This window comes from Melospiza georgiana, chromosome 4, assembly GCF_028018845.1.
Source record: "Melospiza georgiana isolate bMelGeo1 chromosome 4, bMelGeo1.pri, whole genome shotgun sequence".
Taxonomy (NCBI): domain Eukaryota; kingdom Metazoa; phylum Chordata; class Aves; order Passeriformes; family Passerellidae; genus Melospiza; species Melospiza georgiana.
In genome coordinates, this window is record NC_080433.1 from 14,753,532 (window position 1) to 15,037,808 (window position 284,277).

The 284,277-nt window shown below is 39.3% G+C and overlaps 1 protein-coding gene across 2 annotated transcripts; it reads left to right on the top strand.

Moving 5' to 3' along the window:
• The first annotated feature begins 19,692 nt into the window (after positions 1-19,692).
• CCDC91 (coiled-coil domain containing 91) lies at positions 19,693-132,268 on the top strand. 2 transcript variants are annotated; one of them, XM_058023525.1, is made up of 13 exons: positions 19,693-19,865; positions 42,433-42,475; positions 42,581-42,659; positions 47,545-47,702; positions 50,620-50,787; positions 52,705-52,809; positions 70,094-70,171; positions 79,637-79,744; positions 91,947-92,039; positions 92,197-92,265; positions 93,887-94,063; positions 106,145-106,258; positions 130,809-132,268. In XM_058023525.1, exons 2-13 carry the CDS (start codon positions 42,446-42,448, stop codon positions 130,926-130,928), a joined length of 1,299 nt encoding a protein of 432 aa, XP_057879508.1. In that variant the 5' UTR covers positions 19,693-19,865; positions 42,433-42,445; the 3' UTR covers positions 130,929-132,268. The 2 variants fall into 2 exon arrangements, with proteins under 2 accessions (XP_057879508.1, XP_057879507.1); XM_058023524.1 differs by having other exon boundaries at positions 19,693-19,816; positions 130,809-132,267.
• Positions 132,269-284,277: the final 152,009 nt, after the last annotated feature.

The window sequence follows — 284,277 nt, forward strand, 5'->3', positions numbered from 1 at the left end:
CCTGCAGCTCAAGACCACATTGGGTATGTGTGGGACTTGTGCTTTGAGCACATGAAGCAGTGGATAGTTCTGAAAAGATCCAACCCACAATAAATGAAAACTTCTGACCTTGAGACCTTTGTGCTTCTCTGCCCATAATACTGTGTTCCATGAGACTGTCTTGTGAAAACCATACCAGAAATATTTGTGAAGCATTCATAAAGCGTAGGCATGAATATTAAACAAAATAGGCCAGGGAGAAAGGAACGATTCTGGGTTTACATCAGGGATTCAAAGGCTTGCAATAAACAGGGCACTAAATCACATGCTGAAGAAAACCCTGTATTAAAGATGCCTGTTCATTAACTGAAGCCTCCCCACCCTCTGTCCTCAAGGAGTCAGAGATTCCCTGGAGAAAATAAAAAAAACAATATGGTCTTTAATCTCACAATCTCAATGGACAGTCTAGGTACCTTATGATTTCATCATACTATAAAAACTTTAAGGCTTTTAACTCAATTTCACCCATGTGTGATGATATGCAAAAACTGTTCTTTTGTAACAAAGAAAGATGGACACAATGTTGAGTGACTTGATTAACTATCAACCTATTATTTGCATCCTATTTTACATTAAATCACGTCAAAGAAAATTCTCAAAGACCTCTCCATGTCATAGCCCCATGATCCTTCTCAGTCCCTTTATTTGTGCAGGTATGGGATAGAAATTGCATTGGCTCCATCAGTCTGAGGCTGAATTATGACTTCATGGCTAGGGTAACACTGCAAGGCTTCTCTTCCACATTCACATTTCACTGGCTTTCATATTACACAACAGTGGTGAACATTGCTTTGGAACTGCTTTTTTCTCCCCTGATTTGTTCTTCCCAGAACATCTCATGCAAAATTCATTTCCTTTGCCTGAAGGCTCTCTGAGGAGGGACTGCACTGGAGATCTGCATTGTCATATTTCCTGTCCAATGTGTATTTGAGACTGTTGGGTGAGAGGGAGGTACATAGGATCCAGGTATTGTTTCTAGGGTGTTATCACAATTTTATCACTCCCCCAACCATCAGGGCAGTAGTGCCTTGCCAAAAGTCTGGGCAAAATGCAGAAGGGTGAAATCTGCTGATGCATCCAGTGCAACAGGGATTAAATTGATGGCGTGGTTGAGCATTGCAGCTGAATTTGTAAATCCCCTAAATCTTTCATTGTTTCACTATTTCCTTCACTATTTTTGTAAACCTGTGGTTTTGATGGATAGCAGCTGCTCTCTGATCATAGAGCAGAAGCTACCAAAATGCTGCATTGCCTATGCTTGAAGCATTACCTTTAACTGTGGAATTTCCTGTTAGGATCCTTGCTTTCACACTTCACAACTGAACTACCCCAAAGTAAACTACACTGTGTGCAACCCAAAAATCCTACAATACACAGCACCAGAGGAAGATCTGTAGCTGTTAGCAGATCAATATGTGCTCCTGGTGCTTCCTGCTGTGGAATGATTCCTTGCTGGAATATAAAAACTTGATTTTGGCTGTAAGGTGCTGGTTGTGAGTCCCGAGGACTGCCTTCTCATGGCCTGAGTAGACACACTGTGTGTTTTTGGCCTAAGTCACCAAAGGCTGGAAATATCATCTCAGTGGAAATACCTTTGGAAAATTTCTCTTGATTGAAGGACAGCATGTTATCCATGGAGTATCCTCAGCTTGGGAAGGACCCACTCTCCTCTCCTCTCCTCTCCTCTCCTCTCCTCTCCTCTCCTCTCCTCTCCTCTCCTCTCCTCTCCTCTCCTCTCCTCTCCTCTCCTCTCCTCTCCTCTCCTCTCCTCTCCTCTCCTCTCCTCTCCTCTCCTCTCCTCTCCTCTCCTCTCCTCTCCTCTCCTCTCCTCTCCTCTCCTCTCCTCTCCTCTCCTCTCCTCTCCTCTCCTCTCCTCTCCTCTCCTCTCCTCTCCTCTCCTCTCCTCTCCTCTCCTCTCCTCTCCTCTCCTCTCCTCTCCTCTCCTCTCCTCTCCTCTCCTCTCCTCTCCTCTCCTCTCCTCTCCTCTCCTCTCCTCTCCTCTCCTCTCCTCTCCTCTCCTCTCCTCTCCTCTCCTCTCCTCTCCTCTCCTCTCCTCTCCTCTCCTCTCCTCCTGACCCCCACTGCATGCCAGAAGCACTCAGCTGAGTGCCACAGGAGTGGGATTTTGAGGGAGATTTGGGATGATATTCCTGTGATATATGGCAGGGATAGCCAGAGGATTCACAGCCTTCCTCTTGTGCTTTCCTGCGAGTCTCGTTCAACACAAATGTTGAAGATACCTGGGACACAGAAGGTGCCTGGCATGTGTCACTACATGAGCAATGGGAGATGCAAGACCAGTTTCAGATTGCAACCCCATGAATTAAAAAAAAGAAAAAAAAAAAGGTGAAGGAAATCCTTCTGTAGGGAGAGAACACCATCACAGAGACGTTTTTTATTTCTGTCATTCCTTTCTTTGGACCAATAAAACCCTGCAAACTTATGAGAATCTGCACTTGTTATTTCATCACTCATGAGCAATGTAGCAATTCCAAACTCATGTTTATAAAACTGTTACATCCTTTCAACATCTGTTTCCAATATATGTGAGAGCTGGGCTTATCTTTGTTGTCTGCTTCAGTCTGGCAGTTTTATTTGGGATTTAAATCCCCTTTGAATGCACTGTTCTGTTGATCTGGAGTTTTGGACCAATCCAAAAAAGCTCGAGTGGAAATGATAGATCCTTATGTTACATAAATGTCTTTCTGAACTTTTTAAAGTTCATTACAGTGATGGACCAGAATATTTAATTATTGTCCTTCCTATAATTTTTCTTCTACTGTTTTCCTCTAATATGATTATAGAGTCAGAATAATATGATGGCTGAGTAAGTTGTCTTGGAGACATTTCACACAACCCTATGAACCATCTAGTTTAACCCTAAGTCTGTCACTTCCTATGGAATTATTTCAAAATACATAATAATATGTGGTAAAAATTAATGCAGGGTAGATGATTTGAGGTAAATTGAACAGGTCTGGTCATGTGAAATTTTATACTCCTGGAAGTTAAAAGATAAAAAGAAATTTTTTACTGAGCGTTTTCATCCTACTGATAGTTATTATTTCCAAAAAATGTTCAAAAATTGCATTAATTTTGGAACTAGTTTTCCCTACTCCAAGTAAATTTTTTATATAACATATTCATAAGGGTATACTCTTCCTTTCCTGTCCCATCCTTTCTGTTTTTCCTTACTAGCCACACTGTTACTGTGTTTGCCAGATTGGCTGTGCTTATCACCTTTATGGGACAAATAAGGAGAAAGGAAATAGAGTTTGCTTCAACATGACTTGTGCCTGCCAGCACAAATATAAGCCTGAGAATGGAAATACAATTTATTTCATTTTTTAAATCAAAGACTGCCAACATATGAATTGATGGAAGTTGGAAGTTGCTCCAAAAAAAGGGGATGATCAGAGACAAAAGCAATAAGAGTGAATTTGATTTAAATGACTGTAATACATTGACACAACTACTTTTGTAACAACCTGGGATGAGTTCTGACAGCTTTTCCTAGTTTTTATTTGCTCATTATTCAGGCAAAACTCCCACTAACTTCTCTCCCACGGTCTGACTAATATTTATGTACATTATCTCCATGTCACCTTGTTATGGATCACACAGATCTTACTCATTTAGCTTCAGGAGACAAGTATTTCACACTCTGGGAAAGGCAGAGTTGTTACAGCCTAAACATGAAAAAGGATTAGAAACATCATAACACTCATTACTGCTTCTCTCTGCAGCTTTATGCTCCCTTATGTAAAAACCTTTCTTTTCAGATGCAGAACTGCTTTCATTATACCATTCTGACAAATAAGTATGTAGCCATATGATGGCAGCAATATGCTTAAATACGTGGATCCCAACATTTAATATGTTTTACTTGTCCCAAAAAGGAAGATACAACTCAAACCAGTGTTCTGGAGAGCAAGACATAGCAGTCAAACATCACATTCAGACTGAAGCTGTCTCAGTTTTTGACTACAAAATAAAGATTGACCCCCAGTTTTGCTGCTGAGTACAAGTCTAAGAAATCCAGTCATTTGTTCCAAAGCCATTTTAACCTCTTTAAGTGTAGAAGAAGCATTTGACAAAACAATTTGCCTTAGCACTGTACATGTAATGGATGGCATGGAATTACCTGTGCACTCATTATTCCACAGTAACCAAAGATTAACAGCAAAAATTAAGCAAGAGTATCAAAATGAGGTCCAGAAGGAAGATGCTGGAAATTTAAATTTTCACTGGTTGATCTAAATTTCTCCAAAATATATCTTTTAGCAGGTGATGAAATTGAATGAACACAAAATACAAGACAAAATGGAAGAGAGATTTCATTGAAGTGCCATGCTTGATAAATCATTCAAATTATTTCCCAGAGAATTCTTAAATTCTCCAAAAGACAGTGTAAAAATAGTGGTATGTAAAACCTGCATGGACATACAATCATGCCTACAAGGCTTGGATGAATAATTACAGCATTGTCAAAGAACAACTTTCTTTGTCATTTCCTGGGTTTTCTCATCTTGTATCACTGGCTTCCTCAGGAGATCATCCTATCTCTATCTAGCCCGTACAACAGAGCTCTTTTAAGACTAGAAATCAAAAAAAATAAAGGAGGTAAGATCTGCAAGGATAAGGGGACACTGGAAATATATTCCCTTAACCCTCTGGTAGTAATTTACTCTATTTTTTTTCCCAAGGAGAACTCCACTGAAAATATATTCAACAGATATTTCTATCCAGTGAATTTGAACTCCTCTGATTCCAGGGGGGAAATGCTTCATGGAAAGGAAGTGGCATGCCTACAGCCTGGACAGTAAGAGACTCTTCAGATAAATACAGAGGGATTCAAACAAAACTTGAGGTCCCTCTAGACTTTGGTTCAGAATAAAGGTTAGGGCAAATCAGAAACTGAGGGGTCAGTTCCCCTCTAGTACCTGCTGTGTAATTCCAAACAGACCTAAAGGGGCACAGCAGTGTTTGAACAACTTGAAGGAAATTGGGTAACACAACTTTACACCTCTTCCTTCTTTATTTTAATTGTTCTCTCAGCCTTTTTTCCCCCTAATCCTTTACTAGTTTGTGCTGTTATTAAACAAGGAAGATTATTCAGAAACAAACAAAAAAAAAAAATAAAACATATTTTCACTGAGCTGATTTCTTGTTAGTGGAAAGAAGCATTTTGTAATTCAACAGATTAAACATCTTGCAATAGATTTTATTATTTTAAGAATGTTAAAGCACAAACTCTCATCAAGGAATCCAAATAATTTCTGGAAACAGTTTTGTGGTAGGAGATAATAAATGGAGAAGATTAGGATGTTTTAAAAAACAACAAATATTCATTTGGTTGTGTGTGTCTATGATTAAGAACACAAAAGACTATTCTTTCTTTTTAACAAATGGTTTCTTACAGATCATTTTGAGGGTCCACCTGTATTGTCTACTTACATGGCCATGAAAAGAAATGTAATTCATAATGAAATGGAGAACAGGAAAACTTTGTACCTTAATAGAAGAAATAAAAATCCAAAAAAATCCTGAAAACCACATGGTACCTTGTTCTTGAAAAAAACACTTTTACTTATTTATCAGCAACTGAGCTCTGGTATCTACTGAATGCTAAAGATATCATGGCATTACTGACAGATTCCACCAAATGAAAAATACTAAAGTAATGTGATTTTATTTTTTTAAAAGTAGCAACTTTTAGAGAATATAAATTATTTTCAGTGAGCCTTTCAAAATTTAAGTATTTGTACAGGTTCTAGAAATTAATGTTTACTATCAACAGGAGTTCACACGCAAACAGAAAATCAGTTAAGTCCAGTAAAAAGTTGTTGTTCCATTAACCTCTCCCACATTAATATTCTTTTATATTAGAAAGTGAGGTATGTCATGTTTTTCATCTCTCATTCTTGCATTATTTACTGGTTTGATCCTTTAAGCTGCGGCTCCAAAGCTCAGATCTTTCAGAATGAGCTACACTTGTACAGAAAAAGTGTCTTGAAAGAAATGTGGCCTCATAGATTCATTCCCCAGTTATCCCTAAACCTCACCTATCACCATCCTCACCTGTTTTCAGGTTAAAAACGCAAAAAAACCAAAACTAAACAATAATCTGCATTTAGGGAATCCCTTGTAATTTTCACAATGCTTTTTTATTCATAACTGAGGGCTACTGGCATGAGAAGTGTCTGATCAACCAGTGCTTTATCAGAGAACGCCTTGAACCAAAGCTGCAGAAGGCAGGACTGGAAAACCTGCAGGGAACCCAGGTGTCTGTAGCCTAGCCTGACTGTCAGTCATCCTTGAACCACAAACAATACTCTCAGCTTCTCCAAATATTCATCTTTGGCCATTAGAAATCACAGAAATGACCCATGGACATTGCTGGCCTTTGGATCACATCTCAAATGTAAGGGAAATCTGTTTAAACAGGTGGCAGCAGGACCATGAGAACTGAAAAATACCTGCATAACAAGGTATAGCAATTTCACTGACACATTACCAAATGTATACTTCCACACTTAACTGAGACTTAATGGGTGCTTCCACTATATTCAAATTTCCCCTGTGTGTTTTGACCTTTTCTCCTCAGAATATTGCTTCTAATTTTCGGTCATTTGCCATATGAGACGAAATCCACACACAGATCATAGAAGACTCAAACAGAGTTTCTGCTGCTTCTGTTTTCATTTTATTTAGGTTTATTTTTCTAAACCACATGTTACCTTATACCTTGCCAATGTAACTGGTTTGGAAATAACATATTAATTCAAACAGTGTTTGTTTGGAGGAACTCTCTGATAGCTTTCAGCTGGCTAAATACACTTAGATAGCATCCTGTTGGTTTCTGAGACAGAAGTGAAAGGCGGATCTGCTTACCAAGCGACAGCTTTGATGCAACATCCTCACAATATATGAGCACTTACACTTCTATATTCCTGGTGGTAGCTCTTTCTCAGGAGTCCTTCAAGTGCCAAAGTTCATGCAGTTCATGTTTATATTCAATTAAAACCCCAAGTAAAATATTTGCAGACAAATGCTGCATTCTCAAGCTCTACGGAAGCCATTCAGACACATCTTCTACACAGATAACAGCGTGGGCTAAGTAGATAATTCCATGACAAATCACCTCTACTGCTGTTTATTTTGGTAGAAAGTGGTTGCCAAGTTTGTTTTCATGCATCCAAAATGAAATGTAACTTGATAACGCTTCCACTGAAAATACAAAATGGGTTCAGAAAAGGAAACTGCAATTCAGATTTGTTTTAAAACATTTCACAAACTGACTGATTATTTTGTTTTCCAGGGGAAACAAAAATCTAAATGTGCCATGTGCAAAGCTGAATGAAATTCAGTGTGTTTCTAGAATGAACTTGAAATACTAGTACTTAAATATAATGGTTCATAACCATGTTTTGATAGTGCTTTTCTCTTTTACTGCTCTCTGAAAGCCTTGTAGGAGCAATCAAGGAAAGCAATTATAAACAAATAATGTTAAATGCAGTATGAATAACAGTATACCTCCTTTTAGCATGAGAATATTTCCCTCCCACCTGAAAAAATGAAGATATTTCACTAGTGTTGTGGCAACATATTTTATTATCTACTGTTATTAAGCTCAAAAACCCCTGAAGTTTACTTAGAGAATGGTCCAACAATATAAAATATCTTTATTATGGCACACCCATAGCCACACATTAAATGTTTCCTTTTCTCGCTGTCTATGAGAATGGCATTGACTTAAAAGTAATTTGTAAGGGAAAGATACAGTAAATAAATATCGTGAACTTTAGGTAGATATAATCATTATTATTACAGCACCATGTTGTTTACTGCTAAACCACTAATGGTTGAGGTTGATCAGGGAAGCATAATCAGGTGATCAGTAATTAATCATAATTAATAATTTCCAAGTTCCATGAGTTCCATGATGGTAAGACAAAGTAAGTATAGAAAAACAGTGTCTGCCACTTGCCTGTCTCACAAACGCCCTGCTCTATTTATTGTCTTTACACAGAAGAGCATCTTTTGTGGGATTTTGTGGGCAGGATATTTGATTTTCTGTGAAGGAAAAGGCCTCTTTCAACTACTTAGCTTTAAAAAACAAAAATAAAAATAAAAATGAGAAAAAAAGAAGTAAAATTAAATATAAGTAAAAATACAGAACGTGAATAATTTCAAGATTCTCCAGTTTCAGTAGAGTAAGTTATTACCCATTTCTGGAACCCATAAGCACTTTCCCACTAAAACCCCTGCCTCTGAATGTCATAATGGTATATATATACTACCAATAATCAATGGTATGATTATTGATAGTACCCTTCCTTTCAAATCCCTGATAAGCAGCCATGACTGCCACTGCCAGTCTATCATAACCAGACACTGTCTGCACATCATTCATAGGGGGTTTTCTTCTCTCATTTCATATTTGCTGCACAAAAGAATCATAACTGGCAGTGTTGATGTAAGTCTTAACATTTGTTTCAAAAGAATGTACTTAATGAATGTGCTTTTTTTTAAGGAAAAAAAAAAAGCAAATTTTTACTTCAGTCAAACCTCAGGATATTTGCTGGAGTAAAGCCAAAACCAACCCACCCTAAACAAAATGGAATCCCTGAGAATGAATCCCTTCCCAAAACTAAGAACAGGTTCGGTCCTGTGTTCCTGAAGCTGGATAGATTCTATCAGTACCACATAATTACTCTCACAGCTTCTCACAATGCCTGCTAAAACAGAGCAGTACACCTGAAATGTGTCAGTGGACTTCAGAATGACAGCTGTCTCCTGAATAAAGGATGTTTTCTGTCAGCAAGCCCTGGTACCAGACCTGCACTGCCATGTGTGCACAATCTCAAGCTTTAAATGTATTTTCTGCAACAGCTTTATTGTCTGTGTGTAAATGCATGTTCAGACTCAGCTTCAGCATATACCACCATGCTCACTGGCTGGAAACTCTGTGCTGGAGAGGGAACACGATCAGAGGATTGGGATCTGATTTATGATTCAGCTCTATTGTTACAGAAAGCAATGGGCATGGCTGAATTAATTTGTCCTGGCTCCAGTCCTCCAAAAACCATATCAGCTTGCCATGTCCTTCCACCATGACTCAATAGCAACATAATCTCAGGATTCTATTAAAAATCTGTTAGGCATGAAACACACTTGTGCCTCCTGAGGGAGTCTTGATGGGATTACGTAGCTCCTACATGAAGCAGCTTAGTGAATTACAATATAGAAGAGAATTATGTGAGCCTAGGAGAAAAATAAAATTTTTGAAAATATTTAAAGGAAGAAAAAGTTTTCCTCTAACCACCAAACAAAGAAGGCCACAGAGGGAATATAATTCTGATCTGGATGCAAGAGGAGAATACAATACAAGACTAAAAAATGAACAATTTCATATTTGTTCATACAGATCCCCAATATCAACCAGCCCTGCAGGGACACACATGCCTGTTCCATGGAAAGCAGGGTGGATATAACCTATATGATTTAATTTTTGAGCCTCTGTAATTCAATGGCAGGATCACAAGTGAAACTGGTAAGTTGGGCCATATCCCCCACGATGCACTCAAAGTGTGAGACCACAGGGCATCAGACCCTAACAAGGTGGATTTTGGAAATCCCACTGCCACAGCTGTGGGTCCTACATACACCTCAGCTGCAGACCATCACTGCAGGTCCTGTAGAGCAAACCCTGCTGTTGCACAGGTGTAATGCAGATATTTGCAGTGGTTAGCACAGGTCTGTCACGAAAGGCGCAGCACATATGGAAAAACTGGGAAATCTAAAATTCTATTGTGGAAATTTCCTAAGTGTTTGATCCCAGGATGAATAAACATAAGCTGTGGGGACAGTCTGTGCACAACTCTGTGGGCTGCACCTTTCAGATCCTTCATATTTCTGTGAAACACAAAAATATGGACATACTAGAAGGGCAAAGAGAATAGGTATCATACTATAGGAAACAGGTATTTAAGCAATTATCTGGTGAAAATTCTTATCCTACATACATTTCCTAATTACCTTGGCATGACTGAAAATGAATTCTCTACAAACCTAGTTAGAATAGTGTGATAAACTGAAAACCATCACAAAGTAAACCTGAGTGAACAGAAAATGAACATTACCTGGGATATCACACCTTCCTTCACAAATAGGTGTACAAGCTCTGTAGAAAATCTTTACTAACAGTGAACTTTTAAAAGTACAGGCACTTTTATGAGAGTGAGCTGGGTTTATCCCTGCAGTTTCTATGGAATGTGAAGGGTTAGGTGGAGGTAAGCCCTACAGCCTGTGGGTCAGTCTCACACGAGACACACATGCAAGTGTCATTTATGCGCTGCAGAGCTCGCCAACACTTGCTGACTTCAGAAAGTATGTGCACAAAACCGTGGGCAAGACTGAACAGCCACTTTTCAAACCGAAGTTTGTTCACAGAAATGCAAACACTTTTTGCAATCTGTTTCTAATTAACAATAGAGTCATTCATTCATTCTCTAACAAATGAGCAGAAATCCCCTTCCTTTAGCAATACGCAGACATTTGATAGTAACTGAGTATTTGAGGTGATTATGTGTTACAAGATCTGATTCTCTTGTATTTAACACTCAAGTCTTGTTTCCACCTCAGCTATAGGCCACAAAACCACTGTGCAGGATTATTTGCTTTGGGGCATTGGAAGAAGAAATCTTCTATACACAGCTGCAAAGGAAAGCAGTGTTTTGACACAATGAAGAGAACCTGAGGGTTGTCCTGATACTTAGCTCATAATCCCCAGAACAGAGAAGTACCTGCTGACTGTCAGCAGGAGCAGCCAGCACAGTCCTTTTTTATGGTCTGAGATCTCTCCCACATGAAACTTCCCAGTGATTCCTTTGATCCCAACTAATAAAACCAGATCTGTGAGGAAGCATCCCTCAAGCTACTGGCAATATCCAATTGCTAGTAAGCGCTTGATGCAGCTATCAGGCTATTTTCTCTTTAAAAAACCCCACAAAACAACAAAACAATTCAAACCAAAACCAAAGAAAAAAATCCCGCTGACCACTAAGCAAGTATTTTAATTACAAAAGAAAAAGTAAAATGCTTGCTGCAGTAGAAACTGAGATTCTTGCCACAAGAGCCTATTGTTGGCTTACGTTCAATTTGTTGTCCACCAGAGCTCCCAAGACTTTTCTAGCACAACTGCTTCTCCAAGACACTTGTTTAAATCATGAAATCTTCAAGTTTGGAAATTCATTTTTGCTTTCTTCACTCATGCAAACAATATACTGGTGTGATATTCCATTACAACGTGCTAATAAATAATGTTATTTCTAAAGTATGTAGTGTACTAAAACGCGGATCAACAGATTAAGGTCAAAATTCTCCTGAGTAATTTTGCAAGGATTCATCCTAATTTTTTTAACATGTGGACACATTTCTTAATACATATTTTCAAAAAGAAAGATGTTTCAATTACTTTAAAAGTTTAACAATCTTTTGTCCAACTGAAAAATGCAAATTTTGTTTATATGCACAAGTTGTCTTACAAACATCTTGTAAGTAAACTGAGAGATTGTAACATTTCAGGCCATGCCAGATGTTCAATACTTTCTCAAAACTTTTTGGTTGCCCAAAGTAATTCTATGCAATGAATATGGCCCATGGTAGGGGGTTTAGAAATAAATGGTTTTTAAGACCCCTTCCAACCCAAAACATTCAAAGATCTTAATGGGTACAAAACTACAAAACATTGGGACCCAACTTTCTGGTGCCATGAATTTATCTGTAGCATGCACATTCTTTTGCTCATTGTGAAATGAAAATTTTGGTTCATGAAAACCACCAACAGTAGTGGCCATCACGATTTGCCCACTGAAATATATCACCAGAAAGCTAATAATCAATTTTTTTAAATCGTTTGGTTTTAGTAAAAATAATTGCCAAGCATTTCAAGCACCACTGGCAGATCATGAGTAGAGGTTAATTTCTAATGTTATAATGGCATCTTTTGAGGATTAGATGCAAGAACCTTAGTTTATAGTACACCAAATAGTTTACTTTTTCTTTTGTAATTAAAATATTTGCTAAATGATTAACAGGGTTTTGTGCTGGATGGGTTTTTTTTGAAGTGGCAATATCTTGATAGCTGCATCAATGGAAGATTTTCCCTCTAAAAACAGTAAGAGTTGCTAGCATTTAGAACCTGCTTAGTAATTTCTGGGTTTTCCCAAAAAACCTTTCTTAAAAATTAATCATTAGGGGTGTCTTTTTCACTCATTTTCCCTGTGTGATCATGTAATTTATGAGTACCAAAAGTCTCCAATGCTACTTGAAATTCTTTGCTTGGCAGGAGGTTTCTCTGATACACTTGCACATTAGCAAACATTTACCTATTTTCAATAAAAATATCTCATCCAACTATCTTTTTATGGTCTTAATTAAACTCTTGCATAGCAGCTTAACTACTTGGAAGTGTTTCAAGTGGAAAAACAAACTCTAGTTTATGAATGAATAATCAGGATCAGAATTCTGATCAGCTAGTTATTACTAGGATGTTATCCCCCCAAAAAGGACCACGTTGTTAATCATTCTCCATAAAATTTAGCATGAAGAGATGGCAAAACACGTCTTCATTGAGGAAAGAGAAGTGGGACAGGAACATGTGTTCCTTTTAGCTCTGCAATGTCAAGCTCAGTCTTTGACTATATGTAGACATGGATATGACATTCCTGGCGGTGCAATGGCCCAGCGCTGCTGGATTACTGCTGGAGAAAGGAATGGTCAGTCCCCTCTGACTGCCAGTGGAAGGAATGCCATTCCCTGGCTAAGAGCTGTCCAACAGGGATGGCTGCAGCCACCGCCGCTGACAAAATCCAGGTCTCACAAAAAGGTGCTCACTTTTTACAACGAGAACTAATTGAGGGTTTTTTTTTCTTCCAGAACCTTTCTGGCTGTTTGCCTGAGTCTGTCTCAAACACAACAAATTCATAGGTGGTTATAAATAACTCCAGGATTGCATTCAGACACTCAGATTGAAGATTTTTAGGTCTTACCACAAGCTATTTTTAACAGTGGACATTAAGACACCCATAAGGAATTACATGCTAATATGCTGAACAATTTCAGGCAGTACCGGGCTCCAGCAAGTTTGGTCAGAGAGGATTCCAGGACTGAATAATGTGGCACTGCATCTGGTACAGCTACTGCACTAGAGTAATGATTGCACAGTAGGACAGACAATTCCAAGCAGCTGCTCCAAAACAATAGTATTTGTCCTTCTTTGGGGCTCCAGCTCATCCCCTGAGTAACTGGAATAGTTGCTCATGAAAGTTCTCTGTAATATTTTACACCCACCTTTTTAGCTGTTGGATCATTTACCTGGCATTTCTGAGATTCTAGAATTTCTGAGATTCAGCTCTGGCTTTCCACAGCTTAGAAGTAACTGTGCCAGTTCCTGCTTAAGGGAAGTTCCTAGATTACCTAATGTCTGTTTCAAGTCATTACTACTAACAGCAAACTGATTATTATAAATTTTCTCAGTAATTTTAGCAAAATAATAATAAACAACCAAAATTGCTATGATAAAGCTCTATCTTTCAAATATAGGTACACTGAGTAGAGTTACTAAATGTAAGGAAGTGGCATGATTTAACTCTCTCATTTCTTTAGTTAGTCTCCACAAAACTGCATCGATAGGACAAATCCAGTAGTGCTGCAAAGCCTGTCATTTTCTTTTCAAGTATTTATTAAAAATTAAAATAAATGCAGAAGAACAGCAACACTGCAAAAACTTAAAGAGGAGCAAAATCTTTTGGTCCATTGAATTTCTCTGCTACTGGACATTAACCATACACTTAACTTCATTGTATTTTGGCAACATTGTGGAGAAGATACTGCTGATGTCATAAATAAAGTTGTGTTTCAATCCTATCCACAGAAGCCTTCAATACTGAAGGTCTAAGAAAGCCAAGTGTGAAAAGAGAATTGTTTTCAAGTGGCAATATTTTTGTCCTCCAAAACGATTTCTTCTGGGAGTTCTTACCCTAGGTGTTGAGAGAATTTATGGACCTTGTTTGTCCACTCTTTCAAACACCCACAAAACATGTGCACATTTTCTGCCAGCTGAAGAATCCAGCCCTACTTCTTGTTGGTGAGGTCTGGCTGATTTTAAGTGCCCCAAGTATGTTCATAATGGCTTTAAACAGAACTACTTGGACATTTCCCTCACAGCTAAACCATTCTCCCAGCACTTGTGCAATTTTCTGTGGTTTTTAGGTGACCTCTTTGTGCCATATTGTTTACACTGGAGTTTCTGTGAGCTCAAATATTTATATATTTTGACATTAAATAAGGGAAGCTAAAATACTGTAAGAAATTACTACCTGAAGTAAAAGCACCGTTCATAATCGCTCTTGCAGATGTAAGCAAAAGCTGATTTAAAAAGAATTGTGCTTGTGACCCAAAAATCTGTCTTAAACCTTTTAACATGATTTCAAAAAGATGTCTCCAGTGTAGCATTGCTGCTTATATAAATGCACTTAACATAAAAATCAATTAAACCAGGAAAAAAGGTAGCTGAAAAATAGATCACTGATTACAAATTCAAAAGTACTTCCACAAGATTTAAAAACCAGCAGGATCCAATATTTAAAAAAAACCCACTCAACTCAGAAAAAGACTAAGCCACCTAGTACAGTGCTTATTTAAATGCACAAAAGCTGTGATAATTAGGGAAGGTTAGTTAGGCAGATACTACTAATTAACTGCAAGGACAGGACTGCATGACTTGAGATGGAAGGTACAGTACAACGTGCTGCCAGAATGACTCTTGGTGAAGCTGCAGAAACACTGGCATTTCTGCCAATAAACAGATTCTATAAATGGTGAAAAAAACCCCCAAACCAAAAACCAACACTTTAGAATGTGGCCTCTGGGTTCTGTCATCTAAGAGAAGAAATAGCTTTTAATAGGTAGAGGAGAAACGTTACTCTATAGTGGTTTTTATGTTAAGCAAGAGTTCTAACTGTCTACTTTTAGTAAATTTTCTTGAAAGGAAATGACAATGACTTCTATACTATGCTTTTCCTAGAAAACCCTAAAAGGCAAACGAGTATGGTATGCCTTGACTGTGGGTTTTTTGGTGGGTAGAAAAGGGTGGCAGAATTTTGTTAAGCTGGATTGTGGTCTAGCAACAAATACACTTTTTGCTTTATTGCCAATTGTGAGGTCTGAAGTATGTGAGTAGCTTGGTAGGGTAAAAATCAGAGATTTAAGTTGAAACAGACTGAATTATCCTACACATGATGGCTACTTGGACAGTTAATGAAATTCTTCAGTTAATATAGTTAATATATTTTCTTCTCCTGCCCTTTCAAGCTGACTGGACATTGTTCCTAATAGTGGCCACAAGAATGAGAGAGGATGTTGGTTCTTGCTGTGGAAATGATAGTTTGGCAACAAGATGAACTTGGTCCATTTTTCCCTGCTAATCACCAAACAATGGATCATAAAGACTTTAGATTCCCCAAGGTTTGGCTGTGTTTGAAAAAATAAAAAAATTGTGGTTACCTTTCATATAAAGAATCTCACCGTCCCACACCCCATTGTCTCCATCTGCTTCAGGGTAAGAAAAGTAAATACTTCATTTTGTTGTGTTCTATCACCAACTTCCCTCAGTATGGAAGTCAGCCCTGTAGGTTAATGATGGCATTTAACAGTGGTAAATCAATCCATATCTACTTTAAAAATCATGCTTGTTTAGCAGTTTTGCTTATTTCTCTACTAGGATTTAAAAAAAGCCTCCAGTCCAACAGCATTACAAACATTGTTTCCTTTGGAAGATCCACAAATATGACTGGCTTCATACCACACAAAAATGCTCAAATGAAGGGGGGTATCATCCACCTATTTATAACCACCCAGTGCTACCATGTAAGGCTGAATGAATTAAAAAAAAAATAAAAGTTCCAGAACTGACAGGAATCTCTATAAACTCTGCTCTCTAGGAGACAAAACAATAACATTCAGCCAAAATCAAGATGTTTTTTGGTCTTGGATTGTTTCAAACTATTTTGGGTGCAATTATGCTGGACCTTCTGTTATTCAGTATTATGAAAGGTCTTTTTCATATTTCATAAAGCTTTAGAGAGAAACATAGTTTAAAGCTGAGTACAGCTAAAAAATATAAACAATCAACTTTTTGCTATTTACTACATGCAACTTTAAGCCAAAATACAAGCCTCCCATACAACTTCTTCCTGATTCCTTCTAAGAGCTGTAATCAGAGTATAATTTGCAATGTCTTTCCTCCTCTTGCTTTTTTCTCTACTTGCTGAATTTGCACTTAATAAATTGTCCACTTCAAGGAATGAGTCTGAGGCTGAGACAAATGGATCTTCTTCTTTCCATTTTGCTTCTCTGCTCTTCTGTTTCCCAAAATACAGTGGCTGTCGAGAATCAATACTACTTTGGAAAAAAATGCCAACAATTTATACAGACAGACTGACCAAAATGAGGTATTCAATGAAATGCAGTGCAGGACAGTAATAAAATTTTGGCTCTGTTTCCTCAGGGCACGCTACAAGAAGAAATACTCCTAAAATATAAGGGGCATTATCCAGGGAGATTTTTAAAGTGAGCTCATGGGTGCCTTGAGACAGGTCAGATGAAGAAAAAATTGAAGTAGATTCACCAAGAGCAGCTTATTTCAAGGACTACAGTCTGGCAAATTAGTAGGAAAGATAGAAAGACAATTATCAAAAAAAACTCCAACACATCAGACCCCAAGGAAACCAAAAATACAGATATTTTGAAAATTATAGCCTTAAAAAAACCCAATAAATAAGTAAACAAAAAATCCTAACCAGAGACAGAGGCCTGTGTTACAAAGATCTAAATTGTGTGGAAGAGATGTTGAAATGGATTTTTGGACAAGCTAAATATAATCATTCACAAAAAACCCTTAATATTTGAATTTTTTCTTGGAACAGTTCTAGTATACAAGGCACACGTTCCTCTTGTGCTCCTGGTATATAAATTAAGGATAGAAGATACAAAATTAATGCAGCCGTTTCAGTGGAAAATCAAAACAAAGGTGCTTTCATTTTTCTCATCTACCAAGTTCTGACATGGAAAAAAAAGTAAGAGAAATCTTTTATTGGTCATAAAAAATATTAAATAAAATCAGGAATAATAATAATAATAATAATAATAATAATAATAATAATAATAATAATAATAATAATAATAATAATAATAATAATAATTTACTTCTATTAAATTTCAAAATGGAGAAAGTAATTAGAGAAGTCGACATTTTGAGGGGACATTTTTCTTTTGATAAGAAGAAAAGTGTAAAGTTATGTGTATTAAATATTAATTTTCACAACCCAAAAAGCACAGCTGTGCTTTAAAGACAGAGTGAAATTGTAATTATCTAAATTGGCTTGGTAAGAGCTACTTTTTCTTGGCTTTTTGCCCAGAATACATTTATCCCTTCTTTAAAAAACAGTATAGCAAATTCTAAAACAGAAAAGGAACACGTTAGAGATGCAATACAAGAACACATTGATGATAAATAACATACTTGTGGATTACTGCCTTCAGTAATCCAAATTTACATTGATCTGTACAAAGAGAATAATATGGTAAAATTTGATAGCAAAAACAAGTGAAATCTTCAACTTATTGACAAAACAGGAGCAGGCACTGCACGCCTCAGAGCAGGTTAGAAGACCACCCTGGAAAGAACCTCCTGAAGTCCTGAGAATCTAAACATTCACTTTCAGCATTACAGAAACCCACCAAATAACTACTGATTAAAACTTTCAAAAACCTATTCAATGTACCAACATTAATATAGAATATTGAGAAAGTGTTTTTAGGGAAATATTTTTCCCCTTTATATCGAAGAAGAAATTCTGTTGTCTGTCTGATATAATGGTCTTTAGCTGGGGCAACACAGCAGTAGGAGATTAACTAATGCTGAAAGCAAGCCCTTAATTGCTGTTTTGTCTGCTGAGTATGAATGATTTCAGAAACTTCTATCAAATTCTTAAATTTTATACTGCTCAGCACACAGGCACAAGCTTTTTTTCCCATGGAGTATCTTAGAAGAAGACTGATAAAGTTGTATGCTATTTACCCCTCCAAAAAATCATGTCCTATAGCTACCTTCAGGAACACTGCAATCAGATATAAGGGACACAAAACCTACACTGTAATATCTCTTCATTTTAATAATATTTTGGTGAGGTCCTGGCACAGGGTGCCCAGAGCAGCTGTGGTTGCCCCAAACCTGGAAATACCCAAGGCCAGGCTGGACAGGGCTTGGAGCAACCTGGGGTAATGGAAAGATGTCGCTGCCCATTTGGAAGCCAAACCAGTCTGTAATTCTGTGATCTTATGTTTCTTCATGTAGTATGGAACAGGAAACTGCTGCAAGGTACTGCTCCAGTGGCACAATGCTACATCTTTTTCATTCTCTGATTCTTAATGTACTGTTCATTAAGTAACTTTCTACTTGATACTGACACAGTTCTGTTCACAAAAAAGGTTCAGTAGTGAAATTAACGAGTTGTTTTCCCAGTTCATCACAATGTGTCATTCACAGCTCAGCTGCCTGCCCTTCCTTTGGCCTCTTTATGCCATGTCCTCTCACAGAATGGCACAAACTCTTATCTCCTCCTGTCCAGCCGAGGGCTGGCGTGATCCTCACTGTCCTGCCAGTTCCTGATTCATTTCCATGCTTCTCAGCAAAGGAAAGACAAGGAGAAGGGCCACAAAGGTGATGAGTGATAAGCAAGTCTGGTGAGGAGAGACTGCGGGAGCTGGGTCTGTTTATTCTGGAGAAGAGAGGACTGAGAGGGAAACCTCATTAATGCAGATAAGTATCTCAAAGGAGTGCCAAGAGCAGGGACCAAACTCTTTCCAGTGGCACCCACTGACAGCATGAGGAGCAAAGGCCATAAACTAAAACATGAGAAGTTTCATTTTAACATGAAGAAGAATTCCTTCCCATTGAGGGTGGCAGAGCACTGGGACAGCCGCCCAGGGAGGGTGTGGATACTCCCACCCTGGAGACATTCCAAACCCACCTCTGTGCCACCTGCTCTGCCTGACCCTCTCCTGGCACAGAGGTTGGACTGGATGGTCTCCAGAGGACCCTTCCAACCCTCAGGATCCCTGAGGGGATTCTGGGGTGACACTGAAGAGACATCGCTGGTGTTCTGCCACTCACCGAACCCACAGTCGGGCTGGGTGAGCAAACACGGTCCGGGAACCAAAGGGCAAGGGGCAGAGGTTCCATCGAGGGTCGGGGGTGATGCCGGGGTTGATTCCAGCCGTGATTTCAGCCAGCTGTGATTGATTCCAGCCCTGCCCGGCAGGATCAGCGAGCGGCGGGGGCGGCCCCGCGCCCGGCCGGGATGAGCAGAGCAGCAGCGCCCGGCGCTGCGGGGGCTGTTCCCTAATTCAAGAGCTCCCTAAACACAAACACAGCAGTCTAGAGAGTTTACAGAATGAATTCTGTTTATTCTCCAAAGGGCGCACAGTGGGACTTTCCACAAACCACGCTCAGGTGGTAACAACTCGCAATCTTTTGTAAAGCAAAACACACATGGAGGACCCGCCTATCTAATCCACGCTCTCCGCCTACCTAATGCATATTTATCCGGTGATGCAATCTTACGCAATGCTACAAACACAAGGTTGTTTCCTTCATTAAGCAACCCGTATTGTAGAAGTTATCTGACGCCATCAGTTGCGTTTACACAAGGTGAGACAGCCCAGCCTGGGGACAGACAATTCCGCTCGGAGGCATCAAGGTGACCTCGGCCGCGGGGAGCGGGGGGGCGGCCGGATCCACATCCGGGTGAGGCCGCGCCGGCGGGGAGCGGGGACGGGCCGGGGCAGGAGCGGCGCTGGTCCCGGCTGGATCCGAGCCCTGCCAGCCCCGGCCCGAGCCGGGTCCGAGCCCTGGCAGTCCCGGGTCACAGCCAGGAGCTGCGCTGGCCGAGCGGGCGGCAGAGCCCGGCCGGAGCGTGGCCGCAGGGATGGGCCCTTCGAGGTCCGGCTCCACCTGCCGCCATTCTCCTGCCTCGAGCTGCTGCAGCTTCGTCTGTTCCCTCCTGCCTCCACCTGCTTCCATCTGCCTTCACTTGCCCTCACCTGTCTCCACCTGCCTTCTCCTGCCCTTTCCTGCCTTTTCCTACTTGCACCTGCCTTCTCTTCCCTTCATCTGCCCCCTCACCTGCCTGCCCTGTGGAGCCCTCCCTGTGCCGCAGCACTGACACCGTGCGTGGCGCTGGTGATGCCCTTAATGATGGGGCACGTGAAAAACGCCGATCACTTGTTTTTAAAATTGTAAAAGTTTAATAGTAATAAAATGGTTATAAAAATAGGAATACAATTAGAGTAATAATAATTTTGACAAATTGAATTAGGACAATATGAGACAATAGAGACAAAGAGTTACGGATGTCCGGGTACCTTTTTCTGGGCAGTACAAGCCCGAAAAACGACACCCGTTAACAAAGGATTAACCCTTAAAAACAACAGCCTGTTGCATATTCATACATCTCATACATGATGCATAAATTCCATTCAAACACAGGATTCTGTCTGGTCATCAACAACTTCATCAGAATCCTGACAGCGCCTTCAAGGCGGGAAGAAGTTTGTTTCTTCTGATAAGAGGGCAATGCATTCTTTTTCTCTAAAAGATTTCGGTGTCCTCTGCCTGATATCTTGCTGCGAGTCCTTTCTTTTAAAAAAGTATCCTACATAGCATAGTTTCTATTTTAACATTTTTTATAACCTGAAACTATATTTAACACTATATTTATTTAAACTATATTTATTATTTATTTATATTTAATTAAGAGAATTAATACAGCATTACTTTCTAACTCAACACATATAATATTCATTTTAATATTTTCGAAAAGCCAATTATAAAATACATGCATTTTTCACAGGGCATAAGGATCGCTACCAAAGGGATTTTAGAATTAGTTCAGAGGAGCAGCAGGGGCCTGCCTTCCTTCCCTGCGTTTTCCCTCTCTTGCCCCAGAAAATTGGTGTCCCTGTCCAGGGGCGAACCCTTGGAGTAGTTCTCTAGCCCAGAGGTTTGGAAATCCTGGCTATGAGTTCTTTGTTCATCTGCTTCCAAAGCCAAACTGTACATGGCCAAATTTTCAAGCATTGTCCAGAATCTTTCAGTTGTGAAATATCCTGCATGAATTTTCAGAGGTGCGTGGGCGCCTAGTATCTGTTACTGTAAATGGAGTTAGGTGTTGAAGTACTTCTGAAAATCTCTCAGAATCTTCAGGCATCTAAACCACTTTCTGTAAATCTGGTCTTTAAATATTTTAGGAGTTTTGAGGCTTCTGATCTGTGTCCTATTGATTCCTCAGCGCCCGAGCCCACCCTTCTGCTCTGGGACATTGTCATGCTGAGCCCTGCCTGCAGCTTTGGTTCTTGTCAGTAGACTCTAGTTTATTTCATAAACAGTTTTTCTTTTCTCTCCTGGCAATTCTTTTTGCCAGTCAATTGCACACTGTGAATGCATCTTTTGCCACCTTACTGCAGCATTTTGGTGGAGTTACGAGTAGTGTTTGTCACAGTTCTTGAACACCTGTTTCAGTAGACCTGCTTGATAGTTTTTGTTCTCAGCACTTCCTGGCTGTTTGCCTTTCTGTTCTTTAGATTTTATTCTTCCATGTGTATTTTTTGAATAAATGACCATGATCTGAGTGCCTCCACATCCATGGCTTGACTGTCTAGAGTAAATATTGATGCAAGTGTTGTAATTACTTCCTTGTTTTTCCTTCAGGGGCTATCAGTTTCTCACTCCCTAGTTCTGGAAGCAGACTGCTGACCATCCTCAAACACAGACTGCAGGGCAGACAGTGTCTGTTGAGTGCAGTAGTGACCCTCATGCTGGTAGGATCTGAAAGAAGAAAACCACAGTAGTGTTCAAACAGGTGATGCTTGGAAGCTCAATGAAGGGTAGATAATACCAGAGCCTTTTTTAACAGCTTCTTAAAGAGATTCTTAAGTGTATTTTGAAAACAATTAAATACAGGAGATAAGTTTCTGTGCTCTGTGCCTCAGTGTGTCTGTGAATTGATCCACCAGTAACAGTTTTTGCTGTTAGTCTGGGACACTGAAGCTGAGATGGTGTTTTAGCTCAGCTGAGGGGGTGGGTGGGTCATGTGCACACCAGATTGAGACAATTGGCATTAAAATAGGATCTGTTGCCTTTGGATTTCATCCAGATCTCTCTCTGACCATTGTTATAATTAAGGCTTCCTACCAGTTTGACTCTACCTGGAGTGGTTGAAAACTGAGCATACCAGATGACACATTTGCTTCTGTTGTATTCACACAGAAACCTCCATGAGGATTTGGAGGTACAGTGATCAGACCATGCCTCACTAGAACTCCCAGTGCAGTTTTAGTCCTTTTGCAGTTGATTAGGAGCTCTTTGACTGTTTTCTGCACATCTTTGAAAACAGCCATGGGCTGTTGAGGCAGCTCCTTCACATTTCTTTCCAAGTGACGCAGCTACTGCCAGAGCTTGGTGAGGAGTATCTGCTGTCTGGGTACTGTTAGCTGTTTCTCTGGTGTCAGGCTAATGGCAACCACACAGACTGAGAGATGCCAAGATGCAGTTATGCTATGAAGCATATTTCTGCTCCAGAGGAACAGTTGGATTGCAATCTTAAGGGCAATAACTCCCCAAATCTTTACGAAGCTGCTGAGACAGATACCTAAGCGTGGTGTCTCTCTGAGGGCTTGGCTGGAAACCCAGCTTCCAGGAAAGCTTGCAACACCAAATGGGAAAAGGTCTGTGGTATGATGGAAACACACCTTCTGTGAGTTCTTAAATGTACAGTTCACAGTGCCTTCCTGCCCATGTTCAGGTACTTGAGGTGTGGTTTGTGTGTGCAGGGCCCCATGTCCTCATGTGTGGTAGAGTCTGCTGCTGTCCATGTCTGTCCAGTGCTTCATGCTCCAGTGCCCTTACAGGGAAGTTCTTTCTGCTCAAGGAAAACAAATTTGGTTATAATAATGACACAGAAAAAATCTTGTTAAACCAGTTTTGATACTCAGAACTTTTACAGCTGGGTTTTGTTTATTTGTTTGTTTGTTTCCTTGCTTGCTTGCTTGCTTTTTGTGTAGGGCTTTCCCCTCAGTACACTCCAAGTCTCAGGCTACAGACTCTAAATTTTAAGTCATGTGGACTAAATCTACTTTTAAGCGCAGTGTAAGTGGTAGGTCATCTGAAAAGTGTTTCAAGATGACTTTCAGGCACTGTATTTTAACATCTGTTATGCTTCATTACTTCGTTACTTTGATATTTATCAATGCAAGAATACATCAGAAATTCAAAATGCAGGACTTGTTTTTCTTTTTTCTACCTCATACTTCTAAAGACTTGAGAATTATGTGGAAATAACCCCTGCTAGTGTTAGTAAAAATAAATACCTTAAATTTGAAGGTTGGATTTATCTTTTCTGATAAGGCCTCTTGCAAACCTAATCTTCTCTCATTACTTTGCATCCTTTAAGCAAAGGTATCTGCTCTCTAGACCTGAGTCTTCAGAAGTAGTATTATTTTTACACATAAAAATCAAGTGCTTTGTAATTTTCTTAATGTAGAATTATATTATCTAAACTTTCTTGGTATGCAGTAGGATTTATATTACTTTATCCTGAAGAGTTGGGATTGACCAGTGTGAAGAATTTTGCTTGTCTGACATAGCAGGCTTTTTTTCCTTTTCATTGTTCAGTTGGCAGATTTATTTTAGGTGTGACTGAAATGAATTCTGGGGCTTCTGTCCACTCTTTCAATTAAACCATTAAAATTGTAAATTCCATTCTAGGGAGTGGGTGGAGAAACAAAATTATGTACCCATAAATTTCTTTCTAAGTAATCACAGAAGACTCTGAATTAAGAAAAAGTGAATTAAGTTTTTTTACTTACACATACAAGTGGCAATGGATGTTCCTCAAGTGGTTTTCAGGGATGAAATTTTTATTGAGTTTTTCTGCAGTTTCCCATCAGATTTATGTGACGTCTGTGTCTGCCTTAAGTTTGTTGGCACTCATGAGGCTGAAATTTCCTGTGATCACCTTGTTACAGACACTGCCTAGTAAATGTTCCCATCCTTTGAATCACAACTAGAGGAATGGGCATATATAAAGTTATTTTAGATCCTCAGAAAGAGAAATAGTTCTCATACCTATATAATGCCAATAAGAGAAAAGCAGGTTTTTGTATTTGTCATTGGAATGATAAAAATTCATTCATTTGAATGTCTTTCAGAGAAAAATTTGGATTTAGCTTAAAAATATGTCTTGTGTTGTATTTGCAAAAATTCTTAAGTTCTAGTTTTAAGAAAATCAAGCATGTCTAAATTATAGTGCTAATTTAGTACAAGGAATAAAAAGACGTAAAATCTCAGGCAGTTTGTTGAACTCTGAGGTCTTTAAAAACCTTCCACTCAGTGAAAGTGATATAGGGCTAAATCTTGATTTTTAGGGCTTCCATGAACAACTGTGGTAAGTTTTAGAATGTAGAGTTTTCATGTATTCAGCATTTTCCTTGATGAAAGGACCAAATTTGAACCTCTTTATCTGATAACATATGGCATCATAATACTCAAATATGAAATAGTCAGGCAAGTCTTCACTTGCAGTGAAACATAGGTCAGGTTCAGACCCATTCTTCCAAAGACCCATCTAGACCTATTCTTCCATAGACTCCAGGAATATTCCTCTCATTTTAGTGCAGTCCTGGAAAAGATGGCAAATTTTTGTGCGTGTACATAAATTGGTTTTAGGTGCCTGTGCAGCAGTAATGGTTGGAGCTGTTTGTTTCCTTTGAGGAAAAGTAATTAAAACATTTAATTTTAATTAAATGAAATGTAATTTAAATTTTTACCTCTCTGGTAGCAGAGGTGGTTCCAAATGGAGACTTTTGCTTATCTTCATCTTTCCTCTGGCTGTAGCAGATCAATCAAAGCAATCTCTGCTGGAGAGTAGATTGCTTGCAGGAGTATAGTTGGAATTTGGCATAAGGGCTGACAGCATTTAAAACTTGGTATCTTTGGAAATGAAGTATTAAGGGTGTACAAGCACATTTTGAAGGGCAAAACATCCAAACTCAAATTATTCCAGTGTGCAAACTAATAACCTCAAGCTGTAGCCTAGGGTCAGTTACTAGACCTGTTGCTTTTCCTTCAACAAAGGACTTAAAAAAGGGACTTAATGTGCTGTGTTATTTACAGAAAAGAAGTTCTCGGGGACATTGCTGTCAGTGTTTGAGCATGCTGGCTGATTGGGTTTTGTTTCTGTACATGCTGGAGAATTGCACTCTGGTTATAACCATAGCATTCATGTGAGGTCTCAGCACAACCACATCAAAGCACTGCATCTCTTGATCTGAGTAGAAGATGAAAAATTCACAAATGGCAATCCACTGCATCTTTTGATCTGAGTAGAAGATGAAAAATTCACAAGTAACAATCATCTCTTTCAAGTGACGGCGAGCATGTATGAAAATGGAGTGGAAATTCCATACTTCAGTACGGATATGATAGAAGGCATGTCCTGTGAGGAGCAGCCAGACAAACTTTGGGTCTGTCCAGTTTGGAGAGAGGGAGGCTGAGGGGTGCCTCCATGAGGGTGGCCAGGCAGGGCAGAGGCTCCGAGATCGGTGCCCCAGGCATGTCCATGTCCCAGAGGCACTTGGACAATGCCCTTCCTAATGTGCTCTGACTTTTGGTGAGGGCTAAGGCTGATGGACCAGATGGTTGTTGTAGGTCTGTTGTAGCTGGAGCTATTCTGTTCTGTGAGCACTCTGGGGAGGGGATGCAGCTGTGGGAGAGGATATTGAATAATTACGAGCTGAAAGGGATGACAGATGCTTGCCCTAAGCTGTGGACATTTCAAGAAAATCACTGCTGTAGACATCCTTGCTGGTACACATGTGCTTTTGGGCACATCAACTGGAGCCAGAAGAAATCTGGAAGAAGGTGAACAGGTTTAGAGTTGCTTCATCAGTTAATAACCATGCTCTCAAAAAGAAAATATAATCTCCTGCAGCAAAACAGGAGCTAACCTAGTGCTGGAAGTAGTTTAACATTTAAAAACTCAGCTGAACAAACCCCCTTCGTCTGTGAAGCAGAAACTAACAATCCATTACATCAATTCATAAGCAATTTGATCTCAATATACAATATTATGAAAGGATTCTTTGTAACAACGTTATAAGCCTTAAAGTTAGAAGCTCATAAGTAATTTTGTTGTCTCCTTCCCAGGTGTTTATATTCAAGTGAAATGATTCTACATCAAATTTAAATATTAGCAATACAAAACTTCCAAAGGTTTAGAAATTATTTTGTTATCTAAACTTCCGTTAGATTGTAAATAGAGGTACTAAATGTTATGAATTCATTCTGTGTTTCCCTAGTGTTTATTCTGTGTCTCCTTAAGGTTTCTGAATAAAGTGAATGCAGGTAAGAGCTATCCAATATTCTGTGTATTGTTGCAAAAACTTGGTCTTGTAGTTCTTTATTCCTAAATACTTAGCCAGAACCCACTGCTAGAATTTTTTTATCTTGAGGTGGGTTTACAGAAAGATGGAATTGCTTTACTTTGAATTTGTTTTAGTGTCCATTTCTAATAAATAGCTATGTTTTCATATAAGTATCTTCTGTTTATTGCAGAACACAGTGATGTTTCGGATTTTTAAAAAATTTCTGAGGAAGAGAGACCTACAGTCAAGTTCTTTGTGCTAGGATTACTTTTTTCAAAATTTTAACAACACATTACTGTGTTACAGTTCTTGAGCTTAGTGTGTGTGTATAGAGAGAAATAAAGTGGAAATCCTGTCTCTGAGGATTGGAATTTAGTGTAGATTTAGATGGAAACCAAAATATTTTAGCATGCATTTGCCAGTTAAGCTTCTAAAAGGACTTTCCATGGGGTGCAGCTTCTGAAATAGTGTGAGTTTCTGAAGAGGTTTCCACACGATGCACATACCACAGTCAGCTTGCTTTTAGTTCCCAAACTGCCACAGTGAAAAATCAGTATCTTGGCCTGATCCACTACAGACTGAAGAAAAGTTGTATTTAGTTTCATATCATGGAATTGTTAAGGTTGGAAAAGACCTTCAAGATAGTTGGGTCCAACCATTAACCTCACACTGCCAAGTTCACCCCTAACCCCTGTCCCCAGGTGCCACATCCACATCTTTTAAATGCCTCCAGGGTTGGTGGCTCTGCCACTGCCCTGGGCAGCCTTTTCCAGTGCTTGACCACCCTTTTGTGGAAGATTTTTTTTCCACAATATTCCATCTAAACATGTCCTGGTGAAGCTTGACGCTCTTTCCCCTTTTCCTGTCCCTTGTTCCCTGGGAGCAGAGCCTGACCCCCATCTGGCTGAATTCTCCTGAGTTGTGGAGAGCTAGAACATCCCCCCCAAGCATCCTTTTCTCCAGACCAAACATTCCCAGCTTCCTCAGCCACTCTGTTCACAACTCTCTGGGCCTGTTCACCCAGCCATTTATTTTACTCAGCCATTTATTTTACCCAGCAAAGAGTGCACAAGTTCAAGCCAGGAGCAGCCAGTTTCTCCAGGTGAAGACATTGGAAAAAGATAAGTTCTACTAAAGTCCATGTAAAAAAAATCCAAAGCTTTTCCCTCATCCAAAATGTGGGTCACCTTGTCACAGGAGATCAGGTCAGATCCTCCTTCCCTCTCTGTTGGTAGGTGGGAGGAATACTTTCTAATGTCCAGCCAACAACTGCTAAATAGCCAGGACTGCTGGTGCATGGCTGGAAATGGCTCTGTGGCTCTCTCAGCAGCTTGCCCAGCACCCTCAGGTGGATCCCAGCCGGCCCTGTGGATCTGTGTGTGTGTGAGAGGCACAGCAGCATCATCTTCTGGAATGTGGGGTTCATTCTGCTCCCTCTCAGGGCTGGCTACCCTGGGGACACCTGGTCTTGCTACAAAGACTGAGGCCAAGACAGCACTAAGTACCTCAGCCTTTTCCTCATTCTTCCTCACTATTATTTTCCACTGCATCCAGTGAGGATGGAGATTTAGCCCTCCTTTTCTTGTTGTTGTATTTATAAAATCATTTTTGTATTGTCTTTTATGGTGGTAGCCAGGTTAAGTTTTAGTTAGGCTTGAGCCTAACTAAGTTTTAGTTAGGCTTGGGCCCCCCTGAATTCCTCCCTGTGGAACCTCATGCCTTTCTTGCAGTCCTGTTTCCCCTCTGCTGGGCTGGATTTCTGGCAGACACCAACTAAAAGGGCCAGCAACTGTGAGACTTCAAGTCCTTTAGAGAATATTTCATCTATCTCCGTACTGGTTGGGTGGGCTGTAACACACTCCCACTGAAATATCTGCCTTGGTCACCTTTCCTCTGATTTTCACCCAAAATTTCTGCCCCCTTTCCCCTTTTTTCTTTTTTTTTTTTCTTTTCCTCTGGAAAAGTTCCTGCACATTTGTTTAGTACTGATGGACAGTAGCATTCTAAACTTGCTCTGGAAGGATTCTCAGTTGTTTAGCACTGATGGACAGTAGCATTGTAAACTGACTCTGGAGGGGGTCTCAGAAACTGAGAACTTCAAAACCACTTTTGTTTAATCCACTTAAAAAATATGCTTACAGAAATTTAGGGTTAATCACAGTGTGATGAATGATAAAATGAGATACTGATGCTCCGAGACCAGATGAAATTTATTTTTGAGAGCTAAAAAATAGGTTCTGCTTTAGGACTTTCATAAATACTTTTTCTAATTAAAGAGTGCTCAGAAAGTGTGTGATACAGCTATTTAACTTCCATCAATATTGAATGCACCTGGTATTTGGTTAAATTATCCTTACAAATGCACTTATGAACTGCCTTTAATGTTTATAAAAACTCCTGACTTGCCCTCTTGTTGGGGTTGAAAGAACAATATTGATTTAAGAGTCTTTAAGTGGAGAAGAGACAAGAACTAATATGCTTGAAAATTTCAAAAACTGAGTCAAATTATACTTATATTTGGAAACTTTTTCATTTAAATTGACTGTGTGCCCTGAAGACTTTGCTATACATAGATCCTTTTGTTTAACTATCTGAAAATCAGTGTGTTCATTGTCTTTATATATCTATATCTATATCATCTATATCTATATCTAGGTACACACACCTGTATTGCCTCAGTGGTATTTTCACAGTTGAGCAAAGTTAGTTTCTTTGGGTTTTATTTTGTATTTGTTTATTTTTCATTTTTTATTATAGCAAGTTGAAATAATGTAGTGTAAATCCCTAGTATTTTCAGAGCATACCTTTAGAAGTTACCACCTTTGTAATTTATATTTATAGAGGACCAAGGTAATACTGTTAAAAATGAACTTATCAGTAAAAGATTTCAAAATGTTTTTGCAAGATACTGGCTTGCTAAATTGTCTTAATGTATTACAGGGTGTGTTAAGGAAAGATGGAAGAGGTTAGTTTATTGAGTTATTGTGATGTGAATTGTATTAAAGACATATTTTTGGTAAAGCAGATGGATACTGAGTTGCAAGAGTACTCAAAAATAGTTACAAAAATGTAAATCACTTTTTACAAGTTCTAATCTAGATGTAATATATGTAAAACACACTCAGAAATGAAATAATTATCTTTCTAACATTCTTGAATAATTTTTAATTAAAAAAAGGAAAAAAGTTAACAAAGTTGTTGCAAAAACAGAATACATTTTGATTTTAAATGGTTGTCTTTCCAACTTCCTCATGGTGTAAAATACACCATAATCTGATTAGAGTCTCTAGTTAATAAATGAGGGTTTTAATGGGGGTTTTTTAAAAAAAGATTTTTTTATGTTAAATTTTATGTCAGCATTGAATCCTATGGAAAAATTATTGCATTTAAAAATTATTTGTATTTAACCTGTTTTAACTCCACATGACTGCAGAACATGTGAAGTTGGTAAAGCTAACAAAGGATGGAACACTGACATTGTCTTTGGTACAGCAGGGGCTAATGATTAGTTTTTGCTTATTAATCCAGTCCAGGTTCCTCCAGAAGGTTTGAATTATAAACCCACACACCAAATAAAAAGTGAGGGAAAGCTGAAAGGAGACCAGCAGTCTCAGAGCTGAGTTTAGTGCCAGTCTTAGGCAGACTAGAACAGGCAGGCTCCTGGTCAGAATTCTGGTGCCAGCCAGCCAGGCTCCCTCCTGAGCAGCTGCTCTCAAGAAATGCACTGGGTTTGAATTTCTTAAAATTATTTTGGCATTTAAAAGGGTTTTCTCTTTGTTCCTATTTAGTGAAATGCTTTACAGTAATAATTTTCTGTGTAAATTGTGCAGTGTGCAACTAGTCATTTGATGGCAGGAATAACCTATTAATGATGAGTGAAGGAGGATAGTTGTGAGCTTTTCAGTTGATTTTTTTTTTACAATCATATATTTTAGAAGATGGCTGGATTAGCTTGAGATTGGCCATTCACATACATTTCTTTGTCAAAGCCTCTACAGAAGATTATAGTTATCACCTGAAACTTTAAATTGCTAAATGAGGTTTTTTTTTTTTTTTTTAATTACTATTGAGTGCAAGTGTAGGGCACTAATGGTTATTGTTGTGATATTCAAGTTTTTTCTTGCTGACTTTAGTCAAGCAGAACTTGTTTTCATTGGGAATTTTGCTGACTGAAGACTGTGTAATTGCCCAGTAATTAACATAGTTAAAAGATATCACTCTACGTGTCGTGTGTAGTTTGCACTTTGGAATCCAAAGGTTCTGTTGGTTTTCGCAGCATTGCCAGAAGCCATAGTAATTTGAATAAATTTCAGTAGTCCTCTTTAAACAGTGCTGGTGTCAAAAGCCATGAATACATAAGGCCCTTGTTACCTTAAATAATTCCATAGAGTCTCAAGTATATTATTTCTAATTTCACTGTGTGCTTGTATAAATAACTGTCCACTGCAACTTGTTACTCGTTTGTTCTTGTACCTACCTGTATTCTGCATGCCTGGAAGTTTTATACTTTAGGATGAATATCTGTTAGGCATGCATTTGCTTCCAGTTCAGCAAAAGTCTTAGAGGACTTACAAAATTGTGGTTTAAAATAAATTAGCTGGGAGGAGGAACAATTGGTTTCTTTTAAACTGGGAAGATGTGAAGCATTTTGGTTTTGTCTGTTTGTTTGGGGCTGGGAGGGGAGTTTAACTCTTCTTGAATGAGAAATAATTTTTGCTTAATTGTTAACTGACCTGTGATATTCTTGGTATGTGCCCTCCTCACTTAATTGGTCCTTGAATGTCCTTGCTGAGTATGGAATCTCTCAGGAAACATCTCAGTAACTTGCTGAGTCTGGAACCCTTTAGGAAACATCTCCCTCTTTCTGAGAGGGGCCTGGTAGTTCTGACAAATCTTTGTCAAAAGCTTTGGGCCTTAGAGAAGAGCTGTATTCTAGAAATGCATAGTAGGCATAAAGAATCAATCTGAAGTGATAAATTACTTTAAAGTGTTGTGATCTGATTAAAAGAAAAGCATGTAGGTGTTGAACTCAAATCCTGTTTTTGCTCTGGTTTAATCTGGAATCTCTGTTTGCAGCTCCCTCAGCATATTACAAAGGCATTGATGGCAATCAGCCCTTTCTGTGAGGAATAAATATTTTATATTTTTTGATTGCAACAGAGAACATACAATTATGATAATATCCATTTGGTCAAAGGTCATGTGATGGAAAGTGTTGCGTTACACGCTTAGGAGCAGACCAAAAACGAAGATGAAAAAAGGAAAGATAATGTGCACAGACATTCTGGCAGCAGTGTTTTCTGTTGGAGAAAGTACATTAGCATTTTGATTTTACTTGTTTATGAGTTGGGAGTTGGACAATGTGAAACCTCTCCAGTTTGCTTCATAAGAGTCATATGAAAAGGAATTTTAAGTCACATCGCGAGTTGCTTCTTCATGACCTGGACCATCTCTTTGGAGAGCAGGGAAAATCAAGTTAATCGGCTTAATATGTGAACAGAAAGTCATCAAGTCTTCTTTTTAAGTATTAATAAAGGGAGCAAAAGGTGCAGTAATGATACATTCTTCTTTCTGTGTGGGAGGGAGGGTAATATCTGGCCTTGATCTGCTTCTAACAGTATAGCTAGAGCTTGCAAACAAAGGATTAAAAGGGTTTTTTTTAATGATCAGTTGTGTTGTATTTAATTTTTGCATTAAACTTCCATAAAATCTGAATTTCTAATTGGTGATTGGGGCAAAATGTATATTATCAGTGTTATTTAAGGTTTTCTTTTTCAAGACCAGCAACTGACTCCTATAAAATCAGGAAGACTTGAAAATCCGAGACATAATGTCATAATGTCAGAGAAATAGATTAGTGTCTTGTTTCTTGCCTGAAATGAGTACCTTTCCCTGTGAGAGGTGCTGTGCTTTCAGGGTTTGGAGGAAGCTGAGGAGAGTTGTTTTATTAATTGGAAAAGTGAGTCTTCCAGTTCATTGGGAGACATAGAGGAATGATAAAAGAATGCTGTGTATTTTTATTTAGTACAATCGTATCTTAAATAATGTATTTCTTTAGTATAATCCTATCTTACCATGTGATGCTGATTTTGTGGAGGTTTTTGGTTCTTTGGGTTCTTTTGGTTTTGTTTTTTTACTTTTAATAAGAGAAAAAAGCCTCATTTTTAAGTGCATGACAAGATGATCTACAGAATTTTTAAAGGTTTTTTTCTTTGTTTTTTTTTTTTTCTTTTTTTACTTCAAAGATTCTTCTTCTTGTGAAGGAGTGTTGGTTTTTAGAATAAGTGATTCACTCAGCACCAGATTTTCCTAGGTACTGCATTGTGCCAAAACCTGGTATTACCCTGGGTTTGGTTTTGTTTAGTTGTTTTTTTCTACTTTTTTTTTACTGTGAAGCATATATTCCTTTTTAATGTGAAAAGTCTTGAGCACTCTTTTCATAACATTAATGACATTTATTAGTGCAAGTTGCCACACATCCATATGAACATGCATTCAAAGACCTAGATTTTTGTTTGACATGTTGTTACATTAAATTGTGTTGCGGTGATGCTCTTACTGTTACTAAGATTGTGTCAAACCTTCTATTTTCACATACCTGTTCTGTGACAAAGTTCCCTTGAGGCAGAACTTGGTGCCTTTTACTCTTGAAAGCTTCTCCATTGTGCAGACACCTCTTTTTAAGTTCTCTTAAAGCACATTACTGTGATTTGCAGGTAAAAATATTCATTGCATTTGCTAATGCTGCTTATTAACACGGAGAAGCAGGAGAATTTCAGGTTCAGTCTGAGTTCTTGAAGCTCAATAATATTTTAAGTGGGAATCCATTTGAAACATGTGACCCTTTCTTTTTGCTTTTAAACCCTCCATTTCTTTAGTTTATCAGACATGAACTGTAGAAGAAAGGCCACAGTTTGTTCTGGCATTCCCAAACTCTTAACAGGAGGTGTTTCTGTATCCTCTATTTGCTTCTGAGTAAAAAGGTTGTGTTCCTAACTCACAGAAGAAAAATCAAGCATGTAGTTGGAGTGACTGGTTGTATGAAATTCTGGAACTGGTATCAGCTCTTCTCTTGAGAGGGAAGCCCTGAATTGCAAAGCACTGTGTCTGTTCAGAGGAAGATAAAGGCTGAGACTACTGAACCTGGCTCAAAGAGCCACTGGTTCATTAGGAAGCGCTAGACTTTTCTTTTTGGGAAAAAGAGTTGTTATTTGTAATTGTCTTGCCATGTTCATGATCAAATTGTACCATTTAATGATTCCTAGGAAAGGTTTTGAATAAGTTAATGAATTTACAAAGTAATTTATTGCTTCCAAAGAAGAAGCATCCCCGTGCAGTTTTGCTTTCTTGTGGGGATATTTTTTCCTTAATGCCAAAAGTTCACCTCAGCCTTTTTCATGAAACATTTCTGTAAGATAGGTTTTCTTTGAACTCATGATGAAAATATTTCTTAGAAACATAAGATCATGGGTTGGAAGTGATGTCAAAGCTCATTCATTTCCAACCCCTGCCATGGGCAGGGACACCTTCCACTATCCCAGGTTGCTCCAAGCCCTGTCCAGCCTGGCCTTGGGCACTGCCAGGGATGGGGCAGCCACAGCTGCTCTGGGCACCCTGTGCCAGGGTCTCAACACCCTTACAGGGAAGAATTTCTTCCTGATATCCAACCTAAACCTGCTCTCTGTCAGTGTGAAGCCATTCTCCTTTGTCCTGTCACTCCAGGCCCTTGTCAATAGTCTGTCTCCATCTTCCCTGTGGGCTCCCTATTTCATTAGGCTTTCACTCCTTTTATTCCTCATACAGCACTGAAGATTCTAGGGCTACTCTTTCCCTTTCATGCTCCTTTCTTGAGGTTGGTTCTTCTGTTATCAGCAAACCCAGTCATAAATGGTCTTGGACAGATGTTGGTAGTTACAAGTACGGCTCAGCTGAAGAACAATGTCAAAAGTGAATTCACTTTTTTTTTTAATGGTACTGTTGTGGGTTAAACTGAATACATTGCAACATAGACCATCCATGGAAGGATTGAAAGTTTGGAATTTTTGGAAGTTTTTGGAACATTTGGAAGTTTTCTAATCCAAACCACTGTGTAAAGCAGATCTGGTTAGAACAGGTGGGTCAGGGCCATGTCCAGTCAAATTCTTTGTGATTATCCTCAGGAATGATTCTCTGTGGCAGGGTACTTCTTCAGGGTAATTCCTTGTGATTATTCTCAGGTCCAACATGTTTGTGGGCAGCCCTTTCCAATATCTGGTCACAATTTTCACTATTCCAAGTTCTGTCCCAAGGGTTTTGTTCTAATCCCAGTGCAGCTCTGAGAACAGCCTTGCTCTGTCTTTTAGAGGTCTGTGTTCAATTTATGGGTTCCAGTAAAATTAGAATACTTTAAGTAAGACAGTTTTTAGTCTACCATGGTCACTTTTTCTCAAGCATTTGTGGGACTCATGGTGTCTGATCTTTGTAACCTAATTAGGACATGACAAGTCAGGCTTTTCTCACCTTTCTCTTTTTTTTTTTTTTTTTTTTTTTTTTTTTTTTTTTTTTTGTTGTTGTTGTTGTTGTTGGTGTTTTGTTGTTGTTGTTATAGAATACGAACTAAATTCCAGACCTTCTGATTATCATCAGTCTGAATTAGGTTTCAGAGATTATTGTTCTGGACTTATTGTTGATTAATTATACATATTGCCTGGCTGTACTTAACACAAATATTTAATTCCAGTTTAATTCAAGCTGCTTTCTGAGATTTTTTTTGGAGGTGGGTGGGGAGAAGGCTTGGTGAAAGAAAAGGGATTTCCTCCAAAGCACAGTATGTTTGAATTGTATCCACTTTGCCAGAGTTCTCGCAGAAGTTTATGTGCATTTTGTAAAAATGTGGCTTTTGAAGTAAAAGGATATTTGTGATAGGGTAAGCTTAGAGAAGGCCAATAGAGAAATTTGAAAAATGGTTAACTGTGTGATTTATAAAGCAAAAACTAGCCTTTCCATGTTCTGGTCACAAGAAACCAATTATAGAGAAGACTAATGATTTAAGAAGGAGAAGACTGAAGCACTAATCCTTGAGTTCCTGAAATTGTTAGAATTAAGTCTTGGGAAAGATAGGTTCTGCAGGTATTGAAATATGCTCAATAATACCGTATTTTAATAATTCTGCTGGAGTAGGTAATGTATTACTTGAAACCATCTTTGAATATCTAGAGAGAAGAAGCTGGTATTTTTTAAGTAGATGATTGTCTAAGTTGGGGGAAATTTCATGGAACATGGGTTTCCCAGTTTTCTCTGTTAGTTTCTTCTAGGATATGGTTGAGAAATTGACAGTTCTTGAATACGTTTTCCACACAAGGCTGTGGTGCTGTGGGTTGTTTTGTTTCCCTCCTCCTATGTCATAAGTGAATTTAAAAACCAGTACTTGCCCTCTCTGTAGGAGCTCTCAGAGCTCATTTTTCTCTTATGGGTAAAAGTAGAACTCTTAATTTCTTTTTGTGTGGTTGAGTTTGAACTATAGAAGTGAAATGGACTTCATTGTTTTTTCGTGCTTTGCTCACGGTTTAAAAAAGCCAAAAGCTATATGCTGAAGAATAGTGCCCTCAAATTCTAAACCACAAATTTTTGTGGAATCGATTTTGTAGATTATCTTAATAGCAATTTTTGTGGAGTTTCTGAGGTTTTTTTCTCATACAAATTCAGCTTCTTGAAGATGAGAATATTATTTCTAACGATTATTCAAGTTTCTTTCATAAAGGCTGTATGAAGCTGAGATGTTTATTTATACAATGTGGTTCTTTTTCCTCCTAAAAAGGCTTTTAACATTGGGAAAGGCAGTTATGGAAGTCTTACAAATTGTGTAAAACGGTCTTGCTACATGAAGCTGATACAAATGCTACAGCTTTTTCTGTAACTGTTTTGTTGCAGCATTGGCATGTGAAAGTAGAGTTATTTCAAAATTATTGGTGATGCTAGGTGTGGAACATTCCATCATAGGATATGGAATCTTACAAGCTTTTTGCAGGAACTGGATCTTTCACTTCGGGGGGTCTCCTGACAACAGGACTAAGTGGTTAAAAAAATATTTTTCCTTTTCCTTTTCCTTTTCCTTTTCCTTGTCCTTGTCCTTGTCCTTGTCCTTGTCCTTGTCCTTGTCCTTTTCCTTTCCCCTTTCCCCTTTCCCCTTTCCTCCTTTGCTGTTCTCATCTCTAAGCATTGAAACCTTCTAGAAACTCTTCAGAATAAATGGATCAATGGGTAGACCTGAAATGTGAATAGGAAAAGAAAATTCTCAGGGTGTTTTCTCCAGTGCTTGGCTGCTGCTGCATCTTACACCAAGGTCTCAGTCCTTGCAGATATTCTGAGCTTGACTGTGTGTGGCTTTAGGCAGTGCCAGAGCTGGCCTTGCTTTCAGGTTGGGTTGTATGAGTTGTCCTGAAAGACTTTGCAAACTAAATTGTGATTACTTTAATGTTGAGCTGCATTATTTGGGCTGTGGAAGAAAATTCATTACAATGGGCCAGGCTTTAATATTTTCTTAAAAATACCATAAATTTGAATGGAATAAATTGTAATATAAGCAACTACTACTGCAAAATAGATGGGTGTGCAACTGCTGGCTTTTTTGGGGTTTTTGTTTTTTTTTTCTATTAGAAAAGTTTTAACATTAAGTAATGTACTAAGTGATTATTGAGTCAGTACTGGAAGTGAAATCAGAGAATAATTTAGGTTAGAAAAGACCTTCCAATTAATGGCTTAGTTATACTATTATAAGTTCTTAAGATGCTAAATGCTTATCCTGCAGCTGTAATTGGTATAGAGCAGGAGGAAAGCCTGTATCAGCCGGGTAAAAAGAAGGAAGTTTGTTCCTGAATTTTAAAATTTGTAAGGAATACTTGGAGTTTTGGTGATTGCCATGGGGAAAAGTGCATGTGAGCTAGTTAGATCTTGGTGATACAGAAATTTGTCATCTCCCCTGCTCTTTATCACAAAGGTATTGCTGCTGTAGATGCTTTCTAAATGATGTCTTTTTAGTTTTGTTTTATTGGGATTTTTTTTTGTTTTCTTTTTGTTTTCTTTATTTTATTTTATTTTTTTTTTACATCTCATACTTATCCTGAGTAGACTTTTTGGAACCTGCAGTTTTGGCCAAAGATTTATTCTTCAAATGCCGTTGCCTATATAATGTCCTGTCAAGGAACAACTAATAAGCCTATCCTGGACTGAACACATTAGATGAGGCATTTAGGAAATATAGGAATAAAAATAAAACTGATAGGTTGTCACAGACAGGGAGTTACCCTGGGGTTTGCCAGAAATACAAATGCAGCAGCCCCACCCTCAGGCAGCTTCACACACACCATTCTGACAAAACAAAAAGCAGTATATTCTGTCAGGTGTTCCATTAAAATGTACAAAATTCGGCCTCAAACTCAGACTTACAGGGCAGGTTGTACAGAAGTCACTTGATTGTACCTGGCAGAATCAGATCTCTATTACTTAGACAAATTTAGGTTATCAAAACTTGATTAATTTGAATTCTCACTTATCAGAGGTGGATGTGAATGAGAAATTCTTCCTAATTCACCATTTGGTCTTTCCACCACTTCTGCCTTTTGCATATGAAGAATACCAGGATTTCTGGTGGGATTACAATGTTCTTTCTCCCCCTAACTGCTGGAATGGAAAAGCCTTTTTCCCCCAGCTTACATTTTTCTGCCTTATTTCTTGGTAAGGGCTCTTGATCTTCCTGTGTATAAAAACATGCTTTTGGTGTGTCTGTTAGGTAAGCACATTTCACAAAGTTCTCATGAGCTGTTTTAAGCTGCTGGCCAGGCTTTGGTGACTGGATTTGGCACAGGAAATCGTGAGCTTCTGAATAAATCCATCATGCAGCCTTACCAGCCATGCAGGAGAAAGCCTTGAGCATTGAAATGCAGTGTTGACCCTGCTTTGAGCAGGAGCTTGGGTTGGATGACCTGCTGGTCTGAATTTTGGCAGAATTCACTGTTCCATTTGGTGGATTCAAGCTTGTTGATAAAACCTTCTCAAAATTCAGTGGCTTGCATATTCCTTGTCCGTGGAAAGTTTCCTTCCTTTCATGGCATGTGACTGGAGAGCTTCTCAAGCCTTTTAGGACATGGCTGTCTGAGAACTGCAATGTTTTGGAAATGACCTGGGCTGGATGACCTACTGTGTCTTTTCCAACCATAATTTCTATGACTCTGTAATTTTGAGGTTGACTTCTTGTTGCCCAATTTTACAGTTACTTAATTCCAGTATCGGGCATATTTCAAGAGACCACATTTAGTCATGGTAAGACTGTGTGGGTTGTTTTGTCTTTTTCTGGTATTTTCCAAATCCTGGAGATTGTCAGCACTTAATGTATTCTTTCCTATTCTGGTGCCACAAATAATTTCCTACCCAGTGAGGAAAGAAAAGTCTGATTCCCCATTTTGGAATAAATGGTTGATTAAAAGAACTTGCTCCCAGATTTTTTGCAGTTCTAAGGAGAGGTGTTAGGCTACTTCTGTTATTTATTTGTACCAGAAATACATTTACATAATGAAAATAAGGGATAGAATTGAGGAATTTTGTATTTGGTCAGATTTTCGGCATTGTTATCAGTCAAATTTATAATGCATTATTAATACATTTTTAGAGCTAAATGCACATGTACTTTGAGGACTGTGAATGTCTCATATTTCTTCTTCTAAAATTTCCCATAGCATTGATGTGGCCCTTTTCCTTGCAGAAGGCTCCCTTTTTATGCAAGAAGAGATCATATTTTGGGAAATGCATTGCCTAACAAGAGCTCTTGCACCAACATTCTCTGAAGAGAACCTCAGCCTCTGAGTTTTTGAAGTGCCTTATATCAGCATCCCTCAGGATTTATTCCATGCTTTCTATCCTAATCTGCTGCCTGCATATTTATGACACACGTTGAATTTACCAGTTTCTGGTATTTTTAGGTTTTTTTTTTTTTTTTGTCCACAGCAATCAAAGCATGGAAACAAATCAGGATTTCCTTTAGAAACAGAGGTGCAAGCACATGTATGAATATATATTATACACACCTAAAGAGCACACAGACCTAGAATTCACTCACCTGGGGGGGAATCACTTGGCCTGGAATTCCTGTGGGGTTTCTGAAGAACTGGGAATTGGAGGATTAGCATCTAGGTGTGAAAACACCATTGGTACTACAGAGAGTTCCTGGGGGTTTGTTTATCTTTTGTTCCATTGGAGTGATATGTGGAATAATTCATAAATTAATCACGCTGTTACAGCCACAAAATGTCTGTGTTTAAAACTCGTGGGGTTAAAGGTAATCTTAGGTCAGAATAGTCCTGGGATTCTTACCAGGCTTAAAAAACTGTATATGAAATGCTGTAAAAAAGATGATGGATTCAATAACAGGTTGGTCTCCAGTTTTTCTTCTGCCCTACATTCTTTTTCCCTATCAAAAGTTCTGTTTTATTTATGCATAGTTTCTTATAAATGCTCTTGAAGGAGAAATGGAAATCCTCACATGTTTTCCTTTCAGGGCCTTCTGTCTTTACTGCCTCAGGTCAGTGTTGTACTTGAAGAGAAATCAAAGTAGTTAATCACTTCTTAGAACATGATTTTACATATTTTCTATTTTTGTTTGCCTTTTATTTTTTTAGAGACTCTCCATTTTAGCATGCCTTTCCAAAATTGCTTTAATTCTTGTTGAACTCCTCTGAACTTGTTCCAGTTTGTGTTTTTAAAATACAGTGCTGAATGTAATTTCCCTGGTTGAGACAGAGCCAGTTCTCAGATGATGGGAATAATGTCTCATGCACTTTGTGGAGAAAATCTGCTTTGAAGGAACTTTGTGTAGAGCCTGTAAGACCTGTTGATGTGATACAGAATGTATTGCAGATAAGATAGATCAAATACCTGTTTGCCTTTCTAAAGGCTCACTTTCTCCAGCTGGCTGCTCTGCCTGGTGCCTGAACTCTGGGTTGTGCAGTGATTGTGTCAATCCTCAGTCTGGTTTGGGTGGTTTTCCCCAGAATGTGGCATGAATACAGTGACATTCTCAGTCTGTGCTGTCTCCATCTGCAGTCCTGTGCTGTCCACACAACCTCCATCCATCATTTGTGCACACACTTGCTGCATTCTTGAGCTGTGTGTTAAAGCTGTGAATGTTGATAGACTGCATGAATGTTTGACCAATTAACCTTAACACTGATTGGAAAAATACTCAATTACCTTCTTTGTCTCTTGGGAAATGATCCAGCTAAATCCAAAACCCAACTGACTCAAAACCCAGCTGACACAGAGCCAACAAAACCCCTCCTAGTCCCTAGAAAGATACTTAGTTCTTATACCACATGAGGCTATTGAACAATACTTCAGTTTAGACAAATATTTGTAGTTACACTGTGATAGTGATGATTTGTCATTGAATCACAGGGGTTTGGGTGGAAGGGACCTTAAGGATCACCCAGTCCCATGGCAGGGGCGTCTTCCACCAGCCCAGGTTGCTCCAAGCCCCATCCAGCCTGGCCTTGGGCATTTCCAGGGATGGGGCAGCCACAGATTCTCTGGGCACCCTGTGCCAGGGCCTCAGCACCATCACAGGGAAAAATTTCTTCCTGATATCCAATCTGAACCTCTTGTAAATCTCTTGTAAACAGTCCCTTTCCATCTTTTCTGCAGTAATGAAAGTTTATCCATCCTATAGACTGTTTTAACTGAAGTCAGTTAGCTTTATAAACGTTTTAACATCCTATAAAGTCCTCATAGGTTTTTTGGATCATCCTTCATTTACCTCTCAGAATTACAGATATATATATATATATTATTAATACATAATACCTTTCTTTCAACAGCTTTGTATATCTTGAGTTAGTTTCATTAGCTGAGTAACTTTGCCTGCCTTTTTTTTTTTTTTTAAAAGGAACTGCAATTTAACTATAAATATATCCAAATGCCACAGAATTCAGGGCTACAAGTCAAAAATGCTGATCAGTTTGTAAAATCTTAATCACTCCCTCCGTGAAACCTAGGGACGGACCTCTGTGGTAGCAGAAGAATTTCCAGAAATTCACCACAGTTTTTTTCCAAGCTGCAGTTTGTTCTGATGTTGCCAGACAGCTAAGAAGATATGGGAGAAGCAGGAAATCTTTTTGGATTTAATCACAGTGCTGATTTGGAAAAGCAACTTAACAATGGAAAATATTTTTTGTGCTTTAAATCATAAACACAAAACTATACGAGGTCCATGGTAGATCACGACTGCATTAAGATAGATTGTTTTCCTTATGAGTGAAGATAACCCTTCATTTTGGAATCTGGTGGTCAGAAATCCTATTTCCTAGACATATTTATGTATTTATTTGTTTATTCTAATGTATATATCCAGACTAGATTATTTGATGGTTCTAGTACCATTTATTGAGGTACTGGTGATCTGTTTGCTATACCTGAAATATTTAGATATAACATTTAGGTGACATCTTCATATTTTCCTCTATGAGGAAGCTTTTCCTGCATTTTTGCTTTCAAAAGATGTTGGACTATGTTGATGGGCAGTGCTTATGTTTTCCCCTGAAGATATTTAAGTTCTGTTGTAAAACACCCAATGTTTTGTATTTTGCTCGATCAATAAAAAAGCGCTTCTTAAGCGATATCTTGCAATTCTTGGCCTTGCATCCTCTGTGTGAAAAAGTTCTTATTTAGACCCCTTGATCTGTTTTAGGGCTTACAAATCATGGAGACTTCAGTTGGGCTGTGCAGATGAGACTGGAGGGAAGGACTGAATGCTCATTTCTGAGCGAGCAGGGGATGAGGTTATGAAAATGTTTTAAAATCAAGATTTCTTTTGTGTTCCAGTGCCTGCTGAAAGATGGATGATGATGACTTTGGAGGATTTGAGGTATGCTGTTTGGATAACTTTGCTTTGAAATTTAACAATTTTCAACTATTTTATGGACATTTATAGCATTGTGTAAAATATGTAATGGTTTCTTCTTGTTTCCAGGCAGCAGAGAGTTATGAGTTTGGAAATGGTGAAAAGCAGACCACATCTCCTGCTATTGCTTGGGCAGCATTTCCTACAGGTATTGACAGAATCACTGTAAAAAAAAATCTTAATTTTCTACTCCTTTCTTTATGTCCACACTGTAAATATCAGGGCTTAGAAGGATGTATACAGTAAAATAATGCACAATAAAAGAATAGCCAGCAGTCAAAACTTGATCATAAGGATGTTCCTGAGCAATTATTTTGGGAAGCTGCACTTCTCAAAGTTAAACTTTATTGAGCAATGAAAGAGAAATTCAGTTTATACAGTAGAAAAGGAATGAAAGTTCTTCATTCAAAGGTTATTCTTTTCTACTGAGTGTGGAAGATCTGTTGCAAATTGTGGGAAAACAGAAAAAGTTAAAAATGGGATTGTGATGAAGTCTTTTACTTGCTTTGGGGAAGAGAATGCTTGTTTTTACTTAAGCAATTTATATAGTTGAAAAATATATTACATATTCTTTATCTCAAGCAGAAGCAGAAACATTAGGTAACTGTTGTGTTAATTTATACAAGTGCCTGGTGCCTGTCTGGATTTTAGGAAATTGATAGAAGATTATTGATAAATTAATATTATCAGTGGAACAAAAAACATTATGGAGGTCTTAACTGATTTTCTTGTGGTCTAGATTTCACTCTTTTCACAAAGCACAACAGCACTTTTACTGCACCAGGAAAAAATGACCAACAACCCACATTGTATTGTTGTGAAGAATAAATTTTGCAAAATAAGGCAGGGATTTTTCTTAACATGAGCTCTCTATAAATCATGCTCTTAAAATGTTTTTATTAATTTATTTCTAGCTTTTATCTCTTACAGAATAATTAGTTTTATTTGTCATTGAAACAGAGGAAAACAAATACTAAATAAACACTATTTTTCCAAATAACTTTATTATTCATCTTGTCGTTTTGACTGATATTTAAAAATACTGCTGAAATTCAGTAGCATGTTTTAATGTGTTTAATAAATTAAATCAAATAGAGCTGTGCAGTGTCTGTCAGTGAAGTCCAATTAAAATCCTTTAAAGTGTGTAGAATTGAAATTATTTGTACATAACACAGAAGTTTTTTGTATGATTTTAAGTGACACAGAAGTCTAGGATAAGTTATACCAAGGTATTTTAAGCATTTCAAAATGAAAAGAAAACTCCTGTGTTCTGGATATTTTGTTACTGTAGAATCTTTATGTGACTTTATCATGCAAATATTGCTGTGAATAAATTAGTTTGTTGCAATAGGCAAGGTTTTAATAGTATTGGCCAAGTGCTTCTTGGGCATTGACTTGTAGGTGGATGTTTTTAGTAACAGAAATAACTGAATTGTCTGCCCAATGTTATGTATATATAAACATGTAACTTTCTTACCCTACAAATTTCTTAGTAAGTCTTGCTGGAAAATTCAAATGTATTATGGGGCTATTGGGGTGATTTTGATAAATTCGGGGGGTGATAACATTGCATACCCACAAGATTTGATAAATGTTCCAGAGGAGTTCTTAATCTTGTGAATTTCCTCCATGTCTGCTGTTTGGAAGTTACAAAACAAAACACTGAAGCCTGTGGCTGTATTTTTCAGTGTGCAGGCAGAATTCAGAAATTATTTCTAAGGCCTCAATGGTGACTTCATTGCAGTTTTTGCCCTTGAAATTGGTCTTGGGCTTCTTATTGTTGTTTTGGTAGTATGGACCACGTGGCTGTAGATTTAAAATGTGAGGATAGTAGATGCAATTCCTTTTCTTCTAGAATAGTTTGGCCTTGGAGGAATAAAATATGGGAAAGAGTTACCAGAAATCATCTTGAGAGTGCAACAGAGTGGTTTTTCCCACTGTGGTCAAAAAACCAGTTTTAAACTCAAACTTTCTACCTGAATGTTACTTTTAATGAAAATGTTCAGGGATTTGGTTTTCAGTGTATGCAGTATAACTGAAAGTGTCCTTTAATTATAAAATCAAGAAAGGGGAGTTGTGGAAGGAAATTTGATTTTGTTTCTGAGGTGTCTTTCATTTTTAACAGCTGAAACCTACATGTAGGGGAACTGTACTACAAGTCATTTGCAACCATCTACAAAAATATGTCAAATAATTTTTATATGGTCTTTTTCTCAGAGCCCTGCTGTCATATTTCTTCTTAATTGCTAGATATAACTAACATCCAGTCAGTAAATATTACCCATGTGATACATTTGATATTTCATGTCTTCATTCTGAAACTCAGTATGAAGGATAAGACTCAATTGGAATGTTGACTTAACAGTTCATCTTCATCCATTTGGTTTTGTTTTCAGAATTTCTGATGCCCCAGGAAATTTTAATAATTGTTTAAGCTGCATTACCAGCATAAAGACAGAATTTTCCTTGCATTAGCAAGATTGCAGGCTGCCCCTGATCTCTGCTGCTATTAACAAACTGCACGGTTCTGGCAGTTCTTAGATAGAAAATTCCGACAGAATATTCTTAATATTGGGAAGCCTGGGCTTCAGAAATTTTTAGATACTTTTAAGGTACAATTCTGGCAACTAATTATATCTGCATCCTATTTCAGCCTTTTCAGGTGTATGACTTTTGATATACCTGTAATTGTGTGAATGCGTCTTTTCTCTACAGTGCTGCAGCTCTGATCATTGAACAATAAATTTATTTGAAAATTCATCAGACTTAACCTGTTGAAGTCAGGTCTGGTAGTTCCAACAGAGGCAAGTTTTTGTTTCAGGGGTTGTGAAACTGTTCCATTATGGTAGCTAAGGCATGGTAAGCAGGAATGATTTAGGAGTTCTCTTTATAAGCGAATTTTGAGCTGAATTAAACGCAATTTCACCAGTATATACACAAGAGGAATGAATTAAGAGAGCTTGAATTACAGAAATAGCACATGCAGTTCTAGGAATGTCTAATTTATCAATCTTTAGCATTGCTGAAAAGTGAAAAGAAGGTTTTGTAAAAAAAGATGTTTGATACCTTGGAGAGTTGCCACCTTTTCTTGTCTTCTGCAAGGTCATGTGTTTAGTTGAAAACTTTAAACCAAAATGTTCAGAAATGCTCACCAGTGGTTGATCCTCATTTCCTAGGCTTCATTTTGACAACTTAAGGAGTGGGGATTTTCTTTCTGGTTTATTTTCTCCCCTTCAAGATGCAAAGCATTCATTACTATAATAAAACTACTGAAAGCTCCACCTGATTGTAGAAGATTCCACATAAAACTCTACTACCTGAAAAATGGAGTTTTATCTCTAGGATTGGACGCCCTAAAATATGTGCCCAGTCTCCATGGCTGTTTTTACTTTTGTGATAAATTATTTATATGTGAACTATGCCTGTGCTATGGTAATCCTCACCAAAGGTTGAGCACTCTCATCACAAGGATCATGGTCAGAAATTGCCTGGTATATTATTTTAGCTGTTTTTCAATCAGGTGAAAATTGATTTAAAACTGAGACTCAGGACATTAAGTGATAGCATCAAGCTGAAGATTTAAGGTTTGTTTAGATACAAAGAGATCATCTTCTATGTCACTTTATTGCCACTTGAACAGAGTAGATAATTTTTATTGGGAGCTGCCTTTGAAAGGAGACATTTGGAATGGGGGGGGGGAGTTTTATCTTAAGGTACTTAAAAGAAAGCCACAGAAGTCCTGTTTCCAGCTCTGGAGAAAAGTTAACTGTTAAAATGCAGTTACCTATACTGGTCCCCATTCTGTTTGCTGAAATACTCTCCTCTAAGCTTTTTAGCCAAGTTTCCATCTTCTGCTGGACTGTGATTTTTTTTTTCCAATTTTTTTGGCCACGTCCAGATCTACTATCATTGCAGTTCCCTTACTGATACTTTTCTGCCTCATGGTGTATTTTCTTTCTTCTTCTCATTCAATGTGGTTTGCATGTTCCTCTGTACTATACCTGAATCCTAGAACTGGCACCTGAAGAAGATGGGACAGAGAGTGCCTGGAGCCAGGAATTATTGTGTTTTTTCAAATGCCTTAAGGCCAGTTATACACTCTGCTTTGTGCTGAGTACTTGCGCAGTATTACACAGGGATATCCAGAGGCTGAGCCTTGCTCCAGGCTAGTGGCGTCTTTTACATGTTGCCAGAGTTGTAATAAAAATGGGAGCTGCTTTTTCTGAAACAACTGGATGTGTGTTTTTGCCTATTGCAAAGACACACCTGGAGATGACGGTGTCAAAGTTTGCAGGACTTCGCTGTTAAATTAACAATGTATGCAAAACTTTCTCTTTTTCTTTCTTTGTATTTCATTTGTTTAGTTTATGTCTTTTTTTTAAACCAAGATTTTCTGTTGTGCTGGGTTGGTAATGCTGATTGAAGGTTTTTATAGTATAACTTTAATTTGGTATAGAAGAGCGCTTGGTCCAGAGTTGATTCCACTTCAAGTTTATTAGCTAGAGACTTATTTACTTTGTTGTCTTTTCATCTCTTAAAAAATATAAAACTGTTTTAGTGTGTGTCTTGACAAGCTGCTTGTATGTGGCTTCTAAGACTTTTGTGGATTTTTTTAACTTAAAAATGTATAAAACTTGGGAAATTATGAGTATACTTTTCCTGTAGATTGATACTGTTTACAGATCATGCTGAAGCTGTAAGGCTGTGTGAATCAAAAGAGACAGAGTTAAAACTGATCCTTTTGAGAGCTGCTGTCTTGTAAAACCTCTGTGTAAATTAAAAGTCTGAATTTATTGTGACTGAATTTATTGTGTAAGTCTAAATTTATTATGATTTTGGTTGTCCTTAAGTCGATACTACTGAAAAACACAGGCACTTTAAGTGAATTACTTTTCAGTGAAGTTGAATTATAAGAGGTACATAAGCTTACATTGCTATGACTAGACTTGTGATGGGTTTTTCTAGGCATGGACTCCAGAAACAAAACTAATTTTTGGGTGTTTCTTCATATTGTGTGTGTTTTCTGTTTCTAGTACCTGAAGTCCATAGATCTGCTGATGTTCTCCTGGAGCACTCTGTGCCTTCTTCCTGCCTGCTTCCTTCTGACCCTTTCATTTTATCAAGTGACAATGTGACAACAGTTATTCAAACAGGCAAGGGTGTGATAAATCCAGCTGTTCCTGAAGAGCAGGTAAATTTCTGATCTTCAGTGTGAGCACTCAATGGAATAAATATCAATTTTGCATCTTTTCTGTGCATATTTAGGTGGAAATGCTTTTTAAGGGCAAAAGGTCCTTGGATTTCTGTGATGCAGACTTTGAAGTAAAATGATTTTTAGATTGTTTATGAAACCTATAACTGATGGAAACCATGCTACTTTGATCTGAACTGCAAGAGAGATAACTGTATTGGAGTTATTAAAAGTTAAAGGCATGCTGATGGTGATTTCCATGCTCATTTCTTTCCATGTATGAAGGAAATTTCAGCAGGAAGGTTGCCTTAAAAAAAAAAAAAAACTGTTAAAGCTTGTCATACTTGTATGTTTTCTCAACTAGGTTTTTAGGATTTTCAAGGATGGGGCTCTGAGCAACCTGGTCTAGTGAAAGGAATCCTATTCCTGCCCATGCCAGAGAATTGGGATAAGATGATCTTCAAGGTCCCTTCCCATCCAAACCATTCTATGATTAAATAATTAACATTTAATCCTTACCTAATTATGTTTATATTAATTTTAGGGGGGGTTAAATTGCTTTACTTTGTTTTTTTCCCCATTACTTTTAAAGTAGATTTTTTTTTTGGTGGTCTAGTTGTGGCTTCTTAATCTCTGCTGCTGAGAACTGAGCTTTGTTTCTTTCTGGGGTGTGAAAATGTTTAGTTTTCAACTAAACAACTAGGTGAGCAAGGAGAGAAAAAGCCTTTCTGCCTGGAGATTATCATAGGAATTCTATCAGAATCACAAGAGCTTCTGCAGATGAGACTTAAATAGATTAACCCTACTGAATTTTTTACTGCCATTAATTGCCCCATTTGGACATGTTAATTCATTGTAAACTTCCTTGTTTCAGGATGTGGGGTAGCACATACTTCAATTAGAAAAGGCTCTTTCTCACTCTGTAGCAATCAGTGTTTTGGGCTATTTGTCAACCCAAAACCCTCCTGTTTTCAGCACTTCCTTGGTTTTTTCTTCTTCAGGTAGACTTATCAAGTCTTAAGGCTGCTGAATTTCATGATTAAGTCAGATTTTCAATTTCTGATCATTTAAATTCGTTTCTTTAGAGCTATTTAAACAAAATTCACAAAATACAGGTTTTGGTTTAACTGAGCCTTATAATTTTCTTTTGAGGGGCATCTGTATGTTCACACTTCCAGAAAGTCTGTGGCACAAATTGTGAATGAATTAATTAATAAGTTATCATGTTTTGTTTGTTCCCAGGATAATGTAGTGTGGAAAGCCTGTAAAAGTGAAGAAGAAATCAGACCAAATGCAAATGATATCAAAGAAATGCATAAATCCAAAAGTTATGGGTTTTTTTCTTGAGAGTGAGGAGTGTTTGTTTTCTTTTTTGACTGATGCCAGCCACAGTAATTTTCTGTGTTGAAGGCTCTTCATCTGGCTCTTTGACAAAGTTTTGATAAGTAAATTTCTTTTACTGGAAGTCTGATCAAAAAGTGATTTTCTTCAGCCACCACAGATCCTGCCTTTTTAAATTTTGGCGAACAGTGAATAACCTTCAACCTTTCTCGTTTGAGCTAGGCCAGCAATTTCAGCTTTTGTGTTCTCTGGAAAGAGCACTTGGGTTATTCCAGAACACTAAGGCTTAGGGGTATTTTTTAAAACTATAAAGAAATTTAGTTAGGTAATCCAACAGAAAAATAAAAAATACACTTTGTTACTTCAGACTAAGTGCGTGTGCAAATTCTAGTTGTGGTTCATGTTTCAGTTTTTCTCATCTTGTTCTGTTCAGCTACTGAGAGACCCATTATTCTATAAATTCTCTGTAATGCAGGAAATAGTCCAAATTAAAAAACTTTATCAGCAAGTCCTGCTGAAGGGAGTTGGGAGCAGGTCCTTTAACATTATTTTGAGATGGAGATGGCTTTGCACTAAGGAGTAAGCAAAAGGAAAAAGGTGGGCAGAAAACTAAAATAAAATATTCTTATACCTATTAGAGGGTGGTGTTATTAGAACTGTATTTTATTATTCTATCTCCAAAGCCTCTTGAGGTTTCAGGTAAAAAAATCCTTCCCTGTTACAGGTTCCATACTCACAGTTTTTGGTGGTGCCAGACTCTAATCTTGAGTAGTACTCAGACATGGAATTGGCACATATGGCTCCCCTTTCCTTCTTACAGGAGAATTCAAAGCACAAACTGCAGTTTTCTCTCTGTCTGCTTTCTCTGCTGTGTCTTATATATTCATGTACAGTCAAGATCTCAGCTTTGTTTGTTACTTTATTTGAATAATTTGAGAGATATTTATGGGAAAGACCATGCATTATCTAAATGTATGTTTGGAATAAAGGGTACTAGGGGGTGGATGAGGTCAGATCAGTCAAAGCTCTCTTTAATAAAGACACTGAGATGTTCCTTTCACCACTCAAATCTCAAGCATGCTTGGCTTTCAGGTTGTTGAAAAAATGGCAGCTGAATTAATGTACCAGTTCTTTCCTTGGAGTTCTTTTGTGGTGAAAAAAACAAGTTTTTGCCCCTTCCCTTATTTTTTTTTTAAGGGGAGAAATAAAGCTTTGAATTTTGTTATCTATACTACAAAATGTTTTAAACATCTTAAACAAATTTATTTGTGTTCTTTTCTGAAAGTGTGGGCTTACCATCAGTGCTTCACCTGTTTTCTGTACTTCCACAGTTACTGGAACAGCAGTCACGAAATGTTTAGAGATGCCTGGATTTCTTTTAGTCTGTTAGTCTAGCCTAAGGTTGAGATATTTATTTTAGATATTTATTTTAGCCCAAACCCTTTGTATTCCCTCTCTGTTACCACTGATTGCAGCGTGCACTCGTTGCGAACATGGAATGACTAATCCAAGGAGAGGTTGTTTCCCTGAGGCATTGAGAGAGGTGATTCAGTTCCACTTTTCTCCTCCGAACTAGGCTCAAGCAGATGTTCCAGTTGCCTCTTCAAATGCAACTGAAGACAAGGCTTTAGCTGCTGTTGAGACAAAAAGAACAAATGAACCCAAGAGCTGCTTTCAACAAGCTCTTGCAAACCTTGAAACCAAGCTCTGCAGTGCTGAAGAAGAAAAGCTAAAAATCAAAAAGGTATGAATAGTCATTTTGAAGGAAAACATTTGGCATTTATATAGGAATTAAATATAGGTGGAGCTGGCAGAGGTTTAAAATTTATTTGAAATTAATTTTTTTCTTAGAGATTAGGCAAATTCCAGAGAAACTGGCCAAATTTAGAATCAAAGACTTCCAAGACTATCAAGTTCAACCTGTGCCAGATCCCCACTTTGTCACCAGCACAGAGCACTGAGTGCCACATCCAGGGATGGGGACTCCACCACCTCCCTGGGCCTGCCTCCCTTTTCCATGGAGAAATTCCTCTTGATGTCCAACCTGAACCTCCCCTGGCACAGCTTGAGGCCATTTCCTCTTGTCCTGTCCCTTTGTCCTGGGAGCAGAGCCTCAGCCACACCTGGCTACAAGAGATAAAGTCCCCTTGAGTCTTTGTTTTTCCTCAGCCTCTTCTCATCAGATTTGTGCTCCAAACCCTTCCCCATCTCCATTGTCCTTTTCTGGATGCTCTCTAGAGACTGGCCAGAACTGGGCACACCACTCAATTTAGCTGAAATACTTTTTGTTTTAGGTCTGGTGTCTATTTTAGGCTGAATTTTTGTAAACTGTCAGAAAAAAACCCCAAACAACCCCAAAACTTTTTTAGCCTAACTGATAAATAAAAGGGGACAAAGAAGAAAAAAAAAAAAAGAAGATACCAGCTTTCTCAGCATGATGTTTGTTTTGATTTTTTGGGGGGATGGGAGTTCTAGTAGCTAAATTCTTCATATTCCTTCTGACCTGAATACAATATGAGCACCAAGCAGGGCTGTGCCTGCAGTTACACATCTAGAGTTAGCAAAAGGTCACTGAGGCATGGGAGAGTGAGTTTAACTTTCTGTTATTCTTAATACTGTTTCTTGGGAGGCCTCAAGCTGTGCTGGGGAAGGAGAAATCATCTTTTTGGAAATGAAAATGAGGGTGAATAACTGGAAGAGGAGACAGGTTGAGAGAGAGGCTTTAGATTGGTGATCCACTGTCTGTTTCTATCTCACCAGTGAAGTCTCTGAAACTGTTTTGACTATTCTGTCCAAAAGCAGGGTTGAACTAAGAAGACCTGCTCTTTCTGTCCTCCTCATGACCCTCCCAGTCCTGCCTTTGTTTGAATAGCTGTGCAGTGACCTGGCAGGTCATTTGTTTCTATACTGGCTTCCTGCATGGCTTGGAGGAATAATTGCTCTTGAGCAACTGAAAGGGTGCCAGCAATGTCCAACAGCAATGGCTGCATTAAGGAAAAATAAAAATCTTTAGCTCTTTGTACAGCAAATAATTTCGAAGTTTATTGTCAGTGGTGTTATTCTCCTTCCTCTCCATAGGTTCATATTGGGCAGGTTTCCAGAGTGGCTCTCTGCAAGATCCCAGAATATTTTAAGATTTTATTCATTTTGGAGATGTAGATAGAGATCATTGCATACATGCATAAATGTCATAGGATTCCTGCCTTTTCAGTGAAAACATTTGCTGACAGTACATTTAATATGCTGCTTTTCAAGAGCAGAAAGGCAGAGCAAGATACTAAAAATATAAAAAATAATTGGAACAGAATAGAATAGTTCCAGTTGGAAGGGACCTGGGACAACAGGTCCAGCTGCCTGAACCCTTCAGGGTTCAGAAGGAGTTAGAGGATGTTATAAAGGGCACCTTGGCCACTTCACATGGGTCATTCCTTATACATGAGACATGCCTTGGGTTTTAAATGCCTCACACTTGTAAAATACTGTGCCAATTAAAAGACTGCAGTCAGATTTTTCTTGCACAACCCTTTATCTCTGGAATAATTATTAGAGCAAATATCACAGTTATCAGAAATTAAATTAGTTTGAATGGTTTAATGAATCTGTATTTTCAAAATTTGCAGATGTTTGTAATTTCAAGTGTTTTATTTTACAAACTTTATAGGAATTGGAATATTTGCTGGAAAAACATAGTGCTCTAGAAATGGATTTTTTGAAGGAAAAAAAAGAAAAAGTGCTTCCACATCAAGACCATTACAAGACACTCCAGGTAATTTCTTTCTTGTAGCATCTTTGTTTTTCAGGAGGGTTTTTATAGAGTATATTTATGTCCAACAAATATTCTTTTCGCCATCTGTGGGCCTGCTCCAAAGCATTTTGATTTTAAAGAATAAATAAGGTTTTAGATCACAACCTGATCTTTTACATTAGCAGGAATGTAAGTTTAATATCCCACTTGCCTAATAACATTTTTGTAACTCAGAGCACTCTTCCTTGTTAGGAACCTATTTCATAAAACAGATGAAAAGGACACCGCTTTGCTCAATGGTTGTGTTTAACAGCATGACTTAGCATGTTCTAATGTGGGCAACTCTTTGTGCTGTTTTACCTAACTTCACTGTGGAATAACTCATGTACATAATAAAAATCGTAATAAAAAATTAAGTGTAATTAGATGATGGACAGTGCAATTAGAATTGTTTGCATTGTAAAAGTTAACATCTTCCATTAGATACATGTGTAAAGTTTCACATTCCAGACAAAATTTTCATTGAAGTTTTCAGTCATCTTCCAGTGTTAGAGCAAAGCAAACTATGTTTCAGCATTTCAGACGCTTGTGTCTGTTACTCAGCTTCACTTAATTTTTTTGTGGATGGTCTTTAATAGCTATTGCACTGTTTCCCATTTTTATTTAAAGGGTTGCTGTAGTAATTTGTTTTGAATTCCTTATAGCAGTACATTCTGGAATTTACAGTAATATAATAATCTAATACTGGTGTTTTTTCCTTTTTTATGTGTAACACTTTGCTCAATGAAAGAATTGTTGCTTAACCATTATAGAAAAGGAAGTTTAACTTAAAACCGTCATGATTTATGGAGTACCACAGGGGTTAAAGTTATTGTTATCCTAAACAATAGAATGAGTGGATTTCATGTTGTTAATACTCACTTCTGCATGAAGATCACTGTGAATTTGAATAGTGGAAATGCTACCAAGGTTTGCAGCTATCAGCCTATATCATAACTCTTTGAGTCAGGTGCTGCAGTTTTCAAAAATGGCAATAAAAGGGTCATAACCTTTAACTTGGCAGAAATGCTCATGTGCCTCCTCTTGATGTCTTCTGGCTACAGCAGGAATCAAACCAGAGGAGGAAAGTGAGTCATGTTTCCAAGAGCTGCCTGTTAAAGTTACTTTCATGAGACTTGAATTGTGGATGCCTTCTGTCACTACAGCTTTCAGTTTCTTTTGTCTTTCTCCCCTGGCTCCTGCAGCACCAGGGTCACCACCTGTGGTCACACACGGAGCAGAGCTGGCAGCTCCTGGGGACAGATGTCTGTCCCTGGCTCTGCCTTTTCCACTGGTAATTAGTAATTAATAATTTTTAAAAAATTGTTTAGTACTGGTAATGAGTGCTGGTTATCAGTGCTGCTGACCTGAAGACTGCAGTGGTGCCTCTGGCACAGCTTTGGGAACTCTCTGGATGAGATTTCCAATGGAACCGATGCCAGCACCCAAAGCTGTAGATGTGCTTTGACTTAATTCCTTTTAAACAAAATTGCTGTGTTAATGTTTGAGTAAAAGTATAAAACCAATACCTCGGGAGACTTTTCTTACTGCCTTTTACATGAACATGCACGGTTTCATTCACCTTTATATTTACTAATTTACTGGCTTCTGGCATTTGTGGTAGGGAACTCTTAAAAGCTGCTCTAGATGTAACAACGCCACTCAGTTAATCTGTTAAAACTTCGCTTTAACAAGGTGATATTTAGAGAAGACCTATCTTTTTTTGAAGAAGAAGTTACTGTACCTAATTCTGAGAGAAGATTTCAGTGATCTTTGTCAACTAAGTCACTAATCTAATTTTTTTGCATCTTTTCCTATTGGTTTCTGCATCTGTCAAGGGTGACAGTTATGTCACCACAGTTTTGTTCTTACAAAATCGCATCAATTAAATATGTTTTAAGTTTTTTTGATATAGAAAAAAATAACTTTGAAAGGCAAGGCAGGAACATAAAAATATTTTCTCTAAGCTGGGTTACCATTCTAATGAAGCAAGTTTTGTTCTGGACTAGTCACAAACTTTCTTTTTCATAGGTGTGCAAAAAAGTAGTTCTGAAAAATTGAAAAATTGAAGGCTAGTGATAATCATTATTCCTAAGCATGGGAGGCAGACTTCCAAATCTTTGCAATAGTGTTAATATTTAACCCATGGATGACAATAGAGTTATCATACCACATTTATCATTGTGTAAAACCAAAAAGTAAAAAGTTCTGTGTTTCACCTAAATAAAATTAGCTTTAAAAATATCAAGATTGAACAGACCATGTAGTATTTTCGCGTTCTTAACATTATTTCCATATGTAGCTGCAACAACCAGAGACAGTAAAGGGGCAGCAGTGGGTTCATAAACAGAATAAACAAATTGCTATTAACTGGTATTATAGAGTTGTTTGGATATTTAATGCAATGGTCTCTTTGAGATTTTGAATTCATATAAGCTTATCAAAATAGAGTTATGATTCCCACATTCCTCCTTCAGTGTATGTACTACTTAAGAGGCAGAATAACAGAGTATATTTCTAACTTCTTTACTTGCAAATTTGAACTGAGTTAAAATTGCTGTGGGAAGTGTAATTTTAGGGGCTTTGACTTGTGTGCAGTGTTGCAATGATAAAGTTGCAATCTTTGCCTTTTAATTCCTTGCTTATTTTACACAGCAGAGAAACAGGTACAAATGTATGTCTGATTTTTATATTTTCTTGATTGGTATGTAAGTTTTATATTTTTCCCTTTTTTGATCAGAGTTTACATATTCATCTCAACTTTTAACTTCAGCTCTTCCTTAGGTGTGAATTGCTACATATTTTTAAGTCATTTGGGGCTAGTAAGTCATACAAGGTTTTGGAGATAATGCAGATTTAGTGGTCACTTAATCCTAGAAATCTAAAATTTTGTTGTAGCCGCATTGCAATAAATTATAGAGATGGGCAAAGGCTGCATTTTAAAACTACCAAACTCCAATTTGTAATACAGTGAAAACCATCAATAGCAAAATTATAATTTCTGTTCAGTAGGTGATGTTCTCTTGTTCACAAATCACTGAGGGAACACTTAATTTGAAAAGGAAAAATAGTGCCTGGTTTCCACTCCTCTGATCAGGAATTTAATTCTTGGGACAGATTGTTTAGCTGATAAGGCCCCTGATGTTTGGTCTGTCTACAGACAACTGGTTTTGATGATTCACTGAGAACTGGATCATACTTTTCACTGCTATTTGTTTGATTTACCACACACTCACATTTGAAGTGCTGCATTGCTACTGGAAAATTCTCGCTGCGGTTTTACACATTTTTTCCCATCATCATCCCTTTCTGGAAGTTAAGCAGGCTGTTTTTCTAAAGAACAATATTGTTGCTGTGGTGTGACCTTTCTTTTTGAAATAAACCTCTTTTTTATCTTTTGACAGCAGACTTCTCTTCTTCCAACTTATCAAACCTGTAATTGTTATGAAAATACCAACAGGTTTTGGTTTTTTTTTTGTTTTTGTTTTTCTTTTGGAAACCATTGTTTCTGTTCCATCTTTCTTTAGGGAGCATCTTAGAAATTTTTATTTTAAAAGGGACTTTAATATGCTTATTTTATGCAGCAGTATCACAGTTATTGGAAAGAGTAGTGATTGGAAATGAATTGGTTGCTAGTGTGACTTCACTTTATGTAACATTTTTGTGTGTAAGAAAGCAGGTCAGATAGACTCCTTGTATGAGTGGTTTTTCAGAAGGGCAGGAGAGGAAGATTATCCCTAAGGAAAACATTGACAGAACAGTACAGAATGATCCAAAGGAAGTTCACTGGGTCATGCAGTAAGACCTAGCTGGGATAAAGGTAGCAATAACCTAATTTCAATCATTGCAGGTATTAGGTGTTGTTTCATTTATGTATTTCCATGGCTGTTGATGTTTTGGGAGATTTTTCATTTGAGTACCTGTACAAATGTTATATTGAAATTATACAGCTTCAATTTATGAGAAGAAATCTTTAAACACAGTTATATAAAGATAGAAAATGGTAAACCTGAGATTTTGGGCCAGTTTGTTCCCTCTTAATTCTGAAGGATGACTTTATTTTGATTAATATCTCTTGTTGTTCTGCAGGTTTTTATATATTAGACCCATTTATCACACAAATTCACATGAGCCAGGATGCATATTTGGTGGTGTCTGTCTCCTTGTTTTTGAAGTTAGTGCTTCCACTTCCCTTTTATGTCAGAGTTTAGTGATGTTCATCCATGCAGGCCTCCTGCTGCCTGTGCTTGTCCTTATGGACCAGTCTTGGGTTTGGAGGAGATAATCCCTGAGCAGGAGCCAGCTCCTTTGGAGCTTTCTCTTTAAGGTGATGTCCCATGTCCCAGGCAGATCCCAAAGAGGCCAAACCCTTCTTCCCTCCATTCCAGTGTTGTGATCCTTGGTTTTGTCCTCCTGAACTCACCATCTCATGGTCACTGCAGATCTTCACATCCTCAGAGAGTCCCCCCATGTTTTTAAGGCTTGGGTCCAGCAGAGTACCTCATGGATTGTTCCTCAGTTGCCTTGTGTTCCAGGGCTTGTTATCTGCATGCCCCAGGATTGCTGCCTTGTCCCACTGGCAGATTCTGGGGTTGTAAAAATGCAGATGTTAGAATGGTAGGTGCTGCAGCCTATTTCTTGTTCCCAACCCACCTCTCCTGGTGAAAAGCAAGCTGAGTGAACATTCAGGCAATGCAGTCAAACCTCCACTAAACACTCACCACAGCTGGCTCAGCAATAGAGGCAAGAAAGGCTCTTGTGCAAGGTTTTATTCCAGCAGGGTCTCACGCAGCTGAAGGGGAACCTGGGGAGAAAGAGGAGGAACCACGTGGAGCAGGCAGCTTAAGGAGGGGAAGAAGTATTTGTTTTGGTTTAGGGCAAATTTGGGAGAGAACAGCCAGTGGCTTAGGGTGACTGTCTGATTTAGCTACAGCCTGAGTAGCTGGGGTGTTGGCTGCAGCCTGAGTGAGTGGGGCAGCTGCTGATTTATCTCCCTGCCCCCCTGCCTCTCTCTGCCACCCACAAGCCTTAAAGGTGCAAAACAACACACAGTTGGGGATAAAAGCATCATATAGTTAACTTAGGGCAGGGTGGGAGGCAGAGCTAAGGGCTGGGCAGAAGGGACTGGCCTCTAGGGGAAGGGGGGCAGCCACCAGGGATGCTAAGCCAGTGAGGGGACAGGGAAAGGAGAAACTAGGGGAAGTTTGGGCACAGAAGTCCATGGGGGTGTCTGTTTTTCCCCCCAGGAGGGCTAACTCTATGGTCAGTAGTTACTGCTGTTTCCAGGGCCAAAGGCTTGGGAATTGGCCAAGAAAGATGAATTCATGGGATGCTACGGGGTTGGACACACTCCTTGTGAGGAATCACATGAGGCTCCCTCCTGTTGTCTGGAGAAGGTCTCACCTGCCCTCATCCATCTGGAGACTGTCTGGCACAGCAATTCCCACTTAGCTGGCCCTGCCTGCTAATCCTGACCCCCAAATCCTTCACTGATCCCCCAGCCCAGGACAGAGCTCCACACATTCCAGCTCCTCCCTTGCCCACCCTGTCATCGCCTTCCTGGCCTTTCCTTCCAGGAGAGTGCATTTATGATCCTGGAAAAGGTGTTCTTCTGCAGGAGGCTGGAAACAGGTCTTGGAGGTAGGTGGTTTTTATGGCTGGAGTACTAGAAAATGTATGTTTTCTTACAAAACTAATATATGACTTACATCCTGTTAAACACTATCTTCTAAGAAAATATTTAGGTTGGTTTTAGGTGCAGACATAGAGGAGACAGAATGTTAATAACAAAAAAAAAAAAAAATAGGTGTGAAAAAAAGTTTATGTGCTGTACCTGCAAACAGATTTATAAATGAGATTCCAGGAAATTTCATGGGTCACAGCAGGGTTTAAAATTATGGAATATGGAAAAAAAGGGGGAATTTCAGAAAAGACACTTTAACAGATAGCAGTGCATCTTTTTGCTGAACTGCTAAAGGTATTTATGGATATGGCAACAATCCCTTGCCCACCTCTTTTTCAAGTGAGTGCCAGATACCTCACGTTTATTTATTCACCTTTAATTTTTTTTAATGTTACTCTCTGTACTCTTCTTTGAGACACTCATTTTTATTCAAAGTCTTTATTTATTAATAATTTCAGAGCTGTTTACATTTTGACCTGTTTCCCCCCTGCCTTCCCTGCCCCCCTCTCGTCTCCTAGTTTTGATGTCTTATTTCCTCTAAATTATTTTTCCATTCATGAGGAAAAATAAATTTTTATTTTAATTACAGAAAAATTCTGCTCTTTTGCCTTATGTTTTCCTTTTAAACTTCAATTCTTTTATTAATTGTTTTGTTGTCTTGTTTCAGGATTATTTATTAGAAGAGTGGATGTAAGACTAAGCATTTTAATTTTGTTTTAAAAATCCATCTCTCTCATGCTGTTGTACTGTTATTTAACAGCTTTGAGATGTCCAACTTGCCTTATAATCTGATATTCAGTCATAGAACATGACAAGGATTTTTTTTACACTTTTGTGCCTCCTTTGCCTCCCTGATTTTAAAAGCATTCAAAAAATTGTGCTTAAATAATGTGCATTTTCTTAGTGTGCAAGTAGGTGCTAGCAAAACAGTTGTGTTTTTTAACCACATTTTGTGTCCTGATCTGCTTTTTGCCAATGCACCCTGGATTTGAGTGCATTTATGATTTATGTTCAGTGTGTTAAAGTCTGTGACAGCTGCTGCACGTCTTCATTTGCGCATTTATATCAAGTGCATTCAGAGGGATTCATCTTTTACTTTTTCTCCTACTTGATATGGAAATTCTACTTAAGAAGGTTGTGAAATTCCCAGATATATTTAGCACTGGTTGGTTGGGGTTCTGTACCACCAGTCTTGTCTCATCAAGATTTCTGCATCAAGATTTTTCTTTTGTGGATAGGAGTAGTATCTGGTTGGATTTTTGAGGGAATGATGAAAATCTGCAAAATTTATCTAAAAAGAAACCTGTGTAGAAAGGAGTAGCTGTATTGCTAAGACAATACTTAAGGCCAGTTATTTGTTACATGAATAAAATTTAATAGAGATGGAAAAGGTTTAAAGGTGTAGCAGGTTAATGAGCTATAAAATTTTCAGCAATCTACAGCCTCTCATAGTTTATTAATGAACTGTGAACTAGACAAGATGATTTAGGAGTTAAAGGAAAATACTGTAATGCTTGCAGGACAGTTACAACACCTTAAAACATGTGAGGAATGGTGCCAAATCATCTCCATGTCTCTGGGTCCACTCCAGTCCTGTTTGTGTTCAGTGTGAGGCATCTGAGACGGGGTAATTATTGTACCTGAGCATTATTCACCCCCAAAATAGTAAATCCTAGCCAATATTAGCCAAAATTAGTCAATACTTTTAAAAGAATTTGTATTTCCTTTTTATACAGTTCAAGGTATAAGATGCACTGCAAATTTCAGGATGATGTTTTAGGGAGAAATTTGGGAGATTGTCCCTTCATTGTCCTTTACCAGTTAAATCATCTTACTTGGGTTATAATTCATTAATAAACTATGACTGATGGCAGAATGCAGCTTAATACATTACTGAAACTTCTATTGGTAAATTAACCTGCTACACCTTTAAATTTACTTTTTCAATCTCTAATAAATTTTATTCATCTATAGTATACACTTGGTGTTGAAACACCGTTTACTTGTGTTTCTAAACCCAGCTGAAATGTGTAATTTTCCATGTATTAAGCAAATTTATTTGTGTAAATGTGTTCTAATCCAACTAATTCACACACTGGAAGTTATAGCCAAGAAGCTCATGTGATTTACATATCAAAGTTGAATTTATTCATCCCTTCTAAGTTCCCTTGGAAACTTCCTTATTAATTACGGCTATACATTTTTTTATTTGAGTGAACTGCCAAAATGTTAATATGTAGGCAAAGTGTCAACAAATAACTACTATTTTAGACTACTACTAAAGGTGTGTATCAGGTCACTTCTGTATAACTCCTGATATTGAGAAAGCAGTTCCAGAGATAAAGTATTGGTTACTTTATTGTTGCTGCTCTTAAATAAATAAATAAAATTTTAATGCTGAGACTTGTATAAGGTTTTTTCCTCACTAAAGACTCACAAGGTCCAGAAGGGCATGTGACATTTAAAATAATCATGTACTTAAACTACTGAGAACTTTTTTACTATTCTTGGCAAAACTTTTATCACTGAAAGAAAGCTGATATTAATGAAAACCAGAACATCTGTTCTTAAACCTGGAGGATATTGAGATAGAACAGATTTTCCCAGCTCTATGTAATTCCTTAAAAATAAACCTACCTTACTTGAAGGTATTTTTAAACACAATGCAGTGTTTTGGTTTTGGATATGCATTACAAATTAAACCATTCTCAGGCAAATAATTGGTTAGGATGATCAACATTAATTTCCAGAAATGAATATCATAATGACACAATGAAATTATGAAAATGAAGGTACGAATAATTCTTAAAAAATAATCTAAGGCATTGTGATGAAGGACTGAGAGAAATTCTGAATTTCTTCAATTTTTATATTTTTAAATATATTTTAAGAATAATTTCAGCCAGTAAGTCTGTGCTTAATGTACTTCATGTTTATGTAAGGAGAATGCAAAGTTTCTTTGCTAGGTTTTCAGAGGGCTGAGTTTGTCTGGCTTTTGAGATAAGTAATAAGTGAGTGTGTTGTTGAAAAGCAAATTTCCATTTACTTGCTAGGCAGAGAATTTGCAATAAGTCTTGATAATTCAGGGAAGCTCAGAAGGAAAACACCTATTGAGCTCATAAGCAGTGGAGAATGTAAAATGTCCTGAAGCTCCCTTATATTCAAACTTTATAACTGGAAAGGTACTTTTTATGCTTGAAGAGCCTTCTTGTTAGTGATAAGCAGAAGAGGAGATCCATTTCCATCTTTTTGAGCTAAAACCTAATTCCACACAGTATGTGACGCCTACTTTTTTGAAAATACTTAGTGAAATACTTTTGTGAAGTAATTTGCTTAAAAGAGTAAATAAAGGAAAAAAACCAAACAAAACAAACTGAGACGGGTCAGTAGAGGGAACAATTCTGGGGTTTCTTATGGAGTGTGATTACATCTGGCCCTTGGGAGTTCCATTACCTGCACAGAATCCCCAGTGGGAGAACAGCTGTGTTCAGCTGGGCTTGTTGGGGAGTTCCCTGAGTCCCTGGGGCTTGGACTCACTGCTTATAAAGACCCATTTCAACTCTGTGTCACTCCAACATGTTCAGTGGTGGTTTAAGATCGATTTGTCTTAGATATCCCACGCTGTTATTTTCTATAAATGTGGTGACAGTTGTCAGCTGAGGAAAATTATTCAGGGCTATATGGAATTCAGCCAGAAATGCAGTGGACATCTCCCATGCCAGAAGAAAAGGGATATTGTAGCTAACAAAGACTACAGGAATAGTTTAAAAAATCTCATGTTTCGCATAATATTTTCGTTAGAGAGTTCTCTCATGAATGGGGGTCTGGTGGCACTTGCCATCCTGTTTACATCAAATTTGTCTGTCTTTGCTTTCACATTTTTTTGAGAAATGATTATTTGTTAAATAAAAATAGCAGCTCTTTGAAGTGTGTTGCAACTCTTGTGACAATATTTTATCAACTTTCAGCACAGTCCCATTCTGTCACCACCAATTAAATTACCTTCTCCTGTACCAATCACTGACATGGCTGATGAATCTTCCATTGCACAACAGGAACACAGTAGTATTTTTTAAGGAAGAACAAAATGTTTATTCATTTTTATGATATTTTGTATTTTTAACTGCTGCTGCACTGCTTTACATTTTTAAATGTGGCCTCCATCGCTTTAAATACCTTTATATATGCTTAATAAATCTGCATACATCCAGTTGAGAAGGCTATATTAGAGCAGGATTTGCTTTCCCTTTTTGCAAACACTTTTAGCCAAGAGCCTTACTGTAAGCAATGTTTGTGCCCCTCTGAAGAGGGGAGCTGCTCAGAACAAGAACGTGTCTTAATCATGATTTTTCTCATCTGGGTAGGCCAATTTGTGGGAGGTCTGACGTAGTGTAAAATACCAAGAAGTTTCAAACCAAGCTAAAACACAGCTCAAGATTTCTATCAAATTCAGTCTTAATGCTACAGCCTTTTTGAAATGTATTTACATTTTAATTTCTCATGTACAACAGAGGAAGAGTGAGCTTGTTTTTGCCTCCTTGCCAGTTGGCTTGGAGAAAGGAACTGAGGGACTTTGAAAGGGGCAGCATTTTTATGGTCTGGGTTTGTAGAGTTAGAGGAAACAATATTTGTGTCCAAATTAGAATCCCTCTGCTTCTCCCTCTCATTCTTTCAGCAACAACAAGGCTCTTACTGGGGAGGGAAAGTTTTGGCTGCTGTGGGATGTTTGGTGGGGTTTTTTGGTTTTGGGGTTTTTTTTTTTAGGGGGGAAAGGGGGAGATTGCCTTTTTGTTCTCAACTGCAGCATATTGAATAGATTAAAGAGGGAGCTGTGGAATTACTGTAATTCAGAATAAAAAATTCAAATATGAGAATCGTGGTTTTAACATCGTTGGAGGGAAAGACAGAGTGAGGGGTGGAAGAAAGTGAGGGGTGTTCTAGAAACAGGGAAAAGGCAACAAGGAAAAGATCTGGAGAGTGAGTGACTGTCAGATACAGTGATGGGAAAGTCAGTCCCTGCTTCATATTTATGCGCTTATCAAAGAATATTTCTTTCAATAAACTTTCAATTTATTTCTTTCAACAAAAAATTGAAAGTGATGATATCATGTTAATATCATCAAGATGAAAAAGTAAATGGGGTGTATAAAAATGTCAAGAATCTTGAGTTATATTACTTTTATACTATATTTCAAAAAGCACAGATATATGTGTATTTTTGTTAATTTCACTGTACCTTTAGAATTCTGAATATCTGTATGAAGCCATTTGCTTTTTGTGGTCAGTAGTAATACATATTAAAATAGAATAGTTGACATAACTTAGAGATCTGTAATTTTAAAAATTTAATGTCTGTGTTTCTTAAATCACAGTTTAATTAAAAAAAAAAAAGCCAAAACACCAAAAAACAATTAAAACCCAACATAGCTTTTAGTTACCTCTAGGAAACTTAATGTGGTATCAATCACTGCTGACTCTTTCAGAATGTTCCATCTGATGTTTTCTGGCTTAACTTAGAAAATAAAAATTGATTCTGACTTTGGTTTAGTGATTTTAGTGAGACTGCTTTGCTTTGAGGAAGAGATTAGGTTGAATTTATCTTTTTTTTAAGAGACTGATTATATTTACCACCTACCCCACATCCTCAAACGTAACTTTTCTCCTCTGACGTAAGTAGTTTTGCGGTCAGTTCAGTACCATCAGTGTTTCACAGTAATTAAAATAGAGACAGTAATAAATGTATGTTATAGTTTTCACCTGGGGTTGGTTGCTCTTTAGATGCCCAGGTTTATATCTAGTCTCCAGACTATAAGGGGGTTTTGGGAGATATCAGGGTGATGTTTGTTTGTTCGTTACAAATCCTATAGAATTGGAACTTCATTATGTCAGGCCATTTGATGATGTCAGGATGTTGTCCTCATCTTTGCTAATCAAGCCCAATTCTTTAACACATTCTTGAGAATTAAATACTGTCATCTGGATTTGTCCATGTTATTTGTTGTTTGTAAAAGAGCTAAGCAAGGCTTTCTTTCTCCTCCCACATGTGAATTTGGCATCTATTTGTAAGTGGGGGTTTATTCACCTCAGAGGTGGGAGGTGGTGAAAGAAATAACCCAAAACAGCCTCTCATGCTTCAACCAGCACAACAATTGGCTGGATTCTGGGGACCCATGCCAAATGTACACACACAAATGCATGGTGTCTAGGAAGCCAGCAGAACTTGAGCTTCACCAGCTCAGCAAAAAGGAATGGGAGAGAAGAGGTGTCATTTGTAAAAACGAGCAGCTTCAGCCCACAGAGCTCAGGAGTGATGAGAGAGCTGGCTGTGAGAGAGTTCTGCATCCACTCAGAGGCTGGGGGAAGCTGCTGGTTGTTGGAAGGAGAGAGGAAGGATGATGGATGGATGGATCCAGGCACACCAGCCTCTTTGGGAATATCATGGTGTAGGTGCTCTTGGCAGCCATTTCCAGGCACACAAACAAGGTGATTGGAAATGGCCAACATGGATTTACCAAAAGACAAGTTATGCCTGATTGCCTTCTGTGGTGAAACTCCAAGATTTTGGATGAGATTTACACTGACTCAGTCTGGAGAAGAGAAGGCTTAGAGGAAACCCAATAGCAGATGGTCAATACCAATAAAGTTGTCAGAAAAATGGAGCTAGGCACGTTCTGTAGAGGTGTGTAGCAGGAAATTGTGATAGCTTGAAGCATGGGAAGATGCAGCTTGTTATAAGGAAAAAGGTATTTTATGATGAAGATAATTATTAGGATGTCTTAGCCAGTGATGTTGTGAAATCCCCATCTTCAGAGTTTTTCAAGATCTCACTGGACAGGGATCTGAACAATCTGGTTTGAATTCAGTGTTGATCTTGCTTTCAGCAGGAGGTTAAGCTAGTTGACCTCCAGAGGTTCCTTCCAACCTGAGTGATTGTGTGATTTTGTGATTTAATACTTTGGTCACAAACTGAGAAAAATAAATAGCCTACTCCCAGTCACTAAAGTTATAAGTCCAGTCCAGGGGATATTCCCCAGGCTGAATTATTTGGAATATTTTACTCCAATCTGGCCTACCTCATTGCCAATTAAGGGCAGGGTCAGGAATGCCTGAACCAAAAATCTGATTAATGCAGTATTTGAAACGGTAAACTTGTCAAAATATCAGTTACTGTAAACTTAAATAATTGTTGTATGGAATATAACATTTTTGGTGGTTTTCAGTGTATCTGCCATGTAAGAATAGGAGCTTGTACTATGAAAACTATCCATGTTCAGTGTGAGGTTTTACAGGAAGCAAAATAGAGTTGTTCAGCTGCATTAAAAGTTCCCTAAGATACACTGGAAGTGTAAAGGACTTCTTATAAAATCTGTGTATCTGTGATTTGGATACCTTTTTCTAGCCTGTGGGAGATGCTTTCTTCCAGCTGGAATTTTTCTGAGGTTAGGCAAAAATCCCTTTCTTGCAGAATTCATAGCAGTATCTTAAAATAAGGAAGCAGTAGTTAGTTTTCCTCTTTTCTTTATGTACTTCTTTGTTTTCCCTGGTAAAAGTGTAACTTCTATCTCTTTGGATTTTTTCCCCCTTCATGCCTAGACTATTTTTGACTTTTTCAGGAAGTACAACAAAAAAACCAACAAATTAATCTTGAAGTTGACAGCTTGATAGCAGTTCTCTGATGGAGGAGAATTTTGGGAGTTCAGTTGCAGATGATATTCACGTTCTGGTTTGGACAGTATAGTCTAACTGATGAGCATCTGATTTTATTTCATATCCCTCTTTTCTCTGCAACCACACAGTCAAGAGAAGCTTTTCATGCAGATCGTCAGCTAAGAAAGAATTAAAAGGCTGTATTGTCATCTTCAGTGCCTGTATTTCTTGGTATTTACTTTATCCCAAACTCTTTGATTTGATGCTCAATTTCCCAAGCTGATGGTTATTTTATTTATTTTGATCTAAATTCTTGTCAATTTTCTTATGAAACAAATACAGCAAGTTGATGCAAAAATGGATACTTGTGTCTCTGGTTGTCGCGTGAATTCTCTGAGTTTTGTTCAGCTTGCACATCGTCACTTGTCTTCTGGAAAGCAACAAACAAAAATGTGTTTGTAACCCAGAATGAGCATGGCAACAATTTGTGTTGAGGCTGCTTTGCTTATACTTTGATGGGAAAAGAGCTGTTGTTCAGCTAGTTTTCATATAGTATGTCGGCTTTGGAATGCTCTTAGTGTTCCACAATATATTTACAAATCAGAAAATGAATTAAGATGAAAAGATGAGACAAGTACATCACTATTGTTTGCTCCCAGAGTTTTAACTAAAGAGGCAGACAAAGAAAATGGTTTACATACTGAAAATGGAAAGGATATTCAAATGTAAAGATGTAACTTATCTTTCTGCTGATTTTTTGCTAAGTATGATTGTTGATGTTATAATGAAACTTATTTTCTAAACTTCAAAAATAAGGAAGAAAACAATTAGGTTTTTTATTACATTGGAAAAATTTCAAAGATATGGTGATCTCACAGCTTGACATAAAATTATTAGAGTATTTATACATAATGACGCTATGAGTTCTTTTTTTATATCTTCTAGAAGTAAGTCTTGGAAAGTTTTTACTCATGCTGAAGTGAAATTTATTCCTGCATGCTTTTGAAGCCACTTACTGAGTGTCAAGTTTCTTTGTAGATGTCTTGGGTTTTTAAACATCCATGAAAAGACTGAAGGTATCCTCAAGGAATGTGCTGTGAACATCATTATGTGTTATGAATGGTACAACTCTATGAAAATTCAATATACATTCTTTCAATTGGTTATATTTCTGAAGCATATTTTAGTTACTTCTCAAAGGTTAACAGAGCTGCAGATGGAACTGTTACCAATTTTTGGTGCATAAGGTATCTCTAGTTAAAGTTTTGTTGATAGAAATTGTGGGTTTGATTACTATTAGTTTTGACATTTGACATTTCATATGTTTGAAACTGGTAATAAAAGATTGTATCCAGAATAAATTGTATTGTAGTGAGCTGTATGCAGTGGTTCCTTTGGAAGGGCTCACCTATGGTATGCTGTGATAAATATGCAGCACACCACGGTTGTTTGCTTTGTAAGATCTTTTTTAGTGCTTTCTGTGGAAAAGTTTTCAGAAAAACCAAATGTATTTTTTTCATACATATCTATATGTATCATGAAGTGTACTATAGTAAAGAAATACTGATATATTTTGATCAGTAATTATAATTATTTAATTATAATTAAAATTATGATATTATAATACAGTAAATAAATACAGATTTTTTTAATACCTGCACTGTGTAAAGTTGTGTTGGGTGTTAAAACTGGTGTCAGTATCAGTAGCCATCGATGACAGCTGGCGCACTTTTCCAAATTAATATTTTGTTCTTTGTGGAAAATGGTGGAATTTGATTTGATCTGAACACTGATGCTTTTGAGACAAGAGACATAAAAATATCCTAATGAAGCTGAGTGTTCCTTTTATGCTTACTGTGTTGTTTAATTAAAATGTTCTCTTCTTGTCATCTTCCCTGGCACTGTTCTCCTGCTCACTCCTCCCTCCTTCCTTGCTTCCTCTTGCTATCCTGTCCCACCATTTAGATTATGTGGGGAAGTAGGAAAGCATCCAGGACATAAATTGCCCTGGCACATTTGTAGCTTCATCTCAAAGAACTATCTGTGTAATATTTTAAGAACCTCAAGGCAGCCAGAGAAGGCTTCCTGAGCCAAGTGTAGGTGCTATTTACCATATCACGCAGCTTTGGTAGTAAAATGTGCTTTCATACTAACAACACTTTAGCTTTAGCACTTATTTTTATTGTTTAGTGTCCTCTTCAGTGGAGGATCTCTGTATGCACATCCTGTAGGGAAGAAGAAAGAGCAGATATGTTCTTCACAAAATATTAATGTCTTAAATGTGACAGGGTAGAGATCCTTGTCATACCCCCCAAATACTCAGAGTGTGGTGTGGGAACTGTAATTCTGTTTCAGTGTGGGGCATGTGCAGGCCCTTCCATACTATTTCCTTTGCATAGTTTTTCACATTTAATCAGTCACAATATTCCCAGCAGGCTGCTCTGTTCACACTCACTCAGCTTTGGCTCAACTCATTTCTAACTCAGCAGGAAATGTCCTCACCACCACGATGTTAGGCACTTGCTTGTGAAAGTTTATTTGCTACCTCACTTCATTTTTCACCTCAGAGTCTTCCATTGTTATGCTTGAGGTACAAATTATGTTTACTTGTATGAAATAAATCAGTGTATCCTTGCTTCCTGTGGTGAGCTTAAGGCTGTGTATAATGTGGGGGTTTTGGTTATCTTGGAATATCTGAAATCTTTCTCTCCTCCCTGAATTTTTCCTTATCTTTAGGTTCTTAGCTGTATCTTTCACTAGGATGTTGATGATAGGACCAATGTGGAAATACTTGATTTGCTGGAGACCTGGAGATGCTCCCGTGTCTTACTTCTGTAGATCTCACATTCTCATTTCACATGAACAGAAATAGTGACCAACCTCTATTTTATACACAATAGCACACTCTAGTGTGTGTATTAATTAGCCATTATGGACTGATTCTCATCATGTTTACCTCAGTTTCTCATTGGTTTTCATCATGTTTACCTCAATTTCTCCTTTGCATTCAGTATTACTGCTATTTTTTCTCTGCACTTGAGTGAATTGAAGGAAATATTTATATCTTCAAATAAGAACTTAACAGAACCATTATGATGCTAAATGTTAAAATCCAAGATGATTTAAAACAACTACATCTTGCCATTTGAGCTGATACAAGAACAGACCCTGAAGAACAGGGAGAGAGGGAATGTTTTTTATCTTCTTACTAATTGATGATTGGAAAAAGTGGTGCTTCTCACTGATGAGGGGGAAATGCTGGTGAAAATCCAATGAGGGTTCGCATTGCAGCCTTAGCAAACTATTAGGTAAAGGAAAAAATGCTAGAATGTTTTTCTCCAGTTTCCTTTTACATAACTGTGCAGAAAATAAAAAGTGAACAATGTAGCTTCTTCTGAAAAATCTATTTAAAATTTCTTCTGCAAGAAGACTTTCCCTGAAATCTTAAGAGTAAAACAAATGATAAAAGAGGAGCCACATAATAAATAAGAAAAATGTGCATTTCTAAGGAAACTCAATCTGATACTACTTTATCTCAACATTTTTATTGGTCGGGGCAGTAAATAACATTTACTAAGAAGGTGATTTCGAAGTCCTACCATCCACAGGTATACTAAAAAACATAGAAAGTTGTGAAAAAAAACCCCTAAAAAATTGAAGAACCATGTAGAACCATCTGTGTTCTATGAAGTAAAATTAAGAAATAAAAATAAGTTTAATAGTGGGACCTCCTTATAGATATATACATATATATATGTATATAGATATATACATATATATTCATGTACATTATATATATAATATCTAAAGGATCAATCTGTGTGCATTTCTTTATGAAAGATATAAAAACATGAAAATAATTGGTATTTATTTATTTATTCTCCTGAATTAAAATTGTTATGTCATGTGCCTAATGTTTTCTCTATTTTTGTACAGGAAAAGCATAAGCAGGAATTAGAAGACATGAAAAAAGCTGGACATGAAGCCTTAACTATTATTGTTGAAGAATTCAAGGTAAATGAGCTGCCAAGCTAACACAATTTCCAAATGGTGTTATTGTAGTAATGAACAGGATGAGTGCCTGCAGTGCACAATTATTAGTATTTCTTGTGCTGATTGCTTGACTTCTCCCACTGTCTGTTCTGTTGCTTTCAATTTAGATTGTTTGGTCTGAAATTTTGCATGACCTGTTTTCCCAGCCTGCACTTTGGAAAACTTCAGATAGAGTTGGTTAGCCATTTTCAGTAAGGAAACTTAAAACCAGAACAAACCCCAAATTCTCAGGCAGTTGTGGTAAACTTTGGGTTGGATTGTTTATCACAAATCTGCGTTTTGGACCTCTTCAGTCTCCAGAGCTGCACTTGCAGGCAAGCAGCATCACAGAGCAGTTCAGCAGGTTTTGATCCACACAGCACTGAGGGAGGGAATTGTGGATGAAATAAAGCTGAATCTGTAGTTCTTCTTTCATGCTGTTTTGGTTCCTGTCAGCTTGTAAAATGAAAGAACTGGATGTTGCCATGGAGCATAAATCTGTGTCTTTTGTTCTGTTGTGGAAACTGTTGGGTAAGAAACTCACAAGGGGCAAAAACTGAGTCAAGTTAGGAGGAGAAGGTAAAGCTAAGAATTCTAATTAGACTTTAAACTGATAATAGGAAACAGAAATTAAGGCTGGTTTTGAAAATGAAAAGGGAAACTTAAGACCTGGTAGGCAACTGTGAGCTGAGAACACAAATCTGACAATGTTGTTAGTGAAGGGGAATATCAGATTTTAACTGTTTGTTAGCAGCAATTTGTAACCAAAGAATGATCTGGCCTGGAGGGCAGGAAGATGAAGTTGGGGGCTTGGCAGTGCTGTGTTAGGGATTGACTTGATGATTTTAGCAATGATTTCCAATATTCATGATTTTGTGGTAATAAAGCCTTTTAATAATCTTGCTAGTAACTGTTAGTAGTGTTCTAACTAATTAACTGTTAGTGTTCTAACTAATATTGAAGTTGGCTCTCTGTGGAAATATATTTGTCTCCATCAATATGACTTATAGTAATTTCATTCTGAACCTATCCAGAAAAAATGGTTCAAACGTTTCCATTCCTGAGAAAACTTAAACATGGCCACTGGTGGTGTCCCACTTCTCCAGTGGGAGAATTTTGCTCCTCTTCCCTTAATTCTTTGACGACCCCTTTACCTTAGAAGCTCTCAAAAGGGAATCTTATTTGGAGTGTGCACCTTTGGATGTGCCACTTCAATGGCAGCAATTTTAGTTTCTGTTGTGTTCTAGATACGTGTAAAATGTCTGTCTATTCTGTGTGGACTTATATTTGAAAACTCTTATGAGCTTTTGGTAATTGCTGCCCTTACATTTCCTTCTTTTTAGTTCTGAAAATATAGGTAAATTGTGAAATACAACAATTTTATGGTGTTGAATGAAAGTTTTGAATGTTTTTGAGGTGTAATTTTTTACCATTTTAATGGATTTGTGTCAACTAAAGGAAAGCTCTGCATGGGTTATATTTGCCTTTTAAAGGAATAATTTCTTCCTGTATAGTTGGGTAAAGGGATACATTTATGAGCCATAATAATTTTTGAGAGCTGTTTTACCAGTCAGCAGCAGCTGGGTAGATCAGACATGCCCTCTGGAAAATAAGATTTATGTTTATCAGTTTCAGTGATTTGGCACAAAATAGTAGGGAATTAATTGAACCCTGTGTTTCTAAACTATGTTTATATTTAGTGTATTATTTCTCATAGAATGTTTATATTCAAGTTACATAAAGTCACGCTTTAATACCATGGAACCATGACATGAATATGCCTCATACAAATCTTCCTGCTGCATCATGTGGTTAGTTGAACACTCTGATGAGAAATAATATCAGATATGCCAAGCTCTGAGTAAATTACTGCAATCAGCCCTGTCTGCAAACATGAGGTGACTTATTCATCAGGGTTTTTAAAAAAACCCAAGCATTTTTTGGTTGGTTGTTTAATACCTTTCTTGTAATACTTTGCTATGTACTTTAAATAAAAAAGTAACACTGTATCATCAGTGGAGATAAAATCTGTTCTGTAGTTTTGTTTGAGAAAATTATCTCATGGATTCTTTTAAAATGTTAATTCATTGTTCATATTTCAATATGAAACAGGGCTAAGATCTGTTTTTTCTTAAGTAAGCGAGTCAAATGTGGTTTTGTAATTATAAAAGTAGTATCTTACATTCTTGGGTCTTTTTAATTGCTCAGATCCTTAGGAGTTAATTCTGTTTTTCAGATATGGTGACAATTAGATAACCAAATAATGGTTCCTAATGCAGCATTTTTTAGCAATGTAAATGAAATCTGACTAGTCATTTTAGTGAAAGACAGAATCGTGAGATTCATTAACTCTTTTAATTTACTCATGATTAGCCAGACTTAATTTTGTGCTGAAATATGTCTTCTTTAGAATTTAGACTGTGTTACTGTAATACGTATTGTTTATATGCAGAAGTAATTTCCATTTTCAGTAGGTTTTTGTAAGTGCTATCTAATTAATCCCCATGTTACCTTGAGTGTGGAAATTCACCAAAACAAGTCTATGGGTCATTTAAAAAGATGTGGGAAGGAAGATCTTGTTTGTGATGAAAACAAGCTTATTTTGCATTCCTGGGGATTTAATAAAGGGAACTGATGAGGGTTATTCCAATCAGGGGATTGCTCAGGCCCTAATTAGGTTGTGTTGCAGTCAGGAGTGTTGGAATTCTGACTAATCCTCTCTGAAACCAGTCAATTATAATTCTGTGGTGCTGCTCCAAGCAGAGCCACAGCACAACTTAAAAGGCCCAACATCGTTGGGTTGTTTGAGGATAGCTTGTGAAAAATATGAGCAGTTCATCCCTAGCCCCGGGAAATAATCCCCAGAATGCCTCAAACCCCAAATCCTCAGGTATTGAAACCTTGAGTGGAACAACAGTGGAAGAAAGTTGACTGGCTTGTCTTTTCTGTGTTCCTGGCACAGGTGAGTGTTATTGTTGGTAGATTTGTGAATGTGCCTTCCTCTTGGTTGACAGAGGAAAAGAGAGTTGCCATTTTGGTAACCAGAAAAACAGAGTTTTCTTTCATTCAGAGCTAAGTCTACTCCTTCCAGATGTGCTGCTGCAGACCTCTGTTGTGTTTGATGTATCTTCCTGTACTTCCAAATGGCTTACAATTCCTTCTAGTTCCTTTCCTGTATTTTGAGGATTTATTTGTTGTGGAAGGGACAGTATTTCTCCACATGGATCTTTTACTAGTGTGGTATCCCTGGGCAGAACAGGTACTCAAGTTTGAGGACAAACCCCCTCAATTCCTACTCCTGACTGGTCCTTAACATGGCAGCAGTGCTGAAAACACAGCTTATACAAGAAGCCAAAAATTTAATGACCTGTTTTCAACGACCTGGATATACCAAAACCCTTAGAATTAAATTCAGTTATCTTTGGAATGTTCAGTTGTCGAATGTGTTTGGAAATCCATTAATAGAGACCATTTGTAGCACAAACTCTCAAAAGCTTTGGCCATTGTTTAGCATCTCACATTCTAATCTTCCTTACAACAAATAAGCCATCCACAACACAGTCACAAAATTTGTATTAAAAACCACAGGAAAGCAAATTAAAAATTAACTCAGTGCTCTGTGTAGGCCAAGTTTCCCCTTCTCATGTTTACCTAATTTTGTTTAATTTCTGTCTTTCATGTCATTGTTGTTTTAAACTTTTATCCCTGGTAATTAACCACGGTAAAGAAAAGTAAATGTAGATCTTGGAAGTTTTGCTTGTGGGATCACATCACATCTGAAGATATTTACCCCAAGCAACATAAGAATTTCTCCTGTGCTTGTTTAGTCAAGCTTTTGTTCTGAAATTGTCACAGTTCTGTAAATAGATGAGTTAATAGTTTTGATCTGTTTTATTTCTCATCCTATAAAGTATCCTCTAATGTAAGCTTTAAAGAATATAAGGTTACAGGCAGGTGTATTTATTTTGATGGGTTTTATTTCCTTAGATTATTTAATGCAATTAATAGTGTTCTAAAAGAAAATCTGCATGAATCAGATGTGCGTTCCCTTTATAGAAATGAACTTAAAGGTGCAAAGTTCTTCCCAGCCCTTGCTGCAGTAAGAGTTTTGTCCACCAGTTTTCAGTTTAAGGTGATGAGATTTTTTCAGATTTTCAGAATGTAAGAACAGACAGATTTTCAAAGCATGGAATATGTGGGGGCCATCAGATTTTCTTTCAAAAATATTTGTGCCAATAATACACCTCTGAACTGAAAGGTTACCCTCTAATAAACAAAGGAAATTTTAAAGGATTTCATTACAAAAGAAGTTAATCTAGAATCAGGATATCTTTTTTTAGACATAGTTTATCCCTAGTGAGGGAAAGCTCTGAAATGTGGCCAGTTCTCAGCTCTTTTAAACATCAGCTTAGCTTATTAAGTTTCCAAGTTGACATCCTGGCTCAGAAAAGCCTGACACATGAATAAAAGGAAAAATCCAAAATTGTTGCAAGGGCTTGTATTTCACTTCCAACTTCTATGCTTGTTCATGTGCAAGTCACACTAGAATTCAAGTGAGCCTAGAATATAAAACAACATTGTTTTTTCTCATGGAGAGTATTTTCTCATTTTTCTCTGGTGGCTGGAAAAGGAGAGATTCCTTGGGATTTTACAGTATAAGAGTACTTCTTTACAACAGTGATGCTACTGTGGAAGTCTCTCTAGAGAATTCCAGTTAAAGCAAGGTGCAATCAAGTCTCATACTTTCAGAGATCTGGCTATTAAAATATTTTATCATTGATTAAATGGCCTTTACCTTTTGAAAGCAATTATAAAAATTGCAAGGAGTCTCTCCCTCCCCTTCTAGTAAGGATGAATTTTGTAAGTGCTTCTAACTATAGAATAATAAATAGAGTGTTAAATATTATAAAAATTGGAAGGTTAATAGAAGATTAAGAGTGAGTTTGCAGTTTGTGTCTGGTAGGAGTCTGTGGGAACATTGTTTTGTGGAAAATAAATCCTTTGCCCTCACATACCATTAAAACTGAGCTATCTAGATAAATCCAGCATAGTATTCAAACTATAAGTTGTTGATCCTTACTGGTATGAATTCAACCACAAGCAGTTGAATATGGTTGTGGATACTCAACAAATATCCACAAATATTCAACAAATAAAAAATTAAATTTTTTATATCACTGCAGAAAATACTTCTTCTAAATAGTTTTATTTGTATAATCTCTGTCTTAGCTAATAGCTGAATTAAAACCCAACTAGTCAAATACTGCATTTTATTGAGTTAATGCATCTTTTCCATGGGTTAGGAAAGAATTTGCATTGTGTCCTCTGCTCTGTCGTTCAGCAATTGGTTAATTGCATTTCACTCTTAAATTAAGTAGCAGCAATTTATTAAATGGTGGAGACAGGATGCTGAATTAGATTAATCATTGTCTAATGCTATAAAGCATAAAAAATTCCAAAGCAAAGCACTATTGCTGTATTTAATGCAATTCACCAAGCAGTGTGGTAACTTCTCATTAGTAACTTTTATTTTTAAAGATGACTTGTTTTGGTCATCCTGACTCAGCAATTTTGAAGTAAAGAAGTGGTTTTATGTACTGACTTCCATTTAGCTAGTTAAACAAGCCAATGATGCTTGAGCAGGATATTCTTTTGGGTTATCTGTGGCTTTTAAGGAATATTCTAAAACATAACCCAGCAATTTGTGCACCATTATTTGTATTTCATACTGATGTTACATATGAGTTTAACATTTACACACAATACTATGTATCTGTATGTGGGAAGCCTGTGTTTTGCATGTGTTAGAATTGCTTTTAATTTTTTTTTTTTTCAAAAGAGATAGGAGAGGATAATAACCTCTGCTTTGTTTTTCCTGTTGCCATTATTCTGACTAGCTTTTTCCTGTAGTAAAAAGAGTTGAAAGAAAGGGGTTTGGTAATTTGTTACTCTTGGGGAATTCGGGAAGAATTGGGATAATGGTCCTATTTTGGCTATTTAATTCAAGAGGGTTTCTCATAAATTCTAGCTTCTGGCCTAACAATACATTCTGTCTGGGCAAGTAGCTGTGGTTTCTATTGCCAGTGGAATGAAGACATTATGCACTAGGGCTGTGCAAGTAGGTTCGTATTAAAAATAGGCTGGAGTGTCCACTTTTAGCAAAACTGTAGTTGCTGCACTTTTGCCTTTTTAAGTATGAGGAGAAATTTTAGAGATAATCTGGTGCTCAGTGCATAACACACTGTAGAAATACAGGATGAAGTGTTGTGATCATTTGCGGTTTTAAGCTTTTCTTCTCATATTGGGCACAGCGCAGTTTTTCAGTCCCAGGTGTGTGTGCAGGAATGCTGTTCTCCAGGATTCCCAGTGCACAGGTAGTGTGCTGTCAGTTCCAGGACTAAATACTCTGACCAGTGATCATGGATCTTATGATGATATTTGAGTTTACTTTCAGCTCAAGGTCTTCTAAAATTATTTCAATGTATGAAACTTATGGCTAAGGTTAGTTCTTTATCTGAGCTCAAACAGGGATTCAGACTAATTTACTTAGTTTAAGAATGCTTTATTCAGTCATTTAGATGTGTGAAGATTTTTATAATGGTTTGAGGAAATAATGTTTTTTTCTTTGATTTTTATAATGCATCACATATCAAACTGAAATGAAGGCTCTATAGAGAATTTAAGGGGCTTCACTCTATTTGTTCTGTAAGAAGCCACCATGATGTTTTTGTTATTGAAGGAAAAGCAGTGTCAATTCTCTGACAGTGTTTTTGGGTTAGTAGAGGGATCAGAAAGTGGGGAAGAAGCCAAGGTTGGATGGGGCTCTGGGCCACCTGGTCTGGTGGAAGCTGTCCCTGCCTGTAGCAGGGAGTTCTGATCTTTAAAGTCCCTTCCAACCCTTAAAATCCTATGATCCTTTGATTCTGTGACGATCCTTCCCCATCCATGTCTGGGAAGTTCATTGCACAATACATAGAAGGAAAAATGAATTAACAAGAGCGCTCATATTGAAATCCTACCCTTGAGTTCACACAACAGGTGCCATAGGCTTCATTGTGCTGTAACCTCACTTGAAATTATTCCATTGAAAGGAAAGTGTTTCAAGAATGCCAGCTTGGTATTAGGTCATTGGCTGTAGATCTATGGAATGTCAGCCCAGCAGTATAATTAATAAATCCTCCTTAAATAATTAAGGAAGAAAGTGGTATTTCAGCAGTGATAAGAGTGTTTGCCCAGGATAGCAATTAATCAAAAGACTTTTGATGTCATTGTTGTTGTAACTACAAGATTAGAGATAATGATCATCAAGCAGCCAAATGTGTGTTTCAGTTTAGCAAATGAGCTAATTGGTAAATGATAAAAAAAAAATTGATTAGTAATTGATTATCTTGAAATTTGCCAGAGATTTGGATGGGTATTGCACATCTATGCTGTATTTACCATTGAGAAACCTGTAGTACTGTGCTACATAGAGAGATTTTTCTCTCTTTCTCCTCACTTGGCCAACTAGTGGAACAGTCAGATACAGCATCAACCCTGTGGTACTATTTAAACTGTGTTATAATAATGAGTATGACAGAAAAGGAAGACTTTTGTTTCCAAATGTGGAATTTTATGTATTTTCCAAAGAAAAATAGTAATAATAGGTTAATTAAAAAAAAAATTAACAGCCTCTACATGCCATCCAATGAATAATATTTATTTCATTGAAAACTGAATGTTCTTTATACCATTTAATAGGATTTTAGCAGTTGCCAGTGAAGGCTGCACAGCAAAGTGCATAAGGTGACTCAACCCTTGGCATGAGCAAGATCTGTCTGAGAAATGCCATGGCAGCCTGATGACCATTCTGTGACTGTGTTCCCTAAGAACAGAATTATTTTGTTTTCTTTTGCACTGGTTACATGAAAAATTCCTTGCTACAATAATTTAGGCAAAAGAAAGAACCCAAACCCCAAGGTCCAGGCTTAATTTTTTGCCAGTGATATGTGGCTGTTCTAATTCAGGCAGAGTTCAAAGATTCATGTCCAGAGGTTACACTTCTTTGAGAGTTCAGTTTTTCTGAGTGCTCAAATTTAATGAATGAAAGAATTTAATTTAGTAAGAAATAAATTGTCGTTTTTGAAAGTAAACTTACAGTTTACTAAATACCTTGCAAACACCAGTAAATGTATTCTTATACTTTGATTAAGCACAAATTTTAACCTTTTTAATCACTGAGCTTGTGCTGAGAACTGCTACCCTGGTACAGCATTACTGAAGAACAGCGATTTTGGCATAAGAGCATAGTTAGTGAAAAATTTGGAAAGGTAATTGAAAAATTGTTAGAAGATTTTATCTTTTTTATACATTCTTGGGGTTTTTTTTTAAGTATTCAAAATTTTATTTGATGTGTGTGTTATGTTCCATGAAGTAAATGTATCTCTAAAATAAAGACTGTTTGAAAGATGGGGATTTTTTTTCTTTGTCTGCATTTGGGCCAAAGGTCTGTTTTCTGTAAAAGTCGTGTCTGTTTTAACTTACCCAGTCATTTTACTATTTCAGTATATTGATTACTAGTCAAGAATAGTTTGGTACACTGTGTATAAATAGCCCTATGAATATTTGGAAAGTGGCCAGAAGACTTTATACTACCAGGGATATAGGCTTGAATCACGTGAGCCAGGTAAATGTTTAGCTGCCATCATTGCTTAGGGAAACCTGAGCATAATTCTCCAAATGATAAATTGGTTTCTTCATGTATCTTCAAGTTTTCTTTTTTCCATTTCTGCATTCTGGAGGTTTTGCAGGGCTGAGTTGCGCGCGCGTGAGTTGAGGCGTGTGCACAAACGCGCGCTCGCACACTCACAGCTCCTGCTCCCATCAGCTGCCTGTTACTGCCCTGGTGCTTTGACTTTCCACACTTCGGCTTCCACTGCCTCACATTCAAGTGTGAACATCCTGGGGGGGCATTCTTTCATGTTTTATGTTGCTCAGAATTTCCATCTGCTTTTACTTGACTTGTGGTTGTGAAGATCATGCTTGGCCCATGGGATCTTACACAGTGCCGAGAGGATGTGGAGTTTTGTCAGCCAGGGAAATATGTCTGGCTTTTTCTTTTTTTTCTTTTTTTTTTTTTTTTTTCTTCTCTTCAGCAGCTTTCATATGCTCCTCTTCTTGTGTGGTCCCACTAAACTGAGTATATTTAACAGAAATACTCTGCCTCTCTCTATCTTCTGTGTGCTGCTGTCTTTTAGGCAGACTGTATAAGAAATTTGAGATACAAAAAATGTTAGTAATGACTGAAAACAAGGTAGTGTTACACAGAAAGATATTTTAATCATTGCACATTCCAAATTTGTAACAGCCTTCCACATTCTGGTTGTAGATAAGTCTTTGTGGATCTTCAGTTACCAATAAACATCCCAGTTATATATTTGCTGAGTATTTTGTGCCCTTTTTTTGCAGGCACTGCTACAATCTACAGTTCAGCAGCAAGAAGCAGCTATTGAAAAGCAGTATATATTAGCCATTGAAAAGCATTCTCACAAATGTCAGGAGCTCCTTGATGCTCAGGTATGGATGTGCACATGCAAGAATTTCCATGATTTTCTTTTAGTGTCAATTCTTTCCTGTTTGAAAAGAATATTAACACATATGATCCCCCCCAAAAATGATCCATCTCTCACCTTGTTTCCTCAGCATGCCACTATACACGAGTATTTAAAAATGCTATATAAATAGAGACTCTTCATCTGTTGGGATCAAAAATGTTCTATATTTACATATATAGAGCCTGCTTGGAACAGATTCAAGGAGTGTGTGTAGCACTGAGAAAAAGTCTAAGAGCAACTTAATACTTCTTAACAGCTGCCATTTTATGTGGTCTTGGAAAAACCATTCAATTATTTTTCATTTATGTAGATAAATGAAGGATTTCATTGTGTGGGATTTGTACAAATTTTTGGTCCAAATTTTGAGATGGTTCTTAGATGGCAGATGAAAACACATGTTGTCCAGACCTGCTTTTATTTCAAAGAAATCCTACCTAAAAATAAAAAAGCTATGAGTTATATAATATCCAGAAATATATACATATATGCATTAATGGCCTAAATTGGCTCATTTAGCATGACTGGAGTAAAAGCACACTGCACAGCAAGTATTTGAGATCAGAGCAATTAGAGATGAGTCTCTGAACAGTGTCAACCTGGTTTGTTATCAGTAAGATCTTGGTTTGACTGAAGTGCAGCTCTATAATCAAAATAATAATAGCCATGAGCATGAAAGTCTAAAAACCAAGAAGTTAATTTGTCAGTAGCCCCCTGGAGTCATTTATATTGCAACTAAGTTACCTTTTGAGTACTGTTAGCAACACTTCTGCAAAAAATACCAAAGATTACTTTTTAAAAATTTTCTTGCAGTATCTTAGTCCTAAATACATCAAAAGTCCCTTTGAAGGATTCCACTATTTCCAGAAGTGTTTTATGACCATTTGACTATGCTAACCATATCAATTAACACCTAGTGCAAATGTGTATTAAATACATAAGCATCTGTGTAAACAGTATAAAGGAAAGATGTCATAATGTGGAGAAATTGATTGTATCATGAGTGACTTTATTGCACAGAATTGCAGTTATTTAATGCTTGCTTTAAAGCTCTAAGAACAAGTAAACTTAATTAAAAAAAAATGTTTTGTGTTTTTGAAATGAACACATTGTTTGCTAACTTGATACCACTTTCTGAATGTTAAAAAGGAATGAACCTCATGAAATGCAGAAATTTCACAGGAAGATTTTTTGAGATTGTTCTTACAGACTGACCAATGACTTGCACCTGTGATCAGTGAGATTTGCATCAAAACCCCAAAAATGACACAGAAGTGTGGAAACATGCTGTAGAGGTTCAGATTTACCTGGGGAGAACCCAACAATGTAAAAAACTATTCTTGGTCATAGGATTGGGAGTGGTTATGACAAAACACAGTGCCCAGTTCACATCATGTCTGCATTTAACACCCCTTTGGATCCCAGAAAAAGTGTAAATTTTGTTCACTAATTTCCAAGTCATTTCTCATTCAATACGATCGAGGTTTTGCACTTCTCATTGTAATGTAACACTGGGATTTTGAAGCCTAATCAAATAGACAAGTGTGGGTGCTTGTGGTTGAGCTATCAGGTTTGATTAAATATGATTTATACTGGCAGATTTTATTCACTCATAAAACTTTGTTGAAAGATCTGAGAAATGGGCGGTATGTTTTTTTATTATTTTTGAACACACCTATTCTTAAATGTATGTTTTCATGTTTATTTTCACACTTCCTTTTCTTCAAATGATTTTATGTGCTAACAGTTGAGTTTGATGAAATTACTGCTGATATTTGTACACAGATTTCATTACTGTTTTATGTTATGGGATTGCATAACCACCTTTACATGGTGATCTGTGAGTGTTTGTATCACTGTAAAGAATTTTTTTGGTGCAGCAGTAATCGCACAGTGCAAGCATACACTCAACACAAAAATCGCTTTCTTTTTCTGTTCCCTTCTAATATTTGTGCCCTTACAAGCACCATTTTGACTTTAAAGTTTTAAGCTTGTGTAAAACTGTCAAACCACATAGTTTTTTGTGTTCCTTTGCCATTCCTTTTAAATTTTCTGCTGTTTTATTTATTTCTAGTTCCGCACAAACAGATTATCTCATGATAACTCCTTTGTCATGCCTTCTGCTTACTCTTGTTTCCCCCCTAAATTCCCATGCTCCTTCCTCACAAAAGTCTCTTTGAGATGGAGGAAACACTGTTTTTCTCTGTTTGTCTTTAACCTTTTGTTAAAGTTTATTGAAGTTTCTGATTTTGAGGCTTAATTATATCAGGTGGAGGTGCAGGTTAAAATCCTCTCCAGAGAGGTGCTGTCCTGCTGATAATCTTCAGTGTGCAAGGTTGTGTTTTCCAGGATGGGGAAAGAAGTGAACGACCTCATTGCATTGTCCTATCCCAGTTTCCAGCTGGGAAAATACCTGCAGCTGATATTTGATCATTATGTGTCAGGCTTGTCAGCAAACTGGCTCTCTGTAGGAAGCATCCTGGGTGATGATCTATGCTATGCTTGTCAGTTTTACTTTTCTAGAGTTTGAAAATATCAGAAAATACTATGTCAGTTCTTTACATGTTGGAAAAATCACAAATTCCATCCTCATCTTTTTCTGATACTGAAACCTTTGTTGCTTTCTGAAAATGAACATCAGCTGTGATCTTGTGGTTTTACTCATGTGCTGTGTGAAAATACATGGTGAAAAACATAATCAACAAATTTCTGAATAGCTTTTTTTAATACTCAGCAATTTGTCATACTATTCAGTGAAAGCTGATGGTGTTAAAATGTGTCTATAGCAAGGTATAGTTTTTTATTCTTCTTAAAGGAGTCAATGATATGTGTATCAAAATAAAATCTTGAACACCTAAAGCGGTTATTTTTTATGATGATTTTATGTGTCTGAAACATATTTTTAAATGCAGCAGCATTTAAGACAACTAGGGTTACCCCCATGTCTTTAATGCTTTTTCCACTCTATCATGATGTTGGCTGTGATTTGTACGATAAATAGTAGCTCAAAATCTCTTGCATGAAATCTTTTGACTCTTTGAGACTCACTCAGAGAAGTACTGGTTTACCTTCAATATGAAAACAACTGCTGAAAAGTCAGAATAAAAATTCCCTTGGCTGGAGCTCATCTTTTAAAGTTTATGATGCTTTCAAAAGCAGCATGTGGACAAGCAGGAAACTGGTGTGACAATAGCCACAAACTGCTGGAATGTGATAGGTATCTTATCTTCTCTGTATTTGGATGATTCATTTTGATGTGTTTTGCACAACCTTTTGTGAAAAGTACCACTATGTCTCCCAACAACTCCTAGAATGTAGAATGACAGTTCTTTTACAGCAATTGTTTGTATGCCAGAGAAAATGTTTGCTTCAATTGGAAAATTAATTTCACAGGTGATATAATTTTCTTTGATTCCAAATAATTGCTTTTATAACTACTCAAAATGTGCCTCATGTTTCTCTAATAATGCTTATTTTGTGAACTTTGATTATGTTTTTCTTCTCTTGAAAGAGGTTCTGTGTTTTTCCCATCTGATGGTAGTAATTGTGAATTTTTTTTTTAATGCCTGATCTTGGAGGGGCCATATGCAGACTAGATTCTGAGAGTCTTGTGAATATTTGCATTTTTAGGAGACATTGGCCAAATTTTTGCAGTGAGAGTAGTAATGCTAAAGACTTACAGACTGAAAATACCAACACTGCGGTGGGCATAACCTTTCTAGTTCAATAATTCCAACTATGATAGGTCTGGAAATTATTTAGATTATTTACCATGTCCCCTTCTTTGAGCATTTCCTCTCAATTCCCAGAAATCTTGTCATTTGCTGCTGTAGAAATATTTGTTTATTCATTCCCTTCAAAACCAAGTACTTCCAATCAGTCCTTCCTGTTACATTTTCATGTAATTCACCTTCACATAATTCATCTAGCTGTGTGTTTTCAGGTCTGCTGCTCTTTTGCCAAGAGTGAAGTTACACTTTCTCAGAACTTAAAGGGGCAAAAAACAAGGATTGATTAAAATGCTGTGGCAAATTTGAGAAATGTATTCCTGAATTCCAGACGCCTCCTTGATTTCCTTGTGTATAGAGGGAATCAAAATGAAAAGAGCAAGAATCAGCTTTTCCTGTGCTGGGATGGCATTTTGTTTGTTCCCTTGCTTGTTTTATTCCTAATTCTAGAATTTTTTCAGGATTTATCCTGCTTGAGCAGGGATGTGGGACCAGATGACCCACTGTGCTCCCTTCCAGCTTGACCCATTCTGAGATTCTGTACTTTCATTTAAAAATATGGCAACAGGCAGAACTGTTTGGTAGCTTTTTTTTTAAATATAAACCCTTACCAGAATTTACTAACCCAATTTCAATATACCCACTCTCACATGCCAGTTGGAGGTTGATTTTGCAGTCCCTTTGCACTGTTAATTCATCTATTTAGTGTCCCCACCAAAAATCTGATTTGGAAATTACATTTGCTTCCTTGAATTTATCAAGTGGCACTTGAAAGTAGCTCTTTAGAGTGATTTTTTTCTCTCTCTCTTTTGCTTATATAACTTGTTATCTTCAAACATTCACTACTTGTTAGGAATTTGCACCCTCGACTCTTGTTGATACTCTGAACAGCTAAGCAATACAGAATGGATTTTTCTCCTCACTTATTTTTATGTCAGCTGTAGTTGAAAAAAAAAATTGGGTTTGTTCTTTTTTGCTGTCTTTCATTATTGAATATTTCGCTCTTTACATTGGTCATGTTTTAGGAGTTCATTTCCTTTATTTCTTCCTGATAAATTGAGTGATTTGTGGAGAACTCATATGGGAAATGAATTAGATCAAAAAATAGAAGAAGTCATTGATACTTTTTTATTATTGTCACATTTTTATGAAGTTGCTTATCTCTGTATCCCCAGGAGCTTGAAGTGTGTTGGGTTTTTAATGATCTCTATTACAATGCATGCTTTCCAAGAAAAGTATTTTCATTATTAGATGTCTTTATATATCTTCCTACGTTATTTATAAAAATTATGAAGTACTTATGCAGCAAAATGTTTTAAACATAATTTCATCCTCTCAGTGGCTCAAATGGTGCAGTTTGTGCACTCACTGTATGCTGCTGAGTGGAACCCTGAGTACAAACCTATCTTAGCTATTTTATTACTGCTATTACACTCTATATTTACATTGTTTCAGCTTTTCTCATGTAACGATGTTTTGCTGTTTCCTGAGCTGTCTCTTGGAAAAGCTCTGCTGCTTTAGGAGACACTTGGACCTCAAACTGGCACAAAGATACAGCTCAACCATGCAGGCAGTAATAAGTTATAATTTGAGGAAGTGGAAATATGTACCAGATGTTGGAATTCTGCAGACAGATTTTCCACCTTGCACTGCCAAACACTTGAGATGCCACAGATAGTGAGGACAGGGTAAGAAACCATTTAAAATTACCAGTCCTTGTCATTTGATTTAGGCAGAGCTGAAGAAAAGGTGCAGTATAAAAGAAAATGCTGTTAAATGTAGACAGCCTTGTTTAAAGGAGCAGAAAACCATTGCTAGTATTTTAATAAGGTTGCCTTTTTCTCAGGATAATATTTTGAATAGGGTTTAGAAATGGGAATATTTTGATAACATTACAAAGTCATGATGTGTTTTTGTTACATCACCTTCCTCTCACATAGATAATAATGTTTCCCATGACCTGTGTTATTTCTTCCTACTGTTAGATCCCTTCATGGGAGACAGAAATAAAAGTAGAACTTAGTGAGTTAAGGTTTCTTTTAAAATAGGTGAACAGATTTGAAGTGTTGAATTCTTGAAAAGCCTCATCCAGTGTTTTATTTTCCATGTTGGAGAATGAAGTGCTGAAGCATTTACTAAATATTCCTGAAGATCATTTTCCCCAAGTCTTGAAGGAGCAGGATGGTTCTATGTCCATATATTATGAAGGTACAAAAAAGCCCCTGCAGTGTTGCAGATGACATTATTTTGTTTTTCTCTATTAAACAGTTAACTACAATGCAGTTTCATTAGCTTAAAAAATTCAGTGGATACTTGTTAAAAGGAAAACTGGTCTTTCACTGAGGTTGAATTAGACATATTACTGTCTTATACTGGTTTTGGTGATGATGGCATTAAAGTAAGTTTCCAAGTATCATTTCTTTAGTGTATGACAATTGTCTCCTCAGATGAAAGATCTGTGGAAGAGGGAAACACCAATAACTTCTTGTAGTGATACACCAATTAATGCAAGGACTCCTTTTCCTGTTTATTTTTAGGATATTTGATTGTTCTGTGATGTTCTTTGCTGTTTTATTTGTGGATTATTATCTAACTGACTACTTTTACATAAGCTATGAATAGCAGCTGACAAAATTAATTAATCCCTGCCAAATTTGGTGATCTTTGCATGATGATTTAGTCAATATTGAGAAGGAATCAATCTGCAGAATGGTAATGGTTCTGCAGATTCCATTACTATAGCAAAAAACCCCCATTTTTATTTATGGATTAAATCCTGAACACATTTAATTTTAAAGGAAACAGTACAGGACTCAGAAAGAAGCTATTTTTTAAAAAAGCATTCCAGTTCATGCAAGACACCCAATTATTTTTTTTATTTTATATTTGGAGTTTAGTATTAATAGGAATATACAAGGATTTATAACTGCACTAAGTTAGAATTAGTTATTGATAGCTTTAATGCATCATTTAAGCTGTAAAGGAGCTCATCTCATGCATTATTTCATTCACCCCATAAGTTAGTGTAATATCTTCTGTGTAATCCTTCAAATTATGCTTACCTGAAAGAAAAATTTCACGATTCTTCAGAAATAAATTTAATATATAAAAATAACAAAAAAGACAGACTAGTTGCTATTGTGATTAAATCTGTTTACAATGTCTTCTCTGACTCACATTCCAGGAAAAAAAAAGAAAGATTTTTTTTTTTATTTCTTTTTTACAGGAATCAAGAAAAACCACAGGACCTCTGTATTTATATTTGAATCTACATCAAACGATTTTCATTTGGAACCATTGCCTAGAGAACTTCTTGCAGGGAGGAAAACATTATAACCTATTTTTGAATGCCTTTTGTTTTAAGCTGATTTTCACAAGACTCTTCTTGACCCTCTCATGCTACTTTCCAGAGGGTAGGGAAGAAATACTAGTATTTCTCTCCACTGTGGAATACCACGTCTCAGAAAAGTTTGGGGGTTTTCTTCTATTTGTTTTGGAAATCTCTTTCCTATGTTTTACTGGGCCATCATGTCATGAGACAAGTTGCTCCTCAGAATTTTTACAACTCAGAATTTTGCACTCTTAACCCTAAACTCCCTGTGTAAGGAATAAAAGAAGGTAAATTATAGCTTTGTTGGGAAGAAGTGAGAGTGCTGGGCAATGGAAACCAGGTAAAGTGATGGATTGAAGAGCTGCAGTATTTGTTGTGCCTAAGCTAAAGGTTTTTTAGATCTCTCTGGGTATCTCTATGTGGTGTTCAACTCTCTGCTGTGCCTACAGATAACACACACAGTGTGAATGTGCAGCCTAGGAAAGTTTGAAAACTGGGTGAAAACTTCCCTGGTGCTCCAAAGGGCAGCTTTCAGTGACATTTATTTTTGTCCCTCACTGATTCATACACTACATTTCCAGTTCTGTAGTCATCACTTTTTATAAGTGTCCATCTTTGCTCTCCATTCCAGAAACTTGGTAAGATATATTTCTTTATTAACAATTGGATAATTAGATTCAAAGTTCCAGCATATTTACATTGGTTTTTACCTTTTTTCTGCTTCTTAGGTCATTGATTAATAAAAAAAGTATCACCTAGACTTCTGTTTAAAAACTTCATGGACCTTTGCAGGGGTTAATTGCTTTTTTCCAAATTTAAGGCTTCCTTTGCAAATCACCATCCTAACTTTCACAGGAAACCTGGGAGACACTTGGTTACTTTTCACAGGACTATTGGGTCTGATGAACTCATTATCCTCCTTACAGGAGACAGATCACTCTGCCTTGAAAGCTTTTATTAGGTTTACTGTTTGAAGCATGGGCAGTGTGCTCTTGACAGGTACAATTACCAGGAGAAAGTGGCCTCCCCATTGCTTGGGAATTGGAGTTCAGGGTATAAATAGCTCAGAGTGAAGTCTCAAATTTCTTCCACTATTCCTTTAATACTGTCTGAAGGAGAGGAACGTGTTGATAATTCTTACCTGTGGAAACTGCAAATGCTGAATGAGATTGATTCAACTCCCACCCTTTGTCTGGCTTTAATTCATGGTGTAGAAAGGGAGGGTTTGTGTCATAAAGCTGCTTAGCTGTAGCCATTTAACTCAAGAGATCTTTAATTCTGCAGTGGTCTATTGTTCAGAGGCCTTTACCATAGCAGAACAAGAAACTACAAGCAAATAAATGAACCTAAAACTCCTTGTAATCCCCTGTTAACTAAAAATACAAGGGCACTTGAAAGCTCTCAAACATGGATGTGCTGAAGTGAAACTCTTACCTTCTGTTAGTTTTTAACCTTCAAGCCTCTTTAATAAATTTGTCTGAAAGACCAACTGAGGAAGCACTGATTGTATGTAAAGTTCACTGTGAGTATTTGGTACCAGACTCCAAAGTCATTCTGCATGTCTAGAAATTCAGTGTACCAAATGCTTTTAATAATTTCTACTTAAAAGGGTGTGTGGATGATTTTAAAATCTGAAATACAAACCTAGCTGCCCGAACTAAAGAATAGTTCCAAAAGGCTTAGAATAGCTTGTGATGCTGATCCATTGAAACTAACAGCTTGGAATTCTGTTGAATCAATTGTTAATAACTTTCTTTGAATTACTTTTTTTTCTTTATGTTTTTGCCAAAGTCTGTCTGAACAGTCATTATACAGAAAGAACTAAAACTTTTTTGTTGACAGAAGCCTTTACTATCCATAACTTCCAATATTTCCTGCTCAAGTGATATGCATAACCAAGACCCCTGAATATGCCTTTGAAAGATCTGTGCTTCTGAAATAAGGGATTCAGATGCATTTGGGTACATTCTTATCTAAAAGATGGATTAATAATACCACCAGTAATTCCACATAATTTTAATAAGCACATCTTTCCAGGAAATTCCATTCTTCTGTATGAGGACTAACACTGCTGTGGGGCAAAGTACTGTGGAGAAAACCCAAGACATTCTTTATTAGTTATTAAATTGCATATTAATTACATACAGAATGGAAGCTTTTATGTGGTACCCATAGTAATTATGTCATATGGGTTTTCTGGACTTAAGATCTGTTTGAGGGAGAAGCAGTTCACATAATATTTTATTCTGTTTTTTCCATTTCCATTTACTTTTTTTTCCATATAATTTATGTAATGCAATAGCTTAAGGTATGTTTCTCTCTGAAAAACATGAGTGACCAAATATAGATCCTGAAGCCAAATAAACAGTTCTCCAAGGCATTTCTCTGGGACTAATACAAGACAATTTGCTTTACTGGGTTGTCTGGACAGCTGTTGCAACATTTGTGATGATAAATGATCTTCTGGAAGTTCAGATATGAAGGTAATCATCTATGGGAGGATTATTCCACATGAATAAGCATTTATATTACAACAGGAAAGGACATACCTAGGTATTCACAAGAGACTTACAGTATTTAAATGATAAATTCTGTATTTCCATGAGAAGTAATGATACCATTTTATGTAAAATAAGTTGTATTGAATTATGACAGAAGTTATTGGCTTCTATTTCGAAAGCTAATAGGGTTTGTATTTAGGGTTTTGATTTGTAAGGGCATTTAGAAAGCATTCTAAATGCCCTTTCAAATACTTGCCTCTGGTATCTTGAAAAATATGAACTAACACGTTTTCATAAACAGATGCAATTCTCCATAAAGTTCTCACTGAATTTCTGTGAATTCCATAAAACTCCAAATGCAATACCATATAGATTTTCTAGTCTCCCAAGGAAATAGGAGAGCCTAGCTTAATCAAAGTAATCACACTTTAGTCAGAGCAGCCTTCAGGTTTTTGGAATTCTTGACTTAATTCTTGAGGCAACTTTTTTTTGTAGTTAGAGTTTTGGTTGTGATATCTGTGATATTTGTATTTATCCTGCAGAAAATTGCTGGATTGCAGGTTTCTGACAGGTTAATGAGAAGTTAACTCTGCATGAAGATTTAGATTATGTGAAGCACTTTGGTCATCAAACTGTTTCATCATCGGGGGGACTGACATTGATTTTCTCCATGTGTACATGTTCTATATTGTATTAATGCAAGTATCTGCATTCCTGGATTACCAGGATGGGCTTGAATGCCTTTTCATACATACATGGAAAATAAAATTTTAAAACTCTTCTGGAGTTTAGAATTTGAAAATTTTGGTCCCGTTGAGAATGGTGTGAAATTCATCTGGTAGCTGGCCTGATGTGGAAACTTGAAATGTGGATACAGGTAACCCAGAAATCTGATGGATTCATAGAAAACTAGGAAATAAGATGGTCAGAGTCAAGCTGGAATTCACTGCCTGCCAGGTGTAAACTAGAAAGCCTCTTCTCACTGAAAAAAACAACTTTTATTGCAAATTTTGTTGCAGGTGTTTTCAAGATAGAGTTGGTTTTCTCTAAGGAACTCTCTGTAGAATCTCCTGTGCTGATTCTCAACATGCAAAATAAAGATTCAGTATTTTGCTTGGCATGATTAGTGAGCTTGAATTTGTGGCATATGTCTGCAAAAATATTTGCATGTTTTTGTTTTATATTGTGTCATTGTGAAATAACATATTTGTGACCTGTGCAGTTAGTCAAGTGAGGAGTCACAGAGAGCATTTAATAATAAAATCCATTTATTGTTTCATCTTTGCGTTGCTGGGAAAATGTAATTTCTGTAATTGTCCTGATAGTTAAAGCTGATGTCTGAAAACACAAGAAAAGTGAGTTACACATCATTAAGTATAAACATGATGTGAATTTTGCTACTCCTTCCACAGGTGTTTTCCATTAGAATATGTCTACCACATTCAGAGCTATTTTAAGTAAATTCACAAGGAAATGCCTCTTTACGTGTTTATCCTGGAAGGGCAGATAGGCATTTTACTTAATAAAGCAGTCTTAAAGTTTTCTATTCTTCAAATGAAAAAATATTTTTCAGAACATAGTATTGCAGTTTGGTAATGTATTTCTAGCTGCCATTAGAGACACTTGAAATTAAAACATAATAAAATTTGTGAAACATTTTTTAAGAAATTACTAAGAAACACAAATTACTGTTTCTTAGAAAGAAAGGGGGGATTTTCCTGCTTAACTGTATGTGTAAAAAATTTATGTTTGCTCTATACACTTATACTAATAAAAAACTCTACTGTAACTTTTCTCTTGGTGATCTTGTAAAATGTTATTGCATTGAGGCTGTACTTTCAGGTTATAATAGATCATCTCTTAAATAACTTGTAAAAAAATGTAATGACTTGCTAGCAATTATATCATGACAAATACGTAGCATCAATAACTTCCAGCAGTAATTTTTGGTTTTGGGAAACAGCTTAGCTCTTAGAGACAAAACCCACATCCTGCAAATTCTTTACTTGATACAGAGAAAAAAAATTGACGTGATTATCAACAGTTCTATATCTACATATAGAATACGTGGTCACTTCAGAGTTCATTTTCTCCCTGAAAAAATGTTCCGGATGACAAGAAATTGACAAAAAAATAAAGCAGAATTGTCATTTGTTCACATTTCCTGGCTCTCCAGGGCCATGGTATCACAAATGGTTGAAAGAAATACATCTGCCTTCTACTCTCTGTACATACAACTGAGGTAGTGCAAGACTAATTTAAATTCTGCAACTGTTTAAATGAAATAAAGTGTGGTGCTGCTTAGACCATCTTTATCAGTTGTGTAAGTGTTGCTTTTACATAGTGATTCATTTTTCAACTTCTTTCACAGTACTTTTTAGAGTGAAAAGAAATATTAATTATTCAGGAAACCAAATATTTCTTGCTATTGGAATTTTTCCATTACATGAAATCACTTAAAGGAGTGCTGTGAATGTAATTTAACTGAATCTACATTTGAAGTAATTTTGTGAGTAACTGACATGTCTGAGTGTCTTGGATGAATTATTTTCGTCTGTTTTATTCACTGGCCATGGTTAGTAAAATATGAATGTTTTCTCCCTATAGCATCAGCGACTTCTTGACATTTTGGAAGCAGAAAAAGAGGTGTTATCAGAAAAGATAGAAGAAGCTATGATGCAGCAGTCACAAAAGCACAAGGTACTGTTTTCGTTTATCAAAAAAGAGAGCAGCATCATGGAGTTCATTGGGAATTATCCTGTCACAGATATTGACAGGAAGCACTTTGACTATTTGAAATTATTTTTAGCCACCCTTTTATTGTCTATTGCAGTTTAATTTTTCATAACATTTACAGGAAATGCTGGACAAGTGTTTGGATGAAGAAAGACAGAGAGGCAAGGAGGCTCTGGCAGCTGCTGCAAAGGTATCTCTCATCAATTTGTGGGCATGCTATGTGGATTCCATGTGTGTCATTAGAAACGCCAAGCCCAGACACTCAGTTTTGTTTCATAACTATATTTATCAAGCACTGTGTTCTCATCTGTGCTTAGGAGAAGCTGTTTCTACTGAAGATGAATATGTTTGCTATATCCCATGCCTTGATGCAGAGATGTAACTGCCTTCTCTGGGACAATAGTCTCTGAATTTTTTATAACAAGAAGTCACAGAACTGCAGTTTAGTTGCTCTTGTTGCTTAAATATTTGTTTTTGTGGTCCTTTGACATCAGTGCATCTTGATTTGAAGAGCTAGGTCTCAGGGTCAACTGGTGAACTTAATAAAACAATCATGTCCTATTTAACTTTCATTTAATATGGTCGTCTTCAATGAGGAGAGAACTGTTATTAAAATCATAGACAAACAGAGAGACAGTTTAACAGGTTTTGAATTATTTTATATAAGCTGATGTTTGGCTAAAAGTGACTCTTCAGTTTTTAAATATGATTTCTCCTGTCTATTTCATTATTAAGTGCATAGGTGTTAGGAGAATAATTTTGTAAATTTTAAGCTGGAATTAAATTCTAATACTGGTGTAGAATCCAGTACAAAAGTTCAGTTGCATGTAATGATCTGGGGAAGCTAGTGGTGTGTATTACGTGGAATCAGGCTATATTGTAATTTTCTGTGTCTTTCTTGTGTAATATATGAACAGTGGCTGAGCACCTCACTGAATAGCATTCAGTAGTACCACAAACATTCCTTATGTGGTTGATATCTACAGGAAAATGTGTGTATAATAAAACTTCCTAATTTAATTGTTGTATTTTAAATATCTAAGTACAAAATCAAGTCCCAGTGAATTGAAATAAACAGCTTTAGTTGGAAGTGTAGGTATCTGGTGAATACAGTATTTTTAAGCTGAGGGAATTGTAATTAAGTTTTGTTAGCCCATTTTTGCTTGTTTTGAACTTCAGTTTGCCATTTTTTATTTGTAGATATTATGCAGTGGTTGTGTTGCTGGTAAATATATTAGTGTGGCTACTCATGTGTGGAGCTGTTGGCTTCAAGTTCCCAGTTATTTCAGATAATGGTTAAATACAATGGTTGGGGAGCAAATAAAACAGTACTTCTTGTAGCATGGCTAAGGAGCTTTGGGAGGGAAGACACTTGTTTTATCAAATGTCTATTGGCTTATTTTCTACAAAAAAGACTCAGACAGTTTTTGCACTTCAGATATTTGTAGATAAGAGCAGGAATATCTCTTACATGGGAATATCAAGGGAAGCCCATGATGTGCCTACTCATGCATGGGTTTTGCTGGGTTTTGTTTTTGGTTTTTTGATTTTTTTTATTAAGCAAACTAGGTATGAATGTCTGTGTTTCCAGTAGGTGGAATTTAAGGGCCTTCCTGTAACTTCCTTTTGCTTTCTGTAACTACACAAGTCATTGCCCAGAGGTAATACCTGCTTGGTAGCACTCTAAGATAAATTGAACCTCGTAGTTCAGAAGTGAAAATGTTCACATCCCATATCTTGTGAAGGTGATAAATATGAGTCATTCAGTTTGGGTGTGTTGCCCATCTAATTGTGCCTGGTCTGTTTCAAAGGCTGAAAAAGAAGTAGTGCAGGAAGCTGTCCTGAAAGCAGTGGAGGAGGAGAGGAGAAATATGGAGAAGATTCATGCAGAGGAAAGAAAACTGTGGGAAGCAGAACGTGATAGTCACAGAGAGAAGATTGCCCAGGCTGTTTCAGAAGCCATGCAAGAGCAAAGAAAGCAGAATCAGGTTAGTATGTTTTACCCTTCCATGCACCTGCTTTGTGTTTTGGTTTTACTTTTGTATGTCCTCTGTTGTTGTGGTAGATTTTCCTGTGACATCTGTCACTAGGTTGATATTTGCAATGCACAGCAAGCAGTTTGTCTTCATCTGTGAGTATGGAGAGAGGCTGGCACATTCAAAACAAAGTTCCTGTGACCTTTAAAGGTACATATATTGAAGTGATGTAAATCATACCTGGTTTTGTCATCTGACTTCAAAAGGAGCCCAGGATGAGCAGATCAGAGAGTGGCATTTATGCTGTAAACAGTTTAGATGACTTCCATACCTGTGGGAGACTAAAGATGTTACATTTCTTCCTTATAGAACAGGTACAAAATAAAGAGAAAGTTAGAAAAACTGGAAACATAAACCAGTAATGAACCAGAAATGTTTCTAATTATTGGAGAGGTGCTTCTGTAACAATAAATGTATGTCACTTAACACAAACTGAGAGAGACATTCCCAACAGTGCTTTTAGCATTTCTGCAAATTGCAAATATGTTAAAATCGCAAGTAAATTACTCTTCTAAAACTTGCATTTTGTGGTCTGTGATGCTGGAAGTATTTGGAGGGACAGCCTGAGAATTCACTGATATTTTGGTGGCATATTTGAATGTTATAGTCTTCAGAAATTTAAGGAGTATATATTTCATTGGTGTGTTGTAATTTGATATTGCTGTATTTTTTTATGTGCTGCATAAGAAAAAAAAAAAAAAAGTAAGAATTTGAAGTAAAATAAAAGTACTCTTTGGAAACAGACACCATTTCCCTTTCCAGTGTTAAACAAAATTAATAACCTCATATACCTAATCAGCTACAAAAAAAGGGTTTGATGCTATGCCATTATCATACTCTGTATTGCCTGAATTCCTGATGTAAATAGAATGATTTTATTTTTTTATATCTTCTTTACTTCTTTCAAATGTAAAGTATCAAATGGTGAAATGTCACTTTTCAAGACTTTCAGCAAGCCTTCAGGCAGTCAAACTCTTCTTCAGAACAGAAGGATTTACAGCTGGGTTCAAAGCTGAATTCAAGCTGAGAACAATTGCTTGGGCTTTAGTTAGATACATATCATTCAGAGTATCCAGAAGCAGAACTGGTGCCAGTGGTATAGAGAGTCTGTCCCTGGAAGGGAGAGTGGCAAAGTGTTCATTTACTGACAGCAATGCTTGGTATTAAGAGACATGTAATTAATGGTAGCTTGTGGAACATGAAGAGATTGGGAGGAGGAGGACTATGGTAACCAAGTTTGGGAAGGGTTTTGATGGATGCTGAGGATTTTGGGTGGAAGATTCCTGTGGCTGGGTGCTGGAGTTCAGCCAGGGTTCTGTGTTCATGGATTTGGGGACACTCAGTGTCCTGGGAATGGGAGAGATGTGGGCTGGGCTGGGCCAGTGACTTGAGGCAGGTTTGCCTTCACTCTGCTGGGTGCTGCAGACTCTCTCATGGTTGATCTTGCCTTTGAAGTTGTCACAAGACAGGATGGCATTAGAAGTAGTTTAATATGGATGGATATATTCTTTGATACAGTCCTAAATCCACTGCCATATCTGTGTTTCCCTGAGGAAGCAATTCAGGCCTCTCCAAGGACAGGTTTTTCCACTCAAACTTCTTTTAGATCAAGTAGTTCCTAGTGTGGAAGTACCTAGTGATGTACTTGTTGAGATGGTGACAGCGCTGAGGTGTTGGAGGCCCTTGAAATTAATTATGTTGTAAATATCTTGCACTTTATGTACTCCTTTAGTAGTGTCATTAGTTAATTCCACTTCTTTTAATACCAAACAGCTCTAACAACTTTTATTGTAACAGGAATAATCTCTCTTATCTGGTTATAACATGATTATTTCACCTTCATGTCTGGTTCATTTTTCAAACACCTGATCCATTTTTAATTAAGGAAAAATGCAGATTTTTCTTGAGGTTTCCAAAGCTCTATCACATATATCTATGGCATATATGAAGTTACACTCTTTATTCTCTTATTAATGAGTACAAATTCCCTGGGGAGGATGGACTTTCATGGAGAAATTGGTTTCTTGGAGAAATTTTCCCTTCTTCCTATGCCAAGAACTTGCATATGTCCTTTAGGCCGTTGCAATTATAAGCGTACACAAAGTACAGAAATTTTCTGTCAGCAAAAGAAGTCCTGCAGAGCTGATGTGCCAAATGATAACTTATATGTGGTGTCAGATACAGCTTTGGTTTAACAATGAGAAACACTTGGGCCTAGAAGGCACTAAGTGTTTGGGCAGTAATTTTTTCTATATAGAGCCTTCCACACAGAGTTGTTTTGTATTTATGTTTTGTTTTCTGTAAGATTTGTCTTACAAAAGCTATAACTGCAGTCTTGAACTCTCTTGTAGTCATTGTTTAGGCAATATATTAAGTCAGCTCTGTAAAGGCCAAAATGCAAACACAGAGTCTAACATTTTAGACAATGAAATATAAAAAAATCCTAGAATAAAATTTTATTTTGCTGTAAATAATTTTAAAGAGATTTGCTTTATTGATTTGAACTAAAAAAGAAATTCACCATAGTATTAAAGGGAAGGAATTTTCCTTCACTGATGCAGTAAATCTGTGAAATTGGAAGATCACAAAGGGTCAGTTTGGTCTTCTGCAAATAGGTGAGGCAGAATGGCTTACAGTCAAAGTGCCACAAATAACTCTAGGAATAATTAATGGAAAAATTCAAAAACATTGAAAATGTTGTTATTTTCTTTGAGATGCAAACCCATAGAGAAAAAGGCATTTTTATCTGCATGATGCAAGAGTTTATAAAAGATGTATTTTAAAAACTGTAGCACCACTGTGTATCTGCAAAACATTTAGGTTATGAAAGTGAGGGAAAATAAATTTCCATGTAAAAGTGGAATGAATTTGTTGGCTTCTCCTTTGCTCTCTAGACCAGAGATACATGATTAGGAGTTTTGATTTGTTGATTTAAAAGAGTAATTTGCTATCCATTAATTTTCTTTATTAAAATAAAATATGTTGGTTTTTTCCACCAGTTTTTAAACTCGTGCATTAGAAGTTATATGACTATATATAAAAAAGCAAATGGAAAAAGCATTAAAGTACAGGTTGTTCACACTTCCTTGGTGAGGCAGTTTTAGCAGAAGAACAATAAAGATTTGAAGATCACACTTGTGCGAATTAGTGAAATTTTCCTTCATCACTTAAATAATTTGTTTAAAAGAAGAAAATATGGGTATTTCCTTTGCAGGGATGATCCAGGTATTGTTTTAGACTTTTTGGGGATGTTGTTGCAGAGTGGCCAGGAAGGAGACCCACAGGGCATTCAAATCTGGAAGGTTTATGCAGATGCCTTCTACTTGTGAGAAATTAATGCTTGACAAACCTTTGTCCTAAAAAAAAAAAGTTTTTCCTCAGTCAAATGGTTGTCAAGTCTGCAGATAAGGAAATACCACTTCCATTTAAAATGTATTATACTAATTTAACATTGCCAGAGAAAAAATGGGAGATTTAGAGACAGTTTAATAAATAAATCATATTTAATATCAAATATTTTGTTACCAAATATGAAACCGCCAAATAAAGATAAACTTAGAGTGAAAGTAGGAACTAAAACATACTGAGTTAATATTTCAACTTGATGGAGCAACCTTGACATACCTCCTTCTTTGCTTTTTCTTTAAGAAATTAAAGGATTACAGCAACATGAATATTGTTTTGGGGTTTTTTTTTTTAATGAAAGCTTTTCATGAAATCTTTGCCTGTTCCAGTGACTTGGGGTCTCTACTTAAAGACATGGTATTTGTACTTAAAATAAAGGTATCACTTTTTGAGGCCTTATAACTCTAAAGGGATAAATGAGATATTTTACATCAACAGGGTAATGGAAAAATGTTTTTAGAGCATGCTCTTGAGGTTGGGAAGTAGTAAAAGTCCAGATGACTTCCATTTTGGTTAAGACTGGCAGCATTTTCAGATTTTAGAATTGTGGGTTTTTGGGTGCTCCATGATTTTATAAGAGTTTTTTGATTTTTTTTTTTTTTTTTTTTTTTTTTTTTTTTTTTTTTTTTTTTTTTGTTTGTTAATTTTTTTTTACTTTAGAAGAGCATTCTCAGTTTGGGGGAAGAGCAGGCTTGCATTTTAAATCAGGAAGAACAAGCTCTCCTTGAAAAGATCTAGTAGTCTTTTGATTAAAGATAATGTTCATTTGCACAGGAACCTCGTGATCCTCTTTCAACACATTGAAAACTCATCACAGATTGGGAACTCATCTGTTTAACAGACTAGATGTAGCTTGGCATGTCTCCAGTATTTTCTTTTCTAGTTTTTCTGTAAAAACACTGTAAAAAACACAGTGGCATCTTCCCTGAAAGGAGATTTTAATGTCTGGTAGTTATCAGTGTTGAGTGGTGAAATTCCTCCACTAGAATTTTTTTTCCTAGAACACCTACTTAAATAAGATAAGGAGAAAGCATAAGAGGTAGTTGGCTGAAGCAGAAGCTTTTTACCCCAGAATCTAAAATTGCAGTGAAGCTCCTGGGGTATTCTAAACTGAAAAAAACAATGAACAATTCTCTCTATCCTTCTTTACATTTATTTTTACTCATTTAAAAAACTGAAGTCAAAAATTCTTTGGGGATATAGGATGGTGATATCCATGCAATTCTGAATAAAGGCTGCTGTATTCAATTAATAATTAATGGAGAATGAAGAGTAGCTCCCATAGCTATAATGCACAGAGCCCTCTGCATGGCAGTTGTTATCATCTTACAGAGCCAAATACTCAGCTGCACAAACGAGGTGAAATCCATGATGGTGTGGAAGAGAATTAGCAAAAGAAACTGAAGAGAATTTATATAGCACTATTTTTGCTTTAAAATAAATTCATTAAAAGTAAAAGGAAAGCCAGCAGCTGCAGGGTGAGCCCTGGAAATTTAAATCCATCTCATAGCTTGAAATAAATAATTCTGCTAAGGCATTTGAAGCAAAGAATCACCTTTGTCATTTCCTGAAGGCTTAAATTTAAAATACTGTATATATTCTAGTGTAGTTTACCCTGATTCTCCAGGGAAAAAGAGCCTGAGTTCATCTCTGCCATAATCCACACAGCAGATCCATTAGAGGCTCAAGTGCTCAAGTGTTCTGAAAGCTGAAAATATTTAGGAAAGAAAAGAAAAAAAAAGCCTTTAATTTATTAAAAGAACTAACATAAACTCTGCTTCCTCTTGGACGTGAGGAAAAGCAGTAAGGCAAAATTATCTTACCAATGGGAAAGTATTTCAGGAAAACTGAGGCTGTGGTGTCTCATTCAGCCAAACCACAACTGAGATATACTGAGATATACAAAGAAAAAATATTTTTGTAAGAAAAGCTAACTGAAACACTTATTAAAAAAAAAAGAAAAAAAGAAAAAAAAGGAACTTTTCAGTGGTCTTTGCTGAGTAAGTCTTTAAGAATTAAAGACAATTGAGTGTGTTCACATTTCTGAAGGTTCATGTTGTGGTGTTCTTTGCAGATCAATAAATTTGTAATCTATGGTCTTAGAAAGCATTAATACAATTTTACTGGCAAACATCTAGATAGTTGAAAAAGAATTTATTCTTTAAATGGTTTTTAATTCATTTTCATGGATTTATGAATAGCAGCATATGCCATTGCTTAGAAGGTACAATAAAAATATATTAAACACCTAAATCCTAAAATAAAAATGTGTAGATCACCTAAATCCTAAAATAAAAATGTGTAGATTAACCAAATCCTAAGGACTGAGTGGCTCCTTACCTGCTACATTATCAAAACTTTTTCTGGTTCTCATCTACTTGAGGCAGTGCTTTTGGTGGTAGTTTGGCAAGCCTGAAGGAACTTGGTATTGAAATTCTCAAGGATTTCCATACCCAGTGTTGTGTAGGGGAATAAAAGATATGTAAATAAAAACATGGAGCTGTTGCCTTTGTTCCTAAGGATCTGGCTTTTTTTTCTTTTCTACAAGTGCTAAAACTAGCTGTTTAATTCTTGTTGAAATTTACTGTTTGTCTAAATATTTTTCCCCACTGCCCTGCATTTGAGAAGGTTGTAAGGACTAAGAAGGAGAAAAAGGTTTTCCAAAACGTTATTTCCCACTCTAGCTTTCAGTCAGATTTATTAGCTATTGAATGGCCCTTTCTTAACCCTGTAATCTGTAAAAAACCAATTCACTTTTATTTCATGCATCAATTGAGTAGGTATTGAAGAAATTTTTTGGTGGACATTGTAAGGGGAAAAGAGGAAATCTATGGTATTATACATCTGTCTTGTCTTTTCATTGTCCAATAAATTTGTTGTGTACAAGATTGCCTCTTGGTTCATATCAAATTTTGAAGCCTAACTCACTTTTTCCTCCATGGGCCCTTTGTGAGCTATTTCTGTACACAATGAAAACCCTGATAAATCTCTGTGTTCTCTCTTTATAAATGCACCACTATCACTCTAAGGTTTCTTAGTCTTTCTTTTTTCCTTACTCACTTCCTAAACACTTTCTGCACCCTCAAGACAAACCCTGTTGCTTGTTGCTCTGGAGTGTATCATAGTTTTGTTTCAGATCTAATTGTAAATATAATTTTTTGTTTACAGCACGCATTGGCATCTTATCTGTAAGAGATAAAATATCATATCTGAAAGAAAGGTACAATCTTCACACAAGGTTCAATCTTCAAAGCTCCCACTTTTCCTTTTTTTATATTAATGCATATTCTTTCTCTCCTTTGTAAATACTGCTATAATTACTGTTCAACTTTCTAGCCCTTTACTCCATCACACTTACGCTGTTAAATAGGCTATAAACTGCTTTTTGCCTCTGTTTCAGGGTTTGCTGTTGTCTCTTTTTCCTCATTAATCACTCTGTTTATAATATTTGTTACCAGAAGATCAACTTTTACCTGTGTTGGCATTGCTTGCCCTTCTTCTATGATTTTTTTTTTACTATGGAGGGCTTTAACATGATGCAATAATAGCTTAACTTCCTTGAAATTTAATTTTTCTTTATCCTCAAAGCTCTTTGTGTTTATGATATACAGAGCTTTGAGTGCATTGTCAGTTAAGGGAATACAAACTATGATGTTTATCAATCTCTCTTTGTCCACTTGTTTGTTTTTTTTTTTTTCATCATTTACAAGGGTTGCAGAGTCCTGTTGAGGAGTCTGAATTTGAAATATTCCCTTTGTTCTGTTTCTGAAGCACTTAGCAAAGTGGCATATTTCTTAATGTAATTTCAGAAATAACTTTTTATGACCCCACAGGATTTTGATTGGGTCAGTGCTAATCTTTGGAAGACAAAATGTTTTTTCAGTAACAGGCCTGGGCTGTTGTAACATTGCTCTTTATGTTCAGTATTTTGTGGACTCATACAAGGAGTTGTTGGGGTTTTTTCCTCTATATCCCATTCCTAACTAAATAGTCTGATAACATGGTATCACACAATGTGCTGGAGAAGAACTTGCTCTTCAAAGGAACTCTTCTCCCCTTCCTCTTGCCTTTATTGTTCAGCTTCAAGTAGGAGTGTATGCTTACATTTCTCTCAAGAAGGCAGCAAACCATTATTTTCAGTTTTACTTTCTTCTTATTTTTCCACCATCTTGCAGAAACTTTAGTGTGGCCAGTGTTTGCAGAGACACATTAGAAGAAAATTCTGTGTAATCTTGAATGGGTGAGGAAGGACACAGCTCAGTAGGGCTGAGTGGAAAGAGATCCCTGCCATTAGATGAGTTTATTTTTAATATGCTTGCAAAGTCTGGAAAAGGAACAGTTCACAGCACACAGACCTTAACCATGTCTGAGTTCAGAAGTAGATTGTAGTAGTTTGTAACCACAGACATTATAATTCGAGGGTTACTGAATTTTCTGAAAAACCATTAACATTGCAGTCTGTGGTTGCATTTCCTAGATAAAGTTTAGTGCTGCCACCTGATCCTTGTGTGGAAACAAAAGAATTTTCCTATAAAATTGCAAAGCAACATATGGCTTGTTTTATTTTTTAAATACTGTCTGGAGTTCTCTGGTGTATCAAGTACACTGCTTTTTCTTTCTGTCTTCATACAGATTTATATGTTGTGATTGTGTGGTTGTCATTTCTAATACATGGTTGAATGTGATTTGTCGATTGAGTTTTTGAATATCTGTATTTTATTTTTGATTAGGTATTCTTAATCTTCTGACTGGTGTCATTTCAAGCACATATATAGAGAGTCATGTAACAAAGCCAATTTTGTGACTATAACTTGGTACTCCAGCCACTGATCAAATATGTAAAAAAAAATAAAGAGAGGAGAGAGAGGAATTGCACCTCAAGTGCCATTTTGTAGAGTGTTCTTCCTTACCTTCTTACAGGAAATGGAGTTTTTCCATTTTCTTGAGTCTATTAAAATAGCACTAAGAGGCTCAAATAACGCTCTACTCTTTCTAGTTAAAGAATAAATAAGGGACAATTTTTACCTTTGCAACCAAAATCTAAGTTAGGATAGAATCTAAATGTAGATATAGCATTAGAGGAAAGAGCAAAGACATTAGGGAAAGGTAGACACATGCTGAGAGAGTGTACCTGCAGCTAAGGCTTTGTTCAACAGTAATAGGTAATAACTGAATTTAAATACCTTTATATTAGTTGATAATTTACTCTAATGACAGAAATAGAGCAAAGACAGTGTCTGAGTACCTAGGGGAGAGCACTTAGTGGAAGGTCATATAAAAGAAGTGAGGATTCTTGTCACAGGAGGAAAAACTAATATCAATGATTAAGATCAAAAGGAAATGACTGAGTTGACTAGGGAACTATTGTGCAGTGTTGGCTCTTTGAAGACTTCTGAACTGAGTGAAAGGGATAAAAGTGTTTTCTTTCCATTCACTGATATCACAGCAAAGCTATCTTTTCATAGTCTCAAAAGAGTGTCATTGTTTCACAGGACTCTATGTTTGCCCATTTTGAATTGCAGGTATGGGACAGTGCAGACCACATCACGAGTTCAGAAGTGTTGTCAGAAGTTGTAGGGTTATGTTTTTTAAGATAAAACCTGTGAAGAAAGTTGTGTGTTTTATGGAACTGTCTCATTTCTCCTGAATCCAGTCAGCAGGGTAACATTTCAGCTCAGATGAGAAACAGATATTGGGATCTCAGAGAAACAGATCTGTGTGATTCATCCTGTGATTAATCGCAGAAAAAAACCCAACAAATCGAAAGTGTTGTGGACAGCTGCCAGCAGTCTGGTAAATCCAAAGGCTGGGATGAAGCCCATGAAAGCAGGAGTCCTTTTGTGCAGTCACATGAGATTGGCCTGTCTGGTGGCCACAGGATCTGTCTGGTGACATAAGTGTTGAGATGACTTTCAGGTGGTAACAGGAGGCGATCAGTGTCTGAAACAGAGAATGATTTATAATTTGGGAAGATTCATCAGCACTTAACTTGGTTTACTAGAATGTGGTAGATTGTGATGGTGTTCACAGGGGTTTTTAAATGAGGGAAGAGATGAAGATCTGGCTCCATGTTTCAGAAGTCTTCATTTATTATTTTATGATATATATTATATTAAAACTATACTAAAAGAAAAGAAGAAAGGATTTCGTCAGAAGTTTAGCTAAGAATAGAAAAAGAAGGAATGATAAGAAAGGTTTGTGGCTCAGGCTCTCTGTCCAAGCCAGCTGACTGTGATTGGCCATTAATTACAAACAACCAACATGGGCCAATCACAGATGCACCTGTTGCATTCCACAGCAGCAGATAATCAATGTTTACATTTTGTTCCTGAGGTCTCTCAGCTTCTCAGGAGGAAAAATCCTAAGGAAAGGATTTTTCATAGAAGATGTCTGTGACAGTAGATGAATCCTAGAATCAGTTAGGTTGGAAAAGACCCTTAAGATCACTGAGTCCCTCTGTTAACCTCACACTGCCAAGTCCACCCCTAACTCATGTCCCCAAGTGCCACACCTACATGTTTTTAAAATTCTTCCAGGGATGGTGATCTAACCACAGCCCTGGGGACTTGTGCCAATACCAGCAGAAATTAAAAAGAATTCTTTCCAATTTTACTTTTTTAATATCAGTGTAATGAACTAGTGTTCCATAAGAGTATTGCTAGGGGTTTCTGTTTTCTTGCATTTTATTAATAGACTTGTAGAATTTAATTGTGTTTTTGTTTGGAATTTATAGTCCAAATACTTATTTGGACTATGTAGTGTTTCGAGTATCATATTTAGGATACTTAACATCAATTGATTGCAAGTATTTTATGGGTGTAAAATTTTCTAGATGTTTAGATACAGCAGTTTATCAGTTCTGTAATTTGCTTTGAAGAGTTTAATGGGATAGGTTATGGGATTTTTCTCCATTCTAACAGAAGACAGTATTTTGGGACCTTTTGACAAATTAAACTGTCATGAAAATATAATTATAAGAACAGCATATTTCTGTAATATGTAATTTTCTGCTACTTTTTCTGTTAGTCTTGCCAGAGTTCTGTAGTGAAAGAAACCTTTTTCTCAGGATTTTTCTTTGGTAAACTGAATTAAAATAGAAAAAAAATCATAATCACTTTTCACAACTGATTTTCATGTGTACTGCATTCTGGAACAGTGGGGACTACATAGTTACACATTTTAAATTTGGGATTTTAGACTTTTTCTGCTATAAAAATAGCGAAAGTGTAGTTTTGCAGAAACTATTCCATTTTGGCTGAAATAGAGCAAACAACTAAAGGTAAGAAATAGAGCCTTCTTTTTCAGTTGAATAACTTCCACTGAAGGGACTTCTTTAAAAAAAATAGTTTGATCCAATTTGGAGGGGTTATTCATTTAGTACACTAATAGCTTATTGTAAAATGCCACTTAAATATACAGATGAATTATACAACTTCATAAATATCTTGTATTTCCAAAACCTTAGAACTCCACCTGTCCTCCAGCCAACCTTCCCCACTCCCCCAAATCCAAGCTGTAAATATGTATCATAAAATGTCTGTACTGCTCTGCAGTCCAGCAAGCCTGTAAACAAATTTGTGGGTAGTGCAGTGTTATGTCTAACCAGTGAAGAGTAATAAGGAATCCATTTATATTTACCTTTGATTTTCTAAAAGTTTTGATTCAAAAATTTAAGAAAAAATCATAAATCATGTATGTGAATAAATACACTAGAAGTCATGTTGTGTTCCTGGTTGAACCACTGAGGTTTTTTTCCATTTCCTGCTTAATTCTTCAGGTGCACCACTAGTGCTTCTGTTTCTTCCAATTTGGAATGTCCAGAACAAAGGCATAGGAATTGCCAATTTCTCCCTGATTTCTGAGGCACTCTCCATCTTCCTCTTGATCTCCCTGAAAAAACATTTAAGATCATGAGATTACTTTTACTGGATGCTTTTTTTGCTTTCTGAAAATGTTACATTTTGGGGATTTATAGGGATCTGTGTCTTGTCATTTTGTTCTCCTGAATCTTGGGAACAGAACACTTGGATTAATAATGTCAATGCTTATTCCATGAGTGGCTTTGGGAAGCTTTGGGACTTCAGTTTTGGGACAGTTTTGTGACTTTAGCCCAGCAATTTGTTTCCTTAACCAAATACTGCAGGTGACAGGGATGTTTTAAGGAGTGGTTCCTGGCTTTCTCTACTGAGAAATGGCTTCTGGAGAATCCCTTAATAATTTAATTCTTGGGCAGCCCTGAAGGGCTCAGGCAGCTGGAGCAGATGATCTTGTAGGGCTCTTCCAGCTGACTTGTTGTTGACCTGATAACAACAACTGGTAAATCCCTGCCAACCCTGCTCCTGATGGAAGGTAAAACCTGAATTGCTTTATTATTTTCTGCTCCCAGGGAACATTGTGTTTCTATTAATATAGCTTTAAAGTGATTATTTCTCTCTTTTTTTTCCCCTCTCTCTTATTTACCCTTTAGTACTGAATTTATCGATTTTGATAAATACATGTAGGATAGCTATAACTGGGAAATGAATGCAGAGGCAATAAAAATTTAGCAGGAGGAAAAGAGATGATCTTTTATCACATTTGTGACTTTTATTTTTTTCATGTACACTTACATGCTTTTCTTTTGGAAAGGAACTTGTCAAGGAAGCATTACTGGAGGAGCAGAAACGAAGTGAAAAGGCAATTGAAGAAGCAGTAAAAAGGACAACAGAGGAACTGATGGAATACATGAAAGAGCAGAAGAGGGTGAGTTACCAGTGGATAATAGGTTTCATCATGAACTGATAAATTGATGAAGTTTGCTAAGCCTCAGACCTCTCTTGAAATTCACAGGAAAACAGAATCAGGAGTTAGGTCTTCAGATCTTTCACTCATTTTTTCAAACAATTTGTTATTTTGATACCTTCATATATATTTGCAGACTTTTAAGTCCATCACAAGCTGAAAAGCAGACATTAATGGTTCAGTTAAAATTTATAGCATTTCTTATTACATAAAATACCATTAAGATGGGGCATAAATGCTGTCTATCAGATTTAAATTGTGATCTGAGCTCAGATCATAGAAAACATTTCAGTACAAATAACAGGTGTTATTTTATGCTCACAAATGAACTTTATTGTGCAGTTTTTATGCACACAAAGGCCATTAATTTTTTCCTCTCAACCCATATTATATGAGAACCTGAAAATGTACTAGTATTCTATTAAGTGTGATTTATAGTCAGTGCATTGGTCTTGTTATGAAATGTTGCAATGTTCTGAAAGTTGTTTTCAGATGTTCTATTCATGCTATATCCTGGCAGTTTAATGCTTGTGTATAAACAGTAAAATGTAGCTCAAGGGACTTTGATTTGCTCTCAGTAGGAGGAGAAAAAAATAACACATTTCTCCCCTTTGAAGCTCTTTATAAAAACATAAGCAAAAAATAATTTTTAAAAACCTCTTTCATAGGGCAGTAGCAGCCTGAGATCAGATTTCAGTATTCTCAATAAACAAAATCACTCAGCTTGAATCTAATGGGGAATGTTGTCCTGAGAAGGAAGTAGAAATAATGAGATTGGCCTCTGCTTCTATATTCCCTGCTTTTATAGGTTAAATAATACTATGGATAACAGGATTTTTACCTTCAGAAGTTTCACTCTGCTGGTAGTTAGGATTGCAGTTGGGTGAGTTCCTTCCATTATGCTGTGTGTGGAGACATTTCCTTTTAGCAGGATTTGTTTGATTTGGAAAGACAATTTAAACAGAATCCAGTGCAAAACATGATCCATAAGGATGTTTGAGCATATCTGAAGTCAATTATTTATGAAGGATAAGCTGTGGGGAAGGTGAAAGTAGGTCTACTATTAAAATAACTTACTTATCATAAGTGTCATAAATGAATGGGTCAGTAGGGCCTCCAGTGCAGATATATATGAAAATATCACCTTCAAAGAAACAAAATCTTTGGTTTATCTGGTAGAGCATAAATTCATTTCACAGAGCATATTCAAATTTTTCAGCCAACCTTTTTCTCTTTCTGATCAGTTGACACATATGCATTAATTTTTTTAAAAATCATGCATAAGGAGAACTAGATTTTTCTGGCATAAGATTTATAAAGATTGCCTATATTCAGGTTGGAAGTGAAAGACTTGTTTAACTCCAAATCATGTAACATAATAGCTTTTATATAATTGCATAGGAGGCAGAGGAAATGGTCAAAACTCATACACCTGTAAGAGTATAAATATACTTTATGGACTGTGCTAAGAGGTAGCAGCTTATGTAAGGAATTCCTGGAAAGAACTCAGGGAAAGTGCCTTGTCTAGGATTTGGAGAGATTTTCTGGGTTTTTATGATTGACAGGGGCGTCCCAGGTACAGACTTGCAAAGGTAGTGGGCACTCTGTGTCATGATTGTTTTAAAAATCTGCTTGTAGAACCCTCCAAACCATTGGCACAGCAGTATTTGTACCTGGTTAGCAGGGGATTTTTTGAATTAGGAGAAAGTTGCTTAACAAAAAGCAACAATATCATCATGCTAAAATGCTGACAAGAATAAATGGAACTTCCTCTGTATTGAAGCCAAAAAAGTCACCAAAGCTAGGGGAGAATTTGTTGGCATGTCTTTCCACCTTCAAAAAAAAGAACACTAAAGCTAAAACAAAGAGAGAAAAAAAAAGAAAAAAAAATTTGATTGAAACAGGTATTTTCATACAATAAAGGAAGATATGGCATGCATTGTAATTATGGCATATGAACTCAGGTTTTTACAGATATATTTCACTATGTTGGCAGCAGTTCTAATTATATACTGCAGTCTTAGTTTTATTTCATCTGTTCTATAATAAATGTAAATTTTTATTGTAGAATTATTTTTTTTATTGTTGCCATAGCTAATGCCCTAAGAATGGGGATATGTAAGATGTGAAGAAAATTTCAATCAGGAATTTAACTGTTTGTTATGTCATGATTATCTCATAGCCACCACCATTCCAAATCAGGCATCAAAACTAAATTGGAGTCAGGCTGTCCTGTGTGTTCAAAGACATTTTTCATAGCTACCAAACTTGTAGAGATTTACTTCAACTTCTGTAACACCTTGAAGAATCCACCTGAGTCAAATTCAAATGCATGTTAGGCAGAATTAGGTCCGTGCACACTATGTCCAGAAAGTTATCTTTATTAATTGCCTGAAGGTATATTTGACTGTGTAGTCTTGCTTTGCCTTCATCTGCAATAAATATCAGGAAGGCAAAACAATGAGTGAGGGGGCAGAGGTGAAGGGTAGCACACAGATAAAAAGGCACTTTTCTTGGTTTGGAAAGACAGGTGTCTGCTAAGGAAGGCAGGAGCCCCCCCTGAAATGGAAAATGTAAACTCCCTCTCTCTGAATTGTTATAAATTTTAAATTAAGGAGCTCTCAGGAAAAAAATGGGAGCAGGAATGACAGTTCTTTATTAGGGGAGAAAATAAAAAGATAAAATAAACAATGCAGTAATACAAAACAACACTGACAGAGTCAGAACACAACCTGACACCCTGTGGGTCAGGGTGTTGGTAGCAGTCCCATTGGAAATGTGGCTGCAGAACTCCTGCAGTGTCAGGTGTGGTTCTGTTGGAGCAGGGATCCTGTAGAAGGGTGTAGTCTTTGGAGGTGGAAGAGGCTGCTGTTCCTCTGGGAAATCCAGTGGAGAAGCTGTGCTGGTGTTCCAGAATCTCCAGATCATATCCAGGTAGGAATGCTTGGCTCCTCCCTCTGGGCGGGGCATCTCCCAATGGGATTTTGTAATTCTTATCAGTCAATCAGTGACATTCAATGGCCCCTTATCAGTAGATGTCTCCCCAAAGGGAGGAGTGGTTGTCGAAGAGATAAGGAAAACTGCCCATTAAGTGGGCAGAAGACAGCTGCCATCCAGATGGCAAATAGAATAAAATTTGCTTGGCAATCCAGGACAGCACTGAGTGGGGCTAAGAGGCAAGCCACTGCTTTCACCTCTGTCATACAAATAAATGTTATTTTTTGTTTGGATTCAATGCATATCATGTGCCATAGAGCTCTGTCTGAGACACAGATGTAGAGGGAAGCAAAATCTTTCAGTTTGGTTAGAATTGAGTAAAGAAGCACTTGTCCTTGAGTATCCAAAGTCCATCTGTTTTGATGTAAGCTCAAGATTCACAGACCTATTTATCAGTACTATCTTGTGTTGCCTGATGTTCACCATGCTGTAACCTCTGGCTCTGCATTGTGGTTTCTGATCACCTGAGTGTTCTGGAAGCACCCAGCCCTGTGAGGAGCCCCAGCACATTAATTGCCCCAATTGGCACTAATTGGCACATTCCAGCCCCTCAGGCTCTGCCTTAGTGTTTGCCATTCATGCAGGAAGTGTTTGCCAGCTTTTTGCATTAATTGTTAACTATTAATCCTTTAAAAAACACCAGAGCTGAACTACCTTGTATAAGGAAATATCTCCACAAGCGTTCAGTATAAAAAAAGCACTAGAATTTTTAAAGGATTAATAGTTTTATTTTGCTCAAACATCTTGCTGATGTGGTGGAATAAATGTACATGTCTGTACATATATAGGCTCTCAAGTGTAGGTGTGTACATTCATGTTTGTGTTTGTTACCTGGGCATCAGAGCAAGGAGTAGAGCCTAATGCCTTGTAAATTCTGGTTTAGGATTAGAGCTCCCAAACTTTGATCCCTGGGCTACAAAACAGAAGCATAACAGTGCCCTTCCCTGACCTGTACAACTGCATTGCTTCTGCAGTATTTTTGGTTAAATTCTGATTAATGGGCACATTCTGCTCTGTTAGGAGTAAAAAGACAGGCAGGGTCTATCCCTGCTCCACTTTTTTATAGACTTCACATGGGACTTTGGCCCATTTACTAAAACAGTTTGCTTCATTGGCTGATGCTGAAGTGGATATAAACAAAGCTTTTTCCCAAATTGCAATTTGTAAGAGCTCCAAGGAAATTTCACATTTGTTGTTTGTGGTTCCAAGGTTGACTGAAATTTTGGAGGTGTGCTGCAAGCATTGCAGATATGTGAGCAAAGGAGAAGTGTGATAATTCCCTGTGCAAAGGGGGGTCCAGATCACAGCTTTTCCCTCATCCTCTGGTTGCATTTTGTCTCCTCTCCCTGGTCCAGGATGTGAAGGAGGTGCTGCCTGCCCCTGATGGCCCAGGGAGATGGAAAGATAAGAATTGCTCTAAGGTACTAAGGTGAATTTTCAGAATCCACGGGTCTGAGAGAAGCCAAGCCAGCTGACTTGAGAGAGTAATGCTTCCTCTCTGAACTGAAAATAAATGCAAGATAAATAGTAAAATAGCAGCTAAGCAATATCTGAATAGAATAATATCACTATTGCAGTATATTAATTTCCTTGCTTCTTAATATTATTTTGAGGCTATGTGTTGGCCTTTTCTTTGTGTTTATACTGTGAACCTACAGATATTGTGCAGTTTTCTGTAACTCCTGCTGTTCTATGAAGACAATTCCTGAAATATATTTAAATTTTATATGACTGGCTGAGATTTTTTAAAATTAATTTGCAGATAGGAAGTAAAAGACACAAACTAACTCGATACATTTTCTTTTCTAATAACTGAATTAAAATATTGAAAGCTATGTAAGTAATACTGAATTAAGCAAGCATTTCTGTTTGTCAGGGGACATCTATACAGACCAGAATGTCACCCAGAGAACTCTGGTGGAGCTTTATATTTTCAGGTGTCTCATAAAAATTCTGATGATCAAGGCAATTGATTGATCATTATTGTACTTCAAACTGAGATCTGTATCCAATTATTTGTTGTTAGAAAGGTGAGGAAATTCTCTGCTCTGCTTCTTATTTTTTCATACTTGGACAATGTTCTGGGCTCTTGAACATAATCTGCAAATGTTAAAACTTTCAACAAAACCTTTTGTTAAAAACTAAGCCTTGTTATTTCTAAAATCACACAAATGTTAGGAAGTCTTGTAGAATAGAGGTTTACAGAAGTATTCTGTTATAATATTCAGGTTGGTGCAGGTTGCAAGGTATTTATAAATGTCATGGTTCAGTACTTTACTGCCTATTCACTCCAATTGAATACTTAAAAATATTAATTCAGTATAGTTTATTTATTTATTTATTATGTATTTTTAGCAGTCAAAAAAGTGATCTAGATTATTTTCCTAATTAATTTTTGTGACCATTAGCTGTATAGAGATAAAAATAATTTTTGAAGTTGGTATACAAAGGAGAGAGTAAGTTACAAGAGGAAAAGTTTTCTACCAAACAAATCTTGTGCTGAATAGGTTATTTAAAGAACTTCTCTAAATCACAAAGATTCACTTCATGAGGTGATTAGCTAGCCAACAAGCAAATTTTAATTTTTCCTATTTACACTGACATCCATCTCCCCTCAGGAAAATCTGCTGCTTGTTTTCTGACAGCAAAGCTGAGGACATTAATCAGTCACCTTTTGTCTGCTAATTGTACACAGCTCTTGCTGGCTTTAAAGGACATATTTTGGCCTGTCAGGAAAAAACTGCATGTTGGGGCTTGAGTAATCACTGGAATGACAGATCTGTTTTTAATGCAGCCCCTGTTTCCCTGAAGGTCAGACACTTGCCATAAATGCACTCCCATCCTGATTTAAGGGTCGGATTCTGAGAGCAGAGATGTCACCAGTATAACAAAACTCTCTGTACTACTGTGTGCTCCCATATGATTTGTGCAGCTGTGCCTCATAACCTTTAGAAGAAAACAGAGCTAAACATTCCTCTGACTAATGTTTACCAAAATACTGCAGAATTGAGAATAGCCAAAGAGACACTTTTGGGGGTTTTGTGTTTAATAGATAATTACTTCTGACAATACAGAAAATAAGGGCCTATTTCAACCACAGTATTTATATTTAAGAATCACTGGCAAGATGATATAAGCCATGTCTCCCAGGAAAGCAAAAAAAAAAAAAAAAATACAACAAGTTTCTCTTCTGTTTTTGCATAGAGGAATTACCCCTTTAGTTTGGTAATAATACAGGTGCTTTTTTAGAAAACAGAATTCCAGGCTCATCCCAGGGATGTGTGGGATGTGCCAGGACAGGCAGCTTGGCTCTTTGCCACATAACCAGAAGAACCAGAGTTGTTTTTGCTCTTTTCTGAAAAAGACTTGGAATATTTGGAAAATACTGTTTTACCATGATAAAACACCTTTATAGAAGGTCATTTTATTCCAGGCAAGAGCAAGTCATAGCTTTCCCCACTTTCAGTGGGATTATTCTGCAGTGCAACAAGTATTTACGCCTTGAAAGGGGAATTGTGCATTTCATTCAGTGCAGAGATGCAGTGTAGTCACAATGCTTTTGAAGGGAACAAAAATAGTGATGAAGTTATATCCAAGACAGCAGGACATATCTGACATAATCTGACTGCAATTCAGATTAAAACTGCTGATTTCCTCCATGGTTATCCTTATTTTTCAGGGTTATTTCTAATAGCATACTGTGTTTATGGAGTGTATTTTGTATGCTTGTTTTGTCTGAAGGAAACAAGTAAACCTTTATTTCCTATTTGAGTAGGCTTCTAACTGATACACTGACTTTTGGGGTTGGTTATGGTAAAAAATCCCATTTTAGGGGTTTTTTGAGCGGCACCTGCTATGTGTCATAATTAAATATAATCGTACAGATCTGATTTATTATGAATGCACTTCTAGAACTTCTTGGGGGTTTTATATTTGATTTTTTCATTTAGCAGCAAAGCCTATGTAAATCTATTGTGAAAGCACCTTTACCAATACAGATTGTGGAAGATGATCTATTTTAAAATTGCTATAACCCCTGTTATCTATGTAGATTTTTTTTCCTTAAAATGTGAAGTATTTTCTGTGCAATTTCCTCATTCTTTGATATTTTAAGAGAAGATTTTATGATGAAACTAATATCTTATGTTTAGTTATTTAAGGTAAAGATTGAAAAAGAATACATGAAACTCAAGTTTAATTAGATTTATCTGCCTTGTGGAGGAGAGGCTGCTGCAAATTCATTTGGGTTTTCAAATTGTCTGAAGAATTGTCTGTAATTCACTCCTGAAATCTGACCCTATGAGAAGATGTGTGCACATCAGCATAGTTACTCTGTGATTCATCCATCAGAACTATCACAGAAAATCGCCAATTTTCTAAAGTTTTTCTTAAACAAACCTGACTAAAAGTTCTCCCTTTACATTTCAAGTGCTGCAGTTGAAATAAGGTTTTAGTCCTTTACAATATTGGCATAAATGCCTTAGGTATCATATAGGTCATGTAGTCATTATGAAGACCTTGTAATTTATAACCCTTTTTGTAGTAAGAATTAGATCAAACTAAGGAGGAAGGTCAGTACAGCAGAAGAGAAATAAGATGTCTGTCTGGTGGCTGAAACTGACTGTGATTGTAAAAAGGGATTTGAAAACAATATTACTACCAGAAAACACCTTCAAACATCAGTTTAATTGGAAATAACTGTGGCTTATTGGCCCCTCTTATCAAACAGAAAAAAACCCATGCTTTTTCTTGCTATTGATTTTTAATTTCTTACTCTCAAAGGTGACTTTATTGTTGTAGAAAAATCTGTATATGTAATTGGTGTTTCTGCCACTGAGGAAGTGTCAGGAGGCTGGACCCATTTTCATTTTACCCATACACCAATCCTCATGCTTATTGTCCTAACTGCAATCACAGCAAATTTTTAAAATTAAAAAGTGTTTTAAACAGCAGTTTAGCTTCCTGTCCAACTGAGAATTGACACAGACTTCAACTACTGGTTATCTATATTTTGTATTTCCTGAAATTATTGAATTGGATGCTTTCTAGACTTTAATTTTATGGGTAACATCTCTATTTAGATGAGAAGTCCTTAAACCTTCTGTTGTTGACTGCACCTTTGCTTTCCTCTCGGTGCTTCCATGCATGATGGTAACTCCTTTTGTGATACATCTACTGGCAGTAACCATTGCAACTCCACAAAATCTCCTCTTGAAAAGTGAATCCTAATGTAGCTTTAAACCCAAGAGCTCAGATTCTTTGGGTGCTAATCTCATTTGGATTAGAAATTGCCGCTTTTGCTTTACTTAAATTGCCTAATTTTTTTTCAACTGTGCACATCCAGTATTTATTTTCTATTAAGTAAATTTGCTCAATTATTTTATTTCTAATAAAGTAGATAGTTACACAACTGACATGATGATGAATGGAAATAAAATAAGAAACCCCTATACCTGCCTTTCAGAAAAGTACTCCATGTGATTGTGAAACTATTGCTTTGGAAGGCCTCTAAATTACTTGCAAATGTCTTGAACAGAAAAGAACTGTTCCCATATAGTACTACATTAACTTCAGTAACTAGACTGGTATTGCAGTTACTGCAGGTTATTACATCTAATATTCAGGTTTTTTAAATTTATGGTTGACTTTATGGTTCCAGCAGGAGTGCTGATGTCATTCCTGTTGAGGACTGATGTGCTTGCATGGTTTAAATGTGTCTGCTGCAACCATTTTTGGCTCTAGCTTAGAACTATCATAAGGATTTGCCCTCTTTCTAATTCCTTATTCCAGGGGTAGTACATCAAACACACAAATCTGCTGCTTTCCTGAATCATGGAATCACAATGGTTTGGTTTGGTTTGGTTTGGTTTGGTTTGGTTTGGACCTGGAAGGTCATGTTGGGCTCCAACCCCCCCCACCATGGGCAGGGACACCTCTAACTGACCCAGGGCACCATCCAGCCCTGCCTTGAACACTTCCAGGCATGGAGCATCCACAGATTCTCTGGGCAGCCTGCTCCAGTGTCCCACCACCCTCTGATTAAAGAAATCCATTCAGCCTGCAAATAACAGTGCAGGATTTCTACACAATGCTGTTGGTTAAGCCAAGAATTGACACGTGCTTGGTCTCATTTTGTTATTCACACTGAGGGGCTGATTTTAAAGGTAAAGCTTGGAATTCACTTCATTTATTGGGTAGCAGGCTAGAGTATGTTGTATCTTATATTATTCAAGTTAACATTGTGTGTTAGTGGAGGAACAAGTCCCTGTACCAATTCCTGGTGCACCCTTTCCTCTGTCTCCTTGGTAAATTGGCAGCTTCTTCAAATTCCCTACACATGACAGGTAAATTATTGTTAATCCCTGGTCTGAGTCATGGGTACAATCTGCTTTCTGAGTCAGATCCGTTTTCAACCCAGATTCACATCAGGGATTGAGTGTCTTAGAGCAGTGTTTATATTAGAAGCTCCATATATCCCTTGTAGATCCAGACTGCAATTTTTCCCACATTGGGGATAGCTCCTATGCATCATGAGACATCAGATCCTGGGATTAGGATGGGCAGGGCTGACTATTCCCCTCTCAGGAAAGAGATCCCAATCCCTTGCCTGGAACAGAGGCTGTACTTTATATTGCATCCCTTACTCCAGATCCATCTACATGGAGAGATTGCAGAAGGCTGGAGATTTGGGAGAGAAAGAGAGAATGAAAAACTAATAGCTGGAGCAACACAATCTCACCTCGAACACAGTGTTTAGGAAAATAATTTGGGAATACAAGGGATAACTTAAAGAGATGCTGGTAGGAGGTGTTCCAGTGACAGAGTTCTTATATTAGCATGTCATATCTCTGTGGATAGGAATTTATGCTAGAAATTAGTGGCATCCAATTATTGATCCATTCCTGTTAAGTCACTTGCAAAATCATGCATCAAAACCAGGGAATTTAGTTTTGAGCTGTTGTCGGTAAAGCTTATGCCCTTAGGCAGTTATTATCAGAACTGTGATATGTGTTACTGTTTTGCAAGTGTGTTTGATTTCAGGAGTCAAGCACAGCTTTCTTCTGAAGGTTTATTATTTGAAGACAAGTGCAAGTGAGAGAGGTAACGAAAATCAGTTTCTTTAATGTTATTAATCTCAAATGAGTGATTTTTTTGCCTTTTTTTTTTTTTTTATAATACTTGCTATATTTTAATGTGCCTTAGAACAAAATAGGGTGTCATTACCATTCTTGTTGCTGAATGTTTGGCTTGGCATTTGATGCAAGGCCTCAATTGCAGGCTGACGTGCCAGCAGCTGAAGCTGAAAACAAGACTGCGGTGGGCAAACTCAAGATTTAATTTCAGAAAGAGTGTTTATATTTTCCCTGGGGCCCCATTAATGGGAGTCCAAACCCTAAACGTTACCACCAACACATTTTAACAGACCAGTTTCCCAGTTTTTAAAGTGTGGTGTCACCTTGAGTGTTTTCCTTTAAACTTTTCCCCCTTCTTCTGACTTTTAAAGAAAAGCAATGAAGTTGTATCATTTTGGGCTGAATTCATTTGGGAATTCAGTGTTGTGTTTGGGGAACATAAATTTCTGTGTAAAGCAACAATAATTCAAAAATATTTAGTCCTATCTTGTGTTTGTGCATCAGCTATTTTAATAACTTCGCTGCCACAAGGTGCCAGTGCCAAATTTTGTGTTACTGCAGAGATCACCCCCATCCAGTGTGTCCCCGGGGTCCCCACGGTGATGTCCTGAATCCACCTGGTGTCAGGACATCTGAACTTGTGACCAACAGGTCAGTGCAAATAGAGAGTCCTCTGGAGATGGGGTCACTGAGAGTTCCTCAGCTCAGTTCCCTGCTCCTTCAGCTGGGCCTGTTTTGTGGCTTTAATAGGATTAAAGAAACATTTACATTGATGTTTTAGGAGCGTTTTCACACTGCTCCTTTACCCAGCTCAAAGAGCAGCATAAATCCCAAGGATTAAGGCAGGGATTTATGGGATGTTGTAGTGTAAGATGAGTTTGGTGCACCTGGCTCTCCTTTTCTCCTCTGTGGATGAGGATCCTTGAGCAGTGTGATGTATCTGCAGGGGATACAGAGGTGAGCCTGGCATTTCTTCCTGAACTTTTAGGTCTCTATAAGCTTTGAAATTATTGTTTCCAAATATTAAAAGGAAATTATAGTCTCCTGTGGAGGAATGTAGTATTTCTATCAATTGATATTAAAAGGAAGTTATAGTCATCTTCTGTGGAGGAATGCAGTACTTCTGTTGATTGATCCTATCAGGCATTTTTCTTCAGAGGATATTTTGGCATTTTTCTGCCCTTTTCAATAGCAAAACATAATGCATTCAAGAAAATGTTTGTTTTCCTGGAAATTACAGTGCTCTGGTTTTAACAAATGGAAAGGGGGAAAAAATACAATTCTATGCCACTTAGTTTCATTGAAATACAAAGAAAATTGTTAAATAACCAAAATTATAATTTCCAAACTCTTTGAGTGATCATTTATGCTGATGAAAGTGATTTAGTTGAAACTACATACATAGCCTATTGTAGGGTTTTCTGCAATTACTTCAGTGTAAAAGTGCCAGAGTTTGAAATTCTTTTCTTAGTTAAAACTGTTTCATATATCCTTTTGTGCCACAGTGTATTAATCTACAAAGGCTGAGATTATGCCTGTACTCTTTAGTCAGGCGAGATTCCAGCTGAAACTGAAATCGAGTGGTGTTATTACTGAGAAAATATTGTGCTATCAAAGCCAAAAAGGGAAAAAAATAACAGGATGAATTATGATGTTCAGCAAGGAGATGACTGGACACTTCACTATTTCAAAGCTACTCTTGTGATTGAGATTTATTGTGTTTTTAATCCAATGTGTATCATCTTAATTGCTGTAGGAGTAACTTTGGATTTGCTCTGCAAACACACAATTATTCATCTGGCTCTGTGGATGTGGAGTGTTCACAGGAATAAAGACTTGCAGTGTGCACTGTGCTAATATCACCCAGATCTGTCTGTCAGTGGTATGGTTTTCTCATCATCCGGTGATTGGGCACCACCTGAGGTCCAGAGAAAAGCAAGATCTGACACCCAGGGTCCCTCTGTTCTGCAAATATTTGATAAGAAAGCACAGGAGGCTCCCAAAAGTCTCTGTTGTCCATCAGGAAGGCTGTGTGTGACAGGAGGAAGCAAAGCATCCTTACACACCTCTGCCCCCCTGCAAGTGAGGCTCTCCTGTGTTTCTCCTGATCATCCCTCAGTGTTAGAGTTTCATGGTGTGCTTCTGGAAATGTGAGAATTGTAACTAGATCATCTGTTGAAGATCAGTTCTTTTGTGTTCTCTATGGCTTTCTCAAAGTGTGTTTTGCTATTGAGTAGAGAAAAAAATTCAGAGTTCTTGATTAGGTGTGTGTGGGATTAACCATTTTTAGTGCAACTTGTGACTCTTGTCCAGGGGCATTTTCAAGAGACATTTTGATTAACTAAGAATAGGTAATTTAAAGAAAAAAAAAGAACAAGAACAACAAACCCCAGAAAAATCTGTGCATCCATGTGTGCAAATGAACATGAATATCTTGCCATCCTAGTGAGAAAGTTAGGTCAGCTGAATTTTGAAGCTTAAACATTTAATATTCTATTAGACTGAGTAAGTGAATGTTTTGAGGAGGAGGAGGAGGACTTTGGGGATTTTTTTGTCATTCCTGTTAAAATAAAACCTTATTTGCTGTCTTTGTCTTTCAAATTCAGCCATATGCTTGTAACTGTATTTGTTTTTCACTGTCATTTCTTGATTCAGAATTTGTGAGAATGTACAACTAGTTATTTTTGTAACATAACAGCAGTTATAAATATGATCTTTAAGTTGGTGTAATTTTTTTACATTGCTTTGTACTAGATGGAAAGTTTAATCATTTCAATATGATCACTTGGATTAACTAAAGCTAAGAATATCATCTGCAGTTTTATTTTCTTAGTCATAGGTCAACTTCTTGGCTTTTTCCAAGTCCCTGCTGTACCATTCTTTTAGCACCAAGGGGATCCTAAAGAGTTTCAGAGAGTTAATGATGGCTGTGCTCAGCAAAGGGTTTTTGGCATGCACCTGCAAGGCTGTCACACTGCAAAAGAGAAGAGGCAATTGTTCCACCCTGATTGATTTTATTATGAGTTCCCGGTGCAGAGATCAGAAGTTGAGTCACTGTCTCTTCCATCCCTAGATTTTTGTGGTACCATTTTAATTACACTGGAATTGAGGCCCAGAGAGACAAGGACAGAAGACAGAAGCCCCTTTTCCCCATTGTTTCCATGACATGCAGGGGCAGTTTTGTGGTCTCTGTGTTTGTGTTTTAAAGATGCAGAAATCACAGTAATTTTAACGAGATGCTCTGTGAAATTTCTCTGTCCATGTACCAGGATAGGATAAGCCCAGAGTCCTTGCAGAACCACCACAAATTCACATTATTTGGCAGATTGTCTTGGCTGTCAAGTTTTGAGGGCAAATTGCTTTTTTCTCTTGTTCACTGCACAATTAAAATGAGTAGATATCTTTGTGTTTAAGGATGGTTTATTCTGTTTTAAGCTGTGTTTTCCTACAGCTGAGGAATATTCATAGTTCAGGGTTTTTTTGGGGTTTTTGTGCTGCTTCTCATTAAAGGACACCCAAGTCCTTTTATGTGGAGGGAGATACTTAAACCTCAGTAGTTTTATCTGCTTAGTCTTTTAGCTGGGGAATTATTTGAGACTTTTCATAGTTGGTCATATGCAGGAAAATTCCGAGTATTTTTACCCCAAATTTTGCAGCTTCTTTGCTCTTTTTTTCTAGTTATGTCTTTTGCTGTTTTTATCCTTCTACAGAAGTCAGATTTTTAAAAAGTAAATGGGCAAGTTGGCCTTACCATATGTGTTTTGATGAATCTTTCCTATAATTATTTCCTGCGATTAGATTCCTGCAGCAAAGCCAGTGGTAGCAAACTTTGAGACTTAATTGAGTTGTCTGTGAAGCTAGAGAAATGTGTAAAGAAATAAATTTTCTTACCTACAGCAGTAGCAAGATTGGATAGGCGAAGCAAAGGGATGTGGTTTCCTGTTTGCTTTTTGCATTCAGATATTTACCTGTGTGTTAGAAATTCAGCAAGATTCTTCAATGAATTATAGTTATAAGTATATATATTATTTTTCTGCTTTGGCTGCAGGCTACTGACTCATATAATTTGGACAAGTATATTTTTCTCTCCCTTAATCTTTCCCCCCGCCTCACCCTGCTAAGCAACAGTTTCTTCTGGATTTTTGTTTGGTTTTTTTTTTTTTTTTTTTTTTTTTACTAATGTGAAACATGGTATTGCTGATGTGAAAAACTGCTGTTCTGTTTGTGGTTGTGTGTAGAAGAGGTTTTACAGCAACTTCTGTGAGCTAGAGAGAAGTTTGATAAAAGGATCCACGTTTACCCCTGAAAGAATTTTCTACCAAGGTCATTGACATAGAAACCAGGAAAGAAAGAAGGATAAATAAGAGAAACCTGCAACTGTCTATTCCAATAAGCACTTTGTTGGTCTTTCCTGACCAATGAGTAATCTTAGGAGTTTTGTAGGAATGTATAAAAAGCATGCATGCTATAATAAAACAGGATTTGAAGCCTTCTGAAAATGGAGTGTTGCTTTGTATTGTGACCATCTCACCTACAGCAATTGTATGTTCTGGGTGTAATTTCTCAGCAAAGCCTTGACACAAATGTGCATCTGGAAAAGCAGCAGAACAGCCAGGCAATAATATAAGTTGCCCAAAGGGAACTGCTTTGAGCAATGCACTCTATCCCTGCTGTCGAGGAGTCTGCACTGGCTGGCAGCTGCAGGAAGGATTTGGAGCAGCATGGAGCAGAAAACCTGCAGATTGTTGTTGTGTCCTTCTGGTTATTTCTCCCTCCTTTTTAGAATGTCCTGCCTGTGGAGTTGTAAGTGCTGATGTGCTGAGAGCCTGGGTACTCAGTCTGAGTGTGTTTTGAAACAAGGAGGGCTTGCCTTTGATGACAGTGCTGCAGCTGCAGCTTTATGAGCTGTTTTGCCAGCAGCTGCCCTGAATTTTGCTGCAGTAGCTTGGCTTCAAACTCCAAACTGAGCTTTCCAGTAAAATGTTACTGTCAGTAAAAAACATTGTGTTCGATCTTCTCAATACTGAAGAAGTCCAGTACTAAATGCGGGCTCAAAAATTTCTGTCTGAATAGTAGGACATTGATTTTGTATTCCCTGAACCTTAATGTATAATTGCTTATCCTAATGCATTTATATTGCCGCAGATTTAATGCTATATTTATCACAGATTTGCTTCAGGTTGTTTTTTCTCATTTAATTTCTTCATGTGAATCCATCATCTGTAGCTTACAATGGTAATTTTAGAAAGATACCTGTATTTCATGTGATATCACCTTTGCCCATGACTTTTAGAATGTCCTGTTTCATCTGGTCACATCTTAAAGTTTCATTAAAATGGAAACCTGGCTATTAAATCAAGTGATCCTCAAAACCAAGAGGTGAGATTTTTCTGCTTCTGCTGCTATTTACAAAACTCCAGTGTGTTGTTAGGGGACACTTTGCTTTAGAGGTTGTGGCAGATAGTGTCACAATTTCACAGGAACCTTCAGATAATCATGATGCAACTGCAGTCTCCTTGATATGTAGGCAGATTAATTACAGCCTGACTCGTTTTGTTCTTTGTAGCTTCAGCTTTCCATATAACGCAGTTTTTTCACCTCTCAGCCTAAAGCAGTGATTCTCTGCCATGTGTGTTATCAACCACCTGTTACCCTTCTTAGAGGCAAGGAAGTTTTGCTCCTGCTGAGCCTTCTGTTCATGAAGGGTCACATTAGATAGAGATGTTTAGAAAGCACCCATGGCAATGGAGTAGCAGTCATACAACTGTGGTTTCACAGTCATGCACATTATTAGGGTGTTTTTTTCCAATTTGTGTACACTGCAAAAACTTATGATGCAATGATTATGTCTATTTTACCTATTTATTAATAGATAATGCAAAATACATATTCACAGTAACAAAAAATATTGTTCTGATTAATGCCTGTGTTTGCTGTTTGCTTTTCAGTTAAGCTTAATTAATCCAGTTCTGTAGATATCATCTGGGTACTGTAAGGCAATTCTGTGAGCATGACTCAACATGAGCCCATCAGATAACATTTTTTTATTTGGCTAGATAACAATAGAAATTTTTATGGGTAGGAAGATTGTTGCTGCTTTTAACCAAGCGTGGTTACTGTGGATTAATTTGGAACATGTTTGCATTCTGACAAATGAAACAGATCTTTGATAGCAGATCTATCACCCAGCCCTGCACTCAGGGCTTTTCAGGAAGCACAGGCTGCTAGTCTTCAGGCATTTTTCCTGCAAAGGTGGCAATTTGGGTTTATGAAGCTCCACAAAAGCCCTGTGTAATCTCTGCCAAGTCATTTGTAGCTGTATTAAATCAGGATGTGATAGTGCCCAAGACTGATTTGGTTACTTAAAACAGTTGGAGATTAGGAGAAAACTATTAAGGACTTCTACACTCTGTGAGCGCTCAAGCTCTGGCAAGCCTGGATAGAAATCAGTCTGAGTCACTTATAAATCCTTTATTTAGGTGCTGTTGTAAAGCTCTAATTCTCTTTTTTCATATCAGAGGAAGTGATCTGATGAATTTGGCCACATTGTGGTTAGCCTGCTGCTCGTGCCTGCCCTGTGGAGACTGTAATCCATTGTGTTTCAGAAGCTGTGTAGGCATCTGCCAGGGCCAAATATCAACTATTTGTCAGTCAGAGATTTTGAAGACACTGGCATTTGTTTCTGTATGTTTGTTTTAAGAATCTTGAATATGTGACTTAAAACCACAACAATCAGGTTGCTGGACCAATCAGCAATTATAGTAGCAATTATGGTAACTCCATTTTTTAGTGTACGGCAATACTCAATAAATAATCTTTAGAAAAGAACAAACCCCATGTTTGTAACCTGTTAAGTAGATAGGTCACTGCAGAGATGTCTCATATGCTAATGCACATTAATGTTCATTATTATTTTTGTGGGCTTGGAAAATGCCTATTTTCTAATTCATTTAGAAAATGCCTACCTTCTACAGTAGTCTGAGCAGATGCTACAATGGTTTTTAGTTCTTTTTGCACTTGATCTCATTTCCTTGATTGAAAGAAAATTTCTTTCTTGTATTTATATGAAGAAAAGTTAGTATTTTCTTACATTCCTGGGTCCAGCTGGGAGACGGTGGAGATTCTGAAAGGTTTGACAGGCTGTTTTCCCACCACCTTCAGCAAACTAGGCAAATCTGTTTTAAAGATGTGTCCAACATATGGTATTATTTTAATGATCAAATTCCAAGCATAAAATCCTTAAGGTTTAGAAGGTGCAGCATTATTTATTTAAAGGGGGGAAAAAACCCAAACATTTTCACATGGCAATATAATTTATTAAACATCACTCTTTCCTAGAGGTTCTCTTGAACACTGATGACTTTCTAATGTAGAGGAGATAATGTATAAATTACAGCCATGAAGAACCTTGTTTTTATATACTTAGTAAGTGTTATCAATAGTAGAAATTCACAGGTGGACAGACAAAAATGTCCTGTCCTGGGATTAACTCTAAAATAAGCTCTGCTGCACATATGTACCATATGGATCTGTTTTCCTTCTCATCCATTATAGAATGAGAGGAAGTAGCTCATTGTTTCCTCATCCAACTCTCAGATTTGCAGGTTCCTCAAGGTAATAATTTTTCTATATGGTCTGTTTAGTGTGCTAGGGAATTTTTTCAAAGCCTTCTGTTCAATCTGTGGGGAGAAGTTCATGTTAGTGCACCGAGAAAGAGTTCTGAATCCATAGTTTTACTAGAAAATATTAGCATGTGGCTGAATTTCTGAATTTCCTCAGAACCTTTCAGGATTGTGTCAGGCTCATTCACTGGAGTGGGTTAATTGTGGTGGGGAGAAAATCCCAAACAAAACCTGTCTATATATCATAAAAATTGTACAAAGCTAAGCCTTTGTCTTTGAATTTTCCTCAAAGAGGAGCATTGACCAATCAAGCAGTGAAAAGACACAGATGAGTGTTTAATTACACTGCAAGGGTCTGTTGGACTGTGTTTGTTGGCCAATGTCCAGTACAGTGGAATCTCAGCACTAAGGTGAAATAGTGCTTTTCTCCATCCATTGGGCCAGCAAGAGCCTGCAAAAGTTAAGGTTTTGATCATACACGAAAAGCCATTATTTTTCCAAAAATACTTTGTCTCTAAAAATATTTAGAAAGAATCACATATTTAAAATGCAACCATTTATTCACTTAGAACTGAAGTTCAGACCATTGTTCAGAAAGACCATAACTGTAATTTATAGCTCAGACTGATGCCAAAATCAATTTAAAATAATTACCTATTGTCAGGTAATTATTTTTAGGTACAGATGTACAGGTGATTAGGAGAAGCGGAAATACCTAAAGGCAAATTCAGTTGCAACATCAATGGTTGACTCCAAGCAAGAAGTTGTGTTATATCTGCATTCCCTGCTCCAGATGCAACCCAGAGTGTTTTGAACTTGTTGTCATTGTCAAGCAAGTCCCTGCACAGAGGAGGAAGGGCCACTGACAACATTTTTTAGTAAATTGTTTATATACATGAACAAATCAAGCATCACTATAATTTCTGCTTTATACTAAGTAATGTATATTCCTGATTCCACTGATTTCAAAGGGATTTAAATTTGTTCCTCTAGTATAGAAAAATTTAGAAAAGCAATCTGTCATCATCAGCACTTTTTACTGGTGTTCTGCTCTCCATGGACACATCCATCTAAGTGCTGATCAAACAGTGCTAAGTCAGAACTATAGAATAAAATGAAAAATTATTCCAGAGTCTTTTCAAGTAATAATAGGAATTGTTCGTTTAGTCTTATAATAATTCTCAAAATTATAAAAAACATAATCTGAAGTATGCCTGTCATCATTCTTCAATTTCTTTCTTTCTTTTATAGAAAAATTTTTAAATTAGTAAAGTTATATAATACAAAACCATACAGACTAATAGCAAATGGAAATCAGTTTTTTTGCAAACAGCAAACAGACAAAGCTTTAGTAAATTTATCAGCAATAAAAATACCTAGAGAAATTAAGACTAAATTAGCTAGGACAAACTATTTTACCAATTATTTAAACAAAGCTTCAATTGTTTTACCTCTGGTGTCAAAATGTCCCCTTTCTATTGAACATTCATCAGAGAGGGGACAGGAAATATATAAGAATGCTTATACTGCAAGTTCTTTGGAAAAGATGAAATTATGCCAGACTGATGTCTATGAATAATTACCTGTGGTTAATAAATATTTAACTTCAAAGAAATGCCTTGGTGATTAATCCTATTCAGGAGCCAACCAGCAGCTACTTGTAAACACTAAATAAATGAAAATCCTTATTATCAGTCCCTTAATTCTACCTTCAGAACCCATTCTATTCACACACCCATCTCTATGTTTTCAAGTCTCCAAAACATTCATTTTGCATTTGAAATTTCTCTGTCTTTGCATGATCAGGATTTTCTTTGAGAAACAAGGATACTTTTGAGGATTTTAAGTCTTCCCCCACTGCCTCTTCCTCCTGCATGGATGAACATAAGTGTAAATATCAGTGCTGGAATAATTTCTTTATGAACTTCTTTGCATTTTTCCTGGAAAAATAACAGGACTCAAAAACTTATTTTTGATTTTATGCTCTTAGGGAAATTGCTCTGCTTCATTACAATATAATGGCATTATTTTTTATTTATTTTATGTGTGATCAACTACAAAGACACCAATAATAAAAGTACAATTAAAAGATTTCTTCCTCAACATCTTTGCTCTTCTTTTTTTAATCTTTGGTCATTGTATTTGCTGAATTTCATTATAAAAAGAAGATGCAGTTTTTACTCATGTTAGTATTACAGAGCCAGTTTAGTGAGCTACTGCTACTGAATACATTAATCCTCCAATTATCATTTGAAGTACAGGTAAATTTTTCAATATGTGTTTGAATAAATGTAGCTACTATTTCTACAGCTGAAAATACACTTGTTATTGAGAAGTTGTGTTATCTGAGAGATAATTTTGAAAAATAAACTTTTAAACGGTCATATTTATACAGACAGGAAAACTGAAGAGACAAATTTAACATTAATTTTGTTTTCTTCACTTTTCTGGGTGAACTTCAGGCCATAGTGAAATTAATAATAAAATATACCTTTATTGTGGTGAGATCAGGATTTCATCTCATATGTTTCAGTGCTTAACCTAAAATTATGTTTTCCATGTGCCATTTTGTTAGTTACTAGAATGGGAGAGTATTATTCTGACATACAGCAATTATTTATAGAGTTCTGACTGGGTTTCTCCTCTAGTAATTTGAAGTGTTTAAAAAAGTTGGTGAATATTTCATAGAGGAAGATGAGTATGAGTGCCATGAAAACAAACCTATTTGCAAGTGGGGAAGGGATGAAGGATGTGCATGCTGAGTTGTTTGTGTAAGAAACAAATTTCTACTTCAGGCATCACTCATGTAGACTTTTTACCCGGTTCACAGAGAATTTGAAAGGTAAGATAAATCTAGGAAAATGTAGAGCTAAGAATGATTGTTAACTGTGATTTGGTTTGAGCTATGGGTGGCTGAAGTGATGCAGAGGAACTTCAAGGGATGGGTTGGCTTAAAGTGAAATAGAGCAGGTTGGGGTAGGAGCATTCTCCTGGTGGTAACACAGTGCTTTTTATTTTTCTTTTTTTTTTTTCCATTTCTTATATCCAATTCTTGCATCTGCTCAGGAGTTCTGCTGGGGTTTGTGCCTTCAGGTCATGCCTTGCATGGCCACAGGGCACATCGTCCTGGCTGTGGATGTGACTGGGGTGAGACCCACATCTGAGGGTGTCTCTCCAGGCACCTTTGGCCAGAAGCACTGTGGAAATGCTCTTAGATCTGAGAAGTGGACTGAGGCTTTAAAGAGAGGGGAACAAACAGCACTGAGTGTGTTGGATGGTCCTGCAAGACTCTGGCCATTTTTGGTAAATGAAATGTCTGGAGGATAGTGGGAATTCAAGGAGTGGAATTCAATGAGTGGGTTTTTTTTCCAAATCCCATATATCCACTTTCTCAGCAGGATCCATACTAGTGCCTAGAGAGACAACCTCTGGTTCTTAAGGGAAAAAAAATATCTGTACAGAATTAAAATATACTGTTGTGTAACTTAAAATGATGAAGTTCTGGAACATTAAAGCTTTGAGCAAATTAAAGCTCCATCAACTCGACACAGTCTAAATAGTTTGGAACTTTGAACTATGAACTATGAACAATGACAACAGTGACAGTATGGTGTAGGAAAATGCCCTTTCTTGGCAGATCTGAACCAACTTGATGCATAGAATCAGAACAATTGGTTTGGTTTGGTTGTGTGAATGCTCCAGCCCAAATATGTTGTTTATACCAATTACATTTGCATAAAAGTTGCATTTGAATTTGCCAGATGTCTGTTTATGTTTGTTTAAATCATGAGGTCATTCCATGAAAGGAGCAGGACCTAAAAACACAGAAAGACTGTTAGGAAAAGTGAGATTTAAAATATCTTATAAATTTTCCCATTTTGTGGTACATTATGCAAGCAGGAGCCCAGCAATGTGGAGGCACTCTTCAAGAAGGCTGTGTCCATTGCTAACAGTTCATTAAACAATATATTATATAACAAAGCTTCATTTGTTTCTATTTCCCAGCCAAGCCAATTTTCCCATTAACAAGCATGTTCTCCTTTTGAATACATTCAAATGTACCATTTTCAAAGACAGCATCATTACTTCTCTTTTTGTGTTATGTGAAGATCCCAAGTCTTTCTGATTTGTTTTGTCATTTACTGTAGCCTTGAAGATTTTTAGAATGCCCTGCTCAAGGCAATGCATATTCATAAACTGAGCAAACAAGGGGGAACTGAATTCTCAAGTGTTATGTTATTGCATTTACATAAATGTTTAACAAGCAATAAACTTTTCTTATGCAGAAATGGAAACTACCAACGAACCACTTGAGTTCAACAAAGGCTCCTCAAATGTGTACTTAATTCCTTTGAGACTTTTAAAATCTTGCTCAAGCCTGAAGAAATTCTGGTTTGTTCATGCTGCAGCCAATCACTACACACATTAAACATTTACTTTAGTACTTGGTGAAATAAATTTAATCCTATACAATTTGTGATTGCAGCCTTGGTAAAGAAATTGAACAGCAGCATATCAGAACACACATCTGGTGAGCTACTCTGGTCCCTTTAAAGCAGAATTCGCAAGGAAAGGCTGCATGGAAAGAAAATGGAGAGTTTAGCCAAGGCTCATGGTCAAAGCTCAATAAAGAATTGTCTAGGAGTATAATGATATAACATGCAATAAAAGGAAACCACCAAAATTCAGTTTCATGCTGAGCTTCTCCAACTGATTTACCTGCCAGAAGCAAGAGAATCTGATGACCTCATGTGAGAATTACATTAATTAGAGAAAGAGGTATCTCATGTTCCTCCTTAACATGCAATAAATGATATGTGAACTGTGCTGTCTGTCCATTCATTCCCCAAAGAAATTTGGATCACAAGCACAAAAACATATCTGCAAGCTTCCCCAAGCAAAATATTTTGGTCCAGAAGATACAGAGGAGGCAAGATACTTTTCAAATCAGAGAAAAAGCGCCAGCACAAGAGTGGGGTTTTTTTTGTTCCATTGTTCCACACTCTTCCAGATACAGCTTCTTTAGAGATTAGTTCGCTGTTTCTTCCATTTTCTTGTCAGTAGCAGCTGTTAGTTGAATATATGAAGAACAGACTTTTTTTTACATTTATTTGAAGTAGATCTGCTTTAAAATCTGCTGTAAATCAGCAGGCCAGGTTCTCATCAGGCTGTGTATGGAGCCCTCATGCCTGCTTTTGCAGAGAGATGCAGAATTTTGAGCAGCAGAAGCAGAAACACAGGCGGACCAGGTGGGATGGGGCTCTGAGCAACCTGGTCCAGTGGGAGCTGCCCCTGCCCATGGCAGGGGATTGGAGCTGGATGATCTTTAAAGTCCTTTCCAACCCAAACCATCCTGTGATTCTGTGCTTCTGTTACTGAAGGAGAGTTTTATGATTGTGTGGTGTTTGGAAAATACTTGTATTTTCTGCTGGTGGCTGGATTTGATGCATTCATGTCTGTTGAAACAAATTGCCAGAATATTCTAACTACCCAGTTTTGCATAAATTAGAGGAACTTGTGGAGCAGAAAAGCACAGGGTCATAAAAATGTTTCCCTTTGTGTATTAAATCACAGTGCTGCAGCTTTTTCCTGAGAGCATTTGCAAAGTGAAGTGGGAAGCTGTCACTATCCTTGCCTTGCATTCTGTGTTGATGTTTTTTAAAAAGGCTATCTGTTATTAAAAAAAATGGGCATTCAAGTGACTGCGAGGGCAATGAACTGGACTGCTGATTGATAAACAGATCAGTTTTTGTTGAAAGCTGTAATTAAAGCTGTGAGTCCGAAATATATAAGTCAGGGTACACTTTCTTGAAAAACCTTCAATTTTCCATTGCATGTGAACCTGTGCACAATAATCTGGCAGAAGTGCTGACTTCTTCAAAATTCCATTACTTCCTTTCCCTTGAGGGACATAATTTTTATGCCATATTAACCTTGTACCACTACTTTTCATTCTTACCCTGTGTTGTCATTATATGAGTATTTAGATGAATTTGGGCTGATTAAAGGACAGTCACATTGAAAACATCTCTCAGTTGTGATAATATTTGTTTGACGTCTGAACTTCAGCATTCAAATTGAAGGAATTTTGCAGTGCATTTTATTCATTAACTAATGTTTAAAAAATTCAAATGCTTTTCAGTAAACCATATTTTTATCCTTTATGTGATAAACCCTGCCAAATCTTGCTATGGTGTTCTTATCTTTTTTGGTGGGGAAGATTGTCTATACAGCAAAGATATATTTATATATATATATAGTTCACATTGCTTGGCATTAGGGGATAAAATGTAGGAACAAGCGAAGTAAATAGCAAGTATGTTGAATTTTTCCTCTGGGAACAACTTTAATATGCTGCCATTTAAATTACAAGTAGGCTTTGAAATTTTGAATGTGCCATCATATGTAGTGATCACTTTAAACCCAAAGCAGTGTTTCTATAAAAGCAACAGCTGTAATTTCCATGGGGATTTACCTAGCATGGCAGTTAAGCTGTTTAGCATTCTCAAATAGATTATGTGGAATTTCACAGCTTTAAAGTTACTTTTAGCCTTGTGTACATTTTATTTTGGAGAAAATCAAATAATCCATTGAAAAGTTGTTATTAAATGATACACATTGAAATTACTTAGGTTCTTTAGTTGTTGAATTTTTGTTGTTTAATGTGGTTGGTTTTTTGCTGACAAACCCTGGCATTTATTTTCAGGTTTTCTTAAAGTTAATGAATCTTTTTTTTTTTTTTTTATTTTATTTCAACAGCTTGATGAAGTTGTCCGTCAGAGAAATCTGCATAGTTTGGAACTTTTCCTTTCATGTGCACAGAAGCAGTTAAATGTTTTATTAAAGGAAGAGCCAACCCTAGCAGAAAACAGAGACTGACATTCTCAGTGCTGATGATACAGTGTGATTTGTGAAGCTGCAAATCTCCATCTAGCAAATGATAACTGTATTCCAGTCTTTTTGGATTGTATCATTGAGTCAAGATTGATCTGAAATTCTTGATAGAAATGTTTGTGGATCATGTTCTTCTATTTATTTATTTATTTTACTACTATTATCAGATAGCAAATGTGAGAGGGAAAAAAAATCCTTGGAAAAAATTAGTTTATTTAGGGTTTGTTTTATTTAGGATTTTGCTTTCATTATATTTTCTAGTAGCCCATGTCAAAAGTTTCCGTGTTATGTCTGAAATTTTAACATTTCCCTGTTATGTCTGTTTTAAATTTGGCACCATGTGTTAATGTGATTCACTGTTATTTTTTTTAAAAATTGGAGACAAACATTTAGTTGATTATAGGTACAAATCCATCTCTATTTCTAAAATATCTACCCAAGTCCATTGCCTCAGGTGAACTTGAGTAGCTTATTATTTCTTACTGCTTTTGATGTAGAACAGAAGAATCAATACTGAAACATAAGTGTTGTCAGGCATTTTTAAGTCATTTATAAACAAATCCAGCTCTAGGAACAGAAAAATTTAAAAACTAAACAGTCTGTCTGTTTAGGGTAGTGTTAAACATTACCATGACCAATGTATAGTATGTATTTTATTTCTGTTTTACAGAGTTAGTTCAACTCCAAAAGTCATTTTTCTCATGAAATTGCGATTAATATGACTGACCTCAGTTTCAGGAAGAAGATGTATGTAATTATGTGGAGACTGATACTGCACTGCCTCAGTGGAATTTCTGACACAACAAGGAGTGCAGCCTGCTGACCTCACATGCCCTTTCTGAGCGCATCCAAGGAAGTAGAAAAATTCCCCACTGACATTACTGGACTTTGGAACACTCATAGGACTTTTCTGGTCCTGCAAACAGCAGATGGAATGGAATTTCTGTGCCTACACTCTATTGATTGTAGAACTGGGGCCTTAGCTGTAAAAGAGCTCTGAATGAAGTAAAGGAAAGTAAGTGTTCATGCTTAGGTACTTAAATAAAGAATGATCTCTCTTACAGTGAGCTTATGGACATTTTTTAAGTGTGGTTCTTCTTCTTTGGAGGTGTTTTGGGGTTTTTCATTGAGCTGATTTTTTTTCATCAGCACTTTTCATAAATTGCTTTCTTGTAGTAATAAGGAACACCAAATGATTGCACATGTATGAAATATGTACTTTAGAACGTTAAGGTTTTTATTTAAATTTTTCTGTGCTTCATTTTTGTAATCAAACCCAAAGGTTTTGTCTTTGGTATACACAAAGGTTCATTGAAGAAGTAAACAGTGCTGGTTTTACTAGATGATAACCTTACCCTGCAAATGGATTAAAATCCAGTCTTCTCTTTGATACTTGATTGACTGATCAGTTTGCATTTTTTCTGGCTAACAAGAAAATCCTGTAGTGGTAACAAGTTGCCTACTCATTTCCTGTTCCTAAACCAGTGAAATTTTTGTCTCTGTAACTGCACCAAAGATGACATAGATGTCCCCATGGGATTTTCTGAATGCCAAGGTACTAGTGATTGACTAGTGCTTTCTCCCAGTGTGTGTTTAGTTGTGGAAATGTGGTATGAGCAGATTCCTAGATGAACTTCTTGATTTTGTTCTAGGCCTGTACATGAAACAATATTCCTTTTATAATTCAGACATCCAAGTGTTCTCTTTCAGAGCCAGAGCCTGTTAATCAGACTTTTCCTAATTCAGAGATATTTGTATTCTGACTTGCAACACTGTGTAAAATCACTTTTTGAAGAAGCTTATGATTGGAGTCAATAACATTTCACTGGCAGCTGTGGTGCATCTTTCCCACTAGATCATTTGTTATTTAATTTCAGCTCTTGAATATTGTGGTGGTCACACAGAACTGTATGTATTTTTTCCTTATCTCTGACAGTTTTAATCCTTTTATCTTCCTGTCTATCCTGCAAGCAAAATTACAGACTAGTTCACTAGACCAGATTGGGAGCTGGGGTTACATTCAGAACTCCAGCTCTCAGAGAGCAAATTTACTTATACAGCAAAACCACACCTATTCAGTAGGTGAGCTTTGCAGCATACAATAACTTCCACCTTCTCCATATCTCATCCAAAGCTTTAAAGCTTAGGGATATTTTTCATTATTTCTATCTAACCATTGGAAAGTGCAGTTTGCAGAAATTTGGGAGACGGGAATCAGAATCACAGAATAGCCTGGATTGGAAGAGGCCTTAAAGATCATCGAGTTCCAACCCCCTGCCATGGGCAGGGACACCTTCCACCATCCCAGGTTGCTCCAAGCCCCATCCAGCCTGGCCTTGGGCACTGCCAGGGATGGGGCAGCCAGAGCTTCTCTGAGAAGCCTGTGCCAGGGACTCAGCACCCTCACAGAAAGGAATTATTTCCTAATATCCAATGTGAACCCACTCACTTTCAGTTTAAAGGCAGGAGCAAGTTTGCAAAATCCATCCTTTTTTTTGAATTATTTTTTATTCCTACATGTAGACTGGAGATTGACATAAAAGAGAAAATACCAAGTTGTACGTCTGTGGGGGTAGAACTCCATCTGCCTCTGAGGCCTGGCATGTAGTAGTAAATATTGGCCAGACTGTACTGGGAGGAAAAGAAACCCTGGAACTAATCCTCAGAATCAAAATGCAAGAACTAAAACATCAACAAAGCTCAAATAATAAACATTTTATCTTTATGGTCATATACTTCATATTAGAAATAAACAATAAATCTTTTTATATAAAGACATGTTGGACAGTTTGCATTAGAAGAGACTTAAAAAGCAGGGCAACAGTAGGTCCAGTGTTTAGAATGCTGTCTTTCCTTGGTGTTAGTCAGGGTCACTCTATCTTAACACTTTTACTCCATGGTCTGGAGCTGAGCAGTTCTAGACTTTGTGATTTGTGTGATTTGTAGCCAATAGTTTACACAGAGTTAATACTGAACATTGTGGCATCATACAGTCCAACACATTTGTGTTATATTTCTGTGGATTTTTGTTGGCTCCTTATCTGCTTCCACTGCAGGATTCTAGATTGGCTCTGAGACCATGTTTGTGCAAGTCATGCACAAAAGGGAATAATGGGCAAGGGTTTTTGTGTACTGTCAATATGGGAATATTTTAACTTTTGCCTTGCTGTAAGAATGTCATTGACAAATTACTATTGAATTCCTTTACTTCCATGATTAGGTGGCAGAACAAAGAAGCAGTAGTCATTCCAGAGCCTGAAATCACTTTAGTATTTTGAATTTTTTGTGCATCTTTACATTGGCTTCTGATCAGCAGTGTGTCATGTCCTGCCAGCTCAGTAAATGGTGAGGTTAATTCCTGACTGTCTAGAATCACCCATGCAGACATGACCTTACAGAGCCTAATTCCTTTTCACACCAAAAATCCCTTACAGCACTCGAGACCCTGCTCTTCCTCTATTTCCTGTGCACACATTTGAGCTTACAGATCTTTCTCTACTCGTTTGATGAAGGGAGTATGAATAAGATTTTGTCTTATTTCCTGGAAGGACTTAGCCACCTATATAAATTGTTTATCAGGGGGACTCATATAATTTATGCTCACTTTCAGATCACACACAGTGTCATTGCAGTTATCAAATGGGCTTAGTTTAGGTACTGGAAACTCCACTGCAGGAGTGACATAATATGTGGATGGGATTGTCTTAATTTTTTTTTTTTTTAATGTGGACATCCTGAATACTGTATAGAAAGATTTTATAACATCTGTGGCATTCTTTTTTTCGTCAATGGTCCATAAATGTGCCAAAGAAATACTGGAAAACACTTTTTACATTGGTACAATTCATGCCTTGCATACAATTTAATGTTCTTCTGGGAATTGACAAAAAAAAATGTTTTCTTTTCTGTGCTCTGCCCAAGAATATGGTTCTTTTGAGGCTTCAAGAAGATTCATCGGCTACCATTGTTTTCATTGTTTATTAATTTTAAAGCCCACATAAAGCTAATAGTCCTGCTGCTGAATTAGAGTCGTATTTGAACAGTAGAACAGCATAGGAAAACCACCCAAGTTGCACTATCAAGTTTTGTGTTTTGCTGAGTTGCTCAGGTTTTGTATTTGCTTCACCATTCTTGATAAATCATTCTTGTGATAATAATTATAATTATAGTTATTATCCTATGATAGCAGTAATAATAGCAACAATATTTTTCTATAGTAGATGTGGTATTGATGGTTTTTCCATGCCTTAACTGCCATGTTAATATGCATCAAAGATTCACATTAGCTTATATTGCCTGTAATTCCTCACATTTCAGACTTACACAACCAGCATTTTTAGATGCTTTCCATTATCTGGAATGAATAATACAATGCACAAACTATCACTGAATAAACACTCAAACTATTCTTTTTTTTCCAGTTGACAATTTTAAACAGTGCAGCAGTGAACACTAGTAAAACAATGAGATGTTTGTAAATACACATATCCTAAAAATATGATTCCCAACAAAATGCTGGAAATTTATCTTTTTTTTCAGATTTGATGATGAATCTGTAGTAATAGGTATAGAACACGGTCAGAAGTCAAATCATTGGCATTTAGTCTCTTTCCTCATGTTGAAAAATTTTGTCTTCTCTCAAAAGCCAAAGCAAAGGGCATTCTTTTTTCAGCAATGGTCCATTGATGGTCATCAAATGCCTCACTGCATTTAAAAAGAAACTTGTCTTAACTGACCCCCTTTACACAATGCTGTAGGAGGCTCTTTAACCCAGGGAGAAACAGAACTGTTTTTGCTGAATGAACTTTGAGAGATATTCCAGTTCTTGTGCTACTACCAAATTAGGGCACTGGTTAAGTGTTCACATCAATGTTGCTGCATAAATTTTCCAGAAGATGGCTGGTCATGGTGATATATGGTCAGTCTCTATTTTTGTGGCAATAATTTTAAATATTCCATTACTTTAACATCCCAGTCTTTTATAATGATCATAGATTACATATTTAGAGCATGATTGGGAAGCACTGGCTCCCAGGAAGTCAGCAGGAATTATGCTGGTGGTTATTTACAGCTCAAAATATCTTCCACATTTCTTGCAATTCTGACCGTGATGAATATAATGCATACAGTTCTGTCTTTGTATGGTTCAAGAAATTAGGAGCAGATTTTATGATCAGTTCTTTGAAGAAAATGTCAGCACTTTTTCTGTTGGTGGTGTTGGCTGGAGATGTTGGTGAGGGAAAAACTTCTGTGTCATTATTACTACACTACTGGTCATAAAATAATATGAAATGAGAATTTGCACTTCAAAATTACATCCAAAACCCCAAAATAAAATAAAAATAATTTAAATTAAATTAAATCAATTATAAAAATGGAAGCTTATGCTTTTTAAAACTTGGAAGAATTGCAAGGTTGACACTCAAATACGTTAGTCTGACAAATGTTAATGATTTCCTGAGCATCCTGAGCAGGATGTTTTAGGAGCTTCTCTGGAGCTTGCTGGGGATACCACTGAATCAGGATGATGAATATTCTTGCTTCATTGCCACACTAGTATTAAAAACAAAGTTATATACACAATAGAGAAGTCTTTATGTGTCTGGCAAATAAAATGGAAGAGGATTCAGATGTTGTGTCATAAGATAATGTGTCATCTAATCATCTTCTTGGGAATCAGAAATACATTTGCTTCTCAATTAAATAATTTTTCACTTGCACAGATTGGAACAAAAATTCCTGTAAGCTCCAGACAGCAAGTGCAGAAGGTACTGATGGTTGCACAGGAATGACAAGACTACTCAGAAGAATAGAGATTATCACAAGCAGGGTGAGCATCAAGTTTCACTCAATTTGGCTATATCAATATGTAATATAAATGTCATAGTCACAAAGTGTGAGCACATTTTTAACACAATTCTTCTTCAACAATTTTTTCAAAGAACAGGTGAGTTGAAGGCAGAGGGGACAGTCATTCTCCTCAACACTTAGGAAATATTCAAAAGGATGATTAATTGAGTGATTGATTGATTGTATATTGGGACCAAATGTTGATATTTATTTTGAATTATAAGAATCCAGAATTTTGTGCTGATTTTTACAGAGGAATCGTGTAATTCAGTTGTCTCTAGCAATTATATGTTTTGATCAAATTTTTCCTCTTGGTTAAACTGCTAAGTGGATTAAAGTCTTTTGTATCCCTCGTATACTCTTGGTATTATGCAAAATTTACTCATGACCATCTCCAGGACAAAGCTTAGAAATTTCAGTTAATAACTTTAAAAAAGCTTTTCTATGTTATAGCAAGAGTTAGTCCACACTTTGTAGACTTCCTGTTGTTGGCTCCATGAAATAAACACATTTTTCCTTTAAAGAAGGCAAAACTGGAATGCCAACTGGCTTGGTTTTGTTAATCAAGAAAGCCTGTTGGTCAGTTGTGTTTCTCACAGTGCTCTGAAAAGAATACTTGCTGTTATGAAAGAGTCCAGAAATCGACCAGAACAGATGTGTGTGCTGACTTTACAAGTCAAAGTTTGCTGGTGGATTTTACTCCTGCTGTTAAATACCAAGGCCAGGATTTTGCTCATTGTTTCTAGCTAATGTTTTGCCTTCTTCCCAATGGAGCTTTGAGGGAAAGTCAGCTATACCACCCTCAGAAAGGACTCTCTGATGAAGAAAACCACTGAAAAGTATTGCGGCCTAGAGTCCAGCTGGGAATGTGGTGCTTCCATCTCCAAAGACACAATTCTGTCAACTTCTCTAGCCAAATTTGTCGTTGTACTCCAAGTTTGCAGTGGGAACTCCCCCACTTTACATAGGTTATGGCGTTCTGAGCCTCAGAGGAAGTGTTTTAGCACAATTGCTCAATGAGGATACATCTGGTACACAGCAGTGCTTCCTGAGATGCTGTGCTACTGTCTTGGCCTTTTAATGTTGAATTTTCTGTAGCTGCCTCTTGGGCATTGTGTTAAACTCACTTCAGATACTATACTGAAAGAAAACTTCGAAAACTCTTGAATTTTCTGTTCTTTTTTATTAGTGAAAATCTCTGATATGTCTTTGCACAGAGAAGGAGGAGGTTGTCAGTACCGCAAGACTTTTGTCATTCTTCTAGTGACAGGTATGGTGTGGAGATTACAGTGCATCTTCAAACACAAGTCCTTTGTCCTTAATGCTTAAAATGGCTGATGGGACAGAATGAGTCCTCCTCAATTTAGGAAATTGGGATTTTTTTGCAGAAATGGTATCACATATGATTCAACTATAGGTTCAGATTTGGTAGCAATGTGGTATGTTAGCAGAGTTCTTTTGACAGAATTGAGGAATTGCTCACTTTCTACCCTTGTGTTTTCCTCTCATTAAATGGCCTGTAAACTAGTGCCCCAATATATATCTGCTTGACAATGCTAGAAAATCCCAGTCAAACATTATCATGAAATATGCCAACAAGATCTTAATGTATTTTTTAAAAGTCACAGAGTGGCTTTAGACATTTTAATAATAAATAATCTTGCTTTTTGTATTGTGCTTTGTGGTTTTAAACTCCTTAAGATTCAAGCTTTCCACTGGAAATGCAAGTGCTATAAAGTCTTTTTTCCCCCTTAATGGAATCTGAGATGTCCAGGATTGCAAGAGGTATAGTGTTAAAGAAAACATCAAATATTATGAATTCTGTGATAAAATCACCAGGTGAGTAGCCATAGCTGGAATGTGGCCCTCCTGAAGGTAGCTGACACACTTCTTGTTGTATTCATATCATTGTTATCATATTTCTAGAGTCCCAGCTCTCAAGCTGCCACAGCTCTGAGCTCTCCTATCTTCTATCACGTCGGGGTCACCACTTGTTGTATTCATATTGTTGTTATCATATCTCTAGAGTCCCATACCTTCAGGGTGGTTTTCTCACGAGCAGCTCTTCACAGCAGTATTGTTCCTGCTTCTTCATCAGGGCTCCTCTAAGGCTCTCCCTGACTGGCCAGCCCACCCCCTTTTATCCGTTATCTTCATTAGCCACAGCTGCCACCCAATTAGGAACATCACAGTTGCAGCCCATTTAGAACAACTAGGAGTGGGGCAAGGCCACTTATACAATGCGTTTATTTTACTAGGACTCCAACTATACTTTTGCCCTGCTTCTCCTGGCCTTCAGTTATGTGGCCATAACTTCACCTGCCCGTCTGGTACTAATGAGACAACACAAGCAATGTGCCACTCTGTCAAGCTGTCCTACATCCTACAACCTCAAAACTCTGGGCAAACATATTTTTACTAAGATTATGCAGAAGAAAATGTCACAAATATCACTGCTGTAGGATACACTAGAAAACAGAGGGACTTTGTGTAAAAAATTGTCCAACTGCGTCTGCTGCAGCTCCCAGAGCAGCAGCCTTTGTGCTTGGAGTGTGGAGTCCTCACTTGCACCAGTTGATGGTCGGCCACAAATGTGAATAAAATCATGCAGACCCTAAATTAATCACTCCCATATTGTCTAGCTCATTCCATACAAAACTGACAGGCTGCTAGGCAGCTTGGATGCAGATAAAGAAAAACGTGGGAACTGACAAGTGCTCCATGTGTCAGATTTCTGTCTATGGTCCTGTTTAAGGGAAAGTTTCTACGTATTAGAAATTCCAAGTCTTATCTCATTCCAATACACAATAAAACAAGATAAAATGTGCAGAGATAGAGTGGTCAAAACATATATTTGCAGGATCTATTACTTAAATCTCAGCAATTGTGTTTCAAATATGATTGGCAATGAATAGAAGGAAAGCTTGGTACTGCTAAGGAAAAGTAGTAATCCTTTTCCTTGTTGGTTACCCTAAAGATATCTAAACTAAAATTAAAAACAAAGAACATAAATAAAAGTGGCAAATCACAGGTTCTCAGCAGACATAGAAATTTTCAAAGCTTATTGTGTCCTCCTAAAGTTCATTAAGGCAAAGACAATGCAATGGACTTTGACTCATTAGAGCACCCAGAGCATGCAACTCACACCAGAATTGACTGGAAAAGTAGCAGAAAATTACTGGTTCTCATTGTACAAATCAATACCAAAAGGCAGCTTGGGTCTTTCAATGGAAAAAAAGGAAAAACTGTGGATGAATAATGATCCATCAGCAGTGTAAGAAGATTTAATTTAGTACTGTAAGTAAATAATGATTTAATACTGGACTAAGACTGAGTTAATAATGTGAAATATGAATATTCTTTTTTCCAATGCTGCAATATTTGACATGTAAGATAATGGAAAACATGAATAAATGGCAATGCTGGAAAGTCATTCTTCTTGTCCTTTGAAGTAGGTCTGCTCCTATGCATTTCCCAAGGACAGCAGAACTGCAGGGAGCAGAAGGAAGGTGGAGCAAATGGCTCATCATCATTAGCTTAGAGGAAAATTAAAAAACAACTAGGTAAACTTGCTCAGGGTAGTCAAGTTTTAGTGTTCCCTGGGAAAGGTGTTTTCACCTTTCCAGATCAGATCAGACCATGGATTGCTGTGATAATTCTTAGCCATGTGGATTCTATTCATGTATGAGGTTCGCTCTTTTCAAAGTGAATTCAGTATCTGAGAGTTACCTGTCAGGCACAGAGAAGAGACCCAATTATTGCAAAAAGTGATTTTTAGTTATCAACATACAGGGGCTATCAACTTTCAGGGCTAGTTTAAACTGCTTATTTCCCTAAAGAAAGTAGTATCAAACACTAAAGAGAAATGAAGAGCATCTGAGAAAAATTTGCCTAAACACAAAGACAATCCAAGGCCAAGAAATGGCACAGGCGAAAACTGCACTAAGCATGAAATTAAAATAACAAAGCTACACATTGATAACCAAAATAAGAAACATGCTGCTAGTCTTTGAAAAGAAACAAATTTACTAATTTGCAGTTATACAAATTCTCCTCTATCTTTTCAGCAACACGCAGAGGCATAGATCAGTGAATCCACCTGCAGAAGTTAGAGCTGATTCAGAACAAAAGGTGAACTTCTAGATGCTGGAACCTGGAGCTTTATAATAAAAAAATAAAAGAATAGTAAAATACATACTGTACAGGGTGTTGTTGTCAAAGTTTTGGTGAAGGGGAATTGCAGAGGCTGCCTTGTGTCAGACACAGCCTGCGTGTCTCCAGAGGGGAATTTGAACCCAGGGTTAAAAAACAGGCCAGGGAGAGAAGTGTTTCTAATGATCCAATTCAATTTTAATTGCCATCAAATTAAATTCATTTTCCCTAAGATGAACCTGATTTGTTGACAGCAAGATGAGTTTCCTGTACCTTGACCCATGAGCTTTTTCTTCTTGTTTTTCTCCCTCTGTTCTGTTGAGGAAGGACAGTGACCAGCTGGGTGGGCATCCAGGGCCAGCCAAGGACAACCCACCAGACACTCATTGACACTGGAACCTCAGTCACAGCTCCTTTAAGCGGATCCTCACTCCAGTGGGGCCAACAGGGCTGGAAAACCAATGGGAGTCTCCCACAGCTCTTTCGGTATCTCACTCTGTTGTTCTATCGCCATCAGAAGCTGGGAGAGTAAGAATAGGGGAAGCAGGGAGGAAGGGCATAGTCTAGAGGAAGAGGTTGGCATGCAGTGCCAGTGCCAGAGGAAAAGCTGCTGCTCCTTTCCTTGGCACACATTTCCTGATGACAGTCCCAGCAGCACGGGAGAACAGCAAACAGAAAGTTGGGTGAACTCAGCCAGCATTGAGGTATTCCATAGAAAAGACAAAATAAGGAACAGCAAAGCAGCTCATGAGAAAGGAGCGCCCAGCACTGGGAGCTGACACCAGGGAAATCAGCAAAGCTGAGAGTGGAACCAAGACAAGAGAGCAAGGGTGAGATACTGGAGATCACAGAAACCTGGGAGTGAGCAATACCAAAAAGAATGAAGATGATGGTGGGTGCTGAGAGAAAGGCTTGACAAGGCTGATCAGAAGGAAGAAACAAATAGTGACCACTGAGATGCAGAACTGGGGTTGGTGTGGGGACAGGGAGGAGGAGACCGCGATGAACTTCTGTGTAATGTTTGCTTCCACTCACACACTATTACAGTTGGAGAGTGGTGCTGAAAGGGATTTAAATAGAGTTGATTTCCTGAGCTTGTAATAAGTACATGCACTTTGGGTTTGGCTGAATTATTTTCCATTTTTGTTCCTTTTTTTTTTTTTTTTTTTCCACAGGAAGAAGTAATAATATTTTCAAACCAACTATAGTTCTGGTCCAAATCAGTTTTAAGATTCTAGTTTGGGAATGACAGGATCAAATTCTCACAAGCCTTCTCAGGAGATTATGGCCCAGCATAGATTAAGATATTTCTGCTGTCTTGATCTGGATCCAGAAATTCTTTCCACTTCTGAGTCTGCTTTCCACTGAGTGCTGCTAAGGTGTATTTGAATCAGAAAAGTCAACTCTGAGCAGTTGTTTTTCTCTCTCCTTTGTCCTCTTCTCTCCTCCCATGTCCTAACCCCCAACACTCATGAAGGTTTCACTCCCTTCTGTTTCTACCTGGCTGCCAAAAAAAAAAAGGAAAACAGAAACTTGCAGCTCGCTCTTCTGTTTTTTTAACAAGATCAGATCTCGAGGCTTTGGTTTTGTCTCATGTCTATATGAGGTAAAAACCACTTAGCTTTTTTGTTTTTTCTCCAGCCTTAAAACCTGATGTTGCTTTGGTTTGTGGTGAAAAGGAGATTAATGTCCTCGTGTATTCTCAACAAATATTCTCTTCTTTTGCATTCATTTTTTTTGCATTCACTCTGTAGAATCACATGACCTACTGGGCTGGATAGATAGCCAATATATTTTTAAGCCAATATATTTTTTTCTTATGCTGTTAAGCATCGCTGCTGACTTCTGTTTTCTGATGTGTTTTTAGCCTGCCGTGGTATGATGCTGTCAAGACAAATAAACTTGTTTCTTCAAAATTTTTTAAATACTGTCAAAATACTGCACAAGGTGGTCCTCAACTTTCCATGTAGGAAGCACCAATATCCACACACACAGAGATCCACACTTACCCATCACAGATGTTGTCACAGTGAGCTAATCATGCAGACTTGTTTAAGAAGCTGTAGTTGAAGGCAGAGAGGAGTTCTGCAAATCAAAGCTTGACTGCAGAGCTGCTTGAGCAGTGACTCACTGTAAATAAGTTAATTTGTACCTCAGTTTACTGCACTGTAAAAACTAAGTGTCATTAAAGTGTCTAGAGGCTGAAATGCTATTCTGAAAACATGCTGAGGTGCTTTCTAATTCAGGTGACCATTGGTAAGTGATGTCCTCACTGTATCTCCCCTGAGAAATAAACAATTTTGTACTTGGAAAGCTGCCATTCCCAGCAGCCATGCACTCAGAACATTCCTCCTTCTCCACCTTCTCACTTTGTTTGTAAGGGACTCTTCAGTTGTTTTCTTTACACTGGAAAATGTGAAAGGCAAAATAAGCATGGAACAAAAAAAAATTACTAATGAGTGCTAAGGAAGGTAAAACTTTTGGGATTTTTTTTTTTAGGAACTATTTCCTCCGTTAAAAAAATCTGTGCTTTCTTTATATGGGAGGAGGTAAAAAGCAAGAAGCTGGGAGTGAGGGTGGGGGGAAGGTTGCGTGTGGCTCTAATGATTAAATGTCAGCTTTGCTCCTATTTTTTTGCCTGCTAGGAGCTGTGTACCATGGTGATACATAAACAAGAAGTGACCAATTATTCATGTGAAAAGAGGCTTCATGAATCACAGGGAAGCAGTAAATTATGTGGGAAAGCACATTTGACATTCTTTTCAGGATCTAATCATGACAACATGGTATCGGTATAGTAACCATGCATGTTCCTTTTAGTAAGACATGGGGGTGGGTAGGAAAAGGGGTTCTGATAATACTGGAATGATTTGCAACAAACCCTTTCTTCTCTTTTTGAGGAAGAAAAAGCCTATTTTAGCTGTCTGCTCCAGTGTGGCTCCCTGAAGTTTGTGCCAGGCGCATAAACGAAGCCCTGGCCAGCCTGGAGAAGGTCAAGCCCTGAGGAGTGTGTTGTTTGTTAGCAGAACACCAAGGGGAAGTGTGCAGTGCCGCCAGCGAGCTGGAGGTGAAATAACTATTTTAGCAACCCAGCATCTCTGTCCGCTGGCCTGCAGTGTCGCTTCTTTGGTGGCACGCTGAAAGGGAGGAGTTCTTCCAAACACTCTCCTCCTGCAGTCAGCTTGCACTGCGTGGCTTGTTCCTTGCTCAAGGGACTGGAGTTCCAGCCTCCCACACCGAGATTCCAGTGGCACAAAAACCCTGCCACACTGGCAGCCTAACCTTGCAGTCCGCTCTACCTGAGTGGTGCAGAATCTTTTGGCTTCATTCAGTCTCTGGGATGGCACTTTTATCCTCTGACCCCAGACAGGGCCATGTAGCAGGGGACCTAACACTGGAAAATAACTTTTAGGTAGCCAATAACTGTTTTTCCTTCTGGCTCCAATGAAATCTCATCAATCAAAGTCCATCCCTGTGACTGTGTTCACTGGGGTCCGAGGATGAGGGAAAAGATGAGGATCTGACTCCATGTTTCAGAAGGTTTGATTTATTATTTTATGATATATATTATATTAAAACTGTACTAAAAGAATAGAAGAAAGGATTTCATCAGAAGGCTAGCTAAGAATAGAAAAGGAAGGAATGAATAACAAAGGATTGTGTCTCGGACAGAGAGTCCAGCTGACTGTGACTGGCCATTAATTAGAAACAATCACATGAGACCAATCACAGATCCACCTGTTGCATTCCACAGCAGCAGATAATCATTGCTTACATTTTTTTCCTGAGGCCTCCAGCTTCTCAGGAGGAAAAATCCTAAAAAAAAGGATTTTTCATAAAAGATGTCTGTAACACATCCCTGCCTTCACTGCCTGGGGCTGCTTGGCTTCATGACCAGCTCCAGAAATCCATCACCTGTTCCATTCTGTGTCTGCATCTGGCAGCCTCACCCAACAGCACCACATCTCCAGCAGGGTCAGAGATGTTTGCTTCTCAGGTGCTTTGCTGGTGTAGAGCTGTGCTAGCAAACCCAGAGATTGCTATGCCTGCACAAACCCATTTGTCATGGAAAGTGATAGGAGCCTTCTCGAGCCAGGTCTCATAAGCTCTTCGAGGTCTATTTCTCACCCAAGGTAGCTCAGCTACCTTTGGAGGTATAAAATCAGCAAGATGGCTTCTGTTGCAGTGTTGGAAACAAAAAGGTTTTAATAAAAAGGCAAAATAACAAACTCCTTACAGAGAAAACCTGAGCCAGGTGCAAGAGGCTCTTGCTCTTGGTAACGCACCTCACAAAAGCGATTCGTTTCTTTGTTCTCTTCTTTTTCTAGTAAATTGCAAAAACGAGACCTTTTGGCTTCCGTCCAATTAGCTATCCTTAAGTCTGAGGTGAGGTCCCCCAAGCCTATGAAATGCCTTTTTCACCAAATAGAGGAAAGAAACTTCTGGGCTTCTCTCCTTTTTAAGGGGGCAAGGGATAGTTTTGCCACTCGTCAATAAGGGGCAAATTCCTATGATGGAATTCACTGGCTGAGGAGCATCTGCCACTTGGAAAAGCAGGCAGCAAATCTAACACGACAGAGTTTGTGGTTCTGAAAGGTAACTCCACTGACTTGCTGAGAAAAAACAGACACCCCTTAGCAAGGGCCTTAATAGCACCTTTCCATTAGCACCTAGAATCCAAAGAATGAGGTCAGGATACACAAGGAGTATGTCTGGAACCCCATAACGTGCCTTAAAGTGGTAAAGGAAAAAATTTTAAGGTTTAAATTATTTTAAGCATGCCAAGAGTTAGTAACACACAGTTCCTGGACATGGGAGCCTCTCACATTGAAAAATTAATGTGCAGAGGGGCAGGCATAGAGAACTACATGTAGGCAGGATAATCACAAAGGGGCCAAAGTACACAGGTCCTACTTTCAGCCTGTGTCCAGAGACTTCTCCCTCATTCTCTGTGCATTGGATGGCCAGCCATGGTTTGGAACAGCCGGGGTAAAGCTCCTGCTACCAAAGGACATTAACTGAGAGATCACACTGATAATTTTTTTAGTGGCTTTGCCAGGGATGAAATGATTGCACAGGGTGGCAGTGACAGCACCAGACAATCAATCCTGTGGCATCCTTTGAGCTCAGAGTGGCTGATGAGAAGGAATGAGAGGAGAAGCTGATTTATGCTTCAGGGGAAGAGTTCTGCTGCTGAAGCACTCCTCACATCAGAGTGTGGGCCAGTGTGCCATGCCACAAATAGGGGGAAAAAAAAGCCAAGGCCCCCACAGTCCCTACTTTACTTTTTGTTCTTTATCACCATTCATCAGGTGCTATGTCACATTTAATATTTTCCATTTGCTTTTGGCCAGTATGGTCTGGTACTGCTAAACAGCAGAAACCTGTTGATTCTGGACTGCTAGCTACTACTGGCTGGCACACTGAACTGTAGGGTGACTGAACTGTGGTGGAAGACAGACAGAATTGTTTCCAATGTACACCTAAGGAGGCCCTCAGTAAAGCAAACATTGATTTTGGAGGAGGAAATTTTGATTTTTTTTTTTAACCTATCTGCTGCCAGCAGGCTGTAAATAGGATCCCTATATTTTTCCCTGTTGATACTAACCCACAGAGGAGCTCATCAGCAGCCTGCAGGGCAGTGGGAGCTGCTGGGCCCTGCTGGAAGGCACACACACCTTGGAGCAGATGAGCTCTGTCCCGGCTGTCATGGACTGGGTACAAGGAGTAAAGGCACCACAGGCAGCCTTGCAGCCCATGGGTGGCCTGTGACTGCTGGTTCACTGGGTTCATCCTGCCTGCACGGCCCAGCTCCTGCTGCCATAAATCATATAGGTACCAGTTTGTTCCTGGAGCAACTTGTTTGCTCTATTTATTTGGAAAATTTCAGTAACTGCGCTCGCCGCAGCCTCTCTTTCTGCTGCTGGATTTGCCATAACTGGGGCTCACTCAAGAATGCTCTGTCTTAACAGTGTGTGATTTCCCCTCAAGACTTCTGAACCACATTCTGAGTAGATGTGCTGGTAAAGTGTGGTAAATACATTTCCAGATAAAGTGATAGTATCTCAGAAATAGCCCACTCCTCTAGAGACAGAATGCCATGGATTTGAGGCACCCTCTGACTAAAAAAGAGTTGGACATCCTGTCCCCTTCCCCTCCTCCCCCACTTCTAAGATCAGTGAAACATTTAGAACAGAAACCAATTTATTTTTAGTACAATCACATAGTCACTTCTGGTTTTATTTATATTTAAATTAAAACCAGGTTTTAGCTCTTCGGCTAACCCAGAATGCTAATGTTATTTAAGAAAGAGGGGGGGAAAAAAAGAAACAAAATAAGAAAAAGTTTAAAATAGCTAAATAATTTGTTTGGACCTGGCATCCCACGCTGAGAGGAAACAACAGCACCCTGTGATGGGTACAGGCTTTAGATGTGCTGTGCCTGTGTAGAAGGGCATGGGTTACAGGAGACATGTGCATGCTGTGTGGCACAGAAATAGTTAAAACACTCCTTGGGCTGAGTCAAATGCCCAGTGGTGCCTGTTTGGAAGATTTTCCTTTGAGTCATTTTGTTTGAAATGTAATAAATGGCTGGTCAATCTGTTGTTAGAGCCTCTGTAGTTGTTGCCTGGAATATTATTCCAAAATGTTTACTCCACAGAGGTGTCTCATGAGCGGTACCTCTTACTCACATCTGTCACTTTTTTTTGGGAGGGGTAACTTGAACTTTTTTTCCTTTTTTCTCCCATCTCACAGATGTTCAGACCAGCACTGCTGTTCTCTCCAGTCACTCTGTCACTGCATATGCACTTCCAAGGGGAATTCAGAGACAGATTTAAAAGTGATTGAAATAATAAGAAAGACAACTTTAAGTCAAGTATATTCATAATTTAAAAATATTTCCAGTACAACCGAAGTGCTTGGGAAAAAGTAAAAAGATTAATTTCTGATTATGGGGAGGTTTCAGTGAGAGATCCAGATACTGAGGTGTTGTGGGAGGCAGTGAGTGAAGAGCATTAACATAATAATCCCCAATACTCCTAAAATCCTGAATTCATGATGTGTGAGTGTGTTTTAGTGGATTTTTTGAAAAGCCTGGTATGTGTGTGAGACAAAGGAAGCTCTATGTGGTTTATCTTTATGCAGCTATCCACTGTGGTCCATAAACAGCTGATGTACTCGTGCCACAAACTCCACACAGCCTGGAACCGAAGGGGAGCTGCAAGGAATGTGGGAATGGTGTGTTTGACCTAAAACTTCAGGGTGTGCACTCTGCCAAATCCTTTTGGTGGGGAACTGTGAGCTGGGGCTTGTGCTGGTGCACAGTGCTGGTTTGAACTGGGAAGAGCTTCAGCAGCACGGCAGGCACCAAACCATGGGATGTGCTTTGGCTCACACAGAGTGGGGATTGTAATGAGCTCACAGAATCAGAACTGTAGATTGTCCTGTGTTGGAAGGCACAGACAGACATCATCCAGTCCAGTCTCTGTCCCTGCGCAGACACCCCAACAATCCCTGCACAGACACCCCAACAATCCCTGCACAGACACCCCAACAATCCCTCACAGACACCTCAACAATCCCTGCACAAACACCCCGACAATCCCTGCACAGACACCCCAACAATTCCTCACAGACACCCCGATAATCCCTGCACAGACACCTCAACAATCCCTGCACAGACACCCCGACAGTCCCTGCACAGACACCCCAACAATCTCCCCCTGTGCATCCCTGGGAGCGGTGTCCAAACGCTCCCGCAGCTCTGGCAGCCTTGGGGCCGTGGCCATTCCCTGGGGAGCCTGGGCAGTGCCCGGCACCCTCTGGGGGAAGAACCTTTCCCTGATCTCCAGTCTGACCCTGCTCTGACCCAGCTCCAGCCGTTCCCAGCTCCTGTCCCTGGTCCCAGACAGCAGAGCTCAGGGCCTGCCCCTCCTGTTCCCCTCAGGAGGAAGTTGCAGAACTGATGTGAGCTCTGATCTCAGTCTCTTCCATCTGAACAAGTCAGGTGACCTCAGATACTCCTCATATTGCCTCTCCTCTAGCCCTTCACCATGTTCCTAAGCCTCCTTTGGATGCTGGAATTAGCTGGCAGCTTCTGAGAGTCTGACTCTGCCTGTGAGGACTAACACACATTCCTCAGAGCTGCTGCAGTCCATCCAGATCTCCTTCCTCTCTGCCATCAGTGAGGTTGGATTCATCATCTCCTCTTCAATTCATGGACTTGGGTATGATAGCTGTTTTGGGAAAAAGGTGAATTGTCTGCACAGGTGTGCATGGGACTGTGAAGGAAAGTACTGCATTGCTATCCCTCACACATAAATAGCACTTTATTCTTTTGATTTCTTGAAAGCTTCTCAGCTTCAATCTTGCAGAGACCACTGTTGTGGCAGGAGTGAAGAAGAATGCCATCTAAGTTCTCCTGCTCAGAGACATGTTCTGAGCAATGAGAGTTTTTTTTAAGATCACATACTCTCCAAAAAGACTGAATAGAACACCCTCTGTCTTCACTACAGCATCCCACAAAATCTCATCTGGATGAGTTGATTGTAATCAGCTGGTCACCCAACTAGTTTGTACTGTGTCCATTCACTTGCTGTCTTAAGCCATTTCCATTGAGAATTTGTTTTGTATATGGAATCAATCTGGTAAATGTTGCTTCAGAGAAGCTTTGATTTGCACTTTATACCAGGAGCTGTGTTTGATTAACTGTCTTTTGGTAAAGTACTGTGGGAAAACTTTCCCTTTCCCAGTGAATAGAATGCAATTCTGTGAGGAATTAATTTTTCTTGCGTTTTTTAAAAAAGCTATTTTTTTCATGCTGTCAACTAGGGTCTTATCTTGATATCTCAGACATTTTAAAGCACTGTGTCAGCCTGTGCAGATGTAGTGGATACCAATATCATACTTCACCTGGTCTGTCAGAGTCCTAGAGTGGGTGTGACAAGGGATATCCTCTGGTTCAGCTGGCAGATGTTCCCACAGCCTTCACTCCAGGCCTGGGAGAGTTATGGGCTGCCTGCACCACGGGCGATCAAGAGTTAGTGTTAGTTTACACAGGGGCTCTGGGGAGTAAACAGAAGGTCCTCACATGGACAGACCATGGAAGATATGAGTGGGAAAGTGCTGGGATGAATCCTGACACCCACCTTGAGAGTGATGGGGTGATGCAGTCTTGCTGGGATGGGGAGAAGTGAGTTCCTTGGAAGTATCCCAGGGTCACGTCATCAGGCCATACTTGGAACACAGGACTGTGAACTTTCTCTGGTGCTTTGCCTCTGGGCAAAAATTGGGCATTACAGAGAAATCTGATTCTGGGTGAGGAGCTTGTGTGAGGTGTGAAGGCTGTGCTGTGGCAAGCAGTGATAAAGCAGCCTGACATCCTGAAAGATGCACACCTGGAGTGGGACAGCTGTCTGCTTGGAACCTGGAGTGGCTGAAATCTTCCTGGATCGGGAAAAAGGGGAGAGAAAGTGATGCATTTGACTCTATTTTATCAGAAGGTCAATGAATTACTTTATTATACTATATTATTCTGTACTATATTGCACTACATTTAAACTGAATTTGTATAAGCATTCAACTCAACTTAACTGCTCAGAATTTCGTGACTGTCACCCCACAGTCCTGACACACACACATGGATTCTATTGGTCAGTGGATCAAAACTCTCACACTAGAATCTAATTACTAATTCCCTTCAGGTAAACAGTTTTCTTCAATGCATTCTACTTGGGAACAACACAGGAGCAGTAAATGAGATAAGAACTGTTTTTCCTTTCTCTGAGGTTCAGAGAATGTGAATCCCAGAAAAATTCTTGGGAAGTTGTGTCTTGCTTTTCTCTGTGAAATGTGGCTGCATTCCTGGGCTGCAGGGTCTGCTGAGAAAATGAACATTTCCCAACCTCTTAACCAGTGTCCCATGGCTTCTCATCTACCCAAACTCTTCCTTTTACCTAAAGCAATCAAGCAAACAACAGAGAGCGCGTCTGCTGTCAGTTCTGAGTTTTAGGAAAATGTCTAGCAAACTGACAGGAAGCAGTTTGTGACCTCATCTGGCAACAAATAAAAGCCAGTTCTAAAAACAGCATTTAAAACAGTGACGTTTAATTGATATCTGCCAGAGAAGGACACACACAAACTTTGTTTAAGTATAACTTGATTGTCAGCGTGAAGGAATTTGGAGATATTTTGACATATTTGACATTAGGTAATGAAAGTGTTGAATGTGAAGTGAGAAGACACATTTTTTTGGGAAAAATTCCCTATTTTTGTTTAAATAACCAGACAAAATTTAACACTACAGCAATGTCCTCCTCCTCTTTTCCTTTCCATAGTTTTGTTCCATGCCTCTGTTTACATTTCCGTCAGTTTGAGCGAGCTTATGGCTGAAGTCATTACCTGAGTGTCCTTTTTTTGTGTAAGAAGGAGCAATGTAATTGTCAATTATGGATTTGTTAATGAAACATCTGAAACTTCCACGAGTCATTAGAAGGCAGGATGGACAGATGTGCATCCTCAGGGGAAAAAGTCAGAAAATGTGGCCAACATCATTTAAAGCATAAATGTGACATTCTGGAAGAATATTCATTGGGGACAACTGCTTGGGGGTTGGCTGAGCTTTCCTCAGTGCTGGGCTTGGGTTGATAGAGTGGGAAGAAGGTTTTCCATCATCATTATGTCCCTCTGGCTTTAACTGGTGCTTACTTGGAAGTAGGAATAAGTTTGGGTGACATTTGTGCAGCTTAAATAAGCGCCTTGTTAAATCATTCTGGCCAAATTTCCTTTTTCACTGTAGTTTTTTCTGAGGATAACCAGAGGGCAAAGCATTTTAAACACTCTTGTCTTTCTAGTCTCATCTACTGCTGTCCCGAGATGGCTCCAGTTAGGTGGCAGGTTCTGTATTTGTTCCTTAGAACAGCCACTGTCCCTCTTGTCCCACAATGAAGAATAGTGCAAAGGGACTGTGTCTTGGTTTGGAAAGACAGGCGTCTGCTAAGGAAGGCAGGAGCTTCCCTTGAAATTGAGAATATAAACCCTCCCCACCCTCTGAATTGCTATAAATTTTAAATTAAGGGGCTCTCAGGCAAAAATATGGGAACAGGAAATAACAGTTCTTTAATAGGGAAGAAAAAGTAAAAGGATAAAATAAACAATGCAGTATACTAGAACAACAGTGACGGAGTCAGAACCCAACCTGACACGCTGTGGGTCAGGGTGTTGGTAGCAGTCCAATTGGAATTGTGGCTGCAGCCCTCCTGGAGTGTCAGGTGTGGTTCTGCTGGAGCAAGGGGGTCCTGTAGAAAAGGATGTATTCTTCCTCTGAAGATCCAGTGGAAGAAGAGGCAGCTGTTCCTCTGGGAAATCCAGAGGAGAAAGCTGTGCTGGTGTCTCATAAAACCTCAGGATTATATCTGGGTAGCAATGCTTGGCCCCTGCCACTGGGCTCACATCTCACAGTGGAATGTTATAGTTCTTATCAACCATGCAGTGACATGCCTGTTATCAGCAATGTCCCCTCCACAGGGAGGTGTGAATGTGGTCACTCAGAGAGAGAGATAAGGCAAACTGCCCACTTGCAAAAGATAATCTGCCATACAGATGGTAATGGAATTCATCTTGCCTTGCAATCTGGAACAGACAGTTTATGTCATTTAGAGAATGCTTCAGGGTCTGATATACTGAGTTCTAAGGGTAAAGAGTAATAGTAAAAGCTTACTCAGTTTTCCCATTCAGCTGTATCTCACAATATCTCATAACTCATTATGACTCCGCAAGAGTCTGTTTTAGGGCCTCATGAAAATCAGGGCATTCAGCATTCCTCTCCTTCCCGTTGCCCACAAGGTTAGGCCCTATTGTAGAAGGCAATGAAGCTGGGCAGGCAACACATTCCCTTGGTAAATCCATTCCAGCTCCCTCTCTTTATTTTCTCATCCTTCATGTGTTTAAAAAGTAGCTTCTCAGAGCATTTGCTACCAGTTTTCGCAAGGACAGAAGTTACGATGGCAGCCCTGAATAATTCTTACTCTTTTTTGGGGTTGGTGCAACACCTGCCTTTTGCCAGGCATTAGGAATTTTCCCTCATTGCCAGAACCTGTCAAAGGGGATAGAAATGAGCTCCTCAGTGACATCAGCCAGCTTCTTTAGCAGCCTGGGATGCCCCTGATGTGTTGTGATGGATCTGCCTCTGTTGGGTGAGAGGATCCCCAGTTCTTTTTCCTGTGGGTACTGGCAGACTGTAATAGGAGGCTCAGAAATTCAGGAGGCCTGAGGACAGGTCACACACGTTAAATGCGAGCTGTGAATTACATCTTTTTCCCTGTAGCTTGTCACTAGGACCCTGAACCCACTGAGCAATGGATTCACTCTGTCTTTGCCCTTTCTTCTACCAATATACACACAAAACTTTCTCATTCTTACCTTCCTTGATGGCTTGAACTCCATCTGAGCTTTGGCTTTGCCCTGGCTGCATTCCTATTCATGCAATTCACACATGAGTAATCTTGCCATTTTTGCCATTCACCTTTTACAGTTTTTGCTGTTTATATTGCCAGTCCTATCAAGCTGCACCAAGTTTACAGAAATAGAACCTAAAAAAATCCTATATGACTCAGTTAATTCAGAGATGATTAAATGGCAGCCCATTTAAAACTGCAAATGAGTTTTATTTGGTTTAGCCTTGTCTCCTCCACCTCCAAGAAATGAATCTATTCAAGTTCAAACCACACAGAGGGATTTTCTCTGTGTGACTGATGGTGAGGAATGATGTACAGATCCCAGCTAGTGCTGCAGGAGTGCTTTAATTTACATGAGATACTGTGAAAATCCACTGCTGTGGCTTTACTGTGCTGGCCCCTGAGCCACCCAGGTAAACTTGAAGTGCAGCTGAGCATACAGAAGCTGATTATCTTTATCAAAATCCATCTCACACCCTGCATAATCTGGTGTCCTTTGGAGTCTGGTTCAGAGGCAGTCAAACAAAGAGTTTTTTCCCTGTTGTGATGGAAATCCTGCTTTGAAACAGCTCAGGAAGGTCTAAGAAAGAGAGAGGGACTGACGTGGTCTCCCTTGGAGAGAGTGAGCTGCCTGACAGAACCAGGGACTGGCTTGGAATAGCAGATGAAAGGATATTATGATGTGTCAAGTAAGGCAAAGGAGACCCCAGGCAGATCTGATTTAGGCTCAGCTGCTAATCAAAAATTCTGGGGGAAATCCAAGCCTCTGGAGCTTGAACAGAAATGGAAAGGGCTGTTTCCTATTATACAAGCACATAAAGCTGTGCTGAGGGGGAAATCCAACCGGAAAAGGGCTTTTCTCCCTATCCAGCTCATAGATGGTGCTGGAGCACTGAGACACAGAGTGCTGGGCCCTTTTCTGGATCACAGTAACCCATGCCATGAGTATAGAGGCATAAATACTCCATGGGTGTTCTGCTTGGAAATCCCTTTCCATGGCACTTTCTAAAGAGTTTTTATCAGTCCTGATCAGGCCAGCTGTGGCTTTAGAGCCCTTCACATGCATAGGCCTTGTCAAAAACCTGTCAAGATAAAGATGCTTGTTGACTTTAATGGGCTTTGAGTCAAGCCTATAAAACAACCTGACATCTGCAGTAAATGCTCAGGCCTTAATGACTATTTTTCCCTGGGGTTTTGGAACATCATTCCAACATCTGGGAACCTTGCCTTTCCTGGTGCTTCCCATTTGGTAGAGAATTTTTAGCAGACTAATAAGCATAAGCTGTAGGCCAATTGGTTCCTCACTTTCTAGGTTAGTTCAGGTTCTGCTGCAAATCAGAATGCCATGTAATGTTTCCAGAGGTATTGGATATTCCAGAGAGTACAGAAAGCAAGGAAGGTGACATTGCCATCTGTCAAATTGTAATTGCAGCTCCTCTCTTTGAGCAAATAATAAAAAGTCTGTGGCTGAGTCAATGGACCTGACACCAACCAAAGGGTTGAGATGCTTTGGATGGCATAAACACTGCATGTCTTTTTTGGCTTTCATCCTTTTTATTCTGCATTCTAGCAAGTCTGGGAATAGGAAACCACCACTTTTGTCCACAAAAGCCTGACCACACATACTCACAGCAGGAATTTTACCAGGTTTGTCTTTCACTGCCTCCTCACGTAATAGCAGTGGTGAAAGGGCAAAGAAAGGAGTCTAAACCACTTGGGCAAGCCTGGACAGAATCTCACAGACTGAAAGTGGCCACTAAAACATAAAATGTCCACTGGGAGAAGAAGCTGGGAGGCTGAGAGCATTGCCAATAGCAGCAGGGTAGGGAGATGCAAAGAGAAAGAGACTTTCCCAGCCCAAACCCTGGGGTAGTTAAGGCTGAGCTGAGGAGAATTGAAAGATAATTACAAGAAAAATTTAAAACTTGGGAAGGGAAGAATACCTATGCAGACTTTTTCTTTATTAATACTGTGGTCTGTGTGCTACAAACATTTTGGTGAAGTGAGACTGGCTTGTTTTTTTTTTGATTCAGTGGTGCTCACAAGATTTTAAAAGGGAAATGGCTTACAGGTTGGAAAATGGGAGCGCTATCTTGAAATCATGACCAGCCCCAAAATATTTGGTCCTTAAGTTTCCATTCATGGTCTCTAAGACAGCACTCAGGCCACAGTAAAAAAAAAAAGATCTGAGCTGTGGCTTACCACAAACACTCCTTGAAATCCCAGCTAGCAGTCTGGCACTTTCTCTAGCCCACTTCTCACGTCTCCAAGCCACTCATCTATCTGCTGATCATGTTAGACATGAACAGCAGCCAGCACTCTCTCCATCTGGAATCTTGCATATGATTTTTAGAAAGGCTCCAACACAGGCTCTGTTTCTTTTCTTTGTTTTTGTTTCTGCTTTGTTATTTTTTCCATGTCCAGATTCAGAGCGTGAGTGTTACTGTGGTTGCCTTTCTCACAATGACACTCTCCTAATTAATTGCTACGCTTCAGAAGCATCAATGCCTGGTTTAGGGTAAATGAAGACTTCAGATTTAGAACATTTTAATGCAAAACTGTGCCTGAAGTTTAAAGAGGCGGCGGAGTAGAAATCCCTGGCCTAAACTTCTCTTTATGCAGGGATTTGCACAGAGTGCCAAACCAGAATCAAATTAGTTTCTTTAAGACTTAGATTTTCCCATGTTTTCTGTTACTCAAAGGTCATGATGTTTTTTAAATGTCTCTGCTGTTCCTGGGTTAGTTTCCTCTTCTGCAGCAACCTGTAGGGAAGTCATAATGTAGTGTTTATGATGACATCCCTTTCGTGCTGTGGAAAGAATTTTAATGTCATGAATTCCACCTTATGACTGGAGAGATGGGCTTGAACTGGAATCTCACAATCACACAATCTGAAACTCAGTGGAATTTGAATCCCCAGCTGACCTTACATTTTAGGAGCCAAAACTCTGTTTTCATCCCTCATCTTCCAGCCTTTGAAACAGTTTAGATCTGTGATTCTCTGGCTCAAATGCCTGATGGTGGCTTCAGTGCCAGAAAAAAAAAAATCGGAAAGAGAAAACGGGAAACATCGAGACAAATAGAATGCTTAAGTGGAGAAAAACTGATTAAAAACTTTATAAAATAACAATCTACAATGAGAACCTAGTTTTCTATCTGTCCAGCTTGTCCAAGAACCTCCCTCTATGAAGTTCACTAGGAAAGATTTTGGCTTTTTTATGGAGACTGTCATTTTACCTATACACTTGTGTCTTTTGCAGTGGTACAGCTTTCAGCACCTCACTCTACACCATCTTTTAGCCTCAAACAAAATGACTGTGAGTTACATCTGACCTTTACAAATGGGAGAATCACAATGTGAAGGATTTAAACAGCAGACCTAAGCTCGCACTTGAAGACCGCGGAAGAGGAAGGACTCACTTTACCACTCTCTGTTCAAATGTCTATATGATGACACCAACATTTATTGCTAAATGCTTTCCATATGATGTGCCAAGTGACCTAGAATCACTGGGTTGCTTGGTTTTTTGGTTGTTTTTTTTTTTTTTTTAAAGAAAAATATACTTAGAGAGACCCAGAAAAATCATTGAATAATGTACTTACAGTCACACTCACTCTTCTCGGTACTTGTCTATGTCTCTTCTGCTGAAGTTCATGTTCAAGTTATTTATTCAATCATTAATCCAGAAAACTAAATTCTGCAATTATTTGAATTAAATTTTAACACTGTTGGAAGAAAGATGATGGAAGAAAATCTGCTTTCTTCACAGGGTAAGCAGATTTTGCTTCTCATCATAAGAAGCACCGAGCAGTGCCTCTGACCTGGGCCAGTGTTCTCTTCTCAGACCTCCAAACACAGGTAAGCCCTCAGGAGCAATATGTGTATTGGGAAGGCAGGACAGACTGGGATGGCCAAGCAGAGGGCACAGATGGAAAAGAATATGGGCAAGAAACCATCTACATCAGCCCCTTTTGTTCGTTTCCTCCCTAATTTCCACACTTCCTCCTTCCCAAACCACCTCGACTTCTCCCTTTCCCAGCTTTTGTTTCCTTCACAAAGCAGCCCATAAGTTTGGTACAGACCCAAGATGCCCTTCCCCTGCATCCTCTAAAGTGTCCCAATCCCCCAGGCTGTGACCCCTCCGTTTGTGAGGTGGCCTGGAGAGATGCTCTGGGTGATTTTATCCCACTTGGTGAGATAAAATCTTGCCAAGTTTATCGCACTGGTGTGTGCTGGGGCTGGCAGTCCCCTGTGCCTGCCCTTGGAAGGGTCAGCCCGAGGCTTCATTTCTCTGAGGAGGTTTGTTTTTTTCATTTCTCGGAGGAGGTTTGTGGGGTTCTCCCACTCTGTTCCTCCCTGTGTGTGCAGATGAGGAGATGAACTTCGATCACATTTTAACATATTTTCAGTGCCAACCACTCATTTTAATGGAGCTAATTGTCAAAGTGACCCACCCAGATTCCTGTTCTAACAGTACTGAGCAGCTCTCTCATGTTTTAATGCACGTTTTTCTTTTATTCCAGTTAATTCTTTTGCATTGCCAGAATGGGGCACTGGACACCCATTCTTCACTTCAAATTTTGCTCTTCCAGTGAGCCTGTTGCTGTAATGTAGTTTTCTAATTCCTGGATACTAAAGATTGTTTAAAGAGGGGTTAATTTTCCACCATGTTCACATTGCCATGACTTTCATGTTGCTTTAACTTTAAAATATTCCCTTCCCTGTTATGTTTTTCTAAAAGATGTAATTCATATAGAACTCAAGTGACCCTTTTTTAAATTCGCCTTTTTTTTTTTCTTCTGTAAAATATCACACACATTTCTGGTTTACTCAACTGTTTTTAGAAAAGTGATATATTCTGGTGTCCCTGGCATGTTACATAAGTTTCAGATCCCAGCACAAAGACTCCATTTTGCAAAAATAAATGCATTCTCTCTCAGCTCACGTCCGTAGGGTATCCCAAATGTACAAGCACCTTGTTTACCGTGCCCTGACACAACATGTGGCTGTGCAACCCATGAACATGCTAGTTAAATGATTAACACACGTCCTTGATGCATCAATTAACCTCATTAGGCTTGGCCCCTCGAATGATTGTGAGTGCTTGCTTGTACAGAATGTTCCTTGCCTGCCTTCTCAGAGAGGGAGGCCAGCCAGAGGAACTGCCTGTTTATTTTTGAACCCATGTAAAAGTAGACCAGGAGCAGACACTTCCTGCTGCAGGCTAGACCTGACAAAGAGGTCATCTTTGTTGCACATGGCCCAGGAATCACACCCCCTGCTGAAGATCAGGCCTATATTTAGAAATAGGATAGAGCTCCTCATTCTTGAAATTGTTTTAATTTCCATCTGAAGAGTCAGGCTGCGTGGCTAGGGAAAAGAGAAAAAAAAAATAAAATTCTAGTAGGTTGCAGGGCCAGTGCGAGCTGCAAGCCTGTGTAAAAGGAAACCTGATGAAATTGCTCCTTGTGGTGCTGACAGAATTTTGTCCTGGCAGCACCAATGTGCTAATCACTGTAGGCTGACAAAGAGCCATTGCCCAAGAGCAGCCCATAATGGTCATGTAAATTTTACTTAAGTACATACAATTGCAAGAAATTGCCCAGAATTTTAACACACATTGTGCTGCCCTGTTTATAGAACAGTATAGATTTACTGGCTCAATTTTTCTACTGTAAATCAAAAGCCTTAGGGCTTAGGAGGAGGGAAAGGGGGAGGGAAAGGAAATGTTTTGGCTTCACAGTATATAACTGCCTACGGAATCATTTTAATGTACATTAAAACCTCATTCAGGTCTGCCACAGATGCAGTGAGTTTAAACAATCCAGTGGGGCACATTCCTCATAAAATTCTTCCCCTTCTCTGATTCTGCAGAGTGCACTTCAGTGGATGGCCACTTATCTCCTGAAGATACAAGAATTCTGGTCCTGTTTTCCACAACAAGTAAACAGCGTTTCTCAGAGTTCTCAAATGCTGCACAGGAAATTTATAGATTATACTGACTATTACACAGTACAGGCTACAGCATCCCTCCCAGAAATTTCTGCTTCAAGCCCAGAGTTCAGGCAGACAAAAGCCAAGTGTCTAGGCCTGGACTGTATTTCAAGCTCTCAGCTGAGAGACATGCACCATTATCCCAATGGCTGAGTTGTCACCCTGTTAAAAAGGCAAATTTCTAGTCTGGATTATGTCTAACTGCAGCTTCCAGTCACTGAATCTTGTTTATGTCCTGTCCTGGATTAGAAAGCTATCTATTACATGAAATTGCTTCCAGGCTGTGGTATTTCTGAAGCAGTGTTTGTAATCTCAGGTCATTGTCACAGCTCTTTCTAAACACTTCCAGTTTTTCTACGTTCTTTTGCCAGGGTGGACATCCAACTGGATAGATGACTCCCAAAAATTCTCTCTGGTGCCAGATGGAAGAGAAATATTCCATTTATTTTTGTAGTCAGTTTTCTGCTCCTTTTGTAACCAAAATTTATATCAACAAAGACAGTCTCAACACATCACCAGAACTCACAAATAACCATTTTTTAGAATCTTCATGCTTTTCAGAGCTATTGATTTGGGTATTTTAAAGGCATGATCACCTCTCTTTGTTCACAGGGTGTAGAATGCACCTGTTTTAGTAAACTCACTCTACTCTGTGATCTCTGTTAATTTGTACCCAGGTTAATATGGCATCACTCACAGTTCCAACACCTGTTAATGCACATATTTTTTATTTTGCCTGTAGCCTTTGAGAACTCCGATAAAAACACTGAACAGTCAGCCAAGAAAAGGAGCCCCTGGGATACCAGCATTAGCAGCAGTGGATGATGGTACTATTTTTCACAAAAACTGCTGTAATCTGTTAATGTTTGCATGAGCTACGTTGATGTTCTCTTTTGCTGGCATTGTTTATTGATTTTTCAGATATAAAAACAGGTCACACAGGATTACATTCTTTGGGGAGTACTAAAAGAATTATGTCTACACAATTACCTCTAACCATCCACCCTGTAGTCTTGAAAAGAAAAGAAATAATCAGAAAACAATCACAAGCATTTTATGGCAGCATAATTTTCATCTTAATGTTACAATTTCTTCATTCCTTTTGGATAGTGTCACATAGCAGCCTCTCTGTGATTTTGGTAAGATCAGTGTCAGGCTCATCTTGTCCTGTCCCAACTGAATTTTAAACTGTTCACATTTTCTCATCAAACATCTAGAGTTTCTTATCAAACATCTAGAGTTATCCCACTTTCTCTTAGAAACAATGTTATTTAGGCTTCTGAGATATCCTTGGACAATCATTTAAATACTCTTTATTGCAAATTTTCTATTCCTGCAAGTAAAAACTATGGTTTCCTTCAATCAGCACAGTTTAATATCTGTTGTCTGAAGAAAGGATACCTCCTTTATTTTCATTGAAAAAGAGGATAAGCCTTTGCTTTCCTAGTTAAAAAAGAGGATAAGCCTAGTTGCTTTCCTAATGAAGAGAACCCAGGTGCACTCTCAGTGCTGAACACATCTGCTTTTTCTTCTCCAGGCTTGATAATTTCCCGTTGAGGATTAGGATGTTTCAGTTTCATCTTCCACAGTGCTGCAGACAAAATCACTGGGAATTATTTATCCCAAAGTGGGATAGGAAGGAGGCACACTGCAAATAGCAGATATGGTCAGAGATACAGAGGGATATTAAGAGAAAGAATGGAAGGTCAGGCTTGGAATTAACTCTGGGCTGGTTACCGTGGCACAGCCTGGAGGGAGATGGTCCTCCCCAGCAAGCCCAGATCGCTTTATGACTTTAAATGGACATCTCAGCCATCACTTCCACTGGCACAGGGTTGGCCCAGTTAAAAATAAAGTCCAGACAATCTGTATGGCATCATCTACTATTTTAAGCTGGGTTCTTGTTTAGTCTTTGCCCAACGATGTGAGCTCAGGCCTTGTGCTGCCAGAAGGGAATCCTGAGGCCTGAGGATGTTTTGGAGTCAAAGTTTGGCTGGTGAGCTCATCAGAGGCAGCATGGGTGGCTCCCAGTGCTGCTCAGGTGCAGGAACCTGCACCAGCAGAACAGCTAGGAAAGGAAGCACAAAAATGCAAACAATGCAAAAGAAAAAGGCAGAAAGAGCTCCCTAGGAAAACAGGGTGGTTAAACATCTAGTAGCAAAGAACTATGTTATTTGTTCTGCAGTTGCACAATATTACAGAAAAAGTATGATCTTTTTTTTTCCATTTTGTTTCTAGAATTTATAGTGAACGAATCACATTTGTCCTAAGTACATTTCTGCAGAAATTTTCTCAAATATTCATTTGATATTAAATCCCTACATAAACCTACAGACTTTCAAAGCAGGAATGAGACTCCTAACATCATGGGACTGAAACTGGGTTTTGGTGTTGCAAGGGGCTTTTTCATTGTGGGTAGTGTTATCGCTTAGGTTGGATTTTTAATTTCCTTCATGTATGTATTTTATTAAAATACTAATTATTAGAATATTTATTAATAATAACATTTTTATTTGTTAAATCCATTCCAGTATATTATTTTATATTAGTAATAATTAATAATAAATATGTAGCACTCAGAAATATCAAAGTGCTGTTGTGCTAGACATTAGGCAGTATGAATTGTAAAATATTTCTTCTCAAATCAAATGGTTTTAGAAAGGTTCTAAAGTGAAAAATACCCTAAATGGATACCGTAAAAAAGATAATGTTGGGTGAAAGCCAGCCTGGAAAGTGGAAGGAAATTAGAGGAAGGTACTTCTTTTCATTTCCTTAAAAGAACTTATTTACCTTAAGCAGCAGAAGCAGCTGATCACTGATGTCCTTGTAAAAGGATGCAGCAGCTCATCTGTTCATGAGTTTTGATGTTCTTTCTCTGTATTGACATGGGACAAACAGGATTTCCTGGAGAACGAAAAGATTCTACAACACAGCGGCTTTTCAGGGTAGATTCTGATTTTACTTCATGTTTATCACTTTCCTTCATTAACTGACTGAAGAAGAAATACAGCTAAGTGATTAAACAGATTTTTGCTTTCACAAGGCATTTTAAGTGTACATGAGTCCGGATATTTATGTATAAGAAAATGTCTTCTGCATAATTTAAAGATTTTGGACATTTTTCATTCACTGTGCTTTGTTTTGTTTTGTTTTTCTTCTTAGGCAATGCCTACAGATGAACTTGTGACGGGAGCAAATCAGGGAGAAAAATGCAAAGATGCCTTAATTGCTTTACCCACAACTTAGGACAAGCTTTGCAACTGGCACCTAGATGACAGAAATAATCTCTGGCTCTCCTCTTGTGTCCAAGTCATGGACACAGGCACTGTAAAGTGCTCTGCAGTCAGTGAGGGGAGACAGGAGCTGCTAGAAAATGATTCATTTCACTTATTTTAGAAACCTGTCTCAGGAGGACTGAATCAGCATCAGGAAGGGTCCAGTCCTCCCCTTTGATTAGAGCGATCACAAGAGACAAAATGACTCATCCATGTACACCCAACAGATGATGCCTTGCCAAAAGTGAGTTATTTGTGGTGATTGAACCCACTTGTTTTGGTTTTTCTCTTTCCTTTTCATTAATTTTCTATGTCTTTCCTTGCATTGGCCAAGACCATTACAGGCACACAAGACACTGACTGTTGCAGTTGGCTCCTTGTGTGTTGTTTTGGAAGGTGCAACAATTATATTCCTAAAATAAAAGAGACAGGATTTATAAGCCAGAACACACAAGGGAAATCCACTTTCCTTGAAAGGCTTGGCTGCTGTCTAAGTTGCCTCTGACACAGTTACATAAAAGACCTACTTTATTTTTCCACTTTCTGAGTCAGAAGAGCTTTGGATAAAATTTACAGTGACCCTACTAAATGTATGGAGCTGGACTCCCAATGAGACTTGAGGTACACCCAGAAATTTAAATTCTAACATAGAATTTGTTTTGCAGGGAAAAAAAGAAGTGGCTAAGATAGTAGCCAAGGATTCAGGAGATGTGTATTCATTTCCTTGCTCTGCCACAGACTTCTTATATGACTTTGGGAGAGTCATTTAATCTCTGCATATCACTTTTCTGTGGTGAAACTTTCTGGATGTCTCTGAAGATAAACACATTAAGACGGATGCTCTGTAACCAGAGCCCTTGTGTCTGCTGAGGAAAAGCAGGCAGTTTCTAAACAAATGCTATTTCCATATCGGAATATTTGATTTATAGCAAATCTATTGAAAAGGACGTCTCTCTCAAACTCAAAAATTCCATGTCAAAGATTAAAGATTAAAATCTTGATTAAAACCTATTGTTTCTGCACACCAATAATTCCAGCTGTCATGGGACTCGAGACCAAAACAGAGCATTTAGAAACCGTCCCTCTCCCACACCTTTTCCCCAACATAGACCCACTTATCTCACCTGCATTCTGTGAGCAATATGCCATCACCCTGAAGTCTTCCTTAAAGGACTTTGCAATAAATTGCAATAAATCCAGGAGAAAGACGAATGCTGAGTTGTTTAATCAAAAGGAAGGACCAAAATCTTCCCAAGGAAAACTGTCATTGCGTAAGTGCACCACCACTTCCCTTTCTTCTGGGCCAATGGATCTCGCAGCCAGGAGCTTATGCTGATTTTAACAGTTGATTTTAACAGCTTGGGGATGTAAGAGGAAGATGCTATGGGGAAGGACAGGGCTGAACAGCATCCCTTTAGCTCATTTTGCTGAGCAGAAACCCTTGGATACAGCCCAAACTCTGGTCTACTGAAATGCTCCTTTAGTTGCCACTCTCTTTCAACTCATATATGAGGTGGACTTCCTGTATTTTAACAGCTTTTAGGATGTTTGAATATTTCACATGAGTTTAGCTCTCCCTAACATAATATGCAATATTCTTTTTTTTTTAGAAGAGTAAAATACTGTCTCTATAATTTACTTTTCCAAATACTACTAAAATATAACCCTTTATGGAATGAAATTGGTGATAATGCTTGAAGGTGAAACCAGTTGTTCTTTGCTGGACTTCAAGATTACATACTTGTGGAAATAAATGCATCTAAATCAGATCTATGCTTTTGCCCACCCAAAATTCACCTCTTTAAAATTACCTCCCTCCACACAGAAACAGATATCTCCCTTCTTTGGGTGATTGACATTTTATTGAAAGAAGGTAGAACCATACCATGGGGTCAAGGATGCTGATGAAGAGACAACTTAATCTAGAAATCCCTTCTGAAAAGTTCTTCTAATTCAGACAGAAAACTCAAGCTTTCCAAATGACCTGGATTATGCAGCTGAAGTTTTCACACTTCTTATTTCAATTTTCCATTAAACTTGAAGGTTAAGCTACCTTTATTTCTCTATTTCTACTGTGAGGATTTTTCCATACTCAGTAAAAGGCAGAGGTGGGAATCATAAAGGGAAGACACAGAATGATCTGTGCCCTGATGGAAAAGCTTCTCTGTAGCAATCTTACAAAAAATAATTTTTAAAAAGAAAAAAAAAAAAGGCAACCCAAAAAAACCCCCCAAAAACACTAAAAAACCACCACTAAGGATAAAGCAAATCTTCTCTCAGGAGAAAATTGAAAGGTACACTCCCAAGGCAAGAGCATCTGATTAGATAATGATGACAGTGGGGCAGGGTTGATGATTTCTAAATCAGATGTGGTTTTGAACAACTGTTTGGACCAAACTGGATCTTCCAACAGCACATGGATAAACTTGGAGTTAAATGTTGTTCAAAAATTGAGCAACTGACTTCTGTTGCCTGATTTGTCTCAGCTTCTGTGTGTAGTCTATTGCACATCATAGTTTATGCATTTTGTAAGAATGAAAATATGTTCTCCTACTATTCAGAGAAGTAACAAGCTAAATCCATAAAACCCAAAGGAGTTCAGAGGAGTAACTGGATTAAAACACAATATAATTAACCAATATTGCCAAGTACCAGAGGGGAAAAAAGCATTGAGGCACACAAACTTAATTATGATATGGACTCCCAAGAGAGAAAAATAAGGATTCTCTTAATTGGGGTGTTAAGCATTTTTCTCAGATCGTGTAGAGGCCACAGGGTGGCTGAAAAGTCCTCAGCTTGCCAACTGAGAGACATAAGACATTTTAGCATTTCTTTACATATTGAACTGGGGTGTCCTAGTCCTGTAATTTATTAGGCATGGGAGAATGGATCTGGATACAAAAAGGACTGACCTTCCCACAATTTCGAGTGAATCTAAAAGGCTTTTCACAGAATTTTGGTTAACTGTTTCCCTTCTTGCTTTAATTTCCCACGCCTCTTGACTTGCAGGCTGCGCCTGTGACCGGAAGCCAAAATGCCATGAGAAAAAGCTCTTCCTGTGGTATTCCTGACACTGCCAAGCAAAAGGCCTACAAACCACATGGGAAAACTCATTCACATGCAATCCACTCCCCATGAATATCCAAAAGGTTTGGGATAAGAATTCAACCTTTAAACATTCATACAAACCAAACTTCTCAAATATTTCAGAGTCAGCCCTTTTAGTAGTTTTCATCCAAAAGTAGAAAGCACTTCCATTAAGCATTTTAAAGATTTCTTTCAGATGCCAAAACCAAGAATTAAATAATTTATTAACTGTATCCATCTGCTTAGTGTAGTTCATAACATGAAGTGTTTAATCAGCATATTTTTTACCTGTTCTGCACAGGGCTGTAGTAAACTAGTGAAGTTCCTTGATGCCAGTCAGATTCTGCATCTGAGGACTATTCCTGCATGAATTCTGCTCAGTCTCAAGCCAAACCCCATGTGCACAAGTATTGTCCACACATGGTACATGTAAATCATGCTACATCTATCTCTCTTTCCAGGGAATCCAATTTGCATCTGGCTGCTCAGGAATGGCTGCACTAAGGATCATCTGAAACCATCTAGCAAAGGAGTAGCCTCCAACAGTGGCTGTAAACAGATGCTTAACTAGCAAAGACAAGATCAAATTGTATTATATTTTCTCCAAATGCTCTCCCAGTCTTAAGGTAACTTCTGAGTCTGATGCACTTTGTCCAGTTAATTACAGAGCTCTTCCTCTCAGTACGTTTGTCCAGTCTTCTTTTGAAGCAAGGAACTTAAAGTTTGTTAGAGCTCTTTGCATCAGGGACTCCCATGTGTCACACCCAGTATGAGGACAGCAGTGCTGACTTGGCAGCCACTGGAGACATATTCATATATTTATATATTTATCTATTTACAGTGTATCTCAATGTAAATGACATATTTCCAGTCATATTCAAAGATGTGAGCACCTAAGGGACCAGTTAACAACATTCACTTCAAAGCATGGGTATAGCTGCTCTTTCATTCCCTGTAGTGAGCACATGTGCTGCTACCAGGGCACCTGCAGTACCCAGGACTGGAGCACAGGGTGTGAAAAAGTTTGAAAGGCAAACAAAACCATTTTGGAATCTGCTGATAGCTCGTCAGGGCTCTGGCATGCCAGCACAGCATCATGAGCTGTTCTCAAGCTGAGTAGTCACAACTGCCTTACAACCCTACCAGAAGCAGTTCTGGTAGCACCTGCTCAGCAGATCTGCTCAGAAAGAGCTGCTTTGAGCAAATGGCTGAGTTTTATTGAGACCTTGACTGAGTTTTCTTGGGACCTGTCCCAAGCCAGTGAATTAATCATCCCATGCACCAAAAATGATGATTAATTTCATTGTGTCCTAAGTTCCCTGCTTTCCTCTTTCTTCTCTATCAGCATTTGTGTATTGAAAATTAAAGGATAGAGAGTCTGTAAGTTATTTCAGCTTTGTCTGTTCCTTGATGGAGGAGCACTGAGCAATGCTTGCACAGGATAGTAGTGGTGACCAAGGTGGTGGTGAAGTTCACCATCCCTGGAATTGTTCAAGAAACAACTGGACATGGCGCTCAGTGCTCTGGACTAATTGGCAAGGTGGTGTTCAGTCCAAGGTTGGACATGATGATCTTGGAGGTCTTTGCCAACCTTAATTATCCTATGATTCTGTAATATGAATTGATCTTCTTTTTAAGAAGCCTACAAAATGTACCATCAGTCTCAAGTATCCCTACTCTCAAATTCCTTCTTTGGTTCCAAATAAATAAATAAATAAATAAATATCAAAGTTTCTGTTCCAAACAATTCCCCCAGATATCGATGCAGATGATGTGCTTTGATGTGTCACAGTTTTAGACAGCATGGAGCTGTTCCAAGGTGCTGACTAGTTTGGGAAAGCTACTAAAATCTTTGAGGAGATACTCCCCTTCTTCTGCTGGGTGTCGCATGTCCTTCCAACCCTCTCCCTCTTCTTCCCTCCATGCTCTTTTTCCAAAGGGATTCCAACTTTAGGATTACGAAGTTCTTATTCCAGTTGCAACTCTAAAGATTTAAATTTCATTTTCTAGTTCTCTGCAATCATGCTTCTCATCCTGTGCCAAAGTCACTCCTTGGGAATGTCCAGAACATTGACTCCCACACTATTTCTTCATCAATGCTATTTTTTTTTTGTTCAAACATTTCATGCTTTTCACATAAATTTAAAAGTTGTATATCACATTCATATTGCTGGACTCTTAATTTCCAGTCTGCTGGGAGCTTTCTACATGGAAAACACATAAAATATTTGATCCCTACAATACTTCTAAATGCTTTCACCCTCCTCTTTCCCTTCTCTCCACTACCACCTTGTGTCAGGTTTTGGTGTGTGTGTGTGGCAGTGTGAGAAATCATCCCTATATAAAGAAGAATGTGTGTAGAAAAAAAATTATACCCTGTATTATGAAATCACTGGCCATACACTAGGAGAGGTGTCTGTAGATAGGAAGAGTGAGCTGCATTTATTGCCCAAAGGCAACAAAACCAAAAATGTTTGTATTTCTAAAGAGTGTACCTTCAAGGTTTCGTATTTGCAGTTTGCAAAGGAAAGAAAAAAAAGGAAAGAAACAAAAAACCAAGAAATATTTGGCACAATGAAATGAAAGAATAAAAGGTCTGGATTGGCTTTTGTCAGTTCAATACTTAATGGAACTGCAGGCAATGTTCCTGGGGGCCTGTGGTGGTGAGCAGCTTCTTCAGTCTGGCCCTTGGGTTCTTGAATGAGAGGAGCAATCTGATCAGGTATTGCAAATTTGTCTTGTGAGTGAGAAAAGGAGGCAGATCCCAACTTGGTGATAACCATGATCTCTGTGTGCCTTTAAGACATCTGACCCCACCATGCCTACGAGTGCTTGGGGCTGAACGAGGAGGGGACGGCATCACCTCATGACCCCAGCCCTGGCCTCACCTGCTCCCTGAAGGGCAAGTGCCAGCCTGCTGCAGCTGCTGAAGAGCTCTTTACACATCCCTGTGCCACACCAAGTGCTTGAAACACGATTTCTGATGGCTCCACTCTTAAGGAGCAGGGAGGGGGAACAGGCCGCGACCAGCGATCTGACCCGTCCATTCAAACAGAGCAACCAAATTTTCCTCTTTCTGCTCTTTCTGCAGCTGTCCCTGCTGGTGGCCTGGGAGTGCTGCTTGGTTTGGGTGCTTTTCTGGTTGTAACACCCTTTGCAATAATGAAAGCTTGCGTCCCTGTTAGGGAACGGGATCTGAGGCTCTCAAGGGCTGGCCTGAAGTGCAAGCTGCTGTTGTGCTCTCCTGACACCTCCATGTCAAATCCCAGCTTCCTTCTGGAAAAAAACCAGCTCAATAAGCAATGTCTTCACCAAAAATTAAACCTAAGCCTGCCTGGCCCTGCTCCTCATTGCAACATACATACATACATATATATATATATATATGCATAAAAAATTTAGTTTTCCTACTTCTTAGACTTATTAGGGGCTTAGGATTGAGGGATAAGGTAGAAGAGTTAATTGCTGCAGCACTGACAGGTCTTTCCTGGGTTTGGTTTTGTTTAATTTTACCTTTTTTATTTTCCTTTAAACACTGCTTGGGGCTTTCTCTTTTAATCTACTTTCTGAAATGTCTAGTGCTGAGAGATGTATTTATCCATAATGATGAACACATGGTTTATGCTGCCTAGGTATTACATATCCATGTATTTCACAGGGGCGTATTGTTTTAGGTAAGTGATGCAGCTTTTTTTTTTTTTTTCCAGTTTGGGGTTGTTTCCTGAACCAAATACTTGTGCCCCCAAGGGTTTCTGCTCATGGCCACATGCACCAAAAGAAGACCACATACCTAAAAGCATTCCTGGCTACTTGCCCTCTAACGGGATCGTTGTGAGGGCTCCATTTGAAGTTACATGCTTTATTAATATTTATTGATAGTGAGCCACCCTCTGTGATGGCCTTCATTCTGAACACAGGCCAAGTTTTTCCTTCTCTACCCATAGACCACTTCTCAGGGTTGAAAAAGCAATCAACTAGCATCCTACCTTATTTTTTTAAAAATATTTTAATTACTCTTTTTAAAATTACTCCAGATTGACACAATAAAATGAGGGGTAACCCAGATAGGAAGGTGAATTAAACTAACCAGGTGATTTTGTAGTTCCTGCACTGTAAGTATAAAAGTGGCGCAATCAGGCTCTTGAAAGCAAGACTTTTTAGTTTGATCAGTTCAGCACCTTGCATGTTTTTTGCAGAACCCATGAAGCATTTCAAGGGGACATTCTCCGAAAGAAAATATATCCTTTAAAACCCTCCCCATTGTGTTCAGTTCTCAGCAGCCAAACTGTGGATTTTCATGGTGACAAGTGGAGGAAAACTGTAATAATTTGTAAATAGTATAAATAAAAAGGTACATTTTAGCTCAGAGAAATATTAAGTCCCTTTTCCCAACTAAGAAGAAAAAAAAGAGTGCTTCAATGGAATTGACAGCCTTGATAAATTCAGTATGTACTGAATGGTTAAAAGTGGGGGATTTTTACTCTTCAGGGTTGTCAGGCCTGTTTTGAGAAGGTGTTAAGAAGGTATCATTCTAAATTACTTGGCAGCTGTCAAAAGCATTCTTGAATAATTTGGACTGGTGTCTAAAAAGGAGTGTTTCATTCTGTGTAGGTAAGCGTGGAAAAATAAATTAAAAGCTTAACAGTGATACCGCAGAGTATATCTCCAAGCCCACATCAGAGGAGAGAAAGAACTGCTAAGGTGGGAAAAAAATCCACTATGGATGTTGCTGACTGTGATTTTTGTCACATGTTCCAATGGCTTGGAGCTGTAGAACAAGGCTGCAGTTGTCAGAATATGAGGTCTTGCTGCTTCAAAGGTGTCAAATTCTTACTCCTCAGCTGGAAGGAGCAGGGCCACAGTGCCAGAAGTCTGTGGATTTTGGCCTGTGTCTTATCCACTGCTGGCACGTGTGCTTTGTTGTTCTTAAAATCAAATAAAAACAAAAATAAAGGTTTTAATTCTAGTTTAAAGAGGAGAGGTTGTTGTTAATGCTGTTGATATCAAAGGGGTGAAAGCTGAATGGGATCACACAAGTTGTGAGGCTGGCCATGAGGTAAGGAACCGCTCACCTCTAATCTGGTTCAGGCAGTTCAAGCGAGGAAGCTGCTCCCACCTCTTGGATGGGGTTGACGTTGCAGCTTTAAAATGTCTTCATTCTGGTCATCAGCAAAATGGACTGAAAGAAGAGATTAATTCCACAAGTTTTACCCTGCTCTGTAGGTAAAAGGGGGCCTTGGCTTTCCAGTTCAACAAGATGTGCATTCAAAAGAAGGAACTCAGCATTGAGAGTGTCACTGTTTCAAGCTTGTGATGAGAGCAAGAATTCTGAACTGAATATTACCATTTGTCATCAAGGTGCATAGCAATAACATCATTAATGGCATCCACTGAAATCATTCCTAAACATCCTCAAAAATCCAGAGACATGTAAATTTCTGATGAAATTACTCCAAGTATTTTTAAAGCACTTCTCATCTTACAGTCTGTGAAATTTTGCTCATCACCTAATCCTACCATAAATCAACAAAAAGCCCAGATAAACAAAGTTTTACACAGCCAATTCATTCAATGCCATTAAAAACAAGGTTTTAGGAACTTTGTGTTTTGGGGCATATTGACTTCAGCTGGCAGTTTAAGCCCCCACTCTGCCTCTCTCACTCCTCCAAAGCAGGATGGAGGAGAGAATCAGAAAGGGAACAGGGACAAACTTGTGGATCAAAGGGAAAAGAGTTTTTCTTAATAAAGGTAGGGGGAAAAGGTGAACAAAGAAACATAAAGCAGTCATCACCAACAGACTCACACCCAAAAAGCCTTGGAGCAACAGGTACTCTGGAAAAATACCTCCTGGTTTTATTGCTGAGCATTATGTCTTTTAGTATGGATAATTCCTTCAGCCATTTTGTGTCACCTGTGTGTCCTCAGCCTCCTTACTGGACATGGAGAGCCAGGACAGACTGTGCTTTGAGGCTGGGAAAGGGCTGGTCAGCAAGAACTAAAGCACTGATGTGTTATCATCACTGTGTGAGTGTCCCAGCCAAGCTGTAGCACCACAGAGGCTGCTAGGAAGAAAATTAACCCCATCCCAACCCAACCCTCTGCACAATTAATGCCCAGGTATCACTGAAGAGCACCCCAACTGAGTGTCAGACTTAGGGTATTGCTCCCTCTCTCCAGACTTTCAGCAGGAACAGATTTCCAAAGAAGGGCATTGCCTGAGAGTTTCACACCTTGGCTTCTCACTTCAGCTTGGAAACTCAGAGATGGGACAAGGGACCTGAAGTCTGACCCTCAGGCCAAGGCTCAGGCCTGAACTCTCATAACTTTCTGATGCAGTCCTCCTCAGCTACATAGAACAAAATATTTCTTTCTGTTTCCTTCATTCCAAGGCTTTTGGGGCTGCTGACTCCATGCAGCCTCTGCCATCCGGGCCGTTATGGCGCATTCCCCAATTTTAAAATTTGCTTTGTCACACCAGCTGCAGGAAGTACAGGGACTTATCCACTGCAACACATTGGTTTTGCTGTAGGGAAGGCAAATTAATTTAATATTCCTCTGAGGTCGGTCTGGTATAGTCATTAAGTTAATATCCTTTTATAATAATGGTATTTTTGTGGCTTTTGCCTAAGCTTTACTCAGCATGCCCTGTTCCAGCTCTTACAGTCCTAGAATTGTCCAAAGGGGCAATATTCCAGGAGTAAAGGTAAGGGGAATTTTTAAGGTTGACCTCCTCTAAGCCAAAGTTTTACTTCAATAGTTTTCCCATCCTGGACTTGTCTTTGAAAATGTTTCCATGAAGAGGAATTTCTTCCCATTTATTTCATTGCTTCCCTCCAGCTTCCATTCTTAATGAGATTTGGGCTTGGAAAACAGGTGTTTAGGTCATACTTCCAATTTCCAAATTTAGACTCCCTGTTTCTGACAGCTATGAATTCATTCCTCCTCACGAAGGAAATTCCTTGCTGCTTCCATTCATCTGTGCCTGCCTGAAAACTGGCCAGAGGCACCCCAATTGTTCTCATTGTTAGCATTCCACAGCCAGAAGACAGACAAGTCCATTTGTAATGAAATGAGATTTTTCACATCCTGTCCTTCTCACATGTGCTGCCTGTGCCAGCTCCATTTCATGCTCAGGATAAGCCATAAATCCAAAGAGGAAGGCTTTTTTAGATGATAACCAACTGTGTTTTGTATTTTCTCAAAAAATACTTTCTAATTTAAAAAAAATTGCTTAAGAAATATTGATAGTGGAGGCAGTGTTTCACTTGAATTTAGAGCACAATTTCTACAGCTCCAAGTGATAGACTTATGGCTACTAAAGCAACCTTAATAAATAAAAAAAAAACACAGACAGGGTGAGGCTTATTAAAAATTACATCTTCCACTGTCTAAACATGAGTTTAATATGAGTCAATGGTGTTTTCACAGCTTGGTTCATAGCTTTACCGTGGTGGTGGTCCATTAAGGAAAAGTATAAATAATTAGCATGTCCCTCTAGCTTGCAAAAAAGAAGGTCTGCTTTGTGTCATTGCATAGCTCTGTGGCCAAGGAAAGAGACCTGTTACAGTGTGTTCTGTGAGCAGGAACATCCAGCTATACAGCCCTGAATGCCTGCAAGGATGACTCTTTTGTCTCTACAAATATGATTACATTAGAAACAAACCTATAAAGAAATTATTCAGTGGGTTCATAGCCAAGATTTATATATATATATATATATAAACAACTAAAAAAATAACTTCTGAAAAAAAAACTTTTGAGCTCATTTTTCACACTCTAACAATTCCAACTTGAAGTATGCATCTTGCTGCCAGATTGCATTGGCTGGTAGTTGAGCAAAGGATTGGGTAATTTGAAAAATTTTTCTGTTTCTCAAGAGCAATTATACCAAAAGTGGGAGTGCTGAGGATGAAAAGGACAGTTCCAGGAATAACCTGCATGTTTCCAAAGGTAAAAGAAAAATTTGGAGGCTCCATACTGAAGGTTGTAGAACGAGAGTTGGTTTCCTAGGAGATCACGTAAAATATCCCAAACAGAACACTCAAAGGGTTGACTTCAGTTCTCTCAGTATCCACTTAAAAAAAAAAATGTTGCTTGGAAGAAATAGGTGCCAATCCTCCCAGAGCTGTCCCAAACTTCAATCTTTTACAGAGTGAAAGTGCAAGAGACAAAGTAATCCGTTCAGTTGGCCATATAATCTGAGTAATTTTTTTTTTTTTTTGCTGAAGTACAGAGAGCAAGTATCCAATAGAAATCTACACAAGAATTAAGGGGCTTGGTACACCCACAATTTGGCCACGGTATCTGTGTCAGAAAACTTAACCAAACAGAGGTAATCTCTCATATCTTTGGTTACTCATTTGTTGCTCTCCTCCTCCAGAAACTGTTCCATTTTAGTTGACAATAATTATTTCATTATTGCTAGTTGGAATAAGGGAATTTTTTGCCTGGGAACTTCATAGGTTCTGTACCAAGGGTATCATTCCTATGCATGGCTACCCAAGCTACTCCATCCACATGTGATGTGACCTACAGTACCTGGAGTGCTCCATAGCAGTGCAAACTCAATGTTTGGAGCTACTTGAGTCATGACAGAGGTGACTTCAGAGAAAGTGTGTGCTGTGTAGCATCACTGGCCAGAGAGGATGCTGGCTTGCATGAACAGACAGAGGTAGGGGGTTATTAACTGCCAAATATAGAGGCTAATTTTGTTAAAGTGCTGTTCCTGTTGACTGATTAATTACTACAGCTGCCAACCTGTACTTCCAAGAAAGAGCTAAAAAAGTGTGCTTGAATTGCTGTTCATGGTCTTTTGGGGAGGCAGAGTACTGTTTGCCCGACCCCAAATTATCAGGACAAAGAAATAGTGGTTCTGCTGAATTACCGATATCTCCCACTTTCAGAAAACAATTATTTTCTCCTCCTCAGAGACATGAAATGTGAAAAACCCTGTCCCAATCTAGCCCATGTGTATTTGGGAGTGCAATCAGGCACCTGGCCTCATGTCAGGTGAAGTTTAAACAAGATGCTTTTAAAAAGAAATCAATGCAAATACTCTTCCTTCTTTTTTTTTTTTTTTTTATTTTTCTGTTACAAAAGCTGAAATTTTATCTTATACAAAATGCAAATGAGTAAGAGGCATTATAAATATAAGTCATCAGAGCTTGGTTTGAGCAGAGCAGAACATGGCTGGAGTGAGGTCCATGTGCTGCTGTGGCTCAACCCATATCTTCTTTCATGTTCAAAGCCACTCAGGAGAACAAAGAAGGACTTCTGTTTATCACAAAATTAGCCAACATGACCATCTAAAAGCTGGCTTACTTTTTTAATTAATTGAGATTTTTCTTCTTTTTTGCATCTGCATACATTTGAGTGGAAAAAAAATCAACACAGTTTTGGACTAGCTTGAAGTGATTTCACTTTGATTTCTCAAAGGTCTGAATTTCAGATATTGGGAAGCAATTTAATTTTTAAGCAGTTTTTTGAACAATGCAAATTAAAATCATGTAATACTCTGTTCGTTTTTTTGAAAAAAGGAAATCTTATTTTAAAAACTTCTGGTTTTGGTCATCTTTTGAGGCTGACAGTTTCCAGTTGTTCCAGCTGGTCCCATTGCCATCTTTTGTCAGTCTACAATGAAACTTGAATGAATGGACATTGAATTGGTTCAAACAAAATTGATCATTTATTTAATAGCTGTATTGATAGTCCTTGATATGATATCACTCTGTGGCCTGCAAAAATGGCTTTAAGAAAGTATTGGCTCTTAAATATTCTTATGAATACATAGAGCTGTGCCAGAAATACACAGGGGATGAACTGCCTTCTTTGGAAGGAGCTTCTTTATGACTTGCCAGACCATCAGACCAACCAAGAGAGTCCACAGTTCACATATCAGGAGCCCAGACCCAGCACAGCTCCAATTCTGGAATATTTATAATTCCATTCTCCTGCATATCAGGGCACTGGCAGCTTGGATCCCCTTACAAGAACCTCCACATGTGCAAGAAGCAGAACTCAACCTGCTTATCAGATGTTTTTGACCAGCCTTTTGTCCTCTACAACTCAGTGGGAAGCAGCACCAAACTCCACAGTCAGATGGGATAGGAGAGAGCACCTGGAGGAACCACACAGGAGGACACCAAGTCCAGTCTTCTACAGCTGCAAGCCACTGGACAACAGGCAGAAAGCTCCTTCTCTCTCCAGATTATAAGGTCTTTTCATGTTCGTTTAGTCAGTTGCCTCTACTGTTCCTCCAGGCATATTTTAGAGAGAAATTTGTGCCCAATGGATTTGACTTTCTTACTCTAAGCACCTGCTTGCCTCAGCATGCACCATTATAATTATACAGACATATATGCTTGCTCACTTTCCCATAATTAGCTAGTTCTAGGCATTTACCAAGGGGTGCAGATTCCCTCCTGCCATCTGTGGCATTTTAGCACCATAAGCTCCAGCCTGCAGAAAGATGCAGTGTCCCATCCCAGCATGTTGTTTCTACGTACACTCTTTCTTATTCTTGGAATTGGCCAAATCAAAATGCCTGAAAGTTCAGAAGTCCATGCTCCCAGAATCACAGGATAGACTTATGAATCATGAGATTGGAAAAATGTTTTTGCATTCTTTTACTTGTCTTTCAGCTCTTTGACCTTAAGTATTGATACCTTCAAACAGCAGGGGAGGAGAACAGGGGTAGGAATGTAATCATCACCCAAAAAAAGGAAATCTCTCGTGGCTGCAGGACCTAAAGTGCATCATAAAATCTGACACCATGGTGCACTCATCACCTTCAGCCACCAGTCAAAAATATGAGCTCTAAGGATGCAGCCTCACATCTATGACGCAATATTACTGTGCAAAACCTAGCAAGACAATCACTTCATCTCTATACTTAAAATCTATTTTAACACTCTGTCAACACACAACACTGAGAAAACATGCAGAATCTGGCCTCATAATTTGGTGGGCTCAGAATTACACTGCTTTGGAAATCCATGCCTCTTTCTACAGAGCCAGCACCTTGCACTCAGCAGGGTGTTTTCAGAAGAAGATGAGCATGAAAATAATTTTTCTTGAGCAATGTAAGTAGCAGGAGGCCATGTGTTGTTGTGTCGTCCCCTGTTTGTACAGTATTTTGCATAATGGCATTCCCATCCTGGTTACTTACTTTTAATATCCCATAATCAAAATATTAGCACTGCCTGTGCTACTATTACCACTAATGAACACAATGAAGTGTTATATCGTCAACTGCATCACCTAGGTGTTCAATTCCAGCCTTTTCTACATTAACTTTAGTACTTTAGGTTTCTTTTATGTTGTAATTTTTTTGATTGTTTGTTTATTTAAAGAAACTGAAAGTTTGGCCAGCAATTTGTTGGACTCCAGCATTAAACTGTAAATTTTTTGTTAACTTGGTCTTTCAATCCTTTCTGTTTTATTTCTCTGCCCTGTCAAATGGAGGGATTGGAGAAGTGGTGGAAACCACAAATCCAATGCATGAGATTCCAAGCAAATAACAGCAGTGCTCCAGTCTCATAGACATTGGTAGCAGAGCTGTTAGAGGCTTCTTATATCTGAGGAATAAAGATGAGAATTTTACAATGAAGTGTATGGAACATGCTTTTTGCTCTGGACTATGCTTATCTGTCAGTCACCCTTCTGTAAAATGTCTAAAGAGCAAAGTAAACTCAAACACTTGCAATATTTGCATCTAATGTTACCTTTACTATTGCCTCCTATTTTAAAGAATATGTTGGGTGTTTCCTTATTTTTCTCATCTTTTTGTCCTTATTTAAATTATATCATTCTTTTTGTCCTCATTTAACTTATCATTCTTTTTGTTCTTATTTAAATGATATCATTCCAAGGTAACTAAATGATAGTCACCCAATTAAGAGGGCAGAAAAATAAAAATAGCTTTACACAATCCTGTTCACAATCAGAATGTTTATGTGCCTAAATCGGGACTATGAGTAGATAATGACACAAAGTTGAAATTATTTAACCCTCAGAAAGAGACTGCATCTGTTTCCTTGAGCCTTCTTTGCATAAAATTAGACTTACTGTTAAATTATAAATAAGCAGGCAACAGTTATTGCACAGAACATATTCAGTGTACTCAACCAACAGGGTCATGATTTATAGCAATGACTAAGAATATTAAGTTTCTCTGAAAGTTGTGGGATTTAAGAATAAAAAGACTATAATAGAAGCTAGAATTATACCTACATAAATTACTTGGGTTTATATTTAGGAAATGAGAGCAAAAGAGGATAAAATAGTCAGTATATGATAATTTTCTGGAGTATATACTGTATAAATAAAACTCACAAATTCCAAAAACAAGCTTTGAAGCTTGTTAAATGTTGAAGCTTTTAGAATCTAAACCTTATAGAAAACTGAAAAAATTCAGGCAGAATATCAAGAAAATGTGAATTAATGTAGGAAATAAAAGTCTGCTTAATGCTCACTTTCCTGTCCTCACTGACTGCAAATTCTTGCTTGCTTAACTTTTGTTAAGGTCTGTCCAAGCTGCACTAAACCCTTGGGTGTGGAGTTTTTAACACAGCCAATGGGACTGTAACACAATGAAAATACTTCTTTGACCTCTCTCAGTTTTCACCTTTGAAGTCACACTATGGATACAAAACATCTTTCAGTGCAGTACAGAATTTTTTCTGGGATTTTTCCTATAAAATGATCTGCTGTGCTGAAAAAGATGAGAGAAATTGGAATGACTTGAGATGTGAGAGAGCACTGAAGTAGAGAAGGGAATTATCTCATAATTAGAGATGTGTACTGCACAGATACACTGATTATTCTTCTGTCTAGCAAATGGTGCCTGTCTAGGCACAATTGTCTTCAGTGTTCTCAAAAAAAGAGGTTTTCAGTGCAATCTGTATTCTATACTAAATAATAAAAAATTTAGCAAGCTTTTACTACTTTGAAATAACCTGAATTGGAAGGAAGGTTTTCTATATGGTCTAAACTCCAACCTTCCTTGTCTGTGATTTAGCATCTTAGATTTTCCAGCCTTGTTAATATCTCTTCACAAGGCTCTTGTTTCTGAAAGTGCAGCAAGGTGCACATTAACCTGCCTGTCTCATTAACTGTAGCTGTTAAACCATCTGCAATCAATGACACTGGTAATCAGATATTTTCTTTTGGTGCCAGGTATTAAAATGCAGGGTTACCATCAACTTCCAGTCACTCACCACGGACTTCTCCACAGCAACAATCTCTTTATTTATTTCATATGGATACTGGAGCTCTTCACATGGATAGTGGAAAGTATGTAAAGAACCTGGAATTCCTGAGTGCCTTCAAATGACAACTGTACTTTATAAGTTCAGATATTTGAGATATCCATAATTGCTTCAAAGCAGGGATTCAAATCCCATACAAATGTCTTGCAATACTCACTACCAAAGCTAAGCAAAGTATTTTGCTTATAGGCAGAATATTTGAGGACAGGAAAGGGTTAATAGGCTCCGACAGGACATAATTTTAAAACAGGACATAATCTCACCCACAATTTTTTTGTGGTTTTATTGGTTCTGGTAAGCCCTGTCATACTCAGATTTCTTGAGTTTAAAGTAGAGGTGAAAATAATCCTGATTCTACAGTGTTACACCCACTGATATCAGTGGGGCTCTCATAATAATCATAAATAAATTAATTTCTCTCTCCCTTCCACTTTTGACCAGTGTTCCCTTGGCATTGCAGCTTTCCAGCTCTTGCTGGAAAACGACTGGAAAAAGACTTAAATACAAAGAGGGTAAAAGAGGAGGCTATGGTTTCAACTTTACTGCTGCAGACTGGGAAAGGCTGGGAGGGGACCCAGAGGTGTCTCTGTGAACTGGGAGAGTCATCTTGAAAATGCATAAAAGTAGGTAAATGGTCTGCAATTCACAGTGCTCTATTAACATTCCTCTGAAGGGAGGAGACCTTACTTCAGTACCCCAGAACCAGCTAAAACCTGGTTTGCTTCATTGGGAACTTTACTGTGTACTGTACTAAAGCCTTTCTATTCCTGAGAGCAGCACATGAAGTCCAAGAACTGTTCCCATGTGGATTCCCATGTGGATTTTTGAATATACTTAATTTTCTGACTGATTAAAAAAAAAAAGACCCTCCTATTTTTTTCTGTATTTGCAATGACAGTGGTACAAAAATATTTCCTATAGGCTGCAGGGAGCTGGGGATTGGGGTTGATCAGGGAATGTGATTCCATAGTACAGACAAGACAGCATAAAAGCAAAAGCGCCCTCACATCCATGTGAGTTGAAATTCTCCTTTCCCAAGTGGCCGCTTGTCCTATGATACATAAATGTCAGCATCCCTTGCTCTGTTTTCAATCCAGTTCCCATATTTATTTTTTTTTCCTTAAACAAGATACAGTCCACTGCACTCTTTAAATAGGAATGCAAATTCAAAGTTTAAATAAATACAATTTCTCGTTAAGAAGAAGAATCTCATTGTCTAGGTTCGGAAATTTACCCGAAGCTGAGTTTTTGATCCTTAATTGAAAAACTGAGCATCCAGAGGCCCAAACTTACACTGAAATGTGAAAGGCATTGGGGCATTAGCATCTTCAGGGACCTGGCAGTAGTTACTCTAGCCATGGGGATTTTCTTTTGCTGAAAGCCTGCTTTTGATTTATTTCCATAATAAAGAGTGAGTAGCTGTCGCATCCTAATGATCTGAGATTTGTTTCTAGCTAACAGGCCTCTGGTGGCCTTGTAAATTTGTTATGGAAGGACGTATTAAGGGAAATGGAATCTGTCCAGCAGGATGCCCGGAGTGACTCTTGTAGGTGGTAGAAAACATGCTTCTAATCACCTCCATGAGCAGCACTGCTCCAGAGCTGTAATCCTGACACCATTCCATCATGTCTGCCCTTCTCCACACCTACAGGAAAGCCTGTGGAGGAATTCTGTGAGTTTCCATGTGGTAACACCCAGGCAGGGCATCCTGGCTGTTTGGAGACAGCTCTATGGGAGGCTGAGAGGAAGAGAGGTAAAGGAAGGGATTAACTGCCCTCCCAAGAAGCAACCAGCCTAATGAATAACTGTGAAAATCTCTCCAGCCTGGAACATTTGTGCTTAGAAATACCCAACAGAAATCGCACAGTCTCTCCAAAGAGCAGTAATATCTCATTCCCAGGCTCGTGGTGATGCCACCTCAGAGTTCAGATCCATAAATTTATCATCTGAAATAAGCATATTTTTATACATTTTTTTTTCAGCTCTTTCTTAGAATGAATTATCCTTCCCAAAATAAAACTTTACCAACATGAGGAGGGTTCATGGATGATTGTGTGTCAGCAGAAACAAGAGCCTTGTCAAGGAAACCACAGAATATCCTGAGTTGTAAGGGACCCATCAGGATCATCAAGTCCAGCTCCTGGCCCTGTGCAGGACACCCCAAGAATCCCATGTGTCTGAGAGCAGCTGGAGTCTGCCTGAGCCCACAGCATCCCTGGGAGAAATGACTCCAGAATTTAAACCAGGTTTTTGCTATGCTGTGCACAGTTCAAGGTGCATCCAAGACCAGCCCCACAGAAGTGAGTACATATGTTTATCCAGCAGATTCCCAGATGAACCATCCCTGGAAGGGTTCAAGGCCAGGTTGGATGTGGCTCTGAAGTCACCTGGCCTAGTGGAAGGTGGGTTTAAATGAGATGATCTTTAAGGTTCCTTCAAACCCAGCCCATTCTGTGATTCTGTGATTACTGGTGCTCTTTTAATCCAGGTAAGAAACCATGAGCTGAGCACAGACATGCAGCCACCATAGGAATTTTGCACCAAGCTTTCTGACAATGGTTAGGAAGAGCCTTTCTGAGGGGAAGGGTGGGTTATGAGCCCTTCCCTCTTTAAACACCAAGGAATTCAACTATGAGACGCAAGGCTGCTGGAAGCCAGGCTTTCTTTGCCTCACTCTGCATAATTCTACCTTTTTCTCAGCCTCCAATTCCCCTATTTGTCTGAATCAACGCCTTGCTGTCAAGTACTATATTATTCCTTTGTGAACAACCACTATTCACCCAATTTACTCTCTCACATTTTGTGGCACATCCATGAGGAATTTTCAATGATTATCCATTCATCTTCTGCTTCGTTGTGCTGTAAAGTCACATCTATAAATGTCTTAGATAGACACTCCCTGTTAAAAATTGAAATATAATCTTTGTTCTCCAGTTTCAGTTGGATGCATGAATCACATGGCATTGTTTGGTCTCAAGTAGGTCTGTGCTGAATGAGTATTCTGAATTCATTCTGAATTCATTCAATCTGTCAGAATGAGGAGTTTGCTTTTTATGAATGCTCTCTTAGTGTTCCTCAAAATTTATTGAGAGCATTCATGGCAGCAAATTGTGTTCATATGATTCACTCATGGAAAAGAAATAAAAATGGGCAGTGCCATACCCAACACAAATCATTTTATGTGCATACTACTTAATTCAGGTTTCAATTATCACACTGTTTTATGATAATCCAAAAGCTGCTATTCCCTTCTACTGTACAATATTAGTACAAAAGTTTTTCTCCCAAAGATGCACACTCTGACATGTATCAAAAGCCATTTCTGAGCCATTCTGGCCTAGAATAAATAATGATCTTAAATAATTGTTCCATTTTAAAAGTGTATCAGTTATTCTGGAATGCACATGTCTTTCATTTCAAAGTGACACCTAATTTAAGATATCCTGGTATTATATAACAATTTATGTCACAAGATGAGACATCTTTGCTGATGTCAGAACTCAGCCTTGAAGGTTTAAACTATTCGCTTTTTCCTCTTTCTGTAAATAAGATGCAGTTGTAGATCACCACTGAAATACACCTGAAAAGCCATGCTGGGGGTTAGATTATTGGGAGCCAGGAGAAAGACCTGAATAAGGGTCAAATTCAACAGCCAGTTCTTCCTACTCTAATTCCATTTGTTTCTCTGAAAGAAATATGCAAGCAATGGATAAAATACAGGAGTGGTTGGCTGTGCATGACCTTCCCATGGAAGTATCAAAAGTCAAACCAAAAAGAACATGAGGACTGCTGCAGTAGTGTCATTTCTTGCACTCATTTCACAGAATCACAAAATCCTGAGGCTGGAAGGGACCTCTGGAGCTCATCCAGTTCCAGCCCCCTGCCCAGGCAGGGTCACCCAGAGTAGGTGACACAGGAACACATCCAGGTGGGATTGGGATGTCTCCAGAGGGGGGGAACTCCACAACCTCCTGTGCACCTGTTCCAGTGCTCTGCTACCCTCCATAGAAAGAAGTTCTTCCTCATGTTGAGCTGGAACTTTCTGTGTTTGTATTTATGGCCACTATTCCTTATCCAGTCACTGGTTTGTTTTTTTGGGATTTGTTGTTTTGTTTTGTTGTTTTGATTGTTTGGTGGCGGTGTTTAGTTTTTTCGTTAGGGTGGAATTTTTTCACCATTATTTAGCATTTATCCTTCCAAATTTTGTCTCTGTTAAAATATAACATCACAACCAACACTGAAGATAATTTCTCTTCAGGCCAAGGGAAAGGCAAGCTATTTGCAATATTTATCCCAGAATATGGTTGCAAATATGTTCTATTCTCAGCACTTTGATCTAAACGCAGCCTGTTATCTGCGTTCATTTTGATGCCAACAGTGAGTGGCAAGCAACTTATCCTCTCTAGACAAGGCTTTTACTAGAATCTTTCTAATATTCTTCTCTGATTTGGTTTCAGAACTTGAAACCTTTAACTAGGGTTTGCCATAATGTCATAAAAGAAATAGCATATTAATAATGCAGGTTTTAAAAGTTCTGAGTTAATCCATTTCTGAGACTTACAGAATTCTTACTGAATTCTTCTTTCTGAGACTACAGAATTCTGAGACTTACATGTTCCTTACAAATTCATTACAATTATCTGAGGAAGGTGCTGAAATGCATGAAAAGATTGATAGGAACTCTAAAACAAGGCTGACCCTCTTCTTGGGATGATCATAGTTGTATATTAGTTTTGGTGTTTTGGGGGCCTGAGTTCTCATGTTTTGCCCATGAGAAGGAATGAATTATATTTGCACCGACCAGGAGGGACTCAGAATTGCTTATTTGGAAAGAAAAGACAAAAAAATTTAATAAAGGTGCTCAGGTGGAGAGGCAAGCATGGCCTGGGGTGTAATATCCTCAGCTCAAATTACAGAAGGTAGCACAACCTCAGCTGCTGCTGGGAACATTTTTGAAAGCAGAGGAAAACATAAACAGAGACCAGGCACCTAAAATACCCCACAAGCAACAGAAGGTGCTCTATTTTTTGTCCTAAGTCAGTCTCAGGAATGTGACCTGAACCCTAAACTCTTTCTTTCTATTACAGGATTCCACTCATCACAAGAAGAAAGAAATTAAGTACTAAAATTGTATTTCTAACCTTATTCTGCCAAACCACTTTATTTTGCATAAAATTTGTATCTCAATTCTGCACTAGCCATAAAAATTTGGGGTTTAGACTGGCATGCCAGCCTTTGAAATGGAGTCTCATAAAAGGAGGAAAAGGGAGGAAAAAAAATTAGATCTTCAAAATGGCAGTAGAAAAGCTCTTGGTCTTAGCTGGGAGCAGTGTGACTTTTGTTGTTCCTGTGTCACTATCCCAGTATTCTTTAAAGGCAAAATTGGATTTTTTTCATACTGAAGTAAAATACAGGGTTGACTTCCAGGCTTTTCATGTTGGTATTTGGAACTTGAAAAACTTGTTTTCCTCCTCATTCTGCCAGGCTAGTAAAGAAGAAGAATTAGGTGATGCATAGCGTATATTTGTTGGCAAAAAACCCTCAAGAGTAATAAATGAAGCTGCCACTTCTTTTTTTTTCCTGAATAATTTGCCTCAACATGTAGAACTCAATGTGTTCAGACACAGAGATGTTGGAAGCTGGACTGTTGGCCTGAGTATGGCTGCTAAAATGCTATCATGATGCACAATCAAATTTCTGTGTCAGGTCTGCTGGTGAAATATGTCTAGCTATCAAACCACACAGCCCCAAGTGAGCACAATTGTCAAACCTATGCACTGCAAGCATCATAGGCAGCCAAATATTTTTGGTAACACTACATCAGAGTAATTAAGGTTAATTATCTGCAACTACAGAGGTCTGCTATTGGAATAACAATCTTTTTCCATGACAACCTGAAATTCATTTGATCTTTCTGTGTTTTGAAAGCATGGGTAATTTAGGTTTTCTCATGCCCAGGGCCAGTGGAGTAACAGGTTTTACAGTTTTTAATTAAATTAAAGCTGTGAATACCTGGTGGACTTAGATCAGAAATCCTGCCTTTGGAGGGCTGTGGCTCAAAAAACTTGCGCAGATGGTAAAATTATTATGATTTCTTATTGTAAGAAATTCTGTGGGTTTCCTGTTATTCTGCAGGACTAGTAATTAACTCTATTCCACTCAGGGGAGGAATAACAGCCAGCCTTTGGACTCTAGGCCAGGCATTCAGTAGAGGTACAAAATTCAACCAGCTGCAGCAACTGGCAACTAAAGAGGGCAAACAAAACTCAGTCATTGTGTCTGGCAAGGCCACATCAGTACTTGAAACAAAGCATGACAGTTCCAAAGTAACACGGGGGAAAAAAAACTCGTTGGGGGTAAATGTGAAGGTGGGTAGAAATGGCTTTCCTTATACTGGCAAAATGCTTGACATTTCCAAAGCATTGCTATGAGACAAAATCAATTTGTTCTCATCAGATTTTGTGGCAGCACAAAAGTGCAGTGATCAAGGGAAGTAAAGAAATCCACCATCAGGAAGGAGAATTCAGATCAAATATTAATTCCACTCTTAACACTTGAGTGTGGCACGTAACTTGACTACCATAGTCTCATATGTAATGGGTGGAGAGCAACACAATGTGTTTATAATATTTCAAATGTATTCTGGTCCTGTCAAAGGAGTCATTGTATCATATATATATATATATATATATATATATAAAATATCAATTGTTCATTGATATTTTATATATATATATTATATCAATGAACAAGCAGGAGTCACACACATAACTGGCTGAAGCACTAACCTGATCTAACCCATGAATCATTAATTCTGCCATGGTTTTTTTGCTGTGATTTTTGTTGTGAAGAAAGTATAAAATCCAATCCTGTTATGGGTTTTATTCTTTTCCCATAAATTGCATGGGAATTGTTGGTATCTTGGCTTTTGTACTGAACGAAGATGGAATTTGTTTGGGCAGAACTATTCCAAAGGGGGAAGAAACTTCCAGATGTATGTTGGAAGGAAATGTATCCATCTCACCTGAGACGAAAGAATGTTAAAGCCACAGCTTGATGATGGCTTACAAATAGCACAAAAATTCTGTCAGAAGTTCTTTTGAAAACAGCCACAAATGGACTTGTGAGTACTCCTAGAGACACCCCAGGGCTGGATGCCTACAGGGCAGGAGATGTCATCATAATGTCTTCTACAGAGCAGTTTCTACACCTGATTTACTCTGTCTCCAAAATAAAAATCATGCTGAGTATCAGACTTTGTTTGAAATTACACCAGCTCATCAGAAAAATTTTGAATCTGTTAATAAATTAATTTATTCCTTAATATAAAGAAAAGCAGCAATGCCCTTTGCCCCCCCCCACTATATTAATAGTAGAAGAGGTATTACAAAATACTTCAAAGGTTTACTTCAGACAGTATATATAATTTAATTTAGCTTTTCTGAGGGATGCTTTCAATTATTTTATATCAATATTGTACAGAAATGCTAGCTAAGAAAATCTTCTTCTTCCTCTCTTTGTTCCTTTGATTTTGATGCCTTTGTTTGAAAGTACTGCAGCAGTAACATAGATGAGAGTTCCCATTTGCTTGGAATACATGTTGTGAAAACTTTTTCTTTCCAGGATGATATGAAGGAGAACCTTTCTCATTCAAAACCAAATGACTCTTAGAGAGTCAGAATGTGTACCACGAGAAATAACTGGAGTTTTATTTAATAATAAATTAACTCCTCTTCCATCTATAGGTAATGATATTGAAGCTGTAGGCCATCGTTCTGTCATATGAAGAAACTGTAATGCCTGTTCAAAAGCACGAGGCATGTACTTTTAGATCTAATTAGTAGAAATGATAGTAAAGTTTCATGAAGTGACTATTTCATTAGGCTGTACTTGTGAAAGTATGAAACACTGGAAGGTCAGACTAATGTGTACAGTCCTTGTCCACTGTTCCATGTCATTTTTGTGCTGATGACTTGGCAGTGTGGTACATACCCTGAAACTGATGTGGTTTTAGCTCTGTGTACCATTTCCAAATTAACCATTTCCCTTAAAGTTATTTTAAACTATGAATCTGTCATCAAACTTAGGAGCAGAACATCTTGCCCTTTTTAGAGAGACAAATTTTTAGCGGCACATTTTTGCCAGCTTGCTTAAGATTTCTATCACAATTTCACATAAAGATTTGTCTTCTGTTGTAACCCAAGTATCCACGCCCCGAAAGCTCCAAAAGCTTCTGCCTATCTTCCTCCTGGCTATTTCCCCAGCAGCTGCAGTTAAAATTCTAGTCCCGTCTTGTGTCCAGGCCTGGCTGTTCCTGCTTGCTCACAGGACTTGGCTGCAGGACTCTGCATGAATGCTGCAGGAGGCTTCTTCTCCCCTCCTGTTGGCCTTGTCTTGCTGATTCTGCCTGGGGTTGGATCACAGAATCGTGGAATCTCAAAATGGTCTGGGTTGGAAGAGATCTTAAAGCTCAACCAGTTTCCAACTCCCTGCCATGGGCAGGGACACCTTCCACTATCCCAGGTTGCTCCAAGCCCTGTCCAGCCTGGCCTTGGGCACTGCCAGGGATGGGGCAGTAACAGCTTCTCTGGGCACCCTGTGCCAGGGCCTCAGCACCCTCACAGGGAAGAATTTCTTCCTGATATCCAACCTAAACCTGCTCTCTGTCAGTGTGAAGCCATTCCCCCTTGTCCTGTCACTCCAGTCCTTTGCCAAGAGTCTCTCTCCAGAGAGCCAGACTTACTGAAGCTGTGCCAACCTCTGTAATTCTGGAAAAAGACCCAATGTGAGGACAACTTCCTTTCATGGCAGCTCCATCTGTGAAGGATTCTTGCCAAGAGAACATCACCAGGTCCTGAAGACCAAACTGGAAGGTTACCAGGTTGGGAGGTTACCAGGTTGCCACAAGACACCCTCAGACTCTGAGTTTCTCTGTCCTATGGTTCTTGTAATAATTTCTACTCAACGCAGGACAAAGGTAAAACAAATAACACATGAGAATGTTTGTGTTCAAAGTTCCCTTTCCAACATAACAAGAGAATGTGTCAGAGGGAGAGCAACTGAAGCTCATTAAATCAGTGCTAGCATGATGCAAAAGGTTAGAGTAGACAGCAAACAAGCATGCTCTGCTTTTGCAAATGACTCATCTGTTTGTTAGGATATAGGTCAGGAAAGTGTTTGTAAGCAGCTGAAGCTCCCACCCTTTTCTGAACAGAACACATGCTGCAGGTTGAGGCAATCCCCCTCACTTCTGTCATTTCAGCAGAAACAGCAAGGACAGAGTCCAGCCATTCTTTTCAAGTTCAACTGCTCTTGGATCTCTCTCTGGAGGATTCCTCTGCTGCAGCCAGCACACTCCAAACCCTCTGGTATCATGCTTGGAATGAATAAGGCTTGTGTGCCAGCGTGAGTTGGCAGTAAACACCATCCCTGGACAATTGTACCAGCAACTGAGCAGAGCATGGCATGCCACAAGCCCTCTATCTGTGCACAGGGTCCCAGAAGATGCCCTGTTCTCGGCAGATTGTTATTGTATCTGCAGTATCTGCAGTTTGTTATTGCTGGTTTTCATTTGCTCTGCGCTTCTGGGTTGAGGAACTGCCAAAAAACTCTAAGCAGCAATTCTTGTAGCCCTTTTCTCATGAGATTTCCTCTTTTCTTCCCTGATCTCATGCAATTCCCCACCCAGCTTTTCTGTGCCCAAACGATCCAGACAAATGGATAAGAAGTGACAGTTCTGAGTGCTTATCTGGAACAACAACACAATGTTTTTCCTATTCATCTATTATTATAATATCATGTATGTTTATAGACTTGAATGAATAAAACAAAACCTTATCTGTCATGTAGCTATCTGTTTAACTTCAAAAGTGCATTTCGTGTCCCTCATTGTACACTTTTACTGAATGGTTGAGCTTTCCCAGAAGAATTCTCATGGAAAACACATTCTTTTTACTGCAGTTTGAATTCTGAGCTGTCCACAGTAACATTTCACTGCATAGTCAAAAGCAGTATGACTTTTCAATTTTCCATTCAACCATGCAGCCAGTAGTGCCTAATGTTGTAAGTGTACACGGAGATTATCTATACTGCATGCAATATTCAACAACAGTACCAGTCTGCTGAGGATATTCACAAATGTTTTGAATTAAAGCAAAGATTAGAATTTTGTAAGCTGTCCTCAGGCATCTTTTGATGATCCTTGTGGGTCCTCTCCAATTCAGGATGTTCTATGACTCTATGATATTCTACCATGAAAAAATGGAAAGAGGGGAAATGACTGTTTAAATGGTTTATTTCAATTTGCATACTATGCTCAAATCTATACTTTTACTTCTGTGGCAAATGAGTAACACTTCTGACCCCCTGGATGTGTGGCTTCATCTTGAAAATGGTGCCCAAAGTTGCAGGCTTTGAAGCCAGTGATGCTTACACTGTGTCACATCACAGTTCCAGAGACATTTTTCTCATTGAGAAAATCAGTTGAAGCTGTTCCTTTCCCTTCCTTCCAACACCAGCTGCTCATCTCCGTTCCCTGACTGCCCTGTCTATTGTTCTGGCAACAATTCCTTGTGAACTTCCTTGATTTATCCTTTTCAGTCAACTCCTATATTCCCTGATGGGTAATTTTCAATCCACAGCTTTTCCTAATTTTGTTCCTTGGTTTCTTTATGACCCTGCAGTAGTGGGACAGTGAGTTTGAGGTGGCAACATATGGGCAGAAGACAAAAGCCTGTCTGTGCTGCCAAGATGTGACCATGGTTTAGGGCACTAAAACTGATCTTTGGTTATCTGTAGACCTTTTGTGTATCTGCAATGTCAAGATTCATCTATCTAAGATCACTGCAAAATTTATATTTAAAGTTTGGACACCACTTCTTAAGATAGAGAGGGCAGTGAAAAGCAGTAATGCCTCGAGTGGACTTTTTTATAGAAGAACCCAACATCCAGCATGAATGCTTTTGATCTAACTCCAGCAGAGCCTGCTCCTGACATGCAGGAAGTCTAATTCATGCCTTCTGCAAGTGGCTCCTGATACTCAAACCATATCCAATCCTGCAGCTAGTGGCAAAATGTTAAATGACTGCTCTGGAATACAGGCAAGGATAAATTAAGAACTGCTGATGAGAACATGTTTCTACATTCAGGAGTCCTTAGTCAAGTCTATGGCAAAATTCCGTCTGGCTTTGATATTAAAGGAAATAGAATTAGTGCTTTTTGTTGCTCTCTGCTGTGTTTTGGTGGGGTTTCTTTACAGCCTTTTTCTTCATTGGCTGCAATCTTTCAGCTTTCCCTCATCTGACCCATTCTTCTGTTCTGAACTATCTGCACAGAACAGAAGAATCTTCTTCAGAGCTCCAGAGGACAAGTGAAATATTTCAATTTTGCCTCATGGAAGAATGCTGTGGGTAGGAATATTTCCTTTGAGATGACAATATCTATCTATTGTATCTGCCCAGTGGTTTGCTGGGTGGTGTATCTTTCCTGATGACAGGTGAGGATTCCTATTGCATCAGTAGCATTCATTTATTAAAGGTTACAAAATCCCATACATTCTCATAGCTCAGACTGGCCAAAAAGTACAAAGGGACAAGATGGGAGTGAGACCAAGCTAAAAATCTATGGGATTAGGGTCAAAATTTAGAAGGTGTTAAACTGGGCAGTGATGTACCAGCAACATAACTCAGGTGAGAGTCACAGGGCTGAGCACAAAAGTGATTCCCAAGAAAAGGAAGCCTCACACAGTCAGACAGTTTTGCTCCAGAGCTGCTCTTTCACAACTATCTCAACCAGAGGATATTTTGGATGTGCCATATCCCAGATGGCCATGGGCCCAGGCAGCAAAACTTTTCAGGATGGAGAGGTTGTGCCCACAGATCTGAGGCATGGTCTGCTGGGAGCTGTGGCCTTCTCTTATGGAACCAAGGGATGATACAGAGAGGGAAAGGCCCCTGGGTTCCTCACCTCCTCTGTCCAGGCAATGCACCTCATGTCTCCTCATCTCACCTCTTCTTAACCATGGGATTGAGGATGACCAAGCAAAATGTTTCCCACTGTCACAGAAGTGAGAGCTGGCAGATTTAGAACTGAAAAACCCACCATGGATGTTATGCCAGTTATTGAATAGCACTTCAGCTCCTGAAGGATGGATGAGACTATTCCAGCAGAAGGGTTTCATGATACTATCAACAGAAGATATTATGAAATCTTACAGAATTTTGCATTGGAGCCTGCATTTTGATCAAGAACTAAGAGATTGCTAATCCTCTAGAAGCTTTTACATGCAAAAAGAATACAGAAAATCATTCACCTCTGCCTTTCTCAATTAAAGGGTGTAATCAATGGGGTGCATGCCAGCTGTCTAGTTGAAAGATATAACATTTGTGTTTATGATGGCAGGAGAGACATAAAAATCTTCACAGTCCTTGGCATAGCTTTCTTGTGGGTCTTGGCACACAGGGCAATGCCATTCCACCCAGAATACTGCTGTCTCTTTCAGTGTGGTAACCATGCACACTAGCCAGGGATAATTTTGGAATAAATCCTTACCTCTTTCTCTTAAAAAAAACCAAAAAAAAATTAAAAAGAGAAATTTTTGTTGTGGTCAGATTTAAAAAATGAAGGAAATGTAGTTAGTCAGTGTGAATTCTTTGAGGAGCACAGAGTTCTAATTGTTGAAGTGGAAAAATCAACTATTTAAGAAATGTAAAAACCCACTTTTTATTTCAGGTTTGAAACATAGTGGTTCTCTGAGCCAGGACACACAAATTTTAGCTTTACCTTCTAGGGTTTGGCTTCTCGTGTGTCCTGGCAATTAGTTTGGCCTCTGCAGTAAAACTCTGGGCCTGAGCTTGATTAAGAGAACATTTATGAATAACATCCTCAGAAAAATTAGGGCCATGGCCAGGCCCAGGCCACAGTGGCAGAGAAGTAGGTCCTGTGCTATGGCTAAGCTATTCCAGAAAACAGAAGGACCAGGCAGCTCGTAACTCTTTCCATTGATAGCAGTCATCACTCTTCTTTCACAGCTTTCAAGCCCAATTGGAAATTCCTGAAATTTTCATTTCATTTCTTTCTAAGAACGCTTGCCAAATTCAGGGAAAAACACCAGCCATGGTGGTATATTTATTATTAAGATGCTCTTGACATGATGGATGAATCATGGGTTTACATAGGGACAGAAAGACCAACCTCTTCAATCCCCCTAAAAAATACTGGGAATTAAAAAGGCTACTACCCACATATAGGGACAGATTCTGCAGCCCTACTACCACTGACATGACTGAGAATTAAAAAACCTACCAGTCCTATAAGCATTTGGATATTTTCGAACTTTTATTTGAATTGGAGTTTATTGCAAATGGGGTTTTTTTTCCATCTCTTTTTAAATCTTCACCAGTCTGCCTACAGGGCTATTTTACAAACTTACGTCTACCTAAAGCTTATCTGCCAGAACCTTTTCCCATATTCAAACATGCCCTTTTAGGCTTCAAAGGATGGTTCTCCCAATGCCAGGGTTGAATTCTAGCTGCTTCTCTTGCTGTCCTTCTACCACTTGCTGGAAGAGTGAGAAGTCACCCCAATCCAAGGGGCACTTTCACCTCCCTGCTCTTGTCAAGGAGGCAAAACTTACTGGAAGCAGATGGAGTTTGGAGCTTTTTTTAGTAAGGCCTTCCCAAATGAAGCTCAGTCTCTGGTTTTGTAACTCTTATATCTCTAGTGACTACAGCAAAGTGAGAGACTTTTTTTTTCAGATGGAGGAGCCAACAAAGCCACGGCAGGCAGGACAGGTGGAGTGTGTCAGAAATAAAGGACATTCCCAAGCAATCTAGGAAGACAGACTTGCTAAGGGGCCCTATCCACAGCTCATCACTGGGATGCCCAATAGCACTCCAAGGAGAATAGCACAGCCCTTGCACCCCACAAAACTGGTGAGGCAGGGTTAGGGAAAGCTCATTCCAGAGTGTCATGAGGCCATAATGCACATCAAGGAAAAAATGGGCAAGTCTTGCTGTAAATCTTCTACACAATACAATGGAGTGCCAATATCCCTTCCCACAGTGTGGCATGGCTCTGAGCTTCTCATTAGGAGTGTCACTAACACAGAGAAAATTTTTGTGGTGGCTAAACCCTTTCTGCATGCCAGGTATCCACCAAAGATGGTCCATCATTTCCCCCTCCTCAGCTGGGCAGAGGAGAGAAAACAATGAAGGGCTCATGGGCAGGGAAAGAGCACTCACAATTAACATGACAAGCCAAACAGACTGGACCTGGAGAAAGAAAATGTTTTAATTTACTACCAATTGAATCGGAGTTGCGCAATGAGCAATAAACTTGAACCTTAAAACCATCTTTCTTTCATCCATCCCTTCTTCCCAGGCCCAACTCCACTCCCAATTTTCTCTACTTCCTCCTGTACAGAGGTGCAAGAGGAGAGGGAGACAGGGTTGTGGTGAGTCCATCACACATTATCTCTGCCATTCCTCTCTCCTCAGGGGAAGGACTGTTCACACTCTTCCCCTCCTCCAGTGCAGGGTCCCTCCCAAGGGAGACAGTCCTCCAGGACCTTCCCCAGTGTTGTCCTTCCCAGTGGCTGCAGACCGACACAAACTGTTCCACAGGGCCAGTCCTTCAGGAACAGGCTGCTCCAGAGTGGGTCCCTCACAGGGTCACAATCTCGAACAACTCTGCCTCAGTTTGAGCTTCCCACAGGTCACAGCATGCTTTGGGCATGGCCCTGCTCCAGCCTGGGCTCCTCCTTGGGCTGCAGGTGGATCTCTGCACCCCCCTGTGTGCTCCAGGGGCTGCACATGGATTGTGACTGTGTTCACTGGGGTCATAGGATGAGGGAAGAGACAAGGATATGACTCCATGTTTCAGAAGGCTTGATTTATTATTTTATGATATATATTATATTAAAACTATACCAGAAGAATTGAAGAAAGGATTTCATCAGAAGGCTAGCTAACAATAGAAAAAGAAGAATGATAACAAAGGCTTGTATCTCAGACAGAGAGCCCGAGCCAGCTGACTGTGATTGGCCATTAATTAGAAACCACCACATGAGACCAATCTCAGATCCACCTGTTGCATTCCACAGCAGCAGATAACCATTGTTTACATTTTTTTCCTGAGGCCTCTCAGCTTCTCAGGAGAAAAAATCCTAAGGAAAGGGTTTTTCAGAAAATATCATGGCTACAGTGGATCTCTGCACCCCTGTGCCCTCCATGTGCTGCAGGTGGATCTGTACAACCCCATGCCCTCATGGGCTGCAGGGAGCACCTCCTGCCCCTCCTTCTGCCCTGACCTGGGTGTCTGCAGGCCTGTTCCTCTCCCATGTTCTCTCTCCAGGTGCAAAATGGGCTGTTTAAATACCTGTCCTCCTGCAATATGTTATCTCAGAGGCAGAGGCATAGCTACCATTCCTGCTGGGTTCAGCCTTGGCCAGCTGTGGGTCCATCCTGGAGCCAGCTGGAATTTGCTCTGTCAGACAGGGGGGAAGCTTCCAACAGCATCCCAGAAAACCCACCCCTATACTCCCCTCACTACCAAAGCCTTTCCCTGTGAGGCCAATACAGTGTTCAAATGTGAAAACCACTTCTCCATGGATGAAGCCAGTTTTTCATTCTTATCTGCTGATAAATTTTGGCTTTCACCTAAATCATCACATTGTCAGCTGGGAAGATGTGCTGGGAGGCAGCTGGCCTGGGCAGTGCAGTTAAAAGCAAGCTGTGCTCCTCAGAAGGGACATATTCTGCCCAGTCCATTGAGTCATCCTGCAAATCCTATGGTTTCATTATTTTCACTTTCCTTCTCCTAAAACCTGTCTACAAGTCCTTCAACAAATACCCACAAGTGTTTTCTTCCACTTCAGATGAGATTTTCTAATGGATCAGATATTATCATAATTATATAGCACTTTTCAATAAGTATTCTTATAATCTCTTTCTCCTTACAACCCCAAGGCCATAGCACTCCACACTGGTATGACTTTCAATATTCCATACCAAACAATGGGAAAAAGACCTGGAGTTCAAAGTCTGAATGCATTTTTCAAATAAATTTGGTGCATTTTCTTGACAGATTTCTTCTAATTAATTAATCTAATACAATAAAATTATTTCTAGTTCTATGCAGCCTGCAAACCCCATACTGTGTTTACATGCACACGTATGGGCAGAGAAATTTAATTTGAGAGGATTTTGACAGAAAGTTCTTTTCTCATAAAGAATTTCTAGCTTCTTCAGAGCAGAAGTTTGAGATCAAAGGTATTACATAAATCTATTGTTCCCTCCTATAAAAACTAAAGTTCTAGTACAACTCTGGTGTTATAAAAGAAGAGGAGAATTTCACCTCCTAACTGGTAAGACCAATTGCTGAAGTTGTCTCACATACAAGCTGTGTTTTCCAAAATTTCTTTTAAGCAAGTGCTGTTTATTACTATTCATCAAACAACAAGTTGCTGATAAACTGAGCATTGAAAACACAACAAAAGTGGGATATAGTTAATAAAAAAAGGAGAATTTTCTAGAATGTATAAGGGACATCAAGGTCCTAGTGGAAACTGTCCCTGCCCATGGCAGGGGGTTTGGAAGGACATGATCTTCAAAGTCCCAAACTATTCCATGGTTTTACGACTGATTGAAAACTTGTTTAAATATTGAATAACAAGTATTTTCAATAAGTAGTGTTTTAAGTAGTACAAAATTATTTCCAAGAGGTTGTACTGTGACAAAAAATGTATTTCCCTTGCTTTTCTGATGTACTCCTTGATGGATGGAAAGGGCTTTGGTGTCTGAAGTGCAGTGTCAGTCACTCAGAAAGCAGTTCCTGTTTTAGAGGAATTAGGCAAGAATATTGCTTCCAACATCATCTGTTCTGTTGTTGTTTTTTGTTGTTGTTACATGTTGCTATATACATGAGTAGGTATTCAATGTCCTTCATCCAAAAATCAAGAGAAAAGCTTGAAAAAATTACTTGAAAATGCTCAAACAGTAAAAGTAGTAATGCTGATACACAAAAACAGCATTAAAGGAGCTTTTAGGAGAAAACTGTATTTCAGCCAGGCTTGGGATTTAGAAATCTGGTTTAATAAACTTTGGTTTCAACAACAGTGGCATGGCACATTTATTTATACATTCATCTGCATCACAGCAAGCGCACTGGAATGCTTCCTCCTCTCTACAAAAATGCCCTGGATTAGTGGTGATTTCTTTCCTCTTTTCCCACTTCACTTCATGGCAGAGTTAAAAATATCAGCTGAAGCTACAGAACATACAGAAAAAGTGGGGAAAAACCAGAATCTTAGGCAAGCTTTACGTGAAGCATTGTTTCTCATCTTCCAGAAGATCTGGGTATGGTGCACAAAAAACCAGCATCAAATCCCTGCAGGACGTGCTTTTCTTGAGAACTCTCCTTAGATCCTAGTAAGCACTGAGGTTTTGGCAAATAATGTATTTCTGGTACATGTCTTCCCCCAGTCCCCTTTCACACGAACGTTTTTAAGGGCAAGCGCTCAAAAAGATCGAACCCTATTACTCTAAATTTGCGGTTTGGCGCTTCAGCCGCATCTTTATGAGAGTTCCACTCCTCCCCTCCTTGTCTTTGCAAGGCCCTTCCTCAGGCACTGGCAGCAATTCAGTCTCTCCTGCTTTCCCCCCACCATGCTCAGAACCTTCTCCTGGGAGCAGAAATTCTGCAGCTCAAGTGTCTGTGTGCAATGTGAGGGCATGGGGGTGACAATAAGTGACAGTACGCAGGAGCGTCTCTTGTGCCTTTTAAATTTTTCAAACATGTGAAAAACTAATCATGTTTATCCAGCTCTCCAATCCCAACAATTATGCTGTTAAGCCTTTTATCCATAAATGACAGTGAGAGGGCTGTTATTCATGCATATATATATATGCATAACTTGTTTTCATCTTGCTAAATTCTTTGTTGCAAGCCCATAGCATATGTTCTGCTAAAATGTGGTTATTTTCACCATATTTAAGTGATTTGCCCTTTGACTTTCCTGAATGTGATTGTTCTCACTTTTTTTTGAAATGGTTGTGACATTCTATAGTCTCTAGTCTCTTGCTATTTACTTCTTCTCTAAAAATGAAGAAACCCTTTCTTTTTCACTTTCTTTTTCACTAATTTTTCCAACCTGGAAACTGCCTCTTTTTCTGAGGCAGGGCTGATTACAGATAAGACCACATGTGATATAAGGGGCTTTATACCAATTTCTCTATTATTTATTCCATGTGTCCTTAGGTTTCCCAGCTCTGTTGTCTAACAGCTAAACAATACTGTCCCTTGCTCTGAGGGGAAAAAAAAAGAAACCACAAAAACCCTCAAGTATTTTTCATGTACTCATTTAAAAACAGATGAAATATTTGTGCAGCACCAACCATTATGCTTCAGTGTCAGAACTTTTGGGTTGTCTTTCATGGGGTGCACCCATGGTTTTAATAACTCAAACTGTGGGCCTGCAGGCTCATGCCAACCCATAAAGCAAGTGAAATATTGCTTTTTAAATTTAATTTATGATTTGTTGTTTGCAGGGAGACTTTTGTTCCTGCAGCTTCAAGCAGAGTTTGAAGCTGCCTCCATCTGTACAGCATGTTGCCTCTCCTTCAGAAGACAGCATCATAGAAAAAAAATCATATTCTAATGATGTTAATTTGGGGGGTTCATGGAGGTTTATAATCTGATTTTCATTAGACCAAAGTAACTTTTTAATAGCGGGAGGGGTTGAGAAGGCAGAAAGAGGTTTTGTCTTCTCCAAGGCCTCCTCATCTTATTCAAGACCTCTCCAATTTACTACGGTGATTTAAAGTGTCCTCAAAATACAGCTGAGTCTAGACCAAATGTAACAAAGAACTGGAAAACTGTACAAGTAAAATTGGAACCTTTCTTTATCTCATTTTCCTATGTATTTTGGTTGGGGTTTTTCTTTTCACTCTCAGCTAATTGCTTTGTAATTCATTAAAGGATTGATGGAAGAGGATGGCACCAGGATATTCATCTGGAGCTGGATGAATATGGAGCTACATACAATTCCTTTCTTTTCTATGAGTTCTTCTTTTTCTCTAATTTTATGTATATTAACAATTTAATGTTCCTGAAAGCTAAAGAAACTGGTGACTTTATTAGGATCCTGATCTTCGAAGGTTTTCAGCTCTTCAGCTGACAAACAGAAATAAAAGTACTTTAACACCTTAGAGAGTAGAAAATATAGTTTAAAAAAAAAAAAAAAAAAGCTATGGAACATGTTGAAGAGATTGGAACCTGCAATTACAAAGAAATAAGGAGGTCCCTACATGGCCATGTACATGATTCATTCATGTGTAAAAATATAAATTAATGTATTTGTAGATGGAAAACACAAAGGAATCTAATTCCTCCTTCACTGCCATCTCAGAAGACTCAGAGACATTTTGGGGAGGCTTACACAGGTGAATAGCTTTAGTTACGTGAATCTTAGATGAAAACAAAATACCCTGTTGTCAGCAGTGGCATCTGTGCATAACTCCACAGTTTTGGTTCATTTAATTAATTAAAGGCTTCTGTGATGGGGCTCTTTTTAGGTTGGTTTCCTATAGAAATGGGTTTCTCTATGAGCATACAGTGCGTTCATTCACCCCTCATGACAACTTCTGAAGTCACTGCTCAGTTTGGCAGAGGCATGAAAGTGAAGATGGGTGCATGTGAATTGTCATGAGAAGGGGTAGTGGGATGGAGAAAGAAGATTCAGAATAGTTCTTTTACTGAGGAAATTGTAATTTTAACTCAGTTCCTTGTGCGTCTAAAAAAGCAGCAACCAGCTGAGCAGGCAGCACATGCACTGCCCTAAAATAGCTGGGACCATTGCCCCAGCCTATTGCTAAGATATAAAGTGCCATCATGGAGAGGGAAAGCAGGAGTGATGCTGTGGATGGGATAAAGATGGTGGGAATGGGCAATTTGGGAACTGGGGAAGAATCCACAGGTAACCAGGAATCCAAAGATGTTCTCCTTGCACTTTTTTGGTGTTGTTTTCTTTGGATTTGGTGCTATCAAAACCCTTTTTGGCAAGGGCAGGGAACCAGAAGAGCATAGCAAAACAGGGAAGCAGAGGCAGGACTGATGCCTGTGACAGAGAGAAAGCAGCTGCCCTGCATGCTTGTGAGTTAGAGTCTTGTTGTGTGGGAATGGGAGGGAGGATATGGTGGCAAGCCTCCTGTTTATTTTGTGGGAATTTGCTATATGTTTAGGGCCCACCAGAAAGCAGCCAGCATTATCTCTGCTCTCTACCCTTTTCCTCAGGGGTGAAGTGAGGACAAGCTTTCAGTCAGACCTCACCATGTTTCCCCAGCTTTTGCGGGTTTCAGTCAGTCCCTTGTAGTTTAGTGGAAGAGATTTTTTTTTTTCCCTGTGGTTTGAATACTCAAGGAATATACTCTAACATACCATTGTAATTTCAATTGGTTTGTATGTTAGCCTGATTATATAAACCTCTTGGTTTTGCCTTCCAAATACAAGGAAGTCGGTTGGACAGCCTGTAAGATTCACCCCCTCCGTCTCCTCCGTAGCCGTAGGGAGGGTGGGGTAAAAAAAGCTATTGTGTAAAGAAATAAGTGATTTTCAGTGATCCATGTCACATTGTTGGAGGGAAGCAATGAGACCCCTGCTCTGAAGCACATGGAAATCCTTGGATACACTCACAGGCACCCTTTGTTTACGCAGGAGCCTGCAGTGACTGCCTCTGCTCCAGAGGCTCCCGGCTTCGCAGGGTGGCTCAGATGGGATATTTTTGAATTCCAAGGGCCTCTTCAGGCCAGCTGTTCCTCTAACTGAGTGGATAGCATCAGTCAGCTCCCCCAGCCAGGGCTCACTCCTCTCTGGTGTTAGCACTCTGCTGCAGCTGCACGATGCAATTGTGTGCATGCAGTCAGGATGAGTGGGACCATTACTATGCAGGTTGCCCACTCGCCTGATAGGGCAAGTATTTTTGGGGCAGGATTTGTACTGGTTTTGGCTGGGACAGACTCAATTTTCTTTGTAGTAGCTGGTGTGGGGCTGTTTTTTGGATGTGCGCTGGAAAGAGCGCTGGTACCTCAGGGATGTTTTCATTATCAGTGAGCAGGGCTTGTACAGTGTCAGGGCTTTTCCTGCATCTCATTCCGTGCCACCAGGGAGGAGGATGAGGCTGCACAGTGGAACAGCTGATCCCAGTGGCCCAGAAGGACATTCCAGACCACTGGAATGACATTGCGTTCAGCATATAGAGCTGGGAGAAGAAGCAGGTATGCGGATGATGGAGTTTGTCTTCCCAAGTCACCATTGGGAGTGCTGGAGCCCAGTTTTCCAGAGGATGGCTGAACATCTGCCTGCCCATTACAAGTGGGAAATTAATTCCTTGGTTTTCTTTGCTGGTGTGTGTGCAGCTTTTGCTTCACCTATTAAACTGTCTTTATTTCAGTGCAGGAGTTCTCTAATTTTTGCTCTTCTGAGTGTGTCCCCTACCCCAGGGGAGCAGGAGGGAGCAGGCAGCTGTGTGGGGCTGAGCTGCCAGCCGGGATTAAGCCACATCACCTGGCAGCACCAGGACTGCTGAGAAGGGTGTGCAGCCCCTGCTGCCTCCATGGCTTTATGCAGATATACACCAGTGAGGCACCCAGCCCAGAAACAGCACCTTTCCTACACCTTTCCCAAGCTATGGTAGCATAAAATACTTTTTCCCCCTCAAATTTTAGGAAGAAACACTTCTCAGAATCCTCTTTCATTGCAAAATAAAGCAGTCATTTTTCCATTAATCTGATGAGATCTGCAAGGGAAAGATCTAAGCCAAATATATTCTGCTTTTTCTTCTTTTTTAAACACATGTTGTCTTGAATCAGTGAGAGGTCTCCTATGCCCAAATATGATTAAACCCCATATAAGTTAAGTAGTTTTGAGCTGAGTGCATGTTATAAAAGCTGCTGTGAGTCAACAGTGATTTTACAGTCTTGGTTTTGTGTGGTCCTTGTTTGGAGACTATTAGGCATAAAGTTGTCATACTGGAGCTCTAATGGGTGCACTCAGTAGGTGTGATTTATGGGACTGGTTGCCCTGTGAGAATGAAGTCATGTAGTGTATCAGGGTTGCCCTGCAAATGAAGCAATTAAATTTTGTCATCTTTCTTACGAAGGTGTCCTGACTGGGGGTAAGGACAAGCATGGGGGAATGGAAAATGGGGAGGGGGGACAGAGGTAGGGGAAGCTGGGGTAGATGGGTGATTGGTCTCCATGCATGGATGAACACTTACAGCACTTTTTCTAAAAGTCTTAAGTTGAATTTCATTTGCTGAAGTCTAATGCCATGTCTGGAGGCAAACAGCACATCTTTTACTTGCCAGTTCTATTTATATGCCTGTGAAGTAGATCATTGTAATGAATACAGATGGGCAATAACTACAAAGTTATTGCATAATTTTTCAAAATTTTATGATTGCCTTTCCTACTTCCTCTTAAAATAATGGCTCTACTGTACAGCCTGCAGACCATTTAGTATATCTTTCGTATATTTTACCATTTCAGCAGGATTTAATTTATTGGAGACACACTAGAAGTGGTAGGTAAACAATCTACAGAAAGAATCCGATTTATAAGACAAGGAAGACTTGAACCAGTATTAAGTTGCTTTGGAGATCACTTGGTGAATGCAAGTATAAATGATTTTTCTTCTTTCTGACTTGGCAGCAAAGCATGTGGGGAGGAAGTCAACAGAAAGCCACCCACAGCCATCTTTACAGAATATAGAACAGGTCTGTAATAGGATGTCTTGTTGGATGGAAAGTGTTTCTGCACAATTTGCAGGTTTTAACCTGCCTCAGGGAAAGTTTCAGGCCTGCTGTGAGAAATCCAACTCTCTTTTGTGGGGATGGAGCAGGTTTGGGTTTGCCACCCTGGGGATAACTGGAGTAGTCTGGACCTGTGAGTATCATTCTGCTTTCTCCCCCATTTCCAGTCTAATCCACTCTGCTTCCACTTCTGAATTAATGAAGTGGCACACTTTTTCCTGAGCTGCCATTTACTGACTTCTGAGACTGAGATCCATCTCCCATTTAAGTCAATGCGAGTCTTTGAGTTGATAAAATGAGTATTGGATGTGTCCCTAAAATAACTGGGTTTGAATCCTGGCCACACTGAAGCTGATGGCAAAGAGAAATTGGAATTTCAGCTTGATGTCTACGCATCATCTGCTGCATTGGCAAAGACTATAGCAAAGTCTGCTTCCCCTTGAAGGCAGAGCTAAGTGCTTTGGAACCACAAGCAGCTTTTCTTAGTCTCACTTCTGAAACCACTCCCAACTCAAGCCTGCAACCCTCAGGACCACCAGCAATTAACTATATAAATGCCAGCTGATCCAGTCCGGAACCCTGTTTTGGGACTGGCTTATGATTACATAGGTGGTTCTCAAAACCAAAGTCCTTTCCTTTGACCTGAATATTCAGAAATACTTTGCCTTTTAGGTGCCCAGCTGGAAATCTATAAGAAACATTTGATTTTTAGAAGGGTCCCTACTTCTAAAAAAAATCTCCTAAAAATCTTGACTTCTCAAATTGTTTCAAGGCACTTAATACAAGTTTGGTTACCTCAGACACTTTTGGTAATTGAAATATCCTTTCTTTTAGCAAATTTTGATGGCACACAACACCAATGAATGTTTATATGGTCTAGGTATGATTTGGGTTTGAATTTTCAATCATGTTTCATTTGTTGGTCTTTCTAAATAAAACTAGCAGAACTGGTAACCTACTATGATGGCAAAAGGGATTCTGAATCTTGCCTTGCCAGGACAGAGAATATTAAATTCCTGCCCAAGAATAATATACTGTTTTCTGCTTTTTATTCAAAGATCAGATTTAAAAAAACAAACAAACAAACAAGATCCATTTCTCCTTAGTTTGGGCTTTTTTCATAGTTTTTTGCTATTTCATTTCCTATCCACTACTATAATAAATTTTACCCATGCTGCTCTCTCAATAGAGGGCATCCTTTGTGGTTTCTTTGCCTTTCCCTGAAGCATAAGGACTCCTTTGCTAGCAGAATTTTCTCAAGAAACTACAAACATTCACTAAATAACATGCCAGCAACTTTAAAATACTATTGTGAACAGAGCTAGTTTTTTTTAAGATGTTTTTTGGTAGTTTTTGTTGGTTGTTTTTTATTGAGTTTTGGTTTTGGGGGGGTTTGTTTGTTTGTTTGGGTTTTTGTTGTTGTTTTGTCGTGGAGTTTGGGGTTTCATTTTTATGGTTTTTTTTTTTTTTCTTTTTATTTTATTTTAGGTTGTTGGGTTTTTTTTGTTTTGTTTTGGTTTGGTTTGGTTTGGTTTGGTATTTTTTGGGGTTTTTTCTGATCAATAGATTAAAATTGGAAAATTGGAAGAACTGAAGCTGGTAGTTTCCCTGTGTCTCAGTGGCCTCTGACTGGAATCTTTCAGCCTTCAGCCTGAACCATGCCTACAGCAGAGAAAGGTAAATCTGTTTAACATTCACCCTTCTCCAAACACTGAAATTTATACTATCAGCATTTCAAATCATAAATTTCCCTTTCGGGCGCAGACAACTGTTTTCTTCCTAGGAGGCCACAAGCATCTTAGATTCCTGATCCCCTAAAAAGATTTTACTCTTGCTTTTCCCTCTTTCTATATATTTTTTAATACTTTGGCATAGTCTCTTCTTTCCCCATATGGAACCACTTCTGCCTCCTTATCCCCTGAACACACTTTCCCACTCAACATGATGACATGTGACCATTCAACTCATAAACAGAAGTTAGGGAAACAGAGGTTAAACCACGGGCACCAAAAGTGGTTTTGAGAATGCAAATGTGGAAAAAGTGGGATAATCCACAAGCATGTGGTTTGTTACCATCTGCCTCGTTCTCTGAATGTATAAGCACATTCACCCAGAGTTCACAATTGAAGGGATACAATGTTCTGGGGTTTTTTTGCCTGGTAAAATGCTGTGCATTTTGGCTTGGAAGGCACTCTTCCTTCCCTTCCCGTGGTGAGAGCACAGGTGCTGTGTGCTGCTATTGTGGTTGATCTTTACCAATAAAGATCCCATACAGACCAGGATACTAAACACACAGCTCAGCTTGATCCTGATGGACTGCCTGGGATCCCACAGCTGTCTTCTTCTTCCTCCTGGAGCCCCATCTAGTGGCTCTCCACATCAGTCCATCTGCCACATTGCCCATCTCTGTTAATCCAAATATCCATGTGGCCCAGAAATGTACAAGCCAACTGGAGAAAAGAGGGATGGCTGAATGCACACAGAGTCTGCAGCATTTGCACCTGGACTTGTCTTTGCTGTAAATGTCCCTCTGACAAACAAATACTCAAAGCTGAACATCCTTAACTTTTCCTGCTCTTTTTTCCCTTTCACTCATTTAGAATTTCCACTGAGAGCATGCTTCAGGTGATTAAACTAAGGAAGAAGGCTGACTAAGGTGGTGGGAGAATGTAGAAACTAATGTAGCATCTGATGGGAAGAGTGTCAAAGGAAGGACTCAAAACCATCATTACCTGCAAGATAACCACATCTTTTCACAGTTACAGAGGTCTAATGGAGCAGGGAGCCTATGGAACAAAATTAGTAGGTTTGGGGCTCAGGTCTTCTGCTAACAGACTTCAACCAGGTCATTTCATCCCCTGTGTCATAGCATCCCACCTGCAGAAAACAGTGTTGATAATATTTAACTACCACATGGTACTAAATTGCAGCTTAATGAATGGTTTGCAAAGCACTTTGAAATGCTCAGTTGAAATGGGCAAAGGATAATTAACATCATGTATTTATTTAGTGAGTTTTCCTTGCCAGGCACAATCTTCCTGAAATTCCCCTTGCAATAACTGTTTGCACTGCTCTAGGAAAAACAAAGTGGTTCAGCCAGCATGTTTTCTATGGGGAGACTTTTTGCTGCATGAATCAGATGGTTGAAACCTGAAGAGAGTGGCTGCCAAGATGAGGGACAGGCAGGTTTCTGAATGAGGAGGAGCGGGGGAGATGAACAGATGCACAAGTGTTTGTGCTCCCTCAGAGCTGCATACATTGTACTGGGCAGCTTCAGAGACACAGCCACAAGGTTGTTCTTCACTCCTGTGCCTGGACAAAACAATCCTCCCATTCCTTTGTAGGACTCAAGTCTTATTTCTGCAGCACTTCTGCCATGTGGGTCAATGCAGGCCTCAGTCAGACAGCAACATCTTCAGAGCTCCCTCAGAGCTGCATGCATTGCACCAGGCAGCTTCAGAGACACAGCCACAAGGTTGCTCTTCACTCCTGCGCCTGGACAAAACAGACCCCCCATTCCTTTATAGGACTCAAGTCTTATTTCTGCAGCACTTCTGCCATGTGGGTCAATGCAGGCCTCAGCTAGACAGCAACGTCTTCAGAGTTGACCTGTTATTTCTGAGGGAAGTTTCATATCTCTCCTTCCCTGTGCTTCACAAATTTTGCTAAATATGGAATGATGGCCTCAAGATCAGGACAGGAAAAATCTTAAGTCTGGAGAAAAATCTCATGACAGGAAAAATCTGGATGTCCATTGCCATAGTGAAGCTTGGACCCCTGCCCAGGAAATGTCACACATTGAGAAAGCTGCTCCCCCAGCCCAAGCTGCACTCACTGTTTGATGGGTGGATGCAGCACGAGTGGTGCCAGGTGGGATGAAGCCCCACACAGCAAATGAGCCAGCACACATGGAAATACAATACATCCTGCTGGGAATCACACAATACATCCTGCTGGGAATCTCTGTGGGCTCCAGGTCTGAGTGACTTGGCACATACAGTGATAGGATAACTGAGAACACGCCTAAGCTAGAAGAGGAGAGATTCAGATTGGATACCAGGAAGAAATTGTTCCCTGTGAGGGTGGTGAAGCCCTGGCACAGGGTGCCCAGAGAAGCTGTGGCTGCCCCATCCCTGGAAATGTCCAAGGCCAGACTGGGCAGGATTTGGAGCAATCTCTTCTGGTGGAAGGTGCCCCTGCCCACAGCAGGGGATGCAGATAGATGATCTCTAAGGTTCCTTCCAATCCAGGCCATTCTGTGATTCCATTATTTCTGTGTGTATCTGCAGTGTTAAGAGAGAAGGCTGAGTGCTAAGAATGGCTTGAGTAATAAGCAAATGCTGGTAAGAAATTGCTTATTCTTGGAATTCCAGGTCTAAATTTGGAGCTCACCATGAAGAAGCCAGAGTCACTCACTCCAGAAAAGAATGACTGCTGTTTTCACAGTCCCATCAATGTTCCATCTTTGTTTGCTTCCTCACTTCCGCAGGGAGATTGGCAGGAAATATTCAAACAGTTCCTACAACATTTCCCTGGCATTCTGAGTGAGAAAGGGGAGGTTCAGAGCAAACAGGATTTTGATGCCTGAACCAAGCAGACTTTGCCCAGTACAATAATAAACACTGAAGGTTGCTCTTCAGGCATATTGTGAAATCCAGCCTTGCAATGGGGAGAGACTTTGAGTAAATCACAACTGTATTTCCCCAGCAGTTTGAGTTCAGGAGCTCAGTTCTGTAGATCAGGCTTTGAAGAATGGTAAATAAACTCAAGAACTGGAAAATTAACTCAATGAGCCCTTTGTACAACTCTTTCAAAGAGATCACATCATTGAAGAAAAGCATGTATTGAAAAGGCTGCTTACAGGGTTTCAGATAAATTGGAGCTATTTAATTATATTGATAATCTTTTTTTGTTCTGCCAGCATTGCTAACCTCAAACTTTTGTAAAATGTGAGCACCCTCAAAATAAGAAAATTTAAAAATAAACACACATAAATAAATAAATTTAATAAATTAGAACAAAAATTAAAATTTAAAAAATTAAAAATAAGAAAATAAGAAAAATTGGCTTAAAAGTAGTGGAATTTTAAAAAAATTTAAAAACATAAGTTTGTCACCATCATATTTTCTGAAAAATCTCTTTGCCCAGGATTTTTCTCCTGGGAATCTGAGAAGCCTCAGAATAAAATGAAAACAATAATTATCTGATTTGCTTCTCCTGTGTTTTGCTGCTTTGGAATGTGTTTGGACATTGTTTACCAACAGGTGGTTGTTTGATTGGTTTCATGTGAATTGTTTTTGACTTAATGACCAATCATGGTCAGGCTGTGTCAGGACTGAAAGGAGTCACGAGTTTTTCTTTAGTATCTTTCTAGCCTTCTGTAAGTATCCTTTCTGTATTATTTAGCATAGTTTAGTATAATATTCTTTTATATAACACAGTATCTTAAAATGATAAATTAGCCTTCTAAGAACATGGAGTCAAATGCATCATTCCTTCCTGCCATGGGGCACCCCACAAATACAACATAAGCTGTGTTCCAATGACCTTCTGACTTCTGGGTTTTTAGATCTCCTCTCCAGGTTTTCCTCTATAATCTCCCAGATTGAAAATATGGTTTTGATGGGATTTTGGTGGGTTTTTTATCAGTTCAGGCAGACATTATAACTCAATGCCTTTGTCAAAGGTAAGAGCACCAGATGCTGAAAGATGCCAAAGCAGGAGGCAGGATGGGATCCCATGTCTCAGCCTCACCTCTGGACCACTCACCTGCTTCTCAAACCCCAGGTCCCACTTCCCTCGCAGCAGGTCGTGCCCTGCTTCAGGATCAGCTTTAAAAGGATCAAAGAGGCTGCCTGCAGAGCAAGTTATTAACCCAGCAAGGCTGGAACACATCTCAGGTTGCCTCTGAATTCAGATGTTTCAGCCAGGAAGGTCTGGCTTGTCCCTTTCTTTGGCTGAAACCTCCCACAATGCAGAAGCGCCCTCAAATGTTGTTCATGAAACAGAAGGTCTGCGTGTTCAAGCAAAGCTCCTGATAGCTGCAGGTGTATTTTTCTTGGGAAGCTAAATTGCTAGAGAAACAAAAGTTTTGGTTAGTTTAATTTGGCAGGACAAAAATGCCATCCTAGGGGAAGACTTTATTTAGAAACTTTATTTTTCCTCTGTTAATTTAGATATTTTTATTGAAATAAAAAGTTTAAAGGTTCAAAAGTTCACAAGAGATTCCTTTTCTGTTGTATTTTAAATATATTTATTTATATATAATTTCCCAGTGGGGCAGGACTGTTGTTACAGAGCTGTTGAACCCCAAAGTGACATTAGATTTTGTGCTATAGTTTGAATTTTTTTCTGTTAAACTTGCTTGCCTCATGCAATATTTTTTAGTCCCAGAGCAAAAGCAAAAGGAAACTGCTTTCTTCTAACAAAAACCCTGGCTTCCATTCTCAGTAGAGTTAGGTCTAATGATTTTAATTGCTGAAATTTCTTTATTTCACCTTAGAAATACTCTTCACCATTGGAAGCCTGATCATGACATGAATTATTCTTTTCCATATAAAGCCAAGAATGTTCAGCCAATCCCAAGGTCAGATACCAGGTGACAACTGGCACTTGAAATCAGAAAAAAAAATAAATGGTATACAGACTCCATGTGTGCCCAATGGGCAATGTGCCTGCAGGCTGGTTTAGGTGTGGGAAATATTTCACTATGGAGTGAAATATGAATCTGTTTATTTTTCTGCTTAGGCTAAGTTCACAGAAGCAAAACAATGGCTGCATGCAGAGCCCTTTAATATTATACTAAAAACTAAGATTTCTCTACCAAAGACAGTATATATGACTCTGGCATTAGGAATAGTACAACACAGGCTCTGGTAACAGGGAGATGGCCCAGAAATTACAAAAATAAGGTTCAATAATAGCCTTGGAAAAAGAAAGAAGTCATAGAGGAGCCATCATGATCTAACTACATATAACAGACAGACCTGAAAACAAACAAGGAATGGGAGGGAGCCTGGAGGGAAGATGTAAGAGCATAAGAGAGGATAATTAACAGAAAACTCTAAACAAAACACAGCACTTAGGACTCCATAAATACTGCTCTGTATGCCTGCAAGAATGAATGAAAAAAACCGTATTTGAGCTTGCTTCTTCTGGCCTCCAGATGATCAACATGGAGAAGGGTAAGAGGATCCATCAGAGCATGAAAAGAGATATATGTGTATAAAAAAAAATTTTTAAAAAGTGTACTTTGAATTTTTGGGCAGTCCAGGATAAGGCTCCTGGCTCATTACATGAATTGCAGGACAAATCTGTGCCACCTTCTCCGATCCAAGCAGGCAAACGCCAGCAGAAGTGTGGCTGTCATTGGGGACATGGGATGCAGCTCTCCTGTGACTTGGAGGAGCCTGGAGCAGCCCCAAGGGAGCCCTGACGTTCAGACGGCAGCTGGGGAGTATTACTGCGGGTGGTTTCTTAGTTTATATTTCCTCAGAGAACCCTCAGACATTTCAAGCAGCTACAGCCAGATTGGATGACCAGAGAGCCTTTTCAATTCCCACTGTATAGCAGGTGAAACAATACAAAATTTTATTGAGTAAGGAACATTAATCTGTGTTCAGAGTCTTTTAATAGATGATAAATAAATATATCTGCTCAGTTCCTTTGAATCCTACCCGCTTGTGTTTAGCTGTGTGTTTTTAGTGGCAACGCAGCTTCTGTCAGCCGTAGGCCCAACAAAATCATGAGCTGTTTGAAAAAAAATAAAAATAATCTGAGCAGGGATTTAAAATAGGGTGTGGTGGAAGGGCGAGGGTGAAAAGTTTGACAGTGCATCAATAGGCTGCTGGGACCTCCTGGCAAGCCCCTCATTTCCCATCAGTGAACACATGGTTTTCGCAGAGACGCGTTTCTGCTGCCACGCTTTTGCAGCTTCCCATTTCAACCCCAGCCTGTGCATTTCCCAGCAAGAAATCAAAAGCTATCCCAGTGCTACCTCTCATCCTCTGAACAAACTTTTTCACTCAGGAAAAGAAGGCCACAGAATTTTAGATTTAAAAAAATTTAAATTTCTCTTTAGTGTTGTGTTTAACTCCATGAGAGAGAGGGATAGATGGATATTTACAAAGAAGTTTCTGGCCTGTGGGAAACACAAGCTGGAAGAGACACCAGGAAGAGGAGAATGGTAGAGGAGATGGAAAATCATAGAAATTAAATAAAGTGAAAGAAAGCTTGAGGCAGGCATGATGGGATAGTTCAGGAAATAGAAGATAGAGAGTCGCTATAGGACATGAAAAAACACAAGTGCACACTGCTGCTCTCAAGATGAAGAAAAAAGGGAAGTTTATTATCTGACTCCAACATTTATAGTTTTCCAAAAAGTGACAGTGGATTGGAGGGTGACAGTGCCACCTCTCCAATGACACTGGACAAACCAACAGTTCATCAAATTTCTCCTCCTCCATAAAAGAATGCAAAACAATTAGTTATTTACAGAAAGCATGTGAGAAAGTTCATTACAAGAATGTAAACACCAGAAGGCTTAGAACATCTTAAAAAATCAGGGCGACAATGAATATCTAGCTGTCCATCTGATGGAGAAGAGGGAATAAGAATCACCAACCAAACCCTGAAGAAAAGCAGTCTCAAAGCATGCGTTCCTCCCAGCTCAGCACAATCTGTGACTCTACAATAAATAGTGCCTTTAATACCTCATTTTCACGGAACTCCTTTGGATAAAGAGGGGATGGAAACTGTTGGAGCTGTAGAGGATAACACGGGCTCAAACCAGAGCCACCATTCAGCGCTTTGCCCGTGGTGATTTGCAAACAGTTTCACCACCAACACTCTGGCACTGTCTTATTAAGCACTGCGTTGATGTCAAAAACTCTGCAAATAAGCACATTCAGTAAAAATGCAGGGTTTCGTACTTTGTTTTCTTGCAGCCTGTCTTCCCTCTCCTTGTGCTTACCCGTTTTTTAGTACCAGATTTTCTTGGAGCTTTTTTAAGGATGTGGCCTCATATCTAGTACACAACAGAGGCAGGAAGAGTGATTCATAGAAAGATGACATTTTATGAGTGAGAAAGAATTAAATGTTCATTTATATTTTGTTGTTGCTGTGGGGACATACTTTTACTTCTGAAGGATTTTCAAATAAATGCAGTATTTTGGTGTTGGAATCAGTGAAATCCCCCGCTGTTGATTAAAATACTTCCATTATCATGTTTGGGTTTTTTGTGAATTGGGCATCATTATAGTTTTAGGAAAAAAGCTACAGTGGTTCCAGGCAGCTATTTTTCCTGAATTCCCTGTAGTGGATTCTTTTTCTCTAGGCAGGAAACTCTAACAACTCTAGGTGAATGGGCCAAAGGAAAGCAGTGGTTTTGTACACTTCCCTAACATTCATGTGGCTTGGGCTGTTCCAGAGGCTTGGAAGTCTTGCTTGGGGACTCTGAAACTTGCATTTTCAGAGTACTCAACAGACATTTTGGATAGATGACAACTGCCTCTTTTCCCTGAAGTCCTTCATTATAACTTTTCCATTAATATTTATTTTTTTCCAGTTACCACATCTCACTGAAGGGTTGGGAATTTTCATTCACTGCTAAAGCTGTCATTCAAAATTGCTGGTTTTCTGAGCTGCTTTTTTTTTTTTTTTTTTTGGATTTTTTTAAAATATTTTCTCGATACACAGAATTAAATAATTAAAGTTTGTGACAAAGTTCACATCATTCAAACACTTTTTAAAATCTATTGTCTTTATTCTGTGCAGTGTTTTCAGTACTGATGGTTCCCCTTGAGGCAGTTAGATCTTTTTTACCTCACCTTCACATTTTTTTCATTGTTTTTTGCCTTCCACATCAAATTAGAGATCATTGTCTTCATTTTCATAACCTCTATGGCAGGTAAGTGCTAACAAACTTAAACCTGGGATGAAGCACCAAACACCAGCAGCATGTTGGAAAGGAGGATCCTGGAGTAGTGGGGCAGAGCAAAATGAACAAGAAGTCTTGGAAACTCTTATTCAATACATCTGAATGCTATTCCAGCACTCCCTCTCCTCATGTAAAATGTAATGCATTTTTTCCCAGGTTTTGTCTTCATTCCTGCTGTTCTGCAAGCAACATTTCTTCCTTAAGAAATTGGTGATTTAAAGAAAATATGTTCTGTGAACTAATCTTTTATAAGGTTGCAAGCCAATTAAGGATGCCTTCAGGCTTTCTCTATTTTTTATTTATTGAGCTGTGGTGGTCTGAAGAGTATTGCTCTCAGTTCAATTTAAGATCCTAATGAGAAAAAGAACACTGAGGACTGGGCCTTCAAATAAACCAGAATTTTTTTTTTCTCTGTAAAAAGTAAGAGCAATTTAGAAGTCTCAGTTCATGAAGCCCTTCAAAAAATGTGACTAACACACCAAAATGATTAGCCTTAGCTTTGTCACGTTGCTTCACTCAACTGCACTTGTGTATGTCAGCTGGCTCAGTGTAACCTGTCTGGATCATGACCAGAAGCAATTTGGGCACAACAGTCAAGTCTGTCTGGGAGGTGACCCCACCTTTGTTGAATGTGCTAATCCCTGAAAGGCCAGGGGATTGTGTAAAAGGCTGGAAAATCAAGGATCATCACAAGACTGGTTCAAAAAAGTTACATTTTCATTGTCCAAGAAAGGACTTATCTTCTCTCTGAACATTATTCCAGTGCAGATGTGTGGGAATACTTAAGCCACATGTAGCATCTGGTGAAAATAAAGATTTATTTTGGCTGAACTGGCTGTAGTAGCAGATAGAGGTCCGGCTTTGAACTAGATCTTAGTTCATAGCCTGCTGCTGCCTTGGGATTAATTTCAGAATTTCTGTTTGTTTTTATTATGGAGAAATTACTTGCAGCTGATTTTTTAATATCTTTGCATTCTTCAAACGGGCAAGCTACTGAAAAGAGATGGGAAAGTCAGAAAAGACTGGAAGTGACAGTAACTCCAGATATTAACTCACGTCATGGAGACCAGTGCTGAGTGGTGTCCTGCAGGGGCTGGTGCTGGGGCTGATTCTGCTCCACAGCTCTGTCAGTGATGTGGACAATGGGATCAGTGCACTCTCAGCAGGTTCTCTGATGACACCAAACTGTGCAGTGCAGAAGGGATGGATCCAGAGGGACCTGGACAGACAGATGTGGGTCTGTGTGAACCTCCTGTAGTTCAAAAAAGTTAAGTTCAAGGTCCTAGACCCAGTCAGGGCAATCCCCAAGACACCGACAGGATGGGCAGAGGGACTCTGTCACAGACATTTTTATAAAAAATCCTTTCCTTAGGATTTTTCCTCCTGAGAAGCTGAGAGGCCTCAGGAACAAAATGTAAACAATGATTATTTGCTGCTGTGGAATGCAACAAGTAGATCTTTGGTTGACCCATGTTGGTTGTTTTTAATTAATGGCCAATCAAAGTCAGCTGGCTCGGACTCTCTGTCTGAGCCACAAACCTTTGTTATACTTCTTTTCTATTCTTAGCTTAGCCTTCTGATGAAATCCTTTCTTCTATTCTTTTAGTATATTTTTAATATAATATACATCATAAAATAATAAATCAAGCCTTCTGAAACATGGAGTCACATCCTCATCTCTTCCCTCATCCTCAGACCCTGTGAACACCGTCACAGGACTCTTCATCGGGAACTGCAGAGGTAGAACGAGGAGTAATCAGTGCAAACTGACAGGGGGGGAATTTAGGCTGGGAATTAGATGTAAGTTCTTTACAGCGAGGGTGGTGAGGCACTGGAACAGGCTGCCCAGGGAGGCTGTGCATGTCCCATCCCTGGCAGTGTTCAAAGGCAGGTTGGCTAAAGCCTTGAGCAACCCGGTTTAGTTGTCCTTGCCTGTGGCAGAGAGGGCTGGGACTAGATGGTCTTTAAGTCCCCTTCCATTTGTTAAAATTCTGTGGCATCATCTACAGCATTTTTTTGTCAGTTTTAAGAAAGGGAATGTAATCCTAATCTTGCAGAAGATCTTGTGTTGTCTTAACAGGAGCTGGAGGTCTGTGCATTTATTCTCACCATGCCATGACTTCACCAGAGAACGTGCTCTTGATTTGAGGACATGTTTGGACTGCACCACTGCCCTCTGCTCAGCAGTGCCACTGACAGTGCACAAACACATTTCCAGTCTGCTTCTCACTGTCTTTTGCTGTGACTCTCCTTTCCCAGGACAATCTTTGGTCTTCTGGATCTTTTTTGCCTGACTTTGGGATGCCAAGTGAACGCTTACAGAGGCAGAGAGATGGGCAGTGAGATATCCAGTGTTGCCACTGACTGCTGCTGGTTTATTTCTGTTTTGAGGGTGTTTTGCTTTCAGTTATGACATGGAAAATACAGTGGGTGGTGGAGGAGGTCAGCAGGGGGAATTTGCACTTAGAGGAGGGAAGCAAAGCAGAGCTCCTTTGTTGGCACTATTCAGACATGTACAAGTTTCAGTGATGGAGAGTGAGCTTGTGGGTGGACACATGAGGCAGGAAATGAAAGTTATTTCTATGTCTTCACTCCATGTATAATATCCACACTGCAGTTGTTTTTGTTCTGTGACTCAGGTCAAAGATTTCAAAGCAGTTTATTATGCATCCACTTCACAGCAGAATATCTTCAGACCTAACAAACCAAATGTTTGTCACCATTTGACCTTTTAAGCAAACTACAGCATACTGTAGAGAGGTGGTACTCACCACTAACATTAATGCCCAGAGATGTTATTAAGACAACAAAGCTTCCTGTTGGTTCTTTCTCTTGATTAAAATGTAAAATTTCAAGTACTGACCACAATTTACAGCATCTTCTAATCAAAGAGTCTGGGGTGTTGCCATTATAATTGTAATTTGTCTACCTAGAGCTGACCCAAAGTTTTAATTGAACTAGGTTTGGTTTGAATTTTCAAATATAGTTTTCTGTAGTGCATGTATTCCCACTGAGCCCAATTCTCCACTGAAAAATTAAAAATAATATTGAAGGAATACTTTAAGATTTATCTGCATTCATGCCATAAAATATAGTAAAACAGTAAAATTTGACCTATACATGAACAGTTTGCTTCTCTAATCCATCTCAGAGCCTACACTCAGTGATTTCACATGGAGGAATGTATCATGGAGTGCTAGAGCACCCTTCTGAAGGAAAGGCAACATGGGAAAGGCAATGCCACCCACAACTGCTTTTTTAAAACCATTTTACATGTTCCTTTTAGTTCCACAGCCAAAGGTAGGTGAATCTGCAGAGGCATCAGTCAATTCAATACTTCAAGAACTAAGTGAATTCTTATCCTTCTGAAAAAAATATAACTATCATCTTTTAGACCTGAAGCCACCCCAACACAGACTCATGTCTCTTCTTACACTCTTCTTTCTAAGGACTTATGAACATGGTTTCTACTCTGTATTAGCTTCTAATAATTGAGAAAAGTCAATTTCTTGCCCCAGCTGAACTCCTAGCCCTGTGATTTTACCAGTCCATGCAGCCTCAGCCACCCTGCAGCATATTTCACTTTTGAGATGCAGCAGGGTTGTGACCTGGGGGCTGTGCACAGCTGTGACAAAGTTGTCTGATCCTTTTCAGGGCATATGTTCTGAGGGGACAGAAAGGGTAAATGGATTTATGTGGAAAAGTGTGAGATAAGTGGGATGTATTCAGGCCATCATTTTAGACAATCATCTTGAAATGCAAAAACTAGACTTGGTCTTGTTAGAAAACTGACTTGCCTGTCCATCACACCTGGCATCTTTCATCAATAATATATTAACAACACACTAAAATTATAAAAAAAACAAAAACAAAAACAAAAACAAAAACAAAACTTTAAAGAAAGAGACTGGAAACTAAAGGGAAACAAGGCTTTCTGCTATTTACATGGCACTGTAGAGACAGACAAGGTGAAGAACTTCAGGGGAGGTCAGGTTTTAGAAGGTGTGGGGAGAATGGATTCTGTTTTGCCCCTTTAGATTGTTTAGGCTGCTTTGCTGCCTACAAATTACATCTAGATGAAGAGTAGCTTAAGTTCAGAAAGGCAGCAGGGTGCCTTATGTTATTTAAATCTAAGTATGCAAAATAAGACATCTGCCATGTTCTTTTTCCCACTGAAAGAACTCTCACTAACAATTATTCAAAGCAATCAAACATACAAAATAGTCTCTTCTCAGATTTAAAATCACAGTAGTTCATCATTTTTAAAACCAAGTTAAAAAAACAGCTGAGGGATGTGACAATTTACTTTTTTATTCTCACTCCTGAAATGCTGAATCCATTTCAATCCCAGCTGGGGACAAGGACAGCCAACAACAACACATCACTCCTAGCAGGATACCTTTTTAGATCCTCTTCTGGGATGCATCAAATGTTGATGACCAAATTATGACCCTTTCCACCTCCCTTACTGAAAGCACAGCATTTTTGCCAACAGTCATCAGCCAAGGTTTTGAAAAATATGAGGCACAGGACTATGCCTGAGTTACTAAAGCAGTTTCTCCACTATCAGGTAGGTAGGTTCTTAAACAGTTTCATGTGACCTCAAAGTTATCAGGAACCTGTCAGCTTAAAAATAAGATATGACTTAGGTATTGGTACAGTTTGAGCACCTTGGTGCCACCATCCTTCTCTCTGAAAACTTCATGCTCTGACACCCTTGACTTCCCTTACAGAGAGGTAGTGGCTTTTTTAAATAAGTGCCCTCTGTTTTCAGCAGCATTTTATCTGTACAGGAGGTGCAGTGTAAAATTTTAATCTCATTATAGTACAGAGAGAATCTGGAGCAATCCTACTTTCCAAAATCCATGGCGTGTGCTCGCAGCTTATCCAGTGATACACCCGATATTCCCTGAAGGAAAAGGAGACTGTGTGTGTCACTAAGGCTCACATAATTTCTACTGAGCCACTGGGATCTATTTCATTCTCTTCTCTTAAGTGGGCAAACAGTGATAATGAATGATCTGACCAAGATTCATAGGTAGAGCTTAAGAACCATTGAAATATTTGTTTCAACAACTTTACAGTTTATTCAAGGCTGTCAGCCTTTCTTGTTCGGCAGAATTGAGTGGGATGGTTTATGGGAGTAAACTTCCTCATGAGGTTAGGATCAAATTCTGCAGCAGCTGCTCCAGAAAAATCATCAAACTTTCCCTGTCCCTCCACTTTCAAAAATAGGCTGGACTAAGGAGCAGGACAGAGGTGGAAGGATGAGACACAAACTTTCCTGAAAAGAAAGGCACATTGGGGTTTTGTTTCAACAATCTTTGTTCTCTCATTTGTTCTGCTCCAGTCAGTTGTGTTGTGAGAACATCTGTAAACCTAGTTTTGGCTTCTCAAAAAGTAGATTAAGAAATTGTATTGGGAACCTGATATGTGATCACTGAAAGAGGTCTTTGAAGCAGCTCAGAGGACTGAAATTTATATCATGGGGCAAAACCTGAGTCCAGTAAAGTCAGCAGCCTCTTGACAATTATCATTAATACAATTTCACACTGTGACACCTTGATACACTTTCCCTTTACTTCAGACTTTCCCAGAATAAAACACAGAAGAAAAGCACTCCCCACCCCACGGACCTTTTACAACAGCTGCATTAGGAAGAAAATGAAATGAATGTTTAGTGTCTGGGTGTGCAAACACTATTTTTAAACAAGATGTTAGTGTAGGCTGCCTTTTTCACTTTTGACCATTTCTGCATCTGAGCAAAACCAGTGATGATGGCAGCAAAATTTGATCAGCCACCATCAGGAGGTGAATTTCCATGAATGACACGGATGTTTTGGCTACCAAAAAGTTACTGATCAAAATGATTCATTAATGAGGCACAGAATTATCCAAAAGATTTTGGAGTTTTTCTTGATTAAATGGTAATGATATTTTTTCACCCTCAGCTGCTCTGTAACAACTCCTGGGAATTCCGAAACTGAAAAATCTGTGTCTTATTTATAAATATATTTTTGTTTCAGTGGGGCATACACACTGCTCCAGGAATAGTGAGTTGTTCCCAGCTGCTGTGCTGTTCCAGGGCTGTTGCAACACTGCTCATGTGTGCTGCAGCACAAGATCAGTTTGCTTTAGGGACTGGTTACATGTGCTGAGACACGACACATTGGCTGGCACTGGTTTTGATTTTAAAATCATAACAGAGAAACCACTAACAACCTTTAGCAATGTCTCAACTATTAAAGCTGCATAATAAGGAATTACAGAAAATTTGCAAACTAAACAAAACCCCAGTAAAATGTCAAAATTTATTACAGCTGTGGGACAAGGAGCCAACTAGTTGAACTGAAGTGACTTAAATTAACATGTTTTAATTAAGTTCAGATAAACTAATGACTTAAAAGCAGAAATCTATGGTAATGATCCAATAAATTATCTGAAATAAAGGTTGGCACAACCACCTTAAAGATCTTTTTTTTGCCTTAGCATTCATATCAGCATAAACTATTGTGTTAAGAAATGTGAAGAGAAAGTGCAAGAATGAATGGATAACATCTTAGCTGCAGTCTTTCCATTGGAGGAAGACTCACAATTCACAGGGGAAACAAATTACCCAACAGCATCCCTCATGATGCAGTTGAAAAGTTAATGCCTGATTGATTGCCCTGTCAATCAGATGTCCATCACTGGGTCATCAAACCAGCTTCTTTACCAGGCACTAAACTGCTTTCTTCAAATAGATTTATTTAGAATAATTTGACCCCTCCTATCCCTGTGGTGTGCCCTCCTTTTGAGCGTGTTGTGTGGTTCTTTGCTTTGCATGGTCAGACAAAGTTGCTTCTTTAGCTCATCCAGAGATGGCAGATTGAGATTGATCTTGTTTTACTTCAGTGCACTGAAGAGGATTAAAAAGAGTGGAAAAAACTGGACTGAGCTACCATCATCTTCAGTCCTGCTGCAGAGAAATATAGTATCAAATCCTTTTATGAGAATGTATGTCAGATTCAAGAAACCCAACAAACAGGCTATGGCCTAAAACTGGTGTAGTCTACTGTAACCAGGGTATAGACACAGCACAGAGCAGTGGATCAATCCTGTTTTTGGAGGATTTTATGGAAAACTGTGGCACATTCCATTCCTTTCTGTAGGAGCTCACACAGACATAAGCAGCGATTATCTTCTGGGAAATTTTTGGACAGCTGAGTAATTTGACTCATGAAGTAAAAATTTCTGTGGCCCCCATCCCACCCTCGTCTCATCCTCTCTGCTACTCCACTTCCCCATTTTCAAAATAGCATGTTGAGCCACCTTCTGAAATGAAAGGTACCTCTTAGTGAAGGACAGCAAAAGCAGGAAAGGGCCCCACAGAATCAGGCATACGGTAAAGTATTCCAGGCTCCTGCTGCCCAATTCATTTTGTTTGCTTAGAAGGTGGTGCAAACACTTGTAAGCTTTTCCTCAGGTGCAATCAGAAGGAAAATAACTATTCACTAAAAAACTGATTAAGGATATAAAGTCATCCAGTCATCCCACACTAGGCTGACTCAGCCTGGTCTGTAAAATACATGTATGAGCTTAAGGAAGCCACAGACTTACTAACACCCTAGTCTAACAGCTTTATCTAAAGAGAATGTTGTTTGGGTTTTTCAAAGCTGTTTCATCTTTTTTTCCTACTCCCTGTGAAGTATGAGTTTCAGAGGAGAAGGCATTTCAGCGTAAGTGCTTGATCTAAAGGTCAGATCTAAAAGGCATTTAGCCCCCTAAGATGATTTTGGGTAGTTTGCTTCCACTGGGAAATTGCTGTTCTACATGCTCTGAGTGGCATGCCAGTAAGAATACCAGTAGGAGGATTTCAAGTGACTTTTGTATACACAGTTAGAACCTTATATTGTTGTTTGTGGTTTTTTGTTTTTCTGTTTTTTGCTAAGCCAGCCTTCAGTAGTCAGCTTCCTTTTCTCCTAATCTGCAGCTGCTTCACTGACTATCCATCATCTTTATTACAGTGTCATTTCTATACGTCATTCTCTTACACTAATCAGAAGCAGACCAAGTGGGAAAGAAATTGCTCCACAGGGATGAGGTCTGGTGCTGTAAACGATATGTTGAACAAGAATGGAATTCAATGCAAGAGACACTAGGCTTGTTTACACATGTTGGACTGATAGCTTTTATCTGTGGGACGCAGCTCCACTCTTTGTTGCGGTCAGCTGTGGCCGTCCTCCAGCACCGCTCTGCAGCAAGCCTGTGAGCAGTGAACAGCCCCACTGCTGCCACTATTGTCATTAAGTAGCATGAAACAAATCACCCACCACGGCATGGTGATGAGCTGGAGCCCAGCAGCCTGGAAACAGAAGCTGCTCTATGAGCAGTTGTGTTGCAGACATCTTTTATGAAAAATCCTTTCCTTAGGATTTTTCCTCCTGAGAAGCTGAGAGGCCTCAGGAACAAAATGTAAACAACATTTATCTGCTGCTGTGGAATGCAACAGGTGGATCTGTGATTGGCCCATGTTGGATGTTTGTAATTAATGGCCAATCACAGTCCAGCTGGCTCGGACAGAGAGCCGAGCCACAAACCTTTGTTATCATTCTTTGCTATTCTCTTCTTAGTTAGCCTTCTGATGAAACCTTTTCTTCTATTCTTTTAGTATAGTTTTAACGTAATATATATCATAATATAATAAATTGAGCCTTCTGAAACATGGAGTCAGATCCTCGTCTCTTTCCCAGTCCAAGAGCCCCTGTGCACACCGTCACACAGTAGGACTAATGAAGCCTAAACATTCTTAATAACGCCTACCCAGTATGCCCTGTATCCTCACACTGTAGGGACCTTCCCCACTGCCCGGAAGAACTTTCCCAAAAGTGAGAGTAACTCATTCCACCTTTCCCAAACTATCTTCACCCTTTTTCACTCCTACGTGCTTTTGGGAGCCTTGCTCCCTCAGCAGGAGACAGGCAGTACAGTGAGAGTGCCACACTATGGCTTCCCTTTTCATTTGACTGACTGCTCTTTCTTATTTGTGACATTCAGTAGAGGCAGTGAGTGAAGGTTGAGTCACTTTAGGGTTCTATCAGGGTGTCTTCCTTCCTCCTGTCCCCAAAATATCAACTTCTTTCCCAAGTAATAACAGCTTACTGTTGCATTGTCTGTACAATGAGACCATTATCACTCTGTCAGGTTTACTTGATGGATCCAGACCTGGGTTCAAAGGTTGTCAGAAAGATGCAGATGGTCCAACAGGTATGATGGGTAAAGAAGTCCGTTTCCTTAGAAAACCAGGCTAGTTTATATTCTTGAGGTAAGACAGCCTTCGCTGTAGTTGCTCCACCACTTTTGCCTGCAGAGCAAACTCTGTCATCTTATCAAATGCCTATTTTGCAAGACAGGTGTTATTAAGTGCTTGAAATATGTCACCACTCTGAACAGCAATACTTGGAATCAGGAGAATTTTAAGAACACCATTTCTTCACTTTTAAGCCATGGCATCAGTAAAAGCAAGATCAGCATGACCAGATAGGAAATTACTAAGGAACAAAAAGATAAATCAATAAGGTTAAGGAAGTCAACTAAAAAGAAGTTATAACAAATATAAACAGAAGAACAACCTTGAAAAAAAGAAAATAATTATTTAGATTGTGGTTTCTTCTTGAGCGATTATCAGTCATCTGTCAGGTTTTAAGAATTAATTAGAATATTAAAAATAATTAGGAGCTTAATATATATAAACACCAAATATACTCTTTGTGGTTTGAATGCAACTGCACACCAAATAAAATGGCAATGTTTTCAGTAGGTCCCTCCAGTATCTAAATGGAAGAAATTCTGTATAAACTTCCAGACAGTATTGGAATTTTTATATCCTTATCAGCGAGTGGGTGACTTCAAAAGTGCAGCAGTGGTTATTCGAAACTCCCAGTCAAAAATGTAAACAAAGGTATGTAATTATATGTAATTATGCAAGTCTGATTTATAGAGCTATAAATGCACATATAAACACAGATAAAATACATAATCAAACATAATGTGCAATGCTGCTGAAAGGCATGCTGTGATCTATGAATTAATTATGTGTGTTTTGCCACCCACTACAGACGCCAAACCTTCGAAGTCTTTCCACATAGTAAGGCTTTAATTTTTCAGTAACTACCCAGCTGTTAAATGCTGATATTGCATCCATAAAGTCCAGGAAATTTGGACTGTTGATGCAGTTCAGTAGTTTAGTCCTGAAAAGCTGGATGCATTGGCAGTGATATCACCAAGATGTTCTCAATGAGTCACCCGGCTCTGATTTTGTCAGTCAGTTGCCTAGGATAACTCCTCATAAATAGGAAGACATTGGGAGGAGAAAAGAACTCAGAAACAAAAAGTACACTGCTTTTCCTGTTGCCTGAAGCCACAGCTTTTCCTTGGGTACGAGTCCCATTCAAGATCGTGTTGGGCGCTTTGTCCAAAGCTATAAGGAAAGATGTGGTTCACCATTCTTTCCCAGGAGCAAAAGTAGAGAAGGAGGTATGATTAAAGAGAAACCCATAACACATGTGCTGAGGGAAGGAGGCTAAGCAGCACCATGCCCTGGAGCCTGGGTGGCAGACATCAGGCTTCTCATGGTGAAGAGAAAGGGAAATTACAGGTGTGAAGCTCAATAAAGAAAACCAAGAGGAAAATAAGGGAGGATTTGCTTTCCTCCCATTGAGGTGCATCTGTCTTATTTGCATCAGGGTAGATTTCTAGACATCTCCAAACCCATTTTATTCCTAAACTTTGCCATCCTAGAACATCCTAGTTTTTTAGTATTGATCCCAATACATATTTTACTGAACTATCTAAAAAATATTGAAAAAGCTTATCTTTCATAACAAAGCTGAACAAAATCCCCATGATTCCAGAAGCCAGTGCAGTGTTGCTTGACACTTTTTTCTCTAACACAATAGTGCTCCCTCCATATTTCATGAGTCCACAACACACTCTCTGAAGGCCAGGCCACCTCCATGGGTTCCCCTTTTCCTAGCAAAACCAGGCTGTTTTCTATGGATCCCACGTGTTTTCTTAAGGGTGACCGACCAGCAGCACAGCAAACTCACCCTCTTCTCCTCCCCACTTCCATTCCTGAATTCCTACCGGGTGACTCGGCTGAGAGTGCGCGTCAGTGCTCGCGCTGCAGCTGCCAAGGAGCCTGTGAATGGCGCTTGTGGTTTCTGCAACGTGGACGCCTGGCCCATAAAGTCTGGCCTGAGACCACCAGCTAATCCTGAGCTGGCCACCTGACAGAAACATGCAACCATTCACGCTCTTTCCAGAGCATGTGCATGTGTGTGTCTGTGTGTGTGCACGTGAAAGGCCGTATTTCTTCTCTTTTATGGGTCTTTTTTGCACCTGCTGCCAGATCAACAGCATGGGTTAATAGCCTGCTTCATGCCTGACATAATTTTGGGTTTATTAACTTGCCATTCTTTTTACTCTTGATAGAACCTGACAGGCAAGCAGACAAATACCTAAATTAACTTAGCTCCCAACAGGCCAAGAATAATACAGAGATAAAATGGAGGGGTTGAGGATGGCTAGGGAGTCAAAAAGGAGAGAGGAGGGGGACAGCATGAGAGAAGGGGGAAAAAAATGAACTTTGGACCAGAGAAGTTTTAAAAAAAACAATTATTCAAAGCATAACAACATGACAGAAGGCTGCCAGAAAAACCTCATCTCTGTGAAGAGGGCAGTGCACACGTAGTGGGAAAAATTCAGACACACATTTGCCTCTGGGACAACATAGATTTAATCGCAAGACAACTTCGTAAATGGAAATGAATGCAATGACCTCAGCTGAGGTCGCAAGAGAGTAGAAGCCCACCAGGTTATGAAACTCCTGCAGAAATTAGCCATGCTTGGCAGCATGAGCTTTTGGGAGAGGACCAAGGATGAGCAAGTTCTGAGGATTTCTTTTCATTTCAAAGGAGGGTGGTCTTTCCATTTCAGGGTCAGCAGCAGGACAGTGCAGTGGGTGTAGAGGTGGAAAGGGAAGCACACAATTTGGCTGACTGTCACGACCTCTGGATAATTGGAGATTTAACTTTCCATGTCTCAACACTCCCTGAATCTTCCCACACAGGCCAAATCACCAAAATAATAGATGGAGGAAAATCTTCCTAGGTGGAGGAAGGTATATAATAGGCGTGTTATGACATTATTCCTTGTCACATGCCCTGTCACATGCCCATGTCACAACAGACACCAGCTATTAAAGTCTGTAATTCAAGGTGGAGGGCTGTTGTTCACAGCTGAAGCTGTACAGAGATAACATGTCAGACTGGAAGTACTTGGAGTGTGTGGGAAGAGGGTGCAGTGAGATTTGGTTAGGCTTGTAAAGAACAGTGAGCTATGTCTGGAGAGCAAAGGGGTGTGTGCACATGCACACGTACTTGGAGCCACAAGTTGTGTTTCAAGTGCATCACAACTCCTTTGCAGCAATCACTACGACTCCATCCCATGACCTTTCATGATAAGGCAAGGCAAAAGCAGGGAGGGAAAGCAAGATCAACTGCACAGCCATCATTACAGGGAATGTGTGCCTACATATAAAGTAAAGGGGATGAGAAGCTTGTCATGCTGATCAGAAGCAAAACTCCCTCAAAAGCTCACAGAGGTTTGTCAAACAGGTTCAAGACTGGGATGAAAAGAAGGCTTCATAACTCTTCTCTTTTGCTTCACAAATATTGTAATTTGGTAAGGGGGCTATAAACTTTAAGAGAAGCAATAAACTTTAAAAATGCAGATATATATTAAATATATACCTGGTGGAATTCTACTTCTATGAAGAATAAGAGAAAAATGTCCTGGCCAAGCGTGTGAGTTTGCATTTGCAGGAATTGTATAAAGTACTGCCACTTTAAATGTTTTCTCAGGAGAAGTAAATATTGAATGTTATACTTAAATATCCCAAGTAATTACCCCTGTTCCTCTCAAAAAGTGCCCCACAGGGTGTCTCAAGGCTGTTTCTTTCTGATAGACAGTGGCTCTGCAGAGAGGCAGCTCATGCTGACATCCTGTTTCAGGATCTGCCAGTGAGCTGAAGGGTGGAGCACGATTGCTACAGCAACAGCACGTCCAGCTGCAAACGTACGTGCTGCCATGAGTTTAAGCAGAGGACACATAGGTAGGCAAAAATACCTGTGGTGATAAATTACGCATGAAAAAATAAGTGGCCTCCTTCCTGCGGATGCTATCAAACCTGCTTGGCCTGTGCCAGGGGCATATCGGGTATTTGAACATGCACAGAAGCACAAAATTACCAGTTGGATGCATGGTGCTTGGCCCGGGTTACTTGCTGAAGTGTGGAACCAGTCTTAAAAGGCTTCATTGTGCTGTGTCAATGTTTCATGTCCCTCGAACTGAAGAAGTGGTATCACTGTTCAGGTAGAGTTTATAAGCAAGGCATTTCCCAAAAGTACCAATCTGTTTTGCACTGGCTGCATTTTTGGGGTGGTTTTTTGCCCCATCTTTTCCCTATTTCTTTCCCTACCAAAGAAATAAAAAGAAAAATAAACTTCTAGCTCTACTCTTTGCAAACTGGTTCAGAGTACTGAAATACAAGAACTGTACTTCTTGTACTGAAATACAAGAAAACCACCAATGCTAGAGGTCAGCATGGCTGGACCAATAGAATGGAATCCATATTTTAGAGTATTTGCTTGCTTGCCTTCTGTCTCCCCCTTCCCAGCACATGACTGTGCCTCAGAAATAGGCTGCCCATGTGGTTATTTCCTATTCCAACCACAGTGCTCACAATAAATCCCCTTCTAATTCCTCAGTGACTTCCAAAGAGACAAACAAATTATTGCCCCTCAAGAGAATTCCTCTCAAGTTTTCTACCAATTAAGCTCAAAGCTTGCAAGGGCAGGTCTTTGAGAGTTTAATTGTTGCAGAGTAAGAAATGATGCAGTGCAAACAGAATAATGCTTATGATGAAGCACCCATTACTCTATATCTTTGTTTTGATTTAAAGAGCTCTAAACAATCTAGGATATGTACAATGCAGGGGGTTGAGGAATTTCTCTTCATTCTTTAATAACAAAATTTCTTCCTTATCCCCCTGGATATGAAGGAGGCATCAATAAATTATCTGCTTTTCATTAGGTTCACCATCATATATAAAGATTAGGGGGAAAAAAAGCTGATAATATTTTTCCTATTATATCAAAGGCTTTAAAACTGTTGCCTTTTTATTGTTTATATCTGGATAAATAATTCTTTGGAAAGAAAACACAATTCATAGCAGGGATACATCCAGCTCCTAAAACAAGAGGACTGCAGAGATAATAAATGCAGCTTTAGGTTTTAACTTCTGTTCTACACAAGAGATAAGGAAATCACACTGTTTCATCATGATGTTCCATAATTCCTTCACTTTTCTTTCAGAGAAGGTATCAAAGAAAACACTGTGGGCCTGATATGGCTCTTATTGTATCATGACATTTGTTCCTGATTTTAAACACCATGAAAATTCACTTAGAGTGATCTGGTAATGAGCTTGGCTTGGCTAAGAAATAGAGTCCATCTGGTCAGCCAGATGAGGTTTGGCCATTGTCACCCTAAGGTGTTGGACCAAGGTGAGCCATGCAGAAAGGTTTGTGTGTACCCAGGTTTTTAGAACAGCTTGTTGGGACACCAAAGGTCCTGTTAGGTATTGTTTTGCTTTTTGGGCAGTAGAAGCCAAAGTGTTCTTGGCATTGTAGGAATAAGGAGACATTCATCCCCCTTGCCCTCCCCAAATCCACCATCTGTGTCTGGTGTGAAGTTCCTAGGAAATTACCCCAGTATGAGTGGAGACTGAATGTGCCCTCCCTAAAAAAAGCCAGTGGACACAGAAATGAGCAATGAGGTTTGGCTTTTTCTTTTTTCTGCAACTGATATATTGAAATGTTCTGACTAAAGCTGTGAAGAGAGGTAAAGCCTATCTATATTAAATCTGACTCTGCATCCTATGCTGGAGTGTCATCTTTTCTGCTGCTCACCTCACTAAAACTTTTGCCCTACACTTAACAGCCACCTCAGCCATGCCCTGGAAACTACTTACCCCTAAATCAAGACAAATCTGAGTCTTGACTTGAGTTCAAGGATTCTCAGTTTCAAACTGGGGCAGTTGTTTTGCCATCAAGCATATCTGTAGGAGCATATCTAGTTTTCTTCCTCAACAACATTTACCTCCACACTTGATTAAAACTACTATGTTTTAATCACTGAAACATTTAGTACAGCCTCTTCTGCATTTTATAGGCATGGTTAGCTGAGCTTGCAAATTCAGGACACAGTCAACTAATTTAACAGTAGAAACCTGTATTAGAAGGATACCAGCATCATTTCTCAGTTATTTCCATTAATTTAAGAGTTTTACTCCAGATGTTGACTTGCTCTGTTTCAATATAGACACATAACAAGTGAAACCTGGGACATGAAACACCTTTCTCCCCATATCTGCAGAGTTAGAGCTTAGTCCTGGACCATTCAGGCAGCCAGGGAATCACCCAGATGATTTTTTTTTTTTAATTTTCCATGACTGTTCCATCTGAAGACAAGATGGAAACTTCTGTATCTGAAGGAGACAAACCTATGCAATGTTCCCCTTTGTAATTCTACTGTCTGATCCTTCCTTAACTTGCCTTTGGTCTAGTTTTCACTGTTTTATTTGCAAAAGACAATCAAAATTTCTTTCTGCTCTGTGACATTGTAAAATAGAGAAAACCATGACACAGATAAGGCACAGTTTAGGCAGGAAGAATGAAGTATAACTTCTACATGTTTAAAATATGCATGTGAGCTCTTATGTGTGAAGGTGCAGAAAAGACAGCATAACACCCAGAATGGCTAGAGAAAGCATCAATTATTGTATGTATGAATATGCAAAAATTTTAAACACCTCATGGTAGAACAAAGAGATGCAAATAGGCTCAATTATTTCTCACTTTTTTTCCCCCATCATTTACCTCCCCAAATTTTATGTATATGTTTATGTATTTAAATGAAATTCCCATTTTGCATGCTGTAGGAAAGGACATCCTTTTTTCTCTTCCTTCCTTCCCTCAGTGCTCACTTCCATCAGGGTGCCTGGGAGCTGTGGTGCATCACTGTTGCTTCTGCTGGCAGTCTCTGCAGGACAAGCTGAGAGCTCCTGCATTCCCCACTGGCTCAGGAAACCTCTGAGCCAAAAACTGCTGGAGATGTGGGAGGGTATTCTGAAGAAGTGCCACTGCTTTGAGCTACTTTACTTTTTCTTTCCAGCATCCAGTGTGACTGCTGGCTGAGACAAAGATAGGGAGCCAGCTGGCCGAGCTGCTGTGCCTGCCCTATTGTTCATCAAACTTCACAGACACTCTTGGTTTATTTGATATTGCATAGGGTAATGAACAAAGGGGCAGACCACCCTGGCCATCAACATATCCAGGGGTATGTTTTCATGAAAAAGGACAGACAGGCTTTCTGCTTGTCCCCTGAAACCATCACTGTAGAGGGACTAATAAAGGGACAGCAGCAGCCATAAGAGCACAGCTGCCCAGCTGCCCAGCTGAAAAGGGGCTGTGGCATGAATAGATGGATTGCAAAACCCTGGGGCAAGCAGAAGAGCAATCATGCAAGGCACTTACTCCATGTCTTATGCATGTTTGAAAACATTTAGATAACAGAGCCTTTTTTTGTGTGAGGTAAGAGATGTATGCTGGCCAGTGTTTTTCCATAGGTGGGTTGACAGGCAAATATGCCATGTGTAAAGGCTGGATGATGAAGCAAAGCTGGATGATGTAGCAATTGCACAACTGCAGGACAGTAGTCTGACTGTGAGAAAGAAAGAGGCCTTGAAGCTCTTCATTTCAATGTGTGTCTCCATAATTATAGAAAAGGCTGTATAAGAAAATCAGACAATCTGATTAAACTGCCTTCATTCTGTACATTTAGTAATACTTTTGTCCAGAGCAGTTTTGAAATGTCATTTTAGTGGCAACAATATTTTTCTTATTTCTCATCAGTCCTTCCCAGCTGAATTTAATATTTTTACTCCACGGTGTAAGTAATTTCTTTAAGTAATTTCTTTAAGTAAGTAATTTCTTTAAGTAATTTCTTTCTCTTCTAGTGTTTATATTTTTCAAGTTTCTCTAGGGTCTTACCTTTTCCCCCCCCTGAACCTCCTCCTTCCTCTGACTTACTTATTACCAAGCCAGGTTGCAAACAAATGGTTGGTTCAATCCCTAAAGCAAGTTATGACAGACATGCATAAAACAAACACAAGTACACACACCCTGAACTGCCCAGAGCATAGATAGGATGCAGCCAAGGCTCAGCAATTAGTGCTTCTCGCTGCTCCAAACTTTGACACATAATAAGATTCTGTGACCTAGCTGGGAGTGTCTTGCTAATCCCAGAAACTTTTTAGTCTTTAAATTGCACAAGTGCAAGAAGCTGCCACATCTCCAGGCTGTATTAAAATCTGGAGGAAACTAACTAACTAACTAACTAACTAACTAACTAACTAACTAACTAACTAACTAACTAACTAACTTAACTAACTTAACAAAAAACAAACAAACAAACAAACAAAAAAAAAAAAAAAAAAGGAAAAAACCCCCACCAAAACAAAAATCAACCCAAAAAACTTCCTAAAGCTATTTAAAAATACATGTTTTGAATCTCACTGGGTCTGATTATTTCCTTGGGCAACCAGTCAGATCTAGAAAGTATGGCAGAGATGTTTTTGACTTACTGTTTTCTAAAGAGATTTTTATAAATCAGTAGTGCTGACACGGACAAATGCAGGCACAGACATAAACATACACAAAAGCTTTTAAATGTTCTGCTTCTTTGACAAATACAATGTCAGGAAAGAAGTGGTTGTGGAATGTGTAGACTGTTTTTTTTGCCTTGTTCTGCTTAATATTTTCTTCATAATGGTAACCAATTCATTTCAAGACAAATTGGGGGGTTTATCATACAGAGTCACATAAATGTGCACAGATGGCCCAGAAACATTTTCAAAGATGCCCATCTATCTAAATTTCAAAGCTGAGCATTTCTTAAAGATCCTGTGCAATATCTGGTCTGAAAGTCCTTTGGGGGAATTCTCCTCTCTCCCAACTAGAAAATAAGAATCATAAATTCTTTCTTCAGAGTGTGGGGAGGGTGATGCAGAAATTAAATGTGAAAGGTCACAGAGACTGGAATCAAAAAAGAATAGCTTCTAATAATGAACTGTTATGGAGAGATTTTTATCAAAAATATTCTCTGCCATATTGGGATATCACAGAGTGCTCTGAATATTTTCTCTTTTAATCTCCAAGTATGACAATGAGTTAATCTTTTTAACTAAAAAGTATCTCATTTCTTCAGCTGCAAGAATAAATCATGCGACAGTAAAGGCCACCACTGAAATCTGTGTACAATGATGTGATGATTTGCTGAGTCAGAAAGCCATGGGGAAGTGGTTCTGCGGCCATGCTTATGGAATTTCAAAGCATTTCTACCCACAGCCATCCTTTCTCTATGAACTGGAATTTATAGAATTCTCAAAGAACCACAGAATTGCCTGGGTTGGAAGTGACCTTAAAGATCATCCAGTCCCACCCCCTGCCATGGGGAGGGACACCTTCCATTATCACAGATTGCTCCAAGCCCCATCCTACCTGTCTCTGGGCACTTCCAGGGATGGGGCAGCCAGAGCTTCTCTGGGCACCCTGTGCCAGGGACTCAACAGCCATTTCCCTTTGTCCTATCTCTGTATTGAACACCCCTGCTTGATATTTTTTCTATTCATGAAACAATTTCCCTTCCTCTTTTCTGAATCCAGCAAGGCAGCTCTCCCTGTTCAAATACAAAATCAGGTTCACCTCAAACCTTTCATCCACCATGGAAAATGGTCCCTGTAAGAATTAAACTAACTTAAAATTGCTAGATTATTAAATTTCCCTGTTAAGGCCTGGCTGGCTGAGTACTGTCCTCAGGACTACCACTGGCAGTAACAGAGAACACAACTTTGCACTTTCTTAGTAGCAATACCTTTTAATTAATAGTATATAGCTTCTACGTTAAAAGGAGGTTCTAGATTTCAAATTCTCACATCAAACAGACAAAGCATGGCAGCAACAGGAATAAAACTGCTGAGTTTAGGAGGTGTCTGTAGAAAGACTCAGTACCATGGTCTGCCTGATGTGGTGGTGTTGATTCCATGCTTCTGTGTCCTACAGAAAGTTTTGAAGGCAAACATGGCCCTGGTAAGGTTTATTAGCAAAAGTGCCATCAAATGCTGTGGTGTTTGTGAGGGTCCCCAGGACAAGGTGAGAGATGAGACTTTTGACTCCATGTTCTCAGAAGGCTGATTTATTATTCTATTCTATTCTATTCTATTCTATTCTATTCTATTCTATTCTATTCTATTCTAGAATGCTATCCTAACACTATACTAAAGAAAGAGAAGGGATACATCACAAGGCTAGAAAAGAATGAATAATAAAACCCCGTGACTCCCCAGAGCCTCGACACAGCTGGACCATGATTGGTCATAAAATAAAACAATTCACATGGCACTAATCAAACTTTCACCTGTTGGTAAACAATGTCCAAGACACATTCCAAAGCAGCAAACACAGATAATTATTGTTGTCATTCCTCTCTGAGGCTTCTCAGCTTCCCAGAAGAAAATTATGGGCAAAGAGGATTTTTCAGAAAAATATCACGATGACAAAACTTTAAAAATTACCACTTGGGTAATTCTTGCTCAGAACTTGCTCTTGAGCCGTGATGCTTGCTCTGCAGCATGAGCCAATGCCTTGTGCATCCTCAGGGCCCTCAGATGAGAATGTGCGTCTTGCCCAAGGCTAAATCTGCCCGTGCCTGCCCAGATGTACATGTTGGAGATGTACACAATCGTGGTTGCACGTATGCTCAAGGAGCCTCTTGCTACAGATAACCCCTCTCTTGTGAAAAGTGGGTATAAAGGAGAATATATTTTTTGGTTTTTTGTCAGAAAAATTTAAGATGTTTTCAGCAAACAACCCAGAAGTCTTTGTTGAGTGACATTTTTAAAGAAATGTATTAAAAATATTTTTGTGACTCTATGATGAATACTTTTATTTACCTGACATAAAGTTTTCCTTAAAATGGCTTGAGTGGAAAATATGTGATTTGTTCCACTCACTGGAGGTAAAGTCCTGTGGAAATATTGACTGATCATCTGCTCTCTCCATCACCAGACAAAAAAAAAAAAAAACCCTGCGATCAGAATTCTCTTTTTTTTCTCCCTCTATGCATAGAGGCTGAAGTCATAACAGACTTTCTAAGTCCCATTACCATCAGAGGTAATGGGAATTCGGCCACTAGCTTCCCAAAGTCTGAATTTTAGCTTTCTGCCCAACAGCACTACTTCTTTTTACAGACTCCATCGGCCCTTTTTGACTGGCACCCACAAATCTGCTGCTCTGTACTTCCCCTTTTCTCCTACATCTGCAATGTCACAGAATAATCTCTAAAGAGAAGCAGGAGGTAAACACGATATTTTAAAATGAATCTTGTTTTGTTAAATATAACAGGTGAAGAGAACATCTGCTCTGGTCAAGTTCCAATTCATTCTTTAATTATTTTTCAGATGCTCGTACATTTATTTTCTGAAACTGAAATTTTCAAAACTTTTACTCATGCCATAAAGAAATGTGTTTCCATTCCTCATTCTTGAGTTCTCACACACACACACAAAAAGGATAAAAGAGAGATTATCCTTTCTCTGTGAAGAAGTTTGAGAATGGTTGGAGCAAAAATCTTCAAGGTATGTTACTTTCTAAAGTCAAACTTTATAAATAATGCACAGCTTGAGATAATAGTTCAGTTATTATTAAATTAAAAGAGTTAACTACCTACATTCATAGAGTAAGACATTTCTGTTCTTTATCCTTGATGCACTTTCTGAAGATTTTAATTAAAATGTACAAGCATTGAAGATTTGTTGATTTTGTTTCCTCACATAACTGTGCAGTAATTAAGACTACTTTTTCCAGAGAATCTGATTTTTAAATCTCACTAACACTGATGAGCCAGACAGGTCTTCAGGTTGTTCAGTTCAGTTGTTTTTGAGTTTTACCTTTCTAAATGAGCCCAGAACAGTCTCAGCAAAGGAACCCACCATAAGGATCCATGGATACCTGCAAAGCAAACACAGACTGGGAGTCTCACTCGCTGTCTGAGCTGCAGTTGTTCTTGTGTGCTAGAGCCTCCCACAGCTGCTTCCAAAAATTTCACACTGATGCTTTGTGGCAGTGGAGTGTCCTCACATGCTCCTTTCCAGGGAAGATGCCACAAAAGCAGTAATTAGCAATCAGATTGAACATTTCATGATTTTCCAGATTTTTTTTGCCAGTCATGTCAATAACCAGGGAGCACTGTTTTAGCGATTCCTGCAGTATCATCCCTGGGTATGCCTTAGGCATAGATATCCATGCCAGAAGAAACATTTATTACATTTATAAATTCTATTTGTGCTGCTCTGGAAATGTACCCAGGTAGTTTGGTTTTGTGCTTTACTGCCACAGTGCCTCAGGAGTGCTGTCCAAATGTGGAACTCATTGTGCACACAGGTGGATGCTTTGTTTTTCAGAGGACGGTCACAGGCATAGAAAGGCACAGAAAACAGGAAAATATTTGGCATCAAGCTCATCTCCAAACACATGGAAAGGACTGTATTTTGGGGCTATTTGTATCTTCTCTACCAGTTTGTGTGTCTGCTCTGTAAATTCTTCCATCATTTGCCTAATCTCCAGAGAATGACTTTACCTGCAACACTACCTTCCTTATATCTACTTTACACTCACAAGGGGCATAGCGTGGGAAACTGAGTTCTGTCTTCTTCACACTTCTCAAAGAAAATCTTCTCTGTCCTGTTTCACTAAATTCACCCTCATTAAAAAAAAAAAAAAAAAAAAAAAAAAAAAAAAAAAAGAGAGCCATTTCTTTTTTTTAAACTTATCTTTCATTTTTTAGCCCAGGAGATATCAGAAATTGTTCTTATTGTTCTTTTTTCCATGATGTTACTTAATTTTATTTTATAATCTTAAGTGTGAGTTATCTATAATTTCTATATGTCTGGAGTTTCAAATATGTAATTTCTATTATCTTGTTCTATTTTATTACAAAGATAAAACAGCTTTCTGTATGAACCATAAAAAAGAAATCATTTGCAGACTCCTGGTCAATTCTGGCTGTGAGCAATTCATCTGTTGAATTTGTATCTTTTAGAGTCAAATCTCTCTGAGTTCTATTGTCTTTCTCCAAATACTGATCATTGCCTTGGAGTATTATATGTGTCACAGATCTGTTTACTGATTTTTTTTGACTTCTGACAAGCTCTGCAAGATGTTCTGACATAAATCCCTGTTTCAACACTCCCCCAGGCCCATTTTTTACAGCTTTGGAGCTTTCCTTAGAGGAGCGAAACAACAAGTTTTATAGCTTTGTTTTTAAACCTTTTTGATTGTCCTACCCTTTCTCATGTTTTAATACTGTTCTGTAACAAAATAGTCAGCAACTACTGAAAACAGCAAGTACATGATCACTTTAAAAAAATCAGATTATCATCTGGGGGTGTCTTTGAGGTTGATGTCTTTTGTTCACATATACAGACTAATGTGCTATTCCAAGTGTTATCTGTTGTTCTCCATACACCTAGGGGAGTTTGAGTTGACCAGAGTTGCTCTGCTTTTCAATTACTCTGTTAATTTCACTGGTGATATTATACATTTTACACAGCACTGAGATGTGTTTCAAGTGCTGTCTTACTGGCAGCAGAAAATATAACTAAAAATTCAGGTAGACTCTGAAAAAATGTGGATTCCTTGCTTGAATGGTGAATGTTGAAGGTTATAGCAGCAACCTTGAGAAACTGTAAGAAGGGAATGGTGAGAAGTCTTAAACAGAGTAGAATTGCATTCCATGGTATCTGAGATGTCTGTAGCAGAATTAAAAGTGGGGAGATTTCCAAGAGGTTTGGGTGGATTTTTCAAGACATGGAATTGACACAACTGAAGTAGGGAAACAGGAGATTTTTAGCCTTTGAAGAGTCCATTCTGCGTCATCCTTCATTGCTTCAGCTGCCAGGAAAAGGGACAGGTAGGGATGAGTCACTGTCACTCTCCAGCAGAGCACTTGCCATCCCAATTCTGACTTTCCAGAGCTCAATTTGGAGGCCTAAGGAACAGACAAAGAGCTCTCCTGCCTTTGCTCTCCTCTCACTTCAGACAAACCACCATGAAATCAATAAATGGAAACAGTTTGGTGACTTCCACACTAAACTGTTTTAGGACAATAAACAGTTTTATTATGCCTTTAGAGCAGCTTGAAGTGGTGCATTAAAGAGGTTGCTCTTGGGTGATTTCATCCCCTTGGGGTATGTATCATAGCATGAGAAACTCACATATTCTGTAAAGAAAATAATGAAAATAATGAAACAAGCCTTAATCTCCCTGACTGGCTCTATGCAGGACAGAAGTTCAGGCTTCATGCAAGCTTTAAAAATGGGTTAGGAATAATTTCTTTTACCATTTGGGGAGAGAGAGAGGTGAGGAAAGATGAGTTTAAACATATAATTTAAGCAACTTCCATGAAGAAATGGAGCCTTTCAGTGATGTTTGAGATGGAACTGCTTTTTTAATGCTATACTGGCATAGCAGTAATGGAAAATATGCCTCAGTGGGAAAAAAAAAAAAAAAAAAAGAAAGCGGTTTCATCATTAAAGGTGTGGCAAAAGGTTTTGTAAATTAAATCATAAATCAGTCAACTTTTAGTTCAATTAGCTCAGCCAAAAAGACTCCTATTAAAAAAAGTCACTTCAGAGTTTAAGGAAAGCCATAAATCATTGCCTAATCATAGTTTTTAGTACCTTAGAATAAAGTACCCTCCCAGTACTGCCCACCATGCTGGCGTGTGAGTGGAGTTAATAGGGAGCTTGCCAAAAGTTTTGAAGTGAAAACCATAGGGGTTTTACTCTTTCATTCAAAAAGCACATTAGAGACCTTGGCTATAAATCTTAGCATGACCTGTGGCACTGTTTAATCAATTTACTTCATGCCCTCAAGGGAGGTGGTGTATGTCTTAGCCTGTGGTCCGTTTCTGAACATACACAGCAGACCCCACCACCTCCCCGACAAATCCAACTGCTAATTATTGAACAAATTCACTCTAGTGCTTTAATTAAAGCAGTATTTCTTATTCTAGTTTGTGACACTGTGTCAGGTTACTCAGGGCTCTGTTTATAGTGCAGGGAACATGTGGAACAAGTCAAGATGCCACGGCAGGCGGCGAGCTCTGAGAAATAAAAGTTGGCTTCCCATCCAGTTTGCAGTAATGTTGTGTACTATACGGACACCAACCTTGTGCATCTCATTCAGGGTAAAACTTACATGCTATTTTTCAGAGCAAATCATTCACCTGAGGTGGAATCTGGGAAGAGAACAATGGATGCATGCCAGATAACATAAAACATCCTTTTTCTGAATCTACCTGATCCAGAGAGCAGCAAGTCGTAGAAACACTGCAGAAAAAGTGACTCTGCTGTATCTTGGACCTCTGATTAGTGACAGAGAGGAGCATTTTGAGCCTCTACAAGCACTGAGTGTCAGCTTCTCATGCAGGGAAGGAAGCCTGACACAGCTAGAGCTGATCCTCGTCCTCCCCAGCACCCAAAAATCACCTGCTGCAGGTTATCATCAGCACTAAACTGCTGCTCTGCAACCACTGCACAGCTGAACCGTGGCCATGTCCATCCAGCTGAGCACAGATGAAGGATGAGCAAGAACTGGAGTCACGTCCTGGTGTCTACACAGCTGAGATTTTCCTCAGTATTTCATACAGGGTTTATCCCAGCCTTCTCCAGGTGAATAGGTTTTTAATCAGGTTGATTTGAGGTGTTTTTTTAATGAGTTGTTTCTGTCCTTTCTCAAAATTGTAGTGAGAAAACTCTATTTTGCTCCCAAGCCTTTGGGAACTGAAAGCATGTGTGTGATCCCATGTGTGTGTTCTAAAGTTAGAGGGTGTTCCTAATAGCGGCAGTAATGCAAAGATCCACAGTTCCTTAGTATTTTCACAGCAAAGATCCACCATTCCCTACTACTTTCACAGCAAACATGAATAATTATCTACCTCCAAGCCATCAAGAGATTTAGCTGATATTCATCTGAGCTCAGTGATTTTATAGGATGAATGTGTTTAGGAGAAAAGAAGCTCTTCAAAAAACTGTCTCAAATCTGGTCTCAAAATTTTTTGACTGTCTGCAAATTTGATTTTCTTCTGAAAGCCAAATATTTCTGACATCCCCTCTCCCCTCCAAAAAAACCCAACAAAACAAAACATCTTTTCCATTTGCAACTGGGAAAAGAATACCTAAGGCCAGCCTAATGGATTCAGGATTAGTCATTATGATTCACTTCATAAATGGCAATTCTGACTATTGTACATTTCCTATATCTAGCTATCTAATTTCCTTCAGGAAACTTATAGCTAGTTGAAAACAGACCAAATCTAAGGCCTCAGTCTTTATATTTTAGGCTTCATATTGAGTGGCATTTTGTGGCCTCTTGCTGGCTGAAGATCCATGACTTATTATCTGTGGAAAGTCCAACAAGCTCCTTCTGACTTTAACAACCACTAATCTTCAAAGCCCTCCATTGTTGTGCATTCCCACAGGGAAGCTCTGTGCTAGCAGAGAAGACTGCAAAGTTATTGTTTGGTTTTGGTTTAATTCCTCTTCTAACTTGTACGGTTTTCAGCATGCAGCCTGCTTTTTTTTCAGTTCTAGGGCTGGGTTTTCTTTTAGCCATTAATAACTTAATTCAATTTTCTCCATCTTTCTTATACTTTTCCCTCTTTATGATACCATTGCCTCCTTCAAAGGGAATTGAATTTCTCTCATGGCATGTTTCTACTGCTGCATTTCTTTCATAGTATATTTTTTTAAGTTTATCGGCTCTGACTTTTTATTCTTTATAGTGGTTTGAAAAATGTATTTGCTGCTCATGAAATGTACCAGACCATGACAGCACCAGAGACAGACATTTTCTCTTTCTGCTACCCTTAAGGTACCTATTTGCAGTCTACAACACAAGGCACCTCTAGAAACTTTTCCATCTTCACCAGTATCTCAAATAACATATAATCTTCCATGTGATAAAAAAATAATAACATATTTTACCTTCATGAACAGAGTGTCTTGATTAAAGACAAAGAAACATTCAAAGCCTGTGTATGATCATTAAAGTTTTGCTAATGCTCTCTCAGGAGAGGTAATGAAGCAGAAGGGAAAAAATTTAAATGGGAAAAGAGAGGCCATATCCAAGCACTTTTCTGGCAGCAAAGGGGGAACCATTGCTGTAGCCTCAATGTGGAGTCAAGAGAATTTGTCTGGTCTTCTCAGGTAGGCTGAGAGGGCAAGATTAGATATACTTTGTTTAGTAAATAGCTCTTATCATTTTTCCATGTATAACTTGGAAGAACTAACTTCTTAAAGCCATGATTACAGATCTCAGGCACCAGGCTGAGAGAACTCAAGGAGAAAACAGAGCAAAGGGCCATGAGCAGTGGAACACAGCATGCTTGTGTTTGGAGACCCTGTGTCATTTTTCTGGCCAACACATGCTCCCCGTACCTGGTGTGTCATTGCTCAGCAGAAAGTTTTCCTTTCAGGGGGGCTGAGACCACCCAGATTTTTAGGAAAGTACCTTGGAATACATGGCCACCTCAGGCTGAACAGGAGATTCCCTACTGCAGCTGAGAATTGAGTTCATACTCATAAAAGGATCTCCAGGCAGCCAAGATGGGATAGAGCCTTTCCAGGAGTTTCTTAGGACTCTCTTGTATAATTCCATTTTCTCCTTACACACCACTGATGAGAGTAAACAGCAGCTGTTAAATTTTTCCTCCTGATTTGCCTTGAAGCCCCTCAGATTGACTCCCCAACACTGTCAGTGGATCCCAGATAAACCTGCACTCTGCCTGTTTGAAAGCCGGCAGCAGCTTCAAGCCTTGCAGGGCTTTCCAAGTCTGTGCGGTCACCCCATTCATTACTCATGAAAGAGACAGTGAAAGACCCAAATCTCAGTGGGCCCTCTCATCTTTACTTTGTTTGTTTGCTTTGCCACAACACAAGCAGTGGCCCAGGCAGTCTCAGAGGAGCCCATGGCTCTTAAAACCAGGTTTTCTAGAAAGAGCATTCAACTTCTGGGTTTCCATGAGCCTTGTTTTTGAATTAGTTCAGCCAAGATTTTTATCCCCTCCACCACCCCTTCTTTCCTAGTATGAAATCTAGTAGAGGCAAAGTGTCTCCATTTATTTGTTAATACATAAAAATAGCAATCAATCTATACATAAATGAAAATGAAAGGTGCTTCCTGTAAGTTTCTGAAAGCTCCCAAAATTAGTCTCAGGACTCACACAAAATTAATACTGTTATGTAGCCAGAGTTTCCATGAAAGTATCTGTACCTGGGTGTCCATACAAGTAAAATTGTGCAAATAACTACAGGCTCTTTTCTGGCCAAAATCCTTTAACATCCCAACAAATATGAACTCCTTTTCTTACTGGAAACATGGCAACAATCTTCTCTGTTTTTTTCCCAAAAAGCTCTTCAAAGCAGTGCTCATGTAGAGAGAAGTGTGATGTTTCACTAGAGCTCTGTGACTGCCGTGGTGTCCTTGGCGCAGCAGCCAGCTGCCTCTGCTCAGTTATCCAGGCACAGACTCACGTGCATTGTGGCTTTCCCAGGCCAGGGACATCTGGCAGGGTTGGCTGCCAAGCAGAGGGAGTGGTGGGACAGGGCAAATGTCTCTGGCTCAGATTCATTGCAGGGTCCAATTAATTCAAGCTTTCCTTCTCCTGGGTGCAATAGATTATCAGTGGAGATGATGCAAAGTGACTTGTTAGCTCGTTGTTTTATCTCTGCCACAGAGCAGCAGTGCCCTGTGTTGGGATGGGTCATCCATGGGAGAAGTCATATCTCAAATTGTCAGAGCTTATTCCCAGAGGAATTTTCTGTCAGTGTCCAGAGACAGATGGGATAGTAAATTATTACAGCACGACATGAACTGCTTGAGGTTCACAAACAGTGCCTGTGGCTCCCAGAATATTGAAAAAGCAGCAGTGCAGCAGTGTAGCTGGTGATGTGCTGCTCTAGAATGTGCTTTCTAGGGAAAGTCCTGACAGGTGCTTGCTCTGCAGCCACTGTCCTCTGAAACTCCTGTTCCTCTTCTGAACTACCATGGTCCCTCACCTTGAAATGACTTGACATCAGATAGAGCCTGTGAAAGCACATCAGCTTTCCAGGGTGCTCTCCTTGGAGAGGTCCAGTGTATTCCTTCTTCCAGTCTTCCCCAGGATCCTACTAATGAGCATCCTGGAAGCCTGACTAAGTTTAGATTTTGTCTTGAAGAAAAAAATATTATGACCTCAGGGCAACACAAGCAGAAAGGGCAGTTTGTAAAGGTAACTCACCAGAAACAAATAGTGGTGGGTGTGTTTTGTAGGGAAGTTTTGGTGTTGTCACTGATCTTTGAAAGGCTCTTTTGGCAACTTCTGTCACCAGAAGAGTGGCATTACTTCACTTCTTTAGTACTTAATTTTATAGATATGAGGAAATAAATAAATCTCTCCAGACAAATAGAAGCACTTCCTCTCAAACTGCTTTCATAAAAGAGTTAAGTAAACAGATGGGCCTCCTAGCATGTCTGAAGGGGATGCTGGATCATATTGCAGGCCACAGCTCTCTCTATCATCCAGCCGGGATTCACAGCTTTGATGTACAGAAGACAGCACTTAAGCTAAATCTCTGGGTAGCCCTGAAATCACACACAGTTGGCTCAAAAATAGAGGCTGGGCTAACTGCTTCCTCTTACACTGTACTGGCAGGTTTAGATCCAGGAGCCCCTCCTCAGTTCCCTGTGCATTGTCCAGGTCAGGCACATCTGGCAGCATTCACTCCGCAGGAATCGGGAGCTCCAGCTGCGGTGTTCAAAGACAATTACTGCTCCTTCCCAGCTGAGAGATCAACAGATCCTTGTGCAATGCTATCTCTCCCCTTACCACACAAGAAGAGAAAACCTCAGACATCCTAAAAATATCTTTGAAAATCTTTTGGGAAGATCAGGCCTCTTGTGATTCAACTTTGAAGGTGCTCTCAAGCAGGCTTCAGGGCAAGGGTGCAGGAATGAAGGTGCCACAGCTTGTCACTGCAATTTTCCCTCTGACACTGCAGACAACACAGACACTGGCATCATCATTTTCCCACTTGAAGAACTTTCCAATAAATAACACAGTTACCAGGCAGTTGTCCTGCAAAGATACTTAGAGCAGGATGCATAAATTGAAAGCTAAAGGAAGCAGGAGGGGACACCAAGCTGCGTTCTCTACAGAGATGCTGTATCCCAGGAAGCAGATGGTGAGGCATAAATTCCTGACATGCTCTGAGCTAACCTGAGCAAAATTATCACCTCCTCCAATGGGCAGGGAGAATTATTCTCAAATTCCTGTACTTTCATATTTGTTAACCTGGACACCTTTGTTCTCTATGTTGTAAAAAGATCCCTGATTTAATTTAGATTCTCATAAATGCTAGCTCTGGAGTTTTGGAATTCCTTTTGGTGTTCTAGGGGAATTCTTGCTTTAAGGAAAATATACAAGCAGGTCTCCCTCAAACTTCTGTCTGCTTCAAAGTCCTGTAATAACCATTTTAATCCAACTTTGGTCAGGTCTAAGTCTAAAGTAAAAGATTGTGGTATTTTTTACTAAAAGAGTGGTAAGAAATTGCTATCTTCAAAAAACACATCAGCAAAAATACATGACACTTTATATTTTAGCTTCAATTCCTTCTCCTTTTATGAAAATTCACTTGTCTACTTTTAACTTTTATGAAAATTCATTTCTCTACTTTTAACTGTTCAAAAAGAAGTCTCCTGTGTAGACCATTCCTGAAGGTGGTAAATAGTGTTCTACAAAGATATGGAAAGTAGTTATCTCTTTGATTTTTAATGTAAATTTGCAAAATTTGAAAATGGTGTGGATGAAATATACATCTAAAAACCAAAAAAAAAAAAAAAAAAAAAAAAAAAAAAAAAAAAGCAACTGACAGAAAAGTTTTTTGCTGCTGACTGAAAAACAGCCTACAACTCAACTCTCAAAAACCCAAAGAAATAAAACCAAAACCCAAAATGAAACAACACACACACGGACATACAATGATTTTGTAGCTTTGGCAATAAGAAAATGAGGCTGGCAAAAAAGGTTCCTCAGGCCCCATATCTTGTCTCTGGAAGTGGAAATTCTTATCTACTTATAAAAAAAAAAAAAAAAGTATAAGAAACGAGTGCCTATTTCTTCCAGGTGTGATCTTTCCCCTGTTATGTGGTCTCACCCTCTGGAAGCCAATGGTTTGAAAAGTTCCTGATCAGAGGATGAATTGTTGGATAAATATCAGATTCATACCATGGCTTTCTCACAGTTTGTTCTGTTGACATTTTATTCACTGTGATGCCATGATTTGTAAATAAGTGCTACCAAGTACTGCTGTCTGTTCAGCCATTGAGATACTTGATAAATTTAGAAGGAAATTACTGTATCATAAAAAAAAAAAAAAAAAAAAAAGTGAGAAAGCTGTCATGCAGATTTGACCTCCAGAAATTATTTTTCCTGATAGATGTGATTGCAACCTCCCTTCCCATTGGTTTCATTATTGTTCTAATCTCAGGTTGCAAATAGGTTCCTGAAATGCATCAACTTGAAGAGCCAGTGAAAGATAACTCTCTGCTGAGAGGAAATACTTCTCTGGCAGGTAAGCCAGTGACAACTGGAAAATATTTCTGGAATATAATAGATTTGTTCCCCAAATTCCTTGGGAACTTGTAAATATGCTTTGAACACAAGAACCACAGCTATTGGGCAAGAGTATTTCACTTAACAGCAATCAGTGGTTGTGCTTCAGAGAATACAGAACATTCCCAAAAGAATCTGTGGAGTGGGAAATAAGCAACTTCTTATTTAGTTTCCTTATTTTACCACACATGGCCTAAGTTTGTTCTGGGAGAGAAAATGGGACATTCTGGGTACTAGCTTAAAAAATAAATACAGCCAGTTTTTCTAGCATTTGTCATAAGAATTCTTAAACACATAATTAAACTACTTTTTCCTTTGCTATATCTTATTGAACCCAAAGACCACCCCAAATTTTGTAGGAATAGCAGAAAACATATTGCATCTTTCAGCTGCTTTCTGGGCCTGATGCTAAAAAGGGAGATACAGGTTTTTGTTAAGCATATGTTTGTTAATTACTTTCTTGTTGCTATACTTGAGATAAGGAGGAAGACGAGAAAGTGGGAGATGTGTGAGATGGACTCAGGCAAGGAAGTATCAAGTGAAGAAGTGGACACCCACAGTTACAAGCCAAAAAGAGATTTGGTTCTTTTCCTGTTTCTTCGAATTTCAGAAGTAGTGTGAGGTCCTGGATTGACAAGCTCAGAGACTTAGGTCTTCTGTTTAGCCACAGAAACATTAGACTGTGGGTTAACTTTCTAGAGTACTTAAAAATAAAAACTAAAAAAATAAAAACAAAAAGCCAAAAACAAAACAGCCACAACACTAGAAAGACATGAAAAGACTGAGCGGGGGGAAAGAGGGTGAAAGGAGGGATGAAGGAGGAGTTGTGCACCAAAAGATTAACTAGACAGCATGTAGCAATGGAAACCAAAGGAGGCAAGAGCAATCCCATGCAGGATTCCCAGCCACAGGATGAGACAGGGGAGCAGCTGGAGTGTGCTGGGAGGGAGGGTGTGCTGCAGGACAAGTTGGGGTCTCTGCCAGCACTCCCTCCAGCGCTGGGTGAGACAGGTAGGCGGGAGAGTGATTTCACCTGGGGTTTTGTGGGAGAGCGAGGGAGAGGAGAGCCGGGTTTCTCCCTGCCCTCGGTGGCACTGCACTTTCTCAGCCCAGCTGACAGAAAGGAGCAGTCACACAGGAGACAGGCTGGTCCTTGGAGCAGAGCTACAAGTGATTAATTGTATCAAGAAAAAGAAACAGTGTCTCCTTGCTGAGCTTTGTAACGGGCTTCATATAAATTTGCGTGAAATATTATGTGGGATTACTGCAGCCAGCCAGGAGTTTGGCTGCAGGAGCCAAGAGGAGGATGGGAGCCCGGCCAACAGGAGAAGCAGGAGATGAAGTGGATCGCGTTTGCCAAGGCCAGGAGGACAGCCAAACCAGAGCTACAGTAGCATAGTAATGAGAAATGGGAATTGCATTCAGCATTGGTTCTTCTTCTTATTATGATCGTTAATGCTCCGCATCTAATTGTCCTGCCCTCCTCCCCTCCTCCCCAGCCTTGCTGCAGACCACAGCAGAATGTGGGACAACAATAGAAGGTAGAGAAAACAGCATAGAGGGGTTTAAAGCTAATCCTGCTGGTGCTACATGAAACCATTTACCCCACCCACTAGTGCAGACCAGACGCTGTAACAGATGCTCCCTTCTGAGCAGCAGAAAGGTGAGCAGGACAGAGGTGACACAAAATGCCATTTTCCAGGTATTTGACTCACAGCAGCATGTTAAAGATGACTAGGGAGAATTGGGACTTCAGGGTGACATTTGTTTGGTTCTCCTGCTTTCTCCCACCCCTGCACAGTTTGTGCTCACTTTGGTTCCCATCTGGGCTCCCAATCATCCCCAAAGCAGATCCTGTCCTTCAAGCTGGAGAGGGCTGCAAGCCCAGCTGGACCTCTGGCTCTTGTCCTATGCCTGCACCTGGGGAGACTCTGGCTGATTTAAGCTGAGATGTCACACCTGGAGTTTCACATTTATGAACACATAAGGTGTGGCAAAATTTGAACTGCTTATCTCACCCTTATTTCCTTTCAGGAAGAGATTGCATTCTCACGCGTGAACTTTTCTCAAGAAATCTGGTTTTGGATCCAGACTTGGCATCCTCTGTCTATAACAGCCTGCACTCAGCCTCTTCCCCCAGAAATAGCTCAGATTTTGAACAACTCTGTGCTTTGGGACTCTTTCTAGGATTCCTGATTCTGTGCAAAAAATACCTTGGCCTTCATAAAAGTAATAACCAGCGACTTTCCCAACATGCATATTCTCACAGCTGAGCTCCACACTGAAGGTGTTCTGCAGGCAGCAGCCCCTCCTGGCAAGCCAGAGGGGAACCTTGTCATTAGCTGTGCCAAATGGAGTGGCACAAAGCCTGTCTCAGCCACACCTCATGCTCTGCCCACCTCCAAGGCCTTCACACCCAAGGATGTGCTGCTTTCCCTCGGGATCAACACCTTCTTGGCAGGGCTGGGAAGTGGGGCACACTCAAACCATTGTGGAATAACCCACAATCCCAGTTTGTGTGTGCAGACAACCTCCAGCCTGGCTAAGGAAAGGGCGTGGTTTTTTCTCTATTTCCCTCCAGCTGGAATCAAATGTGAAATCTTCTCATAAACGCAAACTGAGAGATTCTTGTTTTCTTGAAGGACACAGGGCAAAGAGTTGAATTTCTTCTCCCAGCCAACACTGAGGGAGTTCCCCTCCTGGAGGGAGGGTGCCTGCCAGCCTCATGGGGTGTCAAAGTGCCTGGAAAAGGGCAGTGCTGACCAGGAGCACCATGTGCCTCCAACTTGGGATTCATCCCTTTGCTCCCCAGCAGACATCACCGCTGCTGCTGCCCCCCATTGTGTCCACCTGGTCAGTGTGGCTTCTCACAAGTCCTTATTCATAAGGAAAGGGACATCTGGTGTGTTGTCCCAATGCTAGTGCTAGCTCTATGTTTTATTTGAGATTGCCACTATCCAGAGAAGCTTTGGAAAAGGTCACCATGCACAGCTTCCATTAAATAGTTCAGGAATCATTATGTTCCCATGTGCATAGGAATATATATTAAAAATATCACACATGTAGTCTCACTGTGAGACATAAACTCAACACCATATGTTTAGAAGAAAAACTCACCACTTAAGTAGCTCCTCTTCAAAAAAAATATTTGAAAATGAACTGTTTTGAGGTTAAGGAAAAAGGTTTCCTGTAGAAGTAGACATCCTGAAAGAGTAGAATGTACACAGCTGGGATATCTCTCTTGTTTTGTTTTCATTTCCTTTTGCAGTCTTTTTGTATTTTAACAAGCCAATGTTGGCTGTGCATCTATGTTCACAAGACTGCCTGGGGCTCTTCCCTTGCAGGAGTCAGGTCAGGACCAAGCTCTGTGCACAACCACCCACAACCCCAGAGTGGTAGTTTTGCTTTGTTTTGTTCCTCATGCACTGTCCCTGTCACAGAAAACCATTTCTTAACTTGGTCTGAACTGAGACAGAGTGAAAAGTAAATTGTTTGTTCTTTCCCTTGAGGCTGAGCCCAGAGTTCTGTTTTCTTAAAGTGTTCAAATCAGCTTCAGGTTTTGTGTTGTGGCCAATACCACGATCTGTATTTCTCTTTTTCAACAAAAGCAAATTTTTGTTCACTCCTCATACCTCTTACTTCTGCTCAAGATAAATAGATGTATTTCTGTCTGTCAGCTGATGAACTTTGTTTCCATTTCCCTGAGCACCTTCTGAGCAGCCATCCAGCCTTCCTTTCTTTTGTCATCATATTTTGCAATCACATATGCAGGGTGTCAGGCAGAAGCCAGCACCTCTAGGCAACCCAAGTCTTGTATTTCATGGCTGGAATACAAGTAGCAAAGATCAACTCCTGTGTGCATGGTATCCCCACACTCTCCTAGCTTTCTCCAAGAAGCAAAAATCTTCCAACTGCACCCATGAAGGTACCTTAGCATTTGCTACCAAGAAAAAAAAAATATTAGATTAAGTGATCCTGTTTAGTTGGTTTTGCTGTCTTTTTTCACTCTGCATAGAGTGCCCTGATAAATAAACAGACATGTACAGACTCCACACCCTGGTAGGGAGGAGAGTCTTTACTCCTGGCAGGCAGCAGCCTGATACAAGGTGAGATTAAGCAGCAGCAGGAACGTAGCAGAGATGTGATCTGAGCTGGAGAGAATTGGAGTTGAAAGCTGAGAAATAAGCCAGTTTATCTGGGCTTCTTCATAAAAGAGCTGCTGCTGTGACAGATACACAGCCTAATGGCACTTGAAGGGGTTAATACACCTGAAAAGTGAGTTTTCAAATGAACTCCTTTTCCTCTTGGCCTCAGCATAAGGCAGTGCTCTATTAGACTTGACCTTTCTTAATGTGAATTAGCAGCTCAGTGGAACAGGATCCAGAAGCCAGAGTCCCTTCCCTCTTCACATCCATGCATTAATGTAACAAAAGCAAAAAGGTGTCAGGAAGGCTAAGAATAACTGAACAGATCTTGTGCCAATTTGGAATAAAATATAGGACCCTCCAGAAGTGGAAGTAACTTGGTTGCTTCTGAACTCTAGGTGAGGCAGGCATTTTAACTCACCCACCTCCAAACCGCAAAAGAAAATGAAACATGGGCAGATTCAGGTACTGAATTTAAAATAAAAAATAAATAAAATGAAATTAAACTAGTCAGTTCATCATTTTAGTAGGACAAACAAGAGGAAATGCCAAATTATGTCTCCAGAATATAAATTACCTTTTCTCTCCTGAAACAGATTTGCTCAATGCCCTTCAATAAAAGTACTCTCTCGCCGCATTCCACTGATTTCCTGGGAGGGTTTCCTCACCCATTCCCCTCGTTCAAAATGTTTCATCAATCTTGTCACCTTGGTTCTACCCTGTCTCATGAGGAAATGGATGGAGCGCAGCTAGACACGAAGATGTGCCATCCAGGAAACCAGACCAAAACTGGTATGTTTAAAAACGTGTTTGAAGAGAGCACACGACGACGGGGGGGTGGAAAGGGAGCAGGGATGTTTTTCAGCCAATGCTTTACTTCTCCTCTTCTTCTCACACACACTTGCTGTTGTCCAGCAGTCCAGAGAAAAAAAAAAAAAACAACTTTTTTTCTCTTTTTTCTTTTTTTTTTTTTTTTGGTGGGGGTAGGAACAAGCAATGATAACCAGATCCTCAAGGCACATCAGTCTTTAGGTCCCTATGGGAGCCACAGCTGTGCAAAGAGGGGAGAGCGAGGCAAAAGAAGTAGAAGGGGGTGGTGTCCAACTTCAACTTTCTAGAGATGGAGTTATTTTAAGCAATATCTTTGAAACAAAAACCCGTGTGTTCTCCGCTCTGCAACGCGCTGGGCAAGGCTCAAACACCGGGCTGGGTTGCCCGGGGTCGCAGGCCCCGCCAAAGAAAACAGAGCTCTGAGGTGGGTCTGAGGCAAAGCTGGTCACCGGCGAGGAGCGGTGGCGCAGCCAAGCCCAGGGAGCGTGCCCTGCTTGGTAAACAGGGCTGGCAGCACCGCCGGCATTGCCCTTCCCTTCCCTTCCCTTCCCTTCCCTTCCCTTCCCTTCCCTTCCCTTCCCTTCCCTTCCCTTCCCTTCCCTTCCCTTCCCTTCCCTTCCCTTCCCTTCCCTTCCCTTCCCTTCCCTTCCCTTCCCTTCCCTTCCCTTCCCTTCCCTTCCCTTCCTTATGCTCAGCATGCGCTGCTCCCCACAGACACTCGTGAGGCGTGGGGGAGGCATGGGGGCACACGAGGTCCATGTGCCTTTCATGGGGGCACACGAGCTCCATGTGCCTTTCAGCCTGGGCTAGCTTCGGTTTGTTTTTCATGTTTTGATCCCCCCCCAGGCCTGTCCTCCTCCTGGATCCACCACTCCGATGTGTCAGTGAGGGGAGTAGGAGGGGATCCACCCACTCCGCTGTTTTGTGAGGCATGGATGAGGAATGGGGGAGCATGAGCTCTGTGTGCCTTTCAGTTTGGGCTCAGCTTTGGTGTTTTCCATGTTTTGATACCCCCGGGCCCGGCCTCCTGGATCCACCCGCTCCACTGTGCCATGAGGGGTCGGTGAGGCATGGGGGCACACGAGTGCCTTTCAGCCTGGATCTGGCTTTGGTTTGTTTTTCATGTTTTGATCCCCCCGGGCCTGGCCTCCTCCTGGATCTACCTGCTCCTCTGTTCCAGCAAGCAGAGAGTCATGCCGGCCCTCAGGGCCATCAGGCCTCTGGGAAGCCATGTCCACTCACACGCTGCTTCCCCAGCAGCACCTCCCACCCTCACACCTCAGGCCCCTGCACCTATAAAATCCCACATGCACTCCAAGGAAAGATTTTATTCACAGTTTCTCAGGACTCTAGCTGGTCAGAGTGACCCCAAGATACGTTGGAAAGTCTCTTTTCCTAGCTTGACGGTCGAAGAAGGAGTCAGAACTCTTCATTTTGTTCTTTATTGTATCTTATCTATAAAATTCTTTCTCCTGGCCTGTTGAGGTCCACTCAGCAAGACAGTTAGAGGCACTCTGCCTGCCCCCAGGCATTGTTGTCTTTTTATACCAAAAACTACATGTACAATATTTACATTTACTTTCCAATGCCTATCACCTATGTTAGATAGTGAACTTCTATTCTAAACCAATCTAAAAGTGCCAACATCACAGCAGAAGATGGAGGCCAAGAAGAAGAAGGAGGAGAAAGGCTGGACATGCCCAGATTCCTCCATCTTGCCCCCTGAACCCCCATTCTAAAAACCCCAAAAATCTATTTTTCACCGCATGATAAATTCACTATCATTCTACTTACACTTTTCTGGCTTTTAATTTTTCATATAAGGTTGGTAATTGTTTTTTCCAAGGGCTAAATCAAAGGCACAGGGGTCTTGGGCTCTGTGCCAAGACCTCTGAGCCCCCTGGGCAGGGGCTCAAGTCCTCCAGGGCAGCCAGAGGAATTTCCTGGGTTCTGAACAATGGTTCCACACTGAGCTTAGGTATTGTTGTAAACTTCCTCAAAGGCAATATGTCTCCCCCATTCCCTGAACGGGGAAGCATCAGTTCAAACATCCTCAAAAGCCAGGTGTTGCTGTTAATTGAGTTTTAAAAGCTGTCCCAGATCAGAAAGGCATCAAACTCCATTTTCAGGTAGAAATAAACAAGCTGCTTTTCCAAGAAACTCAAAGTTGTCACATTGGTTTTGACCAAGTGGAAAATCACTTTCTTCTCCTCACGTATTATGAAGGAAAATGGGTGCAAGGCAGAAGGATTCCAACATGCCAGTGGGTTTTGGGGTATGCTTACAGGCTGCTGAAGTTCTGGGATGCATGTGAGAGAGAATGGGAGACCCAAGACCATCTTAGAGACTGGAGAAAATAATGGCAAAATCATCACCCTATTTTCTTCCCTGGCTGCCTTCTTGGGAGCCAGACAATGACATTTTCATGGGTTGGGGGAATAATCAGAGAGGGAGAAAAGAGATAATCAGTACTTTAAAAATACTTTTAAGTGTTTTAAGATCAGCTCTCCAAGGATGCAGATGCTACAGCAGTTAAGCTTTGTGGAATTTCTTATGGTCAAGGGCGTTTGTGCTCGTGAAAATGCACAAGTTGAGGAATAAAGCTTAATTCAAATGCCCTTTGTTCACTAAATGATTATTTTCCATCTGAATTTGCTGAATGCCAACAACTCATAGTCAGTGGGGAGCAGAGGGTACTCAGCATTCCGGAGAACTAGCCCCAGGATGTATAAGTATTGCATTAAGTCTCCTTAACATTTCACAGATTTGGCTGATTTTCAAGATCTTTAAAGCATGACACCATACATTTGTCCCGTTTTTTTCTCCCTTTGGTGTGGGTGTGTGCCCATGGTGGGAGTGCTGGTACAGGAATTTATCTCAAAAAGCAATCTTTAAATCCAACCTCTTGTTTTCCCAGGGGTATTTGTTTACATGAAAGGCTTTGTTGTGGCAGCAAGCACTAATGTGTTTGAAAATCTGTCAAGAGTAATTAATTTATCCTCCTTGCACCAAGCTGTTGGATAAGTTAGCATTATCCCCATACTGTAGCAAGAGAAGTGAGAAAAGAAATTAACCCATGAGGGGCCTAAGGAGGCTGTCAGAGAGCCAGAAAAGGAACACAAATCTCAAGAATTAACAGCCTAATGCCTTAACCACATGAATATCCTTTCTAAGGTTTGATTTGTTGCCATATCCTTTTTCTGCTTGATCACTTAGGACAAAATGACCTGTCCCCAGATAACATTTTATATGTTGGAACTAAAAATAGGAATTCTCCTCTCCTACTCTGAAATTGTAGCATTGTAAGTGTACAGCATGGGAATTTGTGGGAAAAGAAAACTAGGGTTCAAGAGGAAAAACAGATAAAGACCAAGTGTGGGAGAAGAAGAACACTACAGAGAGAAAGAACCTTTGGTAGAGTGTGGGATCCACTTCCAAATATTTCTCACAATTTAGGGATTTTCTTGCTGCCCCCCCTCTATTGCCCTGCAGAGAAATAAACGTGGGATTGAAGAGCATTTGTTTTAATCCTCACAGGTGGTGTGCATGTATGTGCAAAGTTTTGCCATGCTACTCCTTTAATAGCATAGTATAATAGTTGGAATTCAGCCAACTAGTGGGAGAGGCACAGACCAAAAGCTGCAGGAAAACAATCAAATATCCCCCATTCCTTCCTTAGGTTTTGCCCTTACCTTGAAACACAGCTTTGCAGGAGTTTACAAGTGACCGTGGAGCTGAAGAAAGCCTGAGGCTCATGATTTTTTGGTTATCTTTTCAATGCAAATAAAACAAGATTATTTAAACACAACACTGTCACCTAAAGTTAGTTTTCCAACAGCTTTGCAGTGCCAGCTTGAGATCTGCCAAGTCTCACAATCTCTGGTTGAAGATTCCCTCAGCTGTCTCCTGTCTCAGTCCATCAGTGCAGGGCTGGCGCTTCACTTAGCATCACATCACAGCTTCTCTCTGGCTCTGGGACCATCTCATCCTGCATGGCACCAAACTGTCTGCCACCCATCCACTCTGGCACCAGGGTTTCCAGATAAGAGGTGATTCATCTAATATGTCCCACTGAGTCTACCATCCTGTTTTCTTCTCAGGAATCTGCATAGGGAAAAACCCTTTCTGTGCAGGATGTCTTTAGTCATGGCAAGAAAATCCTCTCCTACACCTCTCTTTCTCTTGTGCTTTCACATTGTGGGAACCTGGGTGCTGTCACATTGTGGAAACAGTGTTTAGCACTGTTTTATTAAGCATTGCTTACTGCCAGTGCCTGCTTTTTTTAAATTAGAGCTCTACAGAAGGACATATTCGAACTAGTGTTACGTTCCTTAGGAAAAAAAATGTATTTCCAAGTTACCTTTGAGTCTTAAGGGAAAAGCTGCAGCATGCTTAGGGTGAGGGTTCCCAAAAGCACTCGGCTCTGATAGAAGAACAGGCAGCAGCTGTCACACAGATGCACAAGCCAGAGGATGCCTTTAGCTGCTCAAAGGGTAAGAACATACCACAGCTTTGGGAAGCTCAGCTCCAGAGAAAATTCCCTGCCATGTGCCACACACTTCCTCCTTCCTGTCAGCATGGCTCTGGTGTAAGGTCTTTATAGAGCAGCCCCAGAGAAGCTGGAGATGCTCTGCAGCAGTCTAACTTGGGTAGAAATTTCTGACTGGTCATGCAACCAAAAAAAGCCAGGTGTTACCTCGACAAGGTCCTGTCTATGCAGCCACAGAATCACAGAATCATTTAGGTTTGAAAAGACCTCAAGGGTTGAGCTCAACCTTTGACCAAACACCACCACATCAACTACACCAAAGCACTGAGTCCAGCTGTTTCTTGAGCACCTCCATGGATGGGTTCTCTACCACCTCCCTGGGCAGCCTGTTCCAGTGTTTGACAACCCCTTCCAGGAAAAATGTCCCCTGATGTCCAACCTGAACCTCCCCTGGTACAGCTTGATGCCATTTCCCCCTGTCCTGTTGCTGGTGGTCTGGGAGGAGACCAGCCTGACCTGGCTTCACCCTCCTGTCTTTCAGGAGAGTGAGAAGGTTCCTCCTGAACCTCCTTTCCTCCTGGCTGAGCCCTCTCAACTCCCTCAGCCACTCCTCAACAGGCTTGTGCTCCAAATCCTTCCTCAGCTCCATTCCCTTCTCTGGAGGAAGGGAGTGGACATGCTCCAGCCCTCAATGTGCACCTTGCAGTGATGGGTCCAGAACTGCACACAGGATTTGAGGTGTGGCCTCACCAGTGCCCAGCACAGGGGGACAATCACTGTCCTAGCCCTGCTGGCCACACCATTGCTGATCTAAGGCAGGTGCCATTCACCTTCTTGGCCATCTGACCAAACCTGCCTCATCTTCAGCCACTGCTAACCAGCACCTCCAGGGCCTTTCCCATCAGGCATTTCCAACACTCTGCCCCATCCTGGAGCTGCAGGGGGTTATTGTGACCAGGGTAGGCAGACAGACTTGGCGCCTTCACCCTGGTTTCAGCATATTGATGACTGGCAGGCAGCATACCCAGGGTGGCACCTGTGCCCTACAGCGTAATTGAGTGCCAAAACTTCTCTTAACATCTGACCATGAGGTACAATTGCTGCCTTTGCTCGAGAAAAAAGACTGTCTGATGTTCTTGGAGGTTATTGCTGTGCAAACAGCTGTGATGTCATTGTTCAGGGTAGCTACAACACATTTCCTCCTGATGCCAAAGTGCTAATAAAAGTCTAAGCAGAATTAAAATAAAATGTAATTATAGGGTCCATCTAAGCCTTTAATACGGATGTCTACATTCATCATTAAATTCAAGATAGACTTTCTCTACCATGTAGGAGGGAAATTGTAGAAAAATGGCTAAAGAGATCATGGAAGGCATTTAGTGTCCTTTGTTAGACACCACAGGATTTGTTATATTCTGAAATGTGGAAAATGCCTCACTTGGGCTATCAGATTTTAGTTGAACTCTTTTGGCTATGGACAACAAGTCAGTTGATTGTTATGTGTGAATATTCCAAGAATGGCAAAGCTGGGCAGGCCTTGGGATCATGGTGTACCTGAACATTTTGAAGAGGAACCAACAGTCCATACACGTTGGTCCATGGTCATTTGGGAGAAGCCCAGCCAAGAACCTTCTGTGTCATTAAAAACAAACCCCCATGAGCTGCAAGCAATCTGAAGGAAGCAAGTAATACTGTCCTTCAGCAGGAACATAGTTTGCAAGATTGGAAAAATAGTGCATAATGAGCTTTTTGTGTCTGAGTGGATAATGAATGTTTTTTTAATGTCTACAGGGCTTTTACAGGTGAAATTTGAGCCAGCATTATGCCAAACCCAGATCAGCTACCCTCTAAAATTGGCTGCAAGGCACAATCATATTCTCTGTTCCTTCTCTCCCCTTTATCTCTTAAAAGGATAATTCCTGACAATTTACATTAACAGGCAGATGTGTGTAGGGGGGTTTGCCTGCTTACTTTCTGGAAAGTGCTTAAGGTGAGGTCTCCTGTCTCCTCTAAAGAGCCATTTACTTGCACAAAGGGAGGTGGGATACAAAAGATCCTAATATTCCTTACTCTAATCTTCCTAAACAGGCTTAGTGCAGAGCTCAGCCCTTGCTGTGAGGGGCAGAGCTCTGCTTTGCAGACTCACTGCTGAGCAGATGACACCATGGGCAGAGCCAGGGGGGGAAGTGGTGATGTGGAGAAAGATGTAGGGTGCTTTCCAGTGTCCCATTTCCAGCCAGGGACATTGTCACTGCTCCTGGCTGATGTCCCACTCATGTTGGACACGCAGCCAGGAGCAGTTCCTCCCTGGGACAGTCTCAGAAGAGGCTGCAGGCGCAGTTTGCCTGAATTAATGCATCCTGTAGGATATATATGGCTTTCTAGGCAGTGCTCCTGGTGCACCCAGGGACTTGCAGGCCCTTTAAAGAACAGACCTGGCAAGGAGATGTCTGGAGAAGCACTGCTCTGTTCTTGGTTCCTCTGGGAGAGCATGTGTGAGGGTGTGAAGGAGGTATTTTCTCTTTGCCAGTGAGCAAAGAAGCCTCCTAGAAAACGACCCACTCCCTGCCAGTGTTTCACAGGGAATGTTACCCACATTACACCTGGCACAGAGGCACAGCCAGCTTGGAAACAGACATTATGAAAGAAAAATAATGGCTCAGCATTTCAGCCCCGGTGGTACAATGGGTTTATTTTCACCGCGCCATGGAGTGAGCAGGAGAGCTGAGGCTGCTGAGCTGTGCTTCTGGACCTGACCTAGTATCACAGAAAGGCTTTGTGCCATGTGCATATGCCAGCCTGACTGGAGCTTGGAACCTTCTGCCCTCTGCTGCTTTACCTGCTGCTGGCATCAGCATTCACATTCAGTTTTACTCAGTCTCCCCTATATCTCTGCCCTTCCACTGTTTCATCAGAGCAGTTACCTTCCCTGGCATAACAGCAGATATAAAAGGGGTGTCTAGGTCTGGAGTCTTTCTTTTCTACCAGTCTTTCTTTTCTACCAGTTTTTCTACCAGTTTTTACTTTTGGAAATCTCTGTCCCAAAATTCAACTTCAATTCCTCTTTCATCTTTTACCAGAGGGTTTAAGCACCTCGAAGACACATTTTATGAGATGGGTGGGTTCTTTTGTCTTTTTCTGGTTTTGGAATATCATTATAAATGGGACACAGAAAATGGCTGCTTTGAGGCTGTTTAATTACCAGGAAAATGAGCTGAACTTCTACCTGACTTCAAGAATATAACTAAGTTACTTTCTTCTTAGCTCCTTGTAGGTTTCTGTTTGTCAAAGAAATTAAACAGTTGGTAACCTCTGTGTAGGAAAGTTTCAGGCTTCAAAAACCAGGAGTTTTCTTGTGCATTGGCAATGTTGAGTGTATCTCTGCACACAAACTATCCCAGGACTTTGACTAACTGTTACTCCAACCACTAATCCTTCACTTTCCTGTCCTAACTAATAAAAATTGGGCAATCCTCATGCATGTCCACCTCTGGGAAGGATGTTGCCTTTGTGGTCTGAAAGACAGTCAATTTTCTGTCAAAATGGAAGGCATTTTACATGGAGGAAAACTCTGTTTCTGATTCCATGTGCCTGGTTCAGGAAGATTTTTGAGCCAGGTCCACAGACAACCTGAAGCACAGCTCAGAATTAATTACCTTCTGAAATGTGTTATAAGAAATTTTTATTTAACCTCATTTGTCTCCCTATTTGCATCATATGTTCTGGGATTTTCCTTTATTCCCAGGGTAACCAGGAGATACAAAGCAAGTAAAGGAGCCAGCAAAAGAGACAAACAGAAGTATCTGCTAACCTGTTGACTCACCATTTCCTGAATCCTATGGTGACTTTAGAAACCAGAGATGGAAAAGCTCCATCACATTATCTTATCTGTCCCACTGCCAAAGAAGGTTCAAGCATGGGACGTTATTTGCCAAGCTACTTTTCAGTTTCCACTTCTAAGTGAGTTGACCATATCTACATCAGATGGTTTAATGCTGCAAAATTAAAACATTTGCTTAGTAAACAAGGCCAGAGCCTTGTTTACTAAGTTCTGGGCAGAACTGAGCAGATAGTTGTGAATGATGAGCACTGCTCTTGTAAATAGGTGGTGCCCTGGACAGTGACCATAAAATCATACAATAGTTTGGATCAGATGGAAAATTTAAAGGTCAGCTACCCCTCCCTTCCCTGCAATGAGCAGGGACATCTCCAACCACATCAGGTTGCTTAGAGCTCCATCCAACCTGACCTTGAATTTTTCCAGGGATGAGGCATCCATCACCTCACTGGTCAACTTATTCCAGTAACCCCCTAATGGTAATGTGATGCCAATTGTAAAAGATTTCTTTCTCAAATCTAATCTAAATCGACCTTCCTTCAGTTTAAAACCATCCTCCCTTGTCCTGTCACAAAATAAATTGATAAAAGCTTTTCCTCTATCTTTGCTATAGGCCCCCTTTAAGTACTGAAAGGTGCCCTGGAGCCTTTCCTTCTCCAGGCACAAAAATCCCAAATCTCCCAGCCTTTCCTTGCAGCAGAGCTGCTCCATCCCTCTGATCATTTTGGTGTCCTACTGGTGAGTTTTACAGATAGCTGGCTGAGTATGAAAGCTGGGATGAAATATTTTGAGAGGAGAAGTGAATAAGACACAATTTGATGACTGAGCAGAAGCCAAATATGATGCTATGAGGTTGTGTTTGTTTTTCACCAGCTAACCTTTGTGTTAAACCTGTCAGCAATACTGTTCCCAGAAGCTTCAAAACAGGGAAGATCACACTGGGAAAACAATTCTGGCTCCAAGGTCTAGAGATATTCAACATGACAGCTTTGTCCACATCCTTCTCATCAGTTTTGTTCCACTCCTGGTGTTTGCCAGCAGGATCCAGTCTCTTCTGCTTGACATAATTTTATTTCACATGAATTTAGAGCTGTTGAAAGGTGCAGACCCTTCTGTCTTAGATGCTGGCTTCTCTGTATACCTGTGAGCTAGGCAGCAGCTTGGCAAGCTTCCCCTGGTTGTCCTGCCAGGACATCCTAGTCCTGAGGACAGAATTCATTGCCTATCTCATTCATACTCAAGCTTCCAAGATATCATTTCACAGATCCTAGATGTAAGGCCCTGAAACAGTCATCTGAACACTCATTCTTGTCACTTTCCATGCAGTATTGTAGTGAAATTATAAATGGGATATGACAACTTCTACACAGGTAGGTAGGCAGGATTCTTCTACCCCTTCCTCAACTCTCCATTCCAGGCAGCAACAACACCAATTACAGTATAGTGCAGTGATATAATATAAACACTACTGAGAAACTGAATATAAAATTGATTGATCATTAGAGGGGATCACCACCAACTGTAACCCAGTTTCATTCCAAGAGTGACAATAAGGCTATCATCAGGTACACCAGGGATAAGGACCCAACCAGGTTTTAGTCCACATAACACCTCCAGGAAAGGGAAAGCCTGTTGGGCACAGTCTGATAGCAAATACACAGAGAATGTGTGAGAAGCCTTTGCAAGACCTGGTGCCTTTGCAATTCAGACACATTTCCTCTGTGTTGGCACTTCCAGAGGAGGATGGATGGTCCCCAAGGGAAGCCTTAAAGGCTTAACTGATTACAGCAGATCCTAATAAGGCAAAGCAAATGAGAAATAGGTGCTCTTTGAACATCAAAGGTCATTCATAAACAGAACCTCATAAGCCTACTCAAGTCTTCTAAGCATCCCTGGGACAGAGTGTAGAAAGCTCTGGGTGGCCTTTTAAACTCACATAGGGAGAACAATTAACATAAAAACGTCCCTTGGCAAACAATAGAACCTTTACCCGTCATGGGAACACCAGAAGGGTTGCTATGTAATTAGTTGCTTACCAGCCTGTGTAGAGGTGCTTGTAACGTCCTGTGTTTCTTTCAAGACCTGTGTGATTTGCCATTCTAGCTTTTCTTACAGGCTGCACATATAACTCTACTGACTTCAACAAAAAATTATTCCAAAACATTTAGATGTAGACATTAGATCATCCCAAGTCAGAAACAGACCTGGTTCTGATGGACACTCAGATTAGGCTGTAGCACATGTTGTTTACACCTCTCTGAAATGAAAAAAGTAGTCTTAATTCTAAGTGGCAAGCAAAAAAAAAAAAAAAAAAAAAAAAAACAAAAAACCAAAACATTATGAATTGACTCTGTAAGTCCCAAAGACTTATCTTCTTGTCTATGGCAAGAAAAAATTATATCACCTACAGTGTTTATTTGCCATTCATTTCAGTGTTCTTTTCACCCCTAGCCAGATATTATTTACATTTTTTTCTTCTTCCTGTTGCATTTTGTCTTCTAGTGAGAAACAGTTGCCACCTGAAAATACAACATTGCCTAAAATAAATGTGCACTTAAATGAACAAACCACTTAAATTCACAAATCTGAGTCAAAATATGTTGTGTTCACTAGCTGTTGTCACAATCCAGGAATAAGAGAGTATCTGGGATGTAAGTGGCTCTTGTGCACTGTTTCCAATTTTACACCAAAGTGAGAATCTATTTTCACTTCTTTGTTTCTGAGCCTGGTCATGGGCAACAAACTCTGTATGATTTAGGCTTTTGTGTGATGTACTGTACACTTGATTATGGCAAATTGCAGAGGACATATAGAATAGAAGCAGGTATATTAAATCCTGATAAAGCATCTCCTGCATAGAATTACAGACTGATACTCTACTGAGTGGATTTTATGATTAAAAATACATGGTAAATCATGGGCCACATATGCTCCTGATTTCACTGATTTTAAAAATAGAAAGTGAAAGCTCACAGCTGGGGGCACAGCTGCTGCTGAACACTGGTGGAAATCATAGCCAGGAGTGTCACTTGCAAATGCAGCAGCCTGAAACTGAAGCAGTGGGAGAGTTTGGTTTCTCCTCAGCCTGCAGCTGAATCCTGGGGGTGGGGTGGGCTTCCACAATGCTTGAAGGGTCAACTGCCTCTTCTTAAGGCAGATGCAGACAAGTTTAGCTGTGAGATTCCCAAATAGTGACAGTGCTTAGCCAACGCTGTACTTCCAATAAGCCGATGTCATTGTTGCAATCTCTTTTTAAAATCATTCAAGTTTCAGCACTTAAAAAAATGCATCCATATGGATTGTCAGGATAGAGCTGGGATAAAGGCTAAAGGCTTCATGACACCACGTACTGGTGAAGAAGGAGGACACCTATTGAGAATAGTTGATGGCAATTTTCATCATCTACAGAAACAGTGAAGGGAAAGACAGAAGGGAAGAGAGGAATGGAAAGTGGTTGTGTTGTGCCTTTTGTGCCAGCACCTCCCTCAAGTAATATCCTGCTGCCTTTGAGATGGAAGGGTCTGCAGGAAGGAGGATTTCATGGGCAGGTTATTGGGCTGGACAGCTGCAGAGGTCAAGCATCTCCTCTTCCAGCACTGAGTCATTGCTGCCAACGTGACAGTAGAAAAACCTATCCAGTGCTTGGTTGTACTTTATTTGGTTTGTTTAAAATGCACTTAGTTGTAAAGTCTTATAAATATCAGATGCAGCTTCTTTCCCATATTCAGTACAAAGTGGAAGATTTTTTGTATAAATGGACTTTAAAATGCAAATGTAAACAGTCCTTTGGCTTCCTCCCTTTCAAAAGAAAGAAAGAATGAAACTCTGAAAAGTGGTTTTAGCCTGTTGGTGAGGCTCTGTGCAGGGTCTGTGTAATGAGAGACTCCAAGGAGAGCAGCTGCTGCCTCCTGATCTTTAATGTCTGCTCTTGACTCGTACAGCAGGGAAAATAAGTAATGCTATCTTGTTTAATCATGGTGTCTTCTACCTTGCTTAGCATTTACTAACTGGACTGGACCACCTAACTTGAAGACCTGCTTTAAAGGCAGCCCTTTGATGGAAGAAACTCCAGACTGGGAAATTTTTAAACAAGGGCACCCTCTAATGGAAACAAGAATGACAAAGGAACCACAAGCATTTAGGGTAGGGAATATACATTTTCCCTTCTCTGGGTGTTTATGCTAAGCTTATGCAAGAATCAATCCCTCTCCCACTCTCAGAGGAATGGCTATATATTCTACCTTTTAAATGTAAAATGTAAAAGTTTTGGTTCTTTTTCATTGCACATCAAAGCTTACAAATGAATAACCACCTTTTGCACAGAACCCAAAACCACTTTACCAACCTGAAGACTAAAAAGCATCTGAGCAACTGGTGGTCCAAGCTGTAAATCAACACAGGAGCGCTGGACACTGAGGCTGAAGACCACTCTGTTTAGATTGCTTCTGTTTATGTTAACTATTTTCCTGCTTCAAACTGCATCAGCAGCAAATAGGTTTTCCCTGAGCAATAATTGTTCCACAGAATGGAAGGACACAGTAATTGCTATTCTCTGAGCACTTGTGTTCTGGGGTGACTTTATGATCATGGGGCTTGTATCCCCATTTGTTTGTTTAGCCCAGAAATAAGTTTTGCACCTTTTAGACTGGTTCTGAGAGAGAAGTGGGGAGAGAAGAAGCCCAGAGTTTGTTTTCAGGAGCTGCACGTGTTCCCCTGCATCCTTCTCCTGGACTGTGCTGCCTGCAGCATGGACAGACAGCAGGACAGAGTTCTTTGCCTTTAGTTAGTTTTTGGCTGCCTGAGGCAGAGAAGTTCCCTGGACTGTGGTTTTTCTTTTCCTTGGGCCTGTTTAACCCTGCTCTGGACAGAACACCCAGCAGAGCACCGGCAGCTCCAGCTGTGGGCACCGGGCCGGGCCTGGGCCGGGGCATTTCCAGCCCTGGAGGGACTGACAGAGACTGAGTGAGCTGAGCTACAGCCCATGGAGGGGCTTCCTGAGTTTGGCATCTCTTTAGATTGGCAAGAGCTTTTATTGTTTAATATTGTTCATTTTTTGTGCTAGTGAATGTTTTGCCTGTTTTTTTCCACTTTTCTCCAAGGAAATATTTTCCTGAACCAGTAGGGGAAGGGGCCACTTGAATCTGCTTTCTAGAGGAACTCCTTTGGAGGTTTCCTTCCAAATTTGCCCTAAATCAGGAAAACTTGTTTTTGTACAATTAGGCTCCAGAGTTCTTCCATATGAAGCAGTGTGAGCTTCAATCCAATGGTGAAGGCTGTGTTAGCAAACCTTCTCTTACCTATCAGAAGTTTTTCACAGAGGGTGAAAAGCAAAATGGGAAGGCTACATCACAGATTCAGGATGATTCCAAATGATTTTGCTGCCTGCCCCTACAAGCAAGTTCTCTCCTGATTCCCATACAGAAGATGAATGACAGTGTCCCTGGAGAGGATTAAATTCCATGAGTGCTTACCAAGTTTCTTGCCTCAGATTTGCTCCTTCTCATCCTCTGCACTGTCATGTGGTTTCAGGGAGTGAACTGAGAGATGAGTTTGTCACAAAGGCTCTGATTTGTATGTTCCAATAGTATCAGAGGACTTCTGGAGGGTGTCACTGTATTTGCTTGCCATTTAATCATCAGCCAATTTCATTTTGCCCTGAGCACCCACGAGCCTGTGTGATACAAAGGACGTGCAAGCCCCAGGAGCCACATCAAACAGGAGAGGGGTGCTCTGTCCAGGCTTGCCAGCTGTACCTACTGAATGAAACACGCTCAAGCATTTCCTGAGAAAGTCTGGTGAGTCAAATCAGGCCAGCAGCACAACCCAGCTGTGTGCATCTTCTGTTTTTCTTGTGCTACTGGTCCATAAAATAACTAACACTGATTGCCTCAGCTTCAAAACTTGCGTGTGTAAATCAATGCTATGTCTATAGCATAGCACCCACATGGCTGTTGACATAGTATTGTACTTAAGGCTTCAAAACAGTTTTTATTCCAGGTGCAGTGTTTTCCCTTGCTTCTGAGTTTCTGAAAGGTTCTACTTTCTAGGCTGAAATTTTCCATCACTATATTCAGCCAATGGCTTCTGGGAGAAAGTCTGAGGAAAATCCATTTGACCATTCTGTGAAACTGGAAAACAACACAAAATTTCTCTGGCAAATTATTTAGGAATATTTTAACTTGCACATCCAGTGAGAAAAACATGAGCAGAAACCGCAGCTGGGCTTTGACGAGGAAGCTGATTAGGATTTTTTTAGGTTGTGATTCCCTGTAGATTACTCTGATGCACCTCTCCTGATTTCACTCTTTGCTTGTACTGAGTTAGGTGCCAATGGAGTTAGATAGCATTTTACCCCAGCACTGGAGCTATCTCTTGGAATGTGCTGGGAATGCGAGTGTGCTGTCACCCCTGCGTAAGCAGCACGTACAGTCCCCACCCTGTGGCCTGAGCCATGAGAGGCAGGAGCTGCCCCATGTCAGGACAGACACCAGAGCTCTGCTGTACCAACTGTCCTCTTGCAAATGGCATTGAAAACCTGGACATCCAGACACAAGGGAAAAGAAAAAAAAAATTCACCTTGGGTGAATTATATTCACTGCAGTGTTCTCACACGTAAATTAAATAAATATCACTTGGTATGTATTCCCTCTGTTGACATTTCTTGTATGTGCTTTTATTATTTATTTACAGGACATAAAAGGCAAAGAGATATTCCTACAGGATAATACTATTATCAACACATTTCTACAAATCTCAATAACAGGCATATACACATGTCCCCTCCTTTTTATCTGTATCTGACTCCAAGCAAAAATTTAATCTTCGCATGACCCTCAGCATGCAAAATGAGCTTCTCCACTTTTGTTTTTGCACACAGTGCCTCTCTGGTTACCCACAAAACAAGGCCAGCAAGTGGCCCTGGATCAGGTTCTCAGTGAAACTTGCCAGGGTAATGCTGATGAATTGCATCAGCTGGAAGTCTGGCTTGCTGGTGTTTGGGAACTGTGGGGAGGGAGGTGACTAATGTGTTGCAGTGTTTCTTAAGCTTTGAGGCTGAACATCCTGAGGAAACTCTGATCTCAGAGCAAACCTTAAGGAAGTGCCTTGTGTATGTTGTGGGAGAGGAAGGCTAGGAGGATGGATGAGAGGGAAAGGATTTTTAGGGGATTTCTAATGCTCAAGACTTGGCAAAATCAGACCTTGGGACAAGCTCACATTAATAAATGGAGCTTGTTTTGCTGTGTCTAGAGAAAAACTGACTTAGTGAGAAAGAAATGGAAAAGATCTTGTGTTAGAAGTTTTCAGATGTGCTAGAAAATTTCATACAGAAAAAGAAGAAAAAAGAAAAGGTAGAAGTTCACATTTCTACATCTCTTTTTTTTCTGCTCTTTATCTTCTAGCCTTTTCCAAAGAAGGCATTTAGTGTTTGCATCTTTGGACAGGAAATTGTCTCATTAAATCAGTCTGAGGAGCTGAACCTTTCTCTGGGTCAGAGCTTTTGTCATTGCTGAGCTCTCCTACCCCATGGGCAAACTGAACAGACCAGTGAGTTGCAGCATTCCTGGAACTCCTTCCTGATTCATTCAGCTGCTTCAGAGTGATCCAGATAGGTTAGTCCTATCTGATAAGAAGACCAGGAAGATAAAGCAATTGCATTTGCTTAAGCTGGAGCAAAGAAATATCTTCAGCCAGGGAAAGTAAATTAGGCAAATTCATTTTACAGGCCTCCATCATGTGGTTCTTTAAGAATATCACACCAGGAGTTTAAGTTTGGAAATATTAGGAAATTATGAAGGCAGGGGAACAGTGATATAATGGGACAGACATCGAGGGTAATTTGGTCATAGCAGCCACTGTGAGTGGCTCAAAGTACAACTGTTTGTTCCCTGGTATGTGTGAGCCAGACCTCCCTAGTGCTGAAAGGAGGAGGGAAGGGAATAAAGCCCTTTGCATGCACTGCCAGTGTGCTCCTCTGGAAACTTTAAACACGGGAGCCCTCCTATGGCAGCTCTTCAGAAGTGTGGTTTTTGTCAGAATCAAAGTGTCACCAGGAAAGTGCTGAAACACAAGCAGAGAGAAACACAGCTATGAGAGAAACCTGTACCTGTGCATGGTGGGTGTGACTGTGGGTGTACACAGCTACTAAATGTTAGTGGGCAAGCCAGCCACATGCTGCTTGTGTAGGATAGATCACAAAACTTAACCCGATGACAGCCCAGCAAATGAAGCCTAGCCTTGAACACTGAAACTGTTTGCACCTGTGAGAGCCTGACAGGCTGCCTGCAAGCCCAGAGCCTCTGCTCCTGTTTATTTGGGAGCTTTGATGGTGAGGTGTATCCTCTGAGCACCTGGAGTGCCAAGGTGAGCCAGCCTGCAGAATAAGGCTGAATGCTTTCCACAAAATTCCCTTCTCACAGCAGTGTGGCCTGGAGGTGATGAGTGACTTACAGGACTTATTTAAAGCCTTTAAGAGATACAGATGGCCTGGCTGGGCCTGAAGCCATCCCAACACTGCTGGTTGTGAGCTTGTAGATGAGGCTGTGCATGCAGGGCAAGATGCACCAGCAGTGCTCATCTGTCCAGCAGGTCTCTGCCATGGGGTGTTCTGAGCAAGGAGGCTCATGTGGTGACACATGACAAAAGACAGCAGAAGTCTCTCTGGGGTTCAGGGATCATCACTCACCCACACCCAGTTCACTCAGCACCCACTGGATTTACAGCTGGAATAAGCACCCATGAGGGATGTGGCGGGCGCTCGTGGGAGTTTCATCCTCTGCTGACCCCACAGTGGCGGCTCCTGTCACAGCCCCTGCTGTTCTCAGCTGCTTTGGGGACTTACAGGCCAGTCCCAGCCGATCACATTTGTCCACAGAGGATGATGAAAGAAATGCCAAAATAAGGACTCTTTTCTCAGTATTTGTAGAGGGAGGGCAGGGCTAACCATTTTGGGAGCATCACGCACTTAAAACAACATCAGCTGGTCATAAATTCTCTCTTAAAGGGTGGTGGTTTCATGCCTGCCTTGGTATGCACTAATTGCTATGGTGGCTGTACCCTGTTAACAGAAATGCCCAAACTGAAAAAGACATTTATTAATCATTGGCACTTTGCTAAGAGGAAGATTTCACAAGCATTTCCCCAATGTCAGAAGACAGTACATTTGCATAATTTTGTTCAAAAGTACAAAACTATTGAACCTTAATTGACAAAAGGCCTTTTGAACAGAAGTAATACATGTTGCCACATACTGCAAACTGTACCCCCTGGCTAACCAGCACCTACTCTTATGCAGGTTCCAGACCATGTTCTGAACCTCACTTGGTTAAACTAGTGCTTAAACAAACTTGTTTGCTTATTTAAAGCAGCAGCACCCAAAGACTAAACCTCAGTGTAATTATTGTGTAAGAGGTGAAAGACTAAACCTCAGTGTAACTATTGTGTAAGAAGTGGTGTCCAGGAATTTTAATGCAAAGCACCTGCTTTTATCTTATGTGCTAGAATGTAATGCTGGTGTGCAGCACTAAAAGGTAATTAGAATGAACAATTTCTCTAATCTTAGGGGTTGTTTTAAAGACTATAAATTTTAATTCAGCCATAAAGAAACGTTTTTAGAATATATATTAATCTCTCTGGATTAATGTATTTTCATATTTGGTAATTGTGAAAGTCAGAGAAGTTAAGAAGGTAAGCTGTTGTTCGGAATAAACACATGCACAGATATATTTTTGCAGATACATAAATAAAAATCTCTCTAATGCTGTTTCCTTTTAATTATATTTTAATTTCATTTCTTTACATGTCTCTTTGCTGTTAGGCTAACCTGTCTGGAAGAGAAGGACACATGGAGAAGGCCCAGGGATCACTGATGTCAGAAGCTCAGTGAGACCTAACTAACACTTGAGTGCCCACTGCTGGGCAATGACTGACCCATAGTGAACTAATATGGTAACTCCTGGTATTTTGAGACTGGCAAGTTAACAGTCCCCTACTGTGCAAGCCCAGGATGTATTTTTCCCAAGCAAAGTTTCACAGGGCTTCCTATTCTGAATTCACACATGCTAATAATGCAATCGCATGTCTTGTTTGGTGCTCCTGCCTAATTATAAAATATATTTTTTCCTCTCCTAACAGAAGAGGAAGTATAAATATTTTTATAAATATAAATCTTAATAATGGAGGTGGATATTTATAAAATTAAAGCTCATGCTGCTCTTGTGGAAGGACAATTTTCCATCACAAAAGAAGCAGCAAATTAAAGTGGAAGATTTGGATGTCCTGTAACATTATAAAAGTTAAGGAAATCCTTTGAGGACACCACTGATTCTGAAAGAGTTTGGCACAAGTCTAACTAGGAGTGGTCCTGATTCCATGGTACAGAATTTTATTTTTTTTTTCTGGAAAGGATTTTTGCTGCATATGCTAGTTTTAAAATTCTTCTTAAACTGCTCTTGGATTTGGGGGATTTTGTTGTTGGTTTTGGTGGAGTTTTTTTGGTCAAGTTTTTATTGTTTTAAAATTAAATCGAATTTAAAAATGAAAAGCACAAATCTTTAATAGAGTCTAACCCAGTTTTTCCTTTTACACCATATGTTGTTGTGATTGATATTTGACAAATGCTCTTTCTTTGATGTTTATACAACATCACCTTCTTCACTCTGTTCACGGATAATTGCAAAATGAAGCCTTGCCTTATAATTTCATCAGGGAATAATTACTTTATTGCTCTACTGTAACCAGACATCATCTTGTCAACTGCAGAATAAAACCAGAAAAAGTCATCTGGCTTCCAGGAGAAGAAGTCTTGTGTCAATCATGCAGGTATCTTTAATAATATTTACTCAGAAATGTACATACTGGCAAAGAAAAATGTAAAATGTTTTCCTTTTTGCATGTTTGTCACAGCATGAAAATCCCTCTCTTTAATTCCTTGCTACAGCTGCCAGTAAATGGTGGGGAGGGCAGGGGAGCAGGCACACAGGGAAAAGCTATTTTAAGAAGCTAGGAAAGATTTTCAAGGCTCTTTTCCTATTATTGTTCTGCTGGGATTTTGCTCCTTGAGAGATTTTTAGGTTGCATGGGCTCTTTGCTGCTCTGTGTGATTTGGGTTTGTGCAGCAAGGAAGAGTCTCAGCCCAGCTTTAGCCTTGTGTTTCCTTCTCTTTCCTTGCTCCTGGAGACTCCAGAAGCCTCTCTAGGTCTTGCCAGGTGTTTTTCCTACAGCCTGTGCTAAATTACCAAGGCTGGGCAGATCCTGCAGAGTCCCTCAGTGCCACCAAAGCTGCAGGATCGTGGGGCTCCTTGGATCTTTCAGAGTTTCAGTAACACTCTGTTCCCTTTAACGTGGCTTTGACAGGCTGTCACTTCTTTTTGCACAACCTGTACTTTTAGAAGTAGTTAGGTATTTGTGGGTGTCTGGTGAAGGGATCTCAAAATCCCAGCCAGAATGTAAACAAAACACAGCTCTTCCATAAAATTCAATAAATATTGGCCAAAATAAGCCTGCAAAAAACATCAGACTGTGCCACGCAACATTAAACCTTGCGAGCTGCTGAAATCCCTCACCTTGAGCCTCTTTTCAAAAGCACCAGAAAAAGCACAGTCTAATGTACATAAATACAGAGGAACCATGTTAGGATAGTATGTAGAGGCCAGTTTGTGTATTTACTCCATATTTTAGGAAGCAGCTTTTGAATGTCTCTGTGCATTTAGAAGATCCAATCTGTAAACTCTGATTCTATTGTCAACAGTATTTTCTTTGGAAAATAAACTGCCTTGGCTAAATTTGGACCTGCTCCCAAATCCAACTTAGTGCTCACTTCCTGATAAATGGCAGTAGAAAATTGAGACCAGCTAACATAAGCATTAGCATCTGTGTCCTTAGAGAGGAGGTATGTTTAATAATTGTGGGTGGGTGGACATCACTCAATAATTCTGTAGGCCACTTAAACACTAGAATCCACTGTTCTTTATTTATACAGCTCTGAAAGATGGCTCAGATGAAAAATCCAGCTAGGCTATAGAGCTGTGCTGCTCCAGTGGTACTTGCCTAATTCCAGACCAAAAGTATATTTTTCCCTATGGAGACCTTATAAATGTGGTCCATCCAAAATTCCTGTGGGAAGGCCTGCACTTCTGGTGATATAATTCTTTTTTTTTTTAAGGAGCAGCTTGTGGTGCACAGGTGGAGCCTCAAACTGGCGGGAAGGTACAAAGATTCAGACAGACGAAGGGATAACACCAAGAAAGCTTTAACAACAGCTACTGGATACTGAAAGGATTACCCACCAGATAGTGCTCCTCTGATGCTGAGGGGTTTGCTGGAGTGAAATGTAGGCCAGAAAATCAGAGCTGGAATTCAAGTCCCCAAACCAAATATAGCCAGTTAATTCACATTGACTTCAAAATGGAATAATGAGGTGACTAAGTACCACAGACCCATATCTGGGCTCTAATGTTTATTATTTGCATTTCCTTAACCATTGTATCTGTGAGATGACTTAAGCTTTTTCTTTCACATGGAATCAAAAAAATTCCCTGAACCAATGCTGCTCATGAAATGACCACAGATATTTGTTTCATGATCCGTCAGCAGTTTTTCCAAAACTAATGGGTCTGGAAGGCTGAGGAAGTTCCAGAGTTGCAAGGCTTGGGGCAAACCAGTCAGGACTAAATGTATCATTATTGAGTAGGCTTCCTCATCTGTGATGAAAGAAGCAGCAAGAGCAGCGGTTGAAGAAAACAACAAAATTTTTTCAACCTTCCCATGAGTAAGAACAACTGTGAGTGATCTAGTGTGTGGTAGTTCTCTGCTGAGGAGCTGAAACTCACTAAAAATATTTTGTAAAGAAGGAAAGCTAACTCCTTTTTCTGGAGAAACCTGCAGTTTGGAGGGGGGTTGCAATCCAGGTATAATTCCAGTTGGCAAAGGTCTTTCCTATGTGGGCATCCTGTGGCCACAACTGAGGCCATAACTGAGCCTCAGAAATTCATGGCAATGGCCTTTGAGGAAGATTTGGTGTTCAATTTGGTGGTTTTAGTTTAAAGGACCCTTTCAAACCAAACCATTCGATGGTTCCATGCCTCTAAGATTCCTGTAATTGTGGAAGGGGCTTGGCAGCCAGCTGCCCACATGGCTTCGCAACCAAGAAGTCAAAGAAGGACTTGAATAAGGCCCTGCTCAGAGAGATACATTTATTTATTATTTTTGCCACCTAGTTCTGGTTTTATCTGCTTTGCTTCTAAGGATTTTTTTTTAATTCTTTGTTTCAAAGTGAAGAGAGACGAGCTGCTGAGTTTCAGCAAATTTACTAAAATGTTGAGTGGTGCTGAGAAGCTGTTTGGTGATGATTGCTACAATGAGCTCTTGATGGTACCACATCAGAATGGCTATAAATAAACTCCACACGTGTTTATCTCTTACATAAACTTTAGGTTTACCAGCAAGTAAACCTAAATAATGAGCATAATGAGAGAATTACTAAGGCTGAGTACCACTGGAGGCTGCCTAGTCCAAAGCCTTGCACAAAGTAGGGTCAGCCAGGCCAGGTTGTCAGGAAGACATTGAATCCTGGTTCAAATATTCCCAAGCAATGAGACTCCATGACCCCCCTGGGAAACCTGTGCTCAACCACTCTTGGAGTAAAAGCACTTTTGTCTTCTGTTGAAATACATTTTCTTTTTTTCTTTTTTTTTGCAATTTGTGCTGATTGTCTCCTGCCCATCACTGGACAGCCCTGAGAAGAGCCTAGTTGTCAGCTGCCTCACCCTGCTGGCAAAACTCCTCCTAAGGAGCCCAGGGAATCTTTGCCCTGTGTGGCAGCAAATGCCTGTTGCTGTCTCATGTTGATCTTGTTAAGCATGACCCCCAATGGATTTCTGCAAAGCTGCTGCTCCTGTGAGCAGCCCACAGCCTGCAGCGGTGCCCGGGGGAAGGCAGGGCGTGGGCACAGGAGCTTCCCTGGCCACCTCTCCCTTTTGGGGTGGCTGAGGAATTTCTGTGCTCTTCCCTTTTGGGGGTGCCCAGGTGTCTCTATAGGACACGGAAGAACACAAGCACCACTGTTCTTAAGGTGAGGAAAAAGGGAAGTTTATTTTCTGACTCTAACATTTATAGTTTCCCAAAAGTGACAGTGGATTGGAGGGAGACAGTGACACCTCTTTAATGACACTGGTCAAACCAACAGTCTATCAATTCTGTCTTCCTCCATAAAGGAATGCAAAACAATGAGTTATTTACAGAAAGTGTGTGAAAAAGTTCACTACAAGAATGTCAACATCAGAAGGCTTAGAAAATCTTTAAAAAAACAGGGTGACACCTGGGGTGTCCACCCTCCTCTCCCCAACAGGGGAGGCTTGGGTGATCTCCATCCTCACCCTCCCTATGGGGAACCTTCATCCACTCTCCTCTTTGAGGGGCTTGGGGGTCCCCCATGCTCCTCCCCTTTTGGGGGAGGGACAGAGGCCATCTGTGTTTGTCCTTAACTTTGGCCAGGGGGAGGGTATGGGGGGGAGCAGGAGGTTCTTTTTGGGGGTACTGGGGGTTTCCCCATCCTCACCTCACCTTTGTGGTTGCCAGGAGGTCTCATCCTCCTCTTGCCTAGGGGTAGGGTTCAGGGGTCTCCTGTGGAGAGTCTTGACAGCTGGCCTGCAAGCAAAGCTGAGTTAATAGAAGAAATAACAATTAATGATTTTCAAGTGTATCCATAGCAAGGAAGAAGACAAGGCTGTCAGCATGGAAACAGATTAGAAAAGATACATGAAAATATTTGTAAACTAGACTACATGCATAAGTATCTACTTATGTGCCTTACTAAATTTCTGTAAAACTTTTGCCAATTATATTGACAGAAATTGCTTTGCACCAATGAATATAATAAGTTATTGTGATATAGTTAATGACTTAAAATCACACTTTGTTAAGAGTATATAAGCTAGATAACATGCAAAATAAAAACCTTGTTTCTTCTTAAACCCTAATCACATGTGTATATCACATGTCCAACCTAACAGTGACAGTGTCCCCGCTCCTTTCCGCTACGGGGGACCGGGCCACCTCTGTCCATCACTCCCCTGTGTGCTGGCTGGGGCTGTCTCTGCCCTCCGCTCCCACGGGGAGAGCCAGGGCTCTGCAATTTGTTTGCATTTTCATCACAGGTGACTCGTTTGGAGAGCAAATATCAGTCAAAGCACTTGATGTGTTGGAAGGTTCCATTTCTACCAAATTTATTTTATCTGGTCCCCAGGGGGATGCTCGAGGGGTTTGTGTCCCTCTGCCCTGGGGGATGCTCGGGGATTTCTCTATCCTTACCTTTGCCACACTGGGGAGGTCTCGGTCCCCCCTGCGCTTTTGGGGCCTCTGTGTCCGACCCCCTCCGATATGGGGGGAGCTGGCGGTGTGTCTGTGCCCGTGTGATGTAGGGGGACAGGGAGAAGTTGCTGCCCCCCTTCTGCTTTAGTGGGGGGCTGGCGCGGGCCCTCGGTCCCCCTTCAATTGGGGGGCCAGGGGCAGTCTCTGCCCCCTACCAATTCTGCAAGTGACCGGCATTCTCTGGCTTCTCTCCCGGAGTGCCAACATCTGATCCGCTGGTGTTTTGTCCAAGCACCCCGCGGACAGGCTGGCGCTGGAGGAGATCTTGTGCCACCTGTGAGAAATAACCACTCACTTTGAAAATTTAAAAAGGTTTATTAAACCTTTACAGAAATACAGCAAAGGACTACATAAGGAAAAAGCTGCAGCGCTAGGAACCACCCTCGTGTATACCATGCAGCCAGTTCATCTTGAATGAAGATGGATGCTCAGTGTTTTATACCCCTGGGGTTGCATCAGCCAGCCCTGGCCCCTCCAAAGTCTGTCTGTCAGCTCTTCTTTGCCATTTATCAGTGGAAACTGCTTTCTTGTCACTGGATTGGAGGTCAGGTGTTGCCATGCTGCCCCCCTAAGCACCAAGCTTTTCCATTCCCCACTGCCCCACGCCAGGGACACCTGTGCAGCTTCTTTGTACCTGTCCTGGACAGCCCAGGCTGTCTGATGGCAACAATACAGGGGGAAAAGGGAACTGTGGGGAGAGCAGAGGGCATCTAAACTACAATAACACAACTATAGAGCGCTGAAACTTTCTTAATATTCACACAATAGTTATCTTTAATTGTGAGAGCCAATCATCTCATTATCCACCTTTGGGTGTGGGGCAAGCATATTTGATGCCTGCCGGGGCCTCTGCAGCACCCAGTTACTGAGTCCCGCGCTGGACTGAGGACCTGAAAAATAAAACAACAAAAGACCCATTCCAGGTGTTAAAAATAGGTTAGAAACTGTTGAAAAATAGTTGATAGATCATTAAGCATGTACTGTTAGTTGGGCTATTATATTGTAAAAGGGATTAAAAGGGTAGTTGTAAGAAATATGTACTCAACAAACCATAACACACCTAAGTAAAGTGCACCACCCCCCAGTGAAACAAGCCAGCCTGGACAGAACTGTAATGGACAATCCAGTGCCTTAAACCATCATGCAAATGAAGGATCCAAAAAGAAACCAATCCAAAGGGACAAAAAGGGGCTTCTGACCCACTGAATTTGTGCCACTCCACAGGGGATACTGGGGACATCCTCAGTGATGGTGCTGCAGCATCCTTAATGGGGATGCTCCTGCTCATCCCGCAGGCCCCCTTGCTTTAGGCCTTTCTTTTTTTTTATAGTGAAACCTGAAATCACTTTAGTACTGGGAGTCTGCTCTTGTTTTTATCACCAGGATTTCAAGACTGGTCCTTGTTAGCAACCTCAACTAAAGAACCTGGTGAGGAAAGGGGTAATCGGTCTTCCCTTCAGGCTTGTCAAGCATTCTTTGATGCCTTTCCTCCAGGATGGTAGTTTTGTGTCTTCAAGCACAGGCTGTAGTACAGGTAGGAGGGGCTTTAACAAGCCAAGAACTGCAATGGTGAAACAGCAGCTGCCCTCTCACACTGATGCGGCCACTTGGGGTCACCTGAAGTGACACATGGCCTGTGTGTGCATTCCAAGGGCGAGTAGGGGGTAGGGACAGTGATGTTGCTCTGCTGCCAAAGCTGTAAGGAGAACCAGAAGCATCAAAACATCATTTCAGGTCGAGCCCCGATGAACTCTTCCTCTTTCTTTGCTTCAAATCAGCAGCAGGCAAATGCAACGCAGTCTGTGTCGATTCAGGGGACAGCAGCATCCAAAGGAGCTGTGCAGGGATGCACAGGTGCCAAAAGGGACTCTAGGAAGGATGGACATGCTCCAGGGGGCTCAGCCTCCTGTGCTGGGGGCAGGGGAAGTGCGTGAGGAGACCCCACTGTGGAGGAAAGAGCTCCAGAGAAAGTCATCCCCAGGGACTCCCCAGGTGTTGCCAGCCTTTAACCCTGTCTCTCACTCAGCAGTTGCGTTATGTAAGGGAGCAATTCTTGATAGCTTAGTTACATCCTGTAGCCCAGAGCTTTAGAACACTGGGGCAGTTTGCACAGGAAAGGGAGTAGGTTCTGTCCTGGCACATCTGTCAGCCAGAGGTGCAGCTGAAAATGCTTCACTGTAACAACAGTCTCTGCCACTTTGAGAGAATGTGCTGATGCTATATATATATATCATTCAGAAGGAATGTGCAAATCACTAGTGTTTCGTTCAGTTGACAGACTGCAAAGGGACCTTTATGGCCAGCACGGCCTTTTTGTTGTAGGACTTTTTTTTTTTGAGAGCAGCTGCTGGACATTTTGAAGCGGTTTGGGATCTTCAAGAGTTAGAGTGCAAGATGGTACATAGATCTTGAGGAAAAGTGCATATCTCCAGGGGGCTGGACACAAGTTACATGTAGAGCAGCTGATAGCACAAAATGTTCTAAAAGCAAGAGGCCATGCTGCAATTGCTTTTTATTTTGAAGCTTACAAACTGCACAACCAACAATGAAATGATTCCTCTTCCTTCTCTGCTACATGCAGGATCACATTCTGTCAGTGACCAAGGGCCAAGACAAGACCCACGGCAGAGCTCTTGCCCCCATCCTGATCCCACACGAACAGGGCTGGGCTAGAAAAGTGCTTGTCTTTTTCCGGGGCACTGTCAGTGCTCATCGAAATAACCACACCATGGCGCTGTCGACTCACAAAACAAGAACACGCACCGAGCCCAGCTCGAAACCACCGCAGGACACAGCCAAGTCAGAAACGTCCCTGCTCTCAAACCAACTGGACAAAAAGACTTCGCCCATCCAAGTGGGTGCTCTTCTTTGCACCACGCTCAAAGGTCAACACGAACTCTTCTGCCCTAACAAACTTTTTCACTCTTGTAGAGTCTGGTAAAAACTTGAAAACACTTGCCAAAAACAGAGTTCACAAAACTGTCAGTGGAGAAAGCTCTTTGCTGCCTACAATTTCAATTGCACCCATCAAATGACAAACACACACCCTGCTATCACCACTTTCCTTCTCAGCTCTAGGTACCACTGTAAGCCTTCAGTCTCACAGAGTCAGGATCCAAATGGGATGGCACCAGGGACTGCTCACACACTAAAGCTACAAGGGACAAAAACTTGTCCTGTAGAGGCTTGGTCTCTGCATTCCCACTGACACTTCAACAACTCTAACCCAGAGAACTACCTGTTGGGAAAAGCCTTTCAATTCACTGAGACTGCCCAAAGTCCCCATCCAAACTTGCTTTCTTTGCCTAAGAGAGGAACCAGAAGCCCATCTCAAAAGAAATGGCATCCCCTCCTCCAAAATCCAAAACATCCAGGGACTGATCCAATACAAAGGTGTCAGAACACTGCTATTGGTCATTACCTGCACAGGGCACTAGAGTCACTGCACACCAAGACCCAGCACAGCTGCTTACCCTGTTGTCCAAAAGAAGTGTGCTGACAGATTTCAAGAAGGCTGCCTCAATGAAGAGGAAAACACACAATAAATTGATTCCTTCAGGAGGGAAACCACCTTCCAAAGATGGATACTGACTCCATGATTGTACAAACTGAGTCAGTGCTTCCAAACCAAATGTGCCAGGACAGAAAGTTGCTGCTGCCTTTAAGCTGCGCGACACAGCTTCTTATCTGCACCTCCAACACTGGGGCTAAGTTCTTTCCTTCCCATGAGAAAGCATTTCTGTTCTCCTTCAGGAACTTACCAAGCAAATGTTGCATACCACACCCAGTACTATATCCAACAATGACTCCTAAAGAGATAACAAAAGAAAAGAAGGCCTCTAAAGAAATAATAAAAGACGGTTGATTAGGGGAAAAATAATTAGTTGTGTGAAATCCATTTATATATCAATGAAAAACTTGAGTGCTTGTTGTATGTCCAAATTTACTTAAAAAGAAGGACAAACCTTATTTTGAGATTGTGAAATAAATATTAAGGATAATGCCACCATTTTTTTTTTCTTACTAGACAAGTCTATATTGACCAGGTTCAGATGAGTCTAGCCAGGATATCACCTTGACCAAGCCAGGTATACCTGGAGCAAAGCCTAGAAGCAAACTGAGACCAAATCCTGAGTTTAACTGCAGCTCTGTTGTCATTATAGTGCAAGAGCTCTAATGCCATTACATTGCAAGGGTCCCACATTACCAGAGTTTCATACCTCCTTGATGTTCCTTATAGGCAGCTCCTCCAGGCACTGACTCCTCCTTGTCCTCACAGCAGCCAACTGACTCCAGTTCCCACCAACCACTCAATCCACTCTTTTATAACACTCTTCTTATTGGCTACCGGTGTGGCCTGTTAACATCAGGCCGGCTCCTAAGCCTTAAAAATTGGCTCAGCAGCCCTCCCCCCCCCCCCCTTTAGGGGGCAAGATTATTTTCTCTACTACCTTTATTTGCTTATGTTCTCTCCCCGCTACACCGTTCAGGAGCCAAAGAGAGGAGGCGTGTGGGTGAAGCACAGACAAAGCCTCTCCCAGCTGTTCTCACAGGACCCTGCTCCAGGTTACACCGTTGCGCTGCACCAGAGCATGGCTTGAACATGGGCAGCTGAAGCCTCAGAGGAAGAGGTGGGAGGGTGGATGATGAACATTACAAAGGTTTTGTAGGGAAGAAAGGTTGCAGGCTCCTCAAACAGTTGCAGCTTTTTGTGGGTCTGGGATTTTGGTTCTGAAATATTTCCTTTTTTAAGTTTGGGGATAGTGAGATACACTGGCTAAGGTGCTCCAGCTATGCAGACAATTATAAATCTCTCTTCTTACTGCTACTATGGGGTGAGTTCAGGAAACTCCAGTGACTCCATGCACTTTTATCGCTGTAAAAGCACCAGGTAACATGAGCAGCTTGCTAAGTGAACTACTGATTAATATATTGAAAATGAAATTAAATATTTATTGATCAGGACAAAACTATTTTTTCTCTAGGATGTGTTACTCTTCTCCACTGGACTTGGTTTCCTGGTTTTGGAGTACCCTAGTTACAAAACTCCTTTTCAGGTCTTCTCTGTGTCAGTAGACCATCCTTTCTGTTCCTGGACCAAATGATTTCACTATTTCATGTGAAGTGGAGTAGCTTTAACAGGGATGAGTGACAATATCTGTTTTAGAATACTCAGGACTTCCTGTCCAGCTACTTTTCTCATGTGCTTTTAGCTTGGCATTTCTAAGTCGTTGATTGATTTGGCTCTGTTCTATCTCTTGGTGTAAAAATGTTTAAGCCATAGCTGCTTTGCTACCCTCTTGTATTGGGTGTTTTCTCATCTATGTTGTGTATTCTGAATTATAATACGGATTTGGAGGGTTGAACGTAAAGAAGTAGTTTTGAGAATTGTTTTGAGAATTTATTCTGTTTGTAGCCAAAAGGATATGAAAATACCTGTAGGAATGATTATATAACAAAAGCAGCCAATAATAAAATCCAAGATAGGGAAATAGACTTTGGATCTGACAAGATGCTATGTCAGATGAAATGCTGTCATGCCTGGCTCATTAAATCTACAGGGAAAGGAGGAGGAGTGAATTTTCTGCATTCTCCCAAAAGACAGAAACAAGAAAAAGAGACAGGCTGAAATCTGCTGTAATGGTTTTGTAACAAGTGATTTGCAAGTTCTCCAGCTACAAGACCGAGATACTCTTAAGGAAATAAATGCTTCTTGCTGTGAGTTTTTATTGATACTATGCTAATGTACATTATTTTAAAGAAGCAGCAGAATGCAGTGGATGTGGTAAAAATATCAATCTGAGGAAGCTAATGAAGTCTTTCAAAGGATTTGCAGTAGATTTTTAAGCACAAAAGCATCTATGGTCTCAGATTTTCTGAGTAAGTTGTATTTTCAGAATGATGTGTAACTAGGTTTTAATAGATTTAGCTGTATTTCTTGAAACAGAATTTCAGAGACCTCCATTATCTGAATTTAGATCTATCAGTAGGTATCCAGATTTTTAAAATATATAAGCGCTCAATAGGACATCAGAGTAAAATCTTAATCATTACTTCAAACTCAGTCAGTACCCAACAATTCCTTGTTATTGCAGTTAAGTGCAAGCTGCTCAGCATTTACCAGTTCTGGAAACATTGCCTGTAGTAATTAACTCTTGGTTCAGTCCCAAGGCAAACAGAGGCAAAGCTTCTGTTGGTTTCAGATGTGCAAGATCAAGTCTTATTTGATAATACACCCACTTAACCATGTGTTACACTGCAATGAGAGATCTCTCATAATTTAATGTGCTGTTGTGTTATCATATAGACACTAAGTTTTTCTGAACTCTCAAGTGCAGGGGAAGTTTTCTTTATCTTCCAATTTTTATAACGTTGAGCTAGAGAAGACACAAAGATACTTTCAGTTATTTGCCAAAAATGGATTTCTGTAGGAACTTCTTGAATTGTATACACTAGAAATGAAGGGTAGATTAGAAAGTAAGGTTCTTCATGTGGGATGAATCATCACTGATTTAAGAGTGATGATGTTTCCTGAGAAGCTCATTAAAAATGTTTGTACTGTTTAATTTCATGTAAGATAGACACCAGGAACTTGCCAGGTGGCATAGTGCCACACTGGAAGGCTATAATGTTATATTTCTTCTGTGTACAATTCTTATCAGTAACAATTTTCCAGAAAAACAGGATGATTAGCTTTATGGTGCTCAGTTCTTGAGGATATTGGATGGGCATCTGCTGCTTAAAGTATCAAAAATAAGGGACAAAAGCAAACATGTACTTAATTTTATATCAAAATGTAGAGAACATGAAAACCACTATATATTAACTGTCTATTTATTCTGTATTAAATGAAATAGTCTGAGCTTTTCTTCTGATAAAACTAATTACAGGGTTCAGAAATTACTCAAGACTGCAGACTGAAGCTGTACCAATTTTATCTGAGACATCACTGTAATTGCAGCAGTGAAGTGCCTGCAAATTCGTGTTGCTTAGTAACATTATGGACAAAGTTATGGGGATGGAGTCCTCCTTTTACTGGCTTCTCTGTTGGAATGTCATTCACATTCCTTACATGTCACTATTTTAGCTCACTGTTTTGTGAGCCCTGTGTTCTTGGAGCTTGTGCCTATGAAGACCCCCCTCATGGAGTGACTTTGTGCAGTGAGGAGCTAAAACTTCAAGGAGATTCCTAAGTCAAGTGTATCCATAAATCTTTGCAGGCTCCAGACATGGTGTAATTAGGCTAAACTTAGTTACAACCATGGTGCAATGGAATGGAATGGATTTTTAGTAATTTTCTAGTAATTAATTTCTTGCCATATTTGTATTTTTAATTACTTCCTTTTATCTTTATTTTTTTGGGGGTGAAGGATATTCCTCTTTTTGCTTTTATGCAAAAAGAGCTACATTTTGCATAGCAGGATGAATCCTTTATTTGGAGGTCAAGTACAGCTGGCAGGGTTTTCAAGTCATCTCAAGAAAAGTCAGGGCTATATATAAAGTGTTGAGTGATAAGTGATATATTATATGATCACCTAAATTTGTCTATAAAGAAAATTATAGGTTTTGATACATTTGAAACCTTAATCTGTGACCTGGTGTAAGTGCTGAATTCCATAAGTATTTTTTTTCCATTCTGCTGTGTTGGGGATGAATTGTTAGGCACATACTGAACCTAAGGATAGAAAACCCTCTGTTCTGGTGTAAGGCATGATGAAATTGTGTCCTGACTCCTATGAATGTGATACCTACATTTTGGGACTGCCTTGGCCAAGTCAGGAGTATATCTACATTTCTTTGGCCTGGTGCTTGATGTGTTAACACAAAATTTGAATTACATGTAGTTAAGAGTGCCTGGTGGACTTGGCTTTGTCCAGGATATTTTTATGAGGGTTGAACAAGCTTGTCCAAGAGCTAATGGGAGTGGTTGAGGATGGTGAGAGGTGTTAAGGTTGTGCTCCATCTTCCAGACAGTGTGATGGTCTCTGTAGTGTGCTTCTTTGCATTTCCTGTCCACTGTGAATTTAAGTAAAGACACACTTGGCTGTGCCTGCTTTGCCAGCATTTTTGTTTTGACATTTGGTATAAAATAATTCAGGGTTGCTTTTTTTTACCTTGCAGACTCAGACGCTCTTTTGGACCAGATGTTCTAAGTGCACACCTGTCACATAACAGGTAGCCTGTGCTGTAATTCTCTGTATTAACAGAGAATTATGATGGGCTTCTAACTCCTTTGCTAAGTTTGCTTCTTTATGAATCTACAGTTTAAAGCATATCTCATGTGAAAAGAAAGGTGGTGTGGTGTTTTTTATTTTTTTTTAATTGCCACTTAATCTTCTCAATACACTTTTAGGCTGCAAATTGAGGAAGTAGGGCAAAAGCAGTTACCAAACTTGCATCCCTATTTAGGATTACTTGATATTGGTCCTTGGATGGGCCCTTCACTTAAGAACTGGATTTGATGATCTTTTTTTGTACCTTTCAATTCAGATTATTCTGTGTTATTACTGGATTTGTCTGTTGGTTGTGGTTTGTGTTTTGGGTTTGTTTTTTTTTTTAAGTCTGTACAAACTGTGTGCTATTTGAAATTGTGTTACAATATATTGAGAGTTTTGGGAAGTTTTTAGGATGTCTGTAGTGGATGGAATAATGTACAAGAATTCACACTCCAGGGTGCCTGGCTAGTAAAATTGTGTCACTTCAGTTACCAGGAAATCTCCTAACTTGTTTGGATTAAACATTCTCTTCTGGGAGGAGGGACAGCTGACAAATGCTCACCAGGCAGAACTAAATAGTCAGGATCTTCTTTACCCAGCTGTGTTGTGGAAGTGTAACACTGAAAGTATTCAGATCTGCTTTATACTGAAGTTTGTGAGGAACAGTGCAGACACTAATATTTCTGATTTCAGTTGCTTTATTTCTCTGCTCTCATTTTAACCATGTATTAATATGCTTGGCTGGTGTGTACTTACAGTATCTCTTTTCCACATCAGATGTGACAAATTAATTTCAAATGATGTCTTATTATTATTAGAATAGAAGCAAAGAAAGCAAGTAAGTAGCTCAGGTAAAAAAGAGTTAGATAATTTTACCAAATAGGCACACAGGAACACAATTCCACTTATTTTTAGTATCAATACCAAAATGAAAAGCATGTCAGGATAAAAACAGAGGCAAAAATTTTCATATGAAAACATTTGTTAGTGGGAGAAGTACTCTGGCTAAAAGGACTATAAAAGGGTGTGGTTTCCAAGAAGACTTGGGTTAATAGCATCTGATGGTTCTGTAAAAAAGCAAAATAATTTTTGCGAACACATTTAGGAAAGTTTACATTAGCGGGAAATATAATAAAGATAAGGAAAATAACATTCTGCAGATTCTTTTAAGGTGGTAAGAGACTGCTCTTTCCTTCTTTATTCTTCCACAGAAGGCTGTTTCTGTGCTGCCTTTGCCAATTCTCCGTCAGTCCAAGGTCATTCACCTCTGTGATAAACAACTGTCTGACAGAATCTGTCAAATGCTTTTATTGCTTACGAAGCTGTTGTGCTTGCAAAGCTGCACCACAGAAGCTGCAGTAAGACATTGTCAGCTTTCCTAGCACTGCATTTTAATTTCATTTAATGGTGCTTTAATGAATTGCAGTATCTCTTAGCCTAGGCAGAGGCTTTAGTTGAAGGCTGTACAAGCTGATCAGAAATACATTCCTCAGTGCCTGAAGTGCAGGAGTGTCTTTACTGGCCAAGTGATTTGAGGTGTTGAGTGCTCTCAGATGTGGGGAGGAGATGGCAGGGCTGAGCAGGCTGCAGGGAGGTTGGTGTGTTTTCCCTGTGTCAACAAAACTTTCAAACCTGAGAAATTAGATGAGGTGTCTGAGCTGTCATCCATAATACACATGAAACACTTAACAGGATCTCGGAGGTGTTTTATGTGTATATGTGCAGAGATCACATGATTTCTGTGTCCTGAGCCTTCAGAACAGCTACAAGAGCTGCTGTTTGTCAATGAGGACACTGTGTAGCCTCTCTCTGAATTACTTCTGGCCACAAAATTAAGTCAAAAGTGAAACAGTTTGTAAGTATTCTCTTTAGCTTGAAAGAAATCATGTTTATTATCCTCACCGAAGTCCTAGTTAATTCCACAGGCCATGAATAGTAGAGAGATGCCAGATATAAATCAGCTTATGTGGTATGTACATAACAAAACCCATGCCATTTTCCTTTTAGGCCTATGCTCTTTCTTGTTCTGTAAGACAGCCCTGAGGTTCTTCTTTGGAGGGTAATTCTTCAGTGAAACTCTTTGTGCTGGGTATGAGGTTTTCTTATTTTATTTTTATTTTTTTAGTTGTCAGACATACCTAAACACCTTTCATTTCACAGGTGTGGTCAATGCTGGCAATAAAACAAGGGAGAGTCTGGGTTCTCCTGTGTATTGTGTCATCACAGTCATCTCCAGGATTACTCAGACTGATCTGATTAAGAGGTATTTAATGATGCCTGCAGGATCATATTTCATGTTATGTGCCATTTTAGAAAAAATTCTTGAAGTTGATGTCCTTTACTTCTGCATGTTCTCTGCTGGTTAAATTAAGTATTGGAAGGAGTGATGTGGACCCCAAATAAAGACAAATTAATTTCCACGTGTGCTCCTTCATACCAGTTTACATTATCACATATTTTCCAGTATTTGAGTCATTACTTGGAGACCAGCAGACACAGGAAAGAAGAGTTGTCTGAAGTTGAGTTGTTTAACAACTTATTTTTAAACAGCATTACCTCATGTTTTAGTTCTGTCTCTAGTCTCGCTGCTAACACTTAGGGATTAGTTTGATTTGTGAGAATAACTTGCTGGTAAAACACCTTATGGAAGTTCTCTTAGCTAACAGAATTACATATAGAAAACAGCTTCTCTTTCTATTTGAATTGCATACATCAAGCCTTAGAAAAACATGTCTGATATGTGGGGAGAATGATTTTATTTTTTTTTTCATTGGTTAGTCCTGGTTATCTGGGGACCTAAACTGTCTGCAGCAAAGATGGGATTTCTACCACCAATAATAGTTTGCACATCTCAGGTTCTTGCAGACTAAATAGTATTCACATTCTAGTCTGATAATATAAAAAAGAAATTAATGTGAAGATTTAAAGCCTTGAGGTTTTGAGCGATGACTGAGTGCTGCAGAACACTGTGCTGTCTTTTTCCACATTTCTAGACTTTTTCTTGAATTTTTCTAACCTTAATACTGGTATCACAGTGAGGGAACATAAATCCCTGTCTCTGCAGTATCCTCTTACTGCATATGGGTCAACAAACAACACCTTTGTCAACACATTGACTGCTGGAAATACCTTCTTCATTACTACTCCTCCTTGTATTGTTCAGAGGAGTTCTTGTAATTCTTTCTTGAGAATGCCTCACCTACCAAAGTGGTTATTGTTCACAATATTTGTAGTCTTAGGACTTAGAGAACAGGCTAAGCTGTGCTCAGGAGAAGAACAATGAGACTTTTTCTATTAATTTCAACTGAATTGCATGTGGGAATAATTAGCATATAGGCTGGATTTTAAAAGCTGTCCAGTTATTATAGATTTTTGTTTTGTTGAAGGTGATGAAGAGTTGGGCTGACAGGAACACCTACAATACTCTAGAACTATGTCATAAATTCAAAATTAGTTTTACCAAGTCTTGTAATTTCATACGTGACTTAATTATTTTGGGATTTTTGTAGTTGTACATGGAAAATCTGATGCTGAAAGTTAAATGGGAGTTTTCATTCGGTTTGCTGCAAAAATATTCTCATATTAGGAACAGCAAAGAAGGCAAGTAATAGATCAGTAATTCTCTAGGATGTTGTTTTTCATCTCACCTTCTCTGTTTTCTAAATATTGATGATCTTGTTCTCTCCTTGTTCCCAGAATTTATTGTGATGGATTTGTAGTGATGCTTACCAGAATTACATACTGAAATGACAATGCAATTAACATAAAGGATAATGTAGGAACTTTGAAAGCTGTGTCTAGTCTCCACCAATAACCAAGCCTGGGAAATACTAAGCATATCAGACTTTTGGCAATCTCAATTGTAATTATTGTACTGTCAGTCAGGAACTCAGCCTTGGTTGGAAGTACAGAACACATAGCCACTGACAGAGACTTTGAAATCCAAAGTTGATTATTTTTCTTTCAGTTTGTTGTGGTTTTGCCTGGTGAGAGTCAGGTAAGAGGTGAGAGTCATTCTTTGTTATAAAAACCAAACAAACAAAAAGTAGGATTTTGTCTGAAATCCTTCAGTTTTGTATAGGAATGCTTTTTTTTTTTTTTTAAATTGAGATGGATGGGGATGAATGGCTGAGTAACTTCCCAAAATAAGTGACAATGGGCTATGTAGATCCCCTTGAAATAAGAACAAATTGTATCCAATGTTTACTGTACTGGAAAAAGAATACGTTCCTTTTGTTGTAAAAAGTTTCTGAGCGCACCAGGAATTCTGCACGTGGAGTTGTAACCAGTTCACTGTGACAGTGGTCTGGTCTGGTTCTTCTAATTTTTATTTTTTCTCTTAAGTATAGTAGATATGGCTCAAATTCAGACTGCCAGGGTCTAGAGCTACCAGTGGCCAGTGCTTCACAGGGCCATGAGGGCCTCAAAACGTCAAGAGGACTGTGTTTGTGTATTTTACTTGCAGCTTGTGTTTGGAGCTTGTTTTGTTACAGATGTAAGCAGGTGTATATAGTACTTCGGAAAAGTAAACACTTGCTGTTGATGCAGTGAAAGAATCCCAGGCAGCTCCGAGGGCACCAGAGCCCTGAGGAGCAGCAGAGCCGTGAGGTCAGGGTTTGCAGCTCCCCTTGGCCTGGCTCAGCAGCGCACATTAAACGCTGCCCATGCCGGTGGATGGCAGGACGCTGCTTTCCCTCCTCGGGACGGCAGATGGGACACGCACGGCCCGGCCACAACGGCAGAGCCCGCGGGGC

What these genes read in the sequence shown, in the direction of transcription:
- CCDC91 (XM_058023525.1), top strand. Translation starts at nt 42,446, where the DNA reads ATGGATGATGATGACTTTGGAGGATTTGAG. An exon ending in ACCATTACAAGACACTCCAG is followed by an intron (nt 52,810 to 70,093) that starts GTAATTTCTTTC and finishes ATTTTTGTACAG; the next exon opens with GAAAAGCATAAGCAGGAATT. An exon ending in TTATTGTTGAAGAATTCAAG is followed by an intron (nt 70,172 to 79,636) that starts GTAAATGAGCTG and finishes CTTTTTTTGCAG; the next exon opens with GCACTGCTACAATCTACAGT.